This window comes from Orcinus orca, chromosome 21 (assembly GCF_937001465.1).
Source record: "Orcinus orca chromosome 21, mOrcOrc1.1, whole genome shotgun sequence".
NCBI lineage: Eukaryota > Metazoa > Chordata > Mammalia > Artiodactyla > Delphinidae > Orcinus > Orcinus orca.
Genome location: NC_064579.1, coordinates 34,923,354 through 35,189,170, shown reverse-complemented (window position 1 = coordinate 35,189,170; position 265,817 = coordinate 34,923,354). Strand labels below are relative to the sequence as shown.

The 265,817-nt window shown below is 42.7% G+C and overlaps 1 protein-coding gene across 2 annotated transcripts; it reads right to left on the bottom strand.

Moving 5' to 3' along the window:
* Positions 1 to 43,502: 43,502 nt before the first annotated feature.
* Positions 43,503 to 231,838, bottom strand: LOC101287263 (teneurin-3). Of its 2 annotated transcripts, XM_049704146.1 has the most exons (27): positions 231,607 to 231,838; positions 206,491 to 206,729; positions 181,994 to 182,116; positions 166,451 to 166,665; positions 160,928 to 161,138; positions 160,398 to 160,499; positions 160,003 to 160,197; positions 158,724 to 158,924; positions 152,127 to 152,312; positions 126,108 to 126,134; positions 124,521 to 124,538; positions 123,463 to 123,609; positions 110,090 to 110,306; positions 108,962 to 109,081; positions 107,901 to 108,162; positions 104,178 to 104,445; positions 102,433 to 102,576; positions 98,251 to 98,500; positions 88,362 to 88,594; positions 86,930 to 87,084; positions 85,266 to 86,140; positions 69,010 to 69,185; positions 66,768 to 67,003; positions 58,832 to 59,128; positions 53,066 to 54,677; positions 49,099 to 49,229; positions 43,503 to 47,054 (listed from the first exon to the last, which is right to left on the bottom strand). In XM_049704146.1, exons 2-27 carry the CDS (start codon positions 206,660 to 206,662, stop codon positions 46,299 to 46,301), a joined length of 7,329 nt encoding a protein of 2,442 aa, XP_049560103.1. In that variant the 5' UTR covers positions 206,663 to 206,729; positions 231,607 to 231,838; the 3' UTR covers positions 43,503 to 46,298. The 2 variants fall into 2 exon arrangements, with proteins under 2 accessions (XP_049560103.1, XP_033263719.2); XM_033407828.2 differs by lacking the exons at positions 124,521 to 124,538; positions 126,108 to 126,134 and adding an exon at positions 97,553 to 97,573.
* Positions 231,839 to 265,817: the final 33,979 nt, after the last annotated feature.

Here is a 265,817-nt window from a genome sequence, read left to right as displayed (position 1 = left end):
TCACAACTGATCTCATTCGAAAGATCCTTTAAGTATTGGGAAGCTGTCGAACTCATGGCGCCAGACAAGTTTACCGAAACTCTACTTTTATCTTAAAAGCTTGACCTTTAGCATTTCTTCTTCCTTGATGCCCTGAGTTCTAATGAAGACTGGGACTGCTTTCTGGGGCCTGCTTGTTCCTTGCTTCCTTTTCATTGAGTGGGAACAGTGGTGTTTCTGTCTAACCCCCACGAGGCTGATTGGCCCTCTTCTTGGTAGAGTTAGAGATTTTAATTACCCGCGGCAGCCCTCGAAGAGGTGATAAGCGACAGGGCATCACCACTTGGACAACACAGGTCGGCACTGATTAGCGCGGCTGGTTAGAGCCACGACTAATGAGGCCGAGGTCACGGACTCGGCCCCGAAGCCCAGGCAGCCCGGCCACCCTCCAAATCGCCGCCCCGCCGGGTCAGCTGCCTTCGCAGATGCCCGCTGCCTTCTGGAAGGGGGCCAGGGAGGCGCGAGCCAGCAGCCAGCAAGGGCTCCTTTCGTTTAAAACCAAACAAAATAAGAACAGGGTCTCTAATGCACCACCCCCGGCGATCCCTCTCTAGGAATATCAGACTTAATTACTTACATTTAATTTGTTAGCCATTGGCTGGTGAATTTTTTAAAAACCCGATGATTAATTAGCATTCTTATAATAAGCACCATTAAGATCTATTAATGAGAGTTGCAATGGATCAACGATTTAATTTTCTTAATAAAATGAATCGGGAAAGTATTGTTTAGGAGGAACTCCATACTGCGAGCATATGCTCTCTGCCTGTTTTGTGACCTTGATTTGTTTTGCGAGCCAGAAATGGAGCGGAGGATAAGCTGATTGCGGTACGTCCGCCAGCAGCTCTGACTTCCCAGAGCGAAGCCGGGCTGCGCGCGAGGACAGCGGAGTGTTCACGCAGCTCGCAAACACCACAAGCTAAGGAGGGCGAAGCCCGCTGCAGCCTGTCCTGTCCCTTTCCTGCTGCATCCCCGGTGACGCTCACCGAGACAGGCTGACCGCAGCCTGTGACCCACGTCACACCCAGGACAAGTGGGAGGACGGTGCAAACTGGCTTCAGAAACGTGCCCGGCCAAAGCGCACCTGTCGGTAAATCCAGCGCTTTGCTGCCGGGTATGAACGTCCGTCTTCACGGCACGTCTTGATCAAGCAGCCACCCGGGAGGGACGGCTCCAAAGGGCAGGAGGTACAGAGCAGCACCGTGACACGTGCCTGCCCCCAAACAGCAACAGCGCCCGGCTGGCTTTCAAAGCGTCGCGGCGCGTTCTCCCGGGGCGACAGGTGCGCGGCTCGGATGCGATTCAGCGAGGGGCTCCTTGCCCATCACCGACCGTCGGGCTGCAGAGAGCCGGCTGGGCGGGACGCGGAGGTGGCGGCCCGGGCCGGGGCCCAGAGCTCCGGGCTCTGCAGCCTGGACGCGGGACCCGGAGCCCGCGCAGGTCCCGAGAGCCCGGCCCCCGCCCCCGCCCTGCTGCCTGGGGAGCCCAGTCTGAGCGAGTAGCGGATCGGCTGCCTCAGCCCCTGAGGGTGGCGCCCGTGAACGTGGCGCGCGCGGGCGCTGGCTGCGCTTTGGCCCAGCTGGGAGGTCGGCCGGGCCCGGCGCAGGCAGCCCGGGTCCCCGCGGGCCGATGCTTTTCCCACGTGCTTTCGTGCGGTCCCTCCGCGGGGCGGGGATGATGCTTCAGTTCAGACTCGCTCAGCCAGGGCTCTTCAGAGCCTCACTGTTGGGGGGCGGGCGCCCTGCCTGTGACGGCTCCCTCCTACTGCCTGTCCTCTCTTGCACACGGCCGTGCCGTTGCTCGCCGGCCGAGTGAGTTGTTAGTGTCCCTGGGCTGCGGTCGGCAGGCTTCCACTCCGGCGGGGGCGGCAGCGGCCCTGCAGGGAAGGCTCCTGGAATGCCCGCGTGGTGCCCGTGCGCTTGGAGCCTTGGAGCTCCGTGTGAATCTGCGGCCGTGGTGAGCAGCCTCGCACAGCGGTTGCTGAAGAACGTCAGAGCTGACAGTCTTCTGTTCTTGAACTGTCCACTTACCCGGGCTTCTGCAGCCTCAGAGCTAGAACCGGGATGAAAATGCAGGCTTCCCGACTCCGAGGCCTCGCCAGGATCCCGGGCCGAGTCACACTGAGCTAAGGCAGGCACGCGGGACTCTGCGGACCCCACGCGCCGCTGGGTTCCCAGCCTCCCTCCGAACCCCCTGTTCCTGGTGCTCTGACCTTGCTGTGGCCTCTGTTTTGTCTCTTGGACATTCCTTCCCAGGCCAAGGCTGCCGCGTTTGCTATTCTTCCTTCCTGGGTGGGAGCTTCCTCCCCCAGCCCTTCCCATCGCTGAACGCAGCTCAAGCCTTGCTCTTCAGAGACGCCAACCCTGACTACCTGCTCCCCCGTGGCCTCAGCCTCCAGTTACTGTTACCCCAGCCTGGCAGGGGTCGTGTTGTGTCACTCCTGGAAGCCCCATCCTCTGGTTCTCTGTGAATGACGCCCCTACAGTCCTGCCACAGCGTGATCCTTGGAAGCTTTCCTATCTTGGGGTAGGGCTGATCATGGTCAGGCCAGCTGCAGCGGAGGCAGACTGCCCAGTTCCAGACCCTGGACTCAGATCCTTTGCTGGGGTGCGGCAGGTGCTGGGGGGACAGGCCAGCCACAGCTTTGGAGACACAGTGCGGACTCACAGTTGCACAGTAATTGGGGCAGGCGGTGATGGGAGGGAGGGAAGGCCACAGGTTTTCCAAGAGGCAGTGAGCAAGCGAGGGGACAAGCCCACGGTGGGGACCGCGGGAGGCTCAGAGGAGCCAGGGATGGGCGCCAGGAGCGGGGGTCTAAGTGAGCAGCAGGGAGAGACTGTCAGCAGGTGACAGAGCCCCAGTCCCCCGGGCAGGACAGCGAGAGGGGAACCGCCGGGGCACGGCAGGCAGGCCCCCTGTCCTCAAGGGGCTGGGCTGTCGGGCAGTGACCTCCTCGCCAGAACTGGGACCTGACCTCGGTCACCGGGACGAGCCAGGGGCTCAAGCTCCCGAGTCCCCGTCTTAAGGACCCGTCCTTCCTCCAGGATGTCAAGAAGCTCTGCTCAGGGGTAGGAAGCCAGGAGGACGTGGACTCGACACAGTCCCGGGAAGGCGCCGGGAAGAGCTTATTACAACTGAGAACCACATATGGAGAAAAAAATAAGTCTGACCGTTTGATGCATTAAATGCAGTCATTTTTCCCTTGAACATTTACTGCATCACATCCTCCTGGAACGGTGTGTCAGAAGAATACATAACCCCACCTCGCTTCTTCTTTTCCAATAACAATTTTTCCCAATGACACAGAAGAAAGGATTCCCAAGTTGGCTCAGGGCTCCCATCGCCTGGTGTACGGCCTCTCACGCAGAAACCTCAGCAGGAAAACAAGAGTTCACTCCGTCCTACTGACACCCCCTCCCTCTCTTGGGATTTAAACAAGGACGTGTGAGGCAAACAGAGACTCTCAGTAGAAAATCTCACGAAAATTGGTGCAAAGTGTGATTTTAAATATCTGGTGCCCAGGGGTGAGGCGGGAGGGAGGGATGAACACGTGGACTTTTAGGGCAGTGGAACTACTCTTAATGATAAAGCTGGATACTTCTGTCAAACCCACAGAATGTACAGCATAAAGAGTGAACCCAAGTGCAAACTATAGGCCTTAGTTCATAATCACATATCAACATTAGATTATCAGTTGTGACAAACGTGCTGCGCTAGTGCAAGATATTAATACAGGAGAATTTGTGTGCATGGCTTCTAGGGGGAGAGAATTGAGGGATAATATGGGAACTCTCTGTACTTCCTCTCAATTTTTCTGCACATCTAAAACTGCTTTAGTGGCTTCCCTGGCAGTCCAGTGGTTGAGACTCCGTGCTTCCACTGCAGGGGACACAGGTTCCATCCCTGGTCGGGGAACTAAGATCCCACATGCTGTGCAGTGCAGCCAAAAAAAAAAAAACTTCTTAAAAATAAGATCTGACATTTAAAAAAATCTAAACTTCCAGCTATAAGATAAATAAATACTAGGGATGTATATGATATGGTACAATAAGATAAATAGAATTAATACCGCTGCTGTATACTGCGTACGAAAGTTGTTAAGAGAGAAAATCCTGCGTTCTCATCACAAGGAAAAACATTTTTTTCTTTTTGTTTAGTGTTGTATCTCTAGGAGATGATGGATGTTCACTAAACGTATTGTGGGCATCATTTCATGTTGTGTGTAAGTCACAAAATTCTGCTGTACACCTTACACTTACACAGTGCTGTATGTCAATTATATCTCAAAACTGGAAGAAAGAAAACCTAAAAACAAGTGGCCAGGTCACAATGAACAATTCGAGTGAGAAGCCACTCAGAAAAGTACAAAAGGGCCAGAGAGAAAGGGCACATGCACCCTGTTTCCTTTGCTACTTTTTACACCATAAGGATGGACGCACTCGGATGAGAAACCCTTCCTGCGTTTGCACGACGATGATGCTAATGAATTATGAGTTTTCTGAGGCGGATAGGTGTACAGATATCCAAACAAAGGAACAAAAATCACCACAGTTAGGTATCAGGATCTCCTTAACGTTCTATGGTCTTTTTGTCTGCTGGGATCTCTTTCTCCCTAGGTGTGAAATAGAGACAAGTTAGATGAGTTTCCCTTTCTAGTATATTTAAAAGAGGATCTTGGAGTCAAGCAAAATTGGAAGAAAAAAATTAGAACTAGAAAGGATAGTGCTGGGTGAAATTCAGCAGAGGGGCTCCATAGTGAAACAGACTAAGGGTAGTGAGGAGTTTGAAGGTTGAGGATAAAATGGAGAAAAAAATAGTTATTCTTGAAGGCCTGAAATAGGCAAAAGTGGAGACATTTAAAGGGATAGGAGCCCCGGGGAGAAATAAGTCAAGGACAGCACTGAGGAGAGGGTACAGCTTCTTAGGAGAATAGAGAGTGGTCAGTCCTTTCAGGAGGAGCCGGATGGGGTTACGGGGTAGGTGGACCGGCCCCAGTGCTGCTATCATGTCAGAAATGACCCCTTCACGAAACACCGCCCACAGACACGTGCACGGCAGCACTGGTCACGGTAGCCAAGAGGTGGAAGCAGCCCAGGAGTCCATTGATGGATGGGTGGATAAACAAGCTGTGGCGTCTCATTGCAATGGAATATTATCCAGCCTTAAAAAGGAAGGAAATCCTGACACCTGCTGCAACACAGATGAACCTTGAGGATATTATGCTAAGTGAAGTAGTCCAGTAACAAAAAGGCAAATACTGCATGATTGCACTTATACAAGCTACCCCCGGTAGTTAAAAATACATAGAGACAGAAAGTCGCAGGGTGGTTAGCAGGAGCCCAGGGCAGTGGCGATGGGGAGGTCGTTTAATGGATACAGAGTCTCAGTTTTGCAAGACGAAAAAACTCTGGAGGATGCACTTCACACCACTGAACTGTGCACTTAGACCTGATTAAGATGGTCAGTTTTACGGTACTCGTGCTTTACCACAATGAGAAATAAAACCAAAACAGCTGACCCACCCCTGGAGTGGTCACAGGGGCCACATCGTGAATTTTCTCATCATTTTGGGGGATCTTCTGAGCTGCGCTCCTGACTTAGTCCCGCCCCCTGCTCTGTCCCTCTCTACAGTCCCTCGGTCCCCAGCCATCCTTGCTCTCAACTCAAGGATCCAAGGAAGCACATGCTCAGCTTCCTGGTTATGCCTTGTTTTCTCTGCCCGAGGGTCTCGGGCTGTCTCAGGAGGACGGCCCTGCCTTGCCCCGTTCCCTAGGACCCCGCAGTGCAGACTGCCCCCCACCGTGAGTGCCCCTTAGCCCCTGGGCCTCTCACCCCGCCCTTGTTGGCGTACATACAATTGTAACACGACTGTGCAGGGAGCAGGGCTTGCTCTGGACCCCGTGCTCCCGAGAATTCGAGGCAGAGCCGAATTTCTATTATCACTTAGTAACTGGAGTTTTGCAGGCTTGGGATTACTGCTAATGGAAAGCAAACGGGCTACGAATCAAGAGATAAGCACTTCAACAGCCAGCACCACTCGGTAAAGCAAAGAGGCTATCGTGGCACTTTACGTGGCTAGAGATCATCATTGTAGACAGATTTGCAAACTCCTCACTAGCCCAGAAACACGATGCCCCACTAGGCTGTCCAGCGGCCCGGACCGGCCCTGCCTGGTGGGAGCAGCTAAGTGGCTGCCCAGCAGGGAAGCACGGCTGGCTGCCCGAGGCCCAGGCGCACCACCTTGGCAGGGGAGAGATTTAATTTTGTCTTCACTCTCTGTCTGGTACCCAAACCTCAGAGAAGCCCTCAGAGCCCAAAGCCCTTCCGTATGCCCCTCCCTAGACTCCCTCAGCCTTGTCGCCCACCGCGGCCCAGAGAACAGGCGGTGACAGGCCTGGGACAGGGCTGCTGCAGGCGAGGGGCCCTGCACAGTGGCTCTTGACTCTGGGAGAGAGAAGTGGCTGTAAAGACTGACGTTTCCCGGGGTTTGCTGACCTCTGGTCTCCGGGCTCGTCTTGCCCTTTCTCCTCCGGGGAGAGTGTCAGCCCATCATACATTTACATGAGGGGCCTTTTCTCCACAGATCACATCACCCCCTCTCCAGTTGCTAAAAGGCAATTTAATATGCAGAAGCTCTGCTAGAACAGCATTAGGTTATGACATGAGGAAATGGAAAAAAGAAAAAAAAACACAACAACCTAAGCCCACTCTCCGCCCTTCAGTCGTCCTCTGAGAGTGACGTGGCCATTGCTCAAGGACGGAGCAGGTGTGCTGTGCTCCTGGGCTCAGCCAACGGGAGGGAAACAGAGGCAAGTTCAGCTGTTGGCCAAAGGCTGTCAGGACTCATGTGAGTTCTCAAGTTCAAGTCGCTCCAGGGGCTGCAGGGGCTCGTGTTTCCGCTCCCTCGGCTGGCAGTTGCTGAGACATTTGCAGACCCCCTCCTGGAGGCGCCCCTCAGCCCCGCCACTCAGCGGTAACTTCATCACTCAGCCATTAAATGTCACTGCAGCCCTTTGCACAGGGGACAGAATCTACATCTAGCCGTAAAGAAGGTGGTGAAATGAAAGATGTTGGGAAATGACATTGTTTTCCAGCAGGTTTGTCATATCTCCTGCATGGAGGAAAATTGCTTTCTGTAAATCTTGGTCCAACAGAACAAAAACACCTATTTCTTTCCAGTTGGGGAGACAGCCATCCTCATGGGCATAATGAAGGTATTGTACGCTGTGACTTTTACAAGTCTGAGGGAACCAATCTGAAATCTTGACAGATATGATCTTTCCAGGATGCACTGTTCGGTGATGGTGGCGAGAGACCTCAATTAATTTATGAGCGAGGACAGCGGGATGTGACCCCTTGTGCATAGTCTAGGTGGAGCTGTCCCTGTCTGCATTTATGTTCTGGTAATTTAAAAAGATTTATATTAAGCTTTTCTTTCATTTTGAGAGTAGATTAAAATTCTAATGGAAACCATTTGTATGCATTTGTTGAATTGAATAGTATTTATGGCTGTGTTAAAAAAACGTTGCAAAATTCTGCTGATAATGAAGTCAGTGAAGCAAGAATAAGTGTAAAAACAGGGAGAGAAGGCTGAATGGAAACCACACTGTATTAAACAAGTATAATGAGGGAGCCGAGCCGGGTAGAGCGAGGCTGGGATTAGGCCCCGGAGTGGGATAGGTTTCCTTATTTAGTGTAAGGTTTTTATAGCTCTCTTATGACTTAAAACCAAATTTACATTTCGAAATAGGCCAGATCGGGCCTCACAAACCCCATGGCCATGTCACCCTTTCCCATCATTCTTGAACCCGTGCCAGTGTCCAGGACACACGGGAAGGAAGAAAAATCTAAGCAGAGACCCGAAGAAAAGATGCTGCTCCCAGGAAAAGCAGACACTGCTCGTAAGAGGCCAGAGGTTGGCAAGTAAGGGGCAAATCTGAGCTTAGGAGCGTCGGGCAGGTGGCAGGGAGGTTGCCCCAGCACCTTCTGGGCGGGACCAGGGACGTCCCGGTGCTCGGATCTGTCCGTGCGCCCCTGGTGTCCACGTTCGTTGCCGTGGCCACTTGACCGGTACCTGGACTTGGAGACTGCAGTCACCTCTGTGGTGAAGGGCAGGGAGCGCTCAGCGGCCTTTCGCCAGCCGCGAAACGAGTGCCCATGACGTGACGACCTGCGAACACAAGCAAGCACAAGGCTTTCCCTCTCTCACCTTCTCCAGGGGACAGAAGCTCAGGCCTCCTATCTTGCTGGGAGGGCAGAGAAAGCTGACGTCCTGTCAACATCCATCTCAGAGCCGACAGAGGGCATTTCACCAGGAAACTTACATTTTTCTCAGAAACAGCATCTTAGAGTCAGGGAAACACCAAGCATGATGGTTAACAGCTCTAAGCGAGAAGATGGAAATTTCCTGAGAGCCCACACTGCTCTGCTCCTGGGCTGTTGTTCTTTCCTTCCAGTTGTAAGCATATTCTTTAACAGAGTTACACGGATGTCATAAAATGCCTTACAATGCATCAGAGCGGAATTGTGCATTAGCGAATTTCACAGATGTAAACCTGTGTTGCTGTCAACAGAAGCCTGCATGGAAAATCAGGGGTATCTTAAGAAAGAACCGTCTTCTCTCAAAATTACACCAGAGCCGGAAATGCGGATGTCCCCACACCGCCCAAAGCACAGCCCTGCGAGTCTCACCGGCCTCAGAGTCTGGGCACTTCTCCTCTATTTAGTTCACGTGGCCTCTGTGAGGCTAAAAAATGTGTCTCTCTGGTCACTGTGTACCCCTGGCACCCAGCACAGTTCCTGGCACACAGAAGGTGCTCAACACACCTTTGCTGAGCTAAACGTATATGTTCTAGGCCCCAGGGGAGATGCAACATGAGCGAAACAGGCAAGGTTCCTGCTGGTCCCGGGCTGGAAACCTCAGCCCGGGTGGGTGGTGTCTGCACCTTAGTAGGCACCCAGCTCAGGCCCTCAGCCTAAGTTTGTTACTAGTGACAAGTTTTCAACATTTACTTTTCTATTAACTGCCCTTCACCCCCAATATCAGAACGCAACTTTATATAATTTAATAGAAACCCAGGGCTTCCCTGGTGGCGCAGTGGTTAAGAATACGTATGCCAATGCAGGGGACACGGGTCCGAGCCCTGGTCCGTGAAGATCCCACGTGCTGCAGAGCAACTAAGCCCGTGCACCACAACTACTGAGCCTGCGCTCTACAGCCCTCGAGCCACAACTACTGAGCCCACGTGACACAACTACTGAAGCCTGCGCACCTAGAGCCTGTGCTCCGCAACAAGAGAAGCCACCGCAGTGAGAAGCCCGTGCACCGCAACGAAGAGTAGGCCCCGCTCGCCGCAACTAGAGAAAAGCCTGCACGCAGCAACGAGGACCCAACACAGCCAAACATAAAAGTTAATTAATTAATTTAAAAAAATAGAAACCCATAAGCCAGTTGCTAGAAGTTTTACATACTTTTGTCCTCCTTGGATTCCTGAATTAATCCCAGAAAGCAGGTGACATTATTATTATCATCATCTCGTTCACAAATGAGAAAAGAGTCGTGGGGAGATTTAATAGCTCACCTATTGTCGTATAACTACTATGCAGGAGAGGAGAATTTGATTTCATGTTTGATTCCAAGCCCAGTTAGCAAGTATTGGCTGGACATCGGTGCCTGGCACTGTGCTGGGCAGGGTTGGGGGTGTCACAATACATTGTCCCTGCCCTCAAGAAGCTCATAAGCCGATAAGGAAAGCCCTTCATAAGCAAAAAAAGAAAAAAAAGCAAAGATTGCATAGGATGCCAAGCATTACCCCAGTGGGACGTGTGGAAACTCGCTTGGCCACACCAGCTCATCAGGGGAGGCGGTGGACGGCACCAGGTTTTCCACCGGAGGGGAGCTTGAACTCGTTCTTGGAAGATGAATATTTTTGCCAGGACTGCCACAGGAATACCAAGGCAGGTAAAGTCTGTGCTCAAAAGTCACCTTACTGTGAGGGTGTCCCTGACTCCCCCGTATAAAGAGCAAACCCACTCCCATCCGGCCACAGCACCCTGAGCCTGTTTTGTTTCTTTTCGCCCGGCACTCGACATATACAACACGCCCCATGTATTAGGCTGAATGGTGGTCCCCCCCAAATGTCCGCGTTCTCATCCTCAGAGGCTGTGAATATGTTAGCTTACACGGCAAAATGAACTTGACAGATATGGCTACGTTAAGGATCTAGAGATGGGGAGATTACCCTGCGTCATCCAGGAGCACCTGACGGAATCGAGTCCTTATAAAAGGGAGGTGGGAGTTCAGAGGAGAGAAGATGCTCTTCAGCTTGTCTTGAAGATGGAGGAAGCTTCTAGAATGTGGGAGGCCATGAGTCACTATTAGATGCTGAAAAAGACAAGGATGTGGATTCTGCCCTGCGTTTTACTTCTCTCTTCTCTTTCCTAAGTCTGAGGTCCTTCCATCTCTGGAGGCTGGAGGTCCACCCTCCTCTGGATTCTAGGGTTTTCCTGCCTCTGGAGTCTGGGGTCCTCCTGTCCTCTTCTGCCACTCGCCTGTGAATCGCCTGTAGTGGCCCCTACCTTTTTGCTTCTTTGCCTGTTTAGCCCCTAAAACAATTTTGAAACAGTGTGTATCTCTTCACACATTTTTAGGTAAACAGCTCAAATTTTTAATTATATGTTTAAATCATTTTAAAAGATTTATTTTCCTGCATATTTTTTATTGTCTACCTGCTTTAAACACATATTGTATTAAAATCTTGGAGCAGCAGATTTTAGCTCATCCAATTCATGAAACCAAAATGACAAAGCCAGTCTTTGCTCTCACATCAATCAGCGAAATCAGACATCATTTGGTAGAAGATGTATCAGTCCCCATGATGACCACCTCAGTTCTGCATTTGAATCTTGGCCTCAGCTGGAGAGAGGCAGCCGGTGGGCAGAGACGGATGCAGGCAGAGGGATACGGAGACGGATGCAGGCAGAGGGATGGGGCGCTGCCTGGGTTCCTTGTACAGGTGAACTGCTCCCGTCAAAGCGTCTAGAGATCTCCTTGCCTCGCCCTCAGGGCGTCCTCAGGAATAGTGCATTCTGGCATTGTCCCTTTCTTGGTGTCCTAGAGATGTTGACACTCCAGAGCGATTCAGGATGAGTGACAGGAAGGTTTTCTCTTTTTTTCCCCTCCAGTTTTATTGAGATATAATGGACACCCAGCACTGTATAAGTTTAAGGTGTCCAGCATAACGATTTGACTTCCATACATCATGAAATGGATGGATCCGTTTCAGGAAGTTGAGAACCTGGAAGTGGATTCCCCGAAATCTGTGTGGGCTTTGGTTTCCCTGAAGACTCATGAAATAACGAAAGGGGCTTATTCCCTCCTTGATTAACCTCTTGATATCAGTCACGCCGCCAGCACTTTTCAGTTCTCCAGTCACCAGAGAGTCCCTGAGAACCTACCACATGCCAATACCGTGCCAGCTGTCAGGGACAGCCAAGCCACAGTTCCTGCTCCGTCTGCAGAAGCAGCAAAAGGGGACAAAGGCAGGATCGTGAGAGACAGGGAGCCCAGAGGGGAGAGCCCAGCTCAGGGGGGTGGCGGGCATGCCCAGGGGGCCCAGGCGGGCTTCCCAGGGAGATGTGTCCTCTGAGGCTGGAGGGGCAGGCCCGAGAGACCACAAGAGAAGGGGAGGGACGTGTGAGAGTGGGGAAGGGCTCTGCGGGCCCAGGAACCAGCATGGGCAGGGGCTCGGCAGCTAGAGCGGGAACACGGAGGAATACGACGGTCCATCCATCCGACAAAGAGCAGGCAGTATAAGGCCCTTTCAGTCCACTGCCTGCAGCGCACAGAGACAGAAATAGCGAGGCCACACACTAGAACTAGTGACTGGTACTGAATTATGATTCCGGCATCTCAGCAGGAAGGCCGGAGCCGTGACCTCTCTTCATGAGACGTGCTATCTGTTCGAGCAGTTTTTGATTTCAAAGCATTTAATCGCTGTCAATTAATTAAGCCTCTAAAGTTGCAGAAGTGCAAAGTGGAATCATCTCCATTTCAGAAAGGCAGCGCGTCAGTCCAACGAAACCCCACGGTCTGCCTGAGGCTGGCTCCAGCCCGGCGTCGGGGGCCCGCGGCGGCGACAGTGGCCACACTGCCCCGCTCGCCCCTCGGGCCCTGACTAATAGAGTCACCAGGTGCCCGTGAAGAGGGGGCCCGGCCCTGCCCAGCCGGCCACCTGCCTGTCAGGGGGCGGCTGCAGCCTGGAGCTCCTGTTCTTGCCTTTGCTTTTCTTTGCACAGCAAAGCCAGTCCCAGGAGGAGACTGCTTTCCCAAGAGGAGCTTAAGCTTTTTGGCTTTCCTTTTAAATACGCCTTGCTTTACTTTTTTTTTTTTCTTTTCACTTCACAGAGATAAGTGAAAATCCCACAGGTGGTGGTCCTCACCAAAAGGACAGGAAAACCGAGGCCTTGCCGAGGACGCAGGGAGAGAGTTGACCAGGTGGCCGGTCGCCCGCGCCCTCGGTCAAGGACACAGGTGCACACGGGGCCGCCTGCAGGTCGGTGGGAGGGGCCGGGAGGATGCCTGGAAAGCTGCGTATTTGAATGGAAGGCCTCGAGGGCACAGCAGCAGCAGTGGCGTCTGCCTGTTGCCTTATAAGGGCTGCCAGCTGGCGCACAGCCACCACCTGCCTTAACTCGGGGTTTGCTGGAGCAGCTGCCTTTTGGACGAGGGAGTGGCGAGAAGTCCCCGACTCCCGGTGGCCGTGCTCGCCGGCGTGTGGCAGTCAGGGCCATGCTCTGCCAGAACGCTGTCGCTGGCACAGGGCCTAGGGAGGGGCGTCCTTTTAGCCAGAAAGATGCGTTTTTCTTCTTTTGGCTTCCGAGCTGCAGGAGAGCAGCCTGACTTATCAGCATTAGCCAGCGGAGGTGGGCCACCTGCAGTGTCCTGAGGTGGCCGCAGCCACAGGGCTGTGGGAGGAGTGCGCCAGGAGTGGGGAAGAGGGATGGCTGGCAGGCTCTGCCACCTCTCGCCTCCGATGCTTAGTCACTGTGCGTGCACCTGGCCCTTTACCCAGGGCCCCCTGGGAGGCAGGCAGGTCCTGAAATAAAACAGTACGTCAAGCTTCCTTTTACGCCGTTCTCTTTGCTGGTTTTCAAGGCTATGACTAACCATCTCACAGCACACTACGCAGAGTAGGTGCTCAATAATTCCTTGCATGGGTTAGCAAATTAAAATAAACGGCACCGTACTATCAACATGCTGGCCTTGGACTCAGTGTCCCAGAAAATAAGGGCTGCGGCGTTTTAATATGCTCTGTGAGTCCCTGGCATCCTGGAATAGGGATTTGCTCATACTTTTGATAATGATTATTAATAGTGTATCTGTGTTCTCTGCTCTAAAACAATAATGGAATAGGGAGCTTGCAAAGTTAGAACCATGTGTATTTATAAGGAAATCAGAGAATCCTGGAAAACACACCAGCTCAACCTAGACCCCTCAACCTAAAGGGCTAGAGGACACGTGAGCTTTCTTCCTCTGCCCCGATGTGAGTGGGAATATCTATCAGTTTCCTAGGCGCCATAACAAATGCCGCAGATGGCGGTGGGGTGAGGGGAGGGTGGAGGTTAAACGACAGGAGCTTATTGGCTCACAGGTGCCAGTGGGTTGGGTTGCCCGTTCCCCCAGCTGCGGGTGGTTTGCTGGCCATCTGGGCTGTTCCGCGGCTTGGGGAGGCGTCACCCCAGGCTCCGCCTTCATCTTCACAAGGCTTTCTCCCTGTGCGCGTGTGTGTTTAAAATTCCCCCTTTTATAAGGACGGCAGCCACACTGGATTAGGGGCCCACCCTCCCCCCGGTCTGACTGTATCTCAGCTTAACTAATTCTATCTGTAATGACCCTATTTCCAAATCAGATCACATTCTGAGGTCCTGGGGGTTAGGAGTTCAACATGTAAATGGGCCGGGGGGCTCGGTTCTACCCACAGCAGAGCTTTCCCACAGCCTCCGGAGAGGAAGAGAGAAGCGTCTAAGGGCCACTGTCCGCAAGGATCGAGGAGGGGGGCGTGGAGGGAGATGGGGGAGGGGGAGGGGAGGGGGAGGGGAGGGGGGAGGGGAGAGGGAGGGGAGGGGAGGGGGAGGGGGGAGGGGGAGGGGAGAGGGAGGGGGAGGGGGAGGGAGGGGAGGGGGAGGGGGAGGGGGAGGGAGGGGAGGGGAGGGGGAGGGAGGGGAGGGGGAGGGGAGAGGGAGGGGAGGGGAGAGGGAGGGGAGGGGGAGGGGAGAGGGAGGGGAGGGGGAGGGGCGGCCCTGGGGCGAGAAGCAGGGCAGAGGAGCAGCGTCAGAGAGGGCTGCGTCCACGTGCTCGCTGAACGGCGCGCCTTCCTTCCTGCACTCTTCCTTCCGTCCTCGGCCCCCGCTGCTTGCCGGGCCACATGCTAGATGGTGAGCACGAGTCCGTCTTCTCAACGGCCTTCTAGTTGGTAGACCAGTTGATCAATGGCTATCAGTAGCCACTGGTATGGCTACTGAAATTAAATAAAATGAAAAATTCAGCTCTTCAGCCTCAGTCGCTATATTGCAAGGGCGGCTTGTGGTTGCCATTTTGAGCGTCGCAGCTACAGAGCATTTCCAGCATCACAGAAAGTTGTACTGGACAGAGCCAGTCCAGAGGGTGGCACCTGGGACACGTGGTTGAGGAAGAAAGAATCTGGACTGGAAGGAGTACGGAAATAGGTTGAAAGCGGGCGGAAGGGCCCCAGGTGGCCTTGAATTCCCACGGCACTCAAGTGAGTGTGCAGGATTTAGAGATCCGTGAGGCAACCAATGGGCTGAGAGCCTGGGTGACAGGGCAGGTGACCTTGGAGTTGGCCTTTACCTCACAGCCCACTTCTGAGAAGTGTTCACTCATCATAGTGGGTGGTGCTCTGGAACCTCCAGCTTGGGAAACACTGGCCCAAAGCAGAGCAGAGCAGAGGGAAGGGCGCCGGCTGGCCGTTGCTCCCCTGAGGACCCAGAGAACTGCCATCCAGGGCCCTCCCTGAGGCTGGAGGAGGCAGTGAGGACCTGAGTCCCCTTCCTCGGGCTCCTGCAAATGTCTCCAAATTGGCCAAGTTCGGAAGACGGGAAGAGAAGTCCAGGCAACCTTGTTAAGTTAGACAGACGTTTGATGAATGATAAGGTGTCTTTCCGTAATAACATGGATAACATGCTTTTAAGGACTGAATACAAGCTATTTTATGCACATCCAGGTGGGAGACAGCACAGCCGACAAAACCTCGGGGATTACTGGGTCTCCACGCCGGTATTGACAGAGGGAGCACACGCCGGCCAGGAGGGACAGGGGGCGACACGCGGTCACCAGGGAGCCGTAGGGGCTGAGCACACACAGCGGAGGTCAGGCTCGGTGACAGGCCTCCGCGGCGTGCTTTGCTCTCTGAATTTTAAGAGCAATGAAGTAAAACTGCAGCAAATCAGAAGCAGAAATGAGCCAAGGTTACAGAGGAGTTGTAAGTTGTTTAACTTGTAAAAGAGAAACATAAAAAGCACATAGTACAGAGTCTTATTCTCAGGCGCCCGAGAAGCTATGACAAGGAGACCAGAGCCCCTTCTGGAAGAGGTCTGGGTGAGCTTCGTGCCTGTGTGAGGAGGTCTGCACGGGGAAGGACTCTGATGACTGCCAACGTTTTCATGGATAACCATCTCCCGGGGGATGCAGACGCTGCAGGCTCCCCAGGGGCAGGGGCCTGGCCTGGCCAGCACGCGGTCTGGCAATAAGTCTTTGAGTCCACATGTGATCGGATGTCCTCCTGAGGTGCTCTCCATTTCTGTCACCAACACCTCGCCCTCACCCTCCATCGCCTCTCCCCTGGGTTGGCAGGAAGCCTTGCCTGTGCAGCCGATGTGTCCTTCCGCGTTGAGGAGTCTCCGTGCCTCTCTCCGCCCTCGACGCCCTGGCCCGCAGCACTGGCTGATGGGCAGTTCCGGGAAGCATGGACTGGGCGTGTTCTTCAGCTCTGCTTTCTTCCTCTTGGGCGCGCGCGCTGCCGGCAGGGATGCTGGCCGCAGGCTCTTCCTCTCCGTGGGGCTGGGGCACTGATCGGGCGAGGGGTCAGTATTGGGAAGCCGTCTAGGCTCTTATACCTGGCGTTACCAACATTGAGGATAATAGTTTAGCCTCCATCTGCTGCTCCACTGTTTATTGTCAAATGAGTCAGGACTCAGGCCAGAAAGAGGCGTAGCTGTTTGGGGGGCCCCTCCAAGACCCCAGCAGCCTGCCTGCAACAATATTACAATGATCCCTCCACTTTCGCTCCCCTGAAATTCATTCTCACTGCCCCTGGGAGCTTTACAAAATACAAATCGGATATGTTGTTTCTTGCCTGAAATCCTGCACTGGTTTCCCGTCACAACTCGAAGAAAGCTCAAATCCTGTCCGCGAGTCCCGGATCTGGCCTTCTGCGGCCCGGCTCTCACTCCCCTTGAGCTCCGGTAGACTCTGCTGCGGGAAGAGAAGGCTGAATCGGACCTTAGGGACCTGGCAGTATAGACTGTTCTTCGTCCTCTTGCGTTCCACTTCTGACCTGCCCAGAGAGCCTGCTTTGAGCCCTGGGTCCACACCAGTCCCTGTTCCCGCCCTTCCCCGGGATCCTTTTGTTCTTTTGATGGTACCCAACACCAGTGACGTCATTGTGTGCACTTGCCGACTCTCATTTATCCACTGTCTCCACCACTGACTGAGATGGAGAGCCTTCCCTTGAGAGCAGGATGCTTTGCATCCTCAGTACGGAGCGGTCACTCAGTCAGTATCTGAGCAGCGAATGCAGGAGGGAAGCGTCCGGGAGAAGCAGGGCGATCCACAGGACGCACCCTGGACCAGGAACCAAGAGAAGTGGGGCTTCAGCCCCTGCTCACCGCTGATAACCGTGTGCTTGTTCCTTGCAAGAAGATTTTCCCTTCTTTCGTCTCTAAAGCAAGGGGGGTTCACCCTCTGCGTTGGGAGACTCTTGTAAAGGCCACACATCCTTCTGGAGGGGTCTCTTGCTTCTTAGGAAAAGCGTGTTTTCCCGGCCCGGTGCTGCTAATATCTTCCCCTCCCGGCGCCCCGCCTTTGCCGTGCCTAATGCGGCAGCTGAATTATTTAACTGTGTGAGTGTTCGGGGCCCGAGTTCGAAGGGCAAATAAGATAACAGGTGAAGCAGCGCTGCGGCATCATTCTTTCTGCTGCTGGGGGTTCTGGAGCGTTTATCTTTCTTGGGCAACTTGACTTTCTCAACAGAAAGAGTAAAACAAATCACATACACAAATCACAGCCCCAGCCCTGCCGGAGCCGCTGCGGCCGAACGGGAGCGATTTTAAATGAGAAGATTATAGCCGCAGCTACTGGGCCAGGAGCGAGAAACGCATGGCCTGGGCCAGCAGCACCAAATACCCCTTATCACCCCCGAAGAGCGCATTATTTTAATGTTAAACGCAGTAAATTGCAAACTAGTAAAGTCACATTCAGACTTGCCTCCCCTCTGTTTGTCCGGTGACCGGCGCGTGCATTAATACGTTTTCCTTATTGTGAGGTTTCTCAACCGCCCGAGTCCCGTTCGGCAGCCTCTATCTCCTTTGGTACCTTCCATGGAACCGTGCAATAAAGTCTCCTTTTTAAAGTACAATGCGTTTCCCTCAACCCTATTCTTCTGGGGCTTTTATGACTCACAATTGACAAAGGCCTCGCTAATGGAAATGCAAATTTCCTACCTGTCAAAGACTGAGAATGCTTTCTTGAAAACACTGGCTGGCGGGGCAGAAAGTACATTAGCATTTGCATACTTGGGGGAGAAGCTGCTTCCCATGAATTTGTGGGATAAAAGTGTTTATTTGATGCTGGGATATAAATAAAATAGCAATGGTTAGATCTCCCATGCGGACAGGACAACTCCCTGGGAATTTCCAACTTTTTTATCCCTTTGGTTTCAGCACACGTACTATTCCGATTCACATCACCCAGTACTGCCTGTGTGAAGGCTTTGATTTGGGGACCAGGAAGGTTGGGTGCCCTGGATCTCTCCTGTTGCTTTACTGAGGGGGCCCAGCGGAAGTCAGTCCGGCTGGTGTCTGGCTGTCGTGCGGTTCCTCACTTCTGAAGCATCAACCCTCCCCCTTCTCTTCATCCTCTTCTCTTGTTGTTATCATTTAACAGTTCACACGACAGTGAGCGAAGTATGGTCTTTGCCTGAAATTTTAGGGGATAGCAGGCTGTGGGGACGGTTTCTGAGAATCGGGGTGATTTCCTACACGAGTCTGCCAGGGCTTGTCGACTGGAAAAAACACACAACTTAAACTTGAGAACTGTGTTTTGCTTGGCAGACAAGCTGAGGACTTAAGCCTGGGAGACAGGCTCTCACATGCTCTGAGGGACTGTTGGGAAGCGGTCAGGGAGGGGTCAGGATACATAGGAGTTTCTGCAAAACAAAACAAACGAAACAAAACAAAAAACCCAGGTAGTGGGAACATCAAAAGGTTAGTGCTGATAAAGAAAACAGACACCTCAAGTTCATGCGTTAGCGCTTTTCTATGTACGGGAAGATGCAAGAGTCTGGGCTTACAGAAATTATCCCTTTGATATGCACCTTAAGTATCGAGGACCAGTATCCTGTTTTTCTCCACCCTGAATCCTTCAGGGTGGACCGGTGCGCGGGAGAGGTGTGACTGCAGTGGTTGCTGGCTTGATGCCGGCAACACCCTTTGTTTACTGATAGGCAGGTGACATTCTTTGTCTACAGGCTGCTGTAACCAAGTACCCTAGACTGGGTGGCTTAAACAACAGAAATTCATTGTCTCACAGTTCTGGAGGCTGGAAGTGAAAAAAATCAAGGTACTGGTAGTGTTGATTCCTTCTGAGGGCTATGAGGAAAAGGTCTGTTCCAGACTTTTCTCTTTGGCTAGCAACTGACCATCTTTTCCCTGTGTCTCTTCACACCGTCTTCCCTTTCTGCCCATCTCTGTGTCTAATTTTCCTCTTCTTATAAAGACACAGCCCTGCTGGACTAGAGTTCACCCTAATGACCCCATTTGAACTTGATTGCCTCTGTGAAAACCCTCTCTGCTAATAAGGTCACATTCTCCGGTACTGGGGGTTGGGACTTCAACACAGACATCTGGGGCTGTGGGGAAAACACCATTCCGCCCAGTAACACTGCCCATCTGGAAAGGTGCATGGGGCTCTGATCAGCCAAGCTCTCCTCTGAGGAGAGTTGGTCGAGATGAGAAATCCGCGGGCCACCCCTGCCCTCGAACGCCTGCCCCCTGTCACTGCCGCCTGCCACTCAAGTGACTGAAGCTTTCCAAGGACCCAATTATGGTTTCTCCTCGGTGGCCCAGCAGAAGTCCTAACGTTCAACACAACACTTTAATTACTTTTAAAATGTGCCCTAATCATGAAGACAGTGCGGCAGAGAGTCTGACCAGGTGACTTTGCCTGTGGAGGGCTGTCCTCTGTGAAAGCAGGCTGCTCTCAGGGAAGGAAGGGAGGCCAAAGGGAAATGAGGGCAGGAACTCCTCACCCTCGCAGTGCGCAGCAGCACGTTTCGGATTTCTTCTCTTTGGCTCAAAGGTGGCAGAGAGGGCTTCCCTGGTGGCACAGTGGTTGAGAGTCCGCCTGCCGATGCAGGGGACACGGGTTCGTGCCCTGGTCCGGGGGGATCCCACATGCCGCAGAGCGGCTGGGCCCATAAGCCATGGCCGCTGAGCCAGCATGTCCGGAGCCTGTGCTCCGCAACGAGAGAGGCCACGACAGTGAGAGGCCCACATAACGCAAAAAAAAAAAAAAAAAAAGGTGGCAGAGATGTGGGACCTGGCTCTCTGTGACGCTGCGAACAGACGGCCTGGCTTTGGCCCAGGGCAGGCCAGGTGGTCTGACCCCAGCGCTTGTAGCATCCTCTGAGGCAGAGTGATTTGCCAAACATTTAGAACAATGGAACAACCTGATGGAAAAAAAGAACCGTATCTCCTTTACTTGGCTGTGTCCTTAGCAATGGGAAAGAAAGAGAGATCATCTCCTTTTGTCAGCTCTGGAAGAGTTATCGGATATCATTATCTTTGTTGTTATTATTGGCTTAAAACAACTGAAACCGATTGTCTTGTAGTTCTGCAGTCTAGAAGTCTGAAATCAAGGCGGGGCAGGGCCATACTCTCTCTGAAGCCTGCAGGGGAGTCCTCTGGGCCTCTGGCTAGCTTCTGATGGGTTGCTGGCGATCTCTAACGTTCCTTGGCCTTGTAGGTGCATCACCCCAAGCCCTCTGCTTTTCTAAGCTGCCCACCGTGTGATACTTTGTTATTACATCCCTAGGAAACCAATGCAATCCCTGAGGACAGTGGGAAACCAGGAGAGGATGTTTAGAAGGGGAGGGACCGGTTCTCTGACCTGGAAATTGTTACAGAGCTACCAGATGTGACTGGACACATCTACATAGAGCAGTACGACTGCGACCCAAGCACCCTAGCACTAGCAAATGCCTCCGTCGTGTCACGTAACTATCGTTTCTTTTCTGTGGTGAGAACGATTAAGAATTATGCTCTTGGCAACTTTGAAGTTTATAACACAGCATGTTGTCTGTAATCTCTCCACTCTACATTCGATCTTCGGGTCTTATTTACCTACTGGTTGCAAGTTTGTGCCCCTAAACCACGTCTCCCCAGTTCCCCCGCTCCCTAGTCCCTGGTAACCACCATTCTACTCTCTGTTTTTATGAGTTTGGTTTCTAAGATGCCACGTATAAGTGAGATTGTACACTATTTGTCTTTCTCTGTCTGACTTATCGCACGTAGCGTAATTCCCTCAAGGTCCATCCATGTTGTCGCAAACGGCAAGATGTCCTTCGTTCTCTTGGGAGAATAATATTCCATTGCACGTACATATCACACCCTCCATATCCATTCAACCTCTCTGATTCTTATTTCCCCAGGACAGGAATGGACATCCCTTGACTTCAGTAAGATGTGGAGTTCGCACGGCTTCTAACTCCTAAAACTGAATCTCTTTCCGTTCTCCCCTCCAAATTCCCTTGCTCGCTCTTTCCATAGTCGCTTTCCCTTTTCCTGCCCTTTCTTTTCTCCCTATTTCTCAGTCCTTACTTGATTAAAGGACTAAAGGACTGGATGGGGTTGGTGCCTGATCCTGGTCAGGTGCAGCCTTGCGAGAGAGGAAGGAGTGGACACGGTAAGGAGCAGGGCGTTGCCGTGACTGATGGGCTCATCGGTGTCTCCGGTGTCTCCTGTTGTGTGGATACTGATTTCAGTTTATAACTGTCACTCATGACGAATGTGCCTCTTGTGATGAGCACGTTTTGAAGGGGAAACAAACGGGGTACAATTGACTTGTTACTGAAAATTAATTAAAACCAGATTTCAGCAGAGAAAAGGAGAAAGATGTGAGAATAGTTTAGCAGGATGGCAAAGGGAAATCAGAGAACACTCGATTTAGCAGCATGTTTGATTATCATCAGCAAGGAGAAGCAACAGTTCCCTGCTCGGAATTTTCAGACACAGCTGACTTGGGCTTCCAGGGCTTGGTGAGACCAGATTCTCCTGGGTTCCTAAGATCCTTGCGAAAGGCTCTGCCAGAATCAGATTTACCTGCTTCACCAGGGGGTGTGACTTTCCCCATCTTTTCCAAAGTTAAAAAAGGAAAAGCATGTTTACTCTGTGGTACTTCCTCCCCCGCCCTCACCTGAGATCCTAGTGTAGGTTAGTTCCGCCCAATTTCTCTATCCCATAAAAAAGTCTTTTCGAGGAAGAGCTGAAATGCAGAGTCATCTAAAACAAGGTAAACATTTCTAATTTGGACCTGTCCTCTTGAGGTGATCTTTCAGAAGCCTCCATGGCCTCTGGTAAATTAGTTCTCCAGCGCTAACTCCAGGAATGATTGGGAGGGAGATTGAGGAAAAGTGTTGAGAGAAGAGGGATTTGGAGCAACTTTCCTTTGCCAAGGCCAAGATTCTCAGCCTTCCGGAGTGAGGGGCTGGTTTGCTCAGCCTGCCCTCTGGGGGTGCATCCTGGGTGGCAGCTGGGTGAGCAAGGCAGGGCCAGGGCCCTCCTTGGGAAGCACAGAGTTTCTCAAGTCACATGGCCCTGGGGTCATCGTTTCCCCTTGACGGCTTCTGTAGCGTCTGCCTCTGGCAGCTGGCTTCGTCTCTGAACCTTAGTTTCTTCATTATAAAATGCGGGTAATCATAGCATCTACTTCACAGGCTTATTAAGAGGTTTAATATCCATTTGAGCATATGAGCATCTAGAACGATCATCCTCTTGCAGTAAGTGCCAAATTAAAGGTATTTCCCTTTATGATCCACACAGTCTGAGCAAAGCATCACTCTCCCCACCTTAGAGGCAGGTATTTTATTTATTCCTTTACCGACCCATTCAAGCAAAGGTGTTGAGGGCCTCCGACGTGCCCGGCACTGTTTTAGGTGTTGAGGCCGGAGCAGTGAAGCACACAGACGAGCCCCACCCACCACGGCCCGGACGTGCCAGCTGGGGAGCAGAGCAATGGATAAACCCGCCGGTTCACGTGGGGATTGGATTAGTGACAAAGCACCACAAACCGCGTGGCCTAAGACAAATGGAACCTAGCGTCCCAGAGGCTCTGGAGGCTGGAAACCTGCCCTCGAGGTGTCAGCAGAGCCGTGCCCTTGCCGAAGGCTTCTGCCGGTTGCCGGCGATCCTCGGTGCTCCTTGGCTGGTAGACGCAGCACTCCAGTTCCCCCTCATCTTCGCCGGGCATTATCCCCTGTGTGTGTGTGGGGGGCCTTAGAAGGACACTGGTCACTGGAGTGGGGCCCACCCTCATGCAGTATGATGTCATCTTAACTTGATTATATCTGCGAAGACCCTCTTTCCAAATAAGGGCATATTCACAGCTTCTGGGTGGACACGAATTTTGGCGTGGGGCACTCTTCGGCCCAGTATAGTGAGATATGCTCCGAGGACAAGAAAACTGAGCACAGTGGCGGTGAGCGGGGGTGGGCGTGCTATTGCTGGGGAGGAAGTGGGATGGGCTCCGGGAGAGGCCCTCTGAGAGGATGACCTTTGAGCTCACACAGAAGGACAATAGGGTGACAGCTGCGGGAAGAGTACTCACTTCTCAGGGTAAATTCCTCTTTTTCTTTCTTTTTTTAAAAAAAAATTCGAATTGTTTCTCTCTTTTTTAATTGATGTGTTACATCGTGTTCGTTTTAGGTGTACAACATAATGATTCGATATGTGTTCATAATGCAGACTGATCAGTTCAGGTCCATCAGCACACACAGTTCCGAAATTTTTTTTCTTGTGATGAGAACGTGTAAGATCTACTCTCTTACCAACTTTTAATTCTACAATGCAGTCTTATTAACCGTAGTCACCATGCTGTACGTTATATCCTCAGGACTTTTATTTATCTTCCAACTGGAAGTTTGTACCTTTTGACCCCTTCTACCCACTTCACCCGCCTCTCCACCCTCTGTAAATTCCTGGTCAGACAATAAGTTTTCATTCTAAGCCAGAACACCTCCACGTAGAAGACACACTAACATCAACTGGGAAGCTTCAAAATATATGTGCCAATTCTCAGAGAATTTAAACAGACTCTCCCCAGACCAATTAAACAGAATCCGTGGAGGTTGGACCCTCACGTGGGTATTTTTGAAAGCTCCCCAGCGAGAAGCCAGAACTGAGCACCCAGTGGAACGCTGGCTGCACGGTGGAATCATCTAGACGGAGCCGTCTATGGACGTTCGCATCTCCTTTCTCAACGAAAAATTACGGCTGCCTGGTCCCTGGGGATTTGATATGCGGTCCGGGGTGTGGCCAGGGTGACAGACTTTCTCAAACTCCCCAGGTGGTCCTGACAGGCCTGTCCGGCTCTGGCCGCTTCCTGAAGGTGTCTGGTTGACACAGGCAGAGTCAGGTAAAATTCCAGTTGGAAGAGGGCCCCAGGATTCCAGGGGTGCGACGACGCCGTGGAAGCCAGGGGGCAGCCCGAGGGTCCCCGCCCCTGACAGAGGAGTTGTAGAAAGGAAAGTCATGACAGTCCCTGATAGACGGGGTTGCTGGATAATTCAAATTCAAGACAACACAGAAAGCATTTGCCGCACACCTGCCAGGTGTTAGCGTGTAGTGAATGCAGCCAGTACGTCTCACGAGGGGCATCGCTCTTCCTACCCTCCTGCTGAGGCCCCAGGACCCACAGAGTCTTGTCGGGGTCTTAGGTGACCCTCAGCCGGCCCCTCAGCCCAGGCTGTGGCCCTCCAGGTGTGCCATGATGCCAGCAACGACATCTCTGGGCTTGCTGGTGACACGGTAGACGACCCCAAGGTGACGATGGCCGGACGTGGGCAGAGCCCTGCTAAAGGGGAGCATCTTCATTCACTGTCAGGCGGAAACTTGAATCTGGCTTTGCTGCTCCTCTATCGCTGGAGGGTCAGCGCCAGACCTGGCCCCAGGGCCACCTGGGTGGACATTTTGGCCTCGGTGAGCAGGTCAGCCCAGCCCATGAGCAAAGGGGTGACAGGGTTGTGGAGAACCCCTTTCCTCAGGCCCACAAAGGGGATGCTCCCTGGGCCGCCGCGGGCCCTGCCTGGGGGCTGCGGGCTGCAGGGGCAGCTTGACGAGGGGACAGGGGTCGGGGGTGGGGTGGCGGCTGAACCACGGCACTGCTTCCCAGGGGTGCTAATGAGGCCGCGCTGGCTGCGCCCCCCAGCGCCGCATCTGTCTTCAGTGAAGCATGCTCTCGGTAATTTCATTGTGGCGTTTTCCATTAAAAAGTTTGATTAATTCTATAAATATTAAAATAAGACAGATAATTAGAATCCAGGTACCCTCTGTACACCAAAGCGGTAGAGTCTGCAGTAAATTATTATTATTGTCAGTAGCACTCGCACAGCACTGGTGATAAGTGCCGAGGAAGAAAGAAGGGCCCACGACCACCGTTATTAACATCGTTCCCCCCAGGACAGTCTGCAGCCCTGGCTCTGAGTGTCTCGGTGCCTGCAGGAGAGAGACGAGGGGCCTGGGTAAGGCGGTCTGTCCTCCAGCGACAGGGCGGGGGTCTCGTCTGCTCGACTTCGATGCTCACCTTTCTAACGGCTCCGGCTTCTGTCCCTGGAGACGGTGTCTCCTGCCCTCTCCTGACGGATTTCCCCCGATGCTGAGGCAGTTCGCGATGCCTCCGCTCCCGAGCTCACGGGATGCTGGCGGTGACGGCGGAAGAGGTGCAGGACCTGGTTCCCGGGGTGCTGGCTTGAATAATAAGTGTCTCTGAGCTTCTCTATAAATCCTGTGGACGAGTTTAAACTATGAGTCGTTAAGGTAGAAGGGCGGGTACATCGGATCGATAAACAGCAAAGCAAGGGGGACGCCCAGCGCTCTTAGGCCGAAGCCCCTCTTTTGCTGTGTTGGGTCCCAGTCGTAATTGTCTTGCTGATCACTTGATGGTAGATTCCCATCGTGGCCACACTGGAGAATGAAAAAAAGGCCTCTTCTTATTTTTAATCAGAGGAACAATTCAACCATCCAAACACTTTTTCTTTTTTCTTTTTTTTTTAAGTAGTTGTTTTTTTTTAAAAAAAAAAAAAAAAAAGCCTTCTCAGCAGCTGAGGAAATGGCTTTGGTCTTTCGACATCGGGCTTTGACATCTGGGCCTCAGGTGGGGCTGTTTCCCTCGCTGCTGGACGGGGCATCTTAGGACACACTCTGAGCGTGGTATTCAGTACTGAGCAGGTGTCACCACACTTAGGTTACTGGGCCAAGCTTAACAGAGATTTGTGACCCTTTTATGTGGGTGGGTATCCTGAGGAGAGTGGCTGGGTGAAGGACAGAGGGAGAGAAGACCTGATGAAGGTCGTGGCTGGTGCAGGTGGAAGCGGGCAGCCAGGATAACCCAGACGTTTGTGGAAGGGGGATTAGACTTAATCCCGTGTGTTCCACGGGACCCCAGGAAGCCAAGTAAGGACCAGAGGTTAGAAGTTACAAGTATTTGGGGGGCCAGTACAAGCCAGGTGTTCCTAACCACTGGAGCTGACCAGCACTGGACTAGGATACCTCATGGGGTTGAGGGGCCCTTGTCGCTGGGGGCATCCAAACAGGTCCCACCCTGGCTGGGACGGGGAGAGGAAATCCTCTCGTCTAAGGAGGTTTCTTGCAGAGTAAGTGTAGCTGGAGCCCACATCAGCTGGCGCTGTCCCCAGAGAAGGTCTCTCTGAAAATTCCAAGACCACCTGTTTTGCGAGTCGTCTCAGCTGCTCTTGTCTGGACTCTTAGGCGACGGGTCTCTGATTGGAGATATGGTGCAGGGCAGAGAGGCGTGTTTGTGGCCATTCTGTGTGTTTTACTTTCTATTTCCTGGCAAACTAGGCAAGTAAGATGAGGAAACAGAAAACACTCAGAAATCTCACCTCTTTTCCTCTCTTCCCACCCCTCTTACCTTCCGTCCTTCCTTTGTTTAATTTGCTTCTTATTTCAATGAACAAACTGTTTTAAAAGAACAAATATCCAACCCAGGAAAGTGAGACTCTTTTATACACAGGGTTAAATCTCTCCAACAAAGAACTGTCTAGATTAGTTAAGTATTCTGAAGGAGGAGGGTGGGAGAAATTTGGGAGTCTGAGCCGAGTGAAGGGATTTGTAAGGGAAAAAGTAAAGTTATCTTTCACGTCAGCGGTTAAGGATTTAAACGCCGTAGCCTCGGAGCCCAGATCGGGCACTTGGAGCACGACAGCCCAGGCCGGGCTGAGCTTGCAGTAGTGTCACTTCTTTGCCAACAAGGCTGAAGGACTCAGGTGATTTGAGAGACGCAGGTGTGGTGCTAAAGTCACTGTCTTGGACTGAACCCTGAGCCATTTGCTCAATACTTTCCCCAAGACAGAAGATCTGTGTGTCCTTGGTGGTTACCCGGCCTCGATATCGCCATCTGTAAATTGGAACTGGTACGAGTACTTCCTTCACGGGGCTGTGGTGAGGCGTAAATGTTATACGGAATGTAAAGAGCTTAGTAGAACATCCCTCCCAGCGTTAAATGCGGAGTAAGTGTCGACTGTGATCTTTTCTGCAGGAAGGTAATTTTCGGAGTTGCGTTACGCGCCAGCCACTAGGGCGAGCGCTGGCCGGGTTTCTGCCTCAGGGTCCTGGCGATGCGTGCGTGGTTCCCCCACGACGTGAGTGCTCGTGAGGAGGAGAAGGCGGGGGCAGTGCTGGGAGCACAGGGAGGTGGGGTCCCCGGGGATCCAGGACGTCCTCAGAACAGCTGGCAGTGCCTGAGGGGCTAGTGTGAAGGCACCTGGGGAGCAGCCAGCAGCCCTGCAGAGGAAGCCTGGGCTCTGGAGAGGCGGTTTCCCTGCCCCTTCTAAGCCTCTTCTGCCCCGTGCCCTACACCTGAATGCGTAGGGTGCTCACAGAGGGCATCTAAAGGCAACAGAAGTTTGCACCGACCTCAATCTACACGTTTCCTGTGAATGGTCTTTTTGTAGGACGGTGTTTTGCAAGCTCTTGGCAGGAAGCCTCTGTTTTCTGGTGGGTGACGCCGAATATTGGAGCAGGAAGCCTCTGTTTTCTGGTGGGTGATGCCGAATGTTAGCGCCGGAAGCTCTTGCCGACGCAGTGAACGCTCCAGGCGTTTCCCTCGCTCACCTGCAAACCAGTTTCCTGTTCTCAGCTCCGGGCGGCTGGTGCTGGGTCTCTGCCAGGGGCATCTCTGGCCCCTGCTGGTTCCGCCAGAAGGGCCCACTGGGAACAGGAGCGGGGAGAGGAGGGGACCTGGCTTCCTGCTCCTCGTTTGTCCACTGCTTCTGTCATTGCTGTTCCAACAGTGGCACCTCGTCCTGTCCTGGTGGCAGCTGCTGGCTTCTGTCTCCACGCCCGGGACTAGCCTCATCACGCCTCTTCAGAGGTACCAGCCAGCAGCATCTGGGCATCACCCCAGCTCGGAGGTCTGTGTCCCCGCTCCGTGGGGCATGGCCCTCCTCCAAGGTTCCAACTTCGGCGGTGCCCAGCCCTTCCCATTGTTCCCCTTGCAGTGGGGGTAGTATCTGATTCCTGTTATGATTTTCTTCTGTGCGTTGATGTCCCACGCCCCTTTTTCCCCCTTTCAGCTCTCCACTACCTATGTGATCAATTTCCTATGTTAAATTCCCTCTGTTGAAATAACTGTTCAACTGGAGCTGCTGTGGCTTTGACTCCTGTAAATGGAAGTAGCTGACGCCAGGGCTACCTGTCTTAAGGTCAGGAGGACATATTGGGTGTGCGGAGGATTACAAAAGTGACGCGTGGATGGGAGGGAGGACGTTCCGAGGGGGATGAAGTGCCCGTAGACAAACTCTGTTAAGTTTTGTAATTTTGTCCAGAGGTAGAGAGTGACAGAGTGTGCAAATGCCCTAGTCAGGATGTCGGGACCAGTTTTAAAGAAGGTACAGGTCTATTTCCCCAAAGTGTTCATTATTTCTCACACGAAGAAAAAGATGAAAATAAGAAAAAGAAAGGAGAAGAGGAAGAAGTGGAGATGTATCCTTACAAACCCTTCTGTCTTTTCTTTCTTTCTTCTCAATATAGCAAAGTAAAATAGTGCTAGACTTCCTAGCTCAGGGTCACCTTTAGGAGGAAGGGAATTTTGAGAAAGGAAGAGGAAGAAAAAGTAATGCGGGATCATAGGCTCTGTGGGGGAGGAAAGGGCCGGGTGGGTAACAGGGAGGGGAGTGCAGACACAGGGCAGCACAGAGGCTCGGGACTCCTGAGAAGCAGGAGGAGAGGATGGCAGAAGGTGGAGGAGAGCTGCATGTTGGGGAGGAAGGATCTAAGAGCAACTTGACTTTGAAAGTTTGCTGGGTGTTAGACTCTGCTTCTGGATCTAACGGATTTTTTAAAAGTAGGTTTTTTTAAAAGGCCAAATGTAAAATAATTTCTACCACACATTTCCTGTGGTACCCCATCAGGAATTCCTCTACAGCTAAGTGTCGCTGGGAAAGGCTGGGGTGGCCGCCTTCAGCCATTCTGCGCGCAGCCCTGGGTGCTGGACAAGGCACCTGCTGAAACGGATTTGCTGAGGCAAAAGGACTGCTTTTGGCGCTGGCACAGGCGGCCTTCCCTCAAGTGACATTTGCTTGCTTACTCTTCAGGGACATCCTGAAAGGGAAGCGAAGGAAGGAGAGTTAGTAGCTTTTAGTTTTAGTCCTGGGGGACCGTGTGCCTAAGAGCAGGAAGGTCAGGGCCTCGTGGGTCTAGAGATGGGAAGGATGCTGCTGGATCGGGTGCCCTTTGACAGAACCTGGAAATGCTCTGCATGTCGTGGAAAGGCCATACTAATTGCAGTCATTTAGGCAAATTGATTACCACTTAGGCCTAAGTGCAACTACGCAGTCATGATTCTGCCTATCGTTGTACGTGTGTCAGATGAAGTTGACCGCAAGCTTTGTTTGATGACAACACTAAATTCTCTTCTGTCTTGGGCTTGGTAAACTCAGCCTTCAGTTATGTGTCGCTCACGTGGCCTGTCCTGGACACCCCGGGGGTCCCCATGAAGAGGAGTGAGTGACAGACCCTGACCTGTCCCTCACCCTCCCCACTCTCTCCCCTAATTGCCTGTGACAAGCTTCTTTCTGGGCTCCTGTGATTTGGGGTCTCCCTGACATCAGGCAATGACAGTCCCCTTTGTGGCACTGCTCTTCCTGGTCTGAGGACGGGGAACTTGGCAGTCTCAAGACTCCTTCCTTTTCTTTCTAGAAGACCCCGAAGCTGCTTCTCTCCCGTGCAGGGGTCTGTGCGCTTGGCCCTCCCTCTGGAGAGGCTGTCGTCACTTCCCAACCAGAGGAAGACGGCGCCTCTGAACAAAGCATCCTGATGACGACGGGGCCCCGGTGCAGGTGCGCGAGCGCATGATGACGGCCCTTTAGGAAAGGCACACAGATCGTGGCGCCGTAGGCCCTGGAGTCCTCAGTAGAACCTGCGGGGTCAGAGCGCTTCGAAGACCCTCCCCTGAGACGAGCCCTTGCAGCTGCCACGTAATGGAGGCTTCAAGCCTTCGAATCCCCGCGTTGCTGAAGAATCCCTCAAAGGGTGCCGGCCTCAGGCTGGGAAGAGGCAGGAAGGCCGTCCTGAGGCTCTACCTGAACAGAAAGAAGCTGCCATTGGCTCGGAAATCGGGTGTTCCCGGCAGACCCAGCCCATGAGCAAGCCGCCGCGAAGAGAGCCCGCCAGGGGTCCAGGGCAGGAACCGGCCCATGTCCCCACAGCTCAGGCAGGTGCTGTGCACGTGTGGCGTCGGGCTCCCCTGCGGCGGGCCGGGCTCCCCTGCGGCGGGCCGGGCACCGCTGCCCACTCTGTTGCTGCTTGCCCTGGCCACCCACACCACGGGCTCCATTACTTATTGATGTCAGGTGTCTGCAGCGAGGCCCTCCTCCACCCAGAAAGGCTCCAGGTAACAAGGGAAGCACCAGGCCTGTCAGCTCCGAGGTTGTGGCTTTTCCCCGTGCGGTCCAGGCCCAGACCCCGAGACAGACGGGGCCAGGGCCACCGCGCGGAGGGCTGGGGGCCGGGCTCCGGGGCCCCGGGACTCTGAGAGGCTCCCCCAGGAGCAGCAGCTTCCGGGAGGCTCCCCACAAGCCCATGCGGCCGGATCCCTTATCCGAACCTCCTTCTGCACCTCAGAGCCGGGCCCTGGGCCCCAGGCTGGAGTGGCATCTGGGCTGAGCCCGGGGCCCTCGGGCCACACAGACTTTGCCCAGGCCCGGTGCAGCCTCTGCCTGCGAAGCTGCTTCCTCTTCCTCTGCTGGAGCTCAGCCTCTCACAGAGTTTTGGAGGCAACTCCACCCAGGGGCCCAGCACACGAACACCCAACCCCAGGTTCCCTTGTGGCTGTGAGGGTGGCTTTAGGCCTCTTTCCGGGACCCAGTCGGCGCCCTTTCCCTTGGGCTCTTTGCAGAAGGGGAGGGGGGCAGCTCTGGCCCCAGGTGTCCCCTGGAGTCGCGTGGCTCTGGCCTCGTGGGCTCTGTGATAGTGGACTTTTCTTTTCTGGTCGATGCTCTGGTCTTCTGGATCTGAGAGTTTTCAGCGAGGTGGGTGTGACTGAAAGCAGAGTGAATCCTCACATCCCCCAGGGGCCACAGAATGTGACCTTATTTGGAAAGAGGGTCTTTGCAGTTGTAATCAAGTTAAGATGAGGCCATACTGGATTGGGGTGGGCCCCCATCCAGGGACTGGTGTCCTTTTAAACAGAGGAAGGAGAGGCCGGAGACCCGCAGGGAGAACTCCATGTGACATCGAGGCAGAGACGGGACAATCCTGCCACAGGACAAAGGGCCCCAGAGATTGCCAGCTGCCACCAGGAGCCGGAGCAGGCAGGGAAGGATCCTCCCCAGGAGGCTTCAGAAGGCACAGCTCTGCCGACACCTCAAGTTCGACTTCCAGCCTCCAGAGCTGTGACATGATAAATTCTTGTTATTTAAGCCACCCCGTCCAAAGTACTTTGTTACGGCAGCCCTAGGATCCAACATACCCCCATGTCTCCGTCCTTCCACCGTGCTGGAGGGGCCAGCATGGGTCTGAGGGATAAACACCATCAGAGTTTCCAGTAGATCCTGACCTAGGGTTGCCAGATTTAGAGTACGTGTGCGCGCGTGTGCGTGCGCGCGCACACACACACACACCCCCCAAAATAAAACAAGATACCCTCTTACATCAAATTTCATATCAGGGCTTCCCTAGTGGCGCAGTGGTTGAGAGTCCGCCTGCCGATGCAGGGGACACGGGTTCGTGCCCCGGTCCGGGAGGATCCCACGTGCCGCGGAGCGGCTGGGCCCGTGAGCCATGGCCGCTGAGCCTGCGCGTCCAGAGCCTGTGCTCTGCAACGGGAGAGGCCACAACAGTGAGAGGCCCACCTACTGAAAAAAAAAAAGTTTCTGATCAATAACAAATAAAACTTTTTAGTATATGTCCCCAATATTGTATGTGACATGCTTATACTGACAAATGATTCATTTTTGATCTGAGGTTCAGTTTTAAGTGGGCGTCCTGCCTCTCATCTGGCGTTCCTAGCCGCCGCCCCTCGGCTCCCAGAAGGGCCTGCGGGGCCTGCTCTGACCCGTGGAAGGTCAGGGTGGCCGCAGGGCTGCTTCTTAGCCCCTCGTGCGCCTCCCTCCGGGCTGCCTGAGCCCTGCCAGCAGCCTGCAGTCTGAACATCCTGCCAGCTGGAGGCGAGTCTGGCAGGACCGGATCGTACAGGACGAGGTGCACAGGGGGGCATGTACGGCCGCCCGGCGGGCGTGTTCCGGCGGGACGAGCCGGGCCCCCCGTGGTTCCTGCTGAGCGGCACTGGGCATAAGTCTCTGCACTTGGACTCGTGCTGTTTTGGATTGTCTTCAGCTCCCCTCCGGGGGAGGCGAGAAGCTAGTGCGGACGGGAGGGGCCGGGGTGGGGCGTGGGGAGTGATTCCGGGGGACTCAGGAGCAGATGAGGTGGTGGGCTTCTGTGGGATTCGAAGGCCAGGCGAGGGAGAGCGAGCCGGCGGGGCCGAGGGCACGCGGAGGGACTGGGCCCGAGCCGCCGCGAACCATTCGGGGGGCGTCTGTAGGGTGGCGGCCGTCCTGGCCGGATCCTTCAGCACAGTCACAGCTGGCGGCGGGCACGGGGCAGAGCGGGACTCCCACGGGGGCTCCGCACTGCGGACGCCCGCACTCTCCCTTCCTGGTACCAGGGTCTAGAGAAGACCCCTCTCTCCAGGGAGACCTAGCAGAGGTCCCCACTGGAAGGGTGAGGTGAGCAGAAGTGACGAAAAGGGATGGGGTCCCCGCCCCCGTGTCCCCTTTCCCAGGGGGCGGGCCCACGGTGCAGGAGGCCAAGGACAGATGCTGGGGAAGCCCACACCGGGGGAGCAGCGGATGGCGAGGACCCCAGAGAGGCAGGGGGCCTGGATGCCAGAGGCGGGGAGGGGTTGGAGGGGGTGCTGGTGGAGGCAAGCATCACCGCGGGGGCGGGAGGGAAGGAGGCGGGTGCCCGGGAGGCCGTGCCTGGGCCACCGGGATATTAGGCTGCAGCAGCAGCAGAGGGAACAGGGCTGACCCTGTGGGGGCGATGAGAACAAGCCCCCTTCCCAGGAATTCTGGCAGGGCTGGGGCTGGAGGTGTGGAGACAAAAATGCCAGCTGGGCCCGGCGCCAGCTGAGGGCGGCCCCGGCCAGGCTGGGGGGAGGGGCTGCGGGCTTGCGGCTGGAAACCTCCCCTTCTTTAAGGCGGGGCGGTGTTTTCTTTCAGAGGGTCCAGCCCCAGGTGGAAGAATAGATCAAAGCCCTCCCATGCCTGCAGCGGGTGGGTGGTGCTGCCTTTGCTTCTGAAGCACCAGCCGGATGGGCATGTTCCCTGGAGCTGGGTCTCTGCACCCCTCAGGGACTTGTTCGTAGGAATGAAGGAATTTAATTGGCAGGAAAGACCCACCCTCCCCCCCCAAAAATACAAACCTTCGGATAAGTGTTCCCAAAGGATCCCCAGGCCCCAGCCTCGCAGGACCCCTCTGGCTTCCTGGCCCCCATGGTGAAGAGCCCAGGGGTAGAGATGCGGACCTGGCACTGGGCGCCCGGGGCCCCGTTGTCCCGGTGGAGGACAGCTCTGTCCTCCTGTCCCTGCTCGCAGGGATGAAGACAGGGGGGAACAGGGCAGAGCTGGGGTGTGGGGTCCCCAGAGCCATGAGTGGGGCACGCAGGGGTCAGTCTTGGGTCAGCTGTGCCCTCGGGAACTTATAGCAGGCAGCACCGTGCACCCTACTGGCCAGTTTTAGAGCAATATAACAGTTTAATATACTAACTTTAAAAAATAAAAAAGGATACCGACTATGCAATTTCTCTGGAACAGCAAAGTCTGCTTTTGCTCTTTCCCTAACAGGACCAGCCGAGGGAGACAGATGAGGCAGCAGCGAGCAGCACTGAGGGAGGCCAGGAGCAGCGAGGGGCCCCAGTCAGAGGAAGCCCAGGCCCCCCGATGCCCATGGGGGCCACGGGAGCGGCAGGTTTGTGTTCTGTGTCCCGCAAGCCCGCAAGCCCGCAAGCCCGGTGTCTCATGGCCCGAGGGCATCACAGGAGCCGTCACCTGCTACCGCTTTGCTTTGAACGGTTAATTAGCTCTTCAATAATTTAGACCACTTCTTTCTATACCACAAATGGCTGACGTTTTAAAATTTAAAGTTTATGTTTGAAATAAGGGCCAGTTTTCTGGAGGCATCCCGGATGTTTTGCAGAATGGCAGGTACTTATGACTTATCACGTGTTTGGAGCACGGTGTGGTGATGCCTTTCTAACAGCAAGCACCCCCTTGAGGGCCGGCCCCATCCCTGTGCCTCGTGGGGGCCAAGGAGCTGGGCCTGCTCACGGCCCGGGTAGAGCGCGGGGTGCCCTCCAGACCTGGACTCGCCGTGGTACCACCAAGCAGTTACCAGTCCAGAGGGGAGTCCGGCGAGGTGCGCCCAGCAGCCGGGCAAGGGGCACAGCACAGGCAAAGGCACCGAGGCTTGAGGGGTGCGGTTCCTTGGAAAGTGGGAGAGCATTCATTTAGCTGGATTTCAGGAGGTGCCCAGCATATCCTGGCCCGGAAGGCCCGGAGAGCGAATAGGGTGGGCATCTGAAGTGGTTTGGGGCCCTGTATCCCGAGCTCGGAGCTTGGCTTTGACTGCAGCAAGGTGGACGGGGAGAGCATGGATTTGGAGTTAGATGGACAGGAATTTCAGCGCTATAGCTCCTGTAGCACTAGCCACGCGTCTTGGGCCAGTTCCTAACCTGTTCCAGGGGATCTCAGGAAGCCCAGGGACCACGTGTTCCAGACTCCTGCCTACGGGGGCTGTCCTGGGCCTGCACCCCTGGGAGAGGTCCCTGGGGATGTGCGTTCAGCCGCCCTGATCCACCCAGGCTGGTGCCCGGGGCTCGTAGACTGCGGTTCTGATCTTGCGCTGCCCTTGGGCAGGGGACGCTGGGAGCGCCGGTTCTCCGCACAGCCCTGTGCTCAGGAGGCGTGGCTTCGGCTGCCTAGGCCACACTGTGGCCGTGACTGCACGCCGGGGCCGGACTCCTGTGAGGCGCTGAGCCTACGCGGGCGCTGTGCCGAGCTGTTGACATCTGCTGCTTCACTGAGCTATAGCTTCACGATGACCCATGGAGCCCCAGTCCTCAATTTATAAAAAAAGGAAACTGGGCCACAGAGCGGGGAATAAGTCCTGTGAGTCCAGGCAGCTGGTAAATGGCGTGGGAAGACCCAGGCGGCCTGGCTCCGGAGCCTGTGCCGCAGCCCCCTTACACTCTGCTCTGCACAGCCTGCCTGCCTCCCCACTGCTCCTCCCCTGGAGCTCCAGCTCAGGCTTACCTCCTTCAGGAAGCCTGCCTGGACCCCCCCAAGGTGGGACTGGGCTCTCTGGTCCGTGTTCACAGCAGTCGCCTCTTGACTAAACAGGAAACCCTGGAGGATGGGAATCTTTCTTTTCTGGGAACTTCCACAGTGCCCCTCACAGGTAGGGTGGCCCGACCCCATTCTTAACTTCAATTCGAGCAGCTGGGCCTTTGTCAGCTTTGGTTTCATGTGAGATTTAATTGGCAAAAAGACCCTGTCCCCCTCCCCCCGCCAAAAGGACTAGTTGCAAACCGTGGGATGGGGGTTCTCAGAGGATCCTCAGGCTCTGGCCGTCGGCGGGGGTCCCCTCTGGCTGCCCAGCCCCCGTGGTGAAGCGGCCAGGCTTAGAGGTGGGGGCAGCACTGAGGGCCCGGGCCTCCTTATCCTGCTGGAGGACAGCTCTGTCCTCCCGGCTCTGTCTCGACCGTGGTTTTCTTGAGGGGTCTGCGCAGCTGGCACCCTCCATGGCTGTCGCAGTGGTACCTGCAGGGGGCCCACAGCCAGGGGCGCCCTGGGAGGCCGGAGGCTTCCTGCCTGGGGTTTAGGTGTCTCTGTAGCCCGCCACACGGTGAGACACAGAGGGGTCTGCCCAGGCGTGGACTCCACTCTAGCAGTGGAAAAGCGCTCTGGCTCTCAGGCAGCTCACGGGCTGGGGAGGCTGGGAAGGAGAGACTCAGGAACACAGGTTTGGGCCCAATTTAAAGATGGAGAAAACTGAGGTGCCGAGACACCAAGTGGTTTGCCTCACTTGGGTCAGGCAGAACTGCACGTGCATGTGTGATTGTGTGTGTGTGTGATGGTGGAGGTGGGGGGTGTGTGTGATGGTGGTGGTGATGGGGTGTGTGTGTGACGGTGGAGGTGGGGTGTCTGTGTGATGGTGGTGGTGATGGGGTGTATGTGTGTGATGGTGGTGATGGGTGTGTGTGTGTGTGTGTGTGTGTGTGTGTGTGTGTGTGTGGTGGTGAGGTATGGTCTGTGCCTGTCCGTGGCTGGGATAGGGGGTCCTTCACACACCCGGCCAGCGCTCCTGACGGACAGAGGCCGCAGGCGTGTCCGGTCAGGCTGAGGGCCGAGCCTGGGGCAGTGGTTCAGGGCAGGACACCCCATGGGCTGGGCCCTGCCCGTGCTGCCTGCAGATCTCAGTCCTTAGTAATAGCGCCGCAGAGTCTTGCTCGGATCCCAGAGGCCGTGAGGGCTGGGGTGGCCCTGCCGTGCCTGAGGGGCCCACGAGGGAGAGGTGGGGACTCCAGCCCACAGCTTGGGGACCCTCCCTCTGCTCAGCTCCGTTAGCATTGACAGCTCCTTTCTGAGTCGGGCTGCGGAGCTTGCTGGGGACTCTCCTGCCCTTGCCCGGGCCAAGCCTGGCACCTGGGTGCGTGAGGCCTGCAACAGACCGGGGGTTCTGTCAGGCTAAGACTGTCACGACTGTTGCTTTCTCTCCCAGTAAACTAGAGCTGGGCAGAAGCTGCCAGAGTCTTTTTTTTTTTTTCTTGGCATCATGAGAAGATTAGACAGCAGCACAGAGGGATCGCTATGGCAGAGATGAAAATGCTGTCATCCTGTCACTCCTTGGGCTCTGGATCGGATGGCCTTGCAGAGAGCCCTTATTTCGGGTGTGTTAATTGCGGGGGGCTTGAGCACGGCCATGTCCTGACACCTTGGACCCAGCAGGACGGAGAGCTCCGGCGGGGGCACATCCTGTAGGTTCCAGTCGTCGCTGGCCTTTGAGGCCACCAGCAGGAAGGGAGCCGGTTGTGAACCCTCAGGCTTGGGCCCCCAGCCCTGAGCTTGCTGCCTCTGCCCCTCCCTCAGCCGCTCCCTTCTGCAGCTGGGCCACGTCCAGGACGCTGGCTGCGGGCAGTATTCTGAAGGTGTGTATTCCGTATTATTCTATATTGGTCTGTATGTGATTATAAATATTCATACTCACTAATTTCCACCATCTTAAGGTGAGCAGTGAGAGCTTGGGTGGGAAGGGGCTTCATTCTCAGCTCTTTCCTGCAGGTAAAAGTGTGGGCCCTCAGCAAAGACGGCAGTTCCCTCTCCTCTGGGAGTTTACAGGGAGAGCCCCCGTTCCCATTGGAGGGGCCTCCTAACGCAGCCTCGGGCAGTGAGATGCTGAAAGATGTCTGGGGAATAACATCACCACGGGCTCCTTTTTCCTTTGTCTGTCTGTCTCTGTCACACGCACGCACGCACGCGCGCGCGCGCGCGCGCCCCTTGTGGGCAGGGGAGGCGGGGAAGGAGCAGCTCAGCAGCAGAAGGTTGGGCCCACTTTAAAGGTGGAAAAACTGAGGTGCAGACATGGCAGGTGGCCAGGCGAGGTGGGACTAACGGGTATTTGTCCACTGCTCTGGGGCTTCACCCAGCTCCGCCACTTCCCCAGGGCCTCTCTGAGTTTGATGAACTAGAGCACTAATTGGCGAGGCCGCAGAAAGAGCCCCGAGTGGTGGCAGGGCTAGGCCTGCTTCCCTGTGACTTACAAGAGCGGGGCAAGCCTGCCACCCCCTCCTAGCAAGAGGTAGAGGAATGGGGAGGGGCGCTTCCCCAAAGTCCAGAGCCCCGGCTCTGCTGCCTGTCCCCTCCCGGGGGGAGTGGCGGTTTGGAGCTCGGGAGCAGGTGTATGAAACAGACCCTCCTCATCTGGATGGCTGCCAGTCTGCGGACGGGGCGAGAGCTTGTGTTTCAGGACTGGTTTCCGATACAGCCACCAAATGCCTCCACGGGTGTCGGAGCAGGAAGGGGGTGCCCGACGGAGGCCCGGAGGGATGAAGCGTCGTGGCTGGAGGCCGTGACGCTGTGGGCAGCGCCAGGCAGACCCGAGGGCCTGAAATCTGGTGTAGTATTCCCGCCTCCTGGCTCTGTGTGTGAGTGAGAGAGATCTCGCGCCTGACCGCTCTCTCCCCGTCGCTCCAGTGGGGCAGGAGGGCAGCTTACCCTTCCTGGTGAGTTGGGGAGTATGACTGGGCTCGTGGGGCGAACTGGGCCTCACTGCCCCCAGGTGAGGGCCGCCCAGGCCAGCACTCACAGCAAAGTGCGGGACGTCTCTCTTCCTGATTTTGGTATCCGTATTGCTTTTCACTTTTTTTTTTTTTTTTGCAGTACGCGGACCTCTCACTGTTGTGGCCTCTCCCGTTGCGGAGCACAGGCTCCGGACGCGCAGGCTCAGCGGGCATGGCTCACGGGCCCAGCCGCTCTGCGGCATGTGGGATCCTCCCGGACCGGGGCTCGAACCCGTGTCCCCTGCATTGGCAGGCGGACTCTCAACCACTGCGCCACCAGGGAAGCCCTGCTTTTCACTTTTATCTAAGGTGATGCTCGCACTTTCACATGCCAACTTTGATCTTTTTCCTCATTTCCGTGAAAACTTGGGTGGGGAAAAGAGGGGGCTGCTATGTCTGGGGGCCCCAGAGGCCTCCAGGGACACCAGTGCAGGCTGCCATATAAAAGGAGCGTCCGTTGGCTCCTTTGGGTGACAACATGGGCCAAGAAGGTTGAACCCTGGATTCTTTCCCCCGTGGCCACTGTGGGCTGCCAGACGGGGGAGACGGACGTTCCCACCGCCTGGGAGGCCAGGTGGAGGGCCGGCGGGCCCTGCTTAGGCCTCAGCTGCCCCCGAGGGGCTTCAGGGAGTTCACCCCTCCCAGCTGTCACTCTAGCACTTACGGTGAGAGCCTGGCTCCCTCGGAAATAGAAACGCCACTCTGAATTTAAACGACCTGTCCTTCTGGGAGAAGTCAGAGCGACAGGACTGTTCAAACGTGAAAAGTAAAAGGGAAACAATGTGATAGTTCAGAAACCACTGTTTTTGGGGGGCTGCAAAACTCAAACAGCCCGCAGGCAATTCCTGGGACGAAGGGCCTTATTTTGATCTGCGAAGCGAGAGGAACATTGTTTGACAAAGTTTCTGCTTGATGGGAAGGGAAACCTTACCGGAGCGATGTTTGCAAGGACCAGGCCTCAGTGAGGCGGTGCATGAAGCAGAAGTAATCGTTTTATGTGTGAAACTCCGTGCGCAGAGCAAAGATGGGAAAGTAGAGGCTAATTGGAACTGGCCTGACCAGGGAGAGGGCTAGAGGATGGCGGGAGCTGGTCCCAGCGCCGCTGCTTTGGCATCGATCACGTCTTCACCAACGATGCCCATCACCAGGGGGCGCTAGAACCCTTCCCGAAAGTTCCTCGGAAGGAGCAATCTCCCGGAGGGTTGTCGGGGAAGAGCCCCGGGGCCCCAAGTCCTCCCTAACTGGATGCCTCCTTGGGATTTCAGGAGGAGGCAGTGTTCTGAAGGACCTGCCCAACTCTCCCACCAGAGGTTGGGATGGCTTTTCATTCCTGCAGGACCAGAGCCCTGGAGATTGAAGGGAAGGCAAGAGGGCAGCCCCACGCTGGGGGGTGAACGTAGGGCAGGAGCTCGTCCCTCTGCTACTGCCCACGTGCCACGCCCCTCCGAGCCAGGCCGGCCCTGACCACTCCCCCCATTCTGCGTCATCTCTGCATCTGCTCTCTGCTCTGCAGTGGCACCTGTCCATGCTTGAGCCAGGAGCATAAACCCCAGGGCTGCTCTTTCTTTTCTTTTGTTTTTTTGGCTACAGGGTCCAACCTAGAAATCATGTCATAGCTGAAGTGAGGAGATTTTAAAATCTGCTTGTTTATAACCTTTTGTAAGTAAGTTGAGGACAAAGAACTCTAGTTTCCTGTGATGTCCTGAGTAGTTATTTATCGTCCATCTGGTCTACCAGGGGAGTCTATGGGTTTCCTCCTAAGCCTTAGAAAGATACCTGGCTAGACACAGCCTGCGTTGATTGCAACCTAGACAGCGTCTACCAGGTGGTAAAGGGTAGATCCAGTGAGGGGAGGGGCGGGGAAAGGAAAGAAGTAGAAGGAAGAGGAGGAGGGGGAGGGGAGGGGGGAGAGGAACGCGAGCTCTCTAGAAGAGCATCATGGGTGATGGGTATAGAGCCAGGAGTCCTGCGGATGATTTTTCTAGAATTTTCTGTAGAACAGGTAGACTAGAATCTCCCTAGCATTCATTCTGGAGGAAAATTGGGGGTAGGGTAGTTTCTTCACCTCTGTGGTCATTAATCACTTCTGTGATAAGAACTCGAGGTCCACGGGAGCCTTTTGTGTGCTTCTTCACACACTCCAGTGTTCCATTTCCAGCCTTTCAGTCACATCAAAGAACTTGTCATTTTAACTCCTTGGGTATTTATGCTCCCCTCACAGACCTCTGATAAAGTTAACATGTGAGAATTTTTAAGAATTCATTTTGGCCCAGTGGGCCACTTGTAAATCCTGTCAGCTCTGTGCAGTGAGTCATGCTGGACAGAAATAGCCGTTGTGGGTGGAATCCGGGTAATCTCGGCACACATGCAGAAGGTGGCAATTCCCCTTCCTAAACGCAGGCTGAACGTCTGCCTTAGGGCCCAGCTCACGATTCACCTTCTGAGCAGGAGGGCTGTAACCAAGACACTGCCTTGCCCCAGAAGTCACAATTTACGCGTGTAATTTTTAATTTTCCTCAGCTTAGGTCCCGGAAGGATATATTAAATTCGCTTTGTGGACCCCATTAACTCTGAGCTGAATAATGATGTTACTCTAGGCTTACGATCCGTTTACAGTAAATTCTCTCTATAGGAGACTCTAGGAATCCTGTATTCCTCCATGACAGAGTTTTAAGTCAGTGCATAAATGAAAAGGTTTTTACTCAATTTACCCAAACGTTATTCGTAATTAACTGACATTAAGAGCCCATGCTCGCCGAGGTGGCGAACAGCAAGTGAGGACTCTGGCAAGAGAGGATATTCGTTATGTGGCAGAAAACCCAAATGGCTTATCACTACCTCTGTGGTGCTCTGGCTAACTCCGTGGTTAAAGTGCGTAATAATGACTTATAACCAATTTTTATTTTTTCATTGTCTTGGTAAGATGACCAAAGCCAGATGAATAGCGTAGGGAAAATCTAGATAAATAGCCCAACGTGCATATATGCAAATCAGTGGTCTCTCTTTTATAAGTCATTTTAGAAATTAGGAAGTCATTAACACTGCATGGCAGACTTTCTTATCTACGGTGAGGGGGGCTGAAGAGCTAGAAACATTGGCGGGCAGTGTCGGATTCAAGACACATGCCCTGTTCGAGGGTCGGGGGCATCTTTATATAACGAAAAACGCATGTCATGACTCCAGATTATAGCAGCTTTGGAAAGACCCATGCCCCGAGGCAACGGCAGTGGTAAGGAGTGTTGCCAGTATTTCCTGGGTGGTGTCATTGGGAGACTACGGGATACAGTGGAGGGTACTTGCTGACACGGCATCTCTGCTCACCTGGGTTTGAGCCACTACTGTGAACTTGGGCCACTCATTCAAACTTCTCTAAATCCCTTCTGATTCCCACTTCTAGAATTTGATGCATTTTAAAGGGTGCTGGAAATCAGCTCACCCCTTGGAAGGAAAGTGGGGTAGAATCTATCTGGGTACCCGTGGAAGGGGGAAGAGCTCTGCGGTCCTTCGTGTACTCCCAGGGGTGGGCTGGCTGCACTCTGCAGGAGGTCAGATGGCAGCTGAGGCCGGGGATGGGGAGGGAGGGGCCAATCCTGGCCCGGGGTGGGGGTGGGGCCTTCTCCTCCTTCGCACTATAGCAAGTGCGCGGCTGTGGGCGCTGCCCAGGTGGGTTTTGCCACAGAGCGAGCACGGTGCGGATCAGTGCCTTCCCGCTGCGTCTTCTGGAGCCCTGCATGCAAAAGCACCTCACTACCAAACGTGCAACAGAGAGCTGGTGGGAAGCAGCCGCATAGCACAGGGAGATCAGCTCAGTGCTCTGTGACCACCTAGAGGGGTGGGATAGGGAGGGTGGGAGGGAGGGAGACACGCAAGAGGGAGGACATATGGGAACATATGTATATGTATAACTGATTCACTTTGTTATACAGCTGAAACTAACACACCACTGTAAAGCAATTATACTCCAATAAAGATGTTTGAATAAATAAATAAATAAAATTTAAAAAAGCACCTCAGACAGCTGATTTGCTGTTCAGCGGGTGAGAGAAAGGGCTTCACTTGGGAGCAGGCCAGGATAAAAGGAGAAAGAAAAGGTGGTGCATAGAGAGCGCGGTGGGCATGGCTAGGGCAGCATCACAGGCAGGGGTCTCCCCTCATCTTTAAAGCACTGGGGGACTGGTGCCAGTTCAAGGTGGTTATAGGCAGGTATTGTACTTATGCGCAGGTCCACACTTGAAACCACACGCGATGGTTGTGTAATGTGCGATGCATGTAAACACCTGAATGCACATTTCACAGGATGCGGCAGCCGCATATCCCCTGCCCAGAAGACTCTGCTCTGAAGATACAATTTGCACCTACAACGTTCTTCTTTGCCTGCATTCAGACATGACTTCTGGGGAAAGCAGTGTAGAAAGTGAAAGCAGGAATCCGCATGTGTTTTTCTGGCTTACCCCCGTTTTGAGTGTGTTAACCTCCAATTCGAGGAGAAAAAAATAGACGCTTCGGCTGAGTGGAGTGACCTGATTCTTCTTCTTCTGGATCAACGTTATCAAGTTGAGGCTGTCACTACAAAGCAAGTGTGATGAAGCCTGCCTTTTCAGACTAAACTCAAAAGCCTTGGCCGGCCAGCCTGGGATCGCTGATCTAAGCACCCCCTAAACAAGGCGCTCTAGATGTAGATGGAGACATCTCCAGGACGCTGGGAGCCTACCAGGCCCAAACTGATTGTTCTAATCAAGAGTTTTAATTGAGCACTTATTGCCAGGATCACAGGAGTGAGGCCTGCTGTCAGGGAGTAACGGGTAGCATGTGTTCTTCCTTCTCCTTCTTCACAGTGATAGTGTTTGGCTTTGTAGGGGCGCCCTTAACGTTTTCCTAAAGCAGGCCACGGGAAGGGTTCCCCGTGAAGCGCACACCGTTGAACAGGCCACGTGGCCGGTGGACACCACAATTAGAAAAGAAAAGAAAAGATATGATCAACTGGTTGCAGATGAACCAATACCGCAACAACTGCATCTGTTTACATCCTCCACCCCCAAAACACAAAAGCCATCCTGGCTGGCCCAAGGTTTTAAAAAATATATAAACACACACACACGTTGGGTTGGCTTTTATTGGAATGCCTAGATGCAGTCTATAGTCATCAAGTCATGGAGAATCAGGTCACATATAAAGTTAAGAAGGCGGATGAGAAGAACAGTACAAATCAGACCAAAGTTACATCTCAAAATATCACGAGAGCGTTTTGACTGGCTGCGCCTAAAATACTTTGAATATTCATTTCTCTTTTGTAAGCGAATTCTTTTCATTACACAGTCCCCCACCTCCCTGCCAACTCTTAGAAAAAGGTCTTTTGTTTACATATTCCCCAAGGTCACTATTTCTCGTAAAACCATGTCCAGATCACAAGTCTTTTGACAAAGAAATAGCTCATTATACCCGCTAACAAGACACTAATTGGGTTGATTTGACTTCATCTAAAATAAGCACCAGGAGATACTCCAAATCTGTTACTCAGCGGTGCCAGTGTAAAGGACCAGAGTCCACGTCAGGAGGAGGGTGAGGCTGTGACTCCACTACTGTCACGTGGTACAAGCTTTCCATGGTCAGTACGTTAGAAACACTTCGGAGAATTTAGGCTCAGAGCCTCTTTCAACCAAAAGTACTTACAGCATGCTAAATGCAGCACTGCAGAGACGCCGTGGAACAGAGCTGCAAACACCTATGTCAACAGGTAGAAAATAAAGTGTAGAACAGAGCCATGTTTATGTGGTTTGAAATCTCATAGTTTTCTAAATTTGGGCTTCATAATACTCGCCAAAGGATTTCCAGGATAAAAAATAGTACTGCTACTCTGTGCTTTCATTCTACTAAAATATCGGCATTCATCAGATTAATTACTTCGGTAGCTACCAAACACACAGACGGTGATAGCACTGATACTGGACACTCAGTAGCTATCTTGAAACTTTCCCAGCCAACACGCCTACTGTGCAATTTAGAGTATGTGATACAAAGCAGTTAGAACGTTATCTCCAGTACATCACTTGTACCTTTATATGTACGACATGTTCACTTAGCTATGTTTTATCACCATTATACATAGAGGAAGACAGCGTGTACGATAGCTCAATGAACTGAGAAAGGTTTTCTGAAAATATTTTTGTGGCTGAATTGAGTGCTCACGAAAGAGACGTGCCAGAGCGGCCAGAGGCACACGGAAGTGCAGGTGCTCGGCGCGCGGGCGCGCGGGCCCGGCTGCCAGGTCATTTCCCGCGGCGTCTGCCACACCCGGCGTCCCCGAGACAGAGCCGAGGCTGCCGTTCAAAGCAGCTCCCGGGCAGGCTGGGTCGTGCGGGCTTAGGGCAGCTTTTGCCTCTCTTTCTTGTCCCTCTTGGTGACCCGAGGGTCCAAACTCGAGACCGGCCGAGGGACCCTGACCTTCCCCATCTGGCTCTCTCACCACTGCTCGGTTTCTGCTCGCTTCCCTGGATCTGAAGACACATGTTTGTGGTCACGACTGCATCAGCCCCTTTCCTGCTCACAAAGGTTTCCCGAGCACCCGACGGGGTCTCTCGCCTCCATCACGAAATGAGGCTTCAAGGAACGCTAACAGTAGAACCCTGGGGCTAACGACACCAACTCCCCACGGACTTCCAGGGCCGAGAGAGGGCCAGAGAACTCCTCCCACCCCATTTTGGTTGTTTTTGTTGTTTTGTTTTTGTTTGTTTTTGTGTTTGTATCTTCCGTTACATTCCACCAGCCTTAGTTTTCTACCGTGCCTCTTAGCTGATAACGGTCGAGGACACTGGCCTGATGAAAAAGAGAAGAGAAAGGAGAAGTTCTCTGATGAGCCAGCCACCCACGTAGGACTGCACTGTCCTACCGGTCTAGCGATAGAAGGTGGCACATTTTTTTCAACCTGATACAAAAATATTAACACTTCCGGACATTATAGGCATAAGTCGTTATATCTCTACAATATAATAATTTATACTGTACAGCTATAACAGATAACAAAAGGTGCAATCCTTTTTAAAAAATCACACAGTTCACATGTTTTTATCGTTTTATTTTTAAGTATAAACTTTTTAAACACTTTACATAAATTAACTCCTCTGAGACTAATATTTGATGTACAGTAAATTGTAATTCATATAAAAATCCATAAACAACTTGTCTCACATAATTTACAAAAAAATCAGGGCTTCCTTTGCTCATCATCAGTGACAAGGATTCTGTGTGGGCCGGTGTTTTTCTCCGCGAGGCACACCACGTTGGCCTCGTAGAATCCCTTAGAGATCCCCGCCCCGGCAGAAGTCACTTGTGCCAATGTCCTTTTACAAAGCAGCACTGGGGAAGCAGTCGGGTTGTCCAGGAACAGTAACTCTGCCTCACATTCTAACATTAACAGGGATATACATCACACCCTATGCAGAGAGACTACTTCTTGTAAGCAAAGGTCGACAGCTGGGTAATATCTGGAAACACTGTATGCATCTCTACCTTCTTTAAACACAGTGCCTCGAAGAACAGACGGCCCGGGGCAAAATGGTTGGGCTTTTTTTTTTTCCTTTAATGATCTGTTTTCCTCGCAATACTTTCAGTCCAACTGAGTGCAGCTATATGCATATGTAAACATATTCTTTAAAGCCGATCACCTTTAAGGTCATTCAGAAGAAAGGTTTTTGTTTTTGTCTGTCTGCTTTGATTGGGGGGGTGGTTTTTTTTTTTAAGAGCAGTCTGGCTCTCCTCGGTGCCGGGGAGCCCCCTCGGCTCGCGCCCCAGACACATCTGCGCGGGGGTGGCGCTGCGCCTGGGGCTGGAGAGGCAGGCGGCCCCGCCGGTTCGGCCCCCGCGCGCGCGCGCTTCCCCGCCGCCGGCTCGGGCGTTACCTGCGGCCGATCTCGCTCTGGCGGAGGAACTGGATGTTGTCCGCGCTGTCTGCCAGCTCGGGGTACTGCTCCACCGAGAGCACGTAGTAGCCGTCGTAGCCCTGCACCCTGCCGGCGCTCAGCAGCTGCCGCTTCTCGCCCTCCGTCCAGAGGCGCGCGCCCTCCTCGCCGTCGCGCACGCGCTGCTGCTCGCGCGCCCAGGCCCGGGCGAGCGCGCGCTGCCGCGCCTGCTCCAGCACGCGCGCCCTCTCCTCGTCCAGGGTCGCGCCGTAGCGCACATGCAGCGCCAGCGCGCCGAACTGCAGCTCCACGTCCGCGAACCTGCGGGTCCTGCCGTTGACCACGGCGGTGGACTGCGACACGGTCACGTTGATGCCGTTCTCCAGCGCCCGGCGGCCGCTCGTCAGGCGCAGCGTGCCCAGGTCGCCCTCGGGCGTGCTGGTCTTGATGAAGTGGTGCGTGTCCCTGCCCTCGACGGTGAAGTGCAGGTCCTCCAGGTAGAGGGCGCTGTTGAGCACGGCCGCCACCTTGATGCAGTCCTCGTCGGCGATGTTGAGCGCGTTGGTCTGCACGCGGCCCCGGCTCACGGCCAGCATGACGCCCTTGCCGATCAGCGACTTAACCGTCGCAAACCACAGCCACGACGGCGCGCCGCTGCCCTGGCGCGAGCTCCCCCGCACCTCGGCCATCCTGCCCAGGGACAGGAAGGCCTTGGCCTGCCTCGCCACCTGCTGCTGGACTCCAAACGTGGGCTGAAAAGCGAAACAGAACAGGAGGGCGCTTTAGAGAACAGCCTTCGCCCGGGCGGGGCTCCGGCTGCGGGCAGGAAAAACGGAGGGGCGGGGAAGGCGGGGGGCGGGGGGCTGGGGAGAACCTCCGTCAGCTCTTGAGAGAGGCCGAGGCTTCGCCGGCCCCCGGGGTCCTCCCCCTCAGGCTGATCCCCAGTGTGTTTCGAAGGGCGGAGCGAGGTGGTAACGCCATCACGCGCGGTGCTTAGCAAAGCGTTTTCCTTTCTAATGGGGGCGAAGCATGCGGGGCTTTTGCCTTCTCTCTCCGTTTCCAGATGCCCTTTTCCCAGGCTCACCCCACGTGCGGAATCAGCTTATCGGGGCGTCCACCCCAGCACCGTTCTCCATGGCAGGCTGGCGAGAAAGCACCAGCACCCAGGGGAAGGCTGGAAAGCCTGGGAGCGCTTAGCGCTGGCTCACCGCGCCCCACTTGATACGCTTTGAAAGGCGTGTGCTTTAATTCAGGCAAACTCGGCACCGTCTCCGGGTGCACAGTTTGCAGCTGCATGTGACCACTATAATCGGCCACGATGGGCGGCGCACAGTGGGACAGCTGGCAACGACTGTTTATTACTTTAGGAAAACATTTATTTTTTTTCGCAGACTTAGGAGACAGTGGGCCTTCTACATTGGCAAGGGTTTTAAATTGGGGAATTTTAACTCGGGCAGCTCTTATACCACCAGATGCTTGTTTGGCCAGGGTTTCCCCAAATGGAAACGTGTTTCGTTTGCAGCAGTGAAGGCACATTTGTTTGTCTGCTCTCCGGGCAGCCTTGATGTCTTTGCCTTCGATTCCCTAAGCTGTCCTTATGGTGTGCTTCTGAAGACAGAGAACCTGAGCCTGACTGAAAAGGCTGCCTAGGAAAAAGAGTTGGCAGTCCATTTGTACAGTGAGACTTCAGTGTTTTCAGACATGTTGGGAAGTCATCTGCCATTAGGACGTGCTCAAAGGCATTAGTAGACTTCAGGATGTCTTCATGGCACTCGATCAGTGCAGATGTATTTGCAGTTAGAGTCAAAATGGCTCCCAGGTCCTGGAAACTGGATGGGTTTTACTTTTTAAATGTAAAGGTGACATCTGAAAAAGGAATTGCTTTTATGTTAAGCATGAAACATGTACCAGAAAGCAGAGGTATTGGAACTGTGTATAACTTGTGTATGTGTGTTTTAGCCAGGATTGCCTTTTCTCTTTGTATTCATTGAAATTCTAGGAAATTGGTCAAGGGGCGGGGGTGGGGGTGGGGAATGAATCTTTCTAAGAAACTCTGCGCTCTCTTCTTATCATTACGGGGTAGCCCAATTTCTTGACCTTTAATTATTCTTGCTTTAAGCTAGAAATTCTGGTGTTTCGTTGTTGCATTCCTTTCTGATCTCTGCATGGTGGGAATTAAAAGTGCCACTTTCTGAAATGGCAGCTTTGACTTTGCAATTTTCCATTCTTTCTCCGTTTCTTTTGTTTCCCAGAACAGTTCCAGGCTTCCTGCTCTGTTCTTTTCAGGAAAATTCCATAAGCACCTAGTAGTAGGTGGTGCCTTACCAGAGGCCATTTTATTTTTATTTTTAATCCTTTCCCTTGAAACACTGCCAGTATTTTAAGGAAGTGGGACTTTGTGGCATTGCTTGCGAGCTGCTAATTTGTGACATGAACCCCCCGCCCTCCTGTTTATTGTATCTTTGCCTTAAGGTCCCAAATACTATAAATGTGCGTTCCTGGGGTTCTCTGTAGAAACCCTGCACTCAAAAATGAGCTTTCGCATTTTATTACCTTTTGATAATGCTTTTCTCTGTATTAGCATCACTAAAACCAGATTTAAGCCTGTTTCACAGGCCCCTGATCTGCTGAACAGAAATGCAAGAGGGAAGTGGTGCTTTCTTTCCTGAAAGAGTCAAAAAAATTAAAAATGGTCTTTGGTACAGTTTTCGCCCGGGTAGTCTGATTAAGCAGGGGAAAATAAGGTGCAAGTAAGCCCTTTATCACCTTTTCATGGTTTTGCTTTTTGTCTCTTACCGGTACATCATCCCACTGCTGACTCTTCACCAGTTCGTAAGAAGGCTCCGTTAAATCAAATTTGGGGACCGGGAACCCAGGAATAGCATTGTGCAGATGGAAGCCAAAAGTCACCAGCCAGCTGTTAACATCTAAGAAAAGAAGGGTCCAAATGAAAGGCTTAGAGTTTATCTTGTGCTTTCCTGCACTGAAAGCCTTACCTTAAAACCCCACATTCGCAAACAATGACCCTGAAAAGGAGCCCACGTTCGCCATCGCCCTACAGTTAAAAACTGACTCAGACCCAGCAATCCCACTCCTGGGCATATACCCTGAGAAAACCATCATTCAAAAAGAGTCATGTACCACAACGTTCATTGCAGCTCTATTTACAATAGCCAGGACAGGGAAGCAACCTAAGTGTCCATCATCGGATGAATGGATAAAGAAGATGTGGCACATATATACAATGGAATATTACTCAGCCATAAAAAGAAACGAAATCGAGCTATTTGTAGTGAGGTGGATGGACCTAGAGTCTGTCATACAGAGTGAAGTAAGTCAGAAAGAGAAAAACAAATATAGTATGCTAACACATATATATGGAGTCTAAGAAAAAAAAAGTTATGAAGAACCTAGGGGTACGACAGGAATAAAGACATAGACCTACTAGAGAATGGACTTGAGGATATGGGGAGGGGGCAGGGTAAGCTGTGACAAAGAGAATGGCATGGACATATATACACTACCAAACGTAAAATAGATAGCTAGTGGGAAGCAGCCGCATAGCACAGGGAGATCAGCTCGGTGCGTTGTGACCACCTAGAGGGGTGGGATACGGAGGGTGGGAGGGAGACGCAAGAGGGAGGAGATATGGGGATATATGTATACGTATAGCTGATTCACTTTGTTATACAGCAGAAACTAACACACCATTGTAAAGCAATTATACTCTAATAAAGATGTTAAAAAATACTATTTTCAGACATGGTGACAATAACTTCAGTAGCAGAACGAAGTGAGACAGGGCTGCAGACAATGCAGATAACAGAGACGCACCTCGACAGAGGGGGTACACGGTCCCTCATGCTGGTGATGGTGACAAAAATGCGAATAACGACGCCCAGAAGCATGAAACAGACAGCGTTGTTGTCGACAACAAATGGCGTTGGTAGTTAGTAAAGGCTTGTCTTAAATAGAAGTTCAAAAGCGACTGCCCAAGGATATGCAGGCTTCCACCACCCATTTCCTATTAATAAGAACCCTGAATTGTGGGTAGGAAGATCAACCTTGATTCTTAAAGATGAATGGTGAAAGCTGGCCAAGCTGGCCAAGGGCACAGGCGTTCTGATCCCATCAGTTCTGACTACACAGGCTCACTGTGCACAGGTGGAGACAAACTTTGGGGGAGAGAAGAGGCTGGAAACCTTTAAGATGGTATTTTAAAATATCACCACGTGATTCCAAAAGCCGTTAAGCTGAAAATAAGGCTTTGATTCTGTTCCGGAGGTTATAATGTTACAGAACGAGGCAGCAGGCTTGCAGCTGTATGAGTACAGTTGGGTGTAGATTATTTTATACATTAAGCACATTGCTGGAAACCTTGAAATTGCATTTCACCTAATATATTTTATGCTGCTCCATCTCTCTTGATGTTTTTCAGAAAATGCTGCTGTGGCACTCCCTGCCGTCCACATCGCTAGGAGAGGATGAATCCAGGAGCTGTGGGCTTTCCAGCCTTTCAGCCACTGTCAACACCTCTTAAATAACCAGTGGTAAACTGCTTGTCAGAATGATGGAGGGCCACTTGTTCCCCATTTCCTTCTCCAGGGCACAAACTCTCACTTCATTGCCAGGCTGGCAGGTCCCTTTGTGCAGGCATCATATAGGCTATAAACCCAGTGGTGTCCTCCCTGTTTTAAATGGAGGGTTGCTGGTGGTGGAGGAGGATAGAAAGTAACACACTTGTGTGTGTGTGTGCGCATGTGTGCGTAAGATTACAGGGGGCTTGTATGTTAGAGAAAATTCTTTTTGGATGGGGCAGTGCTGGGGGCAAAGGTACTCCTACTATGAACAATGTCTGTGAAGCAGTGAAAATCAGAGGCTCCTATCAAGTGTTGAAAATTACTGCCCAACAAGTGGGACGTGAAGGCAGATAAGTACGGAAAACCCTGAAGGAGAATTCCATAAGGCTGTTGCTGAATCAGGACGCTGAGAGAAGGGACACGGAACTGGCTCGCGAGGGAGAGGGCTACGAAAAGCCCAGGAAAGCGGGAGGCAGATGCGCAGTGAACCGGGGGTGGAGAGCTGCGCCGAAAACAGACGTCTGGGAACGCCTCAAGCACTGGGCGAGAAACAGACAGCCGGAAGGAGGACCCAACATGAGCCAAAACCAAACAAAACAGAAAACTCCAGAATAACCTTCCTCTAGGAAACATAAATATAGCCAAGAGGTTAATTATGGCAGAGTGTGACTCAGGAATGGAAGGTGGAAACAGAAGGCTTCAGAATCCCTGCAGCAGAGCACAAGGGAAGATCTCAGCTCACCAGAGGGAACCCTCGTGCACTGTGGGTGGGAGTGTAGACTTGTACAGCCACTAAGGAAAACAGGATGGACGTTCCTCACAAAGCTACGAATAGAATTACCATCTGATCCAGCAGTCTCTCTTCTGCATATTTACCCAAAAAATACAAAGACACTAATTCGAAAGGATACATCCACCCCTAGGTTCATTGCAGCATTCTTTACAACAGCCAAGATATGGAAACAACCTAAGTGCTTATCAATAGATGAATGGATAAAGAAGATGTGGTATGTGTACACACACACACACACACACACACACACACACACAATGGAATATTAGTCACAAAAAAATGAAATCTTGCCATTTGTGACAACGTGGATGCCTGGACCTTGAGGGCATGACGCTAAGTGAAGTAATTCAGACGGAGAAAGGCAAACACGGTATGACTTCACTCGTATGATACAACAATGTTTTTTTTTTTTGGCCGCGTTGTGCAGTTTGTGGGATCTTAATTCCCTGACCAGGGATTGAACCCAGGCCTTTGGCAGTGAAAACACAAGAGTCTTACCAACTGGACCAGCAGGGAATTCCCCTAACTCAGATGATATAAAAAAACCAAATAAATGACCAAACCAAACCAAACATGTAGATATAGAGAACAGAGTAGTGGTTACCAGAAGGGCAGGAGGTGGGGAGGACAAAGCGGGGAAACGGCATCAACTATGTATGGTGACGGATGTCACATAAGTTTTTGTTGGCGAGGACGCTGTCGTGTGTACAGAAGTAGAAACAGAATGTTGTACACATGAAACATATAATGTTGTAAAGCAATGTTACCTCAATAAAGAGTAAAGAAGCTGCTCGTTAAAGGGAACCAGAGTCACGCTTGCACGGACTTGTCTCTGTTTCACATCCTGGTGCTTCTGTGGTGGCAGAAGGGGAACTCAATGTTTTAAATTGGATCATGCACTAAATTTGGAAAGGTCTTCAATCTATACCCATATTGGCAGAAAAATTTATGTGTTCATTAGCAGTGCCACCGTACAAGAACACTGCACACGTCACTGTATTTAATACCACAAAGTAGGCATTGCTCTCCCCATTTTACTTTTAAGGAAACAGACTCAAAAGTCATGTGACTTGGCTATAAAGCGTTGGAATTGGAACTCCAATTTGGGGACTCCAAGTTCCTCGTGTTTTCTGCACCCCCATGTCCCTTCCCTTCCTTAAGTGACTGGATTGCATGTCATTTCAGAAACCTGTGGTCTTGGGCACTGGCAGGCAGAATAGGAGACAACGAACTATGTCTCAGTGTCCCTCTGTGGTTTCTCCTTGGTTTCATTTAAAAGGTTAGGCATTTGATTTTGCATGAGGGAAGCGTACAGTTAAACTACCGGCCGTTATTTCGTGTGTTAATCCAGTGATTAAAGTACTTGGAAAGGAAAAACAATTACACTTACCTGTGATGTAGTCTTTCACATCATGGATTTTGCTTGCAGGGTTGTTATTCCTAAACATATACAGGTTAAAGGGAGCTGGGTCCTTCCCAATCCTTTTCCAGATTTCTATGTCAGGCGTTGTCCATCGTCCTGCCAAAATGTCATAATCCCTTTCTCCAAAGTGGATTAATTTTGTGAGTGGGTCATACAAGCCACCATGAAATCCAATCACCAGCTGAAAGTCAATGTTGGAGTCAAAATAGATTTCGCCGTATGCGGTGTACTGAATCTGTTTGAGCATAAGCCCGTTGCTGCTGAAGACAGCCAGTGGTGTCCCTGTGTTGTCTGACGCGATGTAGAATTCGTCCCCGCTGCTGATTTCCATGGCAAAAAGATGTCCTTGGAGATCGTAATAGAGGGAGGTGATCTCTGAACTCGAATGGTTGTAGACGTGAGTAATCCTGGTGGGATAAGTGAGGTCCGCGTAAAAAAACTGCAGGTGCTGTCCCAGACTGGTCTTGCTAGACACACGCCTTCCCAGGCCGTCGTAACGATAGATCACTGTCCAGCCGCTGCCTTTACTGTACACTCGGGTCAGAAGCCCCTTGGAGCTGTACTCAAAGATCTCTGTGCCTCTCTGACGCAGGAAACCATCTTCGTCCAACCGGTACTGAACATCACCCAGTCGGGTGATCCTGTCCCGCAGGTCATAGCGAAGAGGTGTCAAGCGTGCGCTGTTACTTGGGTTCAGTAAATGGAGGTTTCCGTTCAGGTCGTAGTTGTAGCGCCACATAATTTTTTCATTCAGATAAACTGTCTGGAGCTGTCCGTCAACATCATACTCATAAGCGTACTTGGTAGTGTTGGCGAAGGGCCCTATTTTAATCTCTCTCTTGGTTACCCGACCCATGTTATCATACTGAATTGTAATCCAGTACATGAGTGACCTGAAGATCTCATACTGAATTTCCTTGATGCGGCCGTGAGCATCAAAGTGCTTCGTGTAAGTCATTACAGCTGTGGAAATGATCTGGTTAATATCATAATATATAACTCCAAATTTTCCAAACTGCTCCACTTTTCCGGAAATGTCATCGAACTGATAGAGGTCAATGGGCAGCGGAGTTTCATTGATGACACCCTGCATGCTGGTCACCCGAAAGCTGTTGTCGTAGCTGTAGTCGAATCTCGCGTTCACCATCCCATCTTCACTAAAGCGGAAGATCTGCCTGTCAATGAGAGGCCCAATTTGCCTGTATCTGATGGTGCAAATAAAACCATCACTCTGGAGGTTTACCGTTTTGAGGACTCCTGCAGTTTCATCGTAGGTAAAGCTGACTCTCGTGCTATCGTATAAGATCTCTGAGAGCCTGGTCTGCCTCCTGTACTTGAATAAGACCCTCCGACTCGTACCCAGGAAGGCCGTCTGGAGAAGCAGCCCCCCCTCGTTGTAGTCCGTGATGACGGAGGCGTTGCTCTCCGGGGGGTTGTATATGTTACGGTAATAGCCGATGGAGCGGATGGTCTGCATTGTGTGGCGAGCCACGCTGGGCATGGTGATGGCCGACAGCTGGTCCCACATGTCGTACTCGAAGATGTACTGCCGCTGGCTATGCAGCAGAAGCACCATAGACTGCAAAGAGAGGACACACCGTTAGCCGGCACTCGCGAACGGCGGAGGGGAGCAAAAGCAGAGGTAGTGACCACAAACGCGCAAAACACTCCACTTGAGAGAGTGGTTTTCATTCCAACTGGGTCTCCTCGACTTTCCACGTCGCTACCGATTTCCTGCCTGATTTGCCTGGATGCTTAATCGTGAGGGGCTCTGCAGTGAGTGTCTCAGGTCTCAGGACCGTACCTCTTTTTGTTTTTTTCCAGGCATTCATAGCCAAGCAGAAGACTGTCCATGGATTCCGGTAAGTCGTAGTATGGGCACGAGCAAAGCTGCTTCAGAGGCAGCATTTCAAGGGGAAAACAGCATATGGCAAGCGCAGTCCTGTCCATGATTAGCAATTATTTAGTACGGCGGCTTCCCCCTCATTTGATTGAAGACCCACTCAAATCGTGTTTTAATTTCCAGTGCATTTGGGGAAGGAGCAAAGCGTTCAAAACATTACTTTATAAAGAAGAAATATAGGGCTTCCGTGGTGGCGCAATGGTTAAGAATCCGCCTGCCAATGCAGGGGACACGGGTTCGAGCCTTGGTCCGGGAAGATCCCACATGCCGCGGAGCAACTAAGCCCGTGCGTCACAACTACTGAGCCTGCACTCTAGAGCCCGTGAGCCACAACTACTAAGCCCGCGTGCTACAACTACTGAAGCCCACGTGCCTAGAGCCCGTGCTCTGTGCCCCGCAACGAAGAGTAGCCCCCACTTGCCGCAACTAGAGAAAGCCCGCATACAGCAACGAAGACCCAATGCAGCCAAAAATAAATAAAATAAATTTATTAAAAATAAATAAAGAAGAAACATAAAATTAGCCCAAAATGGATCATGGGTACCTAAAGCATCAACAGCAACAAACACTGCTGCAAACACATCACTCGGTGAATGAGAGCTGTCAACGCCCTCATTAGGAACATGGATCCAGATATTCTGTTTGTCTGCAGATTCTTAAATGGCATCTGTAAAGACAGGAGAATCTGAATTCTGAAATTTCCTTTTGTGAGAACCAAATCAGACTTGTACCTCAGGTGCGGGGAGGATGGTTCCTGGGCTACAGACTTGCTTTGGTGCTAAATTATAAGGTGAATAGATAGATAAATAAAAATAAGCTCTGGGGCTTCCCTGGTGGCACAGTGGTGGAGAGCCCGCCTGCCGATGCAGGGGACACGGGTTCGTGCCCCGATCCGGGAAGATCCCACATGCCGCGGAGCGGCTGGGCCCGTGAGCCATGGCCGCTGAGCCTGCGCGTCCAGAGCCTGTGCTCCGCAATGGGAGAGGCCACAACAGTGAGAGGCCCGCGTACCCCCAAAAAAATAAAATAAAAAAATAAGCTCTGCATATTTGGCAAGTAACTGCAGAAAGACAAAAGACAATGTATTAGGCCAACGCGAGACAAGGCCAACCTGGAGGCTGGTTAGGTAGCTCTTGCCGTGGTGCAGTGCATGGGCGGTTCTATCCTCTGAGGAAGCCCCCTCTAAAACCTGGTAGACCGAATGGAAGGATGGCCAAACTGGGAGGTGGTTAGATTAGGAGCCCACTTCCCCACCTACCCCCCGCACCGGGACTCGCTCTTTGCTTTTGACATAGAAACTCATAACCCCGTGTCCAAGGCTCATTCTTTGCTCCTTCTTTTTTTTTTACACGGGCCTCTCACTGTTGTGGCCTCTCCCGCTGTGGAGCACAGGCTCCGGACGCGCAGGCTCAGCGGCCATGGCTCACGGGTCCAGCCCCTCCGCGGCCTGTGGGATCTTCCCGGACCGGGGCACGAACCCGCGTCCCCTGCATCGGCAGGCGGACTCTCAACCACTGCGCCACCAGGGAAGCCCTCTTTGCTTCTTTATCGTCCACCATTTTCAGAAGCAGTTTGCCTGACTTACGCTTCTGCAGAACCTCCTCTCTGGGCACATCTAGGGGCAATTTTTGTGCGCAGACTCCGCGGCAACAGTCTTGAGACTTGTTCCTGGTGGTCTGCAGCCTTCCGAGGAAGCCTGGACCGCTGCCGAATTCACAGGCCCAGGACCCAGTGCTGCAGAGTCATTCAGAATCACAGCTCACGGCAGGGAGTAATACTCCTTACTTGGCCGTGGTAAGTTCGGGCTTGGGGCGCCTATCCTAGCGAGGAAACGGAAATAGTCTGGGTGGATTTGAGAGATTTGGGAGAGGTGGTGAGAAAGTGCTCGTTGGCTTTTCTCATCCCTGTTGATACGTGGACGTGATCTCGGTCACTGCTGGTGTCATTTTGTGACAGTGGCCCTTACCAATGACATGCCCCTTTGCTCCCTTTAAAGATTTTTCAGTCACATTATGGTCACTACTCTCAATTTTGGGGTCCTGAGAGTTTATTTTGTTTATTTATTTATTTATTTATTTTTGGCCTCACTGCTTGGCTCGCGGGATCTTAGCTCCTCGAGCAGGGATTAAACCCACACCCTAGCATTGGCAGCGCGGAGTCCTAACCACTGGACCGCCAGGGAATTCCCAGTCTGGGGGTTTATATTTCTGTTACTCTTCTCTGTAATGCGCTGAATTTAAATTGGGAAGAGTGTTGCAGAATGAGGTAGTGTTCCACTCCCAGCAACTTCAGGCAGGAGTTGTCTCGGGGCTTGTAGGTTGCAGGATGAGCTATTCTCCAGGTGTCGGGATTTGCTCTCAGGAAGGTAAGTGTGGAGGGGGCTTACTGTGTGCTCTCTCAACAAATAACAGCCGGAGGACTAACCATAGCGTGTGATGACGAGTCTGGAGGGAAACTGTCACCTAATGGGTCTCCTCCGTTGTCTCAGGGGTGCGTCTCTTCTAAGGAGGGCACATAGGCGGGTTTGCAAGAGGAGAAATTGGCAAGTAGGGTGGTAGCTGGAAGCACTGTAGAGTTAGCGGGCTGCCTGAAGGTGAACCCTGAACACGAACTGGTCCTCAGGAAGAGGAAGTAGCCAGGACGGCTCAGGTGCAGGGGAGAGGTAGGTCCAGAGCATCTCTGGTGGAGACACCACGGGGCGAGTGAGCGCGACAGTGACGTGCGTGTGAGTGTTCGGAGGACAGGGTTATTCTGTGTAACCGAGGAGGGGGCAGGCAGTGAGGCTGGGAGCTGTGTCTGTGCCTCTGCTGCCGTGTGGCCGCTGGCAGTGTGGGTGCACTGAGCTGAGAGGCACCCAAACGCAAAACCAGTGCGAACCTGCATCTCAAAGGCAGGTGAAACCTCCCATGAATATGCTTCTTGGTGGATTCTACTTCTTCAGAAAGGAACTACAGAGGGGTGGTCTTTTCCTCTATTGTTCTTTCTTCTTTTTTTAAAAATATTTATCTTTGGCTGCTTCGGGTCTTAGTTGAGGCACATGGGATCTCTCCTTGGGGCGCGCGGGCTCAGCCGTTGTGGCGCGTGGACTTAGTTGCCCCGTGGCGTGTGGGATCTTAGTTCCCGGACCAGGGATCGAACCCGCATCCCCTGCATTAGAAGGAGGATTCTTAACCGGTGGACCACCAGGGAAGTCCCTCCTTTTTCCTTTTCCTTTCATTCTCTCTTGACCCCAGTCACTACCCGAAAGCTGGCATCTACGACCTGGCATTCTGCACACGTATAACTTGAAGTCTTGTTTGGTGTTGTGCACAGGTCTCAAGAATGGCTGCCCTTTACATGCAGAAGAAAGGGGAGAGGCCACAGAGGACCAGACGCGTGGCTTTTTTAAAAAACAGCCTCTTTTGGTTACTAATGCATAAGTCAGGTGTATGTGCTTTTTATGGTTATGTCGAAGCTCTGCGGGCAACAACGCAAAACTGACAGCTTTAACTGTGCGAGTGCGTAAGGCTCTTTCTCAAATGAAACAGCTCGCACGGAGATGCTCAAGGTCTAATTTGTGAATGTTGTTGACGTATGAGGTTGGCAGGTGGGCGCTGTTGTGGCTTGTTTGTTCACAGCACAAATCACGTAAAATGGTCTCGGAGAGGAGAACTTAACTGAGGAGAAACACCGTGGCTAATGCAGAAATTCATCAGTGCTCTACAGCTGTGATTTACATGTGGGTACTCAGAATAACAAGCGGGGCTCAGTCACGTGACACTGGTCCCCCGGAAGTGCGCTTGGGTGACTGCTGGAAAATACCTGTGTTTACCCTCCGTGTGCAGGCGTACCTTTTCCAAGTACGTGTAACTCCATGTTTTCCCGTCAGCAAAAACCCGGGAAACGATTCTCCCCTGTCCGTCGTAATCTACTTTCTCGCTCGTAGTTCCCCGCTGGACGCTGGCCACTTGACCCGTGGGTGAATAGGTGACATTGACGGCCATCAGCTTGCTGCTTGGCAGCCAGAGAGTCGGATGCCCTGAGGTGTCATAGGCGATCCTCAGGAGGAACTTACGGTGGTCATCATAGATCTTTTCTGTCTTTGTTGTTCGATCAAAGTCAACTGAAAGGAGGTTTCTGCCATTAACCTGTTACCACGCAAACAAGAGGATAAAATAAATCACGCCGTTCCAGTACCAGCCCCTTATTACCCCTCAGGGTCCCCACTATTGTTTAAACACCGCTTATGATGATTGATTCTCTTTGTCAGTAAACTAATTTAGCAACTTCTTGGGCACAAGTGCAAGGCAGTAGATTAACTGCTCTTTTAAAAGGTTTCATTAAGCAGAAATACAGCCTGGCATTTGTTCAAAACCTTTTCAATTAAATTTTGTAACCTTAAGCAACTGATAAGAAAAATGCTGAAATGCATTTGCTTTCAAGTTTGCTCAGAAGATAGGAAGGTGGTAAACCTGACATCTCTGCACATTACTCAAATCCCTGCCCCGCCCCGCCCAGAAGACATTGGGAAATAATTACTTACTAGATTAATCATGGCTACATTAAATAAAACGGTGGTAAACGTGATTCTAGCCCTTCGAGGAGCAGTTAAGAGCAGATAATGTGGAACCCACATTACTGTAAATTATTAATTAGTTGAAATAGCGGGAGGTTACAAACATGACCCTTGGTTTTGGCTACGTGCTGAAGTGTCACAATTTTTTGGAATGCCTTTTTCTTTGATAACATCTGGTTCACTGGCAAGGACTTCAGATCCTTCACTCCCACATCTACAGTCTGACCACTGTGCTTACTTTACAAATCTAGCCCCATGCTGTTGTCGTAGGGTCTCTGTGTCACGTCCAGAATCTCTGACTACATCTGGCTGTTACTGTCTGTGGTCCAGGGCACACACCAGCCAGCATCTGCTACTGTGCTGGACATGTGGCCTTGGTTAAATTCTACTTTACACATGGTCTACAGTGTTTGCAGAAGACAAGGGCCAGTCCATTCTTTGGTTTTCTACTGCACCTTTGTGGTGATGGTGGCTTGTCCATACCAAAATGCTTATTAACTGTTTGGATTGTTACAAGTTAAATGGGAAAATCTTAATTTTACTTGACCATGTCCTAGCTAGAACCTTCAAAACAGACAGTGCCAGCTGATCACTTACACACACACACACACACACCACTTATACACGCACACACCACTTATACACGCACACACCACTTATACACGCACACACCACTTATATACACACACATATATACCCACCACTTATACACACACACACACACCCCAATATATGTAAACATACATGTATGTCCATACATAATATACACGTATATTTATGTAAAATCTGGGATAAAAATTTGTGCCTTGTATCACGGCCATTAAACAAGGCCCATGAAAAAATTCTCCTTAAGCTTTATTTAAACTTTTCCAATTAGCTCTTCAGGGGGAGGACTGTGAAGTCCATGGAAGGGTAAAGATATCAGCTGAAAAGAAGTTCATGCCTAACAGGCAAAGTGGTCGGGGTCAGGGTGCCGGGGAAGCGCCCAGATGATTCACAACGAATGAGAAAGCAGAGCCCTGGATGCAAGTGAGGAGGCCTTAAGTTTTCAGTTCTGTCATTGCAGATCCAGCTGATGCAGGAAAAAGAGAAACCCCTCGAGCCATAGAGCAACTGGTATGTGTTGCTGTGGGGTGTGCACCTGTGTCGGAGGGGGCAGCCAGGAGTCCGAAAGCCCCATTTCCACACACCACAAGGTCTAGAAGCAGCGAGGCCCTGGGCTCTCAGTGAGTTTATATGATTCTGACCAGCCAGCTGAAGGCTTTCCGGGCTTCTGTTTTCCCAAATGGAAATGTCTGCAGAATAGCTGCTCGGCCGTCTGTGAATGTTGTGAGACTTGATGAGTTTAGGTTTGCAGGATGCTTTGGGTACCTTGGAAAGAAGCTACTAGCTTACAAGGACGTATTTTGAAGTCTGTAGTTTTACAGATGTGATTTGATATCAAAGAGCTCAATACTGAACTGGCAGAATCCAGCTCTTCAGCTTCTATTTGCACACTTGTGATGCCTTAAGGAAGAGGCTTTGCACAATTAAATGGTTTCCTAGGGCTCTTGTTTTTCTCACATTGTGATTTAAAAAACAAAACAAAACAACAGAGCGTTTAGGTCTGCCCTCCTTTTTCTGTCCTCAGGTTATTCCAGGCTACGAATAGCCAAGCGAGGCCGCCTGTGTAGTGAGTTGCCATGGACGGCAGCCCGCAGTCGCACCCCATCTGTTTGCATTTTAATTTGTATCTCGAGTCTTTATTGCCTTCCTGAACCCTGCTTTGCCTCTGCAGTATTTCCTGCGGGTAGAGTACAGGGAATCTGCTCTGCAGATCCGGTATGGCTGCTTGGTCAGGAAGGGAGAAGGGCCAGAGGCAGGCCTGGGACCCCTTCTTTGCACGCCTGTGCCCACCACCGGGCTTCTGATTTGTCGCTCTGGTTTGGGACTCTGGCTGCACAACACCAAAGCGTCCAGGAGAACATCTAACGCTGCCACACCACGCATGTCACCATATGGAAACATCTAGAAGCACCGCGAGACCAAACATCTGGATAGCAGTTAACATTTTTCTTTTTATCCAGACAAATGCCTTTCTTGTGTCCTCCAACTGAAGAAATGAGGAAAGAATTAGAATGTGGCTGTGTTTTTCTCCACGTTCACAACACAAGCCAAGGTTTTAACTGTTCTTACTGTTTCCAGACACCAGCCACTGTTATTCAACAGGTAACATTTCAGAAGATACTAACAGATGTTTTGTTTTTTTCCATCCCTCTCAAACCTGCCCGCACGTTCTCCTTTGGGTGTTGCAGACAAAATGCACAAGTCAAGGGACATTTCCATCTGGAGCACAGTCCGCTTAATTGCACCTGTATGAAATCACAACTATTTTGCAAACTTTTTTTTGACAATCATAGAGGACCAGCATTGTTGCCCCAGTGGCCTTTTAATAAATATTTTTAACATAAAAAAATATCAAGTTACATTGAGTAGTTCACCTAAGATGAAAAACCTTCTATCAGATCGTTACGATACCTCCAGCTACATAAAAATGAATCCAAATGTCGTGTCTGGATAAAAACTCACCATGAATTCCTTTGTGATATACAGCGTTTCTTTTTTTTTTTTTTTTTTTTTTTGCGGTACGCGGGCCTCTCGCTGTTGTGGCCTCTCCCGTTGCGCAGGCTCAGCGGCCATGGCTCATGGGCCCAGCCGCTCCGCGGCATGTGGGACCTTCCCGGACCGGGGCGCGAACCCGTGTCCCCTGCATCGGCAGGTGGGCTCTCAACCACTGCGCCACCAGGGAAGCCCTACAGAGTTTCTTTTAAGTAAGCATGGAAAATCCCCATGTTCAAAGATCATGTCCAGCATGCCTGCAATCAATCACAATGCCCCTTTGATATCGGGAAGTGGGTAGTTATTTTCCCTCTGTAACGCTTGAAAAACTGAGGCACAAAGAGGTTAAAACAATGTCTGTATGTTTGACGACACAAAGCACAGTCAGCCTGTATTCAGGTATCCAGACTGTTTGTGACACTATCTCAACTCCCTGGTGTCCTTGTTAGAACATCAACTGTCTGCAGGCGGTTCTGTGTCCCCTCCACACGTCAGCAAGTGCTAACTGTTCTGCACCATCCCACTCTAGGCCCCCTGCCAGTCAGACGAAAGTGAGACACAGGACGGCACACAGACGTGATGGGCATAATAAGAGTTAAATAAGCTATCATATTTACGCATGCCTCGAAACACCCTTTCGGCCTTCAAGTTTCGAGAATTTCTTTTTCATGTAATCCACTAAATGTTTTCCTTTAAGCATCAGAATTCTGGGCAAGTTTAGAAGATGACTTTTATTATTAGGATAACATAACAATTTTTGGGAATTGATCAAAGGCTGGTTCTAAAGTCCAACACTGACAAAAATTAGGACTGTTTACCAAATACTGTAAGACAAGGACAAGCAACTATTATGCATGTTTTTTTTTAAAAAAATGTAGGTACAAGCGAGTAAGCTAAGGAATTGTCTCATCTTTGTTCTGTTTTCCCACATCTCTGCCATGATTGCCTCTGCTGGGTATCCCTATGTATCCAACCCCCTTTCCCTTAATGCAGTTTCACAGAAAATCCTTTCCATGTTGCTCATTTCTTGTATAATTTTTCCTTTTGTACTCCTTGCCTTTTTTTTTTTTTTTACTTTTTAAACCACTTCATCTAGTGTTATACCTATTATATCCATGTGATCTATTCAACTGAGTGTTAGGTTTCCTGCAGTCAAACATCTGCAAGGATGTGCTGCTATTCCTACAGCTTCTCTCTGAGGAAGATCTAGAGGCAATGAAATAACCCGATTCTAAGGCTGGCTCTTCCTCATTCTTTCATTTATTGAATAAATATTTGAGGGCCCACCCTGTGTCAGGCCATAGCTAGATTTAGGCCAGTAACTTAAAAATGAAAAGACGTTTCTGCTAGGAGATAATGAAAGGTAAGAGAGGAGACGTCCTCTGTTTCAGGAAAGGGAGGAGCAAAAACGGGCGGCTCTTCGGGCTGATTCTCTGATTCCTGATTCAGAGGCCCTGGTGGCCTCGCGTCACGCCCCTCCTTCCTCCTCTGCGCCCTAATTTGGCAGATTACAGGTCCGGTCCTCCAACGAGACTTTCACACCATTGCTTTCTCCCTAGAATTCCTCTCAGAATCCACAGAGGATGAAATTAGCAAGCCGAGCTAGCACATCCAATCTTATCTTTTTTTTATTACATCTTTATTGGAGTATAATTGCTTTACAACCGTGTGTTAGTTTCTGCTTTATAACAAAGTGAATCAGTTATACATAAACATATGTTCCCATCTCTCTCTTGAAAGTATGCAACCCTCCCTTGTGATCTTGGCACTGTCTCTATGTGAGCCATCACACGTATCAGCTGGAAATCTCCTTTCAGTGTGAACGAACAGGCCGTTTTAAATAGTGTATCTTCTGAAATGACTTGCTGAGGCATTGTCATTCTGGTATTTAGAAAGAAACTCACACCCATGCCTGTGTGCACTGGTCTCTTCTTCACCAAAGGGAGGTGTTTTCTTCCTTTAGAATCTGAGACTGAGAATCAGAGACTTAAAATCGGCTTTTTCCTCTACTCTTCTTAATTCCTTTTTTATGTCTAGAAAATCAGTATTAAAAAGGAAAAAGGAGGATGCACTTAGACTAGCTTGTCTCAAAGAACAGTGGGCCACATGTGACGTGGTCAGTTTCTGGGCAAAGCATTTCTCATAATCTTTCTTGTGTTTTCGTAACAAGTGAGTTAACCGGATTTTTCCTATCCATCTGTTGTGTGGGAATAAATGCCCACCGTTTGCGCCCATGGTTCAGATTCTCTGGGTTAGGGTTACATAATATGTAATCATGCCTTTCGTTTTTCAAGGATTTTCACATTATCTCATTTGTTCTGTAACAATTGTGTGAGACAGCGGCAGGGTAGGGCAAACTATATTTATCCATAATACAGCTAATCTATATCGTGCTGTGTCATAAGGTCAGGATATTATCTAGACAATATCGTATTATTGCCGTCATAATATGGATATCATCATATAGGTAAGGAAAATGAGCTTTACAGATGTTAGGATTTTCCTATAAGATCTATTATTAGTAAAAAGTGGAGCCTGATCTAGAACCCACATTTTTTGAGCACAAATGTGAGCAGAACCTTCGTGTCTTTTGATGAAGTAAGTCCCGTGTCCAGGTACACGTGGGACTCTGTGCGTGTGTGTATGTGTGAGTACGGGCACAGCACACCTGCTGTAGGGGTAGCTGACTAAGACAAAGCCTGTGAACTACCTTCCAGTTTGCAGTGACCCAAGCAAGCACGGCCCAGGGGCAGCGGTCAGTGGTAGCAGCCGACAGGCACGCAGGCAGCTCAGTTCCTTGTTTCGGCAGAAGAGAAGGCCAGGGCTGGCGCTGACTCTGGTAACAGACCAAGACCCTCTGAAAGCGACCCCGGAATGAGCCTGGAGCTTGTTTTCTTCCCATGATGTTACTTGCCCCCTAATCATGCTCTTCTTTCTGAGGTTCTATTCCATCTTCTTCTGGCCCTTCTCACGGGATAACCTCCTTCCAGCCTCCCCAGCTCCTATCCACCAGAACTCCTGGTGCAGGGCCCCGGAGCTAGGGCACCCAGGCTCCCATAGTCTGGGAGACGGGTGAGGTGGGAGCACAACACTGGTTTCAGAAGACCGTGCATTTAGAGCCCCAACCCCTGCCTTGCAACTGAAGAGGAATTAGAATGTAACTGTGAGTTGGACAGTCTGTATTTGAGGCACTGATTCCTTCTCACTTCATTTCTATTTCTTGGAAATAGCCAGAGACAATATGTAGTAGCTGTTTCTTACCATGAGGGCTTGTCCTGGGAAATACTGTTGGCCTGTTATAATAATAATAATTTAACCATTTTTTGGTGCTGAAAAAAGGACATGAATGGTATCCTCCATGTTTTTTGTCTCTCCTTGATTTTAAGTAACTTTTTTTTAAACAGCAAGGGAAGTAATTTTAGGAATAGTTATCCACATTTATCTGATAAATGAAAATCTGTTTGCTAATAGAAAGAATGAATCCAGTTCAGTTTATAGTGGTTTGAAGGTGGTTCCTTGTAACCTGCGTTTTAGTAGTTAATCTATGATGTCTTTACCAAACAGCTATCATAAAGCACAGCTTGCTTTCTAGATCTCGTTGGCCCACAATGTGAGATGGAGGAATAAAAACACCTAAGAAGGCAACACAGAGAACACTTTGCAGAGGTCAATTACACTAGCGTAATCAGCAATGTCATCACACTTCTCATAACAGTAACGTCAGTTTGGGTTTCCCTTCAATAGGGAGGAGGTGGCAGGGGGTTTCCGACGTTGGTCCTCTTCTAGGTGCCTAAGCTGTACTTTAAAAATATTGAGAATGCAAAGGAAGGATCCACCTTTCAAAGGCCAACCCACCTCTTTCAAGATACATATTTATGACTTGGAATACTTTTAACATTTCATCCAACTCTTACCCATCCCCATCCCATTAGGAAGCCATCACTCCTGAGTGGGTAAAGGAAAAGCGTAAGGTTATTAGGGCAATATCAGTAAGACAAGAATCTGTCGGCCATCCAGCTATCTGGAATTGTGCTACATGCACTACCCTAATCTCCCAGGGAAGAACTGATTTTTTTTTTTTAATTTAACACCTTTTTTGGAGTATAATTGCTTTACAGTGGTGTGTTAGTTTCTGCTGTATAACAAAGTGAATCAGCTATACATGTACATATATCCCCATATCCCCTCCCTCTTGCATCTCCCTCCCACCCTCCCTATCCCACCCCTCTAGGTGGTCACAGAGCACCGAGCTGATCTCCCTGTGCTATGCGGCTGCTTCCCACTAGCTATCTATTTTACATTTGGTAGTGTATATATGTCCATGCCACTCTCTCACTTTGTCCCAGCTAACCCTTCTCCCTCCCCATATCCTCAAGTCCATTCTCTATGGGAAGAACTGATTTTTAATCAAAGCTATATTAAGAAAACACTTTTCTCAAATAGTTTTTCTATGAGCGATCTGATGGCTTGATGGTTGGCTGTAACTCATGCTCTAAGGTAAGGTGTTACCCTGAGTGTGAACAGGAGATGAGTCCTAGGCCCGCCCTCCTGGACAGGCCACAGCATGACACAGAGGACCGGGTGGCTGTCACCTCGCTCTGACACTGACTTACCCTGAGCTTTCGACCAAAGACATTGACTTTGCCTTGGGCTTGCTCTTTTCGGAATCTCCATTCCACCAAATTCTGACCGTTTTCACCAGGAAGAGTCATGTTTCTTTTGGCAACTGTTGGGTTAGCTGTGCCGGCCAGAACGTGTGGCTCTGTTTGGTAGTGTGAATCCAGGCCACTGGCGTACAGGATTCGAAGGGAGCCGTCGTAACCAACCTGGTAGCTGTTTCTTAACTGATCTAGAAAACAAGCAGCAGAAAACACGAACTGTAGGTGTGCATTAAACACCAGATCGCTTGCGGGGTTAGAAGTGACATGAATTTCTAAAACATTGACTGGACTCCATTTATAAGGGAATGAAAAGTACTTAATGATATCCTTTTAGAAAATAACAAAACAACTTCGATTTCTGGCATCTCATGCTGTAACAGATTTGGCTGAATGTTAAAGGCAAACTTTAGGGAATTTAAAGTCCTTCTCTACTTTATTTGCCTGATGAAATAAATGAAGGTTCGACCTCCAGTAAATGTTTTGCAAAGAACCAAGTATGTGTTCTTTTCAGAGGCTGGTGTGTCTCCTCCAAGGGTTTAGAAGACATCTTCCCAATAGTCATCCCTATATCTTTTGTTAAAGATGTTTTGAAATGATTTAATATCTGTACCTTCTATACCAAAAATATAAGGAGATATTTCCCCCTGAAATTGACTTTAAAAAAGGAAGTCGGGCTTCCCTGGTGCAGTGGTTAAGAATCTGCCTGCTAATGCAGGGGACACGGGTTCGAGCCCTGGTCTGGGAAGATCCCACATGCCACGGAGCAACTAAGCCCGTGCGCCACAACTACTGAGCCTGCGTGCCACAACTAATGAAGCCCGCGTGCCTTGAGCCTGTGCTCCGCAACAAGGGAAGCCATCGCAATGAGAAGCCCGCGCACCGCAACGAAGAGTAGCCCCCGCTCGCCACAACTAGAGAAAGCCCACGCACGGCAACGAAGACCCAGTGCAGCCAAAAACAAATAAATTAAAAAAAAAAAAAGGAAGTCATATTTTGTACAAAACACCCTCTCATATTGTAGGCTATTGCCTCAAGTTAAAAATTTTGAATAATACAGGACCATTTGGGGAAGCAATGAATTCAAGCAATACTGATTTTAGATGACTGTAGAGATTACCTGACTGTAAAGATTACCTGACAGAATTGGTAAAAAAAAAAAAAGAGTCAGAGAAGCTTAACTCAGACTTAGCAATGAGTCTTAGAGGAATGACCTCACAGTTGCAATTGTCATTGTAAACAGGCCTTTTCAAGATTACATCAAAAAGGAATATGGTGGGAGGGTCCATCATGGAGTTATTGGACATATATACCTACAGACTGAATGAAAAAATGGAAAGTTGAGCTATTACACATATGGGTACACAATTCCCAGTGATGGCATGAGATGCGGATTCAAATGCTGCATCGTGCACGGATTCGGAAAGCTCGGCCTGCTGGCCTTCCACGGCAGTGATGATGATGCCAAAGGGCCTTTAGATGCAAGTGAAGAGCGGGAATTAACGTGTTTTATTAAATGGGAAAGAAAAAAACCGTCATTTCTAGGTTAACAGATTGTTTTAGATATTATGTGATTTTATATACGTATATATCACTAAATAAACACTACACGTAGACATTAGACCATCCCATCGATATCTCTAGGGGTTTATATTTCCACCTTCTCTTTCCTGGTTCATCTTTTAAAATGCGGGTTGCCACTTTCTACCCGGCTGCCAGCGGTATTTTATTTTTTAAAGAGTTTTTTTTTGGTGTGGACTATTTTTAAAGTCTTTATTGAACTTGTTACAATATTGCTTCTGTTTTTTTTTTTTTTTTTTTTTAGCGGTACGCGGGCCTCTCACCGCTGTGGCCTCTCCCGTTGCGGAGCACAGGCTCCGGACATGCAGGCTCAGCGGCCATGGCTCACGGGCCCAGCTGCTCTGCGGCACGTGGGATCTTCCCGGACCGGGGCACGAACCCGCGTCCCCTGCATTGGCAAGCAGACTCTCAACCACTGCGCCACCAGGGAAGCCCCTGCTTCTGTTTTATGTTTTGGTTTTTTGGCCCCAAGGCATGTGGGATCTTAGCTCCCCGACCAGGGATCGAACCCACACCCCCTACATTGGAAGGTGAAGTCTTAACCACTGGACCGCCAGGGAAGCCCCACCAGTAGTATTTTAAACTGGGCCATTGAAAGCTCTGCTTTCGTGTTTACCTTGAACCACGGTGTAGAATGAGTCGATGGAGGACAGGTTTGAAGTGATGCTGACACCTTCTTCTCGGCTGGATGACTCAAGGTCCACTGTGATAGCCTTGTCCATGTCTCCATGGAGGTTTGTGACCACTCCGGTTGGAAACGTCACATTTGTCAGACGACCTTCACTGTCATAGCTGAATAAAAGAGGCATGAACTCGGCATTAAATAGGAAACTGCAAGTTCTTCTTACTCATGAGAGAGTCTGCAGCAACAGTAGCTGCACACATTTGGAAGAATATTTGTCTTTGTGCATGAGCTGTGCAGTGAGGACTTCAAACACGCTTTGAAGTGATCGGAAGCCTGTTGAACACAGAGAAGCCTCACCTGCGAGGGCAAGAGTAAACAGAGCAGCTCCCCTCCCCAGCACGTTATTCTCTCAAGTGTGACCACATTCCTCCTGCACATCTAATTTGCTGTTTCAAAGGGAACATGTTTGCTGATATTAAATTTCTTAGTATTCCTCCATACTTTCTATAAAGTAGATTTAATTCACTGTTATATCCTTTTTGAAAGTTTTACTAACTTATGCCCTCTATGGCAGTGCAATATGGAAAAATATATATATAATTTTGTAAAGCAGTATATGTACATGCATGTAAGTATTTGCATATGTAAAGATATTCCTTTGGTATCCTGAGACATCTTCAACAAATTAATATAATAAGGCCTTTTCTAAAGACTTTATTTCTCAGTGATTGACCTACTTTATAATGGTAAATTGGGACTTAATGTTGGCGGGGTGGAGATAATCTATCTTGTCTATACTCATGTTGTAGGAGTGGGTGATATCTTGAATGATGATTTATCATGTTTACTGAAATGAGATGTAATATTTCCTGACATTTAATGACTATTTGCTTTTTTATGATACCCTCACTTTTTTTTTTTAGCATATAAATATAAGAGGCACCTATAATTTAAGTGTTAGGATATATTTAAAAAGCTATCTTATTATCATAAATATGCATTACAGATACAACATTTTACTAAAAAATTGATTTTGGGGGTGACTTTTCTATTGGTGGCAGCACCAGAGAAAATTTCAAAAATGACAAGGTGGTTTGAAGAAAGGGAAAAAAATGTAAATTCTGGATGGAAAATCAGGGACTTCCTTGGGACAAAAAATATACTTAAGATTGGATTTCATATTAATACTAAGGCTGCTTCATCAAGAAAAGGTCTAAGTGAAATGGAGACCTGAGCCATACCCTGCTTAAAATAAGCCCAGATGCAGAACTAGGAGAGAAAGAGTCTTATTAGCGAAAGACAGAAGCTACCAGAGGAGGAAAAACAGTGAAGAGGACCCTAATAATGGGTGTAAACGTGGGGCAACAAGGGAATAAGGGGTAGAAAAAAGGACTTAAATGATACTTTGGAATAGAAGGAGAGAGGGCTTCTAGATTGTAAAAATTAGCTTTGAAAAATGTGGTTATAGGAATTAGGAGCAGACTCTAGAAGGCCAATGTCATGGCGGAGCTAGGAAGGCAGAAGGGAGGAAGGAGACGGATGTCTGTTCAGGGCCCGTTACTTCAGTGGGGACAGCATCACTCAGATCGTGGGCTTGCCTGACTTGATCTGACAACTCGCCCTGCTGCTTCGCCAGCGGCAGAAACGGGCACTCAGGAGAAAGAGGCGGGCGACGGATGGAGAAAGAGAGAGAGAGAGAGGGAGGGAGAGAGAGAGAGAGAGAGAGAGAGAGAGAGAGAGAGAGAGAGAGAGAAAATGCGCCGTTGAGTGTAATCATTGTTTGGACCCATAAAAGGCAGAGCTGAAGTGAAACAGCAGACTCCCTTCCCTCTCCAGCAACCCAAATGCCCCCAGCAGATTAAGGCATCAGTGAAAGAAACCAAAACTGCTTTTTTGAAGAAATTATTACTCTTGAAACAAACAAGCATAGGTTTATTTATGCAGCAAAGCAGAGTTACAGAATTACTGACCAAACCAGCTTAAAGTGCAATCTTAACCTGGACATAATTCTTGCAGCGCGTTACATTTCTCATAGGATACGATGAAAAATAAGCTATTGTGTTTTAAAGAAATGAACACCCTAAGATAAGTAAGTACTAGGGATGTAATGTACAACGTGATAAATAGAATTAACACTGCTGTCAGTTATATATAAAAGTTGTAAAGAGAGAAAAATCCCAAGAGTTCTCATCACAAGCAAAAAATGTGTATTTTCTCGTTCTTTAATGTTGTATCTATAGGAGATGATGGACGTTCACTAAACTTATTGTGATAATCCTTTCGTGATGTATGGAAGTCCCATCACTATGCTGTACACCTTAAACTTACACAGTGCTGTCTGTCCATTATATCTCAACAACACTGGAAGAAAAAAAGAGAAGCTATAGAAAAATTGAAAAAATAAACTAACATCCTTTGGAATGCTCCTACGTAAAAGGCAGTTCAGTGCTGCACTATGCCCCCAGCCCCTTCCCATTTTACAGGTGGAAAAACGAAAATATGATGTGGTCAGGTGATTTGATCTGGCTCTCTTTGCATCTCACGATGGGGCCATACCTGGAACTTTCATGCACTGGACCCAGGTCCCTTAGCCCTTCTGTAAATCACAGGGCTTGACTTGAAGTGGAGAACGGTAGCTTTATACAGGTGATGCCACCTGCCAGCACTCTGCTGATTCATTCTTGCTGCTGTCACTCACCTGCCCTTTATCGACCCCTTTGCTGGTTTATGTTTTCTAGCTCCGTTCAATCTAAAGCAGGTCTGTCACCTTTCTCCTGCAGAAAGCATTTCTCCAACCTTTGCCTCTGCTCTTTCATTGGCCTACCCCACGTTCCCTGTCCTGCTGGGCAGGCATTTCCTATCACAGGATGCTGAGCACATGGCCATAGAGCATCGGATGCTGCACATTCAGACGCTAACCTATTAGCCTTTGGTTCTTTGGAAAATAAAAGTACGAGCAGCCTTTGTAGGCAGTGCAGTTAGAATGACAGAGGGTTAAGCGGGCATCTTAGTGGCCCAGTTTCACAGTTTAGCCCTGGAAGTCCTCAATTTGTGCCTTCAGACGAGTGGCTGCATCTACGTTAAGGCACTAAAAGGGCTGAAGGGCTCGCACAGGGCCGGCCAGGAAAGCTGCTATTTCGGAAGGGCCCTCAGAGCGTCTACCCCGCCAGTCACCTACCAGTTTCTGAATGAGCTTTGTGGGCTAGTTACGGTGCGAGGGCATTGTGGGTACACAGAGCATCAGAAGTCTGGTGGTCCAGAGTCCCCCCACACCCTGAGGGCAGGTGATGGAGCGATCGTGCTGGGGCAGAGCAGGGAAGGGCCACATCAAGGTGGGGACCTAAGCTGGGCCTTGAAATCGATGCGGATTTATACAGGTGAGTAAGGAAGGCACAGGACACATTCCAGCCAGGAAGACAGCCAGGGAGAGGGTGCAGAGGACTGAGGACGGACGGGCTGTGAGGTCAGGAAGCAGAAGAGCCCACTGAAGCGGAGGGTCCGCGTAGGGTCCCTGATATGGTAGAGGGAGGCTCATCACTGGGGACTGTGACGAAGGTTTTAAAGGGAAGCAAGGCTTTAATTCGGTGTAAAGGAGCCCAGGGGCGGGGCGACACGTCAAGCGGGGAATCCTTCCCAGACTTGCCGATTTCACAAACCAGTACAAAAAATAAAATTGGGGCCCAACAGAGAGTTTTTAAATAAAAACTCCTCACCTCTAACTAGCATCATTTCATAACGAAAGGCCATTTACTCATGCCACAGATAGAAAGGACCTAACTTCAGGGTGAAGGTTCTTGACAAGGACCAGTAAAGCTTTATGAAAATGTTCTCCCCATCATTATTTATTTTTTCCATTTCCCTGTGGATCTGTGAAAACTTCTGCACAGATTCGCATCTATGACAACAGAAATGCAACAAGATGGATGGCAGCCATTAGAATTGCCAGGGGATGCCGGATAAGGGAGGGAGAGAGAACAAGGGGCCAAGATGCCTTTCAGACGTGGCAGGCGATCCCTTCTCTGGCAAAAGCAGAAAAACAACGCAGCAGCCGATGTTCGCCTGTCCTCTGAAAAGCTTTGATCCCGGGTGCTAACAGGGGCCTTCCCATCAAACACACGCCTCTGGACATACTCTCTGCTTCCGCACAGCTTTGCGGCTCTACGGAATGCTGCTTGGCCTCGCTGGTGAACCAGGCCTGCCCAGCTTGTAGATCTGAGACATGGTTTTCTTTTATGAGCTTCTTGAATTTACAGTGCGATAGGCTCCAGGGAATCTGACTAGAACATCAACTTGATGCCCCCCTTTCCACTCATCCGGTCGCAGCCGCACGGCTTCAAGTTCATCGCACAGCACATTCTTCTTTACTCCCGGTTGACCCCTCTTGACAAAGGCCCCTTTTGCTGGAAAAGGCAAATCCCTCAGGCTCCCCACGACCTTTGCGATGCTCTTCACTGATGTTTCTCTGTTTGTTCGTCTTTAATTTTGCGTTTTTTTGCCTAGACTTGCTGTTTTACCCTTTGTGGTATATTTTTAAATCTCTTTTTACGTTTCCTAAACAGTGGGATTATCGACAAATGCCCCGGAAAGCCAGAACCTCAGACCTTCTCAGTTGAAGACGCTGATTCCGTTCTGACGTGAAATTTTCTCTCTCGCTTCCCTTTACAGACAGAAGTTCCCAACTCTTTACTTTTCCTTCACAATGTCTCTCACATATCTTCCCACTCCCACAGCCACCCTAGATTTCAAAAGCTGGTCTTGTCGCCTCTCCCCATACTCACGGCTACCAAATCCATCTTCCGAAGCCGCCCCGAGTACCACGCTTCTCTGCTTAAACATCTTCTAGTGGTTCCTCAACGGAGAGAAACACTGACTGAGACTGTCACCAACCAAGGTCAATAGACTATTGATACCGCAAATGTATTCAGGTAGAAACAAAGTTCTTGAAAACTTTTTTTTTTGGCAAGTGGTCTAAAACATCAGAACAAAACTAATTTATTAGAGTCCTGTCTTCCTTATACACCACGTGTTGGTGAGTTAGACACTTTCCAAAGTGCCTACTAAAGATAAGAAGAATAAGGTAACAATTAACATGTAGTTTGTTGCATTAAAAAATCCGATATACTTATTTCTGTTGTCTGTTAGCTTGTTCTAAGCCTTTTAACTCTTACCCAGAAAAAGTCTTGTTCAAAAGCAAACATTCAATTAAGTTGATACATTACAGCAGAGTCAACTAACATCATTCAGCAAAGGTAACAAGTTTTCTTTAAAACTCAACAGGATTATCTGTTGTCTTCAGTGCTTCCCCATAACATGGCTGCTGCTTTTTTTTTTTTTTGGCCTCCCCGCGCGCCATGCGGGATCTTAGTTCCCCGACCAGGGATTGAACCCGAGCCCCCTGCGGTGGAAGCGCTGAGTCTTAACCGCTGGACCGCCAGGGAAGTCCCATGGCTTCTTTAATCAAATGTTTCATTTCTAAAATTACCTTCTGTTTTTGAGAAAAATCTGTGTCCATGAGAGCAGGGCTTTAGAGAAGAAAGCAAACCAGCGAAGAGAGGCAGCCGTCGCCCTGAGAGGGGCGGCTCTTTTGAGTGGGCTGCCCCGTCCCCCTTGCCTTGCGATTCAGCCCGACGCTGAACTGGTCTCAAAGGTGAGACAAATGTATGTATTTACTCCTAAAATGTTGGCGATGCTCCTCTCCCAGACCTTTATTCTCCTCACCTGTAGAGGAATGGACACCAGCCAGCTAAACGCATGGGTCACCTCTGACTGGTTTCTCTAGTCCAGATCAGCCTGTCTTGAGAAGCTGAGACACCGGGAGGTGTTGGTCTGGATGGGAGCCAGTCATGGCTGGCTCTTCCGCGTCTTCCCCAGGGCCACCCGGAATAAGCTGCTGAGTGGGGCTGCATCCGTGTGCTTTTAGACTTGAGTCCCAGTAAGCATTCCCAGGAAAGACGGAATCAACCTGTCTTTCCCCCACTGTCCCCCCGACACAGAAGGAGAATCTTTTCTCCCATCTATCAGAGTTCCTTTAATCCAATGTCCTTTCACTGTTTAACAGCCTGCAAAACCAAAAAAAAAAAAAAAACCCCCAAACAAAATCCCCCCCCAACCTTGCCATCTGTATGGCAATACTTTTTTCACAGTGCTAACACGTAATAGCTTCTTATCTGTCATTCTGGTAAAGCAGAACAAAATTACCAACCTCATCATAACACAAACATATGCACAAAGCGCTCCTGGGTCTGCAGGCCTGGTGAAGGACGTGCGCAAACGGCAAAACCAGAACAGAACCCGACTTAAGCTTCTCGTGGTGGACTGTCTGGAACCCTAATAGCAACAATGCGATTTGTAACACTCTTATCAAAAGAATTTACGTGTAAGCATTCTGGGAACGAAACTGAGGTTTGTATATTTTAACAGCGATCTCACAGGCAAATCATAATTTCTTTGAATTCAGGAGCAATGTTGTCAGTTAGAAATCCTCAAAAAATCAGGTTCTGAAGAGAAAATGCAAAATGCTTCCATCATCAAGGGAAGTAGAGCAATCAACCAACTCTTAAATCATTGGTTCATCTGGTACTTAGCTGTCTGCTACCTACACATTACCAAAACTAACGGGGAAGATGCAAAACAAGAAAGACAAAAGAAGGTATTATTTTACATGATGTTTGTGTCCAGGGCTAAGAGGATCCTGATGAGAACGGGTGGAACTGCAAGGGTGGGAGCGGAAAGAGGGGTTAACACACACTTACATTTCTCTGCTGCTGTCGCATTTTATTCAGAGGTCTTGCGATGGGGCAAAATTCTGGCCATTGCTTTGCTTCAAAAACCCAGAAAGGGCAGTGGCCTACAGTCAAGCCACTATCCTGTTTGGCAACACCCAGATAACATGAGTTCAGAAGACCACAGACACCCAGACAACATGAGTTCAGAAGACCACAGACACCCAGACAACATGAGTTCAGAAGACCACAGACACCCAGATAACATGAGTTCAGAAGACCACAGACACCCAGACAACATGAGTTCAGAAGACCACAGACACCCAGACAACATGAGTTCAGAAGACCACAGACACCCAGACAACATGAGTTCAGAAGACCACAGACACCCAGACAACGTGAGTTCAGAAGACCACAGACACCCAGACAACGTGAGTTCAGAAGACCACAGACACCCAGACAACGTGAGTTCAGAAGACCACAGACACCCAGACAACGTGAGTTCAGAAGACCACAGACACCCAGATAACGTGAGTTCAGAAGACCACAGACACCCAGATAACGTGAGTTCAGAAGACCACAGACACCCAGACAACGTGAGTTCAGAAGACCACAGACACCCAGATAACGTGAGTTCAGAAGACCACAGACACCCAGATAACGTGAGTTCAGAAGACCACAGACACCCAGACAACGTGAGTTCAGAAGACCACAGACACCCAGACAACGTGAGTTCAGAAGACCACAGACACCCAGACAACGTGAGTTCAGAAGACCACAGACACCCAGACAACGTGAGTTCAGAAGACCACAGACACCCAGACAACACGAGTTCAGAAGACCACAGACACCCAGACAACACGAGTTCAGAAGACCACAGACACCCAGACAACACGAGTTCAGAAGACCACAGACACCCAGACAACATGAGTTCGGAAGACCACAGACAAAGGCAGATCTTTGCTTTCTCGCCTCTGGTCCTGCCCTTACTTTGAACATCGAGCCTAGTGACAGATGGTCGTGGATAGGACATTTTTCATTATTTTCGATATTTTTCAAAGATCGAATTCAAGAAAAGTGGCCCAATGCCTCTTTCCTTCCGTGGTCATCACCGTATCAGGGAGAGCTGATGAAGTGATAATGACCAGTGCTGAAATTCACAGGCCTTGAGACAAAGGGATCCGAGTCGGGACATTCCAGAATTAGTTCCCTTGTGGTTTGAAAGACTGTGGGTGAGCCCTCATTAAGACAGGATCTTATTCAAACCATTTAGAAAATGTTTATTGACTACGGAGGGTTGAAACGAGTGGGACACGTCTTATTTGTTTAGATAACAGGTCTTGGCCAGGCCTTGAAATGTAGACTTGCTGGAGAGGGGATGTCAGGGAAATTTTTGTTCCAAAGAATCTGTCAGACGGAACTGTGCATGCCCTCGTCCTCCCTGACTGATTCCATGGGGCCCGGGAGCGCTCAGGGGACAAACCCATCCTTCTCCGGAGCACTCCTCTTTGTATCCTGGCCACTCACTGAGACCCACCCAGGAAATGGCTGTGCAGTGAGTGAGGACAAGGTGGATTTGAAAGACTTATGGTAAAGCTGGAAAGGTTAAAGTAAAAGTACGAAGCCCATTTGGAAAGAGAAATGTTATTATTGTAAGTTGCTATGGCTACCAGCGGCATAATAGATACCAGGTTTGGCTGAAACACCACACTATTTTAGCAAAAGAAATCTGGTAACTTCTTAAATGTTGTTTCTTTTGGAATCAGCCTTGACAGGGACCTAGGAAAAGTTGGGGAGAAATGGCAGAATCACACATTTTCTTAGAGCAGGCAAGAATTTTTAATTACTAAGAAGCCTTGCATTTCGCAGGTGAGGGCACAGAATTTTAGAGGGGCGCCATGCCTTGCGCAGACTCACAGGTGGAGTAAGTGACAAAGTCAGGCTGGAGCCCAGGTTCTCAGTTTCCAAACCGAATGCCTTTTCCCAATCAGCTTACGCTGCTTCTCAGAAAAGACGGCAAATAGAGAACAGAGAGAAAGAGGCATCAAGGAACGAATGGGACGTCAATGATTTGGAAATAAGGAAGGACTGGGAGGAAAAACAATAGATGTAGTGGGTAGACTGGGAATCTAAGATGAACAACACAGACTAAAACGCTGTCTGTTCACAAGCTTTATGAGAGAAAGTGGATATCGTGCAAAGTGTGAGGATGGAGGGAAAGCAGAGGGATGGTCAGACGCAGGCAGTTAAGGAACAAGAGGGAGCAAAGAGGGGACAAATACAGAAGGGGAGGTAACACACAAGGCGAGGCCCAGATCTGATGGCATCAATAATCGGGGGATGGCGTCCAGTAGCAGAAAAGGCGACCCTGAAGTGTGAACACTCGTACTGTCTCCGTTGTTGAGCCATAGGAAACCCTAGTCTGTAATATTCACACGTTTTCCCCCCAGCTAGATCTCATTCACACTTGGGGCTCAGCTCTTTCCATGGGCCCCATGCCCACGTCTCTAGAACTGACTTGCCCTGAGTTCTCACTGGCTGTTTCTGAACACATGCTGGGCTGGAATGGACTACGGTCCCCTCAAAGCCATAGTTTCCAAATCAGAGCTCATCTGTTTCTACCAACCTGCGTCCTCCCTGTATTTCCTGCCCACTTGGTTGCTAGGTCAGCAGATTCTCTTTTCCCGCCCCTCTTGCGTTCAGTCACCATGTTATATTTCATTTCCTAATGACGAACCACCTCCTTCTCTGTAATTTCAGTGCCCGTCTGTGGGTCAGGCCTTCACCTCCCAACTGGATTTACTGTCTCCTAACTCCTCTCTCCCCCTTTTCTCAGCCTCCTACTTTTCTACATTCAATCCATCCTTATATTGTCCCCAGATGGACCACGTTGCCTTCCTGGTAATCTCCTTCATGGGAAGCCTGTCCTCCCAGGATCACCAGGTGGTCAGGTTAAGCCCTGCTTGATCGAAACTGTGATCTCCACCTACTTTCTTTTTCCTACTTTCACACATGCTCTACGCTCTTGTCATTCTGAGCTGCACATTCTTTCTAAAACCTACCACGCTCTGCCTCCCAAGGAAATGCTCTCCTCTGGCCTGGACACCCCGCCTCGGCTTGCTCACCTTGCTTCGTACCTTTAGGGCTCTCACTAAGAACCTCAGATTATATATGGAATCTAAAAAAAAAAATGGTTCTCATGAACCTAGGGGCAGGACAGGAATAAAGACGCAGACGTAGGGCTTCCCTGGAATCAGGGATGATGATTTCCCCAATCATCTTATCTCCTTCCTAGGTCATCTCCCCCAACCCTGGGATGGAGTCCAGAAGAGAACAGAGTCCACGTTAGCTGTGCTTTGACACCTCAAGATATCCTGAAGCCAGGATCCTGGAACACAGGCAAGGGGCTTCTTCTGGGAGTCTAGGAGTTAGGGTAGCCTGGAGGGAGGGATGCTGAGGCTGCTTTTATTTTGATATCATAGGAATCAGTCAGAGATGCCGGACAGTCTCTGGAAAATACCCAACTGTCCATCTTCAGTTCTGTGATTATAAAATAATAAAGTTCCCTTTCACCGGTTGTCACCGTGTAGATTTCTTGCCCTGTTATCAGACAACCCTTTAAAATGGCTGGTGTATATAACTTGGTCTTAGAGTAAGTAAATCATCTGATAATCACTGTGTAAGGGAAGTTGCTGACACACCCAGATATGATGCTATCAGGTCATCTAACTTAAAACTAGATTGCAGAAGAAAATTGGATTAAATCAAGCATTAGTAAAAGCATTGCCTTAGTAGCGTTCAGGTTAGTGTTTGAAATGTACAAAAATGTACAATTATTCAACTGGCTACACACTTTTTTTTTACTGATGTCCCTGGGACTATACATTCTGGTTACAAACTTAAAGCAAAATTATTACACAATTAAACAAAACAGCAAAAATGGAAATCAACCACAGCATTTTCCCATGAATTTAAGTGATCTGCTGATAAAATCTCTTAAAATCATCCTTAATGCAGCAAATTTTTTCTTCCATGAGGAAAGAAAGAGAAAAAGGAAAATAAAGGAGAGGAATTGGGCATCAGTTTTAGAAATGTATTTGTAAAATGGGTTGCTTTGTTTTTAATGCAATTTTGGGCAGAAATAGCAATGAAACGTGGTTTCAGCGTTTGAATTTTTAGGGTTTGATGTCAGATGCCTACCAAGGGAAAGGTTATCTTCTCAGTTTTGTCCCATGGAAGATGCCTCTGTGATTTTTCTAACATCATGAGCTATTATAGTCACACACACACATCAAGAGAACACAGCCTGGCACAGATGTCCAGCTATTTAGACATGATTCAGTGTCAAGGGGACCGGACGCATCTTTCCCGACCGGGAATAACCACCACTGAGTTCTCCTAGGTTACCTGCGCTTTTTGCTCACTGCTCTGGATCTGAAGCCCAGTTACGCCTTACGCTGCCTCTCTCTCCTTCTCTGAGATGCCCTTTTCCATCTTCTCCCCAGACGATCGGAACTGATGTCAGTGGCAGCTGTGGATCTGTCGTGGGCTCGGGGTTACGTTCATTATAAAGAAATGGTTAAGAAGCTCGTTCTGAAATTGCTCAGCTTGAATGAGGGACAGTAAAGCACCCAAATGAGAAGCTGGAGACCCATATACACCTACGTGAATGTGTAAGAGCTGAAACTCATTTATTTGCTCCGTGAATCTGAATAGAGCTCACGAAAGACCACAGTCAGCCCCGTGCATCTAAAGCCCCAAATATTCCAAGTCCCAAGATAGAAAACTGTCACCGCCCGGCTGTGTGCACGTACACGTCAGCCAGAACTCAGAGGTGTTTTTTCCATGCTGTCTTCTCTAAGCAGACAGAAGAGCCTCTAGATGTGCCCGCACGGTTTGTAGCTTACGGGGTTAGCAAGCAGAGAACTGTGAAATGCCGTTAGTCATTAAATACTTGACTCAACTGCCCAGTTCAATACACTGGGTTTGCTTTTGTGTGCATTCAAGTGAAGAACTGAGGTTTCGCTCTGGCTATGAACTTTTTAAATAATAGATTTCTAGCAAGTAAGATCTTTTGGGTCTCCCTGGAATTACTCTAGCTAAGGAATTATAACGTGTGATAATTGTTTGAAAATGGTATGAAGACCAGCACAAAATACTCCCTAATACTAAGTGAAGGGGGTAAGTAGGCTCATCACAGGGTCCTCAGACAAGGGGACACCAGAGCCAGATGGACATCCTTTCTACCGCCCAGCAACTCAAAGGAAGAGGAGGTCTGAGGCAAGATGGCTTATTCAATTAGCAACAAATAATTATTCCGCTCGTGAAACATATTAGTCTAACTCAGGGATTTCAGAGCTGAGTTATAAACTACCTGACACCTGTCTTCCTATCACACCGTCTGTAGCATGTCTAAGAACACTGGCCACTTCCCTAACAAATCACAATAGGGACACAAAAATCACAAGTAACACGGAGAGAAATTGCTGTGCCAAGACGGCATCTCTAGTTTCTGAAATGAAGGTTTCTTGTGCTTTGCAAACTACCAGTGAACCCGAAAGTCACCCTATTTTGTTGGTGACTGATGAGAATCTCAAGTTGAGAGTCGGGTTTCCTTTTCCTAGAGCCATTCTTCCTGTTACCAGGGGCAACAGTATACTTAAACTGTATTTGCATGGGAAATGTTTTCTGTCTTTAACTCTTTAATCCCAACATTTCAGAAGAAAGTGCTACCAGTATGAAGTTTTAATTTTCGTTAATTATTGTAATAACAAGGTCAACTGAGGAAGTCCTTACTTTATAAAGCAAAAGAGAGTAAATGTGTAATAGTAGGTAAATATATTTCAAAAAATCAACAACAAAAACGAGAAGTGTTAATATTTTCAGCATTAACTCTTGCTACGGAAAAGTCTGAACTGTTTCAGAAGGCAAACATTCACATGATACTCTCCCAACGGAGGCAGCTCTAGGTTTCATCAGACTCTTCTCTATAAATAACCGTTCACCTGACCACAGGTGAACTCCTCTACTCCTTCATTCAACAAATAGCTGTTGGGAGCATTCTACGTGCACTGCAAGCTCCCAGGAGCCGTGGGAGCTACAGAGATAATAGCACAGCTTGCATTTTAGAAAATACTTTCACATTTCATTCTGTACGTTCTGTGACACACATGTCGCAAGACTGTGACGTGCTGATGGTAAATGAAAGTTTGCACTAAGAAAAAAAGAAGTGAAATTAAAACATGTAAGGTAAACAATTTCAGCTAATTCTCTTTTAAAATTTCTTTGGTAGAAACCGCAGCGACTGCACTTTTTATTGGTAGGCAATTTATTGATCCCAGGTCTTCTCCCATCTGTTTCTATCCGATAAAGCTTTAATCTCAAGGCTTTTTAGACACTAGGCTAGCTAGAAAGCTGGACACATACAAATGGGAATTTGGGCTGAAAAGTTTAATCTTTCTTTGCAAGGTAGTTGTACGTAGATAGATACAGCATGTAACAGATCTAGGAACTACTGTCACAAAAGTCATAGAAAACAGGTGTTTTTCAACTGTGAAGTGTGTTTTTTTTCCCCCATAATCTCCTTGTGGTTTTGGTAAAACTGTGACCATTGTCAAACCTCTCACATCCCTTCTTTACGAAAGTACCAAGTACCCTTAAAAGGTCTAAATTAGACATGTAGTACTATAAGAACGTGAGGGGAAATATTACAGACATGTACTAGGATTCTGGGAGTCTGCCAGCTCGCTAGTAACGACAAACACCAAGGAAGCTTGACAGGGATTCAGAGTCCCCTCTGGCTCTTCTAGAACCTTCACATCCAGTCTCATATATCCGAGTCAGCACAGAATAAGCAGAAACTGTTGTTGTCAAGGCTCTGACGAGTAGAGGTGGGGGGTTGAGTGTGTCCATCAACAATCTCAGACTTACACAGACAGAAAGGGGCCACTCTGTCAGAATCCAGAGGGTGCTTTCGGAGGGGCTGCCTGACGATGACACTCCTTCACGCACTTACTTTTGAACGTGTTTTAATGTTTCTCACCCTTAGAAAGGGTGGACCCTTGCTCATTCACAGCTAAATTATAAGAATGTACAGAAAGAAAAAAATGATCAAAAAAAATGATCATTTGTCATTCTGATATGATGATTCTGAATTACTTAGGTTAAATGCTCTATTTTTTTTCCCTGTCTTGTACAGTAATACACTGTTTTGCAAAGTGCATAAATGTCTCTTGGAAATTTTTAAATCATGTCTTTGCTGCAGACATCTAAAGGAAAATTAACAAAAACACTTTTTTGAAAGCAATATTTCTGTTTCTTTGATTAGAAAAGCTGTTTCTCAAGTGCTGTAAACTACTATATTCTTAAGTTATAGCAAACACATGTTTATATGCGTGTGTGTATATAATTATGATGTTTATATTTGGTGGAATACTTCAATAATGCTTTTTGGAATAGTTGCCTTTATTGTAATTTATCTAGATGTAAGACTTAACAGATATACTTTAAATATGATGTGTAATGGGTCTGTATTAGTGCAAATATCATTGTGATTTATTTTAATTAATTAAAAACTTTCATTCTTGCAAACAGTGCTTGCCCATTACATTCACAAGACAGGTTTGCAAACTCAGCCTCTACCTCAGCAGTCATGTTGATTCTTCACTAAGTCTGAAATTCTTGGAGAGTGTTTAGTACTAGAGAAATGTGTCTTCTTTGTGTACCATAATATTAAAAAAGTAAAAATCCCAAATTTGTTTATACTATCCCACATCAACTCCACCAATGGAGTATATCCATTTCTCATTGTAGGTCATTAGTGAACCCGTATACGTGTTGCAGAAGTCCATGCGTCAGTAGTAACCCACATGACGAACTTCTGTGCATTGTCAATTCCCGGGAACAAATAAGAACACATTCAAACATGGCTCACAGAGCAGAGCTTGAGTCCTAGACTGTACTAAAACCTTATTTCTCTATTTTCGCCCCTGCTTTTAAACCGAAACCCTACAAATGCCACCATCATTTCCTGAAGATCTTATAATCAGAGCAGCTCTCCTGCCCAGTCTCATCTGATGGGAGCATTTTTACTGTACTCTTTTTTCACCTCTTTGGCAACAGAGCCTGCTATCACTTTGAAAGGAAGTGCTTGCCATTAACTTCCTATTTATTCCTTTCCTATTGTGATCCTAAAATGAGCAAAAGGAATGCTAAGAACAGAATTTTAATGTAATTCAATTGCAAAGGTTTGTTCCGCTGACAAAATCATGCTGCTGGGTAACATTCATTTTATGAAAAGGGAATCTGTGAAAAAAAGAAAAGCAATCCAAGGTACAGGAGAACTAAGCCTAATGTGTAAGTTCTATTCCAGGAAAGTTGTATGGAAAATATTTGTATATTGGATCATTTTTTTCTACTGACTCTTCTCATAATTTTGGAGCTGTGTTCCTACAGAAAGTACATTTGCTTCTGCATTTCATTGAGAACGTCCCACTAAGGAACTCAATATTCATTTCCAGGAGTATTTTGCATTGGTCAGCATGCCGTCTCTGCACATCTAATTTCCCCGTATGATTTGTGCAATGTTAGTGGAATGAACAAGTATGGAAAGTGATTTTACATAGTCACAAAATGTGACTGTTCAAAGAGCACGTTGCCTGGGCCACTCCTCCACAAATTTAGTAGAATACCCCAGCGGGACGCTCCTTCTACGTTTTCATATGCTTTCAGAGTGACCAGCTATTTCATTTGCATTTAGTGGTAAGGTCCTTATAGGTGGAGTTCAGACTCTCCAATCACTGATGATAAAAAGTGAAGCCCTTCTATCTGTGGTGCTGATGGGTTCAGCCAAGTTCATTGTAAATGTTTTTAAAGTTTCCCTTCAGTGACAGCTCCCAAAACAGTCAGCTTTAGCACACGGGCAAATATAAACCCCAAAAGCTTTTGCCTAAAGCCAAGGCTGCAGTATGTTTCCCCAAAAGTTTGCTGCTAATATATTAGGTCTGTATGAAGTAAAATATTAAATTAATCTTTAAGCAGAGGTAGATTGACCTCGATGGTAATGAAACTTAAGCTTCAGGGCTCCCCACCTGCCTGGGTCCCTTCCAAGGCCCTGAGTCTAATTTTGTCTTTTTTTTTTTTTCAGAAAAAGGGATCCCCAAATTACAGAAGCTCCAGGCCCCCCAAAAAGCTGAATCCCACTTGCCCTTAAGATTGTACTATTATTATCCACACTACTGTACATAAAATAGATAAACAACAAGGACCTACTGTATAGCACAGGGAACTATATTCGATATCTTGTAATAACTTATAATGGAAAAGAACCTGAAAAAGAAGTATATATATATATATGTATAACTGAATCATTTTGCTGTACACCTGAAACTAACAAAACATTGTAAACCAACTATACTTCAATAAAAACGAACAAATAAACAGAAAAAGGATTATACTGTTATTATTTTAGATTACATTATTATATCACAGTATTTTATAATCAGAGTAGAATTTTGATTTACTTACTCAAAAAATGTTGTCCATCCAGTTTCATCGCTTTTAGTGGCTAAAAGGCCGCTGTTGCCATGGTAAGTAAACAAAACTAATTCCAGTCCTTGAGCGGTCATGCTTTTCAAACATCCATTTGTTCCTATGGTCAACCATATCACTTGGTTATCAGGAGACACCACTCGAACTGGCATCCGATTTGGGTCCCGTCTAATCCTAAGGGTATTGCCGTTACTGTCGGTCACAGCAGTAATATCATTGTCATTGCTGTAGCTAAAATTGTACAGATAATCGCCAGTGACTAAACTCACAGTATACTGGTGAGTGCCATTGACGTCAAAGATATAGAGTTCTTGATCAGTTGGAGAGGCAACTTCATAGAAGTTCATAGAGTTAAGTAAAGGCTTGTTCTTTGACACAGCCCGGATCCGAATGTTTCCTAGGTCTGCAATGTACAGGGTACCATCCGGAGAGGCGGCAAGGGAGGACGGAGCGCTCAGTTTGGCATCTTTGGCATAGCCATCTCCGCTCTGGTAGCAGTCACAATTGGCATCGTTTTTGCAGTCACACTCTGACGGTATCCCAGCAACCAGGGAGATCTCCCCATCTGTGGTGACTTGCCTTATCCGGTTAATTTTCTTTTCGTCGGTTTCAGTGATGTACAGGACCCCACTGTAGGACACAGCAATGGCAGTAGCCGACTCCAGGGTCGTCTGAACTGCGTGCTTGCCCACAGAATATTCCACTCCTGGCACCTGGCAATGCATGGGCCGCCCAGCAGCAATGCGCACTTGACGATTTTCAGTGATCTGTAAAACTACATTATTATCCAGGACATAAATGGAGTTATCCATAGGGTTAATGGCTAGGTCAGTGGGCCATTCCAGACGTACCTGCATAAAAAAGAAATGGTCTGGTTACTCAGTTACTGAGCTGCTGTTAATTTGCCAGAAGAGTAAATTAGAAATTTACTGGGGAAATCTGGGGAAATTACCATTGATTTGGTAAACTGTTTAAAAATTGTTTTTAAAATAGATACAGTGAAATAAACTTAAAAGGTTTTGAGTGGAGACAAATGTAGGAAATAAAATTTTATTTAAAAATGCAGCTCATTGAAAGATTTGCAAGTTCTAGCCAAATAGCAAATGAATCATAAGTAGTGAGTTAACACATATCAATGAGATGTGAACATACTTGTTCTTTTTAGCAGTAACAATCACCCAGTGCGGGGCTTTCTAGGTTATGAATACATTAGTGTTCCCTTGTGTTTTTAATCAGGCCAATAGTAAAGTTTCTAATTCTAAATATAAGTCCCTGAGGACTAATCCTAGTGGGTTCCCTCTACTACTTAAGGACCTCACGCAATCAAAAGATTAGAGATTTAAGCTGTTTCGTTCTTTTTGGGATACCTGCGTGCTGCTACTTTACTGGTATTTTACTACAAATGATTAGCACTTCTTAGTGATAACTGTTCCGTATCTCACTGAATTCTTCAAGTGCAGAGCTGGAGAAGAAGATAACTTTTCATTAGCTCCTGAGACACATTCTAGTGGAACGGCTTTACCACAACGACTGATGCCCATGCCACGCGCGGTTTAACACAGTGTCATCATAGCATACTGACACAGGAAATCAAGTCACTTAGAAGAAAAACAGACAATTGGGCGTAATGTTTTCACTACCTGGCTGATGTGCATGCTCGTGTCACAAGTTAAAGGTCTGGCTGAAGTCAGATCGTTAGAGCCTAGGAGAGTTGATATGATTCCATTCTGATCAACTTTTCTGATCATGGTTCCATCAACAAAGTAGATTAATCCATTTTTATCAATCGCCATTCCTGTATCCAAGAGAAGTAACAGTTATTAATCTTTCAAAAGTGATTAATTTTAATTAAATGTTCAGGCCCATCACGAAACTCAACATTTAACCCCAGTGATAACATGGGCAGTAGACAGCAAGTTAAGACTGCAGGTTGTAAACACATTAGGAAAAACCCAACATAGGCATTCATGTTACGTATAAGTGTAAAATGTAATAAAGAACTGAAATTTGTAAAAATCTGTCCTTCGTGTGTGAATCATATAGGTAGTGCCTGTGTTTTAAATATAAAGACTGTACAGTGTTGTCATCTATAAATTATAGAAACAGGTCCTATTCTGTTACACTGAACTTTATATTCTAACAAAAACACATCTTAGCCAAGGTTAGTGTTTTATTGACCTTGTTACAATGAAATTTGCTAGTATGAATAACTCAGCACAACAAATACTTTTCTTCCAGTCCTTGTTCACATAATAGTATCTAGCTATAATGAAAAAAAAAAAACCCCAAAAAACACAAAGCCTCAAACCAAAAAACACTGTAATAAATGGCATAAAACATGAGCAAGGAGTCAGTCCTGACTGGTTTAAAAGCTAGAAACCTTCATCACATAGAATTTTAGCCCTTGTTACCTCCAGAAATTCCTCACAGCAAGCATTTTTTCCCATGGCATAGAAACTGAAGTTTAATAGCTCCAAACTGAGTGAGAGCTAATAGGGTTGGCTTAGTGATGGCTTTTTTTTTTTGTGGTACGCGGGCCTCTCACTGTTGCGGCCTCTCCCGTTGCGGAGCACAGGCTCCGGACGCGCAGGCTCCGCGGCACGTGGGATCTTCCCGGAACGGGACACGAACCCGGGTCCCCTGCACCGGCAGGCGGGCTCTCAACCACTGCGCCACCAGGGAAGCCGAGTGATGGCTTTTAAGGAGGCCTGGGACTCATTCATGACAAAGAAATTCCAGGACAATGGGAAAAAAAAAAAGAATTCAGATACTTCCTTGAAGTTGAACAGGATGCGACCTGAATGATACTGGGTAGTTGCTTGATTCTTTCAAAAGTTGAAAAAAAATGGTACGATAAAAAATGCCAAGAACCTAATATTTACTGTAAAATCAACTTAGGATTCTAGCAGTTTCACACTAAGTAGCTTTTAAAAGATGTGAAACAGCCTTTTCCAGAACACAGCTGAGGGTAAAATATTAGACGCAGCATGAAACACAATCAGGCACTAACTGGATTTTCCACATTTTTTTTTTTTAATAAAAAGAAATCCTCAAATTGATAAATGCCAGTACCTTTGGGACTCATGAGTGTGGCTTCCACAGCCTTCCCTCCATCCCCACATCTGGCTTCATCAAAAGGAAGGCACTGTTCTCCTGTCCCTGCAACCACTTCAGCATTTTTAGTCAAGTCTTTTGCACCCGTGAGTGACTTCGGGCGATAAATCCTGCGAGTGTTAGTGTCAGAAACATACAAATCCCCTGAGACTGGATCAGTTGCAAGGTAGTATCTATGAGCTGGGCTGCTGCTGTAAAGAAAGATGATACATAAACATCACAAAGAAAGTTACTCCTAAAACACAGAAATTGAAAGCAAAATAAAAGTTGATGAGAAACTAATTATAAACCGAGACCCTCCCCCCGCCCCCCCCCGGATCAACGGGTGGAAGAATTGGTGGCAACCTCTAATGTGACTGCTTTCCTTCCTTGTCTGTTGCCGAGGATTTAACAATTTAGGAAACGGCCATCTTAAAAATAATCACCTTTACAAGGCAACATGCTTCCAGCCTGAAACAAAGAAGCAAGTTCTCGGAATCTTTTTGGTTCAATTCAAAGCCATTAACATACAGCCTTTGAGTGATAGGCTTCAAGTTTATTCCAGGGGACAGGTGTCTCTACCAAACTCACCAGTGAAGTATTAACGTACTAGTGATTTTACTTGCATCTCACGGTAGGGAAATCTCCTGTCTTCTCTTGCAATCAAACCAAAACCACCTGGCTCCAAAAAAATTACTTTTTTTGAAAGAAAAAAAAAAGTAGTGCTGTGTCTGTCTGGGTTGCTCTACTGGAATCCAGAAAGGTAATCTGACGCAGTGACAACGTCTGTTCTGAGCTATGGGGTTAAATACTAAAATGAGGCCATTCAAGAGAAGGAGGCAGTCTTAGTGGCCTAACGCACTGAGTCAGAATGCTGGGTTCATCACTTCCATTTTTAAAATTTGCAAATTAAGCTGCTCTAAAACATGTCTATGAATTTGGTGACATACACACATTTGTTCACAATACAGAGTACCTCAATTTTATAAATCTAAATTAGTGCAAATGTAAAATATGTTATGTCCTGTTACCTGTAAAAACGGTTAAGACCAACATTAGCAAGGAATGGACAAATTATGACATATAGTTGAAATTGCAAGGTAATCCCCTTACATATACTCAACACCACATTCTTGGAATTAATGTAATTTTTGTATTGTGTGCAAATATTGCCTTCTGAAAAAAAGAAATTCTAAAAAGAGTTTAAATGATTTGGTACCTTGACAAAGATGTCAACAGGCAGGAATCTCGGAGATTCCACAAGTCATTCGATGACAAAATTGGTTTTACTGATTTTATTCTCATTCTCTTTCTCTCTCCACACACACACACTTACAGGCTTGTTTCCATTTATTTTATATGTAGATATTTAAAATATGTAGTATAAATCTAACTACATGAAAATATGTATCCTGAGTAATGGTTTAGTAGTTTTCTCATTACTAGTTAGGTTCTAATGAAGCAGTTCTCACTACTTAATGCTCTTCTTTTTAAGTGGTGAGCACGTGCACTTGACTCTGCTGTGATATTCTGCTGTGAAAGGCTCTGCTGTGAAAGGCTCTAGTGTTCACTGGTGTTTCTCGCATTGGTAGAGGGGACAGCTGGCCACACATGGGGTCTGTAGAGGCCTCTGGGGCTCTAGAAAGCTCTGTGGCGGTGATGTTGGTAGACAAACACCCAGACCCACAAAGGCTTGAACGCCTTCAGATTCTCCTTTCCAGCCTTTAATATCTTTTAGTGACAAGAAACAGGTTAGAGCAAGAGGTCTTGAGTGTGTAAATATGAGGGAAAAGGGTGAAAAGTGATATGAAGAACTCATAAAGAGATGCAAAAAGCCATCTGACATAAAAGCCCTTCAGAACTACTGGGTTAGAGCTGATGATCAACTTGCCATGCTCAGTGTTATTGTATCATGTTTATAAGTTGATGCCTGAGATTTAATTTTATTTAATTTTTATTTTTAAATTAAAAAAAGTTATTTATTTGTTTTTGGCTGCATCGGGTCTTAGTTGCAGGATCTTTCATAGCAGCCCGTGGGCTCTTTGTTGAGGTGCGGCGGGCTTAGCTGCCCCACGGCATGTGGGATTTTAGCTCCCTGAACAGGGATCGAACCCGTGCCCCCTGCACTGGGAGCGCCGAGCTTTAACCACTGGACCGCCAGGGAAGTCCCGATGCCTGAAGTTTTAAATGCAACGAGACATATGGTGTTCCTTAGTGCGGTAGTTTATTACTCTGTAATGAAGTGAAAAGTTACATATCAGTATAACATTCAGAGCAATTTTATAGAGGCTTTTCCCCCCCTATAATCAGTCTGATATCGACAGAGCTGATCTTCCAGGTATATATATATAGCTGGTGACACAGCTGCAACTCAGTCAAGCTGGGTCTATTTTGGAATACATGACATTGGAGAGATTCTTTAGTCTTTCCTATCTCCTGATTACATACTAATTATTGTACGGTTGGTTGTAAATATACATACATACATTTTATTTTCTTGCCAGTTGTATAGCTATGAGCATGACCTTTGGACCAGATTGCCTAGGTCTGAACACTAGCTGCATCACTAACTGTGTGACCTTGAGCAAGAAAGCTAACGTATCTTTGCCTCAGATTCCTTATCTGTAAAGGTGATAATAATGCAGATTTCATAGGACGCTGAGAGGGTTACATGAACTAGTACAAGTACAATCCTTAGAACAGTGCCTGCCACACAGTATGTACTCAGTAAGTATTAGCTGGGCTTCCCCGGTGGCGCAGTGGTTAAGAATCCGCCTGCTAGTGCAGGGGACACGGGTTCGAGCCCTGGTCCGGGAAGATTCCACATGCCGTGGAGCAACTAAGCCCGTGCACCACAACTACTGAGCCTGCACTCTAGAACCCGCGAGCCACAACTACTGAGCCCACGTGCCACAACTACTGAAGCCCGTGTGCCTAGAGCCTGTGCTCCGCAACAAGAGAAGCCACTGCAATGAGAAGCCCGTGCACCGCAACAAAGAGTAGCCCCCCTGCTTGCCACAACTAGAGAAAGCCCGCGCATAGCAGCCAACACAGCCAAAAATAAATAAATAAAATAAATTTATAAATAATAAATTTAAAAAAATTTTAAATGCTTAAAAAAAATAAGCGTTAGCTATTCTTTTTTTTTTTTTTTGCGGTACGCGGGCCTCTCACTGCTGTGGCCTCTCCCGTTGCAGAGCACAGGCTCCAGACACGCAGGCTCAGCGGCCATGGCTCGTGGGCCCAGCTGCTCCGCAGCATGTGGGATCTTCCCGGACCGGGGCACGAACCTGTGTCCCCTGCATCGGCAGGCGGACTCTCAACCACTGCGCCACCAGGGAAGCCCCCCCAGCTATTCTTGACATGGCTTGTATCCTGTCTCCTCTTACATTGCTACATCTTTTTGCCTTGTAACTCTAGCCCGTGTAGAAGTGTAATAATTACTGTTAACTAAACTATAACTTGACTTCTGAAAATGTAAACAAGGAAAAAAAATTCTCTAAATTTGGATACGTTCAAATTTGTTTCCTTGGTCCTGCTGTTATACTATAACATCTAAACTACTAAAACGACGCAGATCCTTCTTAAAACATCCAGTTTGAATTGTTTCTAGAGCAATGATGATAAAGGTAAATGAAGAATGCATCCTTTTTCATGATGTCCCTCATTCTGAGAAAAAACAACAGATTTCTGAGATGGTTGCTTGAGTAGCAGTGGCACTCTCTTCAGCTATAGGGCATGAGTTTTCTTGGTCCAAAAATAATGGACATTCGAGTCATAAGCTTTGCCTTTATTGGCATAACTTTTATTCCAGTGGGACAGTAGTAAGAGAAGGTCCAAAGTGGTGCTTTATATTTGCTATTTCCTGTCCTGAAGCACTCCTTCCTTGAGGACACAGAAATTTCTAAATCAAGCAGTATATGCCAGTGGCTTGAAAGATGTCCACCAAGTGAAGGCTCTAATCTTGCAGAGAACTCTACTGTCCAGAAGAACAAATGTGGAGGAGCACGTGGCCCTGGAGAAGAGAATTCGCTCCTGGAAATACTCCCCACAGAATAGCAGGAATCGAGAGCTACATCCACTGCCGGCAGGGCAGCTTGCTATGGCAACCTAGAGCTGCTTCTTGGGTCCCAGCCTTCCCTAAATGAAAGAAGGGATCTGTACTGAAACTCTAAAAGAAAAGACAAGTGAGTTTGGAAATTTGCAGTTGCCAGGCTGGTGGCAAGAAGCTCTGAGCCACGTGTGCGACGCGTCTGGGATTCAAGGACACCTGATCTAAGCACAGAGTTTTCTGATAGCGGTTCTTGTCCTTCTGCCTTCCTGAAAAGCCAAAGCCCTGGAGAGGCTGGGATGGTGGTACAAACGGGTGATGAGCTTTTAGATCAGTAATACATCTGTGAACACGGGAGGCTATGATGACTGCAAACGGTCAGCCGCTGGCAGCTGGGGTGCAGGAAATGGGGGGAAATCTCTATTCAGCAGAAGTACAATAGCCTTCTTGTGTGACTGACTGGGAGTTTCATTTCAGAAAGGTTTATGATAACATTGAGATTGTGACTAATAGCAGCAAAATCAAAGAAACTGAGATCAAGTGAAGAGCCTTTACTATTACTGTGCCTTGATTCTTAACTCACCCTGAACTGCCTAGATCATCACAACTACCAAGCCGTTTTCTCTGCATCTTCCTCAGTTAGATACAGACCCGGTGGTAAATGCAGACTAGATTTGCTCATTTATTTTGTCATAATTCAACCTTCTTACACTTGAGAAATATTTGCAAAGGACAAGCTATAGAATAGATATCATTAGCACTTTTAATCTTTTTAGCTGGAAACTGTACCACAGCACTTGGAACACAGAGTGTCTGAAGAAGCATAAATTACATTTATGTATAAAATTAAACTGTGATTTTCTGGCTAATGAAAGACTGTTTATATTATTGCAAGCAGGGTTTCGGGATGCGATATTTTTGGGCCTGCTTAATTTTTAAATATTAAGTCAATGAGAAGTGCTGAATCAAAATTTTATAGTTTTGTATCTAAACTTTAACCGGTTCAATTTCACAGAACTGTGATTGACCCTTTCTTTGATCTTTTAATTGGCAATATAAAATTCACAAAGTTTAGTTTTAGACCTCCATGCTTAAATGCCCCTTGGCTGGTATTAGTTAATTAATTTAGTTTCCTTTATTTTGGAATTTTAAAGCATTGGAAGAGGAGTGAGCTAAAATTTACTGCCTACAAAAAGGGTTTGTTAGCAAACTAACACTATAAACATCGTAAGAGGAAATGTTTAGCATATATAAAAGAAACTTATTTTCTAAGCATTTCAGAAGCTCCCATTTATGTAAAAAGTTTAATATGTTCGGTAGTATTTATAACTATTCATTAAAGTATAGCTAGAGACTTTGATTTGATACAATATCCTGACAAGTACTTAATAAATTTGGTATGACAGAATATTTTGAATTTTAAAATATTAAGACTATTGTTTTTATATTTACTATTCAATATTTTTATTCATTCTTTCCCCCCATTAGTCCAATTAATGAGACTGTTGACAGGGCGTGAAACACACATAGAGGAGCAGAAGCGTGCATTTTCCTACTTTACTTAATCATTAACAACCGACTTCTCTGTCCATTTTCATGGATTTAGACATAGTTTTCTTTTTCTTCCTATCACCTACTCCTAAGCCTTTCATGACGTTTATGCTAGCCAGGAAAGTGGGGATAAGGAGAAATCCAGGTGGATCCTATCATCTGGCGAAAGGAAGATGATACAGGGAGGTAACTAGGAAGAAGCACCTGAAAAGAATTTTAATTTTTAAGCTAAATGAAGAAGCTCCGATGAGCTGATATATCGTCATTTTGTTTAGGTCAATTTTGATAAATTAGTTACTAAGTGAAGGGAATCCCTATTTTTGTCAATGATTTTGTCCTCTGTTTGATGACTTGAACTCAAAAGCCTTGGTTATTTTCTACATCTTCCTCTTTTTCATCAGCCATACACAGTGTGTCCATCCTCTGCTTTCCTTTATTTTATTGGCTGATTGCCTTCATGACTTGCCAGACTATTTCAGGTAGCATCTCGTGGTTTCACGTAACAGCCTTCTAACTGATCTTCAAGTCATCCTGAACACTGATACCAGATTCACCTAAAAGGCCACTTTGAGATGCCGCTATCTTGTTCAAGACCAGACCATGGTTCCCTACTGTCTCTGTTACCCTGTAGGACAGGAGAGGAACTCCTTAGAGCTACCAAGGCCCTGAGCTCTCTGACCCTAACCTGCCTTTCTACCTGTGTCTCTCATTATTACCAATATGGTAATTTTGGTATTATCAAAATTATAATTTTGAAGTGGATCGGGCTTCTCTTAGAACATGTCCCGCTCGTCTCTTTTGAGCACGTAAGTTGACTTACTCTATATTCTTTTGTTACCGAGTCCAAGCTCACTCTGCTCGCCGCATGGCAGCCTAATAAATCGGAGATGCTGTATTGAGGCAGGGGATACCACTTTATTCGGAAAGCCGCAGACCGAGAAGGTGGCAGGCTACAGTCCCCAAATAACCATCTTATCGGGCTTTGGATGCCAGTTTCTTTTATAGCACAGTGACGGGGAGGAGATAAGGAAGTAAAGTAAAAAGGCCACAAGTTTTGGAAATATCCCCTGGAATGGCCAGCCTGGGGGAGGGGATGTGTTAATTTCTTCTTTCTTGCAGCCATCCGCAGGTGGGCAGGGTCCGGATGTTCCCCTGAACAAAGACACTTTGGTTTAACATTCAGGCAGAGCGGCAGGGTTCCCCGGGGCAGGCCATTGTGTATAGACAGTATCCTTTCAGTGAACAAAAGCAACGGAAAGCAAGGGTTAAAGTAAAAGAAACAGATCCAACAGGTAGTCAGATTGGGCTCCTCCCTGTTTATTCATGACTGCCCTCCTTCCTCCTGGTTGTTTTGTGTAAGCAGACTTCACCTTAGAGCTACGGCAAATACCCACCTTCCGGGAAACCTCCGACCCACGCTCCCATTTCCCAGGAATCCCTTCCTGTACAGTTACTCTCGCAGGACAGGCCACGGATGTGATGAAGCGTCAAAGAACGACACTGATGATGTGATTCAGTCCATTACATGCACATCTTGTTTCCCCTACTAGATTGGGAGTTCTGAGAGCATGGACTTTGTCTCACAATTTGTCCAAGAGCCCAGCACATGGTAAGCGATCAGTTAACACTGACTTAATAAAGACGAAATCAAGTTAAAACCCAAACCAGTTTATTTTACATGCATGGCGCATACAGGAAATGCAAGCACCCACACGTAGCCAGGATAACGTACAGGGGAGAATCATGAGAGACGGGTTACAATGAGTATCACTGCCGAACAGCACGCGTTAGTACGTAATGAGTTCGTTTTATAAAGTACTGTTGATAAAAAAGGTAGCTCTAACCTCATGGATTTTTTTCCCAGAGAGATGATAGTTCTTGGTAATTTGTCAAATGATTGTGAAATAAATCTAGCTTTTTCCACACCCAGGGCATTAGCCCATAGAAGCCTGGCCGTTTGGACAGATGAAAACTGGCTGTGTGGCATAGTGCAAAGAACACACGTTTTAGAGGCATTCAAATCTCTGCTCCCCATTTCTTAGTTATGTATCTTGGGGAAGATACACAACCTCCTTGAGCCTCTGTCAGTTCCTGTGTAACCCGGAAGGGCTGTTATGTGGGTCTGCAGCACCGTGTATCTGGCACCGTGCCTGGCATGGAACAGGCCGGCTTGTTAAAAGGTGGCTGCTTTGATGGGCTTTCTGTATTGCCTCCAGTGTTTTTGCATTTAGTTGGTGCACACACCAGGTTGTCTTCTTTTCTCCACAGTTACTAAGAAGGCAAGGCCAGAAAAAGTTTGATATTCTGCTGTGGTTTCTAAAAGCAGAGCTTTGCAGGCTCAGATGTCTGGAGAAATTCCGTGTTAGTTTTTGCATGCGGCTGGGCTATTAGCTGGTAGCATAAGATCAATGGGGGAGCTTAGGAAAAGGTCTTAGGACCAGGCCTGGTCATACCGATATGCGACAGCTACACATCTTTCAGCAGAACTTTTTAATTTCCTAGTTGTCAATCTCTACACAACAGTTTAACTGAGTCATGTGGATTTATTCATCTCAAGGACTTCACATAAATTATCACTAATTTTTCTATCTAATATCATTTTATTAGTTATTTTAATGGCCAAACTACATTTAGTGTATCCAATATGTCTTCCTTTTTTTGGCTAGCTTTACTTGCGAACATATTTTTTTCTCCCTTTTTTTTTTTTTGCTGTCCTGAGGAAAGTTTTTCAGTCAAAAGTGTCCATATATTATACAAGCTTGCCCCGTACCTTCTCAGCTAAGCGTACAGAGCAAACAGAATCTGGAAAACTTTTGAACCTATATATTTGCTTCGACTATAATCATTCTTAGCCTCGAGGAAAGTCTTTTCTTCCATAATAATGTCAGTGGAGACACTACTTCTTAAAACTCAAATCTAGTAATTCTCTCAACTTAGGAAAACATAAATGGGTTTTAAACACACAGTTTTAACTACAGCAGCAATGAATTTACCAGGAAGTCAAGAAAGCTTAACCTTTAGGGCCCCTTCGCTTGTATGGGCTCCTTCCAAGACCAATGAGGGCCCTGGCAGCGTATTCAGGCGATCTTATGTTTTTAAAAATTTGCCAAAGTAAACTATTTTTAGATTCTTTTTCTTAAACAGAATCCCCCAAATTGATTAAGCTTTGGGCCCAATAAAGCAGAATCTGCCCTGGCTATTGGTCAACTCAACTCTCCGTGAACTCTCCCAGCCGTGCTTCACATGTTCTGTTCTATACGGCTCAGAGTCAGTAACTGAAGTTTACAGAGTTTTTTTGTTGTTGTTACATAGAGATGTTCGTTATACTAATTTTTTTGTGACAGAATTTACTTTGTTAGCCAACTTGAAAATATAAATTGCACAATAGGAGCTGCAAGATGTTGTATAATAGTAGTTCATTTGAGTAGTTTTCATTCCTTAGATGTTCTGTGATACTGAGTTTCCTCTCTCATGATGAAATGTTCTTAGAAAACAATGTCAGATAGTCACATTGAAAAGTAAAAAGGACATTCAAAAATATACAATAACTTTTAAGCAAGATGCTTACCTATGTCTAAAATCTTTATTTCTTGGTGGAAGCAGACAAAAAAAGGCGGAGAAAAAAGCATAGTTAGAAAAGGTTTCTATATCATGAGTTGAATACTGAGATTTTAATTATTTTATGGAAAATTGCTGACTTAAGCAGAAATAACACTGGAAATGAATTTTGTAGGCCAAGGTTCCTCAAATAACTTACAGAATAGGATGATTTTGATAATCACACTTAAATGAACAATGCAAAACCAGCAATTTGTTACTTTAACTATTGGCATTATGGTTGATGGGTTAACCCAACTTGAAGATCCAATATTCTAGTTGAAAGTTATAGGCTTAGTTGGTTTGCTATTATGTCGCAATACTGTAGGAAAATATTTTACGCCTTAATTTCAACGCATGTGAAACAAAAGAGTGACAACCTGTATCATAAGGTTATTCCAAAGATGGCTTATTGGAGTACAGAGAATTCACTGGAACAGTGCGACGCTTACACGCTGGGTGTCTTCATAGTCTTCTATGCATTTATGGCACAACATATACGTGCTGGGCTTTTCTTACCTTTAACCAAGAATTTAACTGCTTCCTAAGGAGAATTGTAAACACTGGAAAGGTACGTTTAAATAAATGAATCAGTACGTTAGATTCAACATTTTTTAAATAAAGGCATGTTTAGCTCTGATCAAAGTCCCGAGCTACGCAGAGACATACCTCAGTTCCAAGACGCTCGTCACGTTCCCGGAAGGGAGCATCCGCCGCACGTAGTTGAAGTCCCCCACGTACAGGCTGCCGTCGATCCCACAGGCTAACGCCACTGGGGCCAAGAGTTTATTCCCGTCAGCTGGACCATTGCAGCTTGGGCACGAGATGCTGCGCCTCCGGCCGTTGCCCATGATGCTGCTGACGACAGGAGGCTGCTGGGAGATAAACTGGTTTTCTCCGTTTCCCTTGTACAGTATACCTAGAAGAGAGAAAACACATTTTTCTTAAGATGAAAGGAGCAGAGATGAAAAGCAAACGTGTTCACTCTAGAAACCACAATTCACTGCCTTTTCGAGTTGGACTGGGAAAACTGTCATCTAAAGTTCTTTTGGAAAGAACTCCATTCAGTTACCTAGTGTAAGATATTATATGGCAAGATACAGAGGATACATCAAAAAATGCCGTCTGTTACGGATTAAAGAACGTCTGGTGGAAGAAACAAAGGACTAACAAGAAAACGTAAAAACCCAAATTCTCAACATCAGTGATTCTCAAACTTGGCTACACATTGGAACTGACAGGGGAGCTGTAAGAACTACTGATGCTGGGATCTCACCCTGAGGGATGCTGATTTAATTGATTTGGGGTGCAGCCTTGGCACTGAGATTTTTTAAAACTCTCCAGATGCTCTTAATGTGCAACCGAGTTTGAGAACCATCTCTAAACAATGTTCTTTAGGGAACTGCAAGTTTGCCTAATTGTTAAATGATGTCGAAAACATTCTATATTAATCCAACTAATAAAAATGGGCACCGTAAATATGAATTTCTTCTTTATGAGTTTATCACTGATTTTTAAAAAGTTAAATACACTTTATAGGAAACAGAGGTAGGAAATATATATCAAACCTCCAACATACTACTATACTGCTGAAGAGTATCCTTCTTGCTTACGCTTCAGCCTGCCCTGAGAATGCATGTGCATGCAACGATGCAAGATTTCAGACATGACAAAATTGGGAAGGGCAGTTATAATGTAAAGTGAATTGGGCTTTTAGACATGACAAAATGCCAGTCTGCTCTACTTCGGTCTGCAATGAAAACCTGAGAGAAAATCCCAAATAAATATTTTCATAGTTAGAAACTGGATTTGAGTGGAGATTCTAACTTTATTCATTTACCATTTTTATACATAGATCACTGGTTCCATTTTGCTCTGATGTAACTGGATGGTCAGCTGTTATTGTTCCATATGCATTCAAGATCCTTCTCAATGTGTTATTCTCTGTAAACACCTGTTGTTTATACTTTTTAACAGATATACTGTTAGAAGAATCAATCCCATGAAAGTACAAACAGGAAACTTGAGAAAGTGTTTTTTCCTCCCACTTTGGGATAATTTTAAAGTGAAGAAGAAAGCAGAATGATGATGCTCCTCTCATAGCTCAGCACATTTTAGGTGAATTCTGGGATTCCTTTTTTAATGCTTTGCTATTTGGGTGATGTAATAATCATAGCCAATCTACACAAAGAAATCAGGACTGATAAAACAGGTTTATTCAAATTCAGGGAAAATCATCTAAATAAGGCTGGATCATAAGAGCAGATGAAAGGCATTTTGCCTTGAATATTCAAAGAATACATTAATGAGCCCTAAGATCTCCCTTTCTGTGATTACGTTATTTGACAATTACGGGACTATACTTTCCTAGAAGAGCCAGTTCTGTAATTTTCATCAGGACAGTCCCACAAAGTCGGCCTACTGCTCTACTGCATCTGACTTATTCCTTCATTTCTTAGAGCGATCGGTCTTTCGTGATTCTCCTCTATTATGACAGAATAGCAAGATGAACATGAGAATATTTATTTCCATGTTCCAGGGTGCCTGCACAAACACCTGTCACTGTCTACATTTTTGTCTTCTCTTCTTCCTTAATATATTTCCATAGCTCATCCACCTTGTCATGATTACAAATCACTTTGTTTACTCAATTAGACACACGTCACTTTGAAAAGCCACTACTTGTCAAACTGCTCTTGGATAAAATCTGAAATCACAATCAGTTCTCTGTGAATTAGGTTAGCTTGCATTTTAAAATAATATCTATTTTATAATTTATAACCAGTTTTTTGGAGGACAGAATTTGGCGTGGCCCAGTTTTTACATCTGACCTGATATCTTAATAAAAATTAAGGGCTTCCCTGGTGGCGCAGTGGTTGAGAGTCTGCCTGCCAATGCAGGGGACACGGGTTCGAGCCCTGGTCTGGGAAGATCCCACATGCCGCGGAGCGGCTGGGCCCATGAGCCACAACTACCGAGCCTGTGCATCTGGAGCCTGTGCTCCGCAACAAGAGAGGCCGTGACAGTGAGCGGCCCGCGCACCATGATGAAGAGTGGACCCCGCTCGCCGCAACTAGAGAAAGCCCACGCACAGAAACGAAGACCCAACACAGCCAACAGCCCACAGTCTGGGAGACTGTATGTATTTTTACTATATATATCCACACGCAGAATATCTATGCATTTCTTAATCCTCCCGAATATGACACTGAGTGTTGAGTATCAGGTACGGGCTTTCCTCAAGTTCTTTGCTTGTACTCTTCTTACTCGTTCATAATCTCTTGGTGAAATCCTGTGGCGAACTGGTTATGAACTTTACCCCATGTTCTCATAACAACTAAAATGCATGTGGAGAGGTTTTTCCTCCCATTTTGTTGGTAAAGAACTGGAGGAATATAGCAAAATGTCAAACCATGTGAAATATAATTGTAGAGAATTTAATTGAGAGCCGCTACTAGCATGGCAGGCACATGGCTTTGCATTTTGAAAGACGTGGTTAAACCTTGTGTGACTGATGTAGCAGGCTTCAGACACTGCTGATGACCAGAGAGGGCATAGAGAGCATCCTCTGGGGTTGGGACGCCCCACGTCTCCAAAACATGTGCTGCACGTGGCACTAGTTTTCGGCTCTGCTCCCAACCTTCTGAGGTGCAAAGTGAACTAAAACCTGATGTCCAGGACACAGCCGGAAAGGAAGGAGAGCTTAGCACTGCTATAAACTAGGAAAGGTGCAAAGGGTCTTTCTGTTTTGTCTTTTTCTTACTACTGATTCGCTCAGTATGATTCTCTTCTGGAGGTGAGGCCCAGCATTTTCAAGCACTGGCCTGGAAACTGTTTTAGATTTAGCACGTTTGGAAAGTTTAAAATGTATCCTCTCCAACTCCGACACACTTTTTTTTTTTTTTTACAAAAGGAATCAATATCAAAGCAACATTAGTCTGAAAAAGCGGCCATTAATCATAGTTAAATATTTAGTTGTATTGCATGCTCAATTCGGCATTCTGAACCTCAGAAACCTCTGCTAAGAGAAAAGCTAGATTATTTCGACAAGACTGAACTCTTCTTCTCTGGCTATTTGTAAGAGAAGGGCAGAGAGTTACTAGCATGGTATATGGTTCAGGATAGGAGGTGAGAGCAAGTTACCGTAGGATTCTGTCTTTCTAGCAAAGCACCTATACATTATCTGAGATGTAGCCAGCATGTGGGTAAAATGTTAGAAACAGAGCGAAGACAACAGAATTTGTTTAATGTAAATAATATTCTTTGTGAGATGAAGCTGGTCACATTTTGCAAATAATTGATCTCTTTTGGTTCGTGAGATCTGGCATGTTTTCCAGAGCATATTTGCTTATAAGGTCTACAACACATAATACTCTTGATGCTTGCTTTTTTTTCTAGATTACTTGCAAAGTCAAATGACAGTATACGTAACCCAATTTGAGTGGGAGAAGTTTTTTCCCTCAAATACAGTCTAAGAAGAACTGAAAAATAATCTAGATACTGAGAACAGACTAATTATTTAAGGATTAAGATCTACTAGAAACATTTTGGTAAAGTCACTTGGCATTTTATTTTTTTTTACTTAAAAAAAATCCCCCTCCCTTCATTTTTCGTAAACCTCCCTAAAGCACTTTGGATCAACTCACTGACTTCCTGGGAAAACTATGTTGGTGGCGAGCATATGAACATTGTGACGTGTATTATGTAGTTCCCACTTTAGGCTTTTATAGTCTTTGAAAATACACTTTTCTCCCCCTACTAATTCTGATCCTACAGCATGCATGGGATAAAATATTGCTGCAGTTTAATCAATTTGAAGGTGAGTAATATTATCTGTGAACAAGATCTTACCATTCTGAACGTCCAATACGTGATGTTTATTTAATGTCCAACCGCCCATGTTGGAAGCATCTAATTCGTAGCCTTGCAATATGGCGGTCCTTTTCTCCCACAAAGTCAGGTCCAGACACGACTCATATTCATACCCAACCGACACTAGAATCAAAACAAATCACAGTTCATCTTCCCAACCACAGGCAGAAATGGAATTTATTTTATTATTTTGATAAAACTGCTTTTTTCACTGATGTGCTCTGAGACTGTATTTCCACTTATTTGTGAGCAGAGTCTATTATTATATGAGAAGATTTGATCACATAAAAGGTGTTTTTCTAAAAAATGATCTCCAAATATTATTTTTGTACAGACTTAATAGAAAAGTAGTATTTTTTCCCACTTATCACAAGGGGTTCACAGCACAAAATGAAGTTCAGATCAGGCAACTGGGCGAATCATTAGATCCGATAAATCAGCCCCAAATGCTGATCAGATGATAACAACTAAATATAATGTTTGCTATCTGAATAATTAGTGATGTTTAGTTTCCAAGAGTATTAAGTTATGGAAAATATTTATAAGTAAGGTTCAATATAGCAAAAAGATAGCCAGGTTATGACACCATATTCACATGTTATCAGGAACGAGCAATAAAACTAGCAGTAAATTAATACGAACAAATTACAAATGGAAAACTTCACAGTTCACAATGAAACGTGGGTTTTAAAATTTAGAACAAAGTGAAGGGAGAAGTGGCAATTATCTGACTGATTTGAACTAATTCCAGTGCAAATTATATATTAATTTCAGAATAAAATGTCTACTATATTTTCAGGTAACAGCTAATAGAACAAAACACATGTTTTCCTTTAGTTTTTGATGTTCTGAGCCTGAGCCTGGAGCTACACTATGCATACCTCAACAGGTCAAACTTTGATTGCATTGTCCAGTCATGCAGTGAAACAACTAGCTTGATGTTTTAAGAATATCATTCCACTGAGTTGACTATTTCTTCCAGTCAGAAGAGCTGGAATAATTTTTGGACACAAATGTTGTCTGATGTCATGTTAAAATATCATTATGAGTTGAAACTACACTAGCTGTTAGATACTGAAAATATTTTAGAAAAAGGATAAGGAAAGGGCTTCCCTGGTGGCGCAGTGGCTGAGAGTCCGCCTGACGATGCAGGGGACACGGGTTCATGCCCCGGTCCGGGAAGATCCCACATGCCGCGGAGCGGCTGGGCCTGTGAGCCATGGCCGCTGAGCCTGTGTGTCCGGAGCCTGTGCTCCGCAACAGGAGAGGCCACAGCAGTGAGAGGCCCGCGTACCAGGAAAAAAAAAAAAAAAAAAGGATAATTATAATAAATATAAATATAATTATAATTATATTTGTATTATATAATTATATAATTATAATTATAAAATTATAAAGGAAAAAAAGAAACGAAAAAAGGAAGGGACACAATAAGGAAAAAAACATGAAAAAAAGGATATGGCAGCTGAAATCTCATTCAGAACATTCTTCTAAGATATAATTTCAGCCAGAAAAATGGATGCTTTCTCCTTTTCATCATATGGAGTACATTCCTCTTCCCCATGGTAGGTCTAAACAAACCAGCTTATCACTTTCCTAGGCAACCTTACTGTCTTCCTCTCTGCTTATCCATGGATTTTCACATGTCACAAAATGCATTTTATGTTAGTTCTGACTTCAAGACAATGTTTTCAGTTCAGAATATATATTTACATGGGACTTACCAACAGCTTCAGATAGACCATAGACCTTTTGATTATAAGCATCTGTTTTATCCCATATAAAAGTATAGGCCAAGTTCGGTGAGGCAGGAAACCACTTTTGAAAGAGTCTTCCTACTACAGCTACCATCAGATGAACCTTCATTAAATTAAATGGGATAACGGACTGGGTCATGGTGATCTTAAGTACTGACTTATATCCGGCAGCTCTGGAACTCAGGTAGGAAAGTTTCAAATCTGTTCCTGGAATTGTGGTTTCTTCATGGAGTACCTAGGGTTGGAGAAAGCAAACGGTGATCATGTACGACTATTAGGTAAAATGCATTGAAAAGAATGGAGCCAAGCAACTAAAATAAGACCCTGAAGAGTCACTAATCATAAACACGCATTTGAGATGTTATCTTATTCAATAATTAAAAATAACTCCTCTGCCAGCCCAATTTTTCTTCTCCTAAAAGCTTCTTGTCATTTATTCTGAGTTAATCACAGCTCAGGTGCTACTCCTCATACAGGAAATACTGTGACTGCTCCAGCAGGCTGACATGCAATGACTCGTTAGTTTATAGTCACTGTGGATTCTCACTAACCCAACTTTCACGCCTATGGCCCTGAAGAATTAGAGCAGACATTTGTAAGACGGTTAGCTCAGCACAGCAATGTGGTCCAGGCCAAAGATCTGGACCACGCCAGCTGGCTCATTCAGGGATTAAACCTACTCTTAAAGGCAGGAATGATAGCAAAACAGACCAATTCATTTGGGTTAAATTGTAGCAAATTCCATATTCATGTTGGAAGGTAATAGCACATACTCATAATTAGTTAAACACTGAGCTTCAACTCACCGCTGATTTTTGATATGATGGTACATGAACTAATAGTTTCAAGTTGCGTAAATTTTCCCCCAGAGAACAACTAATGTGTTGTTGAATGCACGCAAAAGACACTCCCTATATACTTTTTGAATTGAAACGAGTGTAAAAAGTTAACATAATTACCTGCATAAGAATCATCTCCTTTACAAATTTAAAAAATCAAAGTCTTAACCCCACAGTGTGCGCATCGCTGTGCCTTGGTCAACGAATGCCAACAAATTTATCCTGACATATGCAAAATATATTATGCCAAAACATTATTTAAATGTTTTGAAAAATTTATGTTACATTGTGTATAAAATCTATCCAAACAATTCAGATTCTACTTACTAGCGATGCTATTAGTTTGTTTAATAATAATAGCTCTTCCTAGGCTTACGACATCTACTGTGAAGTGCAAGACTATCTATGTTTAAGAACCTACCCCAGGAACTCACCACTTTCTCTACTAAGAATTAAATAGCATTCTCAAAGCCTGCCTCATACTGCTCTATGAATATTCATTATTCAGACTTAAAGGACTACTTTTTCGCTTAGAAAAATCTTAGAATAGCGATTCAGTGTTCAGTAGTGTTTCTCCTCCTTCCAGTTCCTCTCACGTGAAACGGTTAGGAATGATGTATATCTGTCATACAAATTTTTTTTTAAATTTATTTATTTTTGGCTGTGTTTGGTCTTCGTTGCTGCACGCGGGCTTTCTCTAGTTGCGGCGAGCGGGGGCTGCTCTTCGTTGCAGTGCGCGGGCTTCTCATTGTGGTGGCTTCTCTTGTTGCGGAGCACGGGCTCTAGGCACACGGCTTCAGTAGTTGTGTCACGTGGGCTCAGTAGTTGTGGTTCATGGGCTCAGTAGTTGTGGTTCGTGGGCTCTAGAGCACAGGCTCAGTAGTTGTGGCTTGCGGGCTCTAGAGCGCAGGCTCAGTAGTTGCGGCGCACAGGCTTAGTTGCTCCGTGGCATGTGGGATCTTCCCGGACCAGGGCTCGAACCCATGTCCCCTGCATTGGCAGGTGGACTCCCAACCACTGCACCACCAGGGAAGCCCTGTCATACAAATTTTAATAACTTAAGTAGAACCCATGCTACTGAGGGTATAGCTGTCACTTTCAATATAAACAATCACACAGTTGGAAGTAGAACAAAAGAAGGGGCTAAACAAACTTCCATTCGGCCTGTGAGTCAGTGTTGGCAGGAAGCGGGATGTGATGCAATCTGGCAGATGAAGAAGGCATTGCTATGCTGTAATAGACACACCAGTTTATTACAGTTGGCATTTTCCTTACCAGCCATGCTGACTGAATTCAGACACAGACTGTCTTAAGCAAAATAGTTTATGAAGATACAGAAACTTTCTAGAGCTCTATTAGACTTAGGGACACCCTTACGTTTAAGATCGACAGTACTTTTGTAGGACTGTAGGGTACAGGGTGAATCATCTGAACAGAACTCGCTGTTCTATATCACTGGGGTGAAATACCAGTGGGTTAGTTTGAAAAATAGATTTTGTGACTCTTCAATGGCCCTGAAAATATAAGTGATTGAAACCTCAGGCATATAACTTATTTCCAAAATAATTTCACATAAATTTGATAGGTTTTCCATAGGTAAGGCAGTCTTTCATGAATATATATTTCTGTGGTCTTTTAGGAGTTACTTCTGTATTTCAAAATATCGTGTGTTATTCCTAATTTTAATAACTGATTACTGTCTTTGTCATCATTAGCCTATTTCCCTGGAACAAATATCTGCAATTTAGTTCATTAAAATGTGTTTCTCCTGGTAATTTAATTTGACCATATTTTTTGCATTAGTGGGAAAAGTAAATCCAGCCCGAGTGGAAAAACCAACCATTAAGCCGATTTTCGCCAGCTGCCTGATCTGTGAGCTCCATCCTTGACTTGGTTAAACACGCGGAAACCACGTCCTCCCAGCTCTACCTCCAAATCTGTCTAATCCATTCCCTCTTCTTCATTTCCACAACCAGTATGATTGGCGGGCCCTCTGCCTCGGGGTGCTGGGTCTGTATGGAAGTACAGTGAATACTATTCTGTTCACTGATCTGTCTCCTTCTATTATTTTATGCATTTTGTCACTTGAGTTAGCATTAGAGAAATGCTGAAAAATCTACATTGGCCCCCTGGTTCCATGTCATCTAAAGAATTCAAGGTATCCATTGTATGGTATTTCTGGGCCATTCATTATCTGGCCCCAGTCTTTCCCCATGAGTGTCCTCCACCTTTAAATTGCTCACCAGTTTTTATACAACAGCATTTGTTTTTACCACCATGCTATTGCTCACACATTTTCTTCTATCTGGAATATCCTTTCCCCCCTTTGAAGGCCAGCCTCTTCAGTGATGTTTTCCTCGGCTTCCTTAGGAACTGACCTCTCTTTTGAACTTCCATAGTTCTTCATTCAAATCTTTATCACATGTAGAATGGCTTACAATAATCATTAAGCAGTAAAATATTGAGAGTAATGACCATGTACAGTAGCACTTGGTACAGTGTCAGTTAGGAGGTCAGGTACAGGCACTAAAACCTTTTTCCAATGAATGAATACACGAGCAAAGACATTATTAGCTGTCGAGCTTAAGCTGTTTTCCCATTTGGCTACAATTAATACAAGATACAGATATAGCTTGAGGAAAAAGTATTTTTAATAGATCTTTAAGGAATAACTAGATATCTTACTATAGAAATACCTATCCTTGTACATACACATACCACATTCTATATGTCATTCTATAGAATTATTTAGGATAGCACTGGAATTCTGTAATCCTGTAAAAACATTCTTTGGAAACCCCATGATCTGCAAATGGTTTATATAAAAGCAATGCCTGCTAGAATATCCTACCTGTGTCTCGGGAATAATGGGACTGTCTTCAGGAGAAGATCTAAAAAAGGTGGATAAAGGTGACGACACAATGATAGGATTCGGCCTCACGAAGCCACTTAGATCACAGCTGGGAATGTCATTCTCCTCTTTCTTCATGACTAGGGTATCCATCACATAAAAGACATTCCATGGAATCCACACAGTATGATACTGAGTGAGGAACGGGGATCGTTCAAATACCAAAGTTAGAGAAGCCCCGCCATTCGCCACCAAGTCAAACCTAAGAAAAAACAAGACATGCTTAATGAATTATCTGGATCTCATGCAACTCCAGTCACTCACCTCCCCAGATCAATATGCTTTATAAAGAAAAACTTCTTCTCCCAACGTTTATATGAAATAGTTTCAAATCTAAAGGAATATTAAAAGAATTATACAATGACCATCCATACGCCCTTAACTTAGATTTACTAATTTATTAACATTTTTCCAAATTTGCTTTATCTATCTACCTATCTACTCCTTTTCCAGAACCATCTGAGCGTAAGTTGTAGATATTACAAAATCTCACTTTCAAATATTTTAACATGAATCTTCTAAGACGAAGAACATTCTCCTATAAAACCACAACACTATTATTATGCCTTAGGAAATGAAATCAACTTTTAAAGACCTATCTGAGTATATAACTTTAAATTTCTGCCACCATGTATACTGTCACAGATTTCTGGAGTCTAAAAGTTGTTGCATTTCCATATTAGAAGGGACAATAAAACATAATGGGTGACACAAGCATGCCTAGTTTTTATTATTATTTTTTTTTGCGGTACGCGGCCCTCTCACTGTTGTGGCCTCTCCCGTTGTGGCGCACAGGCTCCAGACGCACAGGCTCAGCGGCCATGGCTCACGGGTCCAGCCGCTCTGCGGCATGTGGGATCTTCCCAGACCGGGGCACGAACCCGTGTCCTCTGCATCGGGAGGCGGACTCTCAACCACTGCGCCACCAGGGAAGCCCAAGCATGCCTAGTTTTTATACTTAAAATACTTCAAACAGAGACAGGGTGTTGGGATTAACTTACATTCCATCCTGGCGGGTAATAGTATATCCATATTCTGGGTAATGGAAAAATGAGACATTCACTCCAATAAGTGGCGTTCCATCAGCAGTTAGTACTTGGCCTCTGATGACGGATGCAAGGCTGTGGGAAAAGTAGAAGAACTAGAATGAACATTTGTCTCTTCAGGCCAACATTATCATGATGTAGAGATAATTCAATCTAAGGATAAAATAACACTATTGCATGCACTTGTATTCACAGAAACCAGACCTGAAATACTCCCAAGACAATGTTCCTTCTAATTCATTGTAATCCACATTCTCGAAATGTCTGGTGTTTACCAGGGGTTTTAATTCATTGCAATCTGGATTTTGGAGAGTTATCAAGACCAATAATTTAGAGATGAAGTTTTAAAATTATAAGCTGCAGTTTTTTCATGTCATATACCTGGTGCTTGCATGAAGGAAAGTATACTTTGCAATTAATTCCAAGGCAATTGGGAAATCTACAGGGACCAAAAAGTACAAGATTTAAGCAGGCAATAAGGAACATTTGTGAAACAACTTTTAATCAACTGCTGGGTCTAACTGCATTAATGCTATTAAACTGCTGCAGAACCAGGAGTTCTGGTGTAAATCATCTTCTTTTGCTCAGTGAGACACAAGACACCTGCTTTCCCTTACTGGTTTATTTTCGGGTCATCACTGCTCTGCAAAGCACCAGTCCAACAGCTTATGCAATCTTACTGCCATGCCGTTAGCAGTTCCATTACATTATTTCATAATTTATATTATTTAGTGAGCTCAGCTTAAAAAAAAGTGCACTTCTGTTTTGCCTTTTGGAGTCTTTTCATTGCTTCTCTTGAAACATTTCCAACTGTGCTAACAAAAATCAACTAGTTAAATGAAGATTTATTGACTCCTTAATGGGATGTCCTGTTATGTTTCAGGTACTGAAATTGACAAAGTATGGGAACTATGTCAAAAATGCTTGAGATGCGAAGTTTGGTGAAGGATGTGCCAAACGAGGAGAAACTGCCTTTTAAAGAAAGCACTTTCCTCAAATTCACAGTCATCAGCATTTCATATAAAGGGCTTCTCACTGATGATAATATCACTACAAGTCTATGTAAGGAAAAGCTGCATTAACCTCTTATTGAAAGGACTGTCTCCGGGTATGACATGGGTGCTATCAGATCCTATGAGAAAACTGATTCGGTCATAGAAGGGTTTGGCAGCTTGCTGAGATGGTGATTGTAAGCTTTGGCTAATGATATCCTGGGGATCAGGTAATCCGCGACAGTAGGGCTGATTTTGGCAGGAACTCTGTAAACAGCAGTCAGGATCCATGCAGTCAATGAGTCCATCTGTAGACAGAAACGGAAACCAGTAAGAGAACTCCTCTTTTTCTGCCATGATGTAGAGCACGTTTTGTTTGTTGACTGGCTTTTTCCACATCAAATGATTCGCTCCCCCTATCTGATAGTCATTTCTAGGAGGCATACTTTTCGAAACCAAATGAAATACAATACCTGCAGTTGCTTTCATAGACAGTAAATGTTTGGATTGAAGATGGCTGAAAAAAAATCATATAATGTTGATTCTGAGTAAAAAATAAAAAATGACTGTTTAGAACAATCCATCACATGCAGACCCCGTCTTATTGCTCTTCACAGATATTGAGTTTTTTACAAATCGGAGGTTTGTGGCAACCGTGTGGAGCAAGTCTATCGGTGCCATTTTCCCAACAGCATTTGCTCACTTCGTGTCTCTGTTACATTTTTGTATTTCTCGCGATACTCCACTTTTCCATTATTATTATATTTGTGATGGTCACCTGTGATCACTGAGCTCTGATGTTACTATTGTAACTGTTTTGACGTGCCATGAGCTGTGCCCATACACAACGGTGGACTTAATTGGTAAATACTGTGTGTGTTCAGACTGCTCCACTAACCGTCTGTTCCCCCATCTAAAATTTGGGCAAAGGTCAGAATATGAAAGTCCGTGAAATACATAGACAGAGTAACATATAATGAATGAGATTAGCCAACCACCTTTCAAGGAAACCATTTTCCCAAGGATGGTAAAGTGTTTTCCGTATAAAATTAAGGCATTGCTCATATTTTAAACAGGAACCTGAGCTCTTAATACACATCCTTTAAAATGCAGATGTTAATAAAAATGTGGCTAATGTAAATAGGCCATAATATTGGAAATGATAAGAAACCTATCACTAAAAATGGACCTACACTGTTGGTCACATAACAAGAGTAATGGGTAGAATCTTCCAGAGCATTCTCCAGAAATATCAGAAGGAAACTACATTCAATGCCCCATGTAAGAATTTTGTTTGAAACATTTAAACCATCCCATTAGCAGATAAGAGTCAGGTTATGATGGTTGATGACGTTATCCTTTAAGGTCATTTTTCAGTGACCAGTTGATACATGAAGTTTGATCTGCTTGGCAATTTCATTTCTCAATGTAGATTAATAAAAACATTAGTTTCCGAAGACTTTAATTACCTTTGGGAGAACAGACAAAAAATCATTATAAAATCTTCACACCTAAGTTTTAGGTCTTGGTGTGACCCTATTATGGCAAACTCAGCTGAAAATATCTAGCTGACCTATATATTTTATTTACACAAGTGTTTTGAAATAACTTTTATTTTTAGAAAAACCACACTAGTCATTTTTTTCTTTAGCTTTAGGCTACTCTTATTAATAGAACATAAGCTTGCCCATTCATTATCTGACAGCAAACTGAGACAAAAGAAAACAGACTAAATTGAATTATATTGCCCAGTCTAGAATTAGGTCAACAACGCAGATAAGGTAAGAAACAGGAGATGAGGAGCCTGGCTCCCACCTGAAGAACGTTGTCAACACTTGCGGTTTCTCCTAACACTCATTCCCCCTTGTTTGTGCAACAGCTCTGAACTTCCATTTGGGTACCCAGTTCTCCCCAACTCTCAAGTCTACGTGCATATTTCCCTTTGTGCTTGGTTCAGAAATGTACCTGTGACCTAACTTGTCAAGCCAGATTGAATTTCAGGAACTATCTAAAAAGCAATCCTGCCCCATCAGCTCCCATCCCCCCAGGCTTGGAGCTGTAAGGCTGTGAGGCCAGGGTTGCTGCATCCCTCTTGCTGCCACTACAGCAGAACCTGTCTGGGAACGGAGTCATCCCAGAAGAGGCAAAGTCAAGAGCTGGAGACCTAAGACAACAGGTCATAGTGACACCTTTGGGGCTTTTGCAATAAGCTGACCCTGACCTCCTGAGCTTTTCAGTTCTAGAAGCCAAAGCATTGCCTTCTTCCTTAAGCCTGTTTGGGTTGTGGCCTTTCTGTCACTTGAAACTGAAAGAGATGCAGTTTATCCAGAGACGTTAACTAAAAATCTCACTATTTCCCTTATAGTTGAAAAAAAAGGCTTAATACGTAAATATTGGAATTAAATGTATGGTGTTGGACTCTTTTTACATTACTATTTTAACTTTTTGACACCATAATTTGACATGAAAATGTATGAGTCAGAATTTCTGACAAGTAGATCTTATTACATAGTTTTTTTTATTATAGCTACATTTTCATGTAGATGTCTCTTATATTTCTAAAAAATGGGTTAATTACTTGAAACTGTATATTTATTCTTTGACAAAAATTTAAAATCATGTTTAAGAAAGTCAAATGAAACTGAGCTTTGAAATTTCATAGAAATTTATCAAAATATTGCTTTCTTAGCCAAAAGGCCACAAAGATAAAAAATGTCTAAATATTCTTCAATATTTCTAGTGGAAGAAAGATGAAACTATGATAGAGGCTTATTTTTCAAGAGGATATGTTATAATAATGCAATATATTGCATTTTTCTCCATCTGTCTCAAAGAAATAGAAGCATAGTTATGAAGATTCAGATTTTTAAAATCGTACATGGTTGACCTATTGCCCCTAAATCATTTTTAGCTTCAAAAAACAATTTAAAAAACCCCATTCAGTAACAATTCATGATCATATGTTGAGACTTCATGAGGAATCTTTAATCTGTTTTATGATGTATCTAAGAGCTCTGACTCCATGGATTTAGAATGGGGTGTGCATATGCTTGGGAGAGTAATTCCACACAAATATTTTATATTCTTACAGGTTTTTCCCTTACGTTCATTTTTTAACATAAGTAGAAACTACTTAACAGTGAAAGTACTTCCAAACATTATATTTTATCTCCATTAATCTGGTAATTAAGGGTTAAATTCCCCCCCCCCACTTTGTCCCCCATAATATCCCCACAGTGTCTTCCTTTAGGCACTATATGGTACAGCTGGCCAAAGAGGAATGCTCAAATTTCATCATTCACCTTTGTTAGTTTATAAAGAGCAAACATGCATCTGGCATGTAGTCTGCAGGTCATAAAACTGCATGAGATTGACACCTTCTGAACTAATCAGTTGGGAATGCATTTCTACAAGCCTCTCTGCTAACATCAATCAGAGAAAGAATCTCATTTTCAACAGCCGAGTTGCAGGGACACACGGTTTGTTATTTTTCTGCAGAGTTTATCAGTGACTTGCCCAAGCAAGTGACGGATGGTTATGAATCTGGCTTCCTATAACTCGAGAAAACACTTTTCATTCTTTGTCTATACTCACGTGGCTAGGGCTATCCAGTAAAACTAAGCTGATTACCCACTTGCCCAAATGTATACGGTAGTAAAAGTGACTTCGTGGAAGAGCTTCTCAAAATCATCAACGTTCCATTTTAGTCTCAGGAATATTAGGTCGGCTTAAATTGAGATTGGTGTGGAAGCCTTAGCTAATAGAATCAACCGTAAAAAAATCTAAAGAAAATCAGAACTGTTCAAAACCTACTGAATAACAACTCCAATGATCAGTTAAGAGCCCCTCTTTCTCCTGGTTAGGCTTTGCAATGTAAGTGGTACTTTGATATAGACAATGAGTATGCTTCCTCCACTTAATCCTCAATGTTATTGTTCTGTTATCATTTCAAAACATGTTCTCATCTTTCTTAACCCTTTCATTGGTTTGTAACAGTGGCTGGCAAACTTATTTCATAAAGGGCCAGATAAAAAATATTTCAGACTTTGTGGACCATATAGTCCCTGCTACAAGTATTTGACTCTGCCTTTAGAGCTCTAAAGCAGCCAGAGACAGTATGTAAATGAGTGGGTGTGACTGTGTCTCAATAAAACTTTATTTACAAAAACAAGCTTTGGCCCAGGGGTAATAGTTTGCCAACCTCTAGTCTTGCTTTAAAGTTTCTACCCTGCCCTATTTCCTTATAGTCTTTAAATCATTCTTGATTTTTTTTCTGGCAAATTTAATGCCTATTTTGCTAGATAATGAAAATGTCTGACTCCATCTTTTCCTAGTTTACCCTCTATGCTGGCTTTGATCTGCTTCTGTCTTTTAAGCAGCTATGGATATTTTAACTTGTTTTTTAAAACCCTGACATACTGACTGGATAAAAAGTCATGAATTTCCTTTGAATGAATTTTCATCTTTACTCGAAAGATAATTAATTAACGCCCACTGCCCTTCCCCACAGTATTTGGAAGCCCCTCCCCCGCCTTCAACTTGGAGGTAGAGGTAGAAATTCTCATGCAGTATTTTATCTGTGGATTTTAGAATTTTCAAAGTGTACGGGTATGCCTTTTGTTGCTCTTTTAAGTCACCATTCTGTACCATGCATGAAATTCACTTATTACTGAATTGGGATCATGTTTGGTTTTCTATATCTTCTTGGTTTGTCTACAGCAGAGCTTTCTTGGTGGCTTTATTCTCTCTATGTTCACAACATTTCAAGGCTAATGACTCCAGGCTGATCATTCTCCTGAACTCCAAATCCACAACCGGTCTTCTAGATATTTCCACTTGGATATTACATGGGCATCGAAAACTTAACACACGTCTAAAGCACAGCAAATATGATCTTCTCTGAACACTCGCTTCCTCTGCATTTCCTATTTCAAGGAATGGTTCCACCATCCACTCACCCAGTTTCTCAAAGCAGAAACCTGAATGTCAACCTTGATTCCTCTTCTTCCTTTTTCTCTGCACCTAATCAATGCAGATCCTCCTTTTCTCCACCCCAAACATCTCTTGAGTCAGTCTATTTCTTTCCATTTCACTGAAACAACCGTTTAGACCACATGGTCACTTCCTGACAAGATCTCAACAAGGGGTTGGTTTCCCAGGTGCCAGTCTTGTCCTAGCTATTCATTCTCAACACTTAAATCTGAGTAATCTTGGTAGAAATCAAATGTGGTTATTTCACTTCTCTAGCTAAAATACTTCCTTTAATTGGTCCCTGCTGCTTTCTGAGTAGTTAGAACTCCTTAACCTGGCTTACAAGACCTTTGTGATTATTATTTCCTCCTCCGGGAGACTTCTCACCTGCTCTTATCCCCCTCCCCAATTCCTTTAGCAATCAGCTCAGACAATGGTCTCAAGAAGTTCCTTGAGGGCTAATCTAGTTCACTGTTGTAGCACCAGAATTTAGGACACATACTTCTTGGCACCAAGTACGCATACAATAATTTTGCTGAATAAGTGAAGAATCAATTCAGTTCCTAGAGATTATGAGATCTAAACAGGTCAAAATGATGTCTTAAAAGCACAGCAGAGACACGTGCTGATTTTCTTTCATCACCTTTTTCCTGCCCTCAGACACTATGCTAATCCTTGAATTCCTGTTTCTATTTTTACTCTAATAGGTATCTTTACATGTTCTTGATGAACTGGACATTAAGCAATCCATAAAATTACAAAAAGTATTAGAAGAAATTAGAGGAAATACTACACATAAGTACAACTTATGTATGTACTTATAAAGACACACAACCCAGAATTCATGAAGGAAAAGTTAAACCTTATAAACATTTACCTTGTAAAAGTTTATCGTTTGAAAATTTCCGCATGATGAAAGACACCATAAACAAAGTTAAAAGATAACGAAAACTTGGGATAAAATATCTGCAACACACCTCATAAAGAACTGATAAGAAGAATATACAAAGAACTCCTAAAAATTAAAAAGAAAAAGTCAAGTAACTCAATAAAGAAAATAAAATAAGAAAAATAAATAAGCAATTAGCAAAAGAAGAAATGCAAAAAATCAAGGAACATATATAAAGATAATCAGTCTAACTAGTAATTGGGGAAATGCAAATTAAACAATAAAGATGGAGGCGTTTCCACCCAGCAGACAAAATTCGTATTTTTCATTTTGTTGGACAACTTTGCTTATGTACAATGATCACGTACAGATCAAGAACACGGGGAAGATAAGCGCTATCCTACGGATGAAGTGCACAATGGCGAAACTCACTTGCAAGGCAATTGGCAGTAGCTACCAGAATTACAAATTAAAATACCCCGTGACCCAGCAATTTCATTTCTAAAAATCTGTCCCAAAGAAATATTTGTACATTTACACAGATTTATATGCAGATATACACACACAGGTTCACTACAGATTTGTCTTTATACTAAGAGCAAAAACAAAGAGAAACAACTAAATAATTATTAATTAGTAGTGGTAAAATTCATTAGGACAACCGTGTTTCTATTATAAAGTAGGAGATAGGCCTATATGTACTGACATGAAAAAATCTCTAAGTTACCCTCTTTGGCAGAATCAAATTTAGAACAGTACCTATCCCGTTTACGTTTAAAAACATAAATGTGCATCTAAATTCACTGAAGGAGGCGTACAAACATGTACTCTTTAAGTTGTTGACGGTGGTTACTCCTGACAATGAGAAGGTAGCACTTGTGTATGGTTACTAGTAATAACCCCCCCAGGAATGCAGAGGTTCTTAACATGGAGAAAGGGGACACTTTCTAAAGAGGTTCTGTACGATGCCCTTTGTTACACTGTGAACCTTGCAGTGGCAGCAAATGGCAATGGGTGTAAAATACAGGGGAGACTTTCAGTTCCAGCCTGTGTGGCTCTGATTTTCCTCTCCTTCTAAAACTCATTCAAGAAACAGTGATCAAACCCCATGTTCCTTTTGTACTACCAGGAGGCTACTGGGGTCCTTTGCTTCTGAGAGCACAAGCTGGACTTTTCTTTCCTAGAAGGGGATTCTCAGGGCTCTAAAACTTCTGTGGATAGTAAAAGCGTTCAGAGTAACCTGAATCTCTCCCTATAGTAGGATCTCATAGGGTCTTTCAAATGAATAGTAATTCCCCCTGCCCCAAATCATCCGCCAGGTGATTTTAAGGCTCTGAGACTGAGTGCCATTCTATATTCTGATATCTGGATTCTTTTTAAGAAGTACTTCGGAACTCTTGTAATTTCCTCCCTTCCCTCCCTCCCACCCTCCCTCTTTCTTCTTTTTTTAAACCATTTTTCCCCCCTCTTCCTATTTCTGTTACTATTTTATTTAACTTTTATTTTTCAATATGTTTTTTGGAGAACACAATTGTCTCATCCTCCTGCTAGGACTTCTTAAAAATCTATTTTCAAATATTTCCCTATTTTCATTTGGTAAATCTCCAAACTTAGACCAGCTCTGTCCATTCATCACACTCATTCTGAGGCTTACATTAAAATTTCATTCATTGTTTCCCTCCTCATTTTCACTGCTAGCACACTCCTGCTTTCTCCTGCAGTTTGGATCTTTCGTTTGTATTTTTCTTCCTTCCTTTCTCTCTCTCTCTCATTATGGTTTCTTTTTAATTTCTAAATAAGCTCAGTTGAATCTGAGCTTATTTAGAAATTAATTCAGTTCAATTGTAATCTCTACAATTATCAACCTCTGAAGATGTAAAAAAAAGCCTGTTTTAGATACATCTTCCTGACATCTTCCTGACTCCTGTTTTAGATACATCTTCCTGACTCCCACGAAGTAGCAACTCTGAAGGACAAAGAACAACTCTATCTACTTACAAGTAAGATGCATCTTTCCTGGCAGGATTTATACTTTGACACTCTACCAGCTTGCACAAAATTTAGGAAGAGGCTTTAAGTCATTCTTGGGCCCTCAACCATCCAATATGCAGGAGAGGGCTTGCATCCCATGCCTCTGGTCCCCACAGGGGAGCTATCCACTGGAGGACCAGACAGGGAAGCAAGATGTCAAAGGAAACTCTGACGAGATCTCCCGAATGAGAAGGACAATAGGAACATGGTAACCACTGCCAGAGACAATATATTTTGGAGAAATCATCTCATTAATAAGCGTCCTGAGTCTCTAAAACACAGAGCTTTCTCTGGCTAGCTGTTGCACTTTGATGCTTCCACAGCAGGACCACCATATGGGGAGCTGCTGAAAGCCAGGACACCCCCTATTGAATGAGACTTGTCGTAGGGTGACCAGGTGAAACTGACGATGCGCACAGAAGTGTTTGGGAGAGAGCTGAGAGCTGCCTCGTCAGTCTCAGGCATGGAGAGCATGTCCGGGGAGGCTCACCACTGGTTTCCTTGTTCTCAAGTGAGAAGGCTGGAATTTGGCAGGGAAGGGAGGAGAGAGAGACTAGAAGATTCCTTCTGAAACTAACAGAGTTCTACTAGCCATATGAAATGGTTATTGGAGTACACTGTCTGGTTACACTAAAGTCAAACGCTATCGGCAGCTATTTCATTCCGATAGTGGAATCTGTTTCTCTGCCTACCCACCATCCTTACCCCTTTATTCTGGAGACAGAACTTCAGTTTCCTTGTAGGGCAGGTGACCTAATTCAGACCAATGAGAGTCGGGCTCAGGCCAGGCCCAGGTCGCATGTAACCATTGAAAAAGGTGTCCTCCCTGCACTGGGCTTGTTATGCTAGAGGAATGTAAACCTCGAGCTGCCACCATTCTCGAGGAATGTAAACCTCGAGAATGGTGGCAGCATAGAACAAGCAGAGTTGACAGATGATTAACCCAGATATCTGTTACCACTGTCTGGACGCCTAGGTGCAGTTCTCTCCAAATTTGTCATTTATATAACCTGAGGATGGGGCAGTGTGGAGTCACTGTCTTCAACCCCACTCCAGACACACAGCATTTACTAGGGATCAGTTCCCATCTCTTCACCTGTCTTTTCTCTGATCTCAGCGACTTCACCAGCAGAGTGAGTTCCGGGATATGAACAAGACGTGGCTCGGTCTAGAGGGAGGATGACTTTGTAGGTGAAGATAAAGCTGAAGAAATACGTAAAAGCCAAGTGGAGGCCTGCAGCGTGGATCCCTTGCTCAGAAACCGTTTCCAATGAGCAAAGGATATCTTGTCCTTGCTTCCAAAGTGCCTACAGGCCCTGTGTGGAGATGTTCGCCACAATTCGCTGGTCCAGTGACCACAAGTTTCTGACGTCCACTGTGCGATTTAAAAGTTGACTCTCCCATAGCCCACCTCTGCCCTGATGTCTGCTCCAGCTGCCTCTGTGCGACACCTGGAGCTCAGATTTGAGAAGCAAAGGGGGAGACACCTTGTTGAGTCCACAGAGAGTGGGGATCTTTGTCAAGGCCTTTATGGTGGGTAAAAGATGGTCTTAGTTCTGAAAAGCTAATGAGTCTGTGTATGCAACAGCTATTTATTTGAGCCTTAAAGAAACAAGGTCCGACTGAACAGGAGATTTACTTCTCATGACCACGCAGGTGCTGCGAGAGTAGCTAAAGCCCCTCCGGAGGCTACCTTATTGGTAACCCACCTCTCTTGGTCCTCATTGCAGATTCCCCTCGAAGCCTGCTCTTCCTCATGCCTGCTAGAGACATAAAGGGGAAGCTGGCTCCACAGGCAGAGAGGGTCACCTATTATTTTTAAAAATAAATTTATTTTATTTATTTTTGGCTGCGTTGGGTCTTTGTTGCTGCGCATGGGCTTTCTCTAGTTGTGGCAAGCAGGGACTGCCTTCATTGCAGTGCGCGGGCTTCTCATTGCGGTGGCTTCTCTTGTTGTGGAGCACGGGCTCTAGGTGCGTGGGCTCAGTAGTTGTGGCATGCGGGCTTCAGTAGTTGTGGCTCGTGGGCTCAGTAGTTGTGGCTTGCGGGCTCTAGAGCACAGGGTCAGTAGTTGTGGTGCACGGCTTAGTTGCTCCGTGGCATGTGGGATCTTCCCGGACCAGGGCTCCAACCGTGCCCCCTGCATCGGCAGGTGGATTCTTTATTCATTTAGTGAGACCCATAGGTTGAGGATCTTTAGGCTTAGGCAGTAGAAATGCGGTGAAGCGGATTTGGCAAAGGAAGGTATATTTTGGAGGCGAAGGAAGATGCTTGGCGTAAGAAAAAAATATTTATTTCACTGTATGCGGCTGTCCTTTCTAAAATTTTTAAATATATCTTTTTCAGTTCTGGGAATAGTAAGCAACTTTCTTTGTGTGTGTGTGTGTGTGTGTGCATGTGTGCGTGCGTGCGTGTGTGTGTGTGTGTGTGTATGTTCTGCAAAGTTCTTAAAGTTGTGTTCTACAAAATTACTCAGACTAGACTAGCAGCTATTTGTATGATACGTTTAATTTCTGATTCGGGCTAAATCAACCTCTCTTCATCTTCTCCTCCTTCTTAGTTACTTAATGTGTTAAATCAAATTACTTATAGCTACTTTCTGGCTAATTCACCATTTTGACATCAAACTTAGTTTAGACAATAGATCTCTAATGGTACAGTTCCTACGTATCATAGAATTTCAAGTATAGTCCTTATTTTAAACATTCTGTTTTATTGTCCTCATATAATGATAATGATATCCTTAATTGCCAGATTATGTGTCTCGAGTTGGGGTTTGGTGTGGAAAATATTGTCTGTATACACACAGCCCATGCTTAAGTTCAAGGAACCCTCTAGCTTGGGTTATAAGGCACCCAGGTTACAATCTCAGGATATAATAAAGCTGGCACTGAGATTCCTTCTCAGAAGATCAACAAAATTAGGTTAGGGACAGGAATACAAATTATATGAGATAAGTAGAGAATCCACAGGAGGTCTTCTATCAGCTCAGATTTCCCCTTGGAGAGGCAAGTCTAGAGATAGCCTAGCTTCAGGCTGAGAAGAATAAACAAGGGGGGAACGAGGCCAATTCACAGCTGATAAATTTTGAGGAAAGAGAGAAACCTCCTTAGCTGATAACAGTACTAAAGAGTTGATTAGCCCCTCAGTTACTCTGCAGCGTCTCTGCAGACTTGGCCCTGCAGTTTGCTTCCCTCTGCAAGAGTCTGTAACCTCCTCAAGGTAAATCTTTTAGAAGACAAGTGTGAAATATCTGATCAAGGAGGAAGGGAAGGGACTTCCCTGGCGGTCCAGCACTCCGCGCTTCCACTGCAGGGGGCATGGGTTCAATCCCTGGTCGGGGAACTAAGATCCCTCATGCTGTGTGGCAAAAGAATAAAAAATAAAAGAGTAATTAAAAAAAAAAAAGGGAGGAAGGGAAGCTCTTCTTCCTCCCTGGGCAATAGAACACAGTGGGGTAGGGGCTCCCTGGGGGAAAGCAAGGAGGAAAGTTGCCGTCTGGGCTGGGGGTCAGAGAGGACTGATGCTGTGGTTCCTAAGACAGGCACATGGGCGCGCTGAGGAGGGATCGGGGCAACTGCATATCATTAGGCAGGAGGGGCTGCGAGGGCTAAGGACCACCTAAATCTATCAGGAGCAGACAGCAAAGGAGGCTTCAGCTCAGAACCAGTGGCTCAAGTTTCTCAAGAGCCCAGGTTAAAAGAAAACAGGGAAAATACTGACCAATGTGCTAGAATGAAAGGGGAGAATTGCAACTCTTAGGAAGTTGAGACACAAATAACGTTTGGTTTCAGAATGACTGTAGTGTGTGTGTGTGTGTGTGTGTGTGTGTGTGTGTGTGTGTGTGTGTGTGTTGGGGGCAATGGGGAGAGCTGACAGTTGGTTCTGGCACTCTGCTTCTGAGAGAGCAGTACAGGGCAGGCCTTGTTTTTACTGTGTTTCCCTTTATTGTGCTCCAAAGATACTGCATTTTTCATACATTGAAGGTTTGTGGCAACTCCGCATGAAGCAAAGGCCATCGCGCCGTTTTGCCAACAGCATTTGCTCACCTTGTGTCTCTGTGTCACGTTTTGGTAATTCTCACAATATTTCAAACTTTTTCATTATCATATCTGTGATGGTGATCTATGATGGTTTTTTGATGTTTGATGTTACGACTTTGATGTTACAACTTGCTTAAGGCTCAGATGACGGTTAACACTTTTTAGCAATATTTTTATATTAAGGTATGTACACTGTTTTTTAGACATAAGGCTATTGCCCACTTAACAGACTGCAGTATAGGGTAACTTAACAGTGTAGGGTAAACATAACTTTGATATGCACTGGGAAACCCCACAATTAGTGGGACTTGCTTTATTCTGGTACTTGCTTTACTGCAGTGCTCTGGAACCGGACCCGCAACATCTCCGAGGTCTGCCTGAAGTTAGGTCCACTCTATTTGGAAAGGAAAAGGCCATTCAACCTTCTCTGACAAGCTTTTATGAATTTCACCCAGTCAAAGGGAGCACTTTTGAAAGCAAAAGAAGGAAAATAGGATAATAATAGCTGCTACTTACAATATAATATATCCCTGGCAATACACTAAGTACTTTACAAACATTCTCTAGCTTAATCCTTCCAGAAACTTCTTTATCACTCTTTTATACATGAAGCAATTGAAATGTAAAGGGATAAGAACCTTGTCTAAGGTCACATAAGCACTACGAGTTGGAGGGAAGATCTGACTCTAAACCTGCACTTTTAACCAACACTATATTGCCCATGTGGACACTCCCAAAAGGGCAGGTGGAATGAAGGTGGGGGTAGGGAAACACACACTAACCCACACAGCAGGTGACCACAGAGGTCCAGACAGAAACTGAATCCTTCCAAAAACCTCAGTCCCAAAGGGACACCAAAACTGAACAGCTCCAGGGGCAAGTCCTCCATCACTGGAGACAAACACTAACTCTCACTTCTCTATTCTCTGAAATTGAAATACACTAGCACGGAGGATGTGCGCAACGGGGAAAATAATTATTTCTTAAGCCTGGGCTTTATGGGGTGGAATATCATAATCCTTTTCACAGGGTGTAAAGTTAAGGATAAAAAGACACTGGAAAGAAAAAGTAGACACTGGAAGTACAGCTTCAAGGGGATTGCTTTCTGTTCCCTTTTTTTTTTTTTCTTTTCATCCAGGCCTTCCAACAGAAGAGCTTGGGAGCTGTCTTGCACCTTTTGGAATGTTGCATTATTAAAATACTGCTTTAGAGCTCCCAATCTACAGGGTCCTAAAAACTGCACCAAGGAGAACTGTCACCTGGAGATTACCACGAGGAATGGAGAACAAGGTACATTACACGGTAGCTTGGTTACCTTGCCTTTTCCCTGAATGACGATAATCTTGCATTTGTCTCAGGGAAAATAGGGAGCAAAATCACCCTATCAGCACTCATACATTTTTCAAAAAATTTATTCTATGGGGATCGGATTTTTTTTTTTTTTTTTTGGCAACAGATAACCAGGTACCCGTGAGAACTCATAAACCTGAGTTCCAGCACAGGCTCGCTTTCCTGCTCAGCGTCTCTTACCTCCCTCATTGTCCTTGCTATCTGTGCAGAGGGTCTCCATGGCCACGTCACACCCTGCTCCCCTCCACCCTGGCTGGCAAACACAATGCCAGCCGTTTTGGTCCAGTGTGCATCTTCCATTGCTGTTGCACAGACCGGGGCACCCCTCTGTCAAAAGAGACAAAGAAGGACAACAGAAGTGATTTGAGTATTGAAAGTTTTTGCACCTCAAATAAACAAATGAGGGACACTTAGTGGGAACAGGCCTTTTGAAACAGCACAAATACTGTAATTGCACATGGATAGAAACAGCAACATTATCTAAGGAATCTCATTCTTATCCAAGTGGCATCTTTGATTGGCCTGACCCCTGAGACACCACTTACCTGTGCAGGACAGAAATACCTGCAATGATCCACTAAATTCCTGCAGGCCAGACAAAATTAACTTAAATTTTTTTTCTTTAGCAAAGCGACAAGGTTGGTTGTAAGGTGTGAAAAAGCGTCACAACAAGACCATCTCAGAAGCCCTAGAAAAGACCTTCAATCTGTTGTAAACAACACTGGCCACTGGTTAGACATGCCTTCTTAAAAGCACCTTGTTGCTTTCAAAAATTCCCTCTAATTTCAAAGCATGAAAGCAGGTATAAGGATATGAATGATGTTGAAAAGAGAACATTAATTTTATCTGGCCTCAGAGTTGCCGTATATTCATGTGAAATTACAGTGCATTAAATAACTGCACAAAGTATAGGCCAGTATTAATGACTATACTTTATGCCGAGAATACATTCCTTTTCACAGAATAAGCAAAGCCCAGGAAATAGTGAAGCAGCTTAGCATCTATTCTAACAAACATTAGGATTCAGGCTGCATACGGATGGGATAGGACCGACAGGATTTCCAACCGAATGTAATAGCTGTGCATATTTGATTACTTAGGACGGACAAAATGAAATACCATAAGGACCACAGTAAAACATCGATAGACCGAACAAAAACACGGTAGTCACGTGCTTCAAGACAGAGCGCGAAGAGTGATAGTTTGTGACAATCTCCCTAAAGCTTTTATGCTGTTACCTTTATATCCTATCTTGTCTGCTTTTATGGGCAAGGAGGGAAAATTTGGGAAACAATGAAAATAATTTAATATATCCAAAATCTATAATTGTTTCAGCCTAACATGACATTAAAAAAAAAAAATTCTGCCACTTCCTACAGATGATAACTGGCATGCAGCCAACATGATCTGTTTATGAGGATGACACTTGGGTAGATGCCGGTGCTCTCGTCTATGAGCGTGACACGACACTGACAGAAACGAGGATATAAATGCTCTAAAATGGCAAGAATAATTGGCTATTAATCAGATCTCTTTGGAAAGAATTACTTATAATTTGGTATAAAATATATATTAGTAAAAACAATACTTGCTCTGGCAGGTGGAGTTTGTTCTACAGCTTCTTATAATTAGAATGCTACTCTTGTTTTGGTGACAAAGTTTAAGGGAACAATCCGTTTAAGGATGTTTATTTTAAGTCTGTATTAAAAGAATTATTCATATCTTGGCTTCCCCTCCTCCACTGTGGAACTTGAAACGAAAAGATCTCAAAGAGACCTTCTGTCTCTTAAGATTAGAGTTAACAGAAAGAAGACTATTTTGACAGTCTCTTGTGGCTGGGTATGATGAAATTACACTTATGGATGCCATCAGGGCAGGAGATTAATTTTGCTGCTTCTTTTCCTTCAGACAATCACCATCTGTATTTACGGATTAGTCACCTAAAAGGTGAATTTTCCTTACGGATGCTTCTGTTTTGTTTTTAATGAAAAAAAAATAAGGGGTTTAACTGCCCCACTGACAAAGATGTGCAGCAGCTGACTGCCTGCACACAAGGACTTATTACATGAAAGCCTGGATATTGTCATGAATATTTTCATATTCTAATGAAAAGCACAAACAAGGAATAAAAAAATAGGTAATCTGAGGAGCAAGGGAAAGGGAATTTTCTCTTCTGAAAAATATGGTTTTCACTTATTTCTATGATAACTGAAGACAAAGAATCTGCTGTTTTCTGCTGAGTGGTGTTATCATTTGTTTTCTAGAATGCACAGTATTTTGTAGTTGTTTTAGAAAATCACAAAACATAAATTATGATATCACATATATTTCGAAACACTGAGAAAAAGCCAAAGAAGTTTCCATATGAGGATAAATGAGATTTCTCTCAACATATGTTAACCAGAATCTTCTTCAGATTGACAATTTCTTATTCTGTGATAAGAGTGAGCGTTCATGATTCTTTGATTTAGAATTTAAAGCTTATGAGCTGAATTGCCAACAATGAAGATCTTAAAGCCAAAAAAAAAAAAAAACCAGAAAACAAAACAAAAAAAACAAAAAACAGCAAATTACTGTTATCTTCAGTTTTTGGTTCCAGTGAAAACTAATGTTTTTACATAGGATGAAATCTGCAATAACCCAAACTTATAAAAATGAGACACAGACATTCAAGTCTCAATACTTTAAATCCAAAGGATTTCACATAATGTAAGCCTGATTTATAATTTACAAAAATATGCATGAAAACAGTCTATTTTCATACCTAGTGCAAGCTAATACACGGTTATATAAAGATATGTCAACAAAGAGCAAGTATACAGTACCTTTAACTATCTTATCCAAATAGTGAGCTTGAGAAATTAAAAAGGAAAAAAGAACAGACAGACATTTCAGAAGTGTCACATGGGACAAGGAAATTTTCAGAATTTACATGCAAATTGAGTAGCTGCAGCTGACATAAGACTCCCATTACATGACAGAGATGCACTTCATATCTTCTAAAAATGCAATATATTCATGTTTTAGAAAATGTAGTCACGATTCCAGGATATGCTCAGCATTTTCAGGAAAAGTATGCAGGTAAACTAACACTCCCTTTCCCAGATTATTTGGAATGGACCCACCCTGATCCTTCCCGAGAGTATACGAAAGCATAGCTAAGTAGAACAAATGGAATCAATTCTTTATTACTAAACAATTTTGGAAATTTACAACTATGAGATCTACAAATAATCAACGTTTTTTGGGGGGGAGGTGAGAAAATAATTCTCTTTTTTTCAGTTTGTTTTTAACAAAGTAGTTTCATAAGGGTTACACAGTGGAAGGGCAGAAAGAACACACCGAAGGCCCAGAGGAGCCATTTATGTATGTTCGGATGCTTTCTTCAATCTGCAAGATAAACCCACAGAAATTCTACTTCAGTCACCGTCTCTCTTGAGTTCCTTGCATATTTACAAATAATCAAACTTGGCTAATAAAGAAGAAAAAATAAAGAAGGAAACTGAGAGTCCTTGAGCAAATTTAATATGGTATTATGAAAAAGGCATGTGTAAGTTCTGTAGAATATGATTACCCAGTAGCCCTTGACCAAATGTCAGATGCACAGTGACGTATCACGTACACAGTCCATTAAGAAGTACAGACTGAGATCTTGTTTCTTTTCAGGATTCATACAGGAATAGGCTCTGCTGCTCACAAAAGCTTTGCCGGAACAGTCAGGATGAAGACTGAAGTCTTTTACTGTACCTGTCCATTTAATCTTTCATGAGCTTACAATTAGCCTACACCTTTCCTCTTGAACAGAGGCGTAAATATCTCTCTCCGTTCACTCACTGGAGAGACCTAATATATTCTTAATAAGCCGCAAAGCTTCTTGCTTTGCCAAGATTCATACATCCTTAATGGTCTAAAATTGCTTTTCAAAGATGCTTATGTTGATTATTTTTCATTATTGACATATGCAAGTGGTCGCAGAACTTTTAACAGAATGATTTAAACTATAACTTTCAGTTGAGCTACTCAAGTCTGGTAGTTCTGTCACGTGTGTAAACAAGACCATAAATGGTTTAGACCCATCTGTACCGTGTATATAAAAGGATGCCTCACTCTGCCACAGGATTCCATCAGAGGCTTCTGAACTGCATATAATAATAAGCATGTTTATGGCTAACTGACAATATATTGCAGGAGAAATTAAGGGGGAGGAGAAACAGTGTCAGGCACTAGTCTGAAATTACAATTTCATAAAAATAATTCTTTTCAAACATTAAAATAAAAATGTATTACTGTATAACATCATTCATATACTTTCTTAATAATTCCTTCCAAGCATTATATAATCCAGTAGTCCCATAAGAGCTCATTTAATACGGAGGATGAACACAGTGCCTTTAAACACGGTGGAGTTTCTGGTTCAGCTAGGGTAGTACTTCTGAGGGAATTCTTAGTTTATGAAAATTAATAACACTGATCAGAGTTGGAGTATAAGCCTTTGGCTTTTACATCTGGTCCACTTCAGTTAACACAATCAAAGTAAGGAACGTAATTAATTCTGATCTGGATTAGTAGTTTTAAAGGAGGAATAAATTAGAATCCAGCCAATCCCATTATTTCAGCAAACAGAATCAATTATGCAAAACAGTGGATTATGGGTAAAGGTAGGTTTGCCATTGGGCCAAGAGAATATCGAAAGTGGAGCTGAAATTAGAAAACATTTAAAGTATACAGCAGGTCAAATTTTACATAAAGCTTTACATATTAAAAATATTTAAAACACGTTTTGCAAAAAGTTGTAAAACTAACCATAAGAAAAATATCTGTACTGAAGAAAAAAATACAAAGATGTGTCATTTGCATTTTATATCATAGGGAATAGTTGAGGCTGATAGCTTAAGAGTAAGAGAGAAGGGGGGGAAAACCACCACCTATATTTTGGCCGCGTAGAGTAAAATTTCCAACAATACCACAGAAGCCTGGCTCTAAATAATGAAGAAGTTAAAAGAAGATGTCCATATATGAGGTTCAAATAATTATTAAAGATAATAACTGCAACAATAAAAACATCATTATATAAGCCACTGCAGGAAATCATCAGAAAAATGCAGGTATGTTGTAAAAAGCCATTAGCAACAATAATTGTAAAAAATAATACAGTATATTTAAAAAATTAATACACTTATCAATTGCTGAAATGCAAATTAAGTTGCAAAAAAAAATCACTTTGAAAATGAACAACCGTGTTCTGACACTAAAGGAAAGTCGTTCCTATTAGATCTACGAAGAAGTTTTAAATTTGTTTTATAGAAGAAAACTCTTATAAATATGAGCTCGAGACATATAAAATGGAGCCCTTTAAAAACTGTTCTCCAGTAAAATGCTGTATTCATAAAACACTTTCCCTGGAGTTTCAATTATTGATCTTTTTTTTTTTAAACATCTTTATTGGAGTCTAATTGCTTTACAATGGTGTGTTAGTTTCTGCTGTATAACAAAGTGAATCAGCTATACGTATACATACATCCCCACATCTCCTCCCTCTTGCTTATTTATCTTTTAAGAAGACCCCTGTGGGGTACAGGAGGTGAATGTTACCGTGTTTCCTATAAGATAGTGGTTCTTAATCTTTCTGGGGTCTCAGATCTCCGAGACAAGTGGTGAGACTTACGGATTCTCTGCGCTCGCCCCCTGAAAAACATGCACACACGCTCATAAGTGCCGCTTACGATTCTAGCATTTCAGGAGCTCTGGTTCCGTAACTTGCAGATTACAAACACCTGGCTGATATACTGTTGAGTCCCAGATTTCTAGCTCTAAGTGCTTTATATCATTCTCTCATTTAATCTTCACCACAACCCTACGATGTAAATACAGTTACACAGTAAAGACAGATGAAGAAAGGAGGAGAGAGGCAGTTTGTACAAGGTCACGGGCTAGCTGTCTAGGCTGTCTGGCTCTGGAGCCTGCTCTTAACCACTATGTCATAATGCCTCTTCTTAGACATTTAGAAACAAACAAAAATTTTTTCTTTAGTAGAAGAAATGAATGAAAGAATCTCAGAAGTACTGTGCAATCTTTCCTGACCTAACATGAATCTCAGCAGATACTTGTTCCCAAAAGCCATAGGGCAGCACCACCATCTTTTTGACGCCTTCTACAGGCCTCCTTGGGAAAGTGCCAGGTGGATCCACCTTACGTGGCAGAAGGCAGGCGAGTGTCTTCAAATGCCAGGGCTCATCCGATACACAGTCATCCCAGAACATAACAGATGAAACAACTGTGCCAGTTTCGAGCCCATGCACTGGAAGTCCTTGGTCTAATTGCCGGTACAGGTGGGCAAAGGCTCAGTGAAATCTGAGATGTGGGAGAAAGGTCTGGCTCCTCAAAAGAATTTTTATTCTATGATTAGCTCATAAACCTCCAATATCACCAAAGCAAATGACTGGTACTGTATCCTCTTCACACACTCCCCTCTAGGTGCTTCTTTTTAAAAAGAATTCTTTCTCTTTTCAAGGCCCCTGTTTACCATACTTCCCCCCCTTTACTTTTGGGGAAGATGCGTGGGGATGAACACAAATTGATTTACTCTTGTCTGTGCGGCTTAGTAAAGGACACGGATTCCACAGCCCCCCGGGAAGGAGCTGGCTCATAGCTCGTCTTCTCGTACCATTTTCGTTCCCAATGTGGAGTAGGGAGGAACAGCATCTTTTTGGAAATTCTACCTACATGCTGTGGCCTCATCTGCTTATCTATCAAAATTATGGGCAGCCCTGCTCCCTCCGTTTCCTCTAGTTAACTGATTCTTCCCGTTCTTCCCCCGAATACGTCTCGTGGATGAAGTCTAGGACTATAAACACCAGGGTAAATGTAAAATGAGAAGAGAAAAAAATCCAGAACTAGCCGTGATCGATTCACTTCAGTTAAGAGATTCCAGGAAAACGCAAGGCTTTAACAATATACAGACGTAGGAGACTTAATGTGTAAATCTTCCCCATTAGAAATGCAAACTCCATGGCCACGCTAATCACTGTATTCCCCTCTCCCGGCTCATAAGGGATTCTTAATACCTGCTGAAGAAAATGATTCAATGTACTTATCATGGTGGTCCTACTGAAACGGAGCAGGACTCTATAGCCCTCGTCCCCAGGTCCTCAGCCTGCCTTTTGTCTGCGGAAAAACTTTAGCTAAAGAATAAGTTTAATCAGAGAAGTGAGAAAACGCAGAAACAGAGGAAAACAGTCAGAGGAGACCAAATAATAGGAGTTTGGTCATTCAGCAGTCAAGGACCTTCAGCTCCTCAAGGGCTGCAGATCATATTCTGAGCCGTGTCCCATGAGCTGCCCTGTAGATACAAACACCCTCCACGAGCTGGAGGAGGACGGCTACAGGATGACCAAACTGAGGCCACGACATAAGCTACTCCACTTCACACAATTCCGAGAGCTGGCCTCAGAGCAATGGGAACAAACCCTGGAACTAAAGATCAACTGTACTTAAAACAAGCAAGGTGACGCCGATGAGACCATCACATTCCTGATTTCAGGGCGACTGTCAGAGCTGACCACGCTGTTCTGCCCCCGCCCTCCGCCTGTACAGCCCTGAAACTGCCCTTTAAAAGCCCCTGTCCTCTGAACAGCAATCGGGCGTTGGTTCTCGGACAGGAGTCCACCCTCTCCTCTGGTTGCCGGCCTCCGAAACAAAGCAACGTTTCCTTTCCTACCAACACTCGTCTCAAGAACTGGCTTTCGAGTGGCGAGCAGCTGGACCCGGGTTCGGTAACACTATGTCCTACGTGTGTTTGCAGCTCCTGGAGAAATTCTACGAATAACAGAGAGGCTACCTTGTGGGAAAGAAGCATATGTGAGCAATACCTCATTTACAATATCCTTCCCTTGCCTTCACCCATCTGTTCCTCTCCCCCCGCCCGATCGATCTATCCTAATCATATACAGCGGTACTAACAGTCACTAGCCTTTACTGACTGTTACTATGTGCTGAAAACTATGCCAAGCATTTTATATGAACTGGTTCATTTAATTTTCACCACTCTATGGGGTAATAGGTACTTTTATTATCTTCCCTACTTCACAAATGAAGAAACTTGAGGCACAGGAAATTACATAACTTCCTCAAGTGGCCAAAATTCCAACCAGGTGGTCTGAGACCAAAGTCCATACACTTAATAAACAAGCTCTACGTACAACTCAGCAGAAGCAGAACTGTGTACCTGGGTAAGATAGACGAGAAACATACCTGTTTTTGGATTGGTCAATGAATTTACCTGAATGAGAAAATAAGACCAAAAAAATGTGGAAATCCTTATTTCAACATTGACAATTAAAGAGAGATACTGGGAAGTAAGATTAAAATCCAAACAACTTGAAGTATATATCTGTGGACACAGCCTCATAAAGGAGGGTACTTTATGTACTTAAGAAATCTTTATAATGAGAACTGCTGTAACTTGTTCTAAAAGTCCCAAGTTTGGAAAACCGATCGGCAAGATATTAAAACTGAGGGATAAAACCAGGAAAAATTAGGGCTTCCCTGGTGGCGCAGTGGTTGAGAGTCCACCTGCCGATGCAGGGGACATGGGTTTGTGCCCCGGTCCGGGAAGATCCCACATGCCGCGGAGCGGCTGGGCCCGTGAGCCATGGCCGCTGAGCCTGCGTGTCCAGAGCCTGTGCTCCGCAACGGGAGAGGCCACAACAGTGAGAGGCCCGCGTACCGCAAAAAAAAAAAAAAAAAAAAAAAACAGAAAAAATTAAAACAAGTGAGTTTGAAAAATCAAAGACCAGAATCATTTCAGCTGATGTCTGTTGTATAAGAAATATTTGCTGAGTGACAGTTCCAAAGAAGGCTGCTCCTTTAAAAAAGAGGTCAGAGGAGTATATGTGCCTGTCTGGGGGAGAAACTGGGGTATTGGAGGTCTTCAGGAATAAGATTAGTTCCCACTTTGCTTTCCTTTCACTGTCAAACCGATTCTTCAAAACACAGAGAAGAAACAAAGGCAAACCAAGTTGGTTATATCTACGTTAGGCAGCTCACAAGGGAAAATATGCCAACAGTTTGACTGTGTGTACACAGTTGCTGATGTGTGTAGTTGTGATCTATTCACACTGTTTCTGCTGTCAACAATGTGCTTGGTTGGAGCACATTAAATAGGACAGTATTTCACTGCGCTATTGAATTCACTCTTGGGGATATCCTAGACACAGGCAAAGAACACAGAATCTAGAACGTTAGAAATATTTCTCAGTTTAATTACTGCACGAAGATCTCAGGGGCCCATCTCCAAAAGAGGATAATTCAATCAGATGAGTCCATAATAAAATACAGACATATCCTTCACCACGGTGAACACTGCAGAGTCCTCAGAGTCGAGGACAAGTTCTTATTTAGCATTGTGTGTTTCGTAATACTTTATCATACAGACTTAAAAATGATTCACGTTAGTATCTCATTAAAGTTATAAGTAGGTATCTTTCTTAGATTATTCATTTACCAATTTCTGTAGGATGACAGAAAAGCTACGGTCTGCAAATAAGTACATATTAGATCCATTTATTCCGATCAGCAACTGTTTAAATCAGTGTGCGAGCCACATACCCATTGATTTGATGTTCCTTAACTGATATGCACTGTACTGTTTTATTACTGACTACCCTGTCATAAAGGATTATGACACCGACATAATTTCAAACCCTGTAAAACAATTTACTCAGGCCCCTTAAAAATATGTCCTCTCTCACCACAGAATTCTCATTCTAAGATTAGATAAAACACTGCAAATATTTTATCCTATTTAGGGGGGTCAATTAATTTGAAATATAACAACTAGCAAGTGAGTTTTAACAACTAGGTTGTGCCAGTAAAGAAAAACGGTGTGTGTGTGTGCATATGTGTGTGTACGCGTGCATATGTGCGAGCACACGCGTGGGCACATGCGTTTGAAAGAGCTTTTGTTCCCCTAAAACTGGCAGCACATTTTTGAAAACCTGCTTCAAACAAATTGTTTTTGAAAGTTTGCACATTTTATTATTTTACTAGATTGGAAATTTGGTGAAAAAATTATCTGTACAATACATTGCTTCTAGCATGCACCTACCCAAGCAAAATACCATACTTCAGTTTGGAACACTATTTATGCCAGGACATTCCAAAAGAGTGAAATAATATTCTTCCTCGTTTAAGTCTTCCCAGAAGAAAAATCTGGATTCTATGGAAAAGGTGCTTTGAGATAAACCACACTTTTTCAAGTCAGCACTGCTGAAACAGTGCCAGGATAAGCTGCAGAACTTTGTACAGACAACTGGGAGAATTATGTTTGGTGTTTTCTCTCAGTTTAGCATTTCATGCCTTACTGTAGATGACATCTACATAACAGAAGTAACAGTGTAGCAGGCAGAATGCAGACAGCAGGCTCACTGATGCTGGCGCGCACGCAGTCTACGAAAGAGATGACTGTCGTTTGGCGTGTGATGCACGATTTTTGCGGTAGTCTTTGCACGTGGCGTAATTTCATTTACTGGACCATAACATAAACATGGAGTGGCACATGTCTCCTTCAGATTTTTACTCGCTTGAGTTCAGTGAATGACGTGAGCAAAACCACATTACCTTATGATTTCCTAAATTAAAAAAAAAATCAGGTATATTTTAGCACCCTGATTTGGGAACTAAGCTATCAGAGACAGTTCTTCACATTAATAAATGAAAATCAGACACAAATATATGTTACACTAATCAAATATTTGGACTTTGACATTCTGGTACAGTGAACTTGGTGACCGCAATTACCAAAGTGGTGTCTGTGTAGTGCTAGCAAGTCTTGTGGCAGGAAACCATGAAAACGATCTATTTGGTCAATATCAAAGAGTGTAATTTCTTGTCTACCATCATTACTTTTGTCTAGTCATAACATTTAGTATTTAAGAAAACTTATAGAATAAGGCGTGAATAAGTATGTAAAATATACTAGGTCTTTCCGTTGTCAATTTTTAAAAACTTTACCAGGAAAAATAATGAACAAAGTTGAACAATCTGTTTAACTTACTGAAGATAAAACTGTAATTTATTTGGAAAAAACTGTAGGTAAATAGCTCTTTTCAAAGGTGGTTTACAGAGAGAGTGTTTTTTCTTTATTTGCAGGTGTGAGAGAGTGTGCATAGATGTTTACCACTTGTATCCTGGGTATTAAACTTTTCTGAGACTTTTTTCATGAGCCGATACTGGTTACACAAGTCATCTACTCACTCTGTATGAGTGCTTTTCAGTGGTCAGTATCTATACATAGTTTTCAGTCTACTAAGAAACTGGAAATAAATTTAACTTTTAAAAAGAAGTGTGAAAAAAAAAAGTGTGAAGTTTTCAATAAGTAGTCTGCAACTTTCTTAAATCCTCTACAGTACAAATTGATTTCCTCTGAACTGTTTTTTTGTTGCTGCAATTGTTATTGTTATTTTGGCAAGCTATGGATCCTGTTATCAGCTATAATTCAAATTCTCCTGAATAAAAAAGTGACATTTTATTATTGATATATCACTGACATGGTTATTACTGCATCTGTTTCTACGACAATTCAATCGAATGTGACAGGTAGGTAGATATTATCTTTATCACAGAACAAAATTTAATTTTCACCTATTCTACTATATACATACATGCTAAAACAATTAAACAGTAATTTAGGAGGCAGCATAGTCTAGTGCTTAAGAGGAGGGGCTTGGGAACGGTTCATGTGGATTTGGGTTCTGGGTCTGTTACTAGCTGTGCATCCACGGAAAAGTTATAGAACCTCTCTGAGCCTGAGTTCTGTCAATCGAGATTTTAATAGCTTCCACTTGATAAGGCTGTTGTGAAAATTAAGTAAGATAATATATGCAGAGAACTTTGCATTGTGCCTTAGCACATAGTAAACCCTTAAATAACAGGTACTATGAATTAATCTTTTTAATAAAGACAGTTTAAAAAGGACAAAATCATGAAGTCACTGGTATCTTTTATGAGACTATGAAGAAAGAAAGAAATCTGACTTTAAGCAAAGCATCTCCGGGCTGCCAGTGATCTGTTTTCATAAGCCATGGGGACCACTCTGCCCCAGCGACGCCAGGATGGGCCCCCTATGCTCCACCTGCTTAAGATATACTCCCTTTGACGGGACCCTTCTTCATATGAACGGGCTAGATCCCAAAGTGGAGACAACTCCACTTTTGTGTCAAGAAGTTTTCTTACTCTCTGTCTCGCATAAACCCTGTGCTGATATAGATGCAAAGTTCCTAATCAAAATGTGATTCAGCTTTTTAGAATAAAGAGCACATCACAACTTGTCCTTATGTATTTCGTGTTCCCTCATTAGTGATTTGATTCGAGCAACGTAAATTAATATTTTTTAAAGGGCTATGTAAATCTTCGTATAATCTGCTCATAAATTCGGAAATACAAGTCACTTTTACAGTAACTACTTGGGAACTAAGACATTTAAATATCTTATTTTACATGCATATCATGATCCTTATCCTGCAATTTTGCTGAAAAGTTTTCATTCTGTTTTTCATTATGGAATGTATTGAGCAGACCTAACAGAATATAAACTGCTATAGCCTTTGCAGCACAATGATGTGAGTCTGTGTCACCATTTCTACATACAGGGGAAACCCACCTTCACTTGGCTGAGAAAAATGTTCCCAGTAGCTTGTGGGTGCCTTGCTGGTACGTGCAACCATAATCGCCCACCTAGGCTTTTACTCTGGGGCTTGTACCTACACTGGTCACAGATCAGAGGATAGTGCTTTTGTGGGCAGAAAAGAGTTAGGGTTTGTGCAGTAACCACATAGATGGTTTTCTCTTTGCTTTTTATGAGTTATATGGTGATCTTTTCCCTTTGCATACACCAATGTATTGGGAGTGGGTTTCTCACACGCATAATAATCACTACTGGGGACTCATCTTAAAACCCAAGAGTTGAATTGTCTGTGAAAAGCATTATTTTACACTTCACTGTTCACGTCGGGTCTAACTGATGAATACCTAACACCATTAATTCACAATTAGACCACTTATGCTTAACCACACGCTTTCTGTGCACACATATATAAATGTTAATTTTGGATAGAATGATCATCCTTCAGCAGCATAACAATTAAACAGCTGTAACCTGTCTCCTGTGTTAAGTGATGGAGCTGCGGGCAAGCTCCAGAAACAGGTGGTCTTACCCACCCATGCTTAATGTTAAAGACTTTTTTAAAAAAGAGGTGTTGGCAAATCAGAACAAGGAGGCATAGTTTTAATGCAAATCAGTCCATTTGCAATGGAGATTGCCCTAAAAACTAATTTGGTGTATAGGAAAAAAACTAAGCTCTGCTGTTAAAGGAAGACATTATATTCCATTTGGGTCTACCAGATTCCCCACGAACGTAATTATTTACTAATTTCACTCAACCAACAGGGTTTAATGGAAAGGCAGCTGGCAAAGGATTCGTATTTATGGACCTCCTTTGACTGGTCCTTAATGTATCCAAGGCACATGTCTGTTAAACCCCAGAAATTATGGCCATATTAGAGGCAGCCGTTTTCCAGCTTCACTAAAGAGGCACTCGAAGAAGAGAGGGTCAATGACCCCATCATGGAGAAGAGTAACAGAAAAAAATCGGCTCTAGTCACACCGTAATCTGTGAAAATAATATAGGCCATGGCTTTTGTACGGACCAACACCGTAACTTGTATTTTAAAAACAGGTAGGTGGAAAAGGAATGGTTTGAGATGAAAAGAGGCTATTTTCAACTTGTCACATTCGAGAAATGACACAGAGAAATTCTGCCACTGAAGAATACTAAGGTACCATTGCGGGAAGGAATAATCACATTCCTTGAAATTGTAGGCTTAATTCTTCCGCGCTTACATGAAACTAAATGCAAAGCTCTGATTCTTTATTTACTCCCTTAGGGTAATACGGATCTCTGCAGATGGTGAACATTCCTTAAAATCTACATGAACACTTCACCAGCCGGCTGGGGCTACGGTTACCTGGCTTGAGTTTGGGGAAGAACGTGCCTTATTTATAATCTGGCCCTAGTCGTGGTCCTTCTCTTCCTCACTAATCCTGTGAAATAGCTGATGACATATTATTTTGCACCTGGTTTCACTCCTAAACGCCTTGGACCTAAACTTCTCAATAAAAGGGTTCTGATGAACTTGGCAAGATTTAAAAGGAGCATCTTTCGCCTTTATTTCTGGTTAAATTACACAATATAACCAGTCAATTGAGCTTTCAAACCCCCTCTACACTAGATTTGGTGGAAATTAAGGTCTTAGATGATTTTTAAAAGATGCAAATCAATGAGGTGTTCCAAATTGAAAAAGATACTCTAGTATATTAGTAAAGGAACACAATGGCAGGCTTTTAATAAAACAATACGATATAAATTTGACACATAACTGGCTTTTATTCTGATATCCTATCTCTTCATAAACTTTTTAAACTATGGAATATAACATTTTAATTCAAAGGAACAGATTCAAAAATTTCTTTTGGATAATAATTATAATGTATAAATTGTTTCCCTAAGACACAGAGCACTTACACAGTAACATTTTGAGAGACTTAAAAAAACTAGCTAGAAAACCACTGAATTCATGGTGGGAAATAAACACAAGATAGTAAGAAAGGAAGGAATCAGATTTATCAAGCCTAAAGAAATCAGGTATATTTCAATGACACCTAAATGATCATAAAACAATACAAATAATCAATATTTTCTTATACTGCTCCCATTGGAGAAAAATGACAGTAGACTTAACCCTCCATTTTCTTTTTTTTTTTTCTGAACACATTGCCTCTAAAGCCAGTAGGCCTCACCGTCAGCTGAGCAGGAATAAGGTTAATTTATAGTAGCTCTTGGGACCCAAGTTACACCACAGGAAGCAGACTGGAGGGAAAATTTGTTCACAAATAACCACCACAGGATAGGATCCTTTATCACATGACCGTGAAGTACGTCAAGCATATTTCTTCTAAAGACCTCAAAACTCTCATCCTCATAGGCTATGTGTAAACCACCTAAATGGAAAGATCTAGGTTAAATCGAGACATACTCATCCACGAAACAATTACCTACATGCAGAACTGACTTCTGGAAGTCCTTAAAAAATGTCCCTTTTCTAAAGTATAGAACACGTGTAACATTTCCCAAAACAATGCGACTGTCACTGAAATTTACCTCTCAGTAGCACTCCTGCCATGTGAGAACAGAGTCTCGGCTTCAGGCTGCTGCCTCTCTTTTTAGTAAGGATAAATCACAGCATGAAGAACCAGACAGACAACAGTGGCACTCAAATACCTGATGTCAATAGCTGAAGGTGTTTAGGTACATTTACTCCCATTCTTAGGGGTAAAGAAACTGACGCCTAGGGAAATAAATCGTCAACACAATGAAACACATTTATCAGGACAGCTCTGGGGACTATGGATTTTACTGACGGTCACACAGTAAATAAGGTGCAAAAGTTATGTGAAGATTCTAATTCAAACTTTCCCCAGGATTTGTTTGATTTGAGAATGTAATTCTAATGAGGCTCTTGGGACACGATGGGACTTGTGCAGGCACAAATTAAGGGATGAAGGGATGCTGCAAAGTTAAGGTTGCAAGGCACTTCCCAGAAAGACGAGTCAAAACTAATAACCACTCTGCAGCTTTAGAGGATATGGATTGTCAAAGCTAGCAGAGATTCAGAGTGATTCAAAAACTTGGACAGGGACTTCCCTAGTGGCGCAGTGGATAAGAATCCGCCTGCCAATGCGGGGGACACGGTTTCGATCCCTGGTCCGGGAAGATCCCACATGCCGTGGAGCAACTAAGCCCGTGCGCCACAACTACTGAGCCTGCGCTCTAGAGCCCGTGAGCCACAACTACTGAGCCCATGTGTCACAACTACTGAAGCCTGCACGCCTCGAGTCTGTGCTCCACAGCAAGCCACTGCAATGAGAAGCCCGCACACAGCAATGAAGACCCAACACAGCCAAAAATAAATAATTTATAAAAAACAAAAACACTTGGACATACTGTATTATGGCTTAATATATGATGGAAACAGTCAAATTTACTAAAGTTTCAAATTTAGGCCAGTGGATTTGTTTTTTGTTGGTTGAGTCCTCTCTCTCTCAAAGGTTACTGAACACTGAATGAAATGACTACTTTCGCTTTAAGTACAGATCTGCCATTGTTGGCAATGCTGGGCTGCAGCTAATGGAACCCACCGGCTTCATGTCCTTTGATGCTGAAATTGGTACATGTAAAGAAAAACAAACGAACACAAGCGCAGCCTGAGCTCAGGCTCAGTAGTTGTGGTGCATGGGCTTGGTTGTTCCACGGCCTGTGGGATGTTCCTGGACCAGGGCTCAAACCCGTGTCCTCTGCATTGGCAGGTGGATTTTTAACCACTGCACCACCAGGGAAGTCCCAACACAGCTCTCATTATCCAAACACTTCTTCATAAAAATGAAACTAAATGGAACATGGTGACATTGACTAGTGAAATAAACACTATCTGTGATAGTTTAAAAAATCCTGAAACTCTGTAGAGGGCTGACAACCTAACAAAATAGGGCCTCCATCATTCAGAAAGGCCAGAGAAACTAGTTTTGCATTTTCAGAAGAGAGGAGATTAAGTGACCTCGTTAAAAAAAAAAAACAATTCTGAGGGGATTACAGAGGAGAAAGCACTGTATATAAAACTGTTAACTGAATAAATCAGACTCAAATGAAAAAAATAATATCGAGAAGCCCCAAATGGATGCAAATGTAATCTCAAAGGAAGAAATCGACATCTAAAAATCAGCCTGGTTTTCAGGACATCGGTGATTCTCAATGAGCTCTGAAGGGGGTCTTCCACAGTTCTCTTAGGAATCGCTAGCCTCTCGGTCACGTGAAATTACTTACAATCACTGGGACTGCTGAGCAGGAAGGATCTTAAGAAGTTCTCCTTTTTTGCACACTTCATGGGAGGATTTTTTGCCTGTCTGGATTTTCATGGCCAACCAAGTCAGCTAAGGGGAATTTCCTCCCACTCAACTCTATGCCTACTGCGTTCTGATGACCCACCTTCCACCCCGTATGACAGATCACGTGGCATCTCTGTCCACAGTAGTGTGGACTTAGTGTGTCGGGAAGTGGAGGGGAGAAGCTGTTCTTGGAACCAGCATGCACTCCTGTTTTCCTGCTGGCTAATTCCGCTGCATTAGGATAAGACTCAGTAGGGAAGAGCCAGCCACAGTAAACTTTTTTATTAATTTCAGTCCAAATACTCTAGCAACGGTAACAATAAGTAGCATCCCTATATGTTTGCTTTGTGCCAGACAGTGTTCCAAGTGCCCTTCTACATGTTTTAGGTCATCAACCCTCTCATCAACTCTAGGAGGTAGGTACTATTTTCATTCCCACTTTGGAGATGGGCAAACTGAGGCACTAAGAGTTTAAGTGATTTTCCCCAAATCACACAGCTGTCAAGTAATAGAGTTTGGAACACAGGTAGATCCAGCTTCTGTGGGGTCTGAAATGATACAAATTGGGGGGGCTCTCTTTAAGAGAAAGAACCCCAAATTATAAATATGAAATTAGGTACAAATTGAGTCATTATTTAGAATGACAAGAAATCACAATAAATTATAGTTTTTAAGCTGATAAACACCACAAACATCAGAAAAAAACTGCAGAACATTTTTTATTATTAAGTGCCTGACATGTCTCTAACAAACACTTTTTTCTATAATTTTTGGGCTACATTTACTTTGCCTCCTTATAAGACAATGGTTTTATACTATTTTGTATAGAGAGACTAGACAGATAATTCAGTCTTTTTTCAATGTGATTGTTTAATATGGTTTTCATTATTGATAATCTAGAAAGTTTCATTTGGCTTCAAAATTTGTTATTAGTAATGTTATGCAAATTTGGGGCATTACTGCCAAATTTGGGAAGACTTTATGGTGTAATAAACTAGGCTTAAATACTCTGTGAAAAGATGTTAAAAAAATTAAAGCAAAAAAAATAAACAAAATAAACAAAAAATTAAAATTAATTAATTAATTTTTAAAAAACTCTGTGAATTGGTGACATTCATTAGCCACTTTGTTGTGATGGCATCCTAGAATATTATGAGTTTGATAACATCTTCATCAATATCAGTATTTCATGTCACATTAGCCCTGAAGCTTTTCCTGGTATGTTCATATGATTCTGTGGTACACTGGGATGCATGTGACTTCACACACTGATGAGCTCAATTTTGCAGTACTGCTCTAGGTTCATGCCTTAAAGATACAAGAATTCTGATAAATTCCTCAAAAAGAAATAATCATCAAAAGAGAAAATTAGGGCACGTTTCTAACTGTATAAGTTCCATCATCGAATATATTGCTGACGAGAGAAAACTCCCATTTGGATTGGGCATTTTACAACATATCTGACGACAGGAAGAATTTTCCAGAGATGGGCTTCAGTTTCCATACGTTTCAAGGCTTATTTCCGCTCCACTACCTATTTTCCTCTGGTGTGGGGCTCCGTAGTACAAATTCATATCTTCCTATCATCTCTGACCCTGTACTCTGATGTTCACTAGATGAGCCAGTGGGTGGCAGAAACATCTCCGGACGGCTAGCATGAAACAATCACAGATGGCAATGATTTCACACCTCACAAATATATCCAATTAAATGGAAACTAAATGCATCCCCAGGTGAAATTCTCCTTAGCTGAATCCTCAAAGTGCCTACAGCCACTCCAATGCCACCCTACACAAGGGAAAGTGTGAGGGAGAGGAGCTGGGAGTGGAAAGAGACAAAGGTCCTAAATGATTTGCAACATATATGACCACAGAAATCCATGGTCGCCTTGTAAGATCCTAGAAGGGGCCTGTGCAAGTGAGGGGCCCTGATGCTTAAGCTTCACCAGTTTCACAGTAAATATGTCAACGGCGTCATCAGCGACCCAGACAGGTGGCACCAGAGGCCCCTTTCTTAACTGCTGTCAGTACACGACGCCGACAGGTGAGAAGCCAAATGCCTCCTACAGCCATCATTTGTGGGTGTAAGCACCTGTTAAGAGGGGAGTCATAAAGTTTAAAATGGAAGAAGATAGTTTTAGAACCTCCATATTCTATATTATTATGAATATGATTCCCAATTTGAGAACATGACAAAAGTCACGAGTATCGATCTTGTAATCTCTGAAGTATATTATCAGAGAGGTCGTTTTTTTTCAAAAATGTCACCTATTTTTTAAATTTAACCACTAAAATACTATTCTTTCACCATTATCCTGAGATAAGAATTAGAACACCAAGTCTAAGCCACATCCACACTGGTACCGTTCTGATCTCTTCTTTACGCCCATACTGTTTAACTGATGCCTTCCCCAGCGGTGTGTATTTCATTTTCAATTTCTCATCTCCAGCACCCCTAAGCCCAGAGCAACCGTGGTGGTTTTTATTAGAGGTGTGCTGAGTACTATACGTGGAACTTTTGTCTGAACAAACAAAGCATGTCTTCGTGATTATTAATGATCTTCTTTCCCAATGTGCTAAAGAATTAGAATTAAAACAAACAGCCAGTCTTTTGTAGCTTAAAGGAATAAGGATTTCCCCTAGGCCAAACTTCCATTTGAATTACCTGAAAGTATAGGAAAATCAATGTAGCTCAATAAACGACTCTGTGTTTGAGACATAACTAGAAGAAAAATATCACAATGGACTCCACCTGTCTTTCATCACTGTGGTTTTAAAACCGCCATCCCAAACATATTAACCTCTTGTTAAGCCATAGTCAGTGTGAGACTAGGTCACACTTTATAACAATGAAATGGAAATTACATTAACTCCTTAAAGCAAATTCCTCGGATAACCATTTTGTTTTACCGTTTAAAAAAAAAAAAAATTTCAGCACCCAAAACGTTGTCTGGGTTACAGTTTGACTCACTTATACTCAAAAACAAAATAAAAACTCTAGTGAACACTGCTAGGCACTTTAATAAGTGATTTACATTCTAGCATTTCATTTGATCCTAACAACTCTGAGGTACATAATATTTATCTATGAGAAAACATACTCAGAGAGGTTAAATGATTCGCACAGGGTCATACACCAAGTAAAGGATGTAGCAAAGATTCAAACTCCAAAAGCTCTTAAACCTGAGATACTCTGCGGATGCAAAGAAGTGAAAAAACACTCCTCTCCTAAAACATTCCTCTAACTAACAGAAAGGAAAAAAACCCAAAAAACAACGCCTCCCAATTCACACCTACATAATTATGCTATTGCGCTAATACTTATTGGAACGGAGACTCGAAAATTCCTTTGGGATCTTTTTTTTTTTTTTTAATTGACATAGAAAAATGTTTATTTTTTTTTATGAAAGAAAAAGAATATTCATTTATTTTTAATGACTTATTAGAACAAATACCTATAGATATCATTATATATATGATATATAAATTAATTATACAATATATCATGTATTAATTATTAAAACATACTCTGGTAAATATTATATATTCAATATGAAACAGGAGGAAAGGGGGCAGGGCACAACCTTTAAAAGAATTACATAGCCCGAGGACACAACATAAACTGATTAGAACAAAATAGGTCCAAGATGGCGGACGAGTCTACTTCCACTAGACCTTGAGCCTCAGTATACACTCATTGTAACACATCAGCAAGCTAAGCGACACACCCACAGGTGCCACGACAGTTCCAAGGATGACCATAAAGGTCAAAAAGTGGGCGGTGGCTCAATTCCTAGAAATCCCCACCCCTTCCCCAAAATAGCTGGAATACTCCTCCCACTCATCAGCATATGAAATTACTCACCCCTATAAAACTAACAACCCCATACCCTGGTGCTGCCCTCGCCTTCTTTTTTTTTTTTTTTATTTTTTTATTTTTTTTTATAGGTATACCTGGATTTAATTCTCACTTCTACCGCTTGGTAGCTGGATAGCCTTAGGCAAGTTTCATACCTCCCTGAAATTCACTTAATTCAGTCTGTAAAATGGCATTATAACTTATTATAGCATCCTTTTAGGAATTTTAAATCAGTTCTTGAAATAAAAGTACACAATATATAGACAAGTATGGATTCCTCAATAGATGTTTGACCTTTCATTTCTCCAGTATCCCACCCGCATCAAATAAAGAAAAATACTTTTTAAAATTTACGAATATTTCATTGTTGTAAAGTTAAAGCCATAAAAATAATCAAATGGCCTACTATCATACCGTTAGAAGAAAAAAAAAAGGTGTTCATGAGAGTTCCATATTAGAATACAAGTTTTCCTTAGGCACCTGTTTATGTATGCTATTCTGCTCTTTGCAATAAATAATTAAATTTAAAAGACTTAATTCCTCACTTTTAAGACCTTATTAGTTTACAAATTACATATTGACCTATGCTAAATTTTATACCGACCCATGCTAATGAATTCAGTACAGAAAACAAAAAACACTGCACTCAAGCAAACTACATATATATATATATATATATATATATATATATATATATATATAACTTATATGAGAATTGCTACTCCAGCTTTCTTTTGGTTTCCATTTGCATGAAATACCTTTTTCCATCCCCTTACTTTCAGTCTGTATGTGTCTCTAGGTCTGAAGTGGGTCTCTTGTAGACAGCAAATATATGGGTCTTGTTTTTGTATCCATTCAGCCAATCTGTGTCTTTTGGTGGGAGCATTTAGTCCATTTACATTTAAGGTAATTATCGATATGTGTGTTCCCATTCCCATTTTCTTAATTGTTTGGGGTTTGTTATTGTAGGTCTTTTCCTTCTTTTGTGTTTCTTGCCTAGAGAAGTTCCTTTAGCAGTTGTTGTAGAGCTGGTTTGGTGGTGCTGAACTCTCTCAGCTTTTGCTTGTCTGTAAAGGTTTTAATTTCTCCATCAAATCTGAATGAGATCCTTGCTGGGTAGAGTATTCTTGGTTGCAGGTTTTTCTCCTTCAACACTTTCAATATGTCCTGCCACTCCCTTCTGGCTTGCAGAGTTTCTGCTGAAAGATCAGCTGTTAACCTTATGGGGATTCCCTTGTGTGTTATTTGTTGTTTTTCCCTTGCTGCTTTTAATATGTTTTCTTTGTATTTAATTTTTGACAGTTTGATTAATATGTGTCTTGGCGTATTTCTCCTTGGATTTATCCTGTATGGGACTCTCTGTGCTTCCTGGACTTGATTAACTATTTCCTTTCCCATATTAGGGAAGTTTTCAACTATAATCTCTTCAAATATTTTCTCAGTCCCTTTCTTTTTCTCTTCTTCTTCTGGAACCCCTATAATTCGAATGTTGGTGCGTTTAATGTTGTCCCAGAGGTCTCTGAGACTGTCCTCAGTTCTTTTCATTCTTTTTTCTTTATTCTGCTCTGCAGTAGTTATTTCCACTATTTTATCTTCCAGGTCACTTATCCGTTCTTCTGCCTCAGTTATTCTGCTATTGATCCCATCTAGAGTACTTTTAATTTCATTTATTGTGTTGTTCATCGTTGCCTGTTTCATCTTTAGTTCTTCTAGGTCCTTGTTAACTGATTCTTGCATTTTGTCCATTCTATTGTCCATTCTATCTCCAAGATTTCGGATCAACCTTACTATCATTATTCTGAATTCTTTTTCCGGTAGACTGCCTATTTCCTCTTCATTTGTTAGGTCTGGTGGGTTTTTATCTTGCTCCTTCATCTGCTGTGTGTTTTTCTGTCTTTTCATTTTGCTTATCTTACTGTGTTTGTGGTCTCCTTTTTTGCAGGCTGAAGGTTCGTAGTTCCTGTTGTTTTTTGTGTCTGTCCCCAGTGGCTAAGGTTGGTTCAGTGGGTTGTGTCGGCTTCCTGGTGGAGGGTACTAGTGCCTGTGTTCTGGTGTATGAGGCTGGATCTTGTCTTTCTGGTGGGCAGGTCCACGTCTGGTGGTGTGTTTTGGGGTGTCTGTAGACTTACTATGATTTTGGGCAGCCTCTCTGCTAATGGGTGGGGTTGTGTTCCTGTCTTGCTAGTTGTTTGGCATAGGATGTCCAGCACTGTAGCTTGCTGGTCGTTGAGTGAAGCTGGGTGCTGGCGTTGAGATGGAGATCTCTCGGAGATTTTTGCTGTTTGATATTATGTGCAGCTGGGAGGCCTCTTGTGGACCAGTGTCCTGAAGTTGGCTCTCCCACCTCAGAGGCACAGCACTGACTCCTGGCTGCAGCACCAAGAGCCTTTCATCCACAGGGCTCCTTAATTTGGGATGATTCGTTGACTATTCAGGTATTCCACAGATGCAGGGTATATCAAGTTGATTGTGGAGCTTTAATCCGCTGCTTCTGAGGCTGCTGGGAGAGATTTCCCTTTCTCTTCTTTGTTCTCACAGCTCCCAGGGGCTCAGCTTTGGATTTGGCCCCGCCTGTGAGTGTAGGTCGCCGGAGGGCGTCTGTTCTTTGCTCAGACAGGACGGGGTTAAAGGAGCCGCTGATTCGGAGGCTCTGGCTCACTCAGGCCGGGGGGTAGGGAGGGTCACGGAGTGTGGGGCGGGCCTGCAGCGGCAGAGGCCGGCGTGACGTTGCAGCCTGAGGCGCGCCGTGCGATCTCCCGGGCGAGTTGTCCCTGGATCCCGGGACCCTGGCAGTGGCGGGCTGCACAGGCTCCCCGGAAGGGCGTGTGGCTAGTGACCTGCGTTCGCACACAGGCCTCCTGGCGGCGGCAGCAGCAGCGGCCTTAGCGTCCCATGTCCGTCTCTGGGCTCCGCACTTTTAGCCGCGGCTCGCGCCCGTCCCTGGAGCTCTCTCAAGCAGCGTTCTTAATCCCCTCTCCTCGTGCACCAGGAAACAAAGAGGGACGTAAAAGTCTCTTGCCTCTTCGGCAGGTCCAGACCCCTCCCCGGACTCTCTCCCGGCCAGACGCGGCGCACCAACGCCCTGCAGGCTGTGTTCACGCCGCCAACCTCAGTCCTCTCCCGGCGCTCCGACAAAAGCCGGAGCCTCAGCTCCCAGTCCCGCCCGCCCCGGCGGGCGAGCAGACAAGCCTCTCGGCTGGTGAGTGCCGGTCGGCCCGATCCTCTGCGCTGGAATCTCTCCGCTTTGCCCTCCGCACCCCTGTGGCTGTGCTCTCCTCCGCGGCTCCCAAGCTCCCCCACTCCGCCTCCCGAAGTCTCCACCCGCGAAGGGGCTTCCTAGTGTGTGGACACTGTTCCTCCTTCACAGCTCTCTCCCGCTGGTGCAGGACCCGTCCCTATCCTTTTGTCTCTGTTTAGTTTTTTCTTTTGCCCTAACCAGGTACGTGGGGGGTTCCTTGCCTTTTGGGAGGTCTGAGGTCTTCTGCCAGCGTTCAGTAGGTGCTCCGTAGGAGTTGTTCCACGCGTAGATGTATTTCTGGTGTATCTGTGGGGAGGAAGGTGATCTCCGCGTCTTACTCTTCCGCCATCTTCCCGGAAGTCTCCCTTTGGGATCTTGTTCCACCATTTAAATATGTTTCCAACCTAAGCAACTTTGTTTTTTTAATTTTATTTATTTATTTATTTATTTATGGCTGTGTTGGCTCTTCGTTTCTGTGTGAGGGCTTTCTCTAGCTGCGGCAAGTGGGGGCCACTCTTCATCGCGGTGCGCAGGCCTCTCACCATCGCGGCCCCTCTTGTTGCGGAGCACAGGCTCCAGACGAGCAGGCTCAGTAATTGTGGACCTAAGCAACTTTTAAACAATGTAAACCCAGTTTCTCCATTTGTGTCTGTGGGGCAATGGGAAATGCAGATCAGCCTCCAGAAGGGGATTCGCTATCCACAGAGATCTGAGCCTTCCTCACCTTTGTAACAACCCCCGCGTAGATAACAAGCAGCTGTTATCCAATCTCCCCCTTCCCCACCCTTTGGGTCACAGTCTCATCTACGGCCTCCCCTGCTCTCCAATACAAATAGATGCTTGTAGGGGCAACTTTTCTCCAGCAATTGCTAAAAAGAGTATTTCCTGGAGAAGGTACAGGTTAATACTACTCAAAATTTGGTACTTAGGATTTATCATTGCCCAGGATATTTAGTTAGCGTTGCACTTTTACGGATTCTGCCTCCAAACATGTGCTCAGTAGAGGCTGGCGTGATATTTATGTTGCTTCTGTGCCCCATTAATTCCAAGCACAGGCCAATCAGATAACTGGCCCCTCTCTTCCTAAGCAAGAAGAAAAGAGAGAGCCAAACCAACTGAGTTGCCTTTGCCTGTTTACAGATTCCGGTTCCAGTTAAATACATTACAAACGGTGAGCTTACTGAATCAGGCCAAGTATCTCCCAGTTCAGAGATCGGACCTTGAACCACCACAGCTCTCACAGTACAGAACTGTTGAAGCTTTTCCATACAGAAATGCCACAATAACATTCTAATTATGTCAACTATTATTTAGAAACCACTTACTTACATTTAATATTTTTAAACTAGCTTCTGGATCCTCTAAATGTCCTTACATCTTTCCGATCTTATGAAGAACAAAGAGAGGAGAATGAGTATGATAATCATTTGGCCAATTACGCATGTTCGCTTACAAAGGATGACATTATGCTACTTGAGCATCTATGCCGGCGCTGTTAGTACTAAACCATGTCAGTAATCATTGCTGGCGCTTATTTCATGTGGTTCAATCATGTAACTTCTCTTTATTAATGAAAGGGTCCAACAATCCTAAGTGGGTTTTGGGGAGGAAGGGAGAAATATTCATTTTAATCATAGTAATGCTACAAGTGGATTTCCCTTTGTTTCATTTTTTTATCTGCATACATCACTAGTCAAAGTCTAACTCAAGAAAAAAGAAGGACTTGGGACAACAAACCTGAGGACGAATATGCCGAATTCACTGAATACATGATTCATAAGGAGAGGAAAGTACAAACACGCTCATAAAAATATCAGGGTGGAATCCCTTCAGGTAGTTGGGTGCTCAGTGAATACTCTAAACTCATAACATATTTTACTCTCAAAATGCCTATGGTTTTATGAAAGCATGAAAACTTTATGAAGACAGCAAGATGACTAATGAAGAATATTCTTTGCTTTCTATTGGGAACTTCTGTTTGCTTCTAACTGTTTAATTTCTCCTCCATCTCTCTTCCAATTAACCTCCCTGTTTGTATTCAATGAGACGGCAGATAATATGGAGAAGGGACAAAAAATCTTGCTGATTTACGAGCGTCCTTTCATAAAGTGAAAGCTCCTTCCAGCCAGATGCCTAACTGTTGAAATTGAGACGAAATGAACAGAACAGGAACTCTCCTGAACGAGAAAATATACTGTAGTTTCCTGCGCTGTTTAATCAGTGGCTCACAAAGGCCTCCTTTTAAAGGACCCCTGAGACTTCACTGTGGACATACACACAGGTAGGAAGTAGACAGGGAAAGGCAACTGGATCTTCGTATGCAAAAACTTGGAATAACTACTTCTGAGAGTACAAAAGAGCAAAACAATGATTTAAAGGTTCTCTACATCTCTTAAACGGTTCACTTCAAAGATTTATTTTTAAATGACACAGGTCCTTTACTTCCACGCTGTTACTCATACAGAGTATAAAAGCAACAAAATAAAACGAAACAATAGAAAATGGAATTATTAACAACCACAGCAAGACACGTTAAATTATAACAACAGGACCTGCGCCTAGCAAAAATCCCGTTTGTTCCTAGACAACTGGAAAGTTGTTCAAGAACAGCTCCTCCATGGGAAATTAACCATGTAATATGACCAAGGTCAATGAGGACACCCAGAGAATGATTTGTTTGGTGACTGCTGGTTGGAAAGTTAAATCTGCTCGTGGATAACTTTATAGTACACCTCCTCGTTTTCCAAGCTATATATACAAGTGTGGGTTGTACTTCCCAGGCTACAAATAGTCAAATATATAACATTTTCCCTCTAGCTAGAATCAGTTCACTTAGGATGAGGGGGGTGCTGGGGTCATGAACAACGATGGTGTATGTTTACAGGTATGTTGTTCCTGCCCCGCCTCTCGTGTGCGTGCACTCTGGGATTGCAGCATGATGCTGTTTGGTCACAGGGATATTACATTGCCCTCTGCATGTCCACAGAAAATACGCAAATCGTGACTGTCAACCATTTTCCGCCTTACCGTAGCAGCTCCCAAGTGCGGCTCACGTGAACAACAGGCAGTCACTGCACTGCCCTGCGGAGCCTCCCTTAAAGAGCAGAGGAGGGGAAGCCACATCCGGGCCAGCTGCTGGGGATGAGCACTTTGCAGTTTACCCCAGTAGGACTACAAGCTCCCCAGTTGCTGGCAGTAGCTCACCTTCAACAGGTGACACCGTAGGTATGATTCGCAGGTAAGAGTTAACATAAAGGCCTGATCTTCAGACGTCTGCAGGGCTGGCCCTTGGCCAGCATCTGGAAAGGTGGAGTTCCCTACACTGATGAGGTTATTTTGCGCACCTGCAGCACTGAACATCTGCTCTTCTTTGGAGAGCCTGGAATTTTCATGGCTGTGGCTGACACAGGCTACCTCGCTGAGCAGCCCCAATAAAAACCTTTTAACTCTCAACCTCAAACGGGCGGAAACACTGCACATATGTTGCTGCATTTCCCTGCTGGAGAAAGGGGCATGGTTCTTGTGACCTCTCCTGGTGGGAGACAAGGAGCCTGGAAAACCTGGATGTGGATTCCTGCAGACACCACCTGATGAGTCTTTCCCCTTTCTGGAAACGTCTATAGCCCTGAGCACAACTGTGCCGAGAGGGCCCTTCCAGCGGATCACCACATGTCGGTGAGGGTGGGGGGGGGGGTGATAGTGGGACCCCTGAAACAGATGATTTGAAAAGAGCCTTCCTGGAAATTCTGCAGAGATGTCATTTGTGACAGCTTATAAAATGTAAGTGATTTCAATTTTCCTGTGAAAAAAAATCTTGGCTAACCAATGCGTTTTTTTTTTTAAAGTACATAAACTTAGAGATGCACTGGAAGAAGAAATCCTTCACTATGTCAAGACTCCACCAACAGCTCTGTCCAATCTTACCCTACAGACATAAATGTGGAGAAAAACCATTCCTCAAATTATGAGATTTTTGTAGGACTGTGCCATTTCTAATTAATATTGTACATTTTCACTGAAGTGAGGTAGCACTGTATTACTTACTTTTGTTGTATTTTCTTTAAATAGACGTTTTCATTTCAGTGACTCAAACGGTGAAAGCAAAGGCACTGAAGACCTTGAAAATATGGAACTAGTATGTATGTTCCGGGTGCTTCTGTATCCAGGCGAAATACCATTTATATACTAAGAGTTTGATCTTAAACACCTATTTGTCTTATTTAACCAACAGACGTGCTAGAACATCACCGTATTTTAAGAAGTGTTAAGCATATAAAACTGTTGTGGAAAAGCTAGATGGGTGTATTGTATTCTACTTCCTTCCTCATGGTGCTACAGGATAAAGTCATAAAGACTCCAGCCTCCTTTCAGAGACGCAAACAGATGGACAGGTGCTAAGACGTGTGATTCTGGAATCTACAGGAGCCCCAAAGGCTACATACTGGGAATCTCTTTCTTCAAGTAAAGAATACTGCCGTTACACGGCGAAATCAGCCTTACGCGAGTCAGTCTCGGCGGCCGTCCCCCAGCACCATGCACAGAACATTCTTACACTCGATACTTGAGACAGCGGCTCTAAAAAGAACTGGGCTGCCGTTGGGACCTGAGACCCTTCCTTAGCGGCCACTCCTTCTGAACACAGGACAGGAAAAGCTAACGGGTGGGGGGGGGAGGAGCTTTCCCGAGGTGAGCAGCAGGCCCGCGGGGCGGGGCGGGGCGCTCTGGGGGCGGGGCGGGGCGCGGCCGGCCTACCGATGGTGCAGTGCTCGCCGTTCCAGCCCTGGCTGCATTCACACTTGCCGTCCCTGCAGGTGCCGTGCTCGGCGCAGCGCGGGTGGCAGGCTCTCTGACTGCACGCTGGGCCCGTCCAGCCTTCTTCACAGCGGCAGGCGCCCCCCATGCAGACGCCGTGCGAGCCGCAGTCCGCGGAACAGATCTCTGGGGGGAGAAAGAGAGGAAGCCGGGCAGGAGAGGAGAGCAGCGGCGAGTGAGACGGGGAGCGAGGGAGAAGCGCTTCGTCTCAAACTCCGCGCGTCAACAAGGTGAAGAACAAAGTCTCTGAGCATACGTACGAAAGCATTTACCTACTAAGTAGATGGCAGCATCGAGGGCTAGGAGCGACAGACGTAGTTTGCTTTCTTTGTTCCATTTTATATGCTGCCACGATTGGGCGTAAAATGCACATGGTAGTTATGTTATAAACAATTTTCTGTATTATATATGTGCTTACACACACACACGCTACTAACAAAACAGAACAAATGATTCATAAGGAGAGGAAACTGTACGCACACATCCCTGACATACCTGTTTCCAGGAGTATCTTTCGACAGGCAGGAACACAGGCACACATACATCAAATTGATATAAAATTTACGAAATATTTAAGTGTCTGTGTATGTCAGGTATCTAACAGGAGTTAGGTTTCACCCATACAGCAAAAACTGAAAAGGGATTATTTTTAATCCTATGGTTTAATTTTTTTAAATATTCAGAAACTTCCACTGAAAAGAATCTTTTATAAAAAAAAAGCGTAAAAAAAAGAGAAAAGAATCTACTTTAGCATGCACTTTAGCTTGCTCCTGACACAGAGACGTGCTGGTTAAATAAAAGAAGCTGTTGTTTTTCCTATTAAGTATATTTGTACAGTTGACAGATAAAAGTTGCTAAGCAAAACCATAGTAGAAAGCCGGTTTAATAATATATAGAACTGCCGGCTCTGGCATTTGCAAAACAAGGATTTTCAATTACTAGAATTACCGAAAAGGGCACAAGTGACCAAAGGACTTTAAGAACGGTAACAACAGGTTAGGTTGTTAAAATAGAATTCAGGCGTCTGAAATAATTTTTTTCTTAAAAAACTTTCTTAGAAGCTTTATTTGACTAGAACCAATTGAGAGAGACAGACAGACAGAACTTTGAGGGTTATTTTATTTTTCACTCTTCACATATAAAGTTAAATAAAATGAGCTTTTTTCTTAAGATTGGAAGACTACTGTTTAGTTTTGGTTTTCTTTCAACAGTAAAAACCTGAGATCGTTTCTGACAGAAAACGACTACAGCTGAATTTTAAAATTAAGAAATAATCACTGTTTATGTAGTCACATGATCACATGTCCCCCTTTCATTGACCAAATAAAACGTTTCTCAGACACTGGAATTCACAGGGCTGAAGAGTTTTAGACACCACATCCAGGCTCAGTGAGAGTTGTAAACAAGAGCCAGGACTATGAACTGGAGGAGAGTGGTATGTGGTTTTTTTCATGCCACATTTTCTATCTCCTTTGAATTAAATTTTTGATTAAAAGATCCAAGATGGTTTGATTAACTTCAGAGGAACAGAACGTCACCTCAGCTCAGAAGAGCGAGGTTTCTTTCTGAGGTTCCCTTTTTTATTCAATCGAATCAATTTTTCATTAGGGTGAAGGTGTTTAGCAGCGATTAGCACACTCGCTTTGAGCAAGGTGCGTCAATCTTTGTAATGAACTTATTAATTAGAGTTAATTTAATTGAAGTGGAATTGAAGGGCTAATTAATGGACAAACTGCTGCTGAAGAGAGAGGAAACCTCTGTTGCTTTCAAACCTATAAACTTTCTGATGGAAATAATTCATTTCTTCTCTTTCAGCAGCTTAACCAAATGTTTCTTCAGGTGTAAAATCTACTCTCCTATTGAATTTAGATCTCTGAAGGTCATTTCCACAACAACAAAAGAGGCAGCTGGTAAAGTGTTTTGCTTTAGGATTCAATAGGTTAGAAATTCCAAATTCTACTGCAAGTAAACTTTTAAGTCACAAATGGAAATTAACAACGGTGTTTTTGTAAACTTTCAATGAGAATGTGCAGACGGATTGGAGGCAGGTGAACCCAGATGTTTTCACAGGATGACTATATGCGTATTTGAGATCTTTACTAATAATTCTAAGTAAGTTTTCTGTCTTTTGGCAGCAAATAGCAAAGTTTAATGAAGTTTTTTCCTGTGCTTAATTACTTTCTCCCAAAGAAGCATACTGTGTTCATTATTCAACTCTCTATATTGAGAGTTTAACATGTGTTAAGTGTGTATTTTGCATTAGGGATTTAAAGATGAATAGGATGAAGACCTTCACTCATTATGTCTAAGTGGTCATTTTGTATACAGGTAAAATTAGGTTTTCAGCTAGCAAAATAATTACATCAGTATGAAAAAAATCAGTCTAAATATGTAACAGTGATATGTAATTTTGGCAACCAATTTAATCTTTTAATTAACATTTATATCCTTTTTTTTTTGCTATTTATAGCAATACCATTTTATGAAGAAGACCAAATTAACTTTTGAGCTATTTAATATCAATTACAAACCATCCTTTATAAAATAATTCTGGTAATGTACTAAGTAACTTTATACAGAACAAAAAAAAGGGGCTATTTCATTATTCCTTGCCTACTTGGATAACTGTGGGAAACAAACTACAATGACAATATTTCAAACAAGTATTGTTTTATAGCTAGTATTATTATGCCTGTTTCACTGATGGAGGCGTAAGAGGCCCGAATCAAGTAACTGTATACAATATCTATAAACTTTAATTGGAGTTTTACATCTTTAATATAGAAGCTGGAAATGTAAATAAAAACTCAAAAGAAAGAGCTAAATGCCTATTTTGCTCTTGTAATTATATTTTTTAAGTGGAGGACAAAATGAGTTAATGTGTAATTTATTTACTTATTTTTGGCTGCGTTTGGTCTTCATTGCTACGCGTGGGCTTTCTCTAGTTCCGGCGAGCAGGGGCTACTCTTCGTTGGGGTGCGCAGGCTTCTCATCGCGGTGGCTTCTCTTGTTGCGGAGCACAGGCTCTAGGTGCATGGGCTTCAGTAGTTGTGGCACGTGGGCTCAGTAGTTGTGGCTCGCGGGCTCTAGAGCACAGGCTGAGTAGTTGTGGTGCACGGGCTTAGTTGCTCCGCGGCATGTGGGATCTTCCTGGACCAGGGCTCGAACCCGTGTCCCCTGCATTGGCAGGCGGATTCTTAACCACTGCGCCACCAGGGAAGTCCCCATGTGTTATTTGAAACAATGCCATGTGCCCATGCTTGATAAACCTTGGTTGGTGATGATTTCTTAAAACTCTTCAGTGAGACACTCAAGGCCCTCTATAGTGCTGGCCCCAATGTGGGTTTTTACTTATGTATCCTTTACTCCTTGCCAACTCTAACAGTCATGCATTCGCATTTTCTAACCACAGTCTCTGGTTTTCCAAGCTCTCTGAATCAACTCACATTTCTGTGAAGCAATAATAAGCAACTGTAAACCCTGGTTGCCTTCAACAATGTACGGCCACAGATGAGGGAAGCAGAGGAAAAGGAGGGGCGGAAGAAAGAGAAAAGGGGAAGGGAGGAGAGGGGACGAGAGAGGGGAAGAAAAGAAAGGAGGAAAAAGAAACGTGAGGGGGCGAGCAGGAAGAAAACTCATAAACTGTTTCTCTAACTAGGATATCTACTTATGGGGTCAGCAGAAGTTTTCCATCAATACCACAAATTAGCCTATATAAGACTTTCTTTAGTTTGGGCTTCCGAAATTCAATGTGTAATAGGTGAAGAGCGGCCCATGAATCTTTCATGCCGATATTGACGCATAGGGCAGCAAACCTGTTACCCAAGTTCCTCAAAATGCCAAGAAAGAGTGATTTGTAAAAACTATGAGTCTTTTTTTCCTCCCTTAAAATAAGCATGTTAATTAGCTACTAGCAAGATTTCATTTAGGTTTATGCCATTAGGTTAATAGATTATATTAGTTTCATTTCATAAATTTCATATTTGGGGAACTATAGCCAATCAATACTTTTATGTGGAAGTGCCTCTGAATTGATGAGGAATTAAGTATGATGACCTACAATTAGCCTTTGGAATTCGACCACCATAACTATTACCAATGCCACCACCAGTCCTTCTTAATGGCTAACACTTACGGAGTACTTACTACGCATAAAGCCCTATCATAAGTGCTTTTCACATACTAAGTCATTTACCCCTTACAACAATTGTATATAAGGTGGCACTATTAGTATTCCCATTTTACAGATATGCGGAGGCACAGAAGTTACATAACTTGTCCAACATCACATAGCTAGGAAATAGCCAGTCCTAGATCTGAACCCAGGCAGGTCAGCTGCAGAATCCCTGTTTCTTAACCACTTACTGTTAAACAGCAGGTGTTCAGAGGGCAATAGGTGTGGGCAGGGTTAAGAGTAGACAAGGATTGTCTGAATCCAAGGCTTCTGCACGATATTTTTATGTACCTGACACTGCTCATAAAATCTGTCCTTCGCCCCCCCTTCTGTTTATCCTCCTCTGCGTTTCCTTTTCCTCCTCCTTCTTCTCTTGTCCTCATTCTTCCTTCTCTTCTTTTCCTGCTTTTTAATTTATTTTTGCTCAGTTGGTCCAAACAGAAGTCGTCACCGTCTCTACCTCTCACTCGCCTCCCACTGCCACGCCTGCGTTCTGCCGACTTGGTGATTCTCACCTCTTCCCAACTTTCTCGCCTCTTTCAGAGACATGAACACCAACCCCAATCTCCCTTGCCTCAGACTTCCAGCTCTTCTCACCCTATTTTATGTTCCGTTTTTTCAGCAAGTCCTGTCTGTTTTGCCTTTAAACGTCCCTCAGTTTATCCTTTTCATTTCCACTAACTCCAAGGGACTGTGCTCTCATCCCTTCGCCCTTCTGGGAAAGCCCGCCACGGTGCCTTCCGGGAAAGCCCGCCACGGTGCCTTCCGGGAAAGCCGCCACGGTGCCTTCTGGGAAAGCCCGCCACAGTGTCTTCTAGTGCTCAGGTTTCACTGTTCTCTCTGACGTCTGATCCACGGGGTAGTTCTGGACCACTGTTCTCGTCATATCAGGGGCATCATTATTGTTAGTGAATTCTCCATTGTCTAATGTGTCCCTCATAATTGGGCCCAACTCAGTTTTTACCTCCAAATACTCTGTCATCACTGTCCCCTGTATGTAGTGAGATTCTCACAGTCGTGTCTTTGGTAATGGTAGCAGCAGCAGCAGTAGTAGTAAAGGTGGTGGCAGCTGTATTTAGAATTTATTATGGGCTAAGCTTTGTACTAAGTATTTACTTCACATGCATCAATTCAAGCAATTCCCACAGCAGCATCTCTGGAAAGAATGTCTTATGATTAAATCCATTTTATAGATGAGCAAACTGAAGCATACGGTAATTTCCCTAGGGAATACAGGTATCAAGTAGTACAGATTGAATATGAACCCAAACATCGGATTTCAGAATCCACGCTCGTAAGTACTTTCTAATACTGTTTCCCTAGTCAAAAAATATTCCCTCAACCTCCACACTAACTACAATCTTCAAAAGAAGGCAAGAAATGTTACAAATCTCCGTGACAACTTTCAGTAGGCATCAAGGCAGGATCTAAATCCTGACTGATTTAGCACATTAGTCCATGTAACTCAATAGAATATTATACTGGAACACACTGGTTTCTAAGTATGTCATGTGTGTTTATCTCATCTCCCCAATTAAACTGTAATCTAGACTAGAACAGCATCTTTTCAAACTGTATGACTAACGAGTGGGTCGCACTCGTTGCATGGGTTGCAACCGGCATTAAAAAAAGTAGAATAGACTTGGGAGAAAGTATCAGTGTATATCACTTTGTAAACCTTTTGTTTCAGTGATGTGAGTATATGCACATATATGTATATGAGGTCACAATGTAAAAATGTATTTAAGACCACACGTTATTTAGGTCATGGTCAAAAACTTGAAAGCCAGTATTCTACAGGGCAGGGATGACTGACACTCTTTTATCCCTGCAGTCTTATCACAAAGCCATGCACAGAGCTGGCGCTCAAAAACAACGTGACTGATTGGATAAAATTACTACCTGTCATTTCTATTATAATCATACAGTTACAATTAAAAACTCAGTGTTGAACCATTATGTACACCATAATATCTATATATGTTTACTCTTTATTGTGATAATATTAAGTCTTCTGTTGTCACATAATTTTTTAATTGAAGCTTCTCTGTTTATGAGATAATGTGCTTAAATCTCCAAGCTGTACACAGGCCTTCAGAGTTAAGAAGAGAGAGAGCTTTACACAAGTGAAAGATTCTTCTTTACATTAATACTAAAGGAGAAATTTAATGACAAATTGACTAAGCCTGTTTCTTTCCATATTATAAGATAACAGATTTCATTACTTTAATATTTATTTCTATAAATGTTCACTTTAATAAAATCTATATTAAGTATAAGAAGTGTGTTTTAAAAATTAAAATGTCGTAACCTGTAGCTAAACAATATTAAGCGCTCAATCGTATGGCATGTGTGAACCTCACCATTTGAGCAGTCTGGGCCAGTCCAATTAGGGTCACAAGTGCAGGAGCCCCTTTCTTGAAGATATGTTCCATGACCAGAGCACTGGTCTGGACACATGGTCTTGAGTATTTCACAATTGTTACCACCCCATCCTGGATTGCAGTGACATTCCCCATGGATACACACACCATGATTAGAACATCCAGGGTCTAGACAATCAGCTAGTGGAGAGAAAAGAGAACAAATTTATGGTCAAATCTAGAAGATGTACACAAGTACATATGGAACAAAGAATTACACCTCAGTCTAATTTACCTGAACACTTTGGATACTCAAATGTTTACCCACTGTTTATTTGCAAGAACTTGTTTCTGAAAAATGCAGAGAGTGTATACAATAAAGCATTAAGAACCGTGCCATTAGGTAATTGAGACTCGTGCAAGGATTTGTAATTCTAGTGAATTACACACTTCTGCTCTTGAGGTTTCAGACGATTGCTTTCCGTTCTGCCCAATCAGAGAGTAATAAGTATTGGCTTCTCTATAACAAAATCTGAATCAGCTGACCTAATCCATAACCGCTGAATACTGACAGCTGTATGGGACCCTCAAATGTTTGAGAAATAAATGAGTTGCAGACTCTCCATCTCTCTTAATTCACTTTAATGTGCTTTAGGTGACGAGATTTAATTTAGCAATTTGACTCAATAAAACTTTACACTTGTAGGGTCAATGGCCTGAAAATTTAATTCCAGAGACTTAATTGCATCACTTTGTGTGTGCAGATCAATAAAATCCATTTGACTGAAGAACGGAAATGGTGCTTTTCTGCTTTTTGAAAAAACAGTTCAACTGCACTTTACAGTATAGCATCTTGACTATCAACATTCTATACAGTTATGGCACAAACCCATGATGTGTTTTTCTCCATCAGTATACTATGTTCAATATTCTGTCTTTCTAGAGAGGCCAAAATGCTAGATTTAGAAGCTGGCATCAAGGTGAAAAACTGCAAAAAAAAAAGAATTCAACAGTTCACCTTTGGTTCTAAGACAAAAATGTTTGTGTACTTTCTCAGAGTAAAAAAAAAAAATTATTCACACAATTGAGAGAGAGCTAAAGGACTCCTCGGTATTTTCTTCTTTTTATTAGATAAAATGTTCATGAAGCAATGCAAAATCAAAATTACTTTCAGAAGGAGGCACATAAAAAGATTCATCTGCCAAACTAAGGTTAGACATACAAGCTGTTTCTTTATGAAGCTATAACGACAAACCTCTGCAAGGTTTGACATGTTTACCTTCTTCACAGTTCTCTCCTTTGTATCCAGAGTTGCAAACACAAGAGCCCACGATGCAAATCCCACGACCCCCGCACTGCGGGTCGATACACTGCGTATTTGGTACATCACACTCGGTGCCCTTCCAGCCACTGAAACAGAGGCAGCGGCCCTTGGAGTACTGGCCGTTGCCACTACACAGCACTGGACAGGCTGCTGTGAAATAAAACACGACAGAGGAATTAGGAATTAACAGCCACGTTTCCCATCGAGATTCTCCAAGAACAGGCACATCGTTGGAACAAGCAATCTGCCATTTCTCCCCTCTTTTCTTTCCTGTCTTGAGAGCTTTCTGAATTGCTCATGTTTCTACAGCTTATTTATATTGGCTTAAGAAAAGAGTCTAACTCGCATACCTCTTGAACAATCCGGACCTAGAAATCCTGGAAAACAATGGCAAGTTCCAGAAACACACTCTCCATTTCCATGGCAATTCCGGGGGCATTCCACCACAGACTCTGAAGAAAAGAGAAAGAAGCAGTCCTTGCTGTGCAGCCTGCATGTCGTGCAGGGTAAACTGTGTCACTTCGATCATTTTAGCTACATCTTGAAGGAAGCATGGGTGGCTTGCTCCATAACCCCCCAAAAGTATTCATTCATACCAGATTATTCGAATAGTAAAGCAAAACACTGACATTTCAAATGCAGACGTTTTAAAGCGTTTTCGCGATGCACTGTCCTCCTCCAAGCTACTTCCAAGTACTACTGTCTTCCAGTGCTTCACGGTTTGTCACACAGTCATAAACAATTTAAAAAATATTTCTCACTTTTACCTCAGGCTCTAACATCCTAGGGATCACTCAAATTGGTGAAGACAGTTGCATTTCTATGCAACACAGTGTTGAGGCCGGAAGCCCGGAAGTGATGCTTTGAAGACAGTTCTTACCTATCACAATGGTATTGAACGACACCTGCTCTGCACTTTTCCCATCATTATAAAAAGCCAGATGCCAGATTCCAGAATCCAAGTACTGGATAAAGCCGGCCTCGTGGAGACTGATGGACCTCGCCTGTCGCCCGGCTCTTTCGGACTCAAGCAGGTTCCGTTGCTCTCGTGCAATCAGCCTGCTGCCATCCAGCAGTTCCACAAAGTCGTACTGAGAATGAGGAAAAGGAGAACTGTTGAGTAGTCGGAAAGAGTACGGTTGTGGCCGCTCCTCTCTTTCCTTTCCAAACTTTTCTCCTTTGCGCTAATAAACACAATGGTAGAAAAAAGTTCCTGATTGACAGGTCTTCTAGGCATCGCACTTACAGGGGTGATGGAGATTACCCACTGCACACCAAATACCATTGTTGTATTTAAACATCACAGACCATTTCTTCCCTTGATGCGCAATACGGTTTCCAAACTTATTTAATTCTTCTGACTGATAAAAAGTTTGTGAGTTTACAGAACAGACTTGTGGTTGCCTAGAGGCGGAGGGGGGTTGGGGCAGGGATAGATTGGGAGTTTGGGATGAGCAGATGTAAACTATTATATATAGGATGGATAAACAACAAGGTCCTGCTGTATAGCTATATTCAGTATCCTGTAATAAACCATAATGTAAAAGAATATGAAAAAGAATATATATGTATAACTTTGATGTACAGTGGAAATTAACACAACATTGTCAATCAACTATACTTCAATAAAATTATGAAAAATTTTTTTTTAAGTTTGTGAGTTTAGGCAGTTTGGGGATACAACCATAAACCTATACTATTCCAAACCCAGCAGCTCTATTTTAGTTAGACCATTAGATGATCTCTTAAGATCTTCTCCTATTTAATACTCAAGTAGTAACCACTGCTACTGAATAATTACTTTGTGCCAGGATTATTTTTAATCCTCCTAGCAACACTTCTAGGAAGGCATTAATGTTTACACTTCAAAGATGAAGGAAACTGAAGCTTGAGAAGCTCGAGCAGGGTCAGATATCTGGTCATTGGCGCAGGTGGTATGTGAACTCCAGTGCGCTTTGCTCCAAAGCTTGGGCTGTTCCCGTTACCCCAACTCCACCCCTCTCTGTGACCCTGATGTAACCATTCCGAGCATCATGGAGAAAGCCATGGATTTTTACTTAGTTACAGTTAGATCAAAAACATATAACAAGATGCCTTTACATCTTTGATCAAAAGTCTAAAAAATTAAACAATGGAGGAATTTTGAAGGGATGGCCGGCCCAATTATGATCATGAAGTCAATCATCATTAAACTTAATTTTTGTTTTAGCAAGATTAATCATGAACATTGGGTAGTTGGAAGAATGTAACCGGAGAATTTGAAGATAATTTAAAAAAATATGGGGACTTCCCTGGTGGCACAGTGGTTAAGAATCTCTCTGCCAATGCAGGGGACACGGGTTTGATCCCTGGTCCAGGAAGATCCCAGATGCCGCGAAGCAACTAAGCCCGTGCGCCACAACTACTGAGCCTGCACTCTAGAGCCCGTGAGCCACAACTACTGAGCCCGCGAACCACAACTACTGAGCCTGTGCGCCTAGAGTCCATGCTCCACAAGAGAAGCCACCGCAATGAGAAGCCCACGCACCGCAACGAAGAGTAGCCTCCGCTTGCCGCAACTAGAGAAAAGCCCGTGCACAGCAACAAAAACCCAACGCAGCCATAAATAAATAAACAAGCAAATAACTAAATAAATAAATAGGAAAAATAATGGAATGTGACTGGTAATAGTGGGGTAAAATTTTGTAGCCAGAGATAATTCAGTGAATTTGGAAGACACTGCAAAGACTTTCCAACACAGTTTTAATAAACTTGTTAGACAATAGTTTCTTAAATAGTGTCTATAGACTCTTACCCAGTTTCATTTTATTCCTGAGGTATGTATTTATGGTGAAAAGTACACTACAGCACTATAAATACAAATCATTAATGCTAAAGCACTACACATGTGAATCATCAATATTCTACTTTCTGATAGACTGCTTAAATGGAATTTCATCACACATCTTTCCTAAGGAAAGGTTATTTATACTGAATCCCTTAATACAATCAAATTGAAAAAAAATCAGTTGTGGGATTCTAAGAATCACAGTTAAATACGTTGCCACTGTACACAGACCTCTTACTGTTACTATTGGACAGAATTTAGAATATCTAATTCAGCTTCCGACATACTAAACTTTAAATTTAAATATAAAAGCTTTTTTTTTGTTATTGTTTGGTGTAGTCAAACTGCATTATAACATCATTTAGCTGTGAGAAATATAAAAAAAAGCCACAACGTAATTAGCATTCAAACACTTTTTCATTTACAGCTTATGAGGATGAAAATAATGACTGGTATGGATATCTGAACTGCAAAATTTCACTGGGATTCTGTTCCGAAATTATCAGAGGAAATTAATTCAGCACATTTGAAAGGTGCCTCTGCCTCAAATAAGCCATTCATTTTCTCATCAGATTTAAATACTTGCATTAGCATGGCAAAAAGACAAGAAAAAGTTTCTTTTTATGGTCCCGTTGCACATAAACACTTTTTTCTCCTAACAAACCCTATTAATTGTCACCTCTATCATAGGGATCATTGTTTGTCATCACAGTGTGAACCATAAAGTGCGGCTGGGCGGGGAGCAGCTGACGGTTGTTGAGTATCTACCCACTTCGAGGCCCTTCGGGGGGCATTTCACACACAACTTCAGGAGGGCACCCAGATACCTAAAGACACGTCCCCTATCTAACACTGAAGCTATCTCCACGAAAAGGAAACAAACTATGTGGGGCAGAAATTTAATAACCTTTGTTCTCCGGGTGTAAAGTAATCACTTGTGGGCAAATCCGAGAGTTTTGCTCTGTAATACCTATTCATAAGATTCCTCTGGATTTTTCTGCGCAGCAAGTCTTAGAATCTTATGCTATTTTTAGGACAAAATTCAGTCTCACCACTTTGGAGGAGCAATCATGAGACAAAGCTTATACCTGATAAAGGTATCTTGGTGGTTCGTTTCTGAACAGATTTTCCACATTCTTAACTCATTTCAGTTATCAAAATGATGAGAACGCAGAATCTATGAATACCTAACTGTGCTCTTAAATCAACTCTTTGGTGGTGGTAGATTCTTGCTGTAAATCATTGACATAGAGGAGGGAGTGATTTTAAAGATTACCTGATGCAACTCCTTCATTTTACAGATAGACACTGAGGCACAAGGAAGTTAGACTTGTGCAAGGTCACAAGGTCAGAAAGTGGCAGGGGTGTGTGCTCAAGAACCCAGGTTTCCGACTCCTCTTCTAAAATAGCCTTGATGCAGATGCACTTAAAGGATACAGTACACTATTAACTGTAAAGCGTTAACTTGCTTCTTTAGGCTTCCAACTGTCCAGGAGAATGAATTGAGCATCAGGGAGAAGGAAGTCAGTCGATTCCTTGGTAACAATCATATGGACAGTTCTACAAAGGGTTTACAAAGGGTCACAAAGACTTTCAAAACTCAAGTGATTATTCTGTATGGTTGGCCAGTTTTAATTATTTCAGGTTGATTTATTTAACGTTCCCCAGAAACAGAGAAATGTTCAATTTGGGCTGTTTTACAGCATATTTCATGTTTAAACACTGAACTCAGAAATAGCTGTCTGCTCTGCTGATTCTGAATAAACTGCAGGAAGGAACTCTAATAACTGTGGAGCTTAAGAAAATGCATAACCTACTTAAACACATATATTGTGGGAGAAAAGAAGAGTGGATATCACGTATATTGTGTTTAAATACCAGAAGAATTATAAGAAAACCTGAAACTACACCTTTTATTCCCCAGTCTTATATGGTATATATAACCTCCAATAAGTCAACCCTAAATCTTTAAATAAACCTTTAAAGTGCCCAATGCATTAGAGAATGTTTTCTGAAATTAATTTTTGGAATTTTTAGGTTACAAGCTCGCTATTGTACTTAGTTTAGAGGTATGTTTCTTGAGTTATACAAAAATAACTTAATCATGTATGTGATTCCAGTGGAAAAAAAATGTTTTTTCCTATTTCACTGGACTACTGCTCTACTAAATGCAATCTATCTGCTATAACTGAAGTCAGAGAGGGCCACTTCCACTTAAGAAAATCCGGTTATTACATCTTAGTCAGTGTCACCTATAGCATTAACTAGAGTCAAATGCAATTGTAATCTAAAATTTAAAATTGGACCCCAGTACACAATAAGAGGAATTTGACATGTAAACATTAAAGGAATTACTTTAACAATGTAGATATGAAAAACGTTAAATCAGAAAAATGAATACACCAAAGCATGACATTCAAAAAATTTACAGCTGTATAATTTATGTATGTATGTGAAACTTTCCCTGATCCATGACATTAGAGAGAGCACGTTCAAATTTTCTTACTCTTTTTTTAAAGATATTATTTTTATTATTATAGGGATCAATTTTTCTTTATAATTTATATTCCGAGGTTATAGAAAAAGCATTTCTCACAAAATTACATAATATAAAGCATACATGAAAATCCTCTGGTCCTCATTTGATACATCCAATTAAAATCGGCATGAAATTCTATGAGTAAATAAACTGATTTTCAAGCATAACTTTAAGCTCATCTAATTGTCAATTTTAATTAACCATCTATTACATTTTTTGGAATTCCTGTTTTGGGGAAAAGTCTGGGCTCCAATTTTGTGGTAGGTAATTTAAGTAATTTCTCTTAGACATAATGGGACCTCTTTAAACCACAATTTCCAATTTATACACCATGAGCCAATATTAGACTATGAAAAATCTGTGGGATTATCGATCTGTGACAGTTGTGAGGTGGTTTTCATGAAAGCAAATTGACTTTAAAGTTCTTTGAATCTACGATATAGGGGCATTTGAATTGTTTTGTGATCATCCTTGGTGACCTATGAAAGCTCTTTTATCTCTGTATTTCAGTGTTCATCATATGTAGACTAGGAATCATGGCTTGAGTTGATAAAGTTTATATCATGATATTTCTGTTTATGTTCCCATAATTTCTTTACAAAGAGTAAATCTGACATAAAGTAAAAGGTATATAATATATTTTCAACAGAATGAATACATGTTTGAGATGCAAATGTCATACATCTATTACATGAAAGGAGTATGATCTTTGGAAATGATCATAGAATCTTTCTAAAACACTTGGAAAATCTATGGTGTTTTACTACGTACTCAGATGATATTCAATATTCATCAGGTTACTCACAAATTCTGTACATTTTAATCAATCAATAATGATTAAAGCAAGTCAGGAAGAAAATGCTGTTCTTCCTACTAATTCAAAAATCTCAAGGTAAGTGTCACCTATATTCAAAATTCTTTTCACTGTAAAAGATCAACACAAAAGTGGTCAAACAGTTAAACAGCTGAACTTAAGAAACAGAATGACTTTAAAAATGTAAACTAGCAGTTTTCATTTTATTGGTAACAGAGCCTACCTGAGTATGGGAAGGTGGTAAGCCTTTTCGGCCATATACTCCAATCAGCGCATCTTTCTGAAGAGAGATATTGAATTTAAGAAACTGTGGCTGATCAATAAAGAGCTGTGATCTCCAGAAGATCCCGGGAGGAACCTCTTGAATTGCTCTTCGGCCAATATCAAGTTCTCCGGAATCTATGGTGTTATTTTCTTGTGTAAATCCACCCAATTTTCCTGAATGTAAGAGATCCATTGAAAAAGAACAAAAAATTAAGAAGAAACAAAGCCAAAAAACAGAACAGCTTTCTGACTTTCAAAAAATTCTTTTTATTTAAATGCTCAAAAATTTCATTTTCTTCTGATAAATGAAATGCTCTTATTTATTTCTAATTTTTCCTTTAAAAGGTTTTTCTTTGTTAGATATTGTTCAACCAACTCTGACTGAGCACATCCTTTAAGATATTTAAGTCAACATCCCTTTACTTCCTCCCAAGGTATGCCTATTACTACAACTGTTTTCATACCTACAGTCTTTCTTGATCGCTTGAAACATAATTATCTTACAAATTATATGTGTTGTTATTTCTTGGGAGAGATTAATCCAAGTCTGGTATTTACCAGTCATTCTAAACATACCATAACCCTGCAAAGTGTAAATTAATGGATTGGAAATTGCAGAATGGATTATGGAGATTTCCAAATCAATCCTTAAGCAAACAACAAAAGCAGTCAATGGCACAGATTCATGTAGTTCCCTCCAAACTATATAGTAGAATGAATGAAGATTCAGATGCCTGAAGGGCAGTTGAGAGGGGGCAGGGGGCACGTTATGAGGGGAAGGGAAGGAGGAAGGGTAAGTTTAAATTCTCACGAAGTGTTTAACGTAGGCTGCCACAACTTCTCTTCCTTCTGATCTTTACGTCAACGTCACCTTCAGCCTTCCGCGCACGTGTTAGCCCTCTCAATGCCTTTCAATGTGTTGAGAACAGAGTCTCCACTCCCTGAATCTCTGACCCCTCTTAGAGACCATCTCCTTCCCAGTTTTAGGAAACAAATCCAAGAGTCCTCTTTTTTGGTACGACTCCGCCTCCTTCCCTCTTCATTAAGGTTCTTCCTCATTCTGAGGGGGTTAGTGATAGAGAAGGTTTTACAACTTGCCTTAAATGGACACAAAACCACACTGTCTCCTATTCCATGGAAAGGGTCCATGAACGCAAAGGAAGAGAATGGAAGTGGGCAGATTATCCTCTATCAAGTCAATCTTTTTGAAAGTCACAACGTTGACAGTATTGAATTTGTCTTTTTAAGAACACTGATCTGAATATTAATTCAGATATTACATAATGTTATAAAATATCTATTATACAACACCGGATAAGTTGTGAATCCAAAATTTAGATGACTTCAAGTTGGAGAGTTGTGAACTATTTTATTTTAATGACAGAGGAGAGTCTTCTATGAAGAATTATTAATTTAACATTGAGTCCATTTTTGAGTGTTAACTAGGGACACAGAATTGTAGGTCTCAAGAAGAAATATAAATTAGAGAATAGAATCTTAGAGATTAGTCTGGCTTTGATGGCTTCTGCCATCAAGCAACTAGTTACCTGGTTGGGAAGACAACACCTAAAAACTAATAAATTAAATGACCATCTAAAGCAACACATGGTTAAAGGTCAGAGCAAAGTGATATCACTGAAGGCTGGAGGTGGAAAGATTTAACAGAAGGGGTAAGCTCTGAGCTAAACTTTGTAGGACAAGTAGGCTAAGGTTTCTGAGTTGGGGTGAATATCACAACTAAAAACATGGCAATGGAACTGAACATGTGTTAGGGTGATGGTGAGCAGAGACATCCATCTGGCTAGAAAAGAAGTTAAGAAAGGCAGGAGTCAGATAAACGTGGGTTTGAGTCCCAGCTCTGTCAATAACTAGCGGTGTGACCTGAAGGTATATACTGAACCTCTGATTCTAAACCTCACCTGTAAAATGGGGCTAGTAATAATGCAATCACAGGACTGCTATAAGGATTACATGAGGTATTCTATATAAAGCACTTGGCTCTCAGTAGGTATTAAATGAATGGAAGACATTAATGGGTTTGTCACGGAAGTAATGAAAGATAAGATTGGAAAAGGAAAAACGATATCAGATGGTGGAGGCCCCTGAATACCAGGTTAAAGAATTTGGTCTTTATAATTCATGTTCCTTTTTTAAAAAAATGTTTTTTGTGTGTGTTATTTTTTTTTTTTACATCTTTATTGGAGTACAATTTTTTACAATGGTGTGTTAGTTTCTGCTTTATAACAAAGTGAACCAGTTATACATATACATATGTTCCCATATCTCTTCCCTCTTGCGTCTCCCTCCCTTCCACCCTCCCTATCCCACCCCTCTAGGTGGTCACAAAGCACCGAGCTGATCTCCCTGTGCTATGCGGCTGCTTCCCACTAGCTTTTTTGTATTTTCAACTCTGTCAAAGAGCGTTATTCCACCCCTTTTCTTGAAGGTAGGTATATATGTATATACGTAAATATATATAGGCATTGTGTTACTATGCATATAATTTATGGCATGTTTTAAAAATAGGTACTTGAAATAGATTTAACATGGGTTAATTATACTTCAATGCTACAAAGGCACTTATCTGTTAATATGTTTTAGTGTGTGTGTGTGTGTGTGTGTGTGTGTGTGTGTGTGTGTGTGTGTGTGAGATCAGGAGAAACAATTCAAGATTAGTAAGAGGGCTTCCCTGGTGGCACAGTGGTTAAGAATCCGCCTGTCAATGCAGGGTACACTGGTTCGAGCCCTGGTCCGGGAAGATCCCACATGCTGTGGAGCAACTAAGCCCATAGGCCACAACTACTGAGCCCATGTGCTGTAACTACTGAAGCCTGCGTGCCTAGAGCCCGTGCTCCGCAACAAGAGAAGCCACCGCAATGAGAAGCCTGCACACCGCAACGAAGAGTAGCCCCCGCTCCCCGCAACTAGAGAAAGCCCACGTGCAGCAACGAAGACAACACAGCCAGAAAAAAAAAAAAAAAAAAAGATTAGTAAGGAACAGATGTTTATGGTAGATATCCAGGTTATGGCCATTAGTGTCTAGAGTAATTCACAACAAATCACATTTATGGATAAGTGTGAAGTTTGAGGGAGAGTGTGTTATCAGTAAGTGTTGGGATTCTTTTCTATCTGGACTACTGCATCCTACAATGACATATGACCATCAGGTGCAAAGGACAGCTACACCTAAACAGAGACCCATTAAAGGTTCTGATCGGGCAAAAGGTGACACGAGATCACTGTCTCAAGGACATTAAGGTGCAGTAGTGTGGGAAGCCCAGAGTGGAGAGATGAGTTAGGATACAGTTGCAATAACCTAGGTAGGAGGCAGGAGGGGGCTGTAAAAGAAAGCTTAAGAAAAAGTCATTATTTACAGTTTCATTTCCTTTCTTTTTTCCTGATGTCTATAATCATGGCAGTTAACAGTCCTTTACCTACCAGGTCTATCTTTGTTGAACTAATTTACTAATATAAAATGTTCTTGAAAATAAAAGTTCAGAATTGGGTTATAGTAATCACTGTAATTTTTCAGGTATCAACTCACAGACTATAAATCATGCATCATTCATTGAAATTTAAAATATGTATCTTATGATATTAATAAATATTCATTTTAGCAAAATTAGAATATATAAATAAAAAGATAAAAAATATAGAGAGATTACTTTTGCTTGCTATCTACGCAAATATCTTTCGTTATTCACAGGAATTTTAAAATACCTGAGATCAAGTTCTACTTTTCATTTTGGAAGCTTTTGCACAAGAACCTAAATTTCTCATAAATTAGATTTTACCAAGAAGATTAAGGAGGGGGGAAAAGAGAAATGGAATTAACCTTTAGTGAGAACCTACAACATGCCAGGTAGTTTCACCTGTACTACCTGTTTTAAATTTCAAAAGAACTCTGTGAGGTCGATATTATTTTGAGATGAGGAAATTAAGGCCCAAAGAAGTAAATTACATGCCTAAAGTGACGGCTGAGTCAAGATGCAAATCGGGGTCTGCACAATTCCAGAACTATAGAGTCATCCATATAATCTTTGCTTTTTATTAAAAAATATTTATTTCAAATTACTGGGTTTTAAGTTTGTCTATTTCATATAAAATCAGGTATGTTAGCTCACTGAAAGATACCAGAGAATCTGCTTAGCTTTCAATTTTAGGACATAATTTATTAGGAAGTAATGGGCAGTTTTGTGTGCCATGGATACTATAACAAAATATTCTTTGTGTTATAATTTACTATAGATTCCCAATAAGTTTTTGTCTTTTGGTTGACTTCCACATGGTGCTATTTAAAACATATCCAATGGAGTAGTAGTCTTTTTTCCCACTAACATGTTAGTAAACATGAGATCATTCATATTTGGACTCATTATGTTCACACATTTCTAAGGCTATTATTATACTTTACCATTATTAACAAGTTTATTGTTATTTTCTGAAGCTTATGTGACTGAATCTGCTCTCTGGTCTTCACCCTATCTCCTGCTGGTATAAGTGGCTTAGTAGTTTTAACAGTGCACACATGCTTTGAGAGCTGGTAAGCATTAAGTGGTACTAATCCTGGAGCTGTTTTTCCGAAACACCATCTTTGCCCAAGAGCGTTAGCTTTGGAAATAGTAATCAAGTTCTGACTTCTAGGCTTTCAGGTTTTGCTTTGTTGCTTCTCCATATTCTATTTTGAGGTGTTAAAATCTTTCTCACTGAAAGATATGTGTACCCACTGATGGGTCAATAAGTGTATCTACTTATCCAATTAGTCCCACAGCTAATTTAACAGGTGGCTCTCTTTCAGAGAAAAGGTTCTTTCATTTGTAAGACAAAATAACCAAGACTGAGTGGATGTGCTTGAATGGGGCAGCAGTAGCTACGATCATAGTCTTCTTGTGTACCTGTAATGAAAAAGCTTCACAGAATCTCAGAGTTCAAGGCCCTTGGAGGTCATTTAGTCCAGGAGTCTTCAAACAAGAGTAGTCATGCCCCTAGGGAACCTGAGGACTTCCCAATGAGGAAAGAGGGGTAGAATATTTTATGGGAATTAACTTCTAGAACCTCAACAACTTCCATAGGTAGACTTCTTTACAACAGACAGGCACACCTCTCACACATCCAGAATCTTCCTTTCATACATTGTCTTAGAACATAAAGTTTCCAGTGTGTCAAACAGGCAAAACTGAAAGTATTTTTTGTTGATAAACCTCCTTTAATCAAGACACCATAAACCCACGGTAGGGCTTTAGTGTTTTTCCTGTCTTACACGTATTTCTATCAAAGGCAAAGTGCAGTGAAGTTGAGAAATGGAGTATTTAAGACTGTTGGCACGTTTTAATATCCGATATATCAAAAGGGAGGGAGAACCTTATTGTTTCATGCCCCCATCACCCACCCAAACATTGTCCGTGAATGCTTTTCATTTGCAGAAGAGTTTCATGATTGCAAAGAGAACATCAATAAAGTAAGAAATGTTAAAGGCAATGATGCCTTACTTAATCCAATGGTCAAACTCCTGGCAAGGATTTGGTCTTTGTTCATCTCTCTACTGCCTGCCTAGCATAGGAATTCGGAGCTGAGACAGTTGTGACAAAACGCATATTAATTTATTTGAACTGAAAAAACAAGTCATACTTTTTTTCTGACAGAAAATGTTTGATTTTAATGGGAACTAGCTCTGCCAGTAAATTATATAGTGGGTATTCCTCATAAATTAGTGAGCTAACTAAATAGAGATACTGAAAGTATATAATATGATAAAAGCATTCAAGAGAGATTACACCTAAGGTAAATGAAAATGAACAATGGTTCCATTTTCCAGTCCATTCTGCATGTATCAGATAAAGTGCCACGAAGTAAAAGAGTAAGAGGTGTAATTGGCAGTATGTATTTTGCTAAGCCTTGATGAAGCCTTCTCTGGTATTCTCCACAGAAATTGAGAAATCGTATTGATTCGAAAACTGCATAACGAATCTTTTTGAAAGCAGATAGTTGCTAATTCTTTGCTTTCAATAAAACTACAGAAGAAATGTGATGAAGTTGACAGCTTGTAGACCACTAAATATACTTTTTGGAAACAGATCACAATGTGGTCTAATAAGGATTTCAAATCATTGAACGGCATCCTTCCAAAAAAATTCTTCCATTCCCTTCTGCTTATCTTGTAACAAGATTTCTTATGTTTAGACCTATAACAAAGGATAACAGGAACAGAATTGATACTGAACCTTGCTTTGCTCTTGTAATAAGTAATATTCATCAGTGAATACATAAACTATTTGAAAAAGTCCCCATTCATCTCATTCAGAGGTATTTTTAATACATTTTCACTTTTTACATTTAATAATTATCAAAATGCTCAACATATTTATATCATAATCAGGTTGATTTCATCCAAATATGTACAACTAATAATTGTAAACAAAAGTCAGTACAGAATAAAATGGATTTTTAAAAACACGTAAGAGTATTATGGTTGCATAGAGCAGGTTCTTATTAGTCATCCATTTTCTACATATTAGTGTATACATGTCAATCCCAGTCTCCCAGTTCTTCCCATCACCACCACCCCCGCCACTTCCCCCCTTGGTGTCCGTGCATTTGTTCTCTGCATCTGCGCTAAAATTCAATATAAATTTGTACACATACTTTGTTTTAGAGGCACAGGAACAAAGTAGTTTGAAGATCACTGATCTATGCTAGCCTTTCCTATGAAATGTGAATCTAATTTGTAAGGGCACTTTTGCTTCAAATTATTACACTATTTAGAATGGATTTATTTTGAATTAAAGTCTCAGAATGTGTCTTTTCTAAAGGGTAGATGCTGACCTGACCCTGTCATTATAATCAGTGATATAGAGATATAAGGACATCACAGATTTTCCTCCGCTTAAATCCACAGAACTGCCAGCTAATATCAGTACGACATTCCTGCTAAAAAGCCTCTATGTGAATGTCAGGAGACTAGAGTTTTGTGAAGGGGCTTTGTCTTTTTAAATTCTGCATTGTTGCTTTTCAAGTCATGGCCCTCCTCTAATTTGGCCAAGTCAAGTGTGGTCATTCCTGTTAGCGTTTTCAAACGCTCTTTATTGACTGTAAACACACCTGGAAGTCGGCGAGCTATTCACACCATTTGATAAACTTGTAAATACTTGGACAACCTCTTCCTCTGAAGCTCATCAGTCCTCCTAGATAAAAGCCTGGAAACAGATGTCTTTCATCATGTCCTGAATTCCAGAAAACTTTGGCTTCAGAGGAAATAACAGAAGGGCCAGTTTTAGTGCTCTCCAGCCCCCCTTACTGAGATCACTCCATCCTTAAGCCCCCAGAGTCTGAACCTGGGAATGGTCATAGGAAACACTAAGGTTGTCTGTAGGTTTTACTAAGAGAAAAAGGAGGAAAGATGGAGGAAAAAATAGACAGGGCAACAGAGTGCCCTGTAGTTATTCTAAACTCAAAGCATGTGGGTTAGGAATCAAACCAATTAAAGCCCTCACAGTAAGAGTGAGATGTACCACATCTTCAAACACAATAAAGTATCATCTTGAAGATTTTTTTTTCAACTTGTCCTGTTGTGCCTCAGTGTGGGAGCCACTAGCCGTCTTTTCACCCACTAACTGTGATTTTTCCTTTCATCAGTTAAGCATGTGTCACAACAGTCTTAATGTCTTAAAATACAGTTGTCAGAGTGTGAAAACATAAAGAGACTGAGTACCACAAAGTTATTGTTATTCCTCTCCTTCTTATGTGATACCCAGTTTATATAAAACACATCAGTAAAGTGGCATTTTTCAGATAATGCCTTAAAAAAAGAACTCTGTACTCTGAGATATTTTATGAATAATAGTTTACCAACCCTAGATTTTATAAGGACAAAACAGAGTAGTATTTAAAATCATACCGGTAATTAGGAGGTTTGGTATGTTTGAATATTATTTTGTGATATCAGAAAACAACCCAAAGTTAAAAAATACTGCATTTTTTGGTCATAGATATCACGAATTTGCTGCCTGCACATCATGTGAGTAAATCAGCCTATAATGATTAAAATGGAAAGGCAGAAAATAAATCCAACTGTGAAAGTCCAACTCAACTGCTGAGGAAGGTAAATGATAATATCATTTTAAGTCCCACAGCGGCACTAATAATTAAGACGTCAGGAAGCAAGGTTGGGCCATTTATAGACAATCAATAGCCCACCCTCCAATTCGATGACCTAACCTTGGATTCATACCCTGACTTTGAGAGCTCTGAGAGAACGTATCTTTTTATAAACAACCACATGCCATAACTTAACATCGCGGATACAGAGTGTTACATCAGAAGCTAAGTGAATTAAAACACTACCTTGCAAACATAGTTTAATGGACAAAATCAATATAGCACCTAATTAAGGAACTATTATACAACGCAACAACATAAATACTATATACAATATTGAATAAAACTCAATGCTCTTGCAGCCCCGTTAGCTCTATTTCTTCAATTCACAGGCAATCTTTAACTTGCTATAAAATCTAATTATCTGAAATTGGCTAGTATTTGAGAAAAGTCATACATGCTGAATAATAATGAAAAATTAAAAAGCAATTTGAATTATTTTGTTTAAAGAGGATGAATCACGTATATGTAGTTTTTCAATCTGTACTCATACAAAAGGTTTTTGTTGTTGTTGAGATTTAATTGACGTACAACATTATATTAGTTTCAGACGTACAACGTGACTCGTTATTTGTATATATTGTGAAATGATCACCACGATAACTCTACCGTACATAGTTACCATTTTTTTCATGTGTGATGAGAACTTTTAAGATCTACTCTCTCACAGCTTTCAAATATATGATAAGTTTTGTTAACTATGGTCACCATGCTGTACATTATATCCCATGATTTATTTATTTTAAAACTGGAAGTTTTCTTTCTTTCTTTTTTTTTTGATTGGAGAAGTCATTTGCTAGAGTTACACTAACCAGAATTTGTGGCCTGCATACTTTGTCTTACATTATCCCAAATTATCCTATGCTGAATTTCAGCATTTGTCTCATTGCTTCTTTCCAATAAAGCTAGTGTGAAATGTCCTGCCATGGTATCCTCTACTTTTCCTTACTGTGCATTTTCTAATTCATTGCAATTGCTTGCTTGAATCCTGTCTTGCCTAGTAATTCACACACTCTGGGAACAACAAATGTGACTGTCTTTTTTTCTCACTGCTATGTTCTCAGAACCATGCTCTGTGCATGGCACATAATATTATATGCTCAATAAATAAATGCAGAATGAATGAATACTATGCATTCAAAGGAGGATTAAGGAATAGATTTCTTTATAAAATCCAAATAACTAAAAATATAAATAACTAATGATAGGTATTTCTAATATTGCTTTAGAGGATATTTTGATGCTGATTTAAGGAGCTACATTCTTAAGAATTTTGCTACAAATACAAGTATGTAAGCTTGAATTGCAGAAAAAAGAGTGAAGTAATAGTTACTGACATGTATAACCTACCTGTCATGTTCCAGTCACTGCTTAGCCCCCTACATGCATTAAATGGTTTTAACCTCACTACTACCCTATGAAGAAACAGGAGGTTGAAGAAGGTAATTTGCTTAAAGCCACCCAACAAGTGCATAGCTTTAATCCTTAATCACTCTGCTGTGCCAACACCTGCTTTGTGTACAGTTAATGCGAGGCACTGTGTCGGGCCCTTTATATCCTTTATAGCATTTAGTCATCCTATTTTCATTCACTCATTGGACAATACTTATTGAGCAACCATTACATGCCTATAACTGTGCTGACAGCTTTGAACAGAGAGGTGGAAAAACAGTGTGCCTTACACTCTAGCAAAGAAGACGCATATTAAATAGTAATGCTTATAACCACTAACATTTTTCAAGCATTTACTATATACTGTACACCATTTTAAGTATTTACATTGACTATTCAAGACCATTCTAATTGACGAGAAAGCTGAAGCACAAAGATGCTATACAGTAACTTGTCCCAAGTATCAAAGGCATTAATAATGGTCAGAACTATCGTAGGATGTGAAACCAGGTGGTTTGGCTCAAGACCCTATAGCCTTTAACTCTCCGCTCTATTGTTTCTATGCTATGGTATGGTGTGACAAACAGCCAGATTGTGGAAACCACGTTAAGTCACCTAAAGGCGTTTGACCAGAATCTAGATCACTGAAGGGCGTCAAGTAGGGTACTGATATTTCAAATCTGTATCTGAAGAACGGATGAGCAAGTCTAGAGATATACATCCCAGATAGAAGGTGGCTTCTATAATCCAGGGAGAGTTGATGGGATCCAGGAGATATTTTGGAGTTAGAATTGACAGGACTTGATGAATGATTGCACAGGGGAGGTGAGAGAGCGGGAGAGGTCAGGCATGACCCCTAAGCTTCTGGCCCAGGTAACTAGGTGAATGATGATGCCATTTCCTGATATAGAAAGAGAGGCAAATTTGGAAAGAAAGATGATGGGCTAGTTGTGTTTTCCAAAGATGGCCACAACATCTCCCATCCCACATGTCCTTATGCAATGTGTCCCCACCATTTCCCCAGTCAAGAGTGGGGTTTAATTCTCCATCTTGTGAATCTGGGCTGATCTTACTGACTTTCTTGACCAAGCAGATATGATGGAAGTGACATCCTGGAGTGTCCAATGCTCTATCTAGGTCATAAGAAGCCTTGTAACTTCTGTCTGAGTCTCTTGGAATGCTCCCTCTGGGGACACTCCTCTTCAGAACTTGTGCTCTGAGAAGCCCAAGCCAAGTGGAAGGCCATGTTTAGACGTTCCAGTCGACAGACAGCATCAACTGCTAGCCCTGTGAGTGGGCTACCTTGAATTTCAGTTTAGTGGAGTTTTCAAACAGACCAAGCAACATCTGAAAGCAATTTCATGAGCGACCCAAGCAAAAAAACAAAAATTACCCAGTTAATCCACAGAACCATGAGAGATGATAACAAACTGTTCTTTGAAGCCACTGGACTTTGATGTGGCTTGTTAGGCAGTAATAGATAACCAAATTGGTTGTTGGGTTCGGTTTTAGACATATGGAGTTTGAGATGCCTGGAAGACACCCAAGTGGGGATTTTCTAAAGATACTTGGATAGATTTTTCATAGTTGATGTCTGGAGCTCCAAGACAGAGAGATCCAGGCTGCTCTTACTGATTTGGGAGCACAAAGAATGTGACATAACACATAGCACATGGAACGTAAATGAAGTCGGCAGAATGGATCTGAGGACCCAGAGAGATTATATTCTGAGTGACGGCAGTGTTTGGGGATCGGGTAGAGGAAGATGAGTCAACTAAACAAACTGAGAAATCACTGCTAAAAAATCAGGAAGAAAGTGGAAATGGTATCACAGAAGCTAAGGAAAAGGCTATTTCAATCAGGAGTGATAGGTTACCTACTGAATGCTACCAAGAGCTCAAATGTGATAAAGAGCGTAGAGTATCAACTGATGCTATTGGCAGGACAACCGATAAGTCGGGAAGACATCCGTGTCTGTGAGTGATGGTGGCAGAGGACAGTCATGAGGAAGGAGCCTGAAGAAGCCACACTGTCACAGGAGTAAGTAGAAGGTGAAGACGTGACTTCACGGCGAATGTACACACCGTGTTCCAGAAGGGCTGGCTACGCGTGGAGAAGAGAAGGATGGGGTAGGGCAGGGGTAGGAGGCAGACTCAAGGGTTCTTTTTTTTAAGACTTGAGAGACTTGGGAATGTTCAAATGTTGATTGGAAGGTGCCAGCCAGTTGAGAGAGGAAATTCTGAAGTACAGAATGGGATCAAGAACGCTCTTGGAAAGATTAGTAAGAAAAGGATGGAAAGACAGATCGAGATGCACATGGGAATGGAGCTGTGTTTACAGGAAATCAAGGTCTCTGTTTTTTTTGCTGAACAGAACACAAGGTCATCTGCTGGGAGCCGAGGGATTGAAGCTTCGAGGATAGTAGGAGAGCTGGAAACCACCGTTGAGACATGTGGGGAGAGAGCTTGCAAGGGAAACACAGAAGGGCTGCCCGACTGTTGAAGCTGATCAGCCGAGAGACAGGCATTACTCCCTCTTTACGTGGAGGAAATTGAGGCTCAGAGAGGTTGAGTAACTTGCTCAAGGTTACAGAGTACACAGATGAAAGAGCTAGGATTTGAATACAGGGCTGCGCGATGCTCTCCAGCACATCAGGCTAAGTGAATTCCTCGATCCAGCGGAATAATTTTAGTTTCTGGAAAGAGACTGGTGTTTGAACTAAAAACTTCATCCTTGCCTCTTTATTCACGTTGCCCACTTCCATCAGTTTTGCCTGAGACCTCACACTTGACATCTCATCTCTAAAATGTGTAGTCAAAGAACGTCTTAGGAATAATCAGGAAAGAATCATGGCGTGTAATAGAAATTCTTCTTTTAAATACTAAATACCATTTAGGAGCTTTGGTTCAGTATTCACTTACAAGCGAGCAGGGAGTTTAGCACCATGATTGTTAGCACCATGACTGTTCCTTAGAATTGTATTTATAAAATAAGAATAAAACAGGACTGCATAAAGAAGAGCATTGCGTCTAGAAGCCACAAAGTAATTTCCCCATCATGCTTAGCACGGTTAATTTTCCCAGTGAGCCTCATTCAGAATTGCAAGAATTTCTTAAGGGTTATAATCTCCTAGAGTTTCTAGAGATGATGTGATCTGGTTCTCTGCACAGTTTATAAAACTGAAGTAGCAGATGATGGTGCACGGTCTCTGCCGGTTCATCAGGGATGCGTAAAAGCAGTGTTTGTAAGGTACCTCCCTTCTTGCAAATACAGTCCCCTCCTGCCCGCTGCACTCCGGTATTTAAATAAGTATTTAAGAGATACATACCCAGAACCTTTACTTGGAAAAACGAAAATAAGAATTCCTTACCAATTTAGGGTTTTTCGGGCTACTGGAAAAATAATAAAGATAACAAGTGAGACTATTATTTAGGTCACACTTTGGACAAACTCTGAGCCCCGAGATAGCCTTCTTTCCATAAAGAGAAATTCCTACAAATGCCCCTGTCCGGTTGGCAGGCTGCAGGATCCGTTCTCCAGTATATCTACCTCATTCTGGGGCATCTGTCATCTCCTCCTTATGTGGGAGGCTAGGAAGATGGTCCTTCATTTACACGCATACAGTAAGTCCCCTACATATGAACCTTCCTGTTGCGAACTTTCAAAGATGCGGATGTGCATCTGGTTCCAGCACCTGTACCATCAGCGTCAGGCGTGAGCGACACTGCAGCTCGCCCTCTGTCCCCTATTGCTGACCATCCCTCAGCTCTACCGTCTCCCACCTCCTCTCCCTCCTCCAGGCAGTAACTCTTCTCGCCTGTTCACTGGATGCCAGCCCCTGTGTGCCAGCTGTTGTACTGGACTACTGTACTTTCCAAGGCACTGTCCTGTAAGATGAAAAATGTGTTCTTTAGTTTTTGCGTTTGTTTTTTTATGTATTACTTGTGTGGAAAGTATTATAAACCTATTACAGTACGGTACTATGTAGCCGACTGTGTAAGTTGGGTACCTAGGCTAACTTTGTTAGACTTACGAACAAATTGGAGTTACGAACGCGCGCTTGGAACGGAGCTCGTTTGTATGTAGGGGAATCACTGTATTCAGTTGCTCCACTGGCACCTGTCAACTGCACCCCATGCGTTCTGTGATCACATGGGAACTTCAGTCCCTCTTAGGGAAGTGGACTTTCAGAGCCGTGTTTTTGAAACTGTGGCCCACAATCCTTTGTAAATTGCAAAATTATCTGAGTGAGTTTCAACTAGCATTTGTGATAAATGGGAAATTCAATAAAATAGAATAGAAAATCCCAAGAACCAGCACCGAGGCTGTGGGAGGGTCTCTGAAGCCACAGCTTTCTCAACATCACACATTTCAAGGACTGTGACACTCATTAGCCACACTCTATTTTCCTTCTGATCATAATAAAAGGCTAGGATGTTGTAAAATAAACGAAACGTCTACGATAAGCGTTTTTCCCTTCAGTCTGTCAAGGAGCTCCTGCATGTGTGGTTAAGAAGTGCGGTCTGGCCATTTTCGTGGGAACAATGCACTTGAAAAGACAGTCTAAACTGCAATCTCTATAAATCAAAAATAAATACTCTTAATTTCTGTGTAGTTATGGATCTGCTCATGTGTGTGTTATCAGTGCATAAAAAATTAAACAGTTGTTTAAAGTAATTATATTTCACTTAATTGAAATTTCCCACCAACAATTTTAATTAGGTAAGCTTTTCTTCACTCCTCTTTAATCCACTGTGCACTGACTTCCACTGTCACTGTCATCAGCCACCAGATTACAGTTTTTTGGAACGTATAGCACTTTGTATCAAAAGACTCCATACAGGGGTGGGGTAGCGGTATTTATCATTACTATGAAAATCTAATGTCTTATAAAACCTCTCAGCCTCCCCAAGAAGGAAGAGGAGTGTCATAAAGTATTACTGTTAAAATAAAACAGAAGCTGGGAAAGCAAAGAACAAAAAAAAAAAAGCATTAGTCACAGCCAATGGGTACATGTAACATAGCAGCATATATATAAATACAAATAAATATATTATAGCTTCTTTCTAGTCTCGCAAAGAAACTAGCCACGTGAGGGTGAACATAAGAGATGCCAAAGCAGAACAAAATTACAGATAAGAAGAAACGAAGAGGAAGAAGAGCCAGGGCAATGCTTAAAGGCAAAGGATGTATTTCTCACGTGACAGAAAAGGTGTCTTGATCTGGTTGCTTTGAGACATAAAGTATTAGGACATTTTGCAAAAAGTCAGAGGATGCCAAGTGCCAAGACATACATACAAGCACACACACATATATAAAAATAATAGACAGATATAAATATGCTTACATATGTACATATTTTTCTGAAAAAATGAAATACAGCATTCTCTAACCTCTTAAATTCCATTTTTAAACTCAGAGCCAGATGATTTGAAAGTCTGTTAGTTCAAAGTGTAAACTTTTGAAGGTTTAAAGAAAGGGCAAGCAGAGGAAAGGTCAATAAATGAGAATCCTTTCATGTGTTTTGTATGTAAAAGCTTTTAAAACAAAATGAAGATAGTATTCCAACTCCACATACTAGCTGAACAAAGAAAGCTCAATATACCCGAGGTAATATGAGATGATACACTGAATTATAATCTATTTACAGACTAAAAATAAAACAAAATGCACACTCGCAGGAAGGAGAGGCAGAAAAGCCTAGCCATCGACTCAGAAGGCAGAGCACTGTATTATTCCTATAATAAAAATGTGAATTTCCAATCCTTCAAGCAAATGAATAAAAGTCACTCATTAAAAGATAATATTTGTAATTCTGAAACCTTTTCCTTCTCCCATATAAAGATGAATGTTACATGGGTAAAAATAAATTTATTTTATTTATAATGTTAAAAGAGATGAAATGTGAAAAGAGATGTTAAAAGAAAAACACAGGACACATAATTCTTTCTCTTACCATTGTCACCAGAAGGTAACGATACAGTGTTCGTTGGCATGGTATCGGAATTCACTTTTCCATTCTCAAATGTGTCATTTTCAGTCTGCTGTAACTGCCAGTTGAGGCCAAAGAGATGCATTGCTGGGGGTAAAAAAATACAAGTTGTTTAAAGGTCTGCTGCTTCTAGCTACAATATCAAATGGTATATATGTTTATAACAAGAGTCACATGTAAAGTTATAATTTCCATGTTCTGAAATACCAAAGACGATTGCATAATAAAAATTAGAAAACAAACAGTTCCTCAGTGCAACATGGCAGCGCTTTGAGAAAGATTTGATATTACTCAGTTAACTGGTACCGGGAAATTCTTAGGAGCGAATCATTGTTTGTTCTGCTTTGTTCCAGTTCTACTCTGCACCGTCATTTAAGTAAGCGGTAGTATGCTCTCAAGCAGTACTTGCCAAACTTACATGACCACAGGCCACTTGCACATGTACAACACTTTGTTGCAATATCTATAGGCTCTCAAGAGATATGATGCTATTCTCTTGGATTAAGGTAACAACTGGTCCCACAGACGAATCTGGTGCATGAAACGTTCAGAATGGATTCAGATGCACAAACTATAGTAATATTTGAATGTTCTAAATTTAAGATAAACAATCTTCGAATTTATGACTTACAATTCGGCAAGAGCACAGACCAAGCAACATGCATACGTATCAGGTAATTTCATATAGAGTTTCTGATGCGGGTTTGATAATCTTATAAACTGATACAAATTTTGTAAATGTGTTTACTAATTTTCTTGATGTAAAATACTTAGAAAATAAGTAACTGGACAATATAATTATAAAGAGAAATGTAATATAATTTATCATTTTATATATTATTTATTAAAAATATTTAGAATAATCATCACTGTCGTATTAACCATTAACACTTAACATTCATTTGTGCTCTATAGCATATAGTTTAGGAATTAATCCCTAAGGAAGGCTAAGTGTCCATGGGGAAACCCACTGTCATATTACTATGTCATGAAGGAGAATTTTTCAACATTATTTGACAGTAGATATTCATTATACATGTTGGAATTTACCAGAGAGGTGGAGAAAGACAGGTTTAAAAAGTATTGTTAGAGGCAGTATGATAACAATCACTGTAAAAAGCCCTTATTAAATATCCAATATATAGTAACAAAACAAAATTCGTACAGTGTAAAGAGGACAGGCTTTAGATGTAGTTAGATAGTTAGATTTGGGTTCAACCTCAATCTAGGATTTAACCTTAGACAAATGATGTAATTTTTTTTAAGTTTTTTTTTTTTTTTTTTTTTTTTAGTTTTTTTCTTTTATCAGAAAATATCTTTATTTCACTTTCATTCTTCACAGACGTTTTCACTAGTGTAGAATTCTGGATTGGTTTTTGTCTTCTTTGAGCACTTTTTTTTTTTCCCTTGGCTGCGTTGGGTCTTTGTTGCTGCGCGCGGGTTTTCTCTACTTGTGGTGACTGGGGGCTACTCTTCATTGCCGTGTGCCGGCTTCTCATTGCGGTGGCTTCTCTTGTTGCGGAGCACGGGCTGTAGGTGCGCGGGCTTCAGTAGTTGCAGCACATGGGCCCAGTAGTTGTGGCGCACGGGCTTAGTTGCTCCACAGCATGTGGGATCTTCCCGGACCAGAGATCGAACCCATCTCCCCTGCACTGGCAGGCGGATTCTTAACCACTGCACCACCAGGGAAGTCCCAAATGATGTAATATTGTTAAACATTAGGTTTACTTACAAAACAAGACTGGATAAACCTATTTTATTTAATTGATGTAAACTTTCTGGACAGTATAGGTTAAGGCACCTAGCAGGACAGTCTGTAGTATATAGGTCTTTTATTTATTTGTTCTCTACTCCAGGTTACTGAACCATTTGCAGTCACCTGACCAGACCATAGAACCTCTCAATAAATAGTCCCCTCTGTCTGCAATGCTCTCCACCCACTGCAAAATACCTCTTCTTCCCTCAGATGGTTGGTATCAACTTCTTGGGAAGGCACTCCCTGACTGGGTGAAGCATCCCTCCCAATATTGTGTATCTCACTTGCCTTATACAGTATCTGCTACTGAGTAGATCTCGATAAGTATCTGTCAAAGAAACAGACTGTATTTTCTAAGGTTTTAAAATGTCACACAATACTGTTGTGGATAAAAGTATAGTAATTTAAGGAAAAATTAATAAATATAAAATACTTAAATATAAAACAAATACATAAATGCCTAAAAATGGAATGTTATATTATTAATAATGAATTAATGACTAGTCAGTGTTATGCTCTATGAAAAGTAGTTTTGTGAAAAGTCCACTAGCATTATATATAATTGATTGACTTTTTTAAAAGAGTCAACAGCTTGGTGACATTCTATTACCAGTGTCACATTCTCCTGTTAACAATACCTGATATAAAATCATCCTATAGTAAGAAACATACTAAACATAGATAGGAACATAGCTGTATCCACTCTGTACAATTTGTAGCACACGTATATACTCATGACTCCCTGCTTAAATTACAGTTTTCCAGCAATTCCCTTTAAAGACTGATTTTTTTCAAGGATTAAGATATAGGTTATAGAATTCTCCAACATACAAACTGTCAACTTGTTAAGAGGTATAACTTATGTCATTTTGCATTAAATTATGTAGTGTTTGAGTGGCAAAATGTCAGAAGCTTTCTAAAAATTTATCGCTTCATACAGTTTTCAAGGTTTCAGATAATTCAGCAATTTTTGAGTAAAATAATGGGTGCTAGGTCCACATCCAGTACAAGTTTTGATGGGCATATACTCTGGCATAGCAATGATAAATATTCCAAAAGGGTCAAAGTTTCTACACAAAATAACATATCATCATCGTGAGCTTTCATGTAGCACAGAAAGTCTTCCTGTATGATAGATTTGCTCATATTATTGGTTTTAATAGACTGTGAAGAGGAGAGACAGTCCATGGGGTCAGGCGCAGGCGTCAAATGTTAGAAAGTAGTGTTATGTCTGCGTCTGGAGCTATTTTACTTTCTGTCAGATGGGCAACGGCTTTATCATGTATTTTTTATTACAGAAAATCTCAATAAAATGGGATTTTGGTTCTACTTAGGATGTCGTATAATGAGAGCCATACCAAATAATATTATATCTTGTTAAACACTGTTTTGAAATATGTACTTTGAAAGCGTTGGTGTTTGGTGTTGAGTGAAGCTCTTGACACTTGTTATGTGTAACTTAAGATTTTTATGTAAATACAGGGTGAGAATGACTCCAAAGTTAATGAGAGACAGACAGAGAGAGACAGGGACAAACACAGAGAGAGACAGAGAGAGAGAGAGATAGAGAGGCAGCAAACTCAAAGTCAGAGTGCTACAGAAATTCCTGAAAGCTGCTATAATAAAACTACATGAGCTCTCTTGGCAGACAAATAAAGGGAGAATTAGATAAATAAAATAACATCTGTAAATAAAGAAGGATGATCCCAATTCTTTAATGCCCAGGCTGGAAAGCAGATTTGAACCCATGAGAAGGCATTGCTGCCACTCTTCATGACGGTACAATGGATCCTTGGTTTGCGCAGGACCTGATGGAGGGTGTGGCAAGAGTGCCAAGGAGAGGCGGGGAGCTCTGTGCTCTGCTGAGCCCTGGACCCCTCTGGGCGATGGCTTAGGTGAGAAGGTTCAGGCTGGCAGCCACACCAGGCATTCTCTCAGCCACAGACAGGGTCCTTTGTGTTAGACCACTGGGATGCAATATTTTTAAAAAATAAAATATCCATTGAACACAACCTACGTGTCAAGTGCTGTGCTTCTGTTTCACCCGGTATCTCATTTAAGCTTCACAAAGACTTCGTTGAATAGTTACTTTTTTTTTTCATTTTAAATCTGCAAAAACTTGAGACTTTTTGAGAGTTTAGGGTTCCAAGCAAGTAAGCAGTGGACCGTGACCTTAAACCCAGACCTTCTGGTAATAAAGGGAATACATAGCACGATACACCTCTCTATCCTACCAGAGAGCAGTGGAGTGTGAAAATCCACACAGGAAGGAGTCGAACGTAACTTCTGTGCGGGTCAAAGGCTAGAGATATGCTTCTCTACCACATCTAGGAAACCAAAGGCAGAGAGAGACAGTATTTGGAGTTGAGGGCGGGAAAGATATTAATCAGTAACACTTGTGTATTCCAATCACCATCCTTCTATACAATACTTTTCCACATAGCATATTGTCTTAAAAGGAAACTTCTACAGTAATATGATGATGATGATTCAATTAATAACAGGCTACTCTGGTTAACTCCAAGAGTCTTAAAGTAAGCTGTATAGGTGTGTATTTTAAAGATACAGAAATTAGTACTCATGTAGATTTAAGCATTCCATGTGTTTTTCACATTTTCAAATACCTTGATATCTATCATCTTCTAATAATGTAGCATGTGACAGGGTCATTATCCTTGTTGTACAAGGACGAGACACAGGCAGAGAGGGGATCAGTGACACGCTCAGTGTCTTTTAAAGTTAGTGCATAAAGAGGACTCAGGACACGAGATCTCCTGACCCTGTTTCAGGATTCCTTTTTATGCACTGTGCTGTTTTCCTACTTAACCTGAATCAAAACTGAGCATTCACATCAAAGAAATTTTTAAAAATTTAACACAAATTGTTAATTTATCTCTCTTTTGACAGTAGCAAACATGATCAAAAGTTGTCCACGCGATAAAACTGCCTTCTAAATACAAGATGTTTACCAACTATAAATGGTTGTATTTTTGCAAGATCATTTGTAAGTTGCCTGTTGGGAATTGGAATACATTTTCTCCATATTAAAAAATCTTATGAATGGTGGTTAACTCCCCAGTGTGTCTACAAAAGTCTGCCTGTATATCCAATAGAGATATGTATACAAAACTACGATGAGGTATCACCTCACACTGGTCAGAATGGCCATCATCAAAAAATCTACAAACAATAAATGCTGGAGAGGGCGTGGAGAAAAGGGAACCCTCTTGCACTGTTGGTGGGAATGTAAATTGATACAGCCACTATAAAGAACAGTAGGGAAGTTCCTTAAAAAACTAAAAATAGAACTACCATATGACTCAGCAATCCCACTACTGGGCATATACCCAGAGAAAAACATAACTCAAAAAGACACATGCACCCCAATGTTCATTGCAGCACTATTTACAATAGCCAGGACATGGAAGCAACCTAAGTGTCCATCGACAGAGGAATGGATAAAGAAGATGTGGTACATATATACAATGGAATATTACTCAGCCATAAAAAGGAACGAAATTGGGTCATTTGTAGGGACGTGGATGGACCTAGAGACTGTCATATAGAATGAAGTAAGTCAGAAAGAGAAAAACAAGTATTGTATATTACTGCATATATGTGGAATCTAGAAAAATGGTACAGATGAACTTATTTGCAAAGCAGAAATAGAGACACAGATGTAGAGAACAAACGTATGGACACCAAGGGGGGAAGGGGGTGGGTGGGATGAACTGGGAGATTGGGATGGACATATACACACTACTATGTATAAAATAGATAACTAATGAGAACCTACTGTATAGCACAGGGAACTCTACTCACTGCTCTGTGGTGACCTAAGTGGGAAGGAAATCCAAGCAAGAGAGGATGTATGTACACGTGGCTGATTCACTTTGCTGTACAGCAGAAACTATCACAACACTGTAGAGCAACTATACTCCAATAAAATAAAAAATTTTAAAAAAGAACAAATAGGACAAATGGAAATCAAAGAGTATGATGAGAAATTTGAATCCAACAATATCACTAATTTTAATAAACTGTAATTCACGTTCCAAGTTAAAAAAAAAAGAAATATGTATACACGTGGCACCAAAAGCATGAACAAGAATGTTCACAGAAATATTTGTAATAGCCCCAAACGGGAAGCAACTCAGATGTCTTCTGGCCGTAAGATGGATAAACAAATTAGAGTAATAATCATACAATGGAATTCCACACAGCAATGTAAATGGATGGACCCATCCCAGATGCAATGATATGGAAAAATCTCACAAATACATTCACAAAACCATGAATACTGACTAAGTCCATGTGTATAAACTTCCAAAGTAGGTAAAAGCCCCCAGAGTGACTCTCTCTAGGGGGAAGGGGGTAGGTGGTGACTGGGAGAGCCCGGGGCGGCTTCTGGAGAGCTGGTAACGTTCGATTTCTCTGTCTGGGAGGCAGTTCCACTGGTGTGCTCACTTACGTTCTGTACACTTTTCTAACTACATATTATACTTAAATATTTTATTTAAAGTAGCCATCTGATACACAGCTTGGCTGAAGAATGTTTTTACCTTCCCTAAACCTCTCTGTAGGTGCTTTTCTCTATAAGGCGTCTAGGCATTCTTTCCTATGAGGCTGCAGGTGAGGCAAGTATGACAGCCTGTTACAGCCCCTCCCTCACCCCTGATAACTAGAATAAACTAGTGTAAATCTCAGGTGTCAGAAGGAAAGCAATACGATTAAACAAATTCACATATTGGGTTAATGACTATCAGCCCACGGCCCTCCCGGATGGACTGGTAGTTTAAAAACATTATAACTTGGCTGGGTGAAGATGTGAAGAAATCAGAACCCCTGTGCACTGCTGGTGAGATTGTAAAATGGTGCAACTACTATGGAAAACAGTTTCGTAGTTCCGCAAAAAATCAAAACTAGAAGTACTATATGATCCAGAATCCCTGAAAGTAGGAGTGTCAAAGGGATATTCGCACATCCATGTTCACAGCAGCACTATTCACAGCAGTCAAGAGGCAGGAGTGACCCACATGTCCAATGATGGAAAGATGGATAGAGAAAATGTCGTGTATATACATAAATATACAATGAAATATTATTCAGTCTTAAAAAGGAAGGAAATCTTGCCACATGCCATAACATGGATGATCCTTGAGGACATTATGTTAAATGAAATAAGCCAGCCACAGAAAGACAAATACTGTTTGATTCCATTTACATGGGCCACATCTAAAATAGTCAGACTCCAAGGGGCAGCCAGTAGAAGGGCGGTTACTAGGGGCTGCAGATGGGGGGGAATGGGGAGTTATTGTTTAATGAGTTTCAGTTTTGCAAGATGGAAAAAGTTCTGGAGATCTGTTGCACAACAGTGTGAAGATATCACAGACCCCATGAGCTCGCCAGATTTGCTGGTCTACCATTTAGATCATGCCCTTAATTTTCTTGCTTCCATGCCTTTGTTCCTCATAATTCCTGGTTTCTAAGGTACCTCTGCCCGACGAGATCTCACTAACGCCTTAGTGTCTAGCTCACGTGACACCTCTTTATGAAGTCTTCCTGGAATTAATATCCACTCTACACCGCCGTAACACTTTATATTATTGTACCTTAAACATAACACCTTATATGTGAATAAATTTTTTACCTTCTGCTGTGTGAGGAATGGGGGGTTGTAGGAGAAGCAGAAAAGGATCGCTGCAGCTGGGGGTTAACATAGGTACTTTGATGGGAAAAAGATGAGTTTGTGGGGGAAGGGAATAAAAGTACAGGCTGTTAGCTGTGGAAAAATGGGAGAAGACAGTTATGGGGAAAATTTAATATGTAACTCAGCTTTTTCAATATTTTGCTTAGAGTTGCTCTTAGAGGGCTGGCTCTCTGTAGCTTGGTTCCTGAGAAATAGGGGTGACAACAGAGAATCTGAGACTGGTGACAGTCAGAAGCAGTCTTAGAAGGCACCTAGTGCAATTCCTCCCTTTTCTCAAGGCAGGAGAACATGGACTTCCACGATGATTCCCAGTCAGAACTCTTTTAAATCAGCTGTAGTATCTGACATTTGTCATCTACAAAATTCGTGAGCACGCTGTTATACTATCATCCATCTTCTTAGTTTTTTTTCCCGTTATTCTTAGATTGTAACCAATTTCAAGATGTTTAAAATATTTCTTACGTCATTCAAAAACATTCGTTCTGTAACCTTTTATTTTTTTTCTTTCTATAAATGTTAATTAAAAAACCTCACTAACTGAAATAATTTTGAGACAATATGATGGTGAATATCTACCAGTGAAATTTTATGAAGAAATTTTCTTTCGGGCTCAAGGACCACTCAAGTGAGAGAAATTTCCATTCCTTTTATTTTTCAAGGCTGATGGAGATGAGAGGAATCCATGGTATTCTAGCTATTTCACCTCCTCGCCATAGAAAGAAGGGCATGCCATTGTTTTTAACCGATATATGTTGGTTTGATACTTAAAAGCCAGCATGTGGAAGACTTGAAACCAAAATGTATAATTAAAGAAAATTATATATCACCAAGGAGCAAATTCAGCGCCATTTTTAGCTCCTTGTTGAGAGCAAAGGTGCCAGAGTTTGGTCTTGTCTCTGGGGACCATGCCACCGAAGTTGTCACAGCTACTATTATTTCTACTGGCATGCCTGTGTCCCAGATGCTGCCAAACATGAATGGGAAGAACGGGTGGTGACAGCTGGTGACATGGTCCAGCAATTTGCCAGAACCTTGGAGCAAATTACAGGGGATGTTGCAAAGCGAACACAGAAGCAAGCACCCTTGCCATCAGAACCCTGAACCCAGCTTATGCCACCAGAACCCCGAAGGGTACACTCTGAGGTTTTGCTACTTAAAGTACTGCTCTTAGCAGGCCTGCCATTATTGGCTAAATGCTATTTAATATTACAAGATCAAGCAAACATTATCACAAAGACAAAAAGTGTGAGATAACATGAGAACCAGATTCTGGTAAGAAAAACTAAGCTAAAAAATATCCTGAAAGTGTCTTCAGTGCACTTGGGGTTAGCCTCCAAAACCTTTAAAGTTCATCTCAGCAAGCTAAGGTCTAAAGCTTTCCTGTCTTATAATTCACCTCACAACCACCATGGTACGTTTCCCCCCACAAAGTTCTCTTTCTGAGAAAGAATCATTAAGAACTTGTTATCAGAAGCTGCAGGAAAAGAAAATCAGAATCTGATCTTTTTTATTTAAGAACACAGTTTTCAACATTGATTGTCTGTGGCATCTTGTGGAGCCTTTAGCTTATATTAAGAGACCTGGGTCCAAGTCTCAATTCTGGCTCTAACTAGTGGAAACCTGGCAAGTCCCTGGGCTTCTCTGAGGCTTAGATATCTTATTTATATAAAAATCTGAAGAGCTTGCACTCGATCTTAAAGGTTTCTTCCAGAGTTATATTGTATGATATGTCAATATAATATTTTAAAATTTAAATAAATATTTAGGCTAAATCATTGAGCATAGGAAAAAAACCATCTGGCATCAATAAGATATCAATATATTAGAATACCAATGCCGTTGCGCCTTTGTTTTCACTTTAAAATAAAGTAAAATTGCATGGGCTCAAACTATCAGTTTATGCATACGATTCCTTGGGTATCTTGGGTTTTGAAAGCAAAATTTCTTCACTTTATGTTTCAATTTCATGAATACATAAATATACATGACGCACATGTACAATGATTAGATTTTACAGAAAAAATAAGAAGGACACTCTTAAATATAGGGCAATGATTTGATTTGATACATGCTTCCACAGTGCAGCCAAGTTTTCAATGTAAAATGAAAGCGTCTCATGTAAAGATTGCAGTTTGTAACTTGGATCCCTACTGGTCTAAATTGTCATTAGGAATACATAGTTTTCCATAAATTAGCTTTTGTTTTGGATTTCCTGCTGTGTTCATATACATGTTGATGGAATGTGTTAGGCAACATTTTGGCATTCGAACCCCTTATTATTTGTTATTAACTTTTTTTTTTTTTTGGGGGGTACGCGGGCCTCTCACTGCCGCGGCCTCTCCCGTTGCGGAGCACAGGCTCCGGACGCGCAGGCTCAGCGGCCATGGCTCACGGGCCCAGCCGCTCCGCGGCATGTGGGATCTTCCCGGTCCGGGGCACGAACCCGTGTCCCCTGCATCGGCAGACGGACTCTCAACCACTGCGCCACCAGGGAAGCCCTGTTATTAAGTTTTAAGGCTAATATTATTTCAAGTCTATACCTTGTTGACCCAAATACGGTTATTTTAAAGTCAATACTTCTTTTGAACGCTTTCATATTAATACGTGCTCAAATTATCATTAAAACAAGGAATTATTCCACCTATAGGATATTTTGATATTCAAAGGAACTAACACTTGACGTAGCAAGGTTCTCTGAGCATTATAAGATGACATACTGCAAATCCCAGGCTTTATGAAGTAACAGTGTTTTGGGGAAAGGGAAGTAAGGAATGTCTGCTGATAGTTTCTATTTCTATACTGTGCCCTTTTCCTTTCTATCCTTTCCTGGCACTGTCATTCATGGGAAAGTAGAATCAGGGCTATCAAAATGTCTTGATGAGCCTGGACAGTGATTCAGCTCTGCAGGTGTGTTTCTGCCAGAATATTAGACTCCTGTTCTTTTGAAAATGATAATATTAAAAAATTCTACTTTTAAATTTCATTGCCTTTTTTCTTTCTTTACTATGTAGATTCAGTGCAATACGTTTAAAGATGCTGCTTAGTAAACAGCAATTGCAGCTGCCCTGACAGCCAGCGCTGAAGCTGACAGAGGCTTATGAAAATCAAGCCGTTGTTTCTGTCACCAAGGGAGTTAAGTCGGGATTTATAAAACAGATTGTTTTCCTAGTGTTTCATTAGTTTCCTCTTGTTTTCAGGTTCTGTTCTCTGAATGAAAGAAGCATTCCTTCCTAAACGAACGGAAAGAATAAAGTGTTCACCATCGTGATTAACTGCCCAAAGGGGCCAGTCATCATCAATAAGCTAGAGAATCTTTGAGGTAACAGCTGTCAACGTTAAAGAATATGGCAAGAGGACCTATTCCAAGAACATTCAAAATACAGAACGAAATCATTTATATGATTTATAGACTACTCCGTTTGCCAAAATACTGAGTTTGTTGTTATCACGAAATGCTTGTAACAGAGGATTCACTAGTGACAGTTATTAGCAGCTTCACCATTGGATTGAAACCCCATGGACCTGCTCATTGTTCAAAGGCTTGTCGTACTGACTCAATTTTCATCTGCATTCCTTTCTTCCGAAAAGGTTATTTAAGAGCTATATCCTACTTTTATGCAACAAACGTATATGGATGTTAGTGACCTACTTAAGCATACAATTTTTCCTTGACTTGTTTTGACCCTTTGGAAAAAGTGGAATAGACCTGAAAATTACAACTCTTTTAAATTTTAAGACACTTTAATCATCATTATTAAAAGATCCAACTATTAGGTATATGGAGACTCTTAGAGGAAGGTTGGTATATTAAACTACGGCAAAATCCAGAAAAACATTCCCTTCAAAACATCCCTTTCATAATAGTCCACTCTCCCCTGAGAAGTCACATTTGAAAGAGAGAATATGAATTGTGAGTGTGTGTGTGTGCGCACGCGTGAGCACGCATGCGTATGGTTATCAAGTAACAACTTTTAACAAAATCAATGACCCTCCAGGAATCCAGGCACAACCAGCTCAAGTAGTGTGTTGTTCACATTCATATTCATCAACAAAGATTTAGTCAGTGTCGCCCTATCAAGTTCTGTTGCCTGTGACAGCAGAGTGACGCAGAGTCCATGCCACTACTTCCGGTACCTCATAGGTAGCGGTAAATTCAACACATCCCATCAGTCTGCCTGGACCGTCAAAACTCATCAGGCAGGGTTGGAAAAGATCTCAGGAAGCCAGCGTCCCAGGTGCTCCCCATTCATCAGGGCTCACTTGGAGAACAGTTTTCCTCAGTTATGAACTTAACTATAAGTAATGGATATTTATGAAGCATTTGTGGAAATTTATTTCAAAGCAACATACAGAGGAGGTCACCTGTGATCTCCTGGAGACTGCTCTTGCTGTCCACTGGCTTCTGTATGTGGTGGTCTCAGGCTCCTTTCCTAAAAAATAAACGACCCACTTTCCCACTTTCAACATGTATTGCTTCTCTATATGTGATTCTTTTCTGAGACCATAAGGAATTTCTTTGAAGAAGTAAAACGCATCTAACAAGAGCTTTACGCTAAAAATAGAAAATGCTGGTAAAATTTGTGATTTGAAATGACTGAAATAATATGGTTAGGTTTTATGTACAAATTCTATGGAACTCACATAGGCTCACAAACTACATCATGAAGCTAGCTTGTTAAAACTACAAATGCAGGTAATGAAAAGATTAAGGATCCAGAATGAAATTAAAAGACCCAATGGCAAAGACCTGCAGCATTTTCGGTCCACTCAGCAGTGACCCTATGCACTTTCTTAATGTGCTTGTCACCCTTATTGTATAATTGTGAACCTTCTATGGTATTGTTATTTTATAAATAAATATTTTTATATTTATATATCTAATTTAGTTTTCCTTGAGATTACTGACTTAAAACTTTAAATACATTTATTTTAAAATGAAATTTTTACAGTATTACCTTAAAGGAAAAATCAGTATAAACAGAAGGCAACACTAAGAATAAACAGAGTAAACTGTAAACTATGTTATTAAAATTACATAGAAATTATTGCCAGCAAAACCGTTCTTTATTTGTGAAAGAAGTGTTGACAGGTGTCATGACATGGGAACATCTACTGAGATCTTCCCATGTGACATGATCTGATATAACAGAATAAGAATTCAAAAGGGAATATATATCCCAGTTTGTCATTCCATCTCATTTATTCTCCTGTCCATGCATCACCTGTAAGTTCTTAAATCTTATGAGAGACAATGCCCTATGATATAGTGGAACAAAGTTCTGGACTCAAAATAAGAAGACCTGGATCACGGTCCCTGTTTAAACACTGATTGGCTTTAACGCTAGACAGGTCAGTGATCTCTGGGCCTAAGGCTTTTCTTTCTAAAAACTGTGGATAATAATATTTGGTTTACTAGGTTGTCACAAGGAATAATCATACCACTAAAATCAACTGAGCACTTACATTTTTATAGGCACAGTAATTATTATTATTTTTTTTTTACCATTAAAAAATTGAAGTATAGTTAATTTACAATGTTGTGTTAGTTTCAGGTATACAGCAAAGTGATTCAGTTATACATATATATCTATTCTTTTTCAGATTCTTTTCCATTATAGGTTATTACAAGATATTGAAAATAGTTCCCTGTACTATACAGCAGGTCCTTTAATAATTATTTGATTAAATATTCCGAAGAGCTCTACTTTTACTAATCTTGTTTACACTGATGAGGAAACCCAGTTTTATGGAGGTTAAGTACCCTGCTCAAGATCAAATAGCTAGTAAGTGACAGAGGTGGGATTAGAGACTCAAATCTTCCCGCTTTGAGGCTCTGTACTTATAAACAGCATGCTAAAAATATATTGTAATGTGATATTCAAATTTGACATCATTTTTTCCCACATAAGATCATTGTGGTAAAGATTATGTCATACTCTTCTCTGTGAATTCAGTGTTTAGGAGGGACATTCGATTCTTGCTACGTTTAATGGAATTAAATTGACTGTGATACTGGAAATAATTGAAAGGCAATGCCTGGGAAAAACAAATAAAAATCTGCAAGATGCAAAAGCACTTGTAACATCTTTTTTCCTCAGAGCCAAGGGCCTCATGTCCCAGCTTCACATGCAGTAACATTCTAGGGAGCCTTGGGGACCCTTCTACAGCCCTGGGAAATGAAAGCAATAAAGGGGAGAAAGAGCTCACTAGCAGAGGAGCAGACCGAAAGGATCAGCCTGTGGCTAAAGCTTTAGGGAGAAAAGACAAGCCCAGGAGAGAGTCCGCCAACGCCACGCCAGCCTCGCGGATGGAGAAAGCCACCAGGAGAGAAGCGTTAGGACGAGCTTCTTTGGAAACCTGGATAAGTCACCAGTGATGAAATCCAACAGCTCAGGAAAAGACTGGAAGTTCTTATCTTTAAAAACACTGAAGATTTTCTCCCAAAACAAATTAGTAGTATACAGAATTGGCTCTAGCTAAAAAATATAATTGTTCTTTGATTCACTGTATGACAGCAGTCCCCAACCTTTTTGGCAGCAGGGCTGGGTTTCGTGCAAGACAATTTTTCCATGGATGGGGCGGGGGGGATGGTTCAGGTGGTAACGCGAGCGACGGGGAGCAACGGGGAGCGTCAGGTGAAGCTTCGCTCGCTCACCAACAGGCCCCAGTGGCACAAGTCCATGGCCCAGGGCGTGGGGACCCCTGCTGTATGATGTGAGCTTAAAATGTCCAATGGAAGGGTCTCAAAGTAACGTTCTTTCCACTTCTAGGCCCGACTCAATAATGGAAATTGGATGGGCCGACCTCTTTGGTTATCAAATGCAGAGAGACATGATCTCTGTCTCCAAACAACTTCTGACATATGGAAACACGTGGTTTAAGAATACCTTCAAAATAGGTGACATATGAATGTTTGGAAAAGAAGCCAGAGATATCATTTCTTTCAACAGTTTTAAAATTATTTTCTGGGTATGCTTTGTAAATAAAATCTTAAAGCATGAAAGTATGTTATCTAAACTTAAGGGAGAGAAACAAACAAAAACAGACTATAAATTCGTATGGAAATTTTAAATCTAGTTACCCCAGATATCCAAAGTAACATTTCTTTCCACTTCTAGATGTTAACTACCAAGAGGGTTCTAGCCAGACTAACTCGACAAAGAAAATCAATGAATATCGTAACTTATTTTCCCTCAGACACATCTAGATTTTTTTATTATATCACAATATATTGGTTTTAATACTCCTGAGAACTGATTTTTGGGGCCACATTTAAGTTTATGTGGTGACACTTAAAATTTGTCCTTTTGTCAGCATTTTTCAAAACACATAATCCTACTTATTATTCTGGTTTTAGCAGCAAGACCTTCCTCTAATGCTCAGACTCAGTAAGTACTGCGTTTTATGCACTGTCCTAGTCTTCTACATTTATTTCTCTTTTTTAACTAGTCATCATGATTATAATTAGGCGCTCAGTGTTTGCATTCGCTAAGATATAATCTGAGACGGCAAGGACTGTGTTGGTCACTGCGGTATCCATCACGGTGTCTCAAGAAATAAATGCTGAATGAATGAATGAATGATGGATGGATGGATGGATGAAGGGTCACTTCCTTATCTGGTATTATGTTATTAGGCCACTAAAGAAACTGTGGAATCTTATTTTTAAGGAAGATGGACAGGGCTTCCCTGGTGGCACAGTGGTTGAGAGTCCGCCTGCCAATGCGGGGGACACGGGTTCGTGCCCCGGCCCGGGAAGATCCCACATGCCGCGGAGCGGCTGGGCCCGTGAGCCATGGCCGCTGAGCCTGCGCGTCCGGAGCCTGTGCTCCGCAACGGGAGAGGCCACAGCAGCGAGAGGCCTGCGTACCGCAAAAAAAAAGGAAAAAAAGGAAGATGGACAAGGTGTGAGTAGTCTGTAGACATTCTAAAATGAAGTAGGAACAATAAACTAAAAAGGGTCTATACACATTGGCATTTTCTTTGATCTGTTTTATTTGAGGATGAGACCTTTGTTGGAATATGGATTCAATGGAATGTAGAGTTTTTATGGTGAATTCATTCCTAAGATTCCTAGCAATCTATCAAGCTCTCTTTTTAACCTCATATATGCCAGTTAGTTTTCCTCTCGCTCCTCTGTATGTAGATATTTCTCTCGGAGCACACCGCTCTCAGTACCACTAATGTAAAAGCAAATGACATACGCAACACCAATTAAATATTTATGCAACATAGCACTGAAATGGTAAATACTGCATTCTGCTTTCCATTTGTCATTAGTCAGGAGACGTTGCTACATTCTGCAAAAACGATATCCTACAACAGAGAAAACAGCCCCATATTTCACAGACAAGATATTTACGTACGGCACAAACTGGAGTTCAGCTGACTTTAAAGCTACTGCTTCTTGTTGCCGCCCTTGGACGTTTTTCAAGTCAGGGAGATTTTTATATTTGAATGGAAAATACAGTCTGTTTCTAGTATTTCCCATGTATTATTTACTTTAGCTGAACTCATATTAAGCTAAGAGTAAATAAATTATTTTTAGGGAGGAGAGGAAGAGCGTATGTTCTACATTTGTATAATTTCCTGATTTTGGTAGTGAGCTCCCTTTTCTCTAGGGTAATAAATAAATATTAAGATCAACTTTAAACATCTTTAAGTTGTGCTAATAAATAGCAAGAAAAAATTTATAACGTCAAAAAACCCTGGGTGTACAATGCATTGATTTTTCCCACTTTAGGTTCCATTCAGTAGTCACTGATACGGTTATACAGAGCGGCTGGAGCATGAACTGACTTTTAAGTGACCTCTCAATTTTTTCTAGCTTTCTATATGATATGCTAGACATAGAAAACTAATATTTTCTACAAATTAATAGAGTTCATATTGAAAGTCAGGAGAGAGTGCAAACATGACAAGATGGCCAAAACTTCTGTGGGTGTTAGAACGGTGTACATATGTGAAAGCACACTTTCACCTATACAAAGTGCTATCCTTAATAAAGAAAAAACCACAACTGTCTAGACTGGCTCTGTAGTACATCTTTTCCTTTTTGTATTTACAGACTCAGAAGACTGCAGGAGTATGTTTTTATTATATTCCTCCTCTCCTAGAGGTAAACTGTTTTATTCTGAGCCATCATTCACCATTGAATCAGGTTTTAAAATGTTCTTAATTTTATGTATCCAAGGATAAAATAAAATATTGATATATTGATTAAAAATTTTTAGTTTACAATCTTCAGTTCTCTAAAATACAGACGATATATTCTTCTACATTGGATGACGCCACATTAGTATTAAAATGCTACCATTCTATCTCAGACAAAATGCATCTTCTAAAAGTAATGCAACTAGGAGTTAAGGGAAGGAGCTGTAGTGAGAAACGGTATGTAATTCACTGTTCGGCTGTGCTCTAGAACCTAATAAAGCAGCGCTTTTATTATAAAGACATGTCCAAAAAGGAAAAAGAATGTCACAACACATTTTATTTTGCCATCTACATTTAAATGGTTAACTTTTCTCGAAGCATAAAGGGCTGGCTTATTTTTCCTCCTGACTCTGAGTTGCGTATATATAGCTAGTACCATAATCAATTTCAAGGTACATGGCGAGGCAAAAATGTTCATAAAATCCAAATAGACAAAGAAGTAGGACAGATAACTGCTAAGGAATCATCACTGCCATGAACCTGGATTCGACAGGTTATGTTTTGCTTGATCTGGGGAATGCTTATGTTGTTAAATAGCCTTTTTAGCAGACATATGACAACATCTATTTTAGGAATCAGTTGGTAGCAGCTGTTCAAAGTAAATAGATAACTACGTATGTATTTCTGAAAAGGAGTATTGAAAATGTGAGTAGTTCTTTGGTTAGCAGCCTATGTCAGAAGTTCACGAGAAAAACAATGCTGAGTTATCTCTTGTCATTGGGAAATGAGTCCACAAACCACTCCCTTACAAGTTCAATTTCTGTGGGAAAAAAAACTATTGGCGTTTTGGAGGGCAATATGAAGTGTGTGTTTAGGGATATAGAGTTTTTTGTGGGTGATGGAAGTGCTCGAAAATTGATTGTGGTGATAGTTGCAAAGCTGTATGAATACATGAAACGCCATTGAAGTGTATACTTTAAACGGATGAACTATATGGTGTGCGAATTATATCTCAATAAGCTGTGATAAACAAAAACCTTGCCATAGGGATTACTGGTTGGAATAAATCTGGCCCAAAGGGTCCCAAGTTGAGAAAATATGCTAGCATAATGTATTTTGGTACGATTTTTGTTTTCTCTAGTTTTCCTTAGATTTAAATTACATGCGCAAATACTTTTGGTACTACTCTAAGGGGAAATTCTGTGGATTTTCAGACTCTGCTAGCAGTATATGGTCATGTTAATGAGGTTAAATGTCCATAACGGTGTTATTTGAAGTTTGACTTGACTTTGTTGCAGTTTTAATTGGTGTTAACATAGTAATTCCAGCACATTTTGATCTGTATTTAATAACGCTTCAGTAACGTTTACACTTCATGACAAGATTTCTGGACATATTTCAACGTGTAGAACATCAAAATTTCAGGGTATCTCCCCCACAGGGAAAAGAGCAATAGTCAAGACACCCTCTCATTCTGTAACTGTGCAGAAGCAGAAGCAGAAGCAGTAGTAACCAACAGACCACTTCTTTTCTACCCATTCTTTGGTGAACAACTGTTGGCTACTGCCCATCTTTATACTTTTCTGATTTTAGAAACAAAGAAGAAGAATGAGTAAATTAGGGCCCAGAAAAAGTGGGACAGGTATTTTTTGGAAAGGTCTGTATCACTGAACTCAACCTTTGTGTTTGGGAATCAGAATTTTCATTGTCCAAGGGAATATCAATTTAAACATTAATGCAGCAGAGAATGATTTTAATTGGGAGCTCAGTGATCTAAAGAAAATCACATGTGACTCTGCTGAAAAGAGGTCTGCCACATGTACGGGCCTGAACATTTGATTTTCAAGAATTGGTATATGATAAATCGTGGCACATCTATTCCATTATGAGTCAGTTACAGTTTCTCAATTCCGCTCACTTCCCTATCCCAACATGGCTTCATGATCTCTCATTTAGACTAGTTTTGTAAGAGGTTGTCCATACTTGTACCGTCCAAATGGTAGCCATCAGTCACATGTAGCTGTGAGTTCAAATTAATTAACAATAATAAAATTTAAACTCCAGTTCCTTAGTTGCATCAGCCGCATTTCAAGGGCTCCATAGCTACATGTTTCTAGTGGCTACTGAACTGGACCGTGTAGAAACATTTCCGTCATTAAGCATCACATTTGACAGTGCTGGTCACGGACCACGGCAGCATCACCTGGGAGCCTGTCTGAAATACAGACTCTCGGTTCTCACGCTGGATCTGCTGAATCAGAACACGCGTTTACAAGATCCTCCGATGATTCTTAGGCAAATTCAAGTCTGAAAAGCACGAGTCTGGACTTCACGTCTTCGAATTACACATTCAGGGATGCCACTAGAGCAATCTTTGGAAAACATAAATGTGATCCTTTTTCATTGCTATGCTTTCATTTCTTCCCTATTTTCAGCGCTTCAAAAACCCCATGGGTAAACTGGCAGATTGAGATTGACATATAAACACTACTATATATAAAATAGACAACTAATAAGGACCTACTGTATAGCACAGGGAACTCTACTCAATACTCTGTAATGACCTATATGGGAATAGCATCTAAAAAAAAGTGAATATATGTATATGTATAACTGACTCACCTTGCTGTGCAGCAGAAACTATCACAACATTGTAAATCAACTCTACTCCGATCAAAAAAAAAGAAAAAAATATTTTCTCATCCTGCCTTAAAATTAATTTCGTTTCATCATATGTGTTACTTTAGTTAATAATAATAATATATCAACATTGGTTCATCCATTATGGCAAATATACCCTACTAATATAAAATGTGAACAATAGAGGAAACTGAATGTGAAGTAAATGGGTATTCTCAGTACTATCTTCACAACTTTTCTATAAACCTAAAACTAGTCTAAAATAAAATATTTTTTAATATTAAAAAAAAAAAAAACCCCATGGGAGGCAGTACAGTGTCCTGGGGTGGTTGGCAGTTCCCAGTCCAGCTGCCATTGCTTACTGGCTATGTGACTTTAGGTGAAGCGCCTCTCTAGGCGGTAGATTCCTATTTGTTAAACGGAGACGATAACTCACGGGGTTGCCGTGAAAATGAACGAGGTGATCCATACACAGGGCTGGCACACCGGGAGCCTCCACGCACACCACTGTGGACATTTCACGCTTCTGCCTTTCCACACCTTGGATGACCTCTTCTCAAGGTCATCTCCCACCAATCATTCTGAGGTCAAACCTAGTGAACTGAACTCCTCTGCATCTTTCAAATATCACCTGCTAGATCAAGTCTTACTCCAACATCTTCAGCCAGGAGTAGGTGTGTCCTTCTTTCCTTTTCTTTATTTGCTCATTCGGATCAAGTTGCTATGAAAGCATGTCCTGTTAAAAGTGTGTTTGCGTACATGTCTTTATCACTTGACTGAGAGCTTCTAGAATGAAGGGCTAATTTGAACCTCTAGCACCTAGTGGAGCGCCCGGAAAAATGTTGACCTAAAAATGGTTACTGAAAAACCATAAAAGTACCAGAAGAAAATTTAAGTGACTTAAAAAATAATACTTGGAGTAAATAAGAATTTTATAGGCATAACACGAACATTAGAAATTACAAAGGAAAGGGACTTCCCTGGTGGCACAGTGGTTAAGACTCCGTGCTCTCAATGCAGGGGGCCTGGGTTCGACCCCTGGTCAGGGAACTAGATCCCACATGCATGCTGCAGCTAAGAGTTCGCAGGCCGCAACCTAAGACCCAGCGCAACCAAATAAGTAAATAAATATTTTTAAAAAGCAATTACAAAGAAAAAAATTGATAACTTTGATTACTTAAAAAATTCTATATGGTATATGGCAAGACAACCAAAAACAAAGTTCATAATAAATCGGAAGAGTATATAACATATGACAAATGATTCATATCCTTAATAAACATGTGTAACTGCCCCCCCAAAAGAACAAAAGCCCCAATAGAAACATGGGGGAAACTACACTATTCCTACACATACATAAAAAAAATACAAATGGTCAATAAGTATTTGAAAAGATATTCAGCACTACCAGTAATAAATGAAAACAACAATAAAATGTTTTAATTTAAGAGATTGCCAAGGATTACAAATACTGATATTAAGGGGCACTGGTAGTTGTGTAAACTGAGGGTAATTTGGCCATGGTCCTTTGGCACAGAAAATTTCTTTCAAATAATTTATTCCGACCAAAGATTTGATCGACGGAACCCAGCTGCACATATAAACACACACACACGCGCATAAGAGAACAGTCACTGCATTTTTTGGAAACCGGTTAATTTTTTTTTTTTGAGAACTTTTTTTTTTTAGATGTTGGGGGTAAGAGTTTATTAATTAATTTATTTATTTTTGCTGTGTTGGGTCTGAGTTTCTGTGCAAGGGCTTTCTCTACTGTGGCAAGCAGGGGGCCACTCTTCATCGCGGTGCGCGGGCCTCTCACTATCGCGGCCTCTCTTGTTGCGGAGCACAGACACGCAGGCTCAGTAGTTGTAGCTCACGGGCCTAGTTGCTCCGCGGCATGTGGGATCCTCCCAGACCAGGGCTCGAACCCGTGTCCCCTACATTAGCAGGCAGATTCTCAACCACTGCGCCACCAGGGAAGCCCCCTGGAAACCGGTTAATTAAAAATAGCTGCTAGGGCTTCCCTGGTGGTGCAGTGGTTGGGAGTCCGCCTGCCGATGCAGGGGACGCGGGTTCGTGCCCCGGTCCGGGAGGATCCTGCATGCCACGGATAGGCTGGGCCCGTGAGCCATGGCCGCTGAGCCTGCGTGTCCAGAGCCTGTGCTCCACAATGGGAGAGGCCACGACAGTGAGAGGCCCGTGTACCGCAAAAAAAAAGAGCTGCTAAATGATGTTTAATGAATGATAAATGAGAAAGTCTGGTACAAAATGAATTAAAAATATGGGACTGTAGATGTATATGTGCATCGCGAAATATCTGAAAGGGCAGACACCAAAGAGTTAGCAGTGGTTACCTATGCAAAGGTATAACACTTACCTATGGGAATTAATTTTAACTTTCTTTCTTGGCCTTTCTTTAGTCTCTGAAATTTTTTATAGGGATAGGGAAAACAACCAAACAGAAAAGTCTGTCCCCCTCCCTTCCTCCCTTTCTGACTATCCTGAGATAATTTTATCTTAGAGAAGAGACTTGTTAACGCTACAGTATCTCATAACTTCTCACGACCTTACTGGAAGGTGAGAAAGAAAATTCTAGGCGAGAAATAATTTCTCAGGCCTTCTATTTTACTTATTTCTTAAGGCTTTGACTTTATATCGACAGTCAATATGAGGGAAGGGGACCTCTAAGGGAATGGAAACAAGAAAATTGAAGGATGGCTGCCCTTTTGCTGAAGGTTGTGAGGTCAGTGTGATGATGGCATTGGTCTCCCATCGACTGTGGGGCTCATCAGGCTGGTCTGGCCGGACAGATCGCCCTCTCTGCTTTAACGCACACACTCAATAGAAAAGGACAGCCTTCCCGGGGACAGAAGCGCCCTATTTTTTTTTTCAAGGGTAAAGGCAGTATCTTCACTCTCAAAAGGATTTATCATGCTAACTGATGCAGAAATGAAATGCTTTACCTGATCTAAACAACAACAAAAAACCATTATGTTAGAGTGTTAGTTATTGAAGTACAGGAAGACCAGTGAAAATTCTAAGTATATTTGTGTTTAATTAAAGCAATAAAATGATGAGATAATTCTCTGATGATAAAAGTAATTTTTTGGCAAATAACACTTGGATTGTATCAGCTTAATTTCTAGGACAGTAACTGAATCTTAACAGATGTTCAACAAATATCTGTTAAACTAACAAAAGTACGTGAGTATATTAATTATATAATTTGTATGTTTCCATGTGGGGAAAGATAAAATCAAGGGGAGACATTTATGATAGTGGTACTGGTAGGTGTAAAGTGGGATGCTAACCACTAAACAGTAAAAACAGGAAATATGAAAAAAAGGGGAACATTTAAGTCTTTATTTTAGTCTGATATTCAATTATATTCACTGATGGATCCTTAAAGAGAGTACAAGGCTCACAAATAATAGGGATGTGATCTCACATTAAAACGCTATTTTTCTTCCTAGTCACGCAATGTAAATAAAATTAAATGGTATCAGAGTTGATATTCAAAATATTTAACAACTGGTAGGACACAGGTACTTAAGATCAGAAAGGATGTCTGACCACACATCCACAGCACAGACACTGAACTCTGACCGTGCATAGTACATATCTATCCGTTTAGCATGTACTATAGTAAAAAAAAAAAAAAAAAAAAAATCCCATACAAGTACATATGCTTAATTTCTTACATCCCATTTGTGACCGGTGCGTTTCAGAAACCATTTAAAATTCTTCAGCAGCACGCTGCTGACAAGTACAAGTAATGTATACAGTAACCCAAAGAGATGCTCTTAATGGCTGGATAGTTTTTAGCTGAATACTAGAAATCTGTCTGTGAACACAGATTTTTGTTATGACCTTCCTCGTGTCCCTCGAGTGTTATGGAACGGCACAGCAGTACATCATTAGTGTGTGATCTCGGCCAAGTGGCAACCCCTTTGGTACCTGGTTTGACCACTTTTACAAGGAGGGAGTTAACTTAGATTGAAAAAAGACAGAAAGGTTTCATCTGGCGTTCATCTCTGATGGACAGTGGCTGTACGAAGCCCTGTGATGACGATAACGAGGCTGTGTGCAGGTTTAGTGGGAAAGGGTGCCCGGATTCATTAGCAATGTCGACCACGGTCAAAGAATCGGAAGTCACAGTACTCCACATGCCACCGAGTTGCCAGCCCTGACTCAATTATCTCTAAAGTTCCTCCCTTCATGCTCTAAAAGTCTATTTTCCTCTTAAATGACGTGACTCAAAATGGTTATTTCACTTTCCAAAGGACATCATTTATAACTAAGGAGTACTGTAGTTAATGATAGAAACTGGCTCACCACAAAAGCGTCATACCATTCTACAGACAGCCCTGTGATGCTCTTATTCAGCTGTAGAATTTCATGGGGCATCACACATCGCTTTGTACACCTGAGGATGCATCACTGGCTGTTGTTCTTGTTGGCAAAACACACAGCCTGTGATTTATCTCAGTGGACACCATTTGCACTTCGATGCGGTGGGCCTTGCCCTACACTTAGAAGCAGATCAAGGTCAGATGTGGTCATTTCTGACACTTGAATAAGCAACTTTCCAATAGTGTGAACGCTCATCTATGCTCTGAAACAGTTAGAGGAAAGGCATATTTACAACTTCTATTAGCAGCTCCCATCATTTGGGTGACAAAAACCATGATCGATACCACGTCGGAAAAGCTGGCAAACCCACACAGAGGAGCGCGTGTGATCCAGCCGTTGTTTTATGGACGGTCGGTTCTCTGGAGAGAGTTTCCTGAGTGCAAGAGGATGGCCCTGAGCGATGGGTTTTACATTTAGACAGCCGAGCTGGCTGAAAGACAGTAACATCGCAAGGAGCAGAGAGCTTCCTATCGACTGCCCTGAAGGAGATTCCTGCACAGAGTTCATTCCGCCTACAAGCGCATCAATTATCTCCTGGACATGAAATGCCACGGAGCTGCCCATATCTTACGAGGGACAGATCCGACACACACAGACACTCCACTGTGTGTCCAAGACAGACCTCGTGCCTCATGCAAAGGCAGCTTTTCCATCTATCTACGTATGATGGAAATTACTTAAAATACTCTGCGATTTATCATATATCAGTACCAGCCCCTCCCCCATGACATATAACCTCCAAGTACACACCTTGACCAAACAAATAGAGTTCTAGAAATGTGTTCTTACCTATAAAATACGACAGAAGTATTGCCAGGAGCACTGAGACCCCTACAGCACACAGGGCGGTGCATTTCCAGCTACAGTACTTTGAAGACTTCTTGAATTTAAAAGCACTTCTTGATAGGGTGTTTCTAGGTAGTGGCCGAGTAGGTGGCGAGTAAACAGAGCCAGATGCCATTGTGTATCCTGGGGTTGCAGTACTGAACAGTGGCGTTGTCCCTGTTCCTGTTTTGAATAGGAAATGCCTGCGGGATGGGAAAAAAATCATAAGATACAAATAGATTAAAATGTGAGAGACAGAGACGGCGAGGCATGAGCTCTCCTCTCTTTCTCTCTCTCTCTGGCTTTAAAATCATTTACTGCATATAATTCAAAAAATGAGAAATTAAGAAAATATTTTAACCAGAAAACCCAACTCAGAAAAATGACTCCAGGATGAAAGAGACTGGTTTGTAACGAACACGGGAGGATTTACGCACACAAATGATCACCGCCCTTCCAAGTAGGTGTCTTGGGAGACCGCAGAGCTGTTCTAATCGTACCATTTCCTGCACAAAACCATTTCGGAAGTTCCCTTTATGAACTGCCTTCAGAACATCTTCACACTTCACTTAAGAAAAGTAATCATATTACTTTATAGCTACGCGTGGATTTGCTCTATTTGAGAATATGTACTCCTACAAACACAAGCACGCCCGATCACGTGGTACAGACTGATTTCTTTTCTGGACGTGTGTGCGAACTTTCTTATCCTTCCCCTCCGCAATAAAGGGTACCGTCAAGCCTGGCCACAGGCAGCGGGCCAGTTCTCCAGGGGGGCAAACTAATCTTATCTTTCGCTTATGTCAAACATAACCAGGAAAGTAAACCTGCTGGAGGGAGGGATAGAGAAAGAAAGGACTCACAGAACACTTTCTAAAACGAGCCTAAATAAATGAAGAGGTTAGTGAAGCAAGTTGTTAGATCAACTACAGAAAGATTCCCTAATGACTTGAGCCAAACGACAGGGGGGTAAACTGCCTCTAAGAAGCGGTCTGCTCTCTTACCTTGAAAATGTTTAAGCAGAAATTTGAACGATCACACAACAGGAGTGCTGTATAGGGAATTCTTTAGGAAAGATGACTCGTTTTAAGATTTCTATTAACAATAAAAGTCCCCAAATTTAGAAAAAAGCACCATGTTTTTCATGGATTACATTTCATATTATGCTAGTATCTGATTGTGTATTTAGTTTGTGTCCCAATATTTACTATCATTTTCCCTAATAACACATCCAATTAAGTCAACAGACTACTCTCTCTTTTCTATGCAGGAGGCTATAGGAAATAAGCTGGAATATTCCACCACGGTACAATACAGTCTTTATGCAAGATGATTTTAGATGGGTCACAGCTGACTATTTTAAATTGTAATACAATGTACCTATTTTAATGGGTATTAGAAAATACACTGAGTATATCAAACAAGTTAAGGGGTTAAAAGGACAGAACTTGGAAGCTAGATTGCTGAGGTTCAAATCCTGCTTTACTACTAGGTATGTGTCTTTGGGCAAGACAGCTAACCCCTGTCTGTGTTCTGGTTTCTTAATCTGGAAAATACAGATAGTAATAGTATCTTCCTGTCGGGGTTGTTATGAGGCTTATATGAGTTAATACTTACTGTAGTGTACTTGGAATACAGTAAGCACCATGTGCTTCCGAAATGACAAAATCAAAGTCATAATTGTACGAATATTATTGTTTATGAAAGGCTAACCAGGTATTTAAGTTACAGAGTCCATTTCCAGAAAATTATTAAGTGAATAATAGTGTAGCTGGTGTACAGATATGGTAAAAGTCATGAAAGTTTGCCTGACAGGTATAGTGGAAAAAATTCTAGGCTAGAAATCAGAAGATTGAGGTTTAAGTTCCTGGTCTAACATTTCCTCCTTTTATGATCCTATTTTCATCTGTAAAATGATTTACTTATCTCACAGGGTTGTAAACCAGTTAATGCGTCTAAAGATGCTTTGTCAACCACAAAATTAGAACAGATGCAAATGATAAGTAACTACTTCTGTAAATTATACTAGCGACTGTATTGTGAATCCATTTTCCCCCATGGAACAACTTTACAAAGCAAATTTTAAAGTTTATAACCTGAATTACATGGTATGTTGGAAGCAGTATTGTTAGCACCTACTACCATATTTATATTCAGCATAAGTATTAAGAATGTGGGCTCTGGATCCGGACTGTCTGGGTTCAAATCCAGACTTCACCTATAACTGTCTGCACGAAGTTTCTAAGTGGCTCAAATCTTCTGTGTCTTGGTTTTATCATCCATTAAATGGGAATACTAGTAGTACCTACTACATAGGCATTTTATGAGATTAAATGAAGTAACCTACGTGATGTGCTTACATCTGGCACCAGGGAAGTGCTGAATAAGCATTAGCTAGTTTTCTTCCCAAATTCACTCACTGGAATCTATATTCCAAAAGCCCCAAAAGTATCGCTTGAAGACTTTCAATCCCAAATCAGAATATAACACCCTCACAAGCAATGTCTACAGAAGGCATTCCCTGGGTTACAAACTTGACATTGGCGATTCCACACATGGGAGGGCACATACGCTGGAGAAGATGGAGTGTGTGGTACCAGGGAGGGCCCCGATCGCCCAGATCAGGGGCAAGCAAGCTTCTTCTGTAAGGGACCTAACAGTCACGATTTTAAGCTTTTCTGGCCATACCGTCGCAGCTCTGCTTCTATAGTGACTGCAGCCACAGACGATACATGCTTGATTGTGGCTGTATTCAAATAACATTTATTTATGGACATCGGAATTTTCATTTCATGTCATTTTCCCGTGTCATAAAATATTCTCTGCTTTTGACTTTTTTTCAATCACTTAAAGATGGAAAAATCATTCTTAGCTCATGATCACTACAAAAACGGGTGACAGGTTGGATGTGGCCTGAGAGTTGCAACTGACCCCCCGATCAAGGCTCTCACTTTCTTCAGGGTTATACATGAAGAGTGAGTGAGCAAGGGTCCCAGCGGCCCACAGGAACAGACTACTTCCTCCCTGCAGGTGGAAAGGAGTAACAAAACGCATTCTGAAGGATACATACCCACCCCTCTTGGAGAAGGAGAAGGTGAGGCATGAAACATGATGGAACCAGACAGATCCTACTGAAGCCCCGTTCCCTTTACTTTCCATCATATCATCACGCTTATTTCCTTCAAAGCGCTTATTACAGTCAGTTCCTATCTTGTCCATCTGTTTACTTGGGCGGTGGGTTAAGTTTTTTTAATGCTATTTTAAATGTGCATTTTTCCTCCTTAAATCTCCCCCACTTTCTGTCTTCGCGCTTCCTCCCCTTTCTCAATTCCAGCAGCTGCCTTGTTGCACTGCCCCCAGGAGAGACGAGACAGGACAAGAAGTAGAAACAGCCTGAGTGTCCTGCCGGTTTCCCAAAGCCCAGTCTACTGGGTGAAATGGGGTGGACTGGGGTATAACCAGAATGTTTGGGAGAAACGCAGTGTGACGTAAAATAGGGGTTTCTCTCCAGGTGGGGGGCAGGAAGAGAACCCTCGGGGAGCTGATGAGAGCAGAGGGCTCCACAGGGCCCAGTGGGACAAACCTGCCCGGGGGAGGGCTGGGAGGGAGGCGGGGGCTGAGGGTCTCCAGGGAAGCCTGAGGCTGTCTCTATGCCTCGACGGAGGGTACGGAAAGGGCAGAGCGAGCGACCCGATGAAGCCAGGCACCCCGAAACAAGCAGCATGTGAGCAGCGACCAGTATGCAGGCCCGTGGCGAAAGACAGACGCCCTTGCCTTGGTCTCTGGCACCAGGAAGAACCTCTGGGTGGGGTGAAGCAGACAGCATCTGGATATAACCAGAACGCCGGAAGGAAATCAAGTCTAGGAGGTAAAGATTCCCCTTAGACCAGACAATTTTCCCATCACGCGTGAGGAAGAGGGAAATGGGGGAGAAGGCGCTGAGAGCAGAGGATTCGCTGTGCCTGGAGAAAGAAGCGGAGGCCAGGGAGCGGATCAGCAGCCCTGAGAATGGAAGACACGTGTCCTCAGACCTCAGACAGAGACCGGCAGAGGTCACAGGGTGCCCAAGAGAAAACTAGTGGGTGGAGGGTTGAGGTGATGAAGTTGTGGAGACCCTCCCTGGGATTTCTGCATCTTAGCGTGATTCACAGGAAGCAGAGTGACCTCTGTGGCTTCAAGAGTAGCAGAGAAACTGGACCAAAGCGGCCTGCGCAGACAGGAACGCAGCTGTCGCGGCAGCAACACTGCGACTGATAATGAGGAAACAGCGTGAAGACTCAAGCACCTGGGACTCCCTGCTGTACTCACAGCATCGCGACGGGGTGGGGTGGGAGACGGAGAGACCCAAATCACCCGAGCCAAGTTCCCAGGGATGAGAGTTTCAAATAAAATCGAGACGGAAATATAAAAACATGAAGTTGTTTGTCTAGTATCCTCAATTGATGGATATGAATGGTATACCCACTGCCCAAACCTCTGGTCTGTCTTCTCCAGTTAGAATGTAAACTCCCCAAAGCCTCATTCGCCTCTAAGTATTTTCAGGACTTAGAAAGTTCCTGGTACATAACTGTTGCTCCGTAAATACTGTAAAATAAATAAAATGGTGACTCTTGTGCCGATGTGGGCAGTGAGTCTAACAGAAATTAAGCACCTTTTGGACAAAGACCCACAGCTAATAAACAAATGATGGAATAAAAATAAATAAAAGTTGGAAATTATAGCAAAACCCGAACCTGGAAAACGTGTCAGAGCTTTATTCAGAGCGCTTTGGGTCATTTCTCGACGGGAAATGGGGTTTGAACCTCAGCCTATGGACCACGAAAGATTATGATCTTAGCCTTAACACTGAAAACATGGCTCGGGACAAGGAGTTAGACACATGCTGACTTCAAATCAGACATCCCTTTTCTAGTTTCCAACATTTGTGGTATCAATACATGATGTCCATCTGCTTTGGTGATCCTGGCAAGGAACTCTTTCAAGAACTAGGCTTGAACGACTATGAAATTATTATTTTTCTTAAAGCAAAATGCAACTGTGAGATATTGTTGAAAACAAAGATATATTACTCAAAAATACACTGCTCATCAACGTTAGTAGAACTGAAGACTCTTTACTTTCAAAGAGTTTCTAACTGTATTTATTTTTAAATAAATTTAGGACTGTACTGTTTATATTGTCATACAGTCTTTTAGTTTATTTTGTAAAACTCAAGTAATTTATTTATTTTCTGGCTGTGCTGCACGGCATGCAGGATCTCAGTTCCACGACCAGGGATCGAACCTGTGCCCCCTGCAGTGGAAGCACGGAGTCTGTACCACTGGACCACCAGGGAAGTCCCCTAACTTATTTAATAAATAAATTTACTTTTGTCGCTGCAAGAGAAAATAGAATTTGACTGTTTTGGGGGTTATTTTGGCCACTGACTTTAAAGGTCTGAAGTGCATTTCCCCTTCCTCTGTCTAAATGACTAACCATGTTGGGGGTGGCATCATATTACTGCCTTGGAGATGTGCGTGCATAGTAAATAAAGAAACATTATAAAACACTGAAAGAGAAACCAAATCACCCTCAATTATATTTTAGAATGACTGGCCTTCAGTATTTTCAGATGGCTTTCTAGGGTGTAAGTATAGAAAGAATTCGTAAAGACTGCTTAAATCGATGTATTTTGAAACCACTTACAAATGATGGCATTCATGTGAGGATGATTCCTTTAAGAATCATTACAGCCTCAAAATAGATATGTTAAAATACACATGGAAAAACCTCTCAGACATTAACTAGACTAGTAGAAAAGGTCTATGTCAACCTACTTTCTATAGAGAACACTTGGTTTCAGATTTGGTAGGAATCTGTCCATTTTTAGGTTCAGACAGGATGCCGTCTTTCCAAAGTCAACAATGTCCTTTCCACTGCAATACAGAAATTACCACACACTGACAAGTGTATTTTGTGACTTACCTGTATCTTTAAGCCCAGGATTTTAAAAAAACTGTTTCAAGCTCGAACACAATGCTTAGTTTAGGTCTAGAATTCCACAAATATTTAATAAATGAACAGATAAATGAATACTGGAATTCAGCTACATGAAAAGTATACAAGGAATTTCCAGAAAATTCTTTTATCACCTAATACTCTCTAAGGCACCTATTCCTGTGTGTCATGATGGTCTTTCCCACCCTGTGACTCTTCACCCATCACACAGCCTTGGGAATATGCTTCTCACATATCAAAAATTCTGCAAAAATTACTGTCAAAAACACATGCTTTTGACCCGGCATCCACATGAGGTTTGGAGAACAAAGACAGGGATTTTCTTTCCTTCTCAGACCATATTTGGGAATGAAACAAGTGGATCCTGTGAGAATATGCCCCCATTGCATTCGGCAATAAAGCAGCAGCAGCAGCAGTTTCCTTGTAACGCAGGGCATACCAGAGCAGCCTGATCTTGTTCGGATGTTCCTAATGATGCCCTGCACGGCACCTGTCTCCAGTTCCTCTGCCATTTGTGCCACCACTTTCACTCTGGTGACAAATGAGGGATGCACACTTGAAGAGAAACTATCGGAGACTGGGAGGGGGAAAATCAATTTCAAAGCCCCAAAGGCAGCCGGTGCAGAAGGTCACCGAACACTAACAGTTGCTTTGTGGCTTTGGAACCTTGACGGGGGATTCTATTAACAACAACAAACAGACAAGCACCGTGGAACCGAGTGGCACCATTAACTGTAACGCCGTGAGGCAGCGAAAACATAAATGGGGAGAATCACTCAGTATTAAGCACAATTAATAGTTGCTCGTTTTTCCTCTGAAGTTGAAAGATCCGTTTCTTTGTTGATCTGCCTTCACACCAGCCTTTTCATTTCAGCTTTCCGCCTTTGGTTCTAGCATGTATTTCTAACTGACTCTGTGATGGCGCTTTCTCTGGGCCACAAATTTTAAATTACTATCTAAAAAACGACATAGATGAACTTACTTACAAAGCAGAAAGAGACTCACAGACTTAGAAAACAAATTTATGGTTACCAAAGGGGAAAGCTGGGGGAGCGATAAATTAGGGGATTGGGATTAACATATACACACTACTATATACAAAACAGATCATCAACAAGGACCTACTGCAGAGCACAGGGAACTACACTCAATACTCTGTAATAACTTATATGGAAATGAATCTGAAAAAGAATAGATACATGTATATGTATAACTGAATCACTTTGCTGTACACCTGCAACTAACACAATATTGTAAATTAACTACACTCCAATATAAAATAAAAAATAAAAAAGGAAATTAGTAGGGACACAGACTGAATCTCCTTGTCCTTCTTGCTGTCTCCATTCCCACCTTTTGGTCACCGTCGGTACTCTGTCCTTAATGTTTCTCTAACTGAGGAATTCAGGGGTAATTTTCAATTACCATTCTTTTCTGCCTGCCCCCTCCTCCCAACCAGTATTCAACCAGTCAGAGAATCTTGCATTCTTTCCTTTACAGCATTTCTCCTTTGCTTTTTTCTCTGTTTCATTCTTTTCTTTTCTTTTCTTTTGCCAGGGTGGAGAAGTTTTTCTGAGTTCTTATACCTCAACTTCCTCTTTTTAGTTTGTTTGGCAAACACCAAGAATGGGCACAGTAACATTTTCATTTCACATTTCCTTCTACTCTCAAGTGAAATGTCATGTTTTAAGTACGGAACCTGCACAATACACTGAATTACTTCTATGTGTCCAGTCATAACTTCTATCTACCTTTACCTCAGACCACTTACAATTGCTTTTTCTTGCTGTTTTCCTCAATCTCTCAGCAGGTACACTTTGTTCCTTGGTAACTCTTCACTTTTGATTGTTTTTGTCTTCCAAAGTAATCACCACAAAATTTACTATTGTTAAGATTTTTAGTGGAAAAATAATCAGATTTTTGGAGTAAATGTGCCTTTCTATATTATATGTCATATCAATTTATTCACTGCTCATTTTATAAGATCCTAACATCAAGTACAAAATTAAACAACTTATAAAATACAATTAAATTGTAAGCTTACAAGCGTCACCAGGAAACAAACAGGTTAATATTAGTCTTTTGTTCAGAAGCTTAACATAATCATGATACTCCTCTAAACTCAAGAACATGGTTTAATAAGTCAGAAATTATAGGAACCAAACGAGAAGCATCCCTGGAAAATGTGTTAGAGCATCATTTAAAGCCGTGTGAGTCATTTCCTCAGTGGGACATTAGGATAGAAGATAAAAGTCAAAAAGAAAGTGTGCAACCACTGAATGAAATTTTAATTAGATTAACTTCATAATTGGTTATCTTCATAGAAAAGAAGGTTTTTTATTTCTTCCATGTTTTATACAGTATTAAAAACCTTTTGAGAGATGAGCAAACAAATCAAATGATTAGGATGAAAAGAGAATAGTAGTGAGTGTTCAGTTCCTGTCCCTAAGGCACAGCTGAAACCTTCACTGGTGACACACAGACACCTGGAAAACTATTTCTATTGTCTAAAACCTGATACATCTTATGGGGAGAAAGGCTCCATTGCACAGGAAGTGATGCTTTCTTCCTCTTCTTATAGTCTTTGTTGAATAGAGAGTAATTTACATCAAACTGAACGTGAACTGTTGAAATGTCTTGATGCCTTGCCTTCTATTTATGTTTCTAGGCAAATCAATAAAAATTTTACCTATAACATAGATTGCTTGCTGCAAATTGGATGCTCTGATTTCAAAGACAATGTGCCAGTAAGAAGAAAGATTGGCAATATTTGGCCAAATTTACAACACTTTCAGAATCCAAAGTTCTCACTTAAGAGCTAAGGATGGGCTTCCCTGGTGGCACAGCGGTTGAGAGTCCTCCTGCTGATGCAGGGGACACGAGTTCGTGCCCCGGTCTGGGAAGATCCCACATGCCGCGGAGTGGCTGGGCCCGTGAGCCATGGCCACTGAGTCTGCATGTCCGGAGCCTGTGCTCCGCAACGGGAGAGGCCACAACAGTGAGAGGCCCGCGTACCGCAAGAAAGAAAAAGAGCTAAGGAAATTTTAAGTTATAGATTCTTTTTCCTTCTGGCAAAATATAACTTTTTGGATTTAAGAGGCTTATTAAAGGTCTCATAAGATTTCCTCAACATCAAACAGCTCTTCTGAAATGACATTTTCAGATTTAAAGCAAATGAATCCCACACTTGTGGACTAAATTTACCTGGTGATATATGAAGGCTAAAATTAACTACTGAGTTCAAAATAGTTTTAGTCACTTGATGATGCCCAAACAATGGATAGTTTGCCTGGAATTCATTTTAAGATAAAATACTTTCTAAAAATTTTCAAAATATACAAAATTTAATTATTGTGTTATCTTTCATATTGCCCATTATCACTCACTTAATTACCTGTAATCTATCATTGAGAGTATATACATTAAATATTGCTTGAGTTAAAACAGACCCAAATATTTGTCAGTATTTATTTATTTATAAATTTATTTATTTCATTATTTACTTTTGGCTGCTTTGGGTCTTCGTTGCTGTGTGCAGCTTTCTCTAGTTGTGTCACACAGGCTCAGTAGTTGTGGCTTGCGGGCTTAGTTGCTCCGCGGCATGTGGGATCTTCCCAGACCAGGGCTCAAACCCGTGTCCCCTGCATTGGCAGGCGGATTCTTAACCACTGCACCACCAGGGGAGCCCTGTCTGTATATATTTATAAGAAATGATAAAACTGAAAGATGATATTAACTATTGTCTGAGCACTTTGAACCTTAAAACCTTATCACAGTCTTCAGAATTTTCACTATCAAATTCTGATTTTTCAATTCCAAAGCCAAGTGGATTATCTGCTAAATATATATTTAGCAGCATTTGGTAACTGATTAAAAGGCTTGAAAAGCAGTTTATCTAAGTGGTGTGCTTTAGGATAATGATGCAAAAGCAAATATCAAATTTTGGGCAGCTATGAAACAGAAAACTAAAGAAAGCAAGCGCGTGTAGAAAATCAGCTGTTTCTATTCAAGGCTGGGTTCCTATTGGTTTTCCTTACCTTTCAGCGACTGATTCTCAATAGATATCCAGAGACATCTGCAATTACTCACTGTGCTTAAATACCTAGCTGTTTGGAAAGAAACCTCCATCAGTCAAGGATGATGGCCCTAAGCAGTTCCGTGACGATTCCGGAACTAAGAGATTGCGGAGGCTGCTATGAATTTTCAGGGAGAAGCCTACCCACACTAACATCTGCGTGAGACTGCAAAAAGTGTTCTGCAGTCACCTATCTTTCTCATGGAAACGGGTCCATCAGACTGATGACGGACTCAGATTTTGGTAGGGCCTTGTGAACTTACATACTCAAGGGTCAGGCCACCAACATGAGGAGAAAGGTACTTCGAGACTATTACATACATTAAAGCAATGGTTCTCAAACTTCAGTTTATATCAGAATCCCTTGGCAGACTTGTTAGAAAAGGTCTGGGGTGCAACGCCAGCAGCTAATGCAGCTGGTCCAGGGACCACGTTTTATTCAAGACTCCCATCCAGATTGTACAACAAAACAGAAAGTCAGTTCAAAAGACTCCTGCTTAGACAGTCACTGCTGCTAGCTCACTTCAAGTAGTCAATTTAGAGCAACTGTAATTTGTACAATACAAGGCTCAATCCATCTGATCTCAGAATCAAATGGTTTAGATATTTCATTGCTTTGTGTCATTTCACTCAATTCCTTACTTCCAATACCCCCCCTTCATTGTTCCTCCCTTTCAGTTTCACCTGTTTGTTAAGAAATTGGTTGCTTCATCCTTTTTAATCTCATTGCTACTTTTAAATGTCTACCATGTTTATCGGCCTTTACTTTATCTCTAAATTAGACACCAGTATCCATTCTCTCCTGGCTCTTCCGTTTCCTAGAGGTATCTATATTTCCATGTGCTTATCAAACATTCAGCAATATACTACCTTATTTCACAAGTACCTTCTTTTAGGGAGTTCTTTCCTTTTCTCTTTGAACTTGACACTTGGACTTGTGAGTCATGTAGAAGGCTAGCTGATAATTCACCTTGGGTATTCACAGCTTCCCAAAAGGTTTCACTACTTTTCTTCATAGAGATGATGCTATTTCTCTACTCTTAACCTTTTTGGTTGGAATTGTTTTTATATATTCTTTTTTTTCTCTAAAAACTTTGCTTCAATGTATTACCTGGATTAAAATCTATCTAGGAAAGAAACAGCTATCTCTACTCATTCTCTTTATCTATTAGAAGAGACTTCTGGAAACCTCAGTTCTAAACATTTAAAAAGCACTGTATACACACACACAAACATAACCTCCTTACTCCTTTACACATCTGCTGCTTTGAGGGGAAGGAAAAAAATAAGAGTATTTTCCCACACAACATGCCTTCTCCCTAAGTCTTCTCCTTTGAAGCAGCTGAGGACAAAGCAGTGACAATCGAGGTGCTGCCCCCAGCACTGGCCACGGCGGGTGCCCCACCACACACACCCTGACAAAGGCTGCAGCAGTGGTAGCTTCTGATCCACAAAGCTACATGATGAAAAAAAGTTGTTTCCCTGAAGTTCAGAGGTAGCAGAAATCCCCCACGGAATCCTCATTATTACAGGTGAAGTTTTTTCTCTCATCCTTTACATATTATATTAAAACGTGCTTTCAAGGGTGGGAGTGACAGAACCAGTGAAGAGCAGTACTTAACTGGTAGAAGGAAAGTAAAAAGTATTTGGAGGACTAGTGTTTAACTAACTTCTTCAATAACCACTATGGTAGCGGCAGCCCTGGCCAAAAGCTTTAACTAAGAATAAAAATGATCAAACGGGACCTAAAACCAGAAGAGGCTTGTCTCAAGCGGGGATTAAAAAGGTGAAACAGTTAAGAAAAATAAAATTTACCTCGAGTGAGTTAATGATAAACTGAACCTCAATATTTTTTGACTTTGCATTTTGATCATTTAATTTCTGCTAATTTTTAAATAGGACGAGTCTAGAAAAGGTGATGTGTGCATGTGTGTGGGTGCGTGTGTAAATTTTCTAAGAATTGGACAGGGCTCGTTCAAAATGGATTAATTGGGAGTTCCCTGGTGGAACAGTGGTTAAGAATCTGCCTGCCAATGCAGGGGACATGGATTTGATCCCTGGTCCGGGAAGATCCCATATGCCGCAGGGCAACTAAACTCGTGCGCCACAACTACTGAGCCCGAGCACTGCAACTTCTGAAGCCTGTGCGCCTACAGCCCGTGCTCCGCAACAAGAGAAGCCACTGCAATGAGAAGCCCGCGCACTGCAAAGAAGAGTAGCCCCTGCTCGCCGCAACTAGAGAAAGCCTGCACGCAGCAACGAAGACTCAACACAGCCCCCCCCCCACAAAAAAGTGTACTTTCTAAAAAAACCCCAAAAAACAAAATGGACTAATTATTTTGCTTCTAATAGAAGGTATTATTATTATAAATCTAATTGAAAATGCTTTATAGTATAATATACTGTGCATCCCTGAATTGCAAAAAAAGGAAATATTTTAGACTCCTACTAATTAAAATGCCTCTTCTTGTACTACCTTTAAATTAATTATGGTATGCATTTAAAGAAAAATATTCTAAATAAGAAAATTAAACATCCTCCGAGTGAGTAATCAGCATTAGAATGTAAATTACATATTTTGACATGAAAACAGGAAAGTATGTAATGATTCTAGCTGTGACACAGTGAGTTAGTGAGGCTGATAAACTATTTCATGCTGATAGCATGTTGTGTTCTCAAATCTATTACACTTTTGAATTGATGTGCTATTATCTTTGGACAACTTTCACACTAGGAGGTGATCCCAGCAAGAAAAATGTCTTAAATGAAAAGCTTATAAACAAGATACATTTCACTGCTGTCACCTGAATTAATATGAGCTATTAGTGGTTGTACAAGAGGTTTGAGAAAAAAATTGTTTTATAATATTTTACAAAAAATTGCAGTATGAATGTATTAATAATTATACATTTTAGCAATTGCCTCTGTATCAATTTATAATCATACTGAATGTACAACAGGTACATGGTAAGTACAGCATTATGTGTTAACTGATCTCTGAAAATTGGGAGGCAAAATTCTAGACAGTATTAAGGTGATTTGTGGGAAATATATTTTAGTGAATTCTCTACTGTCTTATACGTTCACTTTTCAGTCTTAAGCAAGAGACATAAAATATAAAATTTAAGTATAACCACAGTTGTAAAAAATAAATAGGTCTACAATAGGAGGCAAAGTATTTTTATTATGACTTGTTTTAACTTAGACATGTTTATAATCAAGTAACAAGTCATGTTATACAGTTTGCTTGGGAGCGTCAAGAACTGAACAACCAGATTAAATATGCAAACTTTTTTTTAACCATTATCAAGATGGCTAAAATAGTTTAATAGTCTTTGTTATATTTTAATTATTTTAACTGTGTAGCCATGGTATCAAATGCCCAAATCTATATTAGATATTTTCCTACATGTTTTAAGATATCAATTACACTGGGCTTCCCTGGTGGCGCAGTGGTTGAGAGTCTGCCTGCCGATGCAGGGGACACGGGTTCGTGCCCCGGTCCGGGAAGATCCCACATGCTGCAGAGCGGCTGGGCCTGTGAGCCATGGCCGCTGAGCCTGCGTGTCCGGAGCCTGAGCTCCGCAACGGGAGAGGCCACAACAGTGAGAGGCCGCGTACCGCAAAAAAAGAAAAAATAAATAAATTAAAAGATATCAATTACACTACTGTTGGCAGTTATTACATACTAAATATATTAAAATTAAGATGGAAATGAAAAAGATCTTAAAATTCCTATGTGCTGGGCTTCCCTGGTGGTGCAGTGGTTGAGAATCTGCCTGCCAATGCAGGGGACGCGGGTTCGAGCCCTGGTCTGGGAGGATCCCACATGCCGCGGAGCAACTGGGCCCATGAGCCACAACTACTGAGCCTGTGCGTCTGGAGTCTGTGCTCCGCAACAAGAGAGGCCGCGACAGTGAGAGGCCCCTGCACAGTGATGAAGAGTGGCCCCTGCTTGCCGCAACTACAGAAAGCCCTCACACAGAAACGAAGACCCAACACAGTCAAAAATAAATAAATAAATTTATTAAAAAAAAAAATTCCTATGTGCTATTTGAACAAGATTTAATCTACTTAATTATTAATTCATTTAATTATTGATGGCTTAAAATTGCTCAGCAAAGCTCTTTCTATAAATTTGAGAAGGAAGTGTGAATATAGGTAAAGAGAAGAATTTCAGGTGTCGATGTAAGTTGATGAAGAATAAAAGAATTCCAGGGTTGTTAAGAGATGTTGAAGGTATCCTAATCAATCAGATGTGTGACAGTGAACAAGAAGGATTTAACAAAACAAAACAGAAAACAACCAGTGCAAAGAGTGGTGAGTGGTTTAAATTAGGCTGATTGAGGACCTATTTACTGTGTACAAAGAAAAAATCATGTAATTTAAACTTCATAAAATCTCCACTCTGTGTGATTGTAAACTGCTTTTTTTTAAGATGAGAAAACTGAGCCTTAACTTGGCAAAGTTAGTACAGGGGCAAAGTCATGACTTTTTGTCCTTAAAACTTAAGTTTTTAACCAGTTATGTAATACAGTAGTAGTCGCCGAATGAGCTGTGCATCTTAATGCATGTGTAAAGCACCCTTCTATCTGCATTTATCTCGTATTTAAAAAATAAGATACCAGGCTTTTACGATACTGAATACACGGATGACTGTGGAGCTTACAGCCAGTCCTTTTGTTGGAAAGTCATTAATGTTCATGAGGTATCCTGACACAGAGAAAAGAGCTCACCAAGAGGAGGGGTTACCAGTAACGTCCTCACCTTTCAGTTTTTGCAGCTTGTGTGTGATTAATTCAATACAAAATTCTTCACTCATTCTTTGGGATGAGTAGTGGAGTGATCTTGAAAATCTTTTTTAACCACTTAAAGGTTATCCAGCGAGCTCATGGCAAAGTACCCCCAAAGAGTTATAAACCATAAAAATGGGTTAAATATATAAAATGGGTCCAAATTTGCTGACCTTTTCGGTGATGACAAGTGGCTGTCAATAGTATGCTACCAAGAATTTATTTTTGAAAAAATTATTTATGTCTCTTTAAGGTGCAGGTATTATTCAAGAATGAGTAAGAAAGTACTGCTGCTCTGAAGGAACTGTTAGTCCAGAGAGAATATTTTGAAAACGTGCATTTGGAATTATTTTCATTATAATTTTGTTGCCAAGAACGGTGATTGCCACCTATGCCAATTATCAGTTTTCTAAACTGCCTAAATGTCTGCAAAACATGGAATTTTAGTGGGTTTTGCCTTCGTTTACTTAAAAATGTGAAATTGCAAAAACATCCAATTAGTTTGCTAGAAAATGAAATTAGCCAAGATACAACAGATACTGTATGATCTCATTTATATGTCGAATCTAAAAAAATTAACTTCGGGACTTCCCTGGCGGTCCAGTGGTTAAGACTCTGTGCTCCCAATGCAGGGGGCGTGGGTTCAATCCCTGGTCAGGGAACTAAGATCCCACATGCTGTGCTGCACGGCCAAAAAAAAAAAAAAGAAGTCAAACTCATAGAACCAGAGAGCAGAATGGTCTGGTTGCCAAGACCAGGGCTGGGAGGCGGGGGAACTGGGGAGACATTTTCGGTTACAAGGTGAATAAGTCGGGAGCTAAAGTGCAGCCTGGTCATTACAGATAATAATACTATATTGTGTACTTGAAATTGCTAAAAGAGTAGATCCTAAGTGTTCTCACCACACATACACACAAAAGATAACTATGTGACGTGATGGGTGCGTTAATTAACTGAGATATACACACACACACACACACATATACAAAATCATCATGTACACCTTAAAAAGACAAATTGTACAATCTAAATATATACAACTTTTATTTGTCAAAAGGAAGTATATATAATTGTTAGATAGGATTGAAAAATGTTTAAGGTATGATGACTGTGATATGTAATTATTTCATAAGTGTATATTTAATAAATAATTTACTAAATGAACAAACTTAATAGACTTAAATAAAAGAAAATTATTTAAAAATATTATCGGGGCTTCCCTGGTGGCGCTGTGGTTGAGAATCCGCCTGCCGATGCAGGGGACATGGGTTCGAGCCCTGGTCTGGGAAGATCCCACATGCCGTGGAGCAACTAGGCCCGTGAGCCACAGCTACTGAGCCTGCGTGTCTGGAACCTGTGCTCCGCAACAAGAGAGGCCGTGACAGTGAGAGGCCCGTGCACAGCGATGAAGAGTGGCCCCCACTTGCCGCAACTAAAGAAATCCCTCGCACAGAAACGAAGACCCAACACAGCCAAAATAAATAAATAAATTAAAAAATAAATTAATATAAAATATTATCTATTTCATTTCATCCTTTCAAGTTTTAGTTTTATATATGTATGATAACATGCATAAGATTAGTACATTGCTACAACTGTATAATTTTTAATTTGATAAATACATATATTTTGGAGTTGTGTACTTTATTTTCCTCTTTCATATGTAATAAAAAAAATGTGGAGACACTACAAGAAGAAAAGGTAGTGAATTTGGAACCTGAGATCTAGCTGAATGCTAGTGACCACATGATCTCAGGCACTTTACTAAATCTCCATGTACCTTACAAAGAAGTTAATCTCTAAAATCAGTTCCCACCTTGAAATTTGCTCTGGAATATAGTCCAATCTTTTTCAGAAGCAGTCATACCTTCTACAGGTCCTCCATAATAAACTTGAGTTTTTCATATGGGTACATTTCATAAACATCTGCTGAATGAATGAATGCATTCAGGCTTTATTTTATGAAGTATCACTACTCCACCACTATCTCAGATAATTTCTTCCCCATATTATCACTGTTAGCTTTTTCTAAAACAAACCCAAACCCTGTCTTTGAAAATTTACTTCATAATTTATTTCCTCTAGGAAGTCACCCAATTAAACTGAGGATATAGTGATCATTCTCACAATAACAAAATACCTAGCTCCAAAGCTGAGAATGCTACCTAATTGCTCACAGCAATTAATCAGCGTAAATTCCTGGTAATTGTCATTGCCTTCACTGCCTTGGTAGCTGTCATTTACCTTTATAAATGCTAACTCAATTATTTTATTTTTAAAGGTACAGCATAAGAAGAGAATAAAGAAAAAAGAAACTGAAATGCCAGATACTTTACATATGATATTTCAAGGAACACTTATAAAATGTGGAGTATCATCAAAGGTTATCAGGTTATCAGGTAAAAATGTATAAGTACTTGGCCCAAGGTTATATAGCTAGTAGGATGTTGAGATTTCAACCCAGATCTGGTGTCTAGTACACCATGACCAGAAAGAAGCAATGTTCTATTAGTGCAGGATGTAACTGGAGCAAGATGACTTCTGGTGGAAGCACTTTAAGTGGTTCAGAATATGAGGTGAGATGCTAAGAAATCATAAAGATGGTTTTAGCAGAATCAGAGGGGTTATCAAATAGAATTTATTAAACTTAGTTGGCTAATTGCATGTTCAAGAATTTCATCTTAATGGGCCAAGAAGAAAGGGTTCTGAGAATGGTGTAATACGACACAGACTCAGGTTTGCAATTAAGGGAGAAAGAAATCAAACAGGCACAAGAATGTCAAGGCAAAATGAAGAAACGCAGGAAAAGAAAAGCAATTGTCTTTGACAGGGTATATATTAATTGGTGATGAAACCAGGGGATGAAATTTTAGAGAGAAACACATAGTTTTAAAATTGCACAATAAATTCTAGGAAAAGATAAAATCAACATGTAGTAATGATGTTAAGTAGAGACAACAAACACACACACACACACACACACACATACACACACACAAAATCAAGGAAAGAGGACTGAAACATATTTTCACAGACAACATTAGTGAAGAGTAAAAGAATTTTTTAAAACTTCCAAAACCAGTTGCCGAGGAAGGAGAGAGGTGTCTCAGAATGAGTAGGTCACAGCCAGAAAAAGATTAGGATTAAATCACAGTCATTAGCTATGACCAGAGTAGTGGCACAGACGACCTTTTACTTTGATCATGTTCAGAGAAGCGACCAGAAATGTGCTAGGAGTAATTAAGAATTCATTACTCTAGATGCTATGGAAATTCAGGTTATCATATATGAATATTTTATACAGATTGATGTTATCCCAAACCAAACATTACCAGAGTATACAGTATTTGCAACTGGTTGGAATTATGCTTTCAAAAATCATCTAAGGCCTACAGCAAATGATTAATACATACTTTCTTGGTATCTTAATTACTATTTAAAAAAAACTGGTTCATCTCAGTTAAACAAGATAACACTCCTACTCTTTTGTACAGTAACTTCATCATACTCAAAAGATACCTAAAGCTTTAAAAACCTTAAATATAACTGGGGTCTAACTTCTGACTGATGTGAAGACAATGCATGTATCAAGGCTTTTATGGATTAATTCCAAACATTTATTACTTTAGTTAACTAAATGTTTCAGGGATATGAATAGTTGCCTTTCATTATAATTTGAAGATTTTTTTTTTCTTCTCAAGAACAAAATTAACAGACTTGCAAAAATTCATGTACTTTTTGTTTAATGACAGGAATAGTGAAAAAAAAAACAAGAGATTTTATTCTGGTAAAACTATGGTTAAGGCTTGGACTACCTAACTCATAAAGATAAATTAGACATAATTATTCCAGTTAAGACAAATATGTTCTTCATTCCTGGAGAGAAGAGAGCTACTTAATAATAACAGATATTCATTCAGCTGTTAAGCAATTGGGTTATCTAATCCTATGCAATGGTTGTTATTACTATTATTACTGTTTGGTCATATTTAGAAAAAACATTTATGAAGCACCTACTGCCAGATGAGTTGTTTACATTATTTCATTTAATACAACACTATTATGAGTAGGTATTATTATTGCATTGGAAATTGACCTCAGATTTAAATAAGTAAATAATTTGTAGATGACTACATGGAGAGTTTAAATGAGGGATCTGCGATTAAAAATCAGGTCTGGGGCTTCCCTGGTGGCGCAGTGGTTGGGAGTCCGCCTGCAGATGCAGGGCACGCGGGTTCGTGCCCCGGTCCGGGAAGATCCCACATGCCGCGGAGCAACTGGGCCCGTGAGCCATGGCCACTGAGCCTGCGCGTCCGGAGCCTGTGCTCCGCAACGGGAGGGGCCACAGCAGTGAGAGGCCCGCGTACCGCAAAAAAAACAAAAAAACAAAAAAAATCAGGTCTGACTGCAAAGCACATGTTCTTCTCATGATGCTAAACTGTGTTTATATCTCTACTAGATCTACTAGGTTTTATTCAGGAATATATATCAATATTGACTCCTGGGAATGACCTTTATTTTACAGCTACAATCGGCCCACAGGCTACTTTCTCATTTTAATTATTGGCATGATGCCTGCTAAACAATCAGATTGAGACCGTAGCATTGCAACAATCCTGTATTAAAAAGGATGCTTTTGCTTTCACTTGGTAATCATCTTTGAATCTTTATCTCATACTTTATTTTAGAATGAGGACTCTTTCAGTATAAGAGAATGGTTTCAGAAACCAAATTATAATGTTGCCAGAGACACATGGATCTTTGAGTAAAACCAGGATCAAATTTATCTTTGCTTAACATTTTTAGTTAATATATGATTTACCTTTAACATTTTACATTTAAGAAATTAAATTTGAACTTTTTGGGAAAAAAAAGTCATTCAACATGCTGACTTCAGTATATGCCCCCTCCTGTTCTCTTGATACTGTGAGAAGAAAATAAAGACGACCATTTTATGTATCATTTCTAGGAGTGACACATTTTGGGGGCCAAGAGAAGCTTTCTCTGTGAAGGGGTTGACAAAGGGTTAAATATTTGCTACATGTCGGCAACAGAAACTAGAAAGTTTCAAAGTAGGAGTCACACCTGTATTCAACCAAGGGCTGCCTTTCCACTGCCTCTAACTTGATCTCTGTTATTATTTACCTTATGTATAAAATAATTTGAACTTGCAAAGTAACTTTACTCTTGGGAATAAAACTTCGCAGGGTAGCCATGTGCCTCTTTGCCCACCACAGCCTTGGTTCATGCCTGTAGCTCCGGTGTAACTGTTCACAGTCCCCTTTCACTCTCACATTACCCTAGTTTGATGATCGATTATATGGTTACGATAGAGCACAGGCGCTGAACTAGGGCTGCAACAGCTGCTGGAATTACCCTCCTCTCATTGAGACAAAAATTTTTAAGCCACAAATTGAAACAAGTCTTAAATATAAACACCTCCTAGCAAATGCTCCTGCATCACACATCCGTCTTCCTATTACTCTTACAGCTGGACACATATCCCTCTATGGGCCTTTTAACAAATACCGTAAGTTATTAAAGGTGAAATATTTCAAGAGATCTGGAATCCCTTGATTTTCACTATTCATTAGTATGTAATTTTAGATGAGTTCACTGGTTTGTTTTTTTTTTTAAACAAATGGAGATGGTGAGACTCTCAAAGATTAATTAAGAATATCTTAGGACTTCCCTGGTGGCGCAGTGGTTGAGAATCTGCCTGCTAATGCAGGGGACATGGGTTCGAGCCCTGGTCTGGGAAGATCCCACGTGCCGCGGAGCGGCTGGGCCTGTGAGCCACAACTACTGAGCCTGCGCGTCTGGAGCCTGTGCTCCGCAACGAGAGGCCCGTGCACCGCGATGAAGAGTTACCCCTGCTCGCCGCAACTAGAGAAAGCCCTCGCACAGAAACGGAGACCCAACACAGCCAAAAATAAATATAAAAATAAATGAATAAATAAAAGATTACTATTAAAAAAAAAAAGAATTTCTTATCCTAGATCCACATCTGATTTTGAAGTTTACGTTCAGTAACTTTAGCTTCTTCAGTTTTACCTCTTTACTGTATTTTGTGATTTTCTCTTTTCCCACAGGTGTCCTTGGGTTTCCTCAAACTATCTTTAACAAAAGGATATGGCATTACTCAGTAAACTTAAGTCAGTAGATTACCTTCCCAGTATATTTTACTTACAGCTGTATCTTTAATTATGGAGGATCTTACTACTTACTGCCTGTTAAAGGTAGCTGGTTATCAGCTTGTAGGTAAAGGTACAATTTTTCAACTGCGAAAGCTCTACCCTGGTACTATACGGCCAGGATGTGTGTGTTGCTGCCTAGACTTCTAATAGGCAAGGCTGACTCAGACCTGATTGTCTTTCCTTTTCCTCAGAACCATTTAGAGTGAAGATAAAAGAGGGGGGAAAAAAAGGAGAATATCTTACTTTAGTAAATGATACTTCTGTTTAGGTTTTTTTTTAAAAAAAGGTGTAGCAATTGATCTCACATTAAAGCAGCCCAAGACATCTTGATATTTGAATTAAAAATGCAATAATAAAAAGGTAATTTAATATGCAATTTCATACATTAATAATTAGCAAAGCATTGCTGAGCTACAAGGTAAAAAGCTATGGGAACATCACTAATGAACTATCAAGGCCAAAGTAGACTTCAATAAATGAGACTTTAATAAATCTTTTATTAAATAGCTACACGTGAACCACTTGGTTAACATCTAATAGGTAACTACTAAGCTACGTAATTCACATATGTAAGTGAGCAACTTGCAGGCAATTAACTTTCCAATTGCTGAAGGTCAGGATTCTCAATGCGAGTCTCCGTACTGCACCTTTAAGTGGCGCTATCCTGAGTCAAGTGTACACTTTTCTTCAGCTGCTCTATATTCTGGTAGCAGCTATTATTATGTACGGAAGCAGCTGAAGTATAAAATAAACAAAGGATGAGCTATAGGCTATCAGATGCCCTACAAATGAATTATACAAAGTACAAGAAATACTGAGCTCAAAGAAAAGGAGTCTTCAGAAAAGTTCTAAGCAAGTACTGGTGTTCTGTCTAGGCCCTGATTGTTACTTTTAGGAGATGATGAGATAATAAGAATATGCTTATAAATGGCAAATGCTTGTTCGCATCTTGATGTAACTCTAGATCTGAAACTCGCTGGAGATGGGCGACCAGAGCTACTCTGTTTAGTGGGTGGAAATGCACGGTACACAATAACATCGACAGTCTCCAGCAGCAGCAACGGCTAAATTCATTAGAGAAAGGACATACACACTTTTATGGAAGCAAGAAACTGCTGGTGAGAAAACATGCTTTTTACTAAATCAAAAGGAAAGCTACTGTTGAAACAGATAGGACACATCTTTTACGTCTTTTGTACCAAGTTTAGGTGCAAATGACTTGAGATTTTCATGGATTATTACATGCCACTTGTAACCATTATCAGGATATGCTGAAAGGAGAAAAGGGGAAGAGACAAAGAGAAAAAACACCAGAGATCCTTATCTACACAGAACTGAATTTCCATCTTTATAGCTTACATCCTTTAAATGACAGTTTCAGAAAAGTGACAATCAGTAGGATGAGTCTATGTATAAATAGCAATAATTAGCAAAGACGAAACTCTACACTAAATTAAAAAATAGTCAAAGGCAGACACAAGTCTGGATAAAGTCGTTAACATACTTGAAACTGAGAATCATGCTCAATAGGGAACCTTAACTACAAAAGGAAAAATCAATGATAAATAAGACTGGTTGTTCACCTCACGTTCCAGCCAAGCGAGACTATTAAAGAAACCACAGCGGCACTGTGTCAGTACAGTGGGAAACTGTCACACCTCTGCCTAGGTTGATTCACTGAGTACCTGCAAGTTGAAATGCCATTCTTTTTTGATTAGTAATATTATAAGATGTGAACATTGGAAAAGGAGAAAATAACAAAATCATACTACAGATTGAAAAATTTTAGCATGATGTACAATTTTCAAATTCATTATACTTTCTATATATGTGTGTGAGAATATCAACTGATAGATTTTCTTACTACGTCAATTCATAAAACTATAAAATGCAATTCCATTGATGGTTCACGAACGGTATTGCTTTGAAATCGCCCTGAGAGTGATTTCTCATACGGTCTGAAGTTAGAGAAATCAACTACAGTTTCACATGTAGCTACTGTGGGTTGTCCTCTAAGGAGCTACTTTCTTCCCTAACTTCCCAGCAACAAATATTCATTAGCACAACGTGAGGAATAACAAGAACACACTTATCTTTCCCCCAGGTTATTCCAAATACCTGCTCTATAAGACGTGGCTTCAAGGAATACCAACTTTCCTATCACTGGTTTTTGAGGCTTTTGTGCTAACTACCACGTCCCCTAAATTAAACACATTTCCGATGACCTAACTTGGCATATTTCATAAATATCTGTCAAAACAATTATTGTCAACTACAATGCAATTATCCACATTCAATTTGATGACTCAACTGGAAAATTACTTTTTTCCTAATAAATTTTTTTCCAAATGACAGTAGTGCATCAGTGTTGATTGTTCAGTGTGTGCTAATTAATGACACAGTAAGTTTAGCTCTGTGCTAAGAAGAAAATCTGTGTACGTGATGCTTTGCCTTTAAGTGAAAAAACCTGCTGTTGGCCTACTTCTCCTGCACTTTCTAATTTTTCCCAGAAGAGTGTTCAATATCACAAAATACATAATCAAACCCAACTACTCTTGGCTGACACTGTAGATGAAAAGACAAGGGCTCTTTGGAAACTTCTTTTTAGGTCAAGAGTAAAAGAAAAGACAGAAATACGTTATTGCTGACAACTAACTGTGAGGACATCCTGCTTGCTCGTCCTCAGGGCAGAATTGGTTTAGATCATGCAATTAATGGCAAAAAAAAAAAAAAAAAAGGAATTTATTCATCATGAGACCCGTTTCTTCACCCAGAAGCTAATTTAAATGCTGACTTTAGCCAGGGGCTCTACGGGGCAGGGCACCCTCCCAGGAGGTCCAGAGCCCTCTGGTTTCTGGCTTTACGTGGTGATGAGTCTTTTTCTCTGAACCTACTGGAACCTTAGGGCAGGAAAGAAATAAATACCAATAGGAGTGTTAGAGGAACACGGCCGCAAAGCTGCCAATAGGAGACCCATGAGTTAGGGCACCACACTCTTTGCTTGTGTGATGCGTGACACAAAGGAGATGCTGACTGTTGAGGTCCTGGCCAAAGGAAGAAGGTAAGGTTTTCTGTACCCGGAGATATTTAAAAATGAAACGAATTAGCTCAAAATAGCTCCTACTGACCTACACTCTTGTGTGAGCAGGTTGCTAGCTGTGGCCTGAGATGTGCTAGACGTCATTAAGAACCTCACTGAAGCACCAGCATGTGTCAGAGAAAGAGCACTGAGCTGGCGAAGGTTCTGGAAGCGAAGGGGTCCACAGGCCATGCTGAGAGCGGGCCATGCTGCAGAAACGGGGCAAAATGATTTTGTACAGTTACAGATTCTCAACTGCATGATGAAGACCAGAGGATGGAAATTTCAGGAATCATAAGGAAGAATTTTCAAATAGAATTGTCTAAAAATGAATGGAAATAATGATGGAAGGAACCTTAAAGGTCCCATCTCCCTCATATTGCAAGAAACTAAAATATCCTTAACAAATGGTCCTCTGACTTGTGCTGAAGCATCATCAGTGGGGGTCCACTACGATTTTAGGATGTGATGGACAAAACGGAGTCTGTGAAAAGCAGGGATGTCTGGAACCAGGTAGATGCTCAATATAATCACTGAATCATGGGACTGAGAAACACATTTACATTTCCATCCTTTTCTCTACATGCCTGATCATCTGTAGATAAGAAAAAAAATGGTAGCAAAGAAAAGTTTCACTGAAGCCATTTATTCTCATCTCTTGTAGGCTAAAAAATGTGTGAAAAGGATAGGAAACTTCATTGGTCCAGCAACTAAAAGAGTACCAGTCATCTGGAACTGTTTCTAGAGAAGACAAAACAGAGAGTATATAAGAATGGTAAATCTTTCTTGGTGAGGAAAGGGTTGGACTAGTTTATCTTTCTATTTCGGATATTTAAAAAATATGGTTTGTTGACTGTTGTCAAACATGCATTCTCCATGCAGGTATATTGTGTGGTCCTAACAATCAAATACTCTGAAAGTCTCAACTTCAAGGCTTACCTGCTTTCCAGTGGTACATTACTGCCAAGGACCCAGCTGTCCTGCAGCTGGACGGACTCGGGTGTGGTTTGCAGCTCGGCGGGCAAAGCAGCCGGCGGGGCCGGACTCTGGTTCCTCCTATTGGTCAGGGAGTTTCTATTGAGAGAAGTGATGGATGGGTGATGCTGTGCGGAGTGTTGCTTATGGGAAGGCGGCAGAGGCTGCAGGGTGGACTGGCCTTGGTTGTTTGCAGGTTGCTCTGAAAAAAGAAATGGAGACATTATATTTATGTGTATATGCACATACACATCTATACACACTACCAATTTCTTGGGGATCCACTGTAGATGAATTAGCATTAAAAACTGCATGTAGGGCTTCCCTGGTGGTGCAGTGGTTGAGAGTCCGCCTGCCGATGCAGAGGACACGGGTTCGTGCCCCAGTCCGGGAAGATCCCACATGCCGCGGAGCGGCTGGGCCCGTGAGCCATGGCCGCTGAGCCTGCGCGTCCGGAGCCTGTGCTCCGCAACGGGAGAGGCCGCAACAGTGAGAGGCCCGCATACCGAAAAAAACAACAAAAACTGCATGTAAATCCATAACCTAATACACTTGCCTATTGTTCTATTAAGCGGGTGTGCAGTGACATTCTCTAAGCGTAAGTTTACCCTTGATACACAAAGTTCTAATTAATATACCACAGATGGTAAAATTGCTTTTGGTTTTAATTTGTTTCAGATTTTTTTTTTTCATCTGGTTTTATTAACACCTACAGAAGACAGCATCTGACAGCTCCCCTAATGTGCCCTTAGATTTCAGCTTTTTTAAACCAACCAACCCTGAAATTAAATGGGTAATTTCTGTAGAACACAAAGGTTTTGGAAATGCATATAATCCCTATAATTATTTAATGGAGTTTTTTTAAGCTTTATTTAACTGCAATAAATTATTACAAGCTAGTTGCTAAACAGCAGTAGACTACTCTAGCGCATTTCAAATAAGGCAGATCTGCACTGTGATCTACTAATAGACGCTAAGTATTCTTTAGCAGAAGGTCACTGTGTGAAGCAGATGTTGTTTCATGGATATTTAACAGACTGAATCACAGCTGATTACAACGTCAGAAGACTCATATACTTAATGACTGTTACATCCATTAGAACACATGCAGAACAGATTTTCCAATTTCACAGTATGCAGTAGAACTACATTTTGGTGTAAGTCATCAGAGCGACTCATGCCACTATGTCAGTGGTACAAATATTTTGTTCTAAACCGGAATCATAAAGGATCCAGCAACTTCAAAATATAAACACAACAGTGGGTTGTAACCAGGAAAAAATTCTCTAAAGCTAATAAGTCGTAAGTTAAAATACGCAAATGAATGGAACATTTGAGACCCACTTCTCATTCTCATTACCTAGCTTTGGACATGCTAGAATGCACAAATACTACATTTTAGCCAACAGACAGATGACTCCTTAATTTAATGCTAAACTTATTATGGTTCCGCACACATAAGATGTCAATTTTTGACTAACTTCAGTTCAGAGTGCAATATACTTTTAAAGTGTTGTATTAAATCATGCTATTAATATAAATGCACATATTAAAAGAGAACAGGAAACACAGGGACTATCTTTCATCTACAGTGTGAACTCCAGCAGTGATTGTTAACACAGTCTAACATTGTAATTCTGGTTGCATGAAATGGATACATGATATGTAAGTTTGAATACATAGTATCAAACCTCTTTACAGGGTACAACAATTAAAACTACTCCTCCCACAGTGTATAATATTAGTAACACCATGTTTCCAGGGGTCTCTAATAATCTGTATCATATCATTTAACAATTAGTAATATCTTACTCCTGAAATGAGGGACAGATATCACACCCAAATCTATGAAACAGAGTTGCTTCCTTGTACAGTCACTATTCTTGAAGATTCCCATTCTGGAAACTATAGAAATCTTACTTGGTCCACTGTTTTGGTGCTCATGAAAAGTTACGGAAGTCTAATTCTCAGTTAAAGTGAAATTAGCCTTTGAAGACATGGCAGGGTTAAAATAGCGCATACAGTTTTAATCGTGTGAGAATAAAAGAAACAGTTTAAAAGTCATGTAAGATTTATTATTCAGGTATCATTTAACTACTTAGCTTTGCTGTTCTTAGCATCAGTGCATATGAATAGAATCTCTATAGATGTCTTTAAGGAACATTTCAAGAAGCTGCTTATAAGATGACATATAATAAGTTACAGTTATGGACTTCCCTGGTGGCGCAGTGGTTAAGAATCCGCCTGCCAATGCAGGGGACACGGGTTCGATCCCTGGTCGGGGAAGATCCCACGTGCCACAGAGCAACTAAGCCCGTGTGCCACAACTACTGAGCCTGCACTCTAGAGTCCGCGAACCACAACTACTGAATTCGTGTGCTGCAACGAGAAGCCACCGCAATGAGAAGCCTGCACACCACAACGAAGAGTAGCCCCCGCTCGCCGCAACTAGAGAGAAAGCCCACGCACAGCGACGAAGACCCAAACACAGCCAAAAAATGAATGAAGAAATAAATAATAAAATTACTTAAAAAAAAATAAGCTACAGTTACGAGGGCCTAGACAAGGTCGGCCTCATAACAAAGAGAGAAAGAAGAGAAACATTTCATACATAACAATACATAACAAGAGAAACAATACATAACAAAGTATTAAGACTGTGCCTAGAAAGAAGCAGATGACTCCATGTTTTTAAGTACAGCTCCATGAAAGAATGGTTTTATATTATAGATAGGTTACACAGAATAAATGATATATCAGCTATTATACTATGTCGAGGGAAGAGCAGTGTCGTAGAAGTCAGGGTACCAAATTTACTTCCTAACTCTGTCAGTCATCATCATAGTGAGCCTCTGTTTCTTCAACTGTAATGTGGGAAATATTGCTTGCCTAAAAGTTTGTTAGGGTTTTTCATAGCATCTTACGAAAACCCGAACGAACTTTTTGGACAGTCCAATACCACTGTCCCATCCAGGTATTAGTGCAATCTAAAGATTCAATGAAATGCACCCATTCATTCATTTATTCACACACGTCGTCATTCATCCCACAGGCATTTATCAACCTTCTATGTTCTAAGGATCTGCTAAGTCAGTAACAGATGAAAGCACTGTGTAAATGATAAAGCATTATAAATATTAAGATTGTTACTGAAACATTAAAAGATTTAAGGTCTGTTATATATTTCATTATGTTGAACTTAAGATTCTTATTCTTTTTTAGTTTTTAAAAAAAATTTTATTTTTTATTGAAGTATTGTTGAGTTACAATGTTGTGTTAGTTTCTGGAAGATTCTTATTCTTAAATCAAAATATAAATCGTGGGTTAAAACCTTCCATTTGAGGTTTTGAAACTAATTAGTTTCTGCTGCTGCTTTCTCTGGATTACTCATTCCTTTTGCAAGTATTCGTTAGGAACTTGCAATGTGCAAGACATCATGTAAACATCCTTCCTTTTTCCAGTTGTCTGAGGTTATTTCAGCACACGTGTTCTGTCTGCTGGGACCTCTTTTGATTTGACTACCTAATTAGGAGGCCTACCAATAACACAAATCCAGATAATGAAAGCTAGGTTCAATCTTAAATTTGATGGAGGGCTTCCCTGGTGGCGCAGTGGTTGAGAGTCCGCCTGCCGATGCAGGGGACGCGGGTTCGTGCCCCGGTCCGGGAGGATCCCACATGCCGCGGAGCGGCTGGGCCCGTGAGCCATGGCCGCTGAGCCTGCGCGTCCGGAGCCTGTGCTCCGCAACGGGAGAGGCCACGACAGTGAGAGGCCCGCGTACCGAAATAAATAAATAAATAAATAAAATTTGATGGAACGGAATAAGTGCAGAGTCTGAGCGAGGTGGGGTGGATGGCCAGGAATTTAAATTCTGACGAATCACAAACAAGCAAATCCAAGGATCCGGTGGGAGGTCAACGCTAGTTCTAGAGATTCTGGCTTACAGGACGTGAGAAGTAGCTGGCGTATGCACTTATTTTTACCGACTTATTCAAGATAGATTACTTTTATAAAGTATAACAAGATAAAATAAAATTGAACATAGTCAGAGAGGAAGATAGAATGAAAGAAAACTGAAAGTGGGAAAGATAAAGCCAGATATGAGGTGAGTGGACAAAATGCCTGCTGTATATAGCTCTACACATTTTTAGAGAAAGGTACAAATCTGGCTCTAAATTACCTTGTTGCAAAGAGGGAAAAGAGGGAAACATGATCAGTTACATGATTTGAAGTGTTTTTAAGATCAAAAAGTTTGCTTAAGAAAAGTACTGAGAATAGAGAGAACATTCTCTTTTCACCTCATAGGAAGACAGATGAATACCCAGGGAAGTTCGATGACCAAGGTCCAAGGTGGGCACAAGGAAACAGAGAACAGGGCTTGGACTTGGAGACCAGCACTTAGAACCTAACAGAGGTGGGCAGATCCACCCAAGGACAGCCGAAACATCAACCGTAGCCTTTGCTTTAAGCTAAGCCGCTGATACAGGCTTTGCATAGGCTTGAGAAAAAGTTTCAGATGAGACCTCAGGGTCACCAAGTTCAGTGTTCCTGAAACATAGCTCTGAACATGTCATTTTATTCCTGGAAAACTACAAAGGCGTTTTGCCTATAAAACATAAAGGGAACTCTAAAGGTGAATGTGATCCTTGTTCAAGGTATCTTTGCAAACGTTACCCCCATGAATCTCTTGATGTATCCCTGTTCTAGTCAAGCTTGCTGTACGCACTATATCTCCACCACAGCTTTCCACTTCTGTGCAGTGGCTTCTATTTGAAACACATGTTCCTCCAACTTTCTATATCCAAACCCTGTGTATTTCAAGCTCTCAGAATGATGACAGCCCTTCTGTTTTCTTCAAGTAGAAATCAGTTATTTCTCCTGAGTCTTCTTAGAGTCTTTTATCTTTCTTCTCTTTTTCTTTTTTAAAATAAATGCATTTATCTTATTTTATTTATTTTTGGCTGTGCTGGGTCTTTGTTGCTGTGTGCAGGCTTTCTCTAGTTGCGGCGAGCAGGGGCTACTCTTCGTTGCGGTGCGCGGGCTTCTCATTGCGGTGGCTTCTCTTGTTGCGGAGCACAGGCTCTAGGTGCGCGGGCTTCAGTAGTTGTGGTTCGCGGGCTCAGTAGTTGTGGCGCACGGGCTTAGTTGCTCTGCGGCGTGTGGGATCTTCCTGGACCAGGGCTCGAACCCGTGTCCCTGCATTGGCAGGCAGATTCTTAACCACTGCTCCACCAGGGAAGTCCCTTTTATCTTTCTTTTCCACGGCTCTTTTCACTTTTCCCTCTGTATTATACTACTTTTATAGGTTTCATGTCCCCTGTTAGACTCTCTATGGAGAGTCACCTTGGAACCCCTAAGGACCACACGATGATAGATACTCAGTAAATATCTGTTGAATGAATGACTATTGGTGAAGAAGTCAATGAAGGGGGAGTTGAAGTAGAAAGTGGGGCCTGCTCATATTGCCTTTTCTTTTCTTTTACTGAAATACAGTTGATTTACAATGCTGTGTTAGTTTCAGGTGTACAGCAAAGTGGTTCAGTTACACATCTGTATTGCCTTTAATTCTAAGGTAATTTGCAAACATGTCTTATTTCCCCAACTAAATTCTTAGATCCTGAAAGGCAGGGACTCTAATTTAAAGCTCTTTGGATTTTTCAGTACCTTCACTAAGGCTTGTGCTTCAAAGACTCCTAAAAATATGCTGAATGATTGGTGATACTTATGAAAAAACAGGACCTTGGGAGGGGGGTGTCATCTCATCCAGGCAGGTACCATGTAACTCACTACAGAAACTGGTTTTTCAGAATATTTCTTTTGAATCATGGCAGATGTTCCAATATTTAAAATCTACCTTTTAACATGTGTGAATAATAGAGCAATTACCTAAAATATACAAGAATATGTAAGATATAAATATATAAGATATGAAACAATACATAAAATATGTATTATAATTTGCCAAGTATAGTACGTTTTCCTTATATTTTAAAGCTTATGATTAAAAATCCTCCAAATTAGATATTTTAGAAAAGATGTAGGTTATTTTTTCCAAGTGGTCTTCCCTACTTTTTTTTAAAAAAATTAAATTCTTGGCACTATGCTTACCGGACATTATACACTGTACCTAACTAGTGCTGTTTCTTTCAGCCTATCTTTCTTTGTTCAAGTGCCTACCGCTCATATAACGTTCATGAAAGCCTGACAGCTGCTTGTTTTTATTTGATAAACTGGACACAAATGATAGCAGATCTCTGTTGAAATTCACATTATAGTAATAAACATTAGACAGACTAGACTTCACTCATTGTGCTCAGCTCTTTGCCACCAAAGAAGTTAGCTCTTTGACAGAACATTGAAGGCCATCCCATTAAACCTATCAGCTGGGGGTAAGCCTGGATCAAAACATACACAGTAAGGTGTGCCGCCTACTAGACCACACAAAGCTATTTGACAATGCAGTAGATTCCAGTTTAATCAAATTATAAAACCCAATTCCAAGCAAATGAAGGCATATTCACTGAGCTCCACAGGGGGAAGAAAAGAAACTTTTGACCACTTTCCTGGATAGCAACTCTGCTGTATGAGCCAGTGAGGTGGAGGGGCCGTAGAGACAAATGACAATAAACATGGGAGACTTATTTTTCATGGGGTGTTTTCTTGAATAAGTTACATAGCTCTCTGAGCTTCATTTATTTTATAGTGCTTATTTAAAGGAATCTAAAAATACAGGGCCTGACATACAGTAAGTGCTAAAGGCAACTTATTAAGCTGGAAGAAACAGCCATCTTCAGGGCAGAACATCATGAGGGAAAACAAAGTAACTCAAGAGCCTTGTCCGCGAGAAGCAAGAACACACTATCCAATATCTCTGAAGAGGAAACGTCTTTCCTTTAACAGGCAACAAAGCAAGAATCGGAAATATCACAGGCATCAAAAATAAACTACTGTCTTGGCAGTTCCCAGAGAAGAGGGAATCTGATCTCTTAGTCATGAAGTTCAGCGGGTCTCTTTTTTCCATCTACTATAACCACAGAATCATGACAAGAATTTGAAAAAAAAAAGGAACATCTTTTTTTTTTTTTTTTTAACCTAACTGGGCATATTTGCTGGTTTGAATTTTTTTTTTTTTAATTAAAAGCCACTACAGGCAGCTTCCGGACAGCTAGGTGCAATTCAGTCCAGCTCTCTCTGGTTCACAGCCTTGGGCTGAGGTCTTCGGGGGCCAGAGTGGAAATGGACTTTCAAACAGGAAAGTGGGGAGAGAAAATAATAGCTGCTGGGAGATACAAATACCTTTGTGTGGGTGCATGTCCACATGTGCACATGTGCCCCTTAAGGCTTTGGCGGGCTGGCTACAAATGTCCCCAGGGAAGAAGCACTCTATTTTGGAAGGGAGATGGAAGGCTAGGGGCTGACAGCTGTGCTGCTTTAAGATAATTGTTTGCAGTTTGAGTGGAGTGTGCTAACAAAAGACAAATGGGTGATGGAAGATCGAGGGCTGGAGAGAGGGAGGGGGAGGGAGGGAAAGGAGGGGGAAGGAGGGGGAGGGAGATGAAGGACAGGGGATGAGGCTGGGGGAAGGGAAGAGAACCAAGGAAGAACAGAAACGTTTTTAACTTGACTGAATTACTAAAGAACCGGAGAAGCATTATTCCTGTGGCTTGAGAATTCTTGGATACCAAAGACAGTGAGTTGAATGTATGAATAAACTCTGGTTCTGGCCCCCCCCAGGAATTTACAAGATGCACAGACCCTGTAGAACTAGACAAACATTTAGAAGGAGACACACCCGTTGACTGGGGATTAGCAATGGTGGGGTTAAAGCCTTTGTTTCTCTACCACCAAATTCATTCATTCTCACTTTACCTCCTGGCTGTATCTTTACCTTCTCCCACCTGTCTCAAGCAAAACTGAAGTTTCCTGCAAAACTGACCTCTTTCGTAAAACAGGTCACCAAAACAAAACTTGTAAAACACTTTGCTGTTGTATATTTTATTACCATATTAATTTTTTTTACTGAAGTACAGTTGATTTACAATATTTCATTAGTTTCAGGTGTACAGCATAGTGATTCAGGTTTTTTTTTCTCTTTTGCAGATTCTATTCCATTATCGTTTATTACAAGATATTGGTATAACTTCCTGTGCTATACAGTAAATTCTTGTTGCTTATCTATTTTATGTGTAGTAGTTTGTATCTGTGAATCCCATACTCCCAATTTATCCCTCCCTCCCTCTCCCCTTTGGTAGCCATAAGTTTGTTTCCTATGCCTGTGAGTCTGCTTCTATTTTGTATATAGATTTATTTGTATTATGTTTTAGACTCCAATATAAGTGATACCATAGAGTATTTGTCCTTCTTTGTCTGACTTATTTCACTAAGCATAATATTTTCTAGGTCCATCCACGTTACTGCAAATGGCAATATTTCATTCTTTTTGAAGGCTTAGTAACATTCCACTGTAGATATATGCACCATCTTCTTAAGCCAACCGTCTGTCAATGGGTACTGAGGTTGTTTCCATGTCTTGGCTGTTGTAAACAGTGCTGCTAGTGACCAGGGCTTGGAGTGGATACTCCAAGTATACAAGGACCAAATCATAGATAGCTTTTGCGTTTGAAAATCCCAACGTAATTCCTAGATTTAGCTTATTCTTTTGTTCCATTATCAACTAACTCAGTGGCCTTACAGAAGTTGCTTTTCCTTGATTTTCTAATGGTAAATTTTTCTACTGGTAAAAATGGTAAACACCTTCCTCATCTGGCTACATTTCAGGAGCTATTAGGAAAGGCATATTATAAATACAAAGTATTTTATGACACTGAAAAGAGGACATTACATTAAAAATATCTCCTTTGCTCAGAAAATATCATATATATTGCAGACATTTAGTTGACATTACATCCCTATGGAGAAAAAAATTAAGTAGCAAGAATTTTCCTCATAAATGGGAAAAACTTGAGTTAAGAAAATATGTGTACTTAGTCATACCACAACTCAGTGGAGCCCAAACTGAACGAAAACATTTACATATTCAAGGTGCTTTCTTCTCCTCTCCTTTCTCACCCCCATCCTCCATACTACAATAAAAAGATAAGAAATGGTATAATGGAAATTCGAGAAGAGAGACCTCACCTCACTCAGAAAATCACTTTCACATAAACTTGCTCCTCTGGTTCATTGTTTTATCTAGCGATTCTCACGCAAGCTAGGTATTTGAAAGGGAATTGTCCATTTACATAGCTCTGCAAGCCTTTGGTTAAAATATGGCACTGTGTAAAAACTGTCACCACAGTTTATCTGTCACTTAAACATTTCTGACAGTTGCACACAAATCAAATGAAAATTTAAAATGTGCTTTAAAAACCATAAAATACTATAAACATAAACAGCATTGTTCTCATCACCTTCACCATCAGACTACTGATTGTAAGGCTATTTATATAAAGATATTTGAGTATGACAAACCTTGAAGATACACAAGAAGATGTAAAAGGAAGATCTGTACTGGCCAGAAGGCATTATTTAATCAGCACACGTGAACTGGTTTACTGTTCTTACTGAGTTAGTGAGAATTTGGTTCCGTTTCTTTACGGTCATTCCTTGCAATGAGGATTAGAAGAAATCATCAAGGTCTGAGTCTTTTCAACCTTTGTATTCTTTTTTCTTTGAGAGTCCGCTGTATTTTCTGTTTCTAGCAATGTGGCAACCTGGATTAGCTGTCAACTCCCTTGCTATGAAATATCCAGAATTGCTGGGTGAAATATAGTAAATACCTTTTGGACGATTTCATTTAGTGTATCTATTGTCTAACATTTGCCAGGCTCTGTTGCAGGCATTGAGGATATAGCAGTGAACAAAACAGCCAACAATCTTAGCCCACCAGTGGAACGTGAACTTTAGATTAATATAACTGAATTAGAAAGAAAGGATGGGCCAGAAACATGGGAGAGGAAAACTGTTGAGTGCACATGAGCCAACACTGTAGCTTCCCTGGGGAGACCTGCCAGTCTCTGTAATATTTCAACGTACAAGCAAGCGTCAAGAATTCATGCCTCAGCTGCTACTGAGACCCCTACATACAGCCTGGACACGTAAAGTGCTACACCCTCAGTCTAAGAGTAGACTTAAAAAACCTTCTCATCGCAGAAAGACAATAAGGAATCTTGCTGTGCTGTCTTGAACCCGGATGGGGAAGAGAACAACTTGTAAAAATTTCAGCCGGTAGCCTGGGCTTCTCTGGAGTCGGAGTATGAAGTTGAAACTTTTACTATCAACATAGTTCTGGGACCCCCAAGCCAAGAAATTAATATTAAAAGTGGTGCTCCTCAGCAACACTACCCCCCTCCCCCAAGGACCCAGAAGAAGCAAATGCAAAACTTGTCTGGAAGAATACGCTCTCAACTCAAGTCACAAAGGATTTCCACAGAAAAAACCCTACTTTCAATGAATTTACTGTCTAAAATTACAGAACTTAAGAGAAAACATCTACCTTGAGTCAAAATCTACAGACAAAATAAAAAGCAAAAATTTATCTCCCTGAACTTCCGATAATATGGCCATAAGATAAAACAATAAGTATGTTTAGAATGATTACAGATTTAAAAGAAATTAGGAACATGAGAATAAGAGACCATGAAAAAAGAAGGAGCGGTTACAAAAAAAGGTAGAATGTGTTTGCAGACACTGAAGTTAGAAACTTACTGGGTGGTTCAAACAATACATTAAATACAACTGTAGAGAGTACCAGTGAGTTGGAAAAGAGATCTGGGAAAATCACTCAGATGGCATCAGAAAGACCAAGACTGCTTAAATATGAAAGAGTAATTCAAAGACAAAAAAAGAATGAAAGAAGGCTCAATATACATTCAGTGGGAATTCCAGAAGGCGAGAATAGAGTTTTCTTCAGAGCTACTTAAACAGCTTTCTACAAAGTCCCTAATATCACACACATGGCTGTCAAATTCTAGAGAACGTAAATGTATTCCTCTCTCTTTCATGTCATATGAATTATCTCTGCTATTCTCTTTTTTGTTACTGTCAAGCACCCTAACCTACTTTAGTGGGTGGAAGCAAATGGAAATGGCTACCTTCTGCTTATTAAAGTAGTTCCTCTTTCAATATACTTAACGCCAATAATGCCACAGACACATTATCCTCTACAGAATTCTTAGTTTTCCATAACCATTTTTTTTTTACAGAATCATACATAAAACTTACATATGCATAGAAAAATGGATCTAAATACCTTTTGAATGTCTCAGTATACGTTTCAGGATATCCTTCTACCCATTTAAAAAATATTTTACCTGAGAGAGTAAGCAAAAAAGGAAAAATCTGTCCCAATCTTGACAAGGAAGAACTGCTGACATACAATCAACAGACGCTTTTCTCTCCTCTCTGATTTCCTAATGGACATTTGATTTTAGTGCAATTAAATTTTACTGACTTGAAATGGAGTATATGGTATGATATGAATAAAGCACATTTTGGAATATGGATAAGAATAGGCTTCAAGGCAACTAAAAGCTATTACTATGTGATAATGGCTTACAAAGAATAAGAAAAGCGAACTGAACGTCCCACGTAATGCAGAATTTGTTATGCTATTCAGATAACGTATTCTTTATCACAAAGAAAATGTCCGGTATAGAAGGAAAAGTACTAGAAAAGGAAACAGGAGACGTAGGGTTGAGTACCTGCTTTATCCGACTAAACATAACCACATATAAACCAACTAACTTCTGAGCCTCAGTTTCTCTCCTCCTCAAAGAATAGTGCTGGTGGCGGGGCGGATGGGTCATGCAGTGAATTCTAAAGCTTTTAGCTTTATTTCAGGCACTATACAATATTTTCTTGAAACATATTAGTGTATGTTATAAATATTAAAAATTTAAGGTAATTAAAAAACCTCATCATAGTATCTTAAGTTATACACGTAAAACATTTAAGGGACATATAGTAAAAAAAATTACTTCACTTCAAATGTAAACACGAAAACTCTACCATATTAATTCTTATCATAAATACTCTACCATATTATCTTATGTTATAAATACTGAAAATAATTTTTTTTCTAAATAAAACACTGTTACCTTATGTTGTAACTAGTAACATCTTAAGGTACATATAATTAAAATCATTTTATACCAAATTTCAATTTACTTCAGATTTCAATTGTTAAAACTGCTTGTGAAAACAGCTATGTAAAAAGTCAGAATGGAACTTTCAAACTTAAATAAAACTGACCTGTTTTTGAAAAGTTATGACAATTATAATACATTTAAAAAATTACAGCTAATTAATCAATTATGGGAAAAAGATTCAGCCTACTTTACCTGAACCTTTTTCTAATTTTATTTTATTTATTTTTTTTTGCGGTACGCGGGCCTCTCACTGCTGTGGCCTCTCCCGTTGCGGAGCACAGGCTCCGGACGCGCAGGCTCAGCGGCCATGGCTCACGGGCCCAGCCGCTCCGCGGCATGTGGCATCCTCCCGGACCGGGGCACGAACCCGTGTGCCCTCCATCGGCAGGCGGACTCTCAACCACTGCACCACCAAGGAAGCCCTAATTTTTATTTTTTAAAATATTTCCGGAACTATAGGAAAAATAAGTGACTAGAGAATACAGAGAAAGTACCCAGCAACCCTGCTGCTCTGGTCCCCCCCTCCGCCGCCAAATATTAATTTTGCCGTTGATCTTCTTCCTTCGCATATTATTTGATATCATATTTGTTATGTGGCAGTTTATTGAGTCCACATTGTCTGTCGATGTCTTACATAGAAATAGAATCGAATGTTTAGTTTCCTTCCAATCATATTATGGCCTCTAAGCAGAGATGTATGTTATCACAAACATTAAACATTACCTAGAGGCAACATGGACCGAATGGAACCCACTGAATCCTTCCCATTCTTGGCATTTGCAATGAGGGTGATCTGTTAAGTGGAAACCATGCTATGATGCTCTTTGATTAAAAAGGAAATAGAGTCATAGTTTAAGCTGACATATGCATACTTGCTGAATTCCCTTCTCTGTCATTATTAATTTGGGGATAATGTGTGTGTGTGTGTGTGTGTGTGTGTGTGTGTGTGTGTATGCATAACACTAAAAGCCTCTTCCCAATAAACATTTTTCTGCTGCTTTAATGACTGAGCACCAATGGAGAGCAGGATGGTAGAGTGAAAAGAATACTAAATCTGGGAGATATAATGAAAACCAGTATCAAAATGAGATCATGCATAGGAAAGTGTTCCATAAACTGCAAAGTGAGGCGCTGTTATTGTTTGGGAGATCAACGATATGCATTTTCTGAGGCTTTGTTGCACCTTTAAAAATGGTGAGCATGGAAAAAAAAAAATGGTGAGCATGATTTGTTCAGGCTGGAAGCCTGTGTCTTCCTATAGGATGCTAATTGCCTCTAGAAGCCTTCCTCTCAAAATAGAGGTTTAAAAAGAAGCTGGTGACTGAGATACCCTCTCACAGATCTTCTGATCTTTTATTTCATGAGTCTACAGATTTTTTAATGCCAGTTGATTAAAATTTTCCATAGAAGAGGTAAGTAAGCAATAGATTTACAGCAGAGAAGAATAAGAAAGACCTGGACTATTAGTCTGCTCGTGCTGCCATAACGAAATACTGCACATGGGGTGACCTTAGCAACGGGAGTTGACTTTCTCACGGCTCTAGAGGCTAGAAGTCCCAGATCGAGGTCCAGCAGAGTCATTTTCCCGGGAGGGTTCTATTACTGACGAGCAGGAAGAGAACCCTCCTGTGTCCTCACAGGGCTGGAGAGACAGCTCTCTGGCGGCTCTTCTTATCTGAACACTAATCCTATCAGATCAAGCCTCACCCTTACCATCTCATTTAACCTCAGTTACTTCGTCAGAGGGCCTATCTCCAAATACAGTTATGGGGGGGGCTTCGGGGCTTACGAATTTGGGGGTAGGGGAGGACACGAACATTCAGTCCCTAACACCTGGGTTCAAGCTCCTTGTCTGATATTTAGTGACTGTGCAACTCTGAGCAAATCAATTTCGTGTTCCAAATTCTCTGATTCCTCATCTCTAAAACAGGGGTGAAATGCGGGGATCAGAAGAGATAATGTCTCTTAATTTCCAGACTTTACCCATTTATTCAAATAAAGCAATAAAATTATTTTAATCCTTTTTTTTTTAGGCCAGAGAAGATGTTTATGTGTGAGTATGCCCATAAGGTAATTTCCTTCTACAGGGATGTCTTTAAAAACATTCTCTTCTCATTTCTAAATTCATAAAGGCAAATATACACCTAATTATTTTTCTATAGTGTCTCTTAATATCATTCAATTAGAGTGTTTTCTTAGGATAACGTATCACTAGCATAAAAGATGGAAAGAAACGTACATCATTAGAGAAATAATTCCCTGTATTTGCAGGGCGGCTGGCTGTATTTCGATCCTGCAGACTGAACTCATACTTTAAGTACTGAATTGTATTCTTTGCATTTAAAGCAACACACTAGGAAATGATGTTCCCACGGAAACACGTGAAAATGTAAAGATGAATGAAACAACTTTATGTTTTACGGCATTTACTTTGAAAATCTGATTAAGATAGATGTCTTCAGCTCATAATTCTTCAATGTCACAGTCATAGTTCCCATCAGCAAGATGTTTTAAAGGCTTTCGATTAATATTGCATGCCAGAACTGAAATTACATCCTTTGTCGTTTAGTTCTTAATGGTGCAAGTGATAGCTATCAAGCAGTGTTATATGAAGCGTGTGTGATTTTTATTGCAGGCTGTTTTCACAAATCTTTATCAGGTTTCACAAAGGCTGCTTGGGGTTTACAATAAATATGTCCTTCTGCTGAAAACCATACTGATTCTTAAAAGTGAGGTGAAACTTGGATTGTTAGAATTTACTTATCGATAAAAAAACTACTCGGATCTGCTGTATTGCCATTTGCAAGCAGTCTTGAACATATCTGCTTTTACCCACATCTTTTAGTAAATCACTGTTATAATATATGCAAAGTACGTGTCAGATACACGTAGCTCACGAAGCCTTCTTCAGCACGCAGGCACATCACGTGCCTAGTAAGGAGAACACAGCTGGACGCGGCTGCAGTGCACACCAACTACTGAACGCTAGCTGGGATCGTGCCGCAAAAGTGTATGTTTCATTTTTTAAAATATAATTACTAATTTATTTTTAAAGAGGAACCTAGGGTCCTGAAAAATAATTTCAAAATTTCTGAAACTCAAGCACATCAAAGACAACTCAACTTCATTTATTAAACACCCAGACTCATGAAAGACTCTTACTTATATATAGATTAGAAAGATACAGGTAAAAAAAAATTCTTATATTGATATTTTATATATACATATTTTTTGTTTGTTTGTTTGTTTGTTTTTTGCTTTGAATACAAGCCAACATATTTTGATCCTGGCTCTATCATTAACACATTCTACTCCTTCAGTCTTGGTTCCCTTTACCTATAAAATTAAGGGGTAGATTATGGTTTCTAAGGTCTTTTTTCCAGTTTAAAGAAAATTCTAAAATCCTAGAGTGTTTTAAGTGTGTGTGTGTGTGTGTGTGTGTGTGTACGTACATATATACACACACAGTTTAAAGCTTCGGTTGCTGAAGTCTCAACTGCTGTTATGCCTTGTCACGTTGAGTTTTACAAAATACAAATCTTCTCAAGATAAAACAAGTGATCAAAAACATTACAAAGGACAACAGCAAGGGGCTTATTCTGGGATGTGTCTCCCTTGGGCAGTATCTACATAGTTGATGTAAGAGAAATCTGGCTGCATCTCTCCTGAGTGATCTGTGGTCTTTAGGGACCTCACAGACATGGCTTTTGCCAACTGTATGTCTATTATAAAGGAGAATAAAAATATTAACATTAAGATCGACATTCTTATTCAGCAGCGCACAGCACATTCATCTTGTTTGGATAACTGCACATTTAAAATTAGAGTCTCCTTACCTGGTTCTAGACATTGGGAATAACGCACATGTAGAAAAGGGTTTTCGCAATTCCACTTCCCCATATGGCAGATCACTGCACTTCTCATTAATTCTATAAGGAAGAGCTTGCCTTTTCTACTATGTTTACTTGAATTTTTTCTACTGTATGTGGTTGACTGAAGGAATGGCAATAGTTCACTTTAAAAACATTCTCTCCATTAGCTAGGATCGATATTTTTAAAGCATTCCAACACGTCCATATCCACTCTGTAACAATTCCTTTACAGCTGATACTAAAAAATATTGTGTGCTTAAAAGATAATGCTCTTCACGTTAAAAAAAAAAAAAGAAAGAAACTACATATGTTCCCTCTATTTTACGTTTTTTTTTTTTTGCTAGCTATAAGTAAATTAGTTTTACCCAGTAATTCCAGAAAGAACTTACTAAAAATCTAGCCTCAATGTAAACTTATAGATCCTAAATGCCAAAGAGGGGTTGCACAATGGAGAGAAAAATGCACGAAGGAAATTTATACTCACTAAAGCTTATTAAACTATTATGCTATGTGCTCAATATACATTATTTAATCTCTTGGCCACCTTAAACTGTCAGTATTTATTCCTATTTCACAAGCAGGGGGGAGAAAAGTTCTGAGAAATTGAGAACTCTGGCAATGGTCACAGAGTATGACTCCAAAGCTTTTCATACTAATTTACAGGGGAATAATTATTTTTGTCAGTTTTGTTTCAGGCATGTTGTCAAGAAGAAAATGAAGAGGAAACGTTAGCTTTAACATACGTCTGTAGAAACTCGATATTAAATGGAAAAACAGCTTGTTTTATTCTGAGTGTGGGGATGGACTGGTGTAGAGACCAAAACCCAGCAGCAGCAACAGCAGCATTCTTTTTTAATAAGGAAACTACGCAGCATTTTACACGGGGAACATAGATGACAAAATAATTTGAGTGTTATTTTCAGTTTTACAAAGAGTTTAACATTTTTTAGTATGTAGGCAGTGTTTTGTCTCCTTTTTAAATTTTCTGAAGCCGGTTTATCCCTTTCATGCTAAGAAACAAAAATAGGTTTAAAAAAAAATCTCTAAAAGAAATGATTAAAAAAAATACAAGATCTAGATCGTACTGTTCTTCCTTCCTGTCCTTATACTGTAACTTGGGGCTGGCAGGTTACTTTTACACACTCATAATAGTTGCTGATGTCAGCATACGGTATTTCTTCTAACATTTTTAATGGATTATTAGAGTTATTAAATCAAACAGTACTACAAAGCACAATCCCATAGGCTCACCTTTGATTATCACCACAATTTACTGAAAAATATTTGAGACAGCATGATTAAAAGTTACTGGCCTTCTGGTTTATAAAGAACTGTTATCTCTTTAATTTCTTACTTTCATCATATACTGCCATGTTTCTATTTTTGTGAGGGCATCAAAATAGGGTCAAACAATTTCACATATTATATTCAAAACAAAATAGTATCTGCTCCCCATTATAACTTCTCACTTCTTTCCTGTTATCTTAAAATAATGGATAATTTTGATTTTTCCCTGAATGCATGATCCAAAAACCGAGTATGAGAACAGAATACAAGTATGGTTTATATTAACATGTTTAGTAATCGGCGTTTTGCACGTCAGTGCGATTACACACTTTAAATACGTAATTTGACTTAAAAGGCACCCACCAAAATCGAGTGAGAAAGACAGATGCAATTAAATGATTATTCAAGCAAAGTAGCAGATATTCTAACAAAGAATACTAATTAACTTTCAAACAATGAGTATTGTGAAATCTAAGTTATACACTGCACATTACTGCACGCGTAAAAATGGAAGGTGACCGCAGAGCCACTCTTTAAATTCAAAAATGTACCGCCCATAATTAGCAATCAAAGCGGAATCATGAAGTTCCGCCGTAAACATTTGCCCTGGCGCTGGGTTAAGGCAGGTAAGTTGGCTGAAGAGGCTGTGACGTCTGCCATGCCACCCTTCACGCTTGCTGCTCACACAACCAGCAGAATGAAAACACTTTCTGATTTCAAGGCAGTCAGAAATACGAAGATTTATAACTGAGCAGATCTAACGCGGCTGTCACAAAGGGAAGTTACACTCACAATGAAACGCTCACATCATGATCTAGTGTTTATCCTAATTGGGGAAAAAAAATTCTTTGGGAAGAACCCTGCAAATGTTGTTGGGAGAAGAGACTCACAATAAAAGAGGAAGGGGAAGAAAAAAGAGAGCTCGGGGAGGGGGGGGGCGTTATTTCTTCAAAGAATTACTGCTGAGGTCACAGATAATGTGGTGCACCAGAAGACAGGGAATTTAGGATAGCACCTTCCTTTAAGTGCTTTATTCCTCTTCATTTAGAATGGAGAAAAGAGTCAGAACAAGACAAAAGACAGCAAAAGAACCAAACTTCCAAAATAGCATTACACGACATCATTAATAGTGTCGCACGAAAGAGAAATGACAGCTCTCAAAAGAGTACTTTTGTCTCTACTTACTTTAATTAAACTCCCTAAGCTTTAAAGTGAAGTTGAACCTTTTCTTTTTTAAAACAGAAAAATACATCCAGGCAGATTAAGATTTGATTTCTGTCCCCGATGCTGTTTAAAGCAACAGAAACAGCCACAGCAAAAACAAACCTCAACAGCATGCAATTTTCTCTAAAGAACCAGGATTTCCTCCTCTGCCTTTTCACAGGTAAGTCAGCGCCCAGTGCGCCCCTTCCTTTGCAGCAGGTACCGACTCATTAAATTTGAAATGAGAATTACAACAAAATTATACTAGTATGAATGTTTCAATTAACTTACTTTGTACCGGAGTCCCCTAACAATCTTGCTTTAAAATAAACTAATGTGATTTTAAAAGATCAGGGTACAGTGTGATCCGTGAACATGAGTCCTGATGGTACATTCCTACTGGGGGAAAAGAGTTTCCAAATCTGTGGCCACAACTGACAAAAATCCATTGTAGCCAATGTAATGTCACTATTCTTATTCCAAAACACCTTAAAGGAAACCTATTTCTTTTTTTTAAACTTTTTATTTTATATTGGAGTATAGTTGATTAACAATGTTTTGTTAGTTTCAGGTGTACAGAAAAGTGATTCAGTTATACATATACATGTATCTATTCTTCTTCAAATTCTTGGGATTGACATGTACACACTGCTCTATTTAAAGAGGATAACAAACAAGGACCTACTGTATAGCACAGGGAACTCTGCTCAATATTATATATTAACAACCTAAATGTGAAAAGAATTTGAATTTGGAAAACCTGTGTCTTGCCTTCTCACCATGCATTGTTAATCTGCCCAAAACTAGGTTCACCCTTCTCCTCCTATATACCTTGCCCAGCCCAAATCCTCTTTCTCAACCTTTCCATTCTTCCACTGAAATCACCATTTTCTCCTCGAAAATTTGGTGATAGTTTTGACTCTTAGTTCATCATCAAGTTGGTTGTTAGTTCGTTCAAACTGTACCTTGGTTTTGTATTTTCCCCTGGATCGCCATTGCGTCACCCTATCTAGACCCTGATTTATCACCCTTCCTCTCCACCTCTCAGTCATTTGATAAAAACCCTTGCCTGTTGACTAGGTATAAGCCCTGTGAAAACCTCTGCACTGACATCTTTGCCTACTGACTCTCTCCACTACAGTCTCTCCTGCATACAACTGACAGCTTCATTTTCATAAATTTATTCTTTCTTGACCCAAGAATGGTTCGCTGCTGGCAAGTCACAAGTCCACATTTTATTTACCCAGTAATGTTCAAGGGAGCATTTGCTTCATGCAGGGGTTAGTTTCGAAGGCTTCAAACCAAAGTATAGGCTAACCTTTAGCTAAACTTGAAGGGAGAAGCAAAGATTTAGGAAAGTCAAGGTGTGGGTCACAAGGAAGCCTGCAGAGATCAGTAGTGACACTGGTTTGGAAAAGCAAGTAAGAGAGAGAGTTCTGGATAGACCAAGTGGCGACAATTGATGGCTTTAAGTCCAAGCGGGAGAATCTGTACTCGATTTGGGAAGCCATGCAGAGGTCCCTTGGAAGGGAGAGGAGAGAGGCCAGAGGAAGATTAACCTGGATGCTCTTCCAAGGTACAAGGACCTTGTGGCAGCAACCTGGCTGTGAAGTGATGGCCATCTTTTTACGTCTGGAGCTGAGTAGACTCATTGGTAATGGTCATTCACTCACTCCACACGTATTTATTGAGCACCTACCATTGCATGAGGGATACATCAGTTAAAAAAATACTGAGTTAGGTTTTAGCCATGTTGATAATGGTTTAGAAATGTTTACATGTTAGGATATTTTGGTGACATAGATTGTTGAGAAACTGTGAAGATAGTTGAAACTGGGAAAAATAAGTGCTATTATTTATGTGCATGATAACCATAGCTATTGATGTTAATACAAAATATATTCCCCAAATTTATATATTCTCTTCCAGATTCACTAAATTTTCTATGTTGTTAACATCGTGGATCCCCTTGACGATGACTCCACTGCTACTTCTGAAATTAACTCTTACAGTTTCCTATGTAACTTACTGAATGGTTAGAAATTCCCTTTAGATATTCATTCCTTCATTATAGCAATACTCCAGAAGGGGGTCTTCATTTAAACCCTTAGTATGTTTAGAAAGGCCTCTTCGGCTGTTATCCTACCCAATTCCAAAGAGTAAGACACATTCACCTCCTCCCTCCCTTCCTTCGTTCCACACATATGCAATAAACTCCTCCAATATTTCAGGTACATGCTGGTACTAGCAGTTCGATGATGAGGTAAGTACTCTTCTGCCCTTTTGGAGCTTCCACTGTGTCTGACTCCAACTTTTTTTTCCTACTCTACTATACTGCCCTCCCACTCTTGAGTATAGAAACATGCAAAGAGATGAAATATTAGCTGGTAAATAAGAGATGAAATAGCCTCAATTCTGAAAGGTTCACACAAGGCTTTTCTGATAATATAATGCTTGAGTTGTCTCGAGCAATGCCAATTTCAGGCAAAGAACCTACGGGAAACTGGGGAAATGCAAGAGCATGGAGGTGAGGCGGAGTGGAATGAAGCAATAGCTCAGATCAGCTGGAGCATAAAGGGTGTGGGTGGGTGCTGGGGTGGGTGCTGGGGTGGGGCGGGACGGCAGCAAATGAGACAGAAAATGAAGTGGCGAAGACAGGGAGGAGGGAGATGTTGATGGGCTTTGCCTTCTGCACCGACTACAGAAATCTGCATATTGTTGTATTAGCAACAGGGAGCTGCTGAATGGTTTTAAGCAAACGAATGACAAGGCCAGAGATGGATTAATGAAGACTGTTCTGGCAGCAGCTTGGAGGATAGATGTGGAGTGTGTGTGGCTGGGTGGTAGGTGACGAGAGTTAGTATGGATCTGCCGTAAATATCTGTATTGAGTACATAAATGAAAGCCCTGGAAGTGGGGATAGAGATGCAGGGTCAGAGTCAAGAGATAATTAAGAGGTAGAATAACTGATTACCTTTAGCAACACATTAAATGAAGGGTAGGGTAAAAGAGAGGGACGAGCATAGAATTTTCAAAATATTTTCAGCAATGTCTTTCATCTTTTAAAATCACTTAAAAATCACAAGATTTCATCATATTAACCTTATTCGGCTCTAACCACGCTAATCATTCTGGAAACCGACACAGGACTGGCCTATGTTTCTGTTGAACTGTGGTTACTGAAACAGTTCTTTTTACACACCAGGGTCTGGTGGTGCTTGTATTTGCCTCTTCTTTTAAATTGCGAAGTCTGTCTCGGGAACACTCCACAGCACCGAGTGAAACTTAATACACATGTCTTTCTAAAGCAAATTCTTTTCTTTTTTTAAATCCCACATTCAAGGTATTTTTCCACACAAGCTACTCACATTAAAAACAGATGAAGAAGCAGAAGGAAAAAGAAACAGACTGGGAGAAAGAATTTGGTATTGACGGGAAACTGAACCTGAATGTTTAAAGCTAAGCTCAGGATGTGGTGGAATGGGGAGAAAGCAAAGTTAACCCAAAGCCCTACAGAGTAAATGTAAAATCTACTGAACAAATACCTTGTATAGTGGATTTTCTGAACACTGTCTGAAACATAGGCCTGAGTGCACTCTGACTTAATTCTGCTTACAGTAATGCTTCATCACACTCTGAAAGGGAGAGTAATCGAACCCAGCCTAAACTCTTCCAGAGGAAATTCAACTCTTGGCCAGAAGAGATAAACAGAAGCAAAAGTAAAGAAAATGGCTATTTTTCAGCTTAGAACCTTACTCTTTTAACTGTTTACTATTCGTGTTTAGAGATGAGAATTTTAGGAGAGAAAGTTCATGTTATTTCTTCCTTTTATATAGTGCTCTGTCTAAAAAGGATTTCTTATTTTCTTAAGACAAGTAAATTTATTTTGATTTCCCAATATCCAGAAACATGATACTGGACTCCCCTGGTGGTGTAGTGGTTAGGAATCTGCCGGTCACTGCAGGGGACACGGGTTCGAGCCCTGGTCCGGGAAGATCCCACATCCTGCGGAGCAACTAAGCCCATGCACCACAACTACTGAGCCTGCGCTCTAGAGCCCGTGAGCCACAACTACTGAGCCCGCGCGCCTAGAGTCCGTGCTCCACAGCAAGAGAAGCACCGCAATGAGAAGCCCGCGCACCGCAACAAAGAGTAGCCCCCACTCGCCGCAACTAGAGAAAGCTCACGCGTAGCAACGAAGACCCAACGCAGCCAAAAATAATAAATAAAATAAACTTATTTAAAAAAAGAAACATTATACCGAAGCAATGCTTTGCAGAATATTTAAAATAAACTGAAGTGTATATGTATACTTTACATATAAATACTTATGCAAATTAAGAAAATTATAAAGACAGATCAGCTTCAAATTACAGCGTTACATAAAATAAAACAGACTCACAGATATAGAGAACAAACTAGTGGTTACCAGTGGGGAGAGGCAAGATAGGGGTAGGAGATTAAGAGGTACAAACTACTACGTATAAAATAAATAAGCAACAGGATATATTGGACAGCACAGGGAAATATAACAATTATTTTGTTATACCTTTAAACGGAGTATAATCTATAAAAATATTGAATCACTATGTTGTAGCTCACACTAATATAATATTATAAATCAACTACTCTTCAATAAAAAATTAAAAAAAGAGCAAAAGAATTAATAAATATATAATTAGCTTTTGTTACCATTTTTTTTTTCCTGGAAGGGAGCAACAGATAGAATATTAAAAGCTTGTGTTTCTTTAAACCTGAGATCTGCAGAGAGCAAGTGTGCTGTGCCCTTTTCTATAAATAAAATTTCACAGGAACACAGCCACGCCCACTCCTTTACATTTGACTGCTTCTCTACTACAACAATGGATTAGCACCTCCAGTCCCCATAAAAGCCTCAAATATTTACCACCTGGCCCTCTAAGAAAAAGGTTGCCAATCAGTTGTGTTTTGTTTTGTTTTCTGGTAACTGAAAATTTTATTGAGACAATGCAGATTCCCATGCAGCTTTAAGAAACAATATAGAGATCATCCATGTACCCTTTACTCAATTTCCCCCGGGGATGACATCTTCCAAAATCAATACATCCAGCTTTCTTAGTCAGACTTCCCCAGTTTTATTTGTGCTCCTGGTTGTGTGTGTGTGTGTGTGTTCAATACAATTTTACTACATCTTTATGTTGACCAGTTTTAAACAAACATAAACTTGTTTCCTCAGTAATGAGGGCTTTTTCTTATCATTTGTTTAGAAGGTAAAAATTGCAGTTCTAAAAGCAAAAATTAAAAAGTTCGTGTTAGTGTCAAGTTTGGCAGAAGTTGGCAAGATAAAATGGGGTAAAGACAGCCAGATTTAGGGCCTATCTGTAAAGTCATTTTAAAAAAGGAAACATGCTCTGTGTCTGTGAACAGAATAAACCGTTTTACCATCTGCAATTGCACTGTGAAGATTTTCCTTTTTGAAATAAGTTTTATTGAGAAGCTTACTTTCTTACTACCAAATCTTGTGGGAAGGGAGGGTTACCAGGGCAGTGGCAGGTAGAGAAAGAGAAAAAGGAAGAAAAAATGTAACCAAATTTAGGTGTATTAATAGTTGTCACTTAAAATTAAAGTTTTATCTATATGAGTCACTTGAAATTATTATCAGAAAGGCAAAAATAATATATTTTACTATGCGTTTGAGTTAAAATACATAATAGCATCTATAAATGGCTCAATGAAATGTTCAGCATTTTAAATAATTCTTTACAGAGTGGCTCGGGAGAATTCATTTGCTTAAAGATGCCTCCTTCATTTCTAAAGCAAGGAACTAATAAAGCACAAGTTTCATAAATACAATTTAGTTGAGAAAGCAATAAATAAATGCATGAAGTAATGCATACCAAATGAAAACAATCCTTAAGTAAATCCTTCCTGTGAATATCCTCTCTGGAATTAAATGGAGAATAAATTAATGAATAAATAAATAATAAATAATAAAGCTGTGGTAAATTGCAATTCTGAAAAGAATAGAAATCTACATGTTACAAGAATCAATTCGACATGACAAGTCATTTTGAACGACTGATAAAAGGCATACGAAAGAATGTAAATTTCTAGCCTCACATAACCAAACTGAACTGTCAAGTTTGTTGTAATAAAAAATACAAATTTTTTGTATTTGTATAAATTGTGAGAAAGCATTTCAAGTCATAAATGGAGAAGGAAGCATGTTCAAAACTACGTCTGTTTGTGAATTAAAATACTTTTCTGTGCTTGAAGTGGAAAATATATTGAGCTAAAGGTCCTTAAGAAGAATTCATTTTAGTTGTTATTTTATTATAGTTAATCTATTTTTATTACTGAAAAACAAGATGTTTTCAGCTCTAAAAAATAAGGAGTAATAAATAATGACAAATGTGAAAAGAGTTTCTGCTTAAGTACAATCATTTCAATGATGTGTGAAATATGAATCTCAATATTTTTCCTTATTAATAAATAAAACATTATAACATTTGGGACTATCTGGAAGTAAACTATAAATAAACTTTCTTTTAAATATTAAATCACACAAACAATTCAATTCTGATATAAAGCTTCAGCACTCCTTTTCCTCTGTTTCTCTAGTATCCATCTCAAACCCTTGAGAAAAATCTTCAGAAATTTTAACAAATACACTGTGTTGAAGTCATAAATATTTATGGCATTCATTCGATATGGAAAACTAGGCTAAAACACAAATATACTGGATTTTCACTATTTCTTTTCTCTTTTATTATATCCCTGTTTCTTTTTATAAACAATTGTTTCTGATGGTGTCAAACAAAACTTCATCATTACTGTACTATTGCGATGCTCCCCTAAAAATATTATCGAGAGACTTGATTCCCACGTCAAAAAGCTTACTTAAACCTTTATTCAGAGGCATATACTTGAAAACTTGTCAAAACGCTTTGCAGAAATTTCTTCAAAATGTTTTAAATTGATTTGATACATTATGTTGTAAATATCAGAAAAGTGTTTAGTTCATGTGAGTGTAACACACATTACTGGCTATACAGTTGACCTCTGAACAACGGCTTTGAACCACTTGGGTCCACTTATATGCATATATTTTCCAGCAGTAAATACTACAGTACTCCATGGTCAGTGGTTACTGAATCCGTGGATGTGTAGGAACTGCAGACACAGACCATAAATTATACTCGGACTAACCCCCCCACCTTGTGCAAGGGTCAACGGTGTTCCAAAATATCTCATCATGCAGGCGAGTCCTGCCACTCGAATCTCAACAGTACGGAGGTGCACAAACTAAGCAATGTCTTGGGAGTCTGGTCAACTTGGCTTGAGGCTCTGAGTCTCATTTTTCTAATGTAGAAAATGTGGACTAATAGCTACTACCTCTTGAGGTTCAAGAAGAATGAAATTCAATGAAGTAATACCTGGCACAATTTGTAACTGATAGAGGATGATCAGTAAATGATAGTTTTTTTAAAAAAAATGACTGTCTGACTTAAGCAGAATCAGCAAAGCCATGCCTTAGAGAAGGGCTATATGAAGCCCTCATTACTTCCCTTCCCATCCCCGCACGCCCACCCGCGGTCTGTGACCTTAACAGCTACTATTAATATATATGGCACTCTTGGGCACCAATAAGGCCGTACAAACTTCTCAAAATCCTGAATCAGGCAGTTACCAACAATGAGTTTAACTTAGTACGTGAATGTAAGCCTCTTGATCAAACCTAGGGCAACTGTTTCTACCGTCTTAAAGCCACTAAAATAAGTTTCCTGAAGCTGAATACTTCTAATTTTGTTTTTTCTACTTAGTTCTAAATAGACGTGATTGAAATATCAGTTTGAAATATCAATTTGGTAAAATTCAGGAAGAGACAGGACACTGAGAATAGGTACACCCATCTGAAAATAAGTAAGGTCTCTCAACATTGACAATGTCATTAAGGCCAACTCTACTGCTGGGTTTATTCACGGGCATTGTGATTCTGAAGATACTAATTTACTGATTAAACGCGGACCTGTGCCCAAGATTACCTGTATAGTGCTGTAATAAGTGACTCGGTGCACTAAAGTATTGTACTGCTGTCTTTGGCATTTAAATATATGCTCCTCCAGACTGACAGCTACTTATGTGGGGCTGAAAAGACCAACTGGATAGATAAACAAACTGTCTTTACAACAATGTTCTCCTTTTAAGACTAATCTTTGGTTTATGGCTGTTTATAAAATATGCTGTTGTGTGCAAGCCTGCCGCTCACTCCACAGTCCAGAGTCTTTGTTTTCAAACGGGTCATATCATTCCCAGTTGCTGTGTGCCAGAACGACCTTTGGTTTTGGTTTCATAGCAATTTATACTGATGTCATACTGTTTGAAATTTTGCAGTCTTGTGTGTTAATTATATACATCAGAAGAAAACACTCATTCTTAAAATGCTCATACCAATGGTTTCTTATATGGTTACTTTTCAGTGGAAGTTTACATTGTCTGAAACATAGATCATATCACCAAAATATATCAATATTACCAGGAAACTCCAACCCGTATAACTAGAAGTCTCAGTTAACTGGAATTTTTCCTATCCTTCAAATTTTAAAAGAGAAGAAAATGCAAAGAAAACAACGTATGATTTCTAAATATGAAAAAAAAAACATGTATAGGACCTGTCCTTGTTATAATACAGATTCATCTCCACAGCCTAAGATAGGAAACACAACAACAGTTATTACTTATTTAGCGTTTACTACAGGCGCTCTCCTTTACACATATTTATTTGGAGCTGTTTGTACAAAATGGCACAGATTTTGTAATCCTGCACTTAGTTAAGAATCATTCACTTCCAAATGAATCCTGCCATTTCTGATTATTGTATTCCTGGCTAGTCTGTCAGTTCTTATAGCAAACTATAACTACGGTATACAGCATTCTCGCAATGTGACTCAGAATAAGCACACCCGTCACTACTTATAGAACCCAAACTATCATTTGTTCACTGGCCCTTCCCGAAGTTTTAAATCATTTAGAACCACCACTGGTATGGGTCTAAATCCTGGTTCTACTACTTTCTAGCTGACTGATCTTTGACAAAGTTAGTAACCTCTCTGGGTCTTAATTTCTTTCATGTTTGCAGACATTAAAATCAAGGGCCTGAAACTCAAGATGTGGTATTATTACCCTCTTTCTTCCTAAGCCCCTAACAAATCTGCTTCTTTTTTCCTGTGTTTTCTCTAAGGTGGTCTATAGCATCCCATCCCAACCAATATTATCCAAATCGGGCATTTTAGAGCAATCTCTGATGTGTCTCGCTCGTAATCCTCGCCCCACCAAATGTGATCACTGACCCTGGCGCGTCATTTCTATCCTAAGAAACCTCTCTTGGGCTTTAAGGCTCCCTTTCCCCTCCTGCCACTGCACGAGTCCAGAACTTCGTTATCTTTGGCCTCGACTATGGCAATGAGTTTAACTTCTCTCCATGCTTCAAGGCTAGCACTGTCCAAAGAAATATAATGTGAGTTATATATATTGAATATATATAATTAAGAATTTTCTAGTAATCAAATTAAAGAAAGCAAAAAGAAACAAGTGGAGTTAATTTTAATAACACATTCTGTTCAACGCAATATATTCTACCTGCACTTTCTCTGTCTACTAAGTTGCCCCTTTACTCTTTGAGGCAAAGTTCAAACCTCACCTCTCCTGAGAAGAGTTCCAGAAAGACACAAACACCCTAGGCTCCAATTTTCTCCCTGACTTCCCAAGTAGCAGCTATCAAATTTATTCACCCTTCATCACAAAACCACGCTGACTGCTTCCACAGCAGCTCGGTCACACCGTCTGCTCCAGCCGGGCCCTCACTTCTGCTCACTAATACTTTTGTTTTCTCTTGTTAATTTCCTGTCACATTCCTTAAAGTGGCTGCTCTAAGCTTCTTCTAATCTTCCACTCAAATCACTCATGCATGGAGCTCAGGAAATGACTGAGGTGTCTTACTTTCTAAGATTTGAGCCATGGCATTTGAGTTCCCGCATTTCCCTTCCTGTTTATCTCAGAATCTCGCAATATATGCTCAGACATTTTTATGAGGTATGTTTCTATTGAGGTATAATTAACACACAATATAGTGCACAGATCTTAAGTGTTCAGTTCCATGAGTCTGGCGACTGTGTACACCCATCTACCATCACCCAAAACAAGATATATTTAAGTATGTGAATTTTTTTTTTTTTTTTTGGTGAGGCTTAAACAACAGCAGCTTATTTTCTCATAGTTAGAGAGGCTGGAAGTCCAAAGTCATGGTGTCAGCAGAACTGATTTTTTCTGAGGGCCTCTCTCCTGGGCTTGGCTTATAGATGGCTATCTCCTTCTGGGTGCAAAACAAGACAGTGAACATTTGCTTCACCCAGAAAGTTTCCTTGGGCCCCTTTCCAGGTAATTCTCTTCCTCCTCCCCTAACCCTCCACCGTAGGCAGCCACCCTCTGATGTCTGGCATCATATAGAGATAGTGTGTGTGTTCTTGGGTTTTATATATCTGTGTAATTGGAATCATACAGTATGTTCTCTGTCACATCTGGCCTCTTTTGCTTAATGGGATGTTTCTGAGATGCATTTGAAGTGTCGTGAATAGCAGTGGTTTATTCTTTTCTATACCATTAACCAATTCTGTTGATGGACATTAAAGCTGCTTCCAATTTTAGGTTTTTATGAATGAGGCTGCATATAAACATTTTTGTATGAGTCTTTTTTAACACATGTTTTCATATCTTTTTGGTTAAGTACCTAAGGGTGCAATTGCTGGGTCAGAGGCCAGATGTTTAACTTTAGAAACAGCCATCAAACAGTTCTCCAAGGGGTTTGGACCAAACTAACTGCTCATCAGCAGCGCATGCGAGCTCCGGCATTACCTTCTGCCCGACATTTGGTGGTGTTAGTGTCTTTGATTTTAGTCCGGGCTGGAGGGTACGGGTCCTCGGCCTTTCTTGATCTTCTTAAGGCCCTCCCCACAGCTTCAAGGAAAAGGCTGCCCTGCTCGTTCCCACTCTTTTCTCCTTCTGGATCTAAGCCTCGTCAGCCTCCTTGCACTTCCCTCTCCATTCATTATTCCCGCTCCCCTGCGGCTTCCCGTGTTCTTCCTCCCCAGATCCTTGCATTCCAACTCCCTGTGCTGAGCTTAAAACATGGTGACCAGTAAGGAAGAGCCCAATCCAGGCGAGAAATGAGGGTGGCTTGTATGAGTGCAATATGGTAGACGTGTGAAAAGTGGTCAATTCTGAACATCCTTTGAAGGTAGAGCTGACAGGATTTGCTGATGGATATGGTGCACGTGTCTCCCCTAACTGCATCTATAGCCCTCTTGCCTTTTCAAGCACTACTGCTTACTTCTAAAACTCAGTAAGACAACACTGAATTCATATCATTCCCTTAAAACCAATTCCCCAACATCACTAGCTCTTTTGATTCAATTCATTCTCTCAAGAAGTATTTCTGAGTTGTTCCTGTGTATGTGTCAGGCGCCGTTCTGGGCATTTGGGTTTTACCTCTGTGAACAAAACAGAGTAAACCTCTGTCTTTCTGAGGGTTCCATTCTTTTGTGGGAAGACAGCAAATAATAAATATAATTGCAAGGTAAAGCATATGGTAACTTAGAAGGCAATAAGTGCTTTAGAAAACAAAGAGTAAACTAGGGTAGGGATGTCGGGTTAGCCTCATTGAGCAAAGGCTGAATGAAGGAGATGAGAGAGTTCAACAGGGAGAACTCTGGTTGAAGGGTTCCAAAGAAGGACGAACTAGGACAAAGGCATGCCTGGTGTACCCCAGGACCAGAAAGGAGGGTCAACGAGCCCAGAGAGGTGCAACCACGGGGGCAGCGGAGCAGGAGAGGGGCTCAGTGACAGCAGGAGCCAGACCACATGGGACAGTGCGAACCCTTAGCAAGATGAGCCCTTACTCCGAGCGAAAGAGGGAGTGAAAGAGGGAGCTGGGGAGCGCTGTGAGGCGATAAGTTACATTTTAAAAGAATCACTCAGGCCACTGTCTTGACTACAGATAGGGAGGCGGTGCCAAGGGACCCCCTGCAGATAGAATCTTCTGCACAATCCAGGTGAGAGATGATGGTGACTAACACGTTAGCCGCAGAGACGACAGGAGAGTGTTGGATTCTGATCCTAGGTTGACTATAGAGCCAACCTACTCAAAATTTTAACTTACAAGTCATTCCATCACACAAAAAGGGAAAAATCTTTAAAAGCAACCTCCACTCTAAGCTCTACTACCAAAAATTAGACTTTAAGGGCACAGACTAGATTGTGTCTCTTATACTTACCGCTTTATTTAGAAGTTATTATTTTATTTCCCTTCCCACATACCCTTTGTGGTATGAAGTAAGGTATGCTTTATTTCTCTTATACATCTTTAAGGGAAAAAACACCCCTTTCCTCACGGTAAAGAAGAATATGGTCTTTCTAAGTCTTAAAATATGTCACAGTATATACCAATAAATTTAATTTTGAAAGTAGTGAAATATGATAGAAAAGAACAGTGTCCAGGTAAGCAGTTTATTGTACACCTGCTATAAAGGGAGCTCAAAAAACATTCTGACATCCACTGTTTTAGAAAAACAGCTTTAGATCCAAAATTTGGTAACTGTGCAGAATGAAAGCGTATTCCAGACAGAATATGTCATCTTTGCCACTCTACATTGGTAGTCAATGGAAAGGCTACCCACAAACGGAGAGCACCCCCTTGGCCGAATTCAAGGGCTCATGGGCTAGCTGTATAGTCTGCCAGTTTGACTCAGTACATTATGGTCTGGGAGAAAGAAACAATAAACACAACACCAGCATGATAATTCAGTGCTGTGATCTATTTGGAAGCAGTCGAGATGCGATTTTCATCTTCAATCATTCATACCATGCTTCCTGGAAGGGCCAACGTTCTCTGCATTGGCTTCATTTTGGTCATTTCCTGAGCTGGGTGTTATGCCAGGTTAAGACTTTATTCCATGGTTACAAAAAGTCAGGAAGCACAACAGTGAGAAAACCTTCCATGTAATTAAAGCCTTTGATTGGGATGCACAGCTCTGGGCAAACGTGTTTCTGACAACGCGAGCAAATCATGCTGCAGACAGAATCTGTCCGCTTCCCTGAATTTGTTTTTCACTGACTCCAGAGATCATATGGGCACTGAAACATCCCTGACTCAGCAACAGAAGTGACAAAAGCAATCATGTACAAAGGCCAGGGAAAGAGGCCCCGGGGAATCTTAGCACCCACCAGAGGAACACACAACTGGTAGCAGAGGTTATTCTCAGAGGCATGATGAAATCAGAGAAAGACACCCTGTCTGACCTTTTATAGAACATTTCAGAAGCAGAACAATCAAATGAGGAATGCTTTCCATAACAATGGTGTACAGAGTAAAGGAGTGCCTTTGATCAGAGTGGTGGAACTAGGTAACTGAATCGCCTACCAGCGATTGAAATATGCAATAATTAAGGGGCCCTTCAAGTTTACTTCAACAGCTGGTCTTAAGTTGAAAAAGGAGACAGAATTCAATCTTACATGCTAATGATTATTTAACAGATGTGAAAATCCCACTGTTCTCTCTTCCTTCCTTCTTAAGGAATGCCAAGAAGAATTTTCTTTAAAGCGGAATACTCTAGATGTTTAATCCATTTATGTATGGAAGCAGGAAATGTGTTTTCCAAGTGTTTTACTTAAGAGAGTAATCTGGATGCCTAAAAGGGCACTATAAAAATAGACACTGATTTAAGACAGAAAGTTTGAAAACCTACTGATAATGGCAACGGATTTCAAAGATGCATAACATTTTAAAACCATTTTCTCAGACATTTGACTTTATACTTTTCTTTTAAAGATTCTATTGTTGAATAACTAACATAGTTGCAACACTCCATTAAATATTTACAGAGAATCTGAAATAGCTGCCTCTGAATAAAAATTGTTAAGAAATTCAACTACAGAAAATTCTTCATTATTTGTGATAACTGGGTGTGGATATGATTTAAAGTCACATATAATTTAGTTTGTAGCCTCGATCTTCATAGCCTATACACCTTTACCAGAGAAGAATTAACTGACTTACTACTTTCTCAGCTTTTTTGGTTTTATCATCTTGGAGGTTAAAAAAAAAAGTCTATAGACAGCAGGATAAACAAAAGTAGGTAGTAATCAAGACTGATTTCATCAGGAATGTCTCTTTTAATTCTATTCTATTCCTTTATATGTGTGCTTTATAAATTGTGTAATTGAGTATCTTTACTAATGATATAAGTGAACATATTAATAAAGGCGTATTGCTTCATCCTAGTGACGGACTAATTATATATGAACACTAATGAATACTGGAACTTTTCACACACTGTGGGGAAAAACTCAAACGGAACGGTAAACGTTTCAAATATAGGAGATAAATAAGATGACACATATTCATTTAAGGTATTTATACTGTAATGCTGGAGGCTGTTGAAAAACAAAAGAGACAAAACCAAAGAGACGTAACAAACGCACAGATTTAAAAATACCTTGGCAGAGACATATCTGACATTTCTGTGAAGCTAAAAGAAGAGAGAAACAGATGTTACATCATTGCAGGAGTTACTACAGATCACCTACCAGATGGAGGATATGTATTGAGGCTTCCTTTACAGATTATAAAACTGGAACCAAAGCAATACTGTGATGACGGGGCATTTTAACCATTCATTAAGTCAGGAAACAAATAGGTGTTGAATGCTTGCTGTGTGTCAAGAATTGTTGTAGTCTCAGAGATACATTAATGAATAAAACAAGGAAGGAACTGGGGATGCCCAGCCTGGTGAAGAGAAGAATTGAGGTGGGAAGACAGACATTCTTATTTTTGTGGAACGACTGTCACTTAAAAGAAAGAATGGACTCATTTTAACGGAAGTTAAAGGGAGGCCTTCGGTAGAGCAATAAGAAGGAACTTCCCAGCTCTTTAAGCTGGCTAAACATAGGACAAGCTGCCTCAGCTAATCCCTTACCCACCAGTTCAAGGCAAGGCTGGAAAATCATGTGCCCGGGATCCTTCAGAAGAGATTCCTGAACTATGTGAGGCTCTTTCAATTCTAAGGCCCCGATGATTATATGATCCAAGCAATATTTTAGTAAAATTAATTGGTGTGAAGCATGTACTGGAGAGAATAAATAGCAGCAGGGAGGGATATGGCAGTCATTGAAATATGACACCATTAAGACCAAGATGAAGGAGATATCTCTGGAAATGAAAGGATGGACACAAACTTTTTCAATGGAGAAGTCAATCAAAAAGTAACCTTGGAAATGCTTTTTAATCAATAAGGGCTTAGAGAAACACTAGGCATTATTATGACATTTTTAATAGCTTCTTCCCCAGCACATGCCTTACACACTGAAGACGTTCATTACATGCTTGCCTCCCATTTTTCTTCCTTGTCCTAGATCAAAGATACATATGAAACTTATGGAAGTAGTTAATTTTTTATTTAAAATGGATTATTATTATTTTTAAATATTATAGAATTATATAAAGTAATTTCTTTCCCCTCTTTAATAGTAAGTTCTAAAGATAACCAGTTAGGGGCTTCCCTGGCGGTCCAGTGGTTAAGACTTCGCCTTCCAATGCAGGGGCTGCGAGTTCAATCCCTGGTTGGGGAGCTAC

What these genes read in the sequence shown, in the direction of transcription:
- LOC101287263 (XM_049704146.1), bottom strand. Translation starts at nt 206,662, where the DNA reads ATGGCATCTGGCTCTGTTTACTCGCCACCTACTCGGCCACTACCTAGA. An exon ending in CCATTATTCCCGAGACACAG is followed by an intron (nt 104,446 to 107,900) that starts GTAGGATATTCT and finishes CTCCAACCCTAG; the next exon opens with GTACTCCATGAAGAAACCAC. An exon ending in CGTATTGGACGTTCAGAATG is followed by an intron (nt 98,501 to 102,432) that starts GTAAGATCTTGT and finishes TCTCTCTTCTAG; the next exon opens with GTATACTGTACAAGGGAAAC.